Below are 288,358 nucleotides of genomic sequence, written 5' to 3'. Positions count from 1 at the left end.
TCTAGCAAGTGTTATAAGTGCCTCTGATTCGTTCGTTCCTTCCTTCATTCTTTCTTTCATCCATTCATCCATTCACTAGGGTTTATTGAGCACCTGTTATATGGCAGTACCCTGCAGGTGCATGTTCCCTATCCTCAAGGAGTTAGTCTTCAAGTTTTGATAGGGATGACTTGCTTCTCTAGTCCAAGACTAATTTTAGTAAGATAAACAATTACAGGATCCTGGAAGCTTCGAAACTGACCACCCGGTATATTTCTTTACTCTCCCCTCTTGCTCCACTCAAAGCACCGTGACTCAGTATCTGAGTTCTCTGGTTTCAACCCTTTGCTCATAAGACTTCTTGGCTTTCTTTTCTCCCAAATGTCAAAGTGGATCTATCCCTTTCTCCCCCCTGTCCTTTCTGACAGGTAGAGAAGGTTTTGTGCACACACATCTAGGTGTCAGAGAAATGGCTGTGATGAGTCCAGCCTTGACACCCCTGTCACTTTGGGGTGGGTGCAGTGGTCAAGTCCTCTGCTCTGGAGGATAATAATATCCATCATGAATCACTAAACTGCCACAATTTTTGAAGAGAGATTTCTCACAGGAACTTTGCAAGCATTACACATTCCATTTGCCTCAGTAATGTGAAACTTACTTTTCTAAAAAAGGTACAGGCAGATCCTGGTGTGACTCACTAGAGAACAATAGTTAAGTCACAGTTTATTTTCGTCTTTTTCCCCCAAGAAAAGGAAAAATTGATTAAATGTATAGGGAATGTAAGCAGGCTTAAATCTATAAAGCAGAACTGGATCAAAGAATCATGCAGCAACAGATAATGATTAAGACTGGCAAGTGCTGTGAACAGGAGGTGTGTTGTGGGAGGTCCTGGGTCATCCTGAAGGGGCACATCGGTTTTCTTGAGGAAACAGAACTGAGGATAAGTAGGAATGAATAAGAAAAAGTAGGTGTGAGGGCAGGGAAGAGCATGTTCAAGCAGAGGGAACAGCATCTGCAAAGGCCCTGGGCTGGAAGGAAATGGAACATTGTGTGGAGAGAGAGCAGGGCCAGGGCACACATTTGTGCCATCTGCACAGGGCCTCTGGCTGAAATCCAGACTGCCTACCCCTCTTGTCCACACTCAGGTTTACTCACGTATATATTGCTCTCCATTCCTACCCACGTCTCCAAGCTTCCATCTGAGATCATATCCTTCTTCCTTTAGTACTTGTTTTAGTGTGGGATTGCTGGAGACAAATTGTATCTTGTCTTCTGTTCCAAAAAGCTCTTTATCTCACCCTTTTTCTTTTTTCTGGTAACACTTTTTTTTTTTTTTTTAAATCCAGGAGCTTTGTTGACATAGAATTTATGTACCATAAACTTCACCTGTTTAAAGTGCACTGTCAACAGGTTTTATTAGAGTATTTATAGAGTTGTGCAACTATGAACATAATCTAATTTTAGAACGTACTCATCTCCCCCCAAGAAACCTTGTAGCCAGTAGCAGTCACTTCCCACTTCACCTCTCTTCCCCCACTCCCCAGCCCTAGGCAAACACCAATCTACTTTCCATCTCTAGGGATTTGCCTATTCTGGATATTTCATAGAGGTGTGGTCTTTTGTGTCAGCTTCTTTCACCCAGCATAGTGTTCAGAGTTGATCCATATTGTAGTATGAATCAGTACTTCATTCCTTTTTATGGCTGAATAATATTCCATTATAGGTATATACCACATTTTTTATTTGTTCATCAATTGATGAACGTTTGGGTTATTTCTACTTTTTGGTTATTATAAATAGCGCTGCTGTGAACATTGGTGGACAAGTTTTTTATGTGCACTCTTTTTCATTTCTTTTGTTATGAAGTACACACGACAGAAAATTTATCATCTTAACCATTTTTAAGTGTGCAGTTCAGTGGGATTGAGTACATTCATATTGTCATGCAACCATCCCCACTGTCCATCTCCAGAATGCTTTTCCTCTTGCAAAACAGAAAGTCTGTTCCCCTTAAACAGTTACTCCCCATTACAGCACTCTTCAGCCCCTAGAAACCACCATTTTATTTTCTGTCTCTATGATTTTGACTCTTCTGAGTAGTGGAATCATACAGCATTTGTCTTTTCGTGGTTGGCTTATTTCACTTAGCAAAATGTCCTCAAGTTTCATCCACGTTGTAACTTATTTCAGAATTGCCTTCCTTTTAAGGATGACAAGGAAAAAATTCCTTCTGTCATTTTGCTATTTTTTTCTGTATCTTATAGATTTTTTATCATTAATTTCATGCATTACTGTCTTCTTTTGTGTTTAGTTGATTTTAAACATCTCAGTTCCTTTCTCCTTTCCCTTTGTACATATTCCATAGCTATATTCTCTGTGGTTCCCATGGGAATAACACAACATCCTAAAGTTGTAACACTTTAATTTGGATTTATACCATCTTAACTTCAGTAACAAACAAAACCCCAGGCCCCTTACATGTCTGTCTTCATTTGTTTCAGTTGTTGATGTCACAGAATAACGTCTTTATGCACTGTGTGTCCAAAAACATAAACTAATAATTTTTAAAATCACTTCAGTCTGTTATGTAATGTAGAAAACAAAATGAGGAATTACAAACCAAAACTACAACACTATGAGCTCTTAGACTACTAATTGCTTTTTTGAAAGCTTGTTAGTGTGGGGCGCCTGGGTGGCTCAGTCAGTTAAGCGTCTGCCTTCAGCTCGGGTCATGATCCCAGGGTCCTGGGATTGAGCCCCGCATCAGGCTCCCTGCTCCACGGAGAGTTTACTTCTCCCTTTCTCTCTTCCTCTGTCTCTCCCCCTGCTTGTGCACGTGCTCTCTCTCTCTCAAATAAATAAATAAAATCTTAAAAACAAAACAAAACAGTGAGGCACCTGGCTGACTTGGTCAGTACAGCATGCGACTTTTGATCTCGGGGTCGTGAGCTCGAGCCCCATATTGGGTGTGGAAGCCTACTTAAAAATAATTTTAAAAAACCAAAGAGGTAGATTAATTCTCTTCAAAAAATGAAAATAAATAAAAAATGTATTAGACTGGAGTTCATTCTTTCCACCACTGTGGCTGCTGCCCTAAGTATGCTCAGGCTTTGGAAGAGGCTTCCTCTGGTGTCCTCCATTGTGGCAAAAAGAAGGTCTGGTTGGATCTTAGTGAGACCGATGTAATTGCCAGTGCCAACTCCCATCAGCAGATCCAGAAGCTGATCAAAGATGGGCTGATCATCTGGGACCCTCTAACTATCCATTCCTGGGCTCCATGGCAGAAAAACAATTTGGCCCCGCCAGAAGGGCAGGCATATGGGCATAGGGGAATGAAAGGCTACTGCCAGCACTCAGATGACCAAGAAGGTTACCTAGATGAGGAGGATGAGAATTTTGTGCTGGCTGCTTAGAAGATACTGTGAATCTAGGAAGATTGACCGCCACATGTATCACAGCCTGTACCAGAAAGTGAAGGTAACATGTTGGAAAACAAGCAGATTCTTATGGAACACATCCATAAGTTGAAGTCAAACAAGGCTCACAAGAAGCTTCTGGCTGACCAGGCTGAGGCCTGCGGGTGTAAGACCAAGAAAGCATGTAAGTGCCTTGAAGAGTGGCTCCAGGCCAAGAAGGAGGAAATTATCATGACTCTGTCCAAGGTGGAAGAGGCCAAGAACTCAGACTCCCCCTCTTTTGTCTGTACATCGTGGCCTCAGTAATTACGTAGATCAGTCATTCAATAAAACCTATATCTGCCAAAAAAAAGGTATTAGTCTTCTAAATCATATAGAAAACAAAAAGTGGAGTTACAAACCCATGTGCCTGTGTGTTTACCTTTACTAAGATATTTCTTCATACGGCTTCAAATTACTGTCTAGTGCCCTTTTGTTCAACCTGCAGGACACCCTTGAACAAATATTTCTTTCAGGACAGGTCTAGTGGTAATGAGCTCAGGTTTTGTTTATCTGGAGATATCTTAATTTATCCTTCCCTTTTGAAGGGCATTTTTGCCACATATAAGGTTCTTGGTTGACATTTTTTCCTTTTAGCACTTTGACTATATCAGCCCATTGCCTTCTGCCCTCTAGACTTTCTGAGAGAAATCTGCTTTATTGAGAATCTCCTGTATGTGATGACTTGCTTCTCTCTCGCTGCTTCCATGATTCTTTTTGTCTTCGGGCTTCAGTACTTTGATTATAATGTGTCTCAATGGGGTATTTTTGAGTTCATCCTGTTTGGAGTTCATTGCCTTCTTGGATGTTTATATTCATGTCTTTCATCAAATTTGGGAACTTTGGAGTCACTATTTCTTCAGATATTCTCTCTGCTTCTTTCTCTCTCTTCTCCTCTGGGACTCCCACAATGCATAGGTTTGTCTACTTGCTGGTGTCCTTATGCTCTGTTCATTTTACTTCAGTCTTTTTCTCTTTCTCTTCCTCAGACTCAATAATTTCTATTGACCTGTCTTCACGTTTTCTGATTCTTTCTTCTGCCTGCTGAAATCTGCCCTTGAATCCCTCTAGTGACTCTTTCATTTCAGGTATTGTACTCTCAGCTCCAGAATTTATTTTTGTTTCTTTTTAGGTTTCCTCCTTTATTGATATTTCCATTTTGTTTGTACATTGCTTTATTGACTTTCTCCACATCTTAGTTCTTGGAACATCTTTAAGACACTTGTTTTAAAGTCTTTGTCCACAGATCTGCCTTGGGTCTTTTTTTAGGGATAGATTCAAAACTGGACATTTGAATCTAATAATGTGGTAACTCTGGAAATCAGGTTCTCTCCCTCAGGATTTGCTGGGATTTTTTTTTTTTTTCAATTGCCGTAGGCTGTCTCTGTCTCAAGGATCAGCCATTAAATTAATTGATTTTCATATATTAAACCAACCCACATTCATATTTGTTGGATTTGATTAGCTAGTATTGTCTCAGGAATTTTTGTGTGTATATTCATAAGTGATACCAGTCTGTAGTTTCCTTCTATTGTGATGTCTTTGTCTGGGTTGGCTTTCAGGATAATACTGGCCTCATAGAATGAGTTGGGAGTTGTTACCTTTTTTTGTTTTTTGGAGAACAGTTTGGAAAGAGAAAGTTTGCTATTAATTCTTCTGTAAATGTTTGATAGAATGCAACAGTAAAGATATCTGGGCCTGGGCTTTTCTTTGTGGGAAATTTTAAGTGACTAGTTCAGTCCCTTTTCTTATTATAAGTGTAGTCAAATTTTCTATTTCTTATTCAAATTCAGTGGTTTTGGTCTTTCTAGGAATTTGTCCATTTCATCTAAGTTATCTATTTTTTGGAATATAATTATTCGTAATATCCTTTTATTACCCTTCTTATGTCTCTAAGATCTGTAGTGGTGCTCTTCATTTTTGGTTTTAGTAATTTGAATCGTCTCTCCTTTTATTAAGTTTAGCTGAAGGTCTATCAACTTCATCTTTTTAAAGAATCAGCTTTTGTTTCATTGATTTTCAAAATGTTTTCCTATTCTATATTTCATTAATTTTTGCTCTAATATTTATTATGTTCTTGTTTCTGTTTGCTTTCTGTTTAGTTTGCTCTTCTTTTTCTAGTTTCATATAGTGAAAAGTTAGGATATTGGTTTAAGATCTTTTTCTGTAGGTGTTTATAGGTATACATTCTTTTAGGCGGTGTTTAATTGCATCTCACATGTCTTGTGTTGCGTTTTTGTTTTGATTCATCTCACAGTATGTTATAATATCTCTTGTTATTTCTTCTTTGATCTGATTGGTTATTTAGCAGTGCATTATGTAATTTCTGCATGTATGTAAATTTCCCCAAATACTTTATACTTCTGATTTCTAACTTACTTCCATTGTGGTTGAAGAATGTGCTTTATTTGAATTAATTCATTTTAAATTTATTGAGTCTTGTTTTATGGCCTACCATATGGTATCATGGGTAATGTTCTATATGCAGGTAAGGCAACTATGTATTTTGTTGTTGAATGGAGTGATACGTATGTATTTATATACAGACACACACTCTGATACATACATTCATACATATACATACCTGCCAATCCCACAACACCTTCCAGGCCATGTTCAGATCCCTGTGGTATTCTTTCTATTCTATTGTATAAATACAAGAGAATATTGAATTGAATAGGAATCTATTCTATTTCTGTTGTATAAATACAATATATATATATTGTAATTGATTTATACACTTGCTTAATTCCTGTACATCATTCTTGAGTTTCTGCCTATTTGTTCTATCCATTTTTGAAAGTGAGGTCTCCAGTTATTGAAGTTGCCACTATTATTATTGAATCCTCTCTCTCCATTTTATCAATTTTTGCTTCATGTACATTGAGGCTTTGGTTTTAGGTACATACCTGTTTATAACTGTTCTATCTTCCTGATGGGTTTACCAATTTATCATTATAGAAAGACTCTATTTATCTCTGTTAACAGTTTTCTCTTAAAAATCTGTTTTATTTCTGACATTAATATAGCCATTTCATTAGTTATTTATGAGTGTATTGTTTAATTTCCACATATTTGTGACTTTCCCAAATCTCCTTCTCTTCTTTATTTCTAATTTCATTCCATGGCCATGGTTGTCAGAAAACATACTTTCTGGAGCACTGGGTGTTATACGCAAACAATGAATCATGGAACACTACATCAAAAACTAATGATGTAATGTATGGTGATTAACATAACATAATAAAATAAAATTTTAAAAAAATTAAAAAAATTTTTCTGTACTTTCAAGCCTTTTAAATCTATCTGGACTTGTTTTAGGGCCTAGTTGTGGTCTATTCCGTAGAATCTCTCATGTGCACTTGAGAAGGCTGTTCATTCTGTTGGGTGGAGTGTTCTATAGATTTCTATTAGATCTAGTTGGCTAATGTTGTTCTTCAAATCTTTATATCCTTATTGATATTCTGCTTAGTTGTTCTATCAGTTATTGAGAGTAGGGTTTGAAATCTTCAATTATTGTTGAATTTTATATTTGTCAGTTTTTGCATCATGTAGGAATAAACACTAGATCTGAGACTCTTAATTCTCTCTCAGTGTTCTCCCATTTGCAGGACATTGAAAAGCAAAAGACTTCAGTGATTAGATGATACTTTCAAGGCAGATATTTGGGAATGGTACTAGGATTTTCAGATGATTTGGCACATGAACATTGGTATTAAGATTCATTTTGATTTGCTTCTAAACAACATAAACTGCATTTGTGGATCTGTGATCATTGGCTTTTAATTTTCTTAAAAGTTTCTTAATTGTAATTGTTATCACTCACCCTGAGAGTCTCAGACAAAGGTAGAGTCAGCTTTTTCCAGGATCGGAGCCACAGGCACTGGAAAAAGCACAGGAGAAGCACACACAGATTTGGCCTTACTGAAATACCGTCACTTGGACCAAATTTACCTCTGTTTTTAATCTTTTCAAAGTCTTGTTGCTTTGTAAAGAAAATAGAGTTTCCTTCAGTTCTCCTTCAATTTCCATTGAGAAGGGTCATGACAAGGATTATTTATTTTTTTACAAAGTCAGGTATCAGTTTCCTGGAGGATTTTCCCAGGCTTAAATCAGATTGTAAAAGTAAGATCTATTTCTGGAACTGGATGATTTACTGCATTTCATTCCCTTGGTACCTCTGTCAGTCATCTGAAGAAGCCTCTCTCATTTTGTCAGCTGTCTCGTTCCTGTGTTGTGTTCAGTTCCTTGCTCCAGGCACTGTCCTGGGTACTGGTAGGAGAGCAATGGACGTAACTGGCACAGAGCTTGCCCTACCAAGCTCACTGTCTTGGAAGGGGGGGAATGTTAGGCATACATCTTATAAATAAGTCTTGTTGATGGCATTGGTGGGCATTGTGAAAGAAGGTACAAGGGCTGAGAAAGAATACCACAGGGATCTGAACATGGCCTGGAGGGTGTTGTGGGATTGGCAGGTCTGTAGGGATGAACACTAAGGCTTTCATACATAATTATGTGCTCAGGTTATGCAATCAGGATATGGGTATTTTTCTTTGCCCTGTGTAGGTAAATATAATGGATTATAACCTTTAAAATACCGTATTAAAATCTATTCTCATTCTTCATGTAAATGAAGTTTTGTAGAATTTTTCAATAAAAGCTGCAACTAATGATGAAATTCTGCCATAAGCTGGGAAGAAGCCTGTGGTTACAGTTAGAGTTCAGAGAGAAGGAGGGGGGCAGCCCCCCCAGGGAGCCCTCATTAGAGGCAGGACTCCCCCTGCATTCTGTAGGTGCCCAGATCACACTGATGAGTGCTGTGAACTATAGAGGGGGCTAGAGGCTCAGTCCCTTTTTAAGTGAGAGAACCCCTTTCAGTGACAACCCCTGATGAGGCCCCCTCAGGTCTAGATTTGAAGAATAAGTTTTTTTACCTTGGACTTGAGCTGTCAGAACAACAGGGGTTGGGTGTGGTGCTAGAGGGCAGAAAGCTGGTAGAGGGGCCATTGAGGTGGCCTGAGGTGAACTTTGAGTTCAAGCAAAAGGGGTGCTGGGTGTTATAGGGTGTTTGCCATATTGCCTTTCTCATTATGGTTTTCTTTCTTCTGGCTTGTCCTTGAATTTTACTAGGAGTGGGAGAACATGTGTTTAGACGGGCAAGTCCTTGGGTCCAGTAGAGAAGACATTTCATGGTAACAGCTGTGGAGTATTACCCCCTGGGGTGTCTGAGTGAAGAGGAAAGTCCTCCATGTGCACACTCCACAGTCTCAGAGGGCAGACATTCCTCTGTGCCTGGAGTGTGTTCTTACCAGTTACCTGGGAGTGGTTTGATTCACTTTGCTGGACAAGGTCCTTCAGGCTGCAGGGCTTTGGGAAGCACAGGGATCCTCTGGGAATCCAGATGTCTTGATCTTTGACTAGTAACGTTGGCTCTAAAGTGAGCCTCTTGCACAAGGGACTGTCTTCATGAGATAGAATCAAACTCATCTGCCCCCAGGATGTGCTGGTTGGGTGTACTCTTGTTTATGTTTATGCAGAGACATACATTAGCACGCAGGGAGGAACAAGCTGCTGAAACTGACAGCTGTTCTCAGCAAGGGCTTTTGTGTGCTGTGTTCGCAGTCCATTTAAATAAAGCATTATTGTCCCCATTTTGTATATGAGGAAACTGAGGCTCAGCACTCAGTTGTGTGGTGGGGTGACACTTCAACCCCAGGACTGCCTGATGTCCCAGGCTTTGCCCTTTTCCTCTGCACCATATTGCACTCTTATTGGTATGAAGATGTTTGGGACAGAAAATATGAGCAGGTTTTAAAACTTCCCATGTAAGGTGAGCCTGATTCCCATGTGATCCCTTCATCTTTTGCCTCCGTGTGTGAGTCCATTAGCAGCCTTGGGATCTGGTGGTGCTGTCTACATCTGGCCCCACCAGGATGTGCCTTACAGCAAGGTGAAGACTGGGCCATTCTCTTGGGCCTCCCCATCACCCACCTGCTCCCGAACCTGCTGCCCTGTATGACTGCATCACAGCCACATCATTCATGCCAGGCAGAAGCAAGTGTGAGCATCTAGATCTTCTCTGCACTCAGTGGTATGTAGTGCCCTTCTACACCCCCTCCCATGGGGCTTGTGCACACACTCTCTCACAGAGACCTGCACGATCATGACTTCTCAAGAGTGATAATAGATGTATAATGACAGCCTCAAGCCCCTTCCCCCTAAACTAAGATACTCTGGCAAACCCAGTGGATGGTCTCCTGGGGCCTCTGGCCTCTGGGCACAGGCATGTTTCTGCACAAGACTGCTTGACACACAGAGTCATTTCAGTGGGAGATGCATGTCCTTTGGATTTCCTAGCTTCCCTGAAGCCCCTCTGAGGACAGCTCAGGACTCTCCCCTTCACTGGGTCAGCACCTGCAAGAGGCAGGGAGCATGTCAGTCTCATCCATCACTATCCCAGGCTGCAAGAGTGCCTGCCCTTGCTAGATATACAGTCAACATGAGTACACAGGTTGTTGTCTCTGCTTTGCTACTTTGAGCCAGTTAATATACTTATTTAATGTATGTTCTCAGTCCCAAAATGTGAACACTAAAGAGTCCTGGGGTTAAATGAAGTAATTCAGATGATACACTACATCCTTGATAGTTCATTGCGATTGTTGTGGTTCAAGCAGTAGAAAGCTCTTGCACTTGGACTTTGTAGTTCAGGATGGTACCCAGGGAAATAGCTGGTCACTCTTAACCAGTCCTTACTATTTTTGACTCTCCTTGCTTATGTTTTCCAGCTTTTCCTTCTTTGCTCCCTCTTTATTTCCATATAAATGCCCTGGTACTCCTTCCCCCTGCCCCCACCACAGTTTCAGAGAACATCAGGACGCTATGGGATCAGAGAGTTTGAATAGGGAGTGCATTGAATCTGGACACTGCTTTGGGGAAATCATAACAATAAGCCTTCCAGTCCATGAACAGGAGATCTCTTTCCATTTTTTGGTATCTTCTTTAATTTTTTTAGCAACATTTTATAGTTTTCAGTGTACAAGTCTTTCATCTCCTTGGTAAAATGTATTTCTGAGTATTTGATTCTTTTTGATGCTATTATAAATGGAAGCATTTTTCTTAATTTTCTTTTCAGATTGTTCATTGTCCATGTATAGAAACAACTGATTTTCATGTGTTCATTTTGTGTCCTGCAACCTTGCTGAATTCATTTATTTGTTCTAACAGTTTTTTGTGTTGGGGGGGATCTTTATGGTTTTCTACATGTAAGATCATGTCATCTGCAAACAGAGATAACTTGACTTCTTCCTTTTCAATTTGGGTGCCTTCTATTTCTTTTTCTTGCTTGATTTCTCTGACTAGGACTCCTAATACTCTGTTGAATAGAAGTGGTGAAATCAGGCACCCTTGTCTTGTTCCTGATCTTAGAGGAAAAGCTTTCAGTTTTTCACCTGTTGAGGATGATGTTTGCTCTGGGTTTGTCATATGTGGGTGGCCTTTATTATGTTGAGTTTCCTTCTATTCCTATTCCTATTTTTTTAGTGTTTTTATCAGGTGAGGGTATTGAATTTTGTCAGATACATTTTTCTGCATCAGTTGAGATGATCATGTGGGGTTTTCCCCTTCATTCTGTTGACCAGACATCTTTATGACACCAAATTATATGCAAATTGAGGAGCAAAGCCAGTAACGTGTTGTTCACCTTTTCAGGAATTGGCTAATTGGAAGGTGGACATTTGGACATTAAAGACCTAAGTGTTAGACCCAACTCTGGCAAAGACCAACAACCCCTTTCCTCTGTGAAATATTTTCTTTTTTTTTTTTTAAAGATTTTATTTATTTATTTGAGAGAGAGAGAATGAGAGATAGAGAGCACGAGAGGGAAGAGGGTCAGAGGGAGAAGCAGACTCCCTGCTGAGCAGGGAGCCCGATGTGGGACTCGATCCCGGGACTCTAGGATCATGATCTGAGCGGAAGGCAATCGCTTAACCAACTGAGCCACCCAGGCGCCCTGAAATATTTTCTTTGTATTTCTCCCATTATTTCCCATTATGTGCTGTGTACAAGTGGTAAATGTTAGTTGGCTAATTGGATGTTTGAGCCCCTTGTAAAGTCTGAGGATTCATAGTAACTGCCAGTAATAAATAGCTTTCCATATAAATGGTGAGAGTAGAAGACACTGTTTTAAAGTCAACTATGGAAGGCAGGGACACAGCTTGAATTTGACTTCCACAAAGAGGGCTTTTTAATTTAGGAAGAAACCATGGGATTATATGGATGAAATGATAATATCTGGGATGATTTGCTTTGAAATAACCTTGTGGGAGTGGGAGGGGGAGAAGGTGTAAAAATGAAACAAGAGTGACAATATGTTAAGTTCATTATATATTCTCTGTATTTTTGTATCTTTGAGATTTTTTTCATAATAAAAAGTTCAAAAAAGGAACTCAGTATACATTAATGATGTTGCAGCTATATATCTAAATATTATACAGCCATTACAGTAACACGAAGAATTTTATTTTATTTTTTTAAAGATTTTATTTATTTATTTGACAGAGAGAGACACCGAGAGCAGGAACACAAGCAGGGGGAGTGGGAGAGGGAGAAGCAGGCTTCCCGCTGAGCAGGGAGCCCGATGTGGGACTCGATCCCAGGACCCTGGGATCATGACCTGAGCCAAAGGCAGACGCTTAACGACTGAGCCACCCAGGCACCCACTTACGAAGAATTTTAATGATGTGATATAAGAAAATCAAAAAGTCAGTCTTCCTAATAAGATGTAGCATGCATATACACACAAATATCTGCATAGACAAAAATATTGGAAGGAAGTTAAAACATTGTGGTTACCCTTGGTTAAGGTGGGATTTTGGGTAATTTTCATTCTCTGTATCATCTAAACTTTCTACAGTGAACAAGAGAAAAACATAATTTCCTTTTCTTTCTCAAGGTATAACTAATATACAGTGTGATATCAGTTTCAGGTGTACCATGTAATGATTCAGCATTTCTATACACTGCTCAGTGCTCATCATGATAAGTGTACTTTTCTTTTTATTTTCGAAAGATTTTATTTATTTATTTGACAGAGAGAGACAAAGTGAGAGAGGGAACACAAGCAGGGGGAGTGGGTGAGGGAGAAGCAGGCTCCCCGCTGAGCAGGGAGCCCAACACAGGACTCTATCCCAGGACCCGGGGATCATGACCTAAGCTGAAGGGAGACGCTGAACGACTGAGCCACCCAGGCGCCCCATGATAAGTGTACGTTTTTTTTAAATTTTATTTTATTATGTTAATCACCATACATTACATCATTAGTTTTTGATGTAGTGTTCCATGATTCATTGTTTGTGTAAAACACCCAGTGCTCCATTCAATACATGCCCTCTTTAATACCTATCACCAGGCTAACCCATCCCCCACCCCCCTCCCCTCTAGCACCCTCAGTTTGTTTCTCAGAGTCCATAGTCTCTCATGATTTGTCTCCCGCTCCGATTTCCCCCCTTTCATTCTTCCCTTCCAACTATCTTCTTTTTTTTTAACATATAATGTATTATTTTTTTCAGAGGTACAGCTCTGTGATTCAACAGTCTTACACAATTCACAGCGCTCACCATAGCCCATACCCTCCCCAATGTCTATCACCCAGTCACCCCATCCCTCCCACCCCCACCACTCCAGTAACCCTCAGTTTGTTTCCTGAGATTAAGATTCCTCATATCAGTGAGATCATATGATACATGTCTTTCTCGAATTGACTTATTTCCCTTAGCGTAATACCCTCTAGTTCCATCCACATTGTTGCAAATGGCAAGATTTCAGGGTTTTTTGATGGCTGCATAATATTCCATTGTATGTATGTATATGTGTGTGTGTGTGTGTGTATACCACCTCTTCTTTATCCATTCATCTGTCGATGGACATCTTGGCTCTTTCCATAGTTTGGCTATTGTGGATATTGCTGCTATAAACATCAGGGGGCACGTACCCCTTCGGATCCCTACATTTGTATCTTTGGGGTAAATACCCAGTAGTGCAATTGCTAGGTAGTAGGGTAGCTCTATTTTCAACTTTTTGAGGAACCTCCATACTGTTTTCCAGAGTGGCTGCACCAGCTTGCATTTCCACCAACAGTGTAGGAGGGTTCCCCTTTCTCTGCATCCTCACCAACATCTGTTGTTTCCTGACTTGTTAATTTTAGCCATCCTGACTGGTGTGAGGTGGTATCTCATTGAGGTTTTGATTTGGATTTCCCTGATGCCGAGCGACGTTGAACACTTTTTCATGTGTCTGTTGGCCATTTGGATGTCTTCTTTGGAAAATTGTCTGTTCATGTCTTCTGCCCATTTCTTGATTGGATTATTTGTTCTTTGGGTGTTGAGTTTGTAAGTTCTTTATAGATTTTGGATACTAGCCCTTTATCTGATATGTCATTTGCAAATATCTTCACCCATTCTGTCGGTTGTCTTTTGGTTTTGTGGACTGTTTCCTTCGCTGTGCAAAAGCTTTTTATCTTGTTGAAGTCCCAATAGTTCATCTTTGCCCTTGCTTCCTTTGCCTTTGGCGATGTTTCTAGGAAGAAGTTGCTGCGGCTGAGGTCGAAGAGGTTGCTGCCTGTGTTCTCCCTTAGGATTTTGATGGACTCCTGTGTCACATTTAGGTCTTTCAACCATTTTGAGTCTATTTTTGTGTGTGGTGTAAGGAAACGGTCCAGTTTCATTCTTCTTCATGTGGCTGTCCAATTTTCCCAACACCATTTGTTGAAGAGACTGTCTTTTTTCCATTGGACATTCTTTCCTGCTTTGTTGAAGATTAGTTGACTGTAGAGTTGAGGGTCCATTTCTGGGCTCTCTCTTCTGTTCCAATTATCTGTGTGTCTGTTTTTGTGCCAGTACCATACTGTCTTGAGGATTACAGCTTTGTAATAGAGCTTGAAGTCCGGAATTGTGATGCCACCAGCTTTGGTTTTCTTTTTCAACATTCCTCTGGCTATTCGGGGTCTTTTCTGGTTCCATACAAATTTTAGGATTATTTGTTCCATTTCTTTGAAAAAAGTGGATGGTATTTTGATAGGGATTGCCTTAAATGTGTAGATTGCTCTAGGTGGCATTGACATCTTCACAATATTTGTTCTTCCAATCCATGAGCATGGAACGTTTTTCCATTTCTTTGTGTCTTCCTCAATTTCTTTCATGAGTATTTTATAGTTTTCTGAGTACAGATTCTTTGCTTCTTTGTTTAGATTTATTCCTAGGTATCTTACAGTTTTGGGTGCAATTATAAATGGGATCGACTCCTTAATTTCTCTTTCTTCTGTCTTGTTGTTGGTGTATAGGAATGCCACTGATTTTTGTGCATTGATTTTATATCCTGCCACTGTACTGAATTCCTGTATGAGTTCTAGCAGTTTTGGGGTGGAGTCTTTTGGGTTTTCCACATAAAGTATCCTATCATCTGCAAAGAGTGAGAGTTTGACGACTTCTTTGCTGACTCGGATGCCTTTGATTTCTTTTTGTTGTCTGATTGCTGTGGCTAGGACTTCTAATACTATGTTGAATAGCAGTGGTGAGAGTGGACATCCCTGCTGTGTTCCTGACCTTAGGGGGAAGCGCTCAGTTTTTCCCCATTGAGAATGATATTCGCTGTGGGTTTTTCAGAGATGGCTTTTATGGTATTGAGGTATGTACCCTCTATCCCTATACTCTGAAGAGTTTTGATCAAGAAAGGATGCTGTACTTTGTCAAATGCTTTTTCTGCATCTATTGAGAGGATCGTATGGTTCTTGTTCTTTCTTTTATTAATGTATTGTATCACATTGATTGATTTGCAGATGTTGAACCAGCCTTGCAGCCCAGGAATAAATCCCACTTGGTCGTGGTGAATAATCCTTTTAATATACGGTTGGATCGTATTGGCTAGTATTTTGGTGAGCATTTTTGCATCCATGTTCATCAGGGATATTGGTTGGTAATTCTCCTTTTTGATGGGGTCTTTGTCTGATTTGGGGATCAAGGAAATGCTGGCCTCATAAAATGAGTTTGGAAGTTTTCCTTCCATTTCTATTTTTTGGGACAGTTTCAGAAGAATAGGTATTAATTCTTCTTTAAATGTGTGGTAGAATTCCCTGGGAAGCCATCTGGCCTTGGGCTCTTGTTTGTTGGGAGATTTTTGATTACTGCTTCAATTTTCTTAGTTGTTATAGGTCTGTTCATGTTTTCTATTTCTTCCTGGTTCAGTTTTGGTGGTTGATACATCTCTAGGAAAGCATCCATTTCTTCCAGATTATCTAATTTGCTCGCCTAGAGTTGCTCATAATATGTTCTTATAATTGTTTGTATTTCTTTGGTGGTGTTTGTGATCTCTCCTCTTCTATTCATGATTTTATTGATTTGGGTCATTTTTCTTTTTGTTAAGTCTGGCCAGGGGTTTATCAATCTTGTTAATTCTTTCAAAGAACCAGCTCCTAGTTTCGTTGATCTGTTCTGCTGTTCTTTTGGTTTCTATTTCATTGATTTCTGCTCTGATCTTTATTATTTCTTTTCTCCTGCTGGGTTTAGGCTTTATTTGCTGTTCTTTCTCCAGCTCCTTTAGGTGTAGGGTTAGGTTGTGTATTTGAGACCTTTCTCATTTCTTGAGAAAGGCTTGTGTTGCTATATACTTTCCTCTTAGGACTGCCTTTGCTGCATCCCAAAGATTTTGAACAGTTGTGTTTTCATTTTCACTTGTTTCCATGAATTTTTTTAATTCTTCTTTAATTTCCTGTTTGACCCATTCATTCTTTAGTAGGCTCTTTAGCCACCATGTATTTGAGTTCTTTCTGACTTTCTTCTTGTGATTGAGTTCTAGTTTCAAAGCATTGTGGTCTGAAAATATGCAGGGAATGATCCCAATCTTTTGGTACCAGTTGAGACCTGATTGTGATGTGATCTATTCTGGAGAATGTTCCATGGGTACTAGAGAAGAATGTGTATTCTGTTGCTTTGGGATACAATGTTCTGAATATATCTGTGAAGCCCATTTGGTCCAGTGTGTCATTTAAGGTCTTTATTTCCTTGACCTTTTGCTTAGATGATCTGTCCATTTCATTGAGGGGGGTGTTAAAGTCCCCTACTATTATTGTATTGTTGTCGATGTGTTTCTTTGATTTTATTATTAATTGGCTTATATACTTGGCTGATCCCATGTTAGGGGTATAGATACTTAAAATTGTTAGATCTTCTTGTTGGATAGACCCTTTAAGTACGATATAGTGTCCTTCCTCATCTCTTATTATAGTCTTTGGTTTAAAATCTAATTTGTCTCATATAAGGATTGCCACCCCAGCTTTCTTTTGGTGTCCATTAGCATGGTAAATGGTTTTCAAACCCCTCACTTTGAATCTGGAGGTGTCTTTGAGTCTAAAATGAGTCTCTTACAGACAGCATATTGATGGGTGTTGTTTTTTTTATCCAATCTGATAGCCTGTGTCTTTTGATTGGGGCCTTTAGCCCATTTACATTCAGGGCAACTATTGAAAGATACAAATTTAGTGCCATTGTATTGCCTGTAAGGTGACTGTTACTGTATATTGTCTGTATTCCTTTCTGGTCTGTGTTACTTTTGGGCTCTCTCTTTGCTTAGAGGACCCCTTTCAATATTTCTTGTAGGGCTGGTTTCGTGTTTGCAAATTCCTTTAGTTTTTGTTTGTCCTGGAAGCTTTTTATCTCTCCTATTTTCAGTGACAGCCTAGCTGGATATAGTATTCTTGGCTCCATATTTTTCTTATTTAGTGCTCTGAATGTATCATGCCAGTCCTTTCTGGCCTGCCAGGTCTCTGTGGATAGGTCTGTTGCCAATCTAATGTTTCCAACCTAACCATTGTAGGTTACAGATCTCTTCTCTCGAGCAGCTTTCAGGATTTTCTCTTTGTCTCTGAGACTTGTAAGTTTTACTGTTAGAAGTCAGGGTGTTGACCTATTTTTATTGATTTTGAGGGGTGTTCTCTGTGCCTCTGGGATTTTGACACCTGTTTCCTTCCTCAAATTACGCTGTAATTTGCTCCAGTATACCTTCTGCCCCTTTCTCTCTTCTTCTTCCGGGATCCCAATTATTCTAATATTGTTTCATCTTATGGTATCACTTATCTCTTGAATTCTGCCCTCGTGATCCAATCTTTTCCTCAGCTTATTTTCCATCATTTGGTCTTCTGTATCACTAATTCTCTCTCTTCTGCCTCATTTATCCTAGGAGTTAGAGCCTCCATTTTTGATTGCACCTCATTTATAGCCTTTTTTATTTCAACTTAGTTAGATTTTAGTTCTTTATTTCTCCAGAAAGGGTTTCTCTAGTATCTTCCATGCTTTATTCAAGCCCAGCTAGTATCTTTATAATTGTCATTCTGAACTCTAGTTCCGATCTTATTAATGTCCATATTGAGTAGATCCCTAGCAGTCGGTACTGCCTCTTGTTCTGTTTTTTGAGGTGATTTTTTCCGTCTTGTCATTTTGTCCAGAGGAGAACAGATGAATGAGAGAACAAAATGCTAACAGGTTAACAATGTCCCCAGAGAATATACTCTAAACAAATCAGAAAATACCTGAAGCCAGGAGAAGAGAAAGGGAAAGAAAGAAAAAAGAATATGATCAAATATGATCAGGCTAGTGAATAGATCAGTGCCACACACTAGATTTGGGGCGTATTTTGGTCTTTTAGAAGAAACTGCCTCCCAAAATTTTAAAGAAAGAAAAACTTATATATGTACAAAAATAAGGGTATATACGATGAAGGGATGGAATATGAGCATAAAGATGAAAATTATAAAAGATTTTATAAAAGGAATCAATAAGATAAGTTGGTTGAAAAAAGGAAGAAATTTAAAAAAAAGGAAAGAATGTGATCAGGCAGGGGAGTAGAACAAACAATACACTAGAGATTTAGGGTATATTTTGGTCTGTTAGAAGAAACTGTATCCCAAAATTTTAAAGAGAGAACAACTTATATATATACCAAAAATAAGGTTAACTACTATGAAGGGATAGAATATGACTCCAAAAATGAAAAAGAAAAAATTTTTAAAAAGGGATTGATAAGATTTGGTTTAAAAAGGGAAAAAGAAAAATTCAAAAAAAATAGAAAAAAAAAGAAAATGAAAAAAATTAACTTTGAAAGGGTAAAGAATCATGGTAAAAAAGCCATGAATTCATTGTGCAGTATTCCCCGGCTGGCATTCTGCCGTTCTCATTGATCGGTAAACTTGGTCTTGGCTGGCTGTTCGTGCTGATCTTCTGGGGGAGGGGCCTGTTGCAGTGATTCTCAGATGACATTGCCGTAGGCAGAATTGCATCACCCTTTCCAGGGGCCGGGCTAAGTAATCTGCTCGGGTTTGCTTGTTTTCCGGAGCTTTTGTTCCCTGCAGGCTTTCCCTGCAGCTTTGGAGGATGAGATTGAAAATGGTGGCCTCCGAATCTCCGCCCGGAGGAGCCGAGAACTTGGGGCCCCACTCCTCAGTGCGCCCCCAGAGAAAAGCAGTCAATCACTCCCGTCTCCCCGGTCTCCAGCCACCCAGCCTGTGACCGAGTGTTTCTGTCTCTGGCGCACGACCCCTGTGGGGTCTCCAAACCCAGCAGATCCCTGCGGTGCGCTCCCACGCCGCTCCTCCCGGGGGAGGAAGGGGAGTCTGCCTGGATCTGCCTCTTGTTGGGTCCCTGCTGGAGGAGCAGTGGCCTGATTGGGCGACGGATCACAGTTTATGGCAATCCCGAGCTGAGAGCCCCCGCCTCGGCTCCGTCTCTGCAGCCGGCTTCCCCGCTCTGATACCTGGGAGCTCTGCTGCACTCAGGCACCCCCATCTTCCTGTGACCCCGAGGGTCCTGAGACCACACTGTCCTGCGAGGTTTCCACCCCCCCGCTTCACCACCGGAGCGATGTCCCTCAGCGGAGCCGACTTCTAAAAGTTCCGATTTTGTGCTCCGCGGCTCTATCACTTGCCAGAAGCAGCCGAGGGAGGCCCCCTCCCCCGCCGTCTATCCTCCCCAATATCGCCTCGGATTCCCTTCTCCGCACGTCCTGCCTTCCAGAGAGTGGTCGCTTTTGTGGTCAGAGGGTTGTTGCTATTCTTTTCTTCAATATCCTGTTGAGTTCGTAGGTGTTCAGAATGGTTTGATCCCTATCCAGCTGAATTCCTGGGACCAGACGAAATCCAGGTCTCCTACTCCTCCGCCATCTTGCTCCTCCCACCGATAAGTGTACTTTTAATCCGCTTTATTTCACCCATGAGAAAAACATAATTTCTGAAAACACTTTTTTGAAAGAAAGGAAACAAATCTGCGTTGTATAAATTAGTGTAGCATTTTTGTTCCAGTTAATTGATTTCCATGAAATTGGTGTGGTCATTGATTAGATAAACGCCTGAGTGGCTACTAATCTTGAGCACTGGACTTGTGTTAGGCCTGTGCTGCCCTGTGCTCTGCCCTGGCGTCTCTCTTTGGTGGGGTGTGTGCAGGTGAAGTCGTGGGCAAAAAGCAGCCAGCAAAGCCATTTCACTCATTGTTACCTTCCGTTAAGCATGTCCCTTTTAACATGAATTTCCATCTGATTTTAGTGAGCTGGACATGATTTCCACAAGGGTGATGGATATTAAGCTTCGGGAAGCTGCAGAAGGCCTTGGGGAGGACAGCACAGGTAAGGCCCTCACTTTCCCTGCTCTGGGAAGAGCCCGTGTCTGCTTGTGGGCCAGGGAGAGGGGCTGATGGAGCCAAGCCTTTGGGGTTATGTGTGTGGAGGGTGGGGTTTCAGTTACAGTGTGTTCACATACCCCCAAGCCCTTCATACTGTGACGAGAGAGCACATCCAGATGACATAAGGCCACTCAGGGCGGTACCCCTTTGCTTCGCTATCAAACACGGTGTTTTAAAATCCTTTTACTCATTCCTAGAGGTAAATCTGTCCCCATGTTTGGTTGACTTGAAAGCAATGGAGTCATTTATCACCTAAGAACATCCAGAGGATCAGTAGGAGGTTGGAAAAAGTATGAGATGGCCTGATCATGCAGAAGAGATAATATTATCAGGACAGAGCCTTTGATCTCTCTCTTTAATGGCTTTTATTCACCTTTATGATACCCCTTACTGAGCTAAACTCCAGGCCCATGACTCATCATCTCATTACATGTTCTAAGAGTTACCCAATTATGTGATTGAGTTCACTGTTATCCATCGATTGCTATTTGTGTCTTGATAGAGTTGTAAAATTGGCATTAAAAAACGCCAGTCTCCGGACAACGTACCTTTTTCGTAGAGTAGCCATTTATACCCCCTTTATTTCAGTAACAAAGGTCTCCATCACTGTCTTGTTTAAAGTTAAAATGCCAGTAATTATTTTCTTTGATACAGTTTGGGAGGAACAACTTCCAATAGTATTAAATCCTAGATGCTAAGCCTTAGTAGCTTCAGATACTAATTTCATTAAAGATTCTATTTAATATATTACAGATTTTCCTTATTTTCCCATATTAGAATTACTTATTCTCTGTCACATTTTGATAGATACCAAATAAGCCCAAATACAAGGTGAGGTTTTAAAAATTAAATCTGAGAAAAAACAGAATTTCAAAATTTCTCATATTACAGGATATTGAATTATTACTGATTTTAGACAAGAAAATACTCTTTGAAGAAGGATTTTATTAGTCTGAAACAGCTTCCAAAAACACTATTTTTGGTTACTTACAGAGGTTACCATGAAGAATCAGTTTTTAAAATGAGAGAAACTAAGTATTCTTTTTTTCCGAATAGTGAACTATGTTATTCACATCAACCACTTCCCTAAAATTTAAAATTCTAGATAAGCTTCAACAAATGGTGTTAGGAAAACTGGACAGCCACATGCAAAAGATAATTAAAGAAAGTTTGAAAGTATCTGGAAGGAAGCAGAAACTTTTATAAAAGGTGTCCTAGCACCCAGCCAGTGCTCGAAGGCAAGAGAGAGAAATAAAAGGGATACAGGTGAAAGGAAGAAATAAAACTATATTTGCAGATGTCATGATTAAACAAAATAATCAAAAAAGTACTTAGATCTGTCTCTTAAGTTTAGCAAGACTGCTAGATGCAAGGTCAAAACACAAATATCGATTGTATTTCTGCATAACTAGCAGTGAACAACTGAAAAATTAAATTTTTAAAAGTACCATTTACAATAGCACAAACAAAATTTGTTGGTATGTATCTAGCAAAATATATGCAGGATCTATATACTGAAAAATATGAAAAAAATTGCTTAAAGAAGGTCCTAGATCAACAAAGGCCTAAATACATGGGGTGATATATTATGTGTTATGGACTGAATATCTGACTTTCCCCCAAAGCTCATATGTTAAAGTCCTGACCCCACCATGTGATGATATCAGGAGGTGGGACCTTTGGCAGATAATTAGGTCATGAGCATGGAGCCCTCATGAATGGAATTAGGGCCCTTATCAGAAGAGACCAGAGAGCTTCTTGCTTGCTTTCTGTCATGTGGGGGAACAGCAAGAAGTTTCAGTCAGCAGCCTGTAAGAGGGCCCCCAACAAAACTCTGCTATGCTGGTTCCCTGATCTCAAGCTTCTCGCCTCCAGAGCAGTGAGGAATGAATTTCTGTTATTCATAAGCCACCCAGTCCATGGTACTCTATTAGAGCAGCCTGAATGGACTAAAACCACATTTATAGATTGGAAGACTCGGTGTTTCTACAATGTCAGCTCTCCCCCAAACTGAACTGCAGAATGGTGTGTTAGTATATGTGGGGTAGGGTATACTGTGTATACGTCTGCTGGGGAAGGCTGGATGTGGTTCCATATTCTGTAGCAAAAATATTGACCAGTGATCATTTATTTGATTTCCATGACGAGCCAAAGATTTTTTTTATTTAGGAAGAAGCCAAATCCATACGGATGAAGTGATAATAGTATCTGGGAGGATTTGCTTTGAAATAATCTGGCAGGGATGGGAAGGAGGAGAGGAATAAAGATGAAACAATCAAAATCCCAGCAAGATATTTTTCCAGCATTGACAAGCTGATCCCAAAATTTTCATGAAAAAGCAAGAGAACTAGAATAGTGAAAACAATTTTGACAAAGAACAAAATTGGAGGACTCATATTACCTGATTTCAAGACTTACCGTAAAGCTACAAAAATGAAGCCAAGTGCGGTACTGACGAAGGGATGGATGTATACGGGTAGAACAGAGGCCAAAAATAGACCCATACAGACAAATATGGTCAATTGGTCTTTGACAAAGATGGAGCAGTGATTCAATGGAGAGAGGGTTGTCTTTTCAACAAATGGTGCTAGAACAAATCGAACATTCCTATGGAAAAAAAAAAAACTTTGACCTATACACCACAGATGATACAAAAATTAACTTAAAATATATCATAGGCATAAATGTAACACTATGAAACCTTTCAAAGAAAACAGAGAAAATGTTTATGACCTAGAATTACATAGAATTCTTAGATGGGACACCTCAGTCCCTAATTTGGACTTCATTAAAATTTTAAAATTTTTCCCTGTGAAAGATCCTGTTAAGAAAATGAAAAGACAAGTCACAGCCTGGGAGGCAATATTTGTAAATCACCTTTGACAAGGGACTTGTGTTTAGAACTCTCAGAATTCAACAGTAGGAAAACAAACAACCCAAATAAAAAATAGGCAAAAGTTTTAAAAGATGCTTTACCTCCGAAGAGATACCAATGGCAAATCAGCTTGTGGAAAGGCGCTCCACATTAGTTAATGCAAGTTAAAGCGACAATGAGATATGACTGCACACCTGTTAGAATGGCACAACGGGACAGTAGCAGGTGCTGGGAGGGTGCAGGGCAGTTGAGTCCTCCTATTGCTGTTGGGAATGCAGAATCGTACAGCCACTTCCAAAAATATTTCAGCAGTTTCTTGTAAAATTAAACATACCCTTAGTCCATGACCCAGCACTCCTGCTCCTGGGTATTTACCAAAGAGAAATGAAAACTTATGTTTACATAGAAGACTTTTTTATTTTTTTCTAAGACTTTATTTATTTATTTGGCGGAGAGATATAGCGAGAGGGAGCACAAGCAGGGGGAGCGGCAGAGGGAGAAGCAGGCTTCTGGCCGAGCAGGGAGCCCGATGTGGGGCTCGATCCCAGGACCCGGGACCATGACCTGAGCCGAAGGCAGACGCCCAACGACTGAGCCACCAGGCGCCCTCTACACAGAAGCCTTTGACAAGGGGCGCTGGGTGGCTTGGTTGGTTAAGCCTCCCAGTCTTGATTTCGACTCAGGTCGGTGAGAACAAGCCCCAGTGTCTGGCTCGGCACTCAGTTTGGAATCTGCTTGAGATTATCTCTTTCCCTCTCCCTCTCCCTTTTCCCCGCTCCCCATCCCCCTACTCATTCTCTCTCTCTCTCTCAAAAAAAAAAAAAAAAGGAAACCTGTTACAACTTTATTCATAGTTGCCAAAAACTGAAATGAATCCAAATGTCCTTCGATTTGCTCAATGTTTAAATAAAGTGGTCTATCCCTACAATGGAATTGTACTCAGCAGTAATAAGGAACAAATTACTGATGGACGTAACACTATGGATGAGTCTCTAATGCATTGTGCTGAGTGAAAGAACCCAGAATCAAAAGGACATACTGTAGGAATCCGTCTATACGACATTCTGGAAAAGGTACAACTAGAGGAACAGAGAAGGTATCAGTGACTTCTAGGGGTTAAAGACAAGATGGATTTGGTTACAAAAGGACAGCATGAAAGGCACTGGGATAGTTCTGTATCTTGAGGTGATTATGTAGGTCTATCTGTACCAAAAAAAGCAAATTTTACTATGTAATTTTTTTTCTAGAGAGGGAGAGAGGAAAGAGGGAGAGGGAGAGAAAGAATCCCCAGCAGACTCCACACCCAGCACGTTGCCCGACATGGGGCTCAAACTCACGACGCTGAGATCATGACCCAAGCCAAAATCAAGAGTGGGATGCTTAGCCAGCTGAGCCACCCAGGCGCTCCAGTTTACTATGTAATTTCTAAAATAACTTTTTAAAAAATGATATACCATATTTGAAAACCATCAGATGGGTTTTTTAGAAATAAGTATAACTGTTACAATTAGAAATTCAGTGGATGAGTTTAACAGCAGATTCTGTCAGCTCAAGATAGATCAGTCATAAGAAAGGATACAGAACGTAGCATCGAATGGTAAAATGATGGGAGGTACAGAAGAGAAGAGGCACAGAGGTACGTGGAAGGGTAGACACGGTCTCAAGAGAGGAGAGAGTAGCAGGGAATTTTTTGGAACAGGTTTAAAAAAAGATTTAAGAAATCAAATGAACCCCAAGAAGAATAAATAAAAAGAAATCCAAATACAGTGAAAATATAGAAAATCAAAGACAAAATGAAAAATCAGTCTAAGAAAAAAAGATGACCTTCAAAGGAGCATAAGCTGACGACTGACTTCTCGACTGCACAACAGAAACCACAAAACAGTGAAATAGCTTTTTCAATATTATTAACTTAGAAAAAATGACTGCCAACCTAGAAAGTTATACCTAGGAAAAATATATTGTAGGAATGAAGGAGGTGTATGAAGGCATTTTCAGACAAAAAGAAACTGAATTTGTCATCAGCAGACCCTCCCAAAGAAGATTCTAAAGGAAAATTGCCCTAGATGGAAGGTCTGGAACACAAGAAGGCATGACAAACAGGGAAAGTGAGAAACAAGCAGATACATCTAAATGAACATGGAAGAATATCTTTTGGGTCTTTCAAAGAATGAAAACAATAGGGCATATAAATAGGATTATAGTATTCTAAGTTCTTTGTTTTGTCCTATAATAGAATGCATAGTATAATTTCTAGGGTAATTACTGAAAAAACAGAGATTAAAGGGCATAGTTTACAAACTCAAGGTGGGAAGAATGGAATAACTTTTAAAAAGTCAGCTAATCCAAAAGACAACAAGAAAAAGAGATGAAGGAAAAGTATATAAGATGCAGACTTTTTTATTAACATTGCAGTAATTACAGTAAGTTTAAGTAGACTAATTACATTAATTTTTCCAGTTAAAAGCTAAAGATCATCAGATCGGATTTCTAAAAACTCTTAAGTCCTAGATAGAAGGATTCAGAAAAGTTGAAAGTAAAAGGATAGAAAAACACACATCTTGTAAACACGAGGAAAAAGGAAGTTCAGTAGGTATATTAAAAGCAGTCAAAATAAAATTTAAGGCAAAAAGCATCACTAAAGATAAAGAGTGCCCTTTCACAAAAGGTTCATTTCCCCTGCAAGATAATAATTGTACCTTTTTCTGCACCATTGTAATGTTAAAATTTGTAGAGGAAAAATTGACAGTTAAATAAAAATAAATAAAATCTGCAGTCAGAGTGGGTTATTTTTATTGTCAAGCACACTGGGGACATTTACAAATTTATGGTAAACTGTAAAACAAATCTGAACACATTTGAATGGTTTCAAATCACCCACATACTCTCTGATCACAGTGCGCTTAAGCTGGAAATCAATAACAGAAGGATACTAAGAAAATCTCCAAGTGCTTGGAAATTAAGATCTACTTATCTAAATAACCTTTAAGTCTAAGAAGGTATTATAATAGAAATTAGAAAATATTTCAACCAAACGACAATGAAAGTATATCAAAACGTGGATGCAGCTAAAAGATTTAGGGGGAAATGTATTGCCTTAAATGTGTGTACTATAAAAACAAACAAAAAAGCCTAAAAATTAATTAGCTAGGTATTCACCTCGAGAAGTTTAAAAAGATAGCACAGTAAATCTGAAATAGGAAGAAGGAAAGAATAACAATTAGAACAGAAATTAATACAATGAAAAGATAAACATTCAACAAAGAGAATTAACAAAGCCAACTTTTTTTAAAGGCAAATAAAACTGATTGACCTCTGGTACAACTGATCAAGGGAAAATGAGGCAAAAATAATATCAGAGCTGAGGAAGGGGGCTTTATTACAGGGGGTGCGGGTGCTAAAACAATACGAGGATATTCTTAATAACTGTATGCCAGTAAATTTGAAAATTTGGGAAAAATAGGCAAATTCCTAGAAAAACATAACTTCATAAAACAGATTCGAGAAGGAAAAGATCCACATAGCTCCTGTGACCATTAAATAAATTGAATTTAACAGCCTAGCGGGTGAACAGATCTAACAGGGACAGGGCCCAGTGGCTGGCTGGCTGGCTGGCTGGCTGACCAGACACTTGCAGTTCAGACAGGAGTGTTCAGTGGTTACCCTCGGGGTCTTCGTAGCCACTCTTGTTCATTAACCCAGAAACAGCATCTCTGACCGCAGAGGGAGGTGAGGCTGCACGTGTGTTCAGACCTTCAGGGATGCAAACCTGTGTGTCAGCTAGGCAAAGGCCAGATGTGTCCTGGCAAATGCAGACAATTCTTAAGAGTCTTTCCAAATAATAAACTCTTACTGAGAACCATCAGTTAGCAACATAAACATTTTATGATTGTTAAGGTAAGGAAACTTCCACTAGAAGCTAAGAAAACTGAGTTATAGGACTGATTTCCCCTTCTGCAGGGATCTTCCCCACCTAAGGTAATATAAGGACCCCCATCTAGAGTAATCCAAAGTAATTCTCCACATTAAGGCAAGATCATGTAAACTTCCCAAGGGGACATTCATATAAATATAAAGATACTGTGTTTTTTTAAAAAAGGAAGTCAGCTTGGGGCACCTGGGTGGCTCAGTCGGTTAAACATCTGCCTTCAGCTCAGGTCATGATCCCAGGGTCCTGGGATCGAGCCCCGCATCGGGCTCCCTGCTCGGCGGGGAGCCTGCTTCTCCCTCTCCCTCTATCCTTCTCCCCTGCTTGTGCTCACTCGCTTGCTGTCTCTCGCTCTGCTCTCTCTCTCAGATAACTTTTTTTTTTTTTAAAAGTCAGCCCACAAAATTGTTTACTTGTAAAACTAATAAATTGTTTTAACAAATGTTCAGGATATGTTAGTATCCTGGTGATCTCTGCTGTTACATCCTTCTGTTGTTAGTTCTCATAAATATTCAGAAGAAAAGGAACGAAGTTCTCTGAGCTGCTCATGTGACGTCACAGGATCCTGAGCATGGTAGAATTTGTGGGTGAGAATAAAGGAAGCATCAGAGAAGAGATCACAAAATGTTTCAAAGTGTCATAATTTCTAAGAATCCAGGAAGCAGGGCGGGGGGTGGGGGAATCAGTGCTGCCACCACCATTTGACGTTTTCTTTTCCACCAAAAGTTGTTAGCTCCTCCCAGCGACTAGCACTCCAGCAAGCACCACGAGGCTGGGTCTCCTCTGATTGTCCTTGGTGCACGTGTTCATGAGAAATGAAGCAGTTGAGGATTATTCGGAAAAATAATTTGAGTTACACATGGCCTTTACCTCACCAGGACTTTTTGCTTTCGGCTATGTATATTTTAGATATTAAAACTTGCTCTCGTTCGTACAATGGACTATTACTCAGCAATTAAAAAAAGAAGCGTGCGGGGGCGCCTGGGGGGCTCAGTTGGTGAAGCGTCCGAGTCTTGATTTCCACTCAGGTCATGATCACGGGGTCATGGGATCGATTTTTTTCAGATGTGCCAGAACGGTCTTCTGTGTACTTCCCATACTTCTGTGTGGAAAGGGACTTGCAGGAGCAAATAATGGATGCATGGTGCACACCTCACGCATGCTTGGCAAGTGCTCACATGCGTTCTTTCTGCGCAGGAAAGAAAAAGTCCAAATTCAAGACATTTAAGAAGTTCTTCGGGAAAAAGAAGAGAAAGGAATCACCGTCTGCCACAGGAAATAGCACTTGGAAACAGAGTCAGGCGAAGAGTGAAGTGATTGCCGTTGAGTCGGGGCCAGTGGGCTATGACTCAGAGGATGAGCTGGAGTAAGTTGCCCCGCCCATCCTTCAGTCTCCTGTGCCCCAGTAAGCTGGTGGGGGCGCAGGAGGACCCAAATACTCTGTCTTATTGTCCTGGTAACTGGCTGGATTTCTGAGCCCTTTCCCTCCTAGGGAATTCCACTGGAGGTTCCTCCAAAGAAGTTGTATTTTCTGTCTTTTCATACATAGGGATGGAGAAAGTTGTGGGAAAACATTATCAGGTACCTGCTATGTGCCAAGTGCTGTGTTTATTAAAAGTCTACAATCACTGTGGGGGAGGAGGTCAGAACTACCATCTTATAAATGAGCAAACCAAGCTTTAGAGAAATTTTGGAGAACTTGCCCATTGCCCTGCAACTGAAAACTGCAAGGTTAGGATACAAGCCATGATTTTATTTGACTCAGCACTCTTTGGAGGACTTAGATATTATACCAGGAAAGTGCATCTCTCTAAGCCTGAACTTTTGAGTTATCTAATAAGAAGATTTTCCATTAGAAGGAGAGAGGGGTGGGGGAAGTCTTCTTGCTGTTAAGTCTTGGAAAAATCATCCAAAAATCTTGTTGGCTACAACAGAACCAATAGGTATGAAAACTTGGGGAAATCTAGTGAAGTAATCCTTATTTCTATAACTTGTACTTCACCAAAATATAGTTACATTACATGTGCTTCAGTGATTCCAGAAGTTACATCTGTGAATGAAAGGGGGAAAAAACCCAGATTTGTTGCCATGCAACAAACATAGTTTGTTTTAGTTTGAGAATAAAACTCCACAGAAGATATAACGACCCTTGGGCCTGGGGACTAGACCTCGCTGGGACGGGGTTGCACGCTTCAGCATCCCAGTGATGCTGTGGGCCCCTCTTTCCTCCCCAGGCTCCTCGCCTGTTCTTAGAGGAGTAGAAATTACATTGACCACTTGGTGGCACCAAATGACTGAAGCAGAAAGATTCAAGTTTTTTCTTTCAGGGTTTTTGTTTTTGTTTTTCTTTCCTGGTGCTGGCAGGGAGCAGGAAGGACCCACATTATACCTCGTGAAGAGCCCAGAGGACAGGCGGTGCACGCGTTTTTTGAGGCAGTGTGCTCCAAATTCTGGGGAAACAAGACATTATCGTGATAAGATTGCTAATTATTCAATGTCTTCACTGGACCAGCCCCAGGGAAATTATCACATTCACTCCCCCCCACGCCCTGTCTCTGACCAGAACATACGATGGCCCTTCCTCCAACCAGAGAACAGGATCACAGCAGAGGGGGCGCAGGGTGTGTGTGTCTGTACGTGTGAGAAATGACCGCTGCACTTGTGTGTCTCCTCTTTGTCCCTGGAGCGCATCGACAGTGGGGACAGTTTCCTTTTTATCTTTACGTTCCCAGCACCTGGCAGGGGCCAGGTCCTCAGTTACTGGTAAAAATTTGCTGAAGGGCCTCCCGGGTGGCTCAGCCAGTTAAGCGCCTGCCTTCGGCTCAGGTCATGATCTCGAGGTCGGGCTCCCGGCTCAGCGGAGAGTCTGCTTCTCTCTCTCCCTCTGCCCCTACCTCTGCTGTGCTCGCTCGCTCTCTCAAATAAATAATAAACAAAATCTTAAAAAAAAAAAAAACTTTGCTGGAGCGATGCTAGGCTAGGAAACGTAGGGGTGGGGTGTGATGAGGCCCAGGAGGTGCATTGCTTTTAGAGCAGCACAGCGGGAGAGACGAGATCTTTTCTCCTCCAACTTTATTGGAAGAAAATTGATATATAACATTGTGGAAGTTTAGGATATATAACATGTTTTAATACACATATATATTAAAAATTGATTACTACCCTAGAGCTAACACTTGCATCATGTCACCTAATTACTATTTATTTTTTTTGTTTGTTTTTTTAATATTTTATTTACTTATTTGAGACTATTTTTTAAGGTGAGAATATTTAAGATCTAGTCTCTTACTTTCTGAGTACGTATTACAAGAGTATTAGCCATAATGACTGTGCCATGCAAACTGTGCTGTCATCTCCTGAACTTCTTTAATCTTATGACTGGACTTTGTACCCTTTCCCCCACCCTGCAGCCCCTAGTAACCATCATCCACTCTGTGTTCTGGGAGTTTGACTTTCTTAGATTCTGCATCTAAGTGAGATCATACAGATTTTATCTTCCTCTGTCTTGTTTGTTTCACTTAGTGTAACACCCTTGGGGCTCATCCATGTTGTCACAAACCACAGGATATCCCCCTTTCTCGTGACTTAGTAATATCCCACGTACACACACACACACATTCATACTACATCTTGTGTATCCATTTACGTGTTGATAGACATTTGGATTATTCCCATATTTTGGCTGTTGTGAATAATGCTGCAGTGAATATAGGAAGGCAGATACCTCTTCAAGATCCTATTTTCATTCCCACCAACGGTGCAGAAAAGTTTCTTTTCTCCACATTCTCCCCAACACTTATCTTAACATTTTGATGATAGCCATTCTAACAGGTGTGGGATTTGCATTTCCCCGATTATGAGTGATGTTGAGCATCTTTTCTTTTTCTTTTTTTTTTTTAAGATTTTATTTATTTATTTGACAGAGAGAGACACAGCGAGAGAGGGAACACAAGCAGGGGGACTGGGAGAGAGAGTCGCAGGCTTCACGCTGAGCAGGGAGCCCGATGTGGGGCTCGATCCCAGGACCCTGGGATCATGACCTGAGCCGAAGTTAGATGCTTAACGACTGAGCCACCCAGGTGCCCCGAGCATCTTTTCATGTGTCTGTTAGCCATTTGTATGTCTTCTTTGGAAAAATGTCTTTTTAATTCCTCTGTACATTTTTGAATCGGATTTTTTTTTCTTGCTATTGATTTATATGAGTCCTTTATATATTTTGGATATTAACCCCTTATCAGATATATGATTTGCAAATATTTTCTCCCATTCTGTAGGTTTTCTTTTCATTTTGTTGATGGTTTCCTTTGCTGTGCAGAAGCTTTTAAATTTGATACAGTCTCACTTCTTATTTTTGCTTTTGATGCCTTTGCCTTCAAGAAATTATTGCCAAGACCAATGTCAAGGTTTCTTACTACATAGGTTTTCTTCTAGGAGTTTTATGGTTTTGGGTCTTATGTGCAAGTCTTTAGTCCATTTTCATTTTTTTTTATGGTGTAAGATAGGGTTCAGTGTCATTCTTTTGCTCATGGCTATCCAGTTTTTCCAGTACCATTTATTGAAGAGACTGTCCTTTCCTCATTGTATATTTTTGGCTTCTTTGTTATAAATTCACTGACTATATAAGGGACAAAATCTTAGAGGCACTTTTTAGTGCCTTTGAGAGTCTGTGTGGCTTCTAGATTCTGCAGCAACTTTTCATCCATCACGATGGGCAAAAGAGTTCCATTTGCCAAGGTACATTAATGCTGGCAAACCACATGGGACCCTGGGGGTTTAAAAAGGCTGACACCCATTTATTGTGTCTATGTTGTTATGCTTTTTAAGTCTCTTAATCTGTAATGATTTTCCTTCCCCCTCCCCACCCACCCCACATTTTGTTTTCATGTCGTTGATCTGATGAAAAAGCAGGGTTATTGTCTCTGCCAGATATCCCACATTCTGGATTTGCTTTCTCTTCGTATGACTGAACTCATTTTTATAGTCTCTGAATCTCTTGTAAAGTGTTAGATGGATCTGGATATTTAATTAGATTCAGGTTCAAGATGGTACTGGGTACTTATTGTCACATCACCTCATGAGGCACATGCCATCTGGTTGTCCCACTTCTCATGATACTAAGACTGAGCAGTGGGTTCAGGGGGTCTCTCTCAGTGTGATACCGCCACAGACGTTCACCTAATGGTTTCAACACCTGCTGATGATCATTGCCTAGATCCATTATTTTATTGCAAAATGGTGGTTTTTCTAATTGTGTCACTCATTCTGCATGTGTTAGCTGGAATTCTTACATGAAGACCTTTCCTTCATCAATTCCTTACTTTCTCTAATATGCGAGATGTCCAGGAAAGGCAGAATAATGCCTGGTTCTCCTTTACCAATCAACCTTCAGAGTAACGATCTGGTACCCCAGCTGGTACCCTAACTTCCAATACTGACCAATGAGTTTTTTTTTCTTTTCTGTTTTTTTTTAATATATATCATTGTGAATGCATGGATTTTTATATATTTGATTTGCTTTAGCCCATGACAGTCTGTATTCATTTTTATGCTCACAATGCCTCATCTTACACTATTGGGAGTCACTTCAGATTAGCTCCTGAGTTCTTTCGACATGACCCCATTTGTCTTTGAAATCTTCCTTGCTTTCTTTTACAATGAAAAATCCCAGCTTTATTTTGTACATTTCCTGTCCTAGACCTACGATCAGCCACCTCTTCACATGGGCCCGGTTCCTTTTAGTATGAAATGGTTTTCAGAGACCACAGTCTGGCTGCTAGGGGTGATGATTGCTAGCTGGCTGTCATTGCTTCTAGACTTCTTCAGTAGATTAGGTACTCAAAAATACATTCTATTTTTTTAAGAGAAAAATAGCTCACTGATATTTCCATTTCAAACTTAAGACAAAATTTTTACTTTGATTATTTGAATTCACTGTTCTCTTATGCTAGGAATCTTAGTTCCTAGTGATGTTAACAAAATTACTCATTTTCTTTTTCATATAATATACTTATAATCTCATTACCCCGATTTCCCACATAGAGGTTATGTTCTATAAAGATTGTTGTGTACTATTTTTAAAAATCAGTACTGCTACCAGTAAGACTACTGAGTATAATTTCATATCTTTGATGGCTTTTTTTGTTCTTGGAATTTATCGTATTATGAATGTAGAGTCAGAACTCACTTTGGGGGCGCCTGGGTGGCTCAGTCAGTTAAACATCCAACTCTATTTCAGCTCACAACATCTCAGGTTGTGAGATCAAGCCTCTTGTTGGGCTCCATGCTGGGTGTGGAGCCTACTTAAGGTTGTCTCCCTCTCCCCCTTTTCCCCTCTCCCCCCTCTCTCTCTCTCTCAAAAAAAAAAAAAAACAAATCACTTAGATGTTGAGTTAAAATCACTTGAAATCATTCTTTTCTCTGTGCCGTTATGCCAACAACACAATATAAAATTAGGCTCGTTTGTTTCTGTTTGTTTTCTAGTTTTAGAGATTCTCTTATTTCCCTTTTTGTTTGACTTTGTCTTTTAACTATATAAAATATTTACATAGTTTCAAAGACAAAATTGTGAATGTGTAAGTAAATGCCTTGGCACCCTGTCTCCCAGTCTCGTTTTGTCCTTCTCCCCAGCGGACACTATTTTTATTCATTTGTTGTTTATCCTTCTATTTTTATGTTTTAAAATGTAAGCAAACAACACAACTCTTCACATATATTCACCTATATTCATACTCCCCTTCCCCACGTAGCGCTAATACGCCATAAACGTTGTTCTGCACTCTGCCTCATTTTCCACTCAGTGCAGTCTTGTGCTCCCTCACCCACATGGTCACCTGCAGAGTCTCCATTAGATGATGTTCCATGGTTTATGCAGGTACCTACTGAGGGCCATTTGGGTTGTTGGGGGTCTTTTCCTTCTGTAAATGTAGTGAATGTCCCTGAGCATATGACCTTCTGTGTTTTTGCCATGTATCTTTGCAGAGGCCTTTTCATGCTGTCTCAACTCCTACTTACACCTAGAGTGGAGGCATTGGGGCAGTGGTTATGGTTTTCAAAGCGAGTGGCCATGGGCTGCCCACTGTAGGAGGGAGAGACAGGTGTGCGTGTGATCTTTGTAACAGGAGCTGCTGTTAACAGGGAGGGCCTGCTGGGTGCTTTCACTTGAGTGAGGACACATTCTTCTGGGAGCCTGTGGGTTCCTCACTTGCAGACTCAGTACTGTGAGCTAGGAGGAAGTTGCAAACATCATTAACCAACACAACGTGATCTGCAATGGAGCGGGACCACCCCTAAGAGTTCCTAATGCCTCGCAGAGGACAGGATGCCTGGGGCGGCGTGCGGGTGGGGGAGTGTAGAGCACAGATGCAGTGCCTGTGGGGGCAGGCTTTCCTTCCTTCATCATCGGGTCTCCATCATCTCCTTCCACCTATTGTTCAGGCAGCCACTGCTGCTAGGAAAATCTGACAACTAACTCCCACATCCTCTTAGGACATTTTGTGAATGTCGTGTGGGTTCGGTTCCTAATTGGAGTCTCGAGCTCGGGGCTGGGGCAGCGGCCGGGATGGGGATGACAGAAGGGCCCACCATCTGTACTCCAGGGCCTAGGCACACAGGCTGGATTACACAGCTCATTCATAGCAGATGATGAAAACAGGGCACGGCTTCACAGATTTGCAGTTCTCATTTCAAACCCACCCTCTGGATGTGTGTTTTGGACCACCTTGCAAGGATGCCTCCATCAGGCAGGCCCTCAGCCTGCTATGCAGACATGACCTCTAGCCCACTGAGCAATGGCATGTTTGCCCGCAAGGAATGATTTCACCTTCCTTGGGCATCCACCACAGTCTTCCGCACACATACACTCCCCCCCCCCCCCCCCCCCGCCGCCCCACCAGCCCTTCCTCTCTGCGGGCCTCCTGTCTTGGACATCACACCTCCATCAAACCCTGATTTTCCCAGTAATAAAAAGAATTCACACAACCTTCAGAGCCATCAGGAAAATGCCTACCTCTGCGGTGCTCCTAAGCGTTGACTGTGGTATTTGACAGGGCGGAGATAAACCGGAGTCAAAAGCCATCAAAAAATAAATGCAGCCGAAGGCTTATTGTGGCTGTGCTGTTAGGCCCCAGCCCGCTTGTTCATCCTGAGCCCCCTGCGTGAGACATGGAGGAGCGCGGAGTTTCACGGTGCCTCTTTTATCCTAGGGAGTCGAGGGGCACGCTGGGCAGCCGGGCCCTGTCACACGACAGTATTTTCATTCCTGAGTCGGGACAGGACCCTCCTCGGCCTGTGCGGGTGTTTTCCCAAGAAAATGTGTGTGACCGGATTAAAGCCCTGCAGGTAAACTTCTCCTTGGCAGTGACACTGGGTATATACATCAAATACGAGTTGAGAAGTTGTCGAATTATTTCTGCTTGGTTTATTTGACATATCTTGAATATAATTGCATGCAGGACATACCAAATTACTTACAACTGGATCTTGACTCATCCTAAGTTGTAACCGCTCATTTTCAGGATGAAAGCAGGAGAGCTGGGGGCAGACAACTCTTTTCAGTTCAGTCTACTCACTGCCCCAGGCAGGGGTGTTGAAAATAGTCCCTGAATGAATGAATCGGAGCAGGAAGATTTGTTGATAAAAAAGTTGCTGATGAAAACAAGAGCAAATGTTCTTTATTATAATCTAGCTAAAAATACAGTGTAATGTGAAAATGGGGCCGCCACCTCCTCCGGGGGGCCTTCCTGCCAAGCGGGGAGATGACACCGGCATGAGTTCTGAGGACGACGGTCTGCCCAGGAGCCCCCCAGAGATGTCCCTGCTGCCTGACATCGGTCCCGGCACAACCATAAAGGCAAGTGAGGCCTGTACCACCTCTTGGCTTGGTGTGTGCCCACTTTAGAGGGTGGGGTGGGGGGGGCACTCTGGTGGCCCCCGTGTGTTCCTGTAAGAGTCCCACGGTCTGTGTGGCCAGGCGGTATTCCAGACCAGGTCCGTGGAGCTCACAGTCAGTCCTTGGGCTGCATTTTTCGTTCTTTGAGCAGAAATGTCCATCTTGTCAGGAGATAGGGTTTTGGTAGCCTTTTTCGTAATGGTTACAGGTCTGATACAATCAACCCTCTCCCTGGTTTTTCCTGTCGGAGCAGATGACCAGACCGGGCATCCCATCTGAAAGAAGGGAAACACCTTTATGTCTGTTTTCTGTTGTCATGACGTTTGGCTGGAGGGAGAAGGGAGTGGTGAACATATGTGACTTAATCTGGACTCTCCGATCTGAGTTTAGGGCCATGAGAACCTGTTGGTCTGGGGTAGAATGTGACATATGCTGCTGGTAAACAGGGCAACAGGGAAAGTTTGACCAGCAAGAGGGTTATCTATGACCTCAGCAGGGCAAGGGAGCCGATCGTGGATAAACACCCTCCCCCATTAGGAAACAGGAGGAAGCACTGAGCCCTGTGGAAGTAGCCCTGCTCCTGGTGCCGCCATTTTAAGCCCATACGCTGTATCTGTATGTAAACGATCATTTTCCCTTTAGACCAGCCCTGCTGAGGGGTGGATAGAATTGAAGTTATATGTGTAATGCTGGCACTTGAAAAACAAAGGCCAGAGTCCATGTTTTATAGCCACTCCCCTGCCCTGTGCGTTCTTGGAGCTATGGCTCGTGCCCTGGTGGACGGCTGTTCACTGGGAATCTCGGGGATTCATTGTGAACCACCATCTTGCAGATTCTGAGCTGCTCTGTAATACGTTCAGCAGTCATTTCAACTTGGACATCCAGAAGCCCCCTGGCAAAGGCAGAGGAAAGAATACTTACCTAACTTGGGTGCGGTTATGGGTTCCCAGAGCATCACCAGTAAAATCCAGAGGGAAGGCTGTGGTGGAGCTGAATGTAAGTGAGCCCCAGGGTTGGGGGTTCACCCAGAGCTGGCTAGAGAATTATTCTCTACAGAATTCTGCTCTAAGGTGAACCTGTCCCTGCTTGTTCCATGAGCAGGGTCTAAAAGACAGTGAGCTACCCACACCTGCTCTCCCAGGTTGAAGAGGAGGAGGAGAAGACAAGAAGGATGATTTGGCCCATTTCCTGGATTTCAAGCTAACCCTCAAAATACTGGAGGGGAAGCTTAGTGGGCTGTGGCTAACTCCAGTGTCACATGACAGACCCCTCTTGTACTCTGAGACGCAGAGCTTCAGCGTCCCCAGCCTCGGGACCAGATGGGACTTTGTATGTTTCAGGGCCACATGCTGGGGAGATGACTCTCACGAGCCATAGTTGACTGGCTTGCCCTCCCTCCATCCCACAGTTCTGTGGCTCTCTCTGCCTTTAGCTGGAACAGTACAGGAGAACAGGGAGTTTCTAATTCCATTCATTAAGGCATGAGCCCACCTCTGAACCTGCAAAGCACCACAGTGCACAGGTCCCATAGTTATAGCTGTAAGGGAGTTACTCACACCCGGCAGGGCTGGCCTCTTCTCAGCATCCTTGGTTATGTTACTGAAAAAACAAGGTTCTGAGATTTTATTAACTAGGTAATTTTATTGGGTAATAGGAAACTAAAATTGGAGCCTTTAAGACTTAAAAAATATGTATAATCTTTATTACCATGGTTTTGAAGACACAGTGATCATATTTTATGCCCTGAAAGTTTCTTGGGCACAGTGGACTGACTGGCTGAGAGGAGGAAACGATGCACTCTTTAAAATGTCTTTATATAACACATGATATTTGATATAATGGTACCTTCAGTCCCAAAAGGATGGGGTTGTGGGCACTTTCATTTTATCCTGTTGCGACTCCGGAAGCAGGCCCACATGCTTGATAGAGAAACTTAATGAAGATTATTGTGATAAAAGGTTTCCAGTAACAAGTATCTCATGACGCTGCCAAGGTGATATTTCCTGACGGAATGAGTTTTTCAGGAAATGCATGAAATTATTTTTAAAACCTCATTACCACGTGAGGTGACAACTAAAGAACCTTTATTTGGTAGTTTCTAAGGTAAAATGACATCCAACTAGCCATCTGCCTAAGTGTCCTGCCATTAAGTAGGAAGCACTGGGTAGAGGGTGGCAAGCTGGGAAGTTGTCCTGGGTGATGAGGGAAGGTAACACACAGAGACAACATGGGCTCTGGCAAAAAATGCACCCACTGCTGTGCAGCCAGGCAGTGGGCAGGTTCTGTCATCTATAGAATCCGTGTCCTCGGAGGGTTTTGGAGAGGATTATGTGAGATCAGGTAGGTCAGTGCCTCCCCTACCCTCAACAGGAAAGGCCAGCTGGGGTGCAAAGCCAGGAGGCTCCTCCTTCCCAGAAAGGCCCATGTCTGTGGGCTGTTCCCATGTGCATCGGCCTCAGCCCACTCCTGGGTAGCTGAGCCCCTCTTTGAATCAGACAAACACTGTAAACCAGCTGTCACCCAGGGTCACCCCTGAAAAAGCCCCTGAACCCCAGGCCATTTTCCCATTTGAGTCCCATTCCTCCAATAAAGGGCTGGCCACCTGCTAGACTTTTTAAATCATTCACTTCCAGAATTATCCAGAAGCACAGATTTCAGGACCAACCAGGTGACTTGGAGCAAACGGGGCAAATGGGAATGCTTCCAGCCCACAGATAAAAACACAGGTCAGCTTTCCTGCCCCGTCCTACCTTACCTCACATAGTTGCTTCATTGATCAAAGACAGGATGTGTCGTTCTCCTCAGTTATGAAGGTGTTGGTCTTTTTTGGCCCCAAGAACTCTTGGAGTGACCACAAAGACGGAGAAGTGAGAATCTGGCGCCTTAGCAGGAAGACCAGCCGTGACAGCCAGTGCAGGGGTTTTGCAGGGACGGAGGTCATTGTGGTCAGAGTTTCTGGGAAGTTAAGCTCCCTGCCAGCTCGCACCATCCCCCCGGGGGCCGGGGTGGGTCTGAGCCCAGGACTGGCTGCTCAGGCAGTGCAGGCGCTGGGTGGGCTGAGTGGAGGGGAGGCAGGGAACGTTTGTCCTTTAGGTTTATAGGGAGGTGACCAAAGCCCATGTCCTTACAGAAGACAATCAGTCTCACCTGGGAGTCACTGCATTTGCAAAAGCAGCTCATCTTGCCTGTTCTCTTAAGTCCCACGCAGTCAGAAAAACAAAACCCAAAATTTTACCCAATGTATATATACATTGTTCCTCTAGACGAAGGTGAAAATGAAGGATTCTATATGATCTTTGGAATGTACCCATTCTGGTCGTGACCCTTAGGGAGGACACCTGGGAGAAGTGTCACCTGTCCAGTCTTAGGTGATGTACTGAGTCATCAGCTACAACAGTGGAAGCCAAAGCCACAGGCACAGAGGAAGCCGGAAGTCCTGTCCTCGGGTTTATTTTTTAAATAATTTTTCTTGCTTTATTCCCATAAGAACCCAAGCAGCTGAAACAAGAGAACTACAATAGATTATGTCCACTTATAACCCCTTTCCCCTCGTTGTAGTAATCATCTTCTCCCAGTTGGCAGAAATAAACTTGATACTTGCAGGACAAAATATAAGGAACCTTTCCATTAACAGGGAAATACATTTCTCTGAGGAAGTTCCCTTGCAGGGGGAGTCCCTGTATCAGCTTATCTCTCTAACAGTGACATCCTTCTGGTGCCCCCTAGTTAAGCAGAGGCTGCTGGAACCTGCTCTGTGTGGGGCTCCAGGGTTGTGGCGAAGAAACTGAGCAAGATGTACCCAGGCCCCTGGGAGTCCGCCTGCTGCCCACGTCTTGTTTGCTGCCTCCTTCCTAAGGAGACCATTTTCACAGGGGCTCACTAAGTCATTGTGAAGTGCCTAAAATTATGGTCTTAGATTAAAATGTAAGGTTGACACCACCTCGTACCCATCAGGATGGCTCCTATCAAAGAAATAGAAAATTACACGTGTTGGCAAGGATGTGGAGAAATTGGAACCCCGTGCCCTGTTGGTGGGAATGCAAAATGGTGTAGTCACTGTGGCAAACAGTATGGAGGTTCCTCAAAAAATTAAAAATAAAACCACTGTATGATCCAGCAATTCCACATCTGGGTATATATCTGAAAGAACTGAAAGCCAGTTCTTGAAGAGGTATTTGTACACATGTTCACAGCAGCATTATTCACGACAGCTAAAATGTGGAAGCAACGCAAGTGTCCATGAATGGATAAACAAAATGTGGTATCCACATACAATGGAATATAGTTCAGCCTTATAAAGGGAGGAGAGTCTGACCCAGGCTACAACATGGATGAACATTATGCTAAATGAAATAAGCCAGACAAAAAAGGGCAAATACCGTGTGATTCCACTTAATGTGAGGTACCTAGAGTAGTCAGATTCGTAGAGATAGAAAGCAGAATGGTGGGTGCCAGGGGCTGGGGGAGAGGCAATGGGGAGTTGTTGTTTAGTGGGTGCAGAGTTTCAGTTTTACAAGAGAAGAAGTTCTGCAGAGGGTTGCTCGACAACAGGAGTGTACTTAATGCCACTGAACCGAATGGCTAAAAGTGGTTATCATGGTAAATTTTGTTGTGTGTATACATACAAAATTTGGAAGACAAAAAGCATTGGGAGAAAAATGTAAACTTGACACTAATAGCACCATACTAGAATAGAAGTAGGGGACAGGGTTGTAACCAAAGCCCAGCACCTCCCAGTTTATCTCTCTGCACCCTGCTCCCCATGTGGGCTGCATTTGCTCATGGGTGCGCACTGAGTACCCCCTCCACCACTTCACGCCGATAAATGTCTTGGCGGTAGAACCCACTGAGACCTCACTCAGTGAAGGGGATGGCCAGGTTCAGTGGGCAGGCAACAGCATGTTACCGTCATCCTTCCAGGTGACTACCAAAATATCCTTCCTCCCTGGCAGCGCTTTTGCTCTTGACAGTGTCAATGCCTCGCTGCTGAGGTACAAGCCAGTAAAATGTTTGTAATGCCAGATTTCTCCAAGAGGACACATGAAGATACAGAAACCTTCTAGAATAAACAAATGCAGCTTCAGAGATGGGCTGCTGGGTAGTGGGCTTGGCCCATCCTGTGCTCGCTCCAGCCTGTAAAATCACACCTCTGGGCCACCCTCTTGGCTTCCAGAGGCAGGAGCAAGCCTGTTCTTGGAGAGACCAGGTGGGTCTGTTTCATCGGAGAAAGAAGCCCTTGTCTGAAGTGGCTGTACCTGCTTGGGAGGGTGAAGGCAGAGCTGTCTCCCCAAGGCTGCCTGGGACGCAGGCTCTCTGCATGGCCTTGGAAATGAGTGACAAGTTTGCAGGGGTTGGCCCAACATTTAAAACTCCTTTCTCAGGAGGTACCCTAGAGTCCTCCCTGTTGAGAGTCAGATTTTAAATCCTTCCCCTCATGTAAAGGCCAGAGATGGCGTGGGAAGACTGAGCACGATAAAAGAAGGGAGCTGGTATGTTGGCTGGACCCATTTCATACCGAGAAGTTAATGCTTGGCATGCTTGCTCCTTGTCCCATGAAGGTCTCTTTAGTTTCCTCATCCCGGCCACAGTCTCCGGACCAGCTCTTCTCCAGGCACGCAAGCGACGCCAGCATCCCCCCCCGTATCTCGGACAGCAGCGTGGCACCTGTGGCTGATTTCGATTACCCTCCAGAATTCTCCTCCTGCCTGGACAACTCTGCAGCTAAGCACAAGCTCCTGGTTAAGCCCCGCAACCAGCGGTCCAGCAAAATGAGGCGGCTGTCTTCGGTAATTGGGCTTCTTCCTACATGCACAGGCAGGACAGGCAGGCCTGGTAGCCCACCCACCCCCCTTCCCACCCTGGCCTCTCTCCTCTCAGGGTCATGTGTCCCTTCTGAGAAACCCCCACAGTCAGTGGAACCATCTGCAGGAGCCGGAGTTGCTCCTCTTTTTCAATATACGTCAGATACGTCTCTTCCCTGCATAAACATGCCATCTGTTCATTGGTTCTGCAGTACCTCCCCCGAAGCCGCTATGCGCTGTGCATCCCCTGCCTTCCCACGGCACTCCGTGTAAGGTCTGCACTCCAGGCCTGGAACAACCAGGCCCTGCCTGCCTCTCAGGCTTCCTCTTATTCTCTCTCTCTCTCCCTCTCTCTCTCTCTCTCAACATACTTTGGCCTCCAGAGCTGTCTCCGGCCTCAGGCCTGATGCCTGCTGGATCCACTGCTCGAGACACTCTTCTCCTGGCTGGCTCCTTCTCAGTCTTTGGGTCTCAGCTCAGAGGTCCTCTCCCCAGAGAGGTTTACCTCACCATCCTATGGAAAACACCCCCACCTTCCCACCAGCGCGTTCCTTTCCTTCATACAGGAGTGAGCTTTGTAAATGTGTGTACTCACTTGTTTATTGCCAGTCTTTTTGTTTTTTTGTTTTTAAAGATTTTATTTATTTGTTAGAGAGAGAGAGAGCACAAGCAGGGGGAGTGGCAGGCAAGGGGAGAAGCAGGCTCCCCGTGGAGCAAGGAGCCCAATGCGGGGCTCGATCCCAGGACCCTGGGATCATGACCTGAGCCGAAGGCAGACGTTTAACCGACTGAGCCACCCAGGCTTCCCTATTGCCAGTCTTTTTGAGACCTTGTCCCAGCCCTGTGTCCAGCCCCTAGAGCAATGCTAGCCACATGGCCATGGCTGGCATTCAGTGCACATTTGTTGAATGGATGAATGAATGAGGGAATGAACAATGACAGATAAGCTGACACACTAGCTCAGACTCCTGCCTTGGGCAAGGACCTACTTAGTAGTGTGGGGATTGTGCCCCTCTGAGGACAGAACACCCCCCCATCTTTGGGCATGCTGCCTGTGTAGTGGTCAGCTCATAGTTCTAAGAGCCAAGAACTCATTCATGGAGTGCTTTGGCTTCATAGTACCAGTGGGTTAGAGGTCCACATAAGATTGTTGCCTTCTCTGCTGCCCAGTGGTGCCCACAAGGTCTCAGTGCAGGAGGAGCTGAGAGAGCAGGGTGTGGGGCCAGCCTGGCCATAGAGAATGACAGTGCTGAGAACGAGATGCCCATAGACCAACATTCTCTCCTTCCTTCCCTGGAGACAAGATTGTGGAGTATTGATGAAAGGCCCAGGACAAGCTAAGGTGCTCAGCTAGGGACAGGGGGTTTTCCTTTGGGCATGTGGAAGGTGCTTTGTAAACTTCTGCCAGCAGGGGTGACTTTAGAGGGCGCTAACACTGGAGAAAGAAGTGAGCTGTGGTTACCCTGAGGCTAATATGTCCTTGGGTACTTGTGTAAATGCTTGCATGTCCAACACACTTACAGTTAAAAGCTTGGTGTTGTGGGACTTGGCTAGGACTGGTAACTCCAACCTGCCTGTCCTCATGCTGAGGAAGCCACAGGGCAGGGACAGAGCCAGCTCCCTCTGGCCTCAAGTCTGGCCTTTATTCCCATGGGGATGTCTTTTGCCGTGCAAAGGTACACGTAACCAGCCACAGCCTGACCAGGCCTTTGTGGCAGAGGGAAGCCCAGCTCATACTGCAGGTGGAAATGTGGCATCCCCTCTCGCTGTCCACTGGACAACACTGTACCTCTCATTCTTTCAGCTTGACTTAGCTCTTGAACCCCATTTTTTTAGACTAATAGAAATTCTGATTTAGGCGTTCTGGGTAAACATTTCTTGATTTAAACTCTGTCATTTACATATGCTCCCTCCTCCTTTGCTTTCCCTTATTGGTAGGGAGTAGGCATGGATTAAAACTCTTTAAGATTTTGACTGGGCAGAGGTGTCTGGCCAGTGGTCACCAGTGTCACTATTGGGGCCAAAGGTGGAGGCCTCTGTCCTTCAGTGTTCACAGCACTCTTTGCCCTTTGATCATGAGGCACTTCCTCCCAACCGTGAAGATTTTCCTGGTACTCTGGCCCCTCTTGGGGGATCAGGGTGCTTTCATACATTCCCGTTCTGCTCTGAGGGTGACGAGGAACCACCACCCTGGCCCCTCTTGGACCCAGGGGACTTCTGCAGAGGTTCAGGGTTTCTTTTGACTTCACTGAACAGTGAGGTCCAAGTTTCCCCTACTTTTCTGATCCCCCGTAACATCTGAGATTTCTTTCTGCCTCACCCACTTTTACCCCTGCCCCCACTCGGGCATCTCTGAGTCTCCACTTCGGTCTCTTTCCGCCGCTGTCCACATTCTGTTCTCCGTTTGGGCAGAACAGCTGTCCAGCCCCCCAGGCATCTTCCAGCTCTGTCGTGGGGGGCAAACCCTCTACCCCACACCATCCAGGCTCTGAATCTTTTGGAGCTCTAGAGGAAAAAAGAGGTGGGGGCGGGCTTTTCTTACCTTAAAAACTCCATCTTGGCACAGTTAAAAAAACAAACCAACCTTGCCTATTAAGACTGTGATATTCATTACAAGTTGGAAAAACACTTCCAAGAGTGCATTTGGCCGCATCCTTCTGCCCCACCAGAGCAGAGGTCGGGAAAGAGAAACACACAAAAGACAAAAGCTGGCTGTTATCTCAGCATTTTATCCTGCTGCTCAGAACCGGGGCCTGCGTGTGGTTCTGACGTGCCAGAAGCAGACGCCCGTGAACATTTACGCCAGCGTCTCAGCACCCTGGCTGGTCCTCATCCCACCCCAGGCAGTGCCGGGAGCAGGGAATATTAACTCTCTTTTAGGAGGAGCAGCACGATTCTATGAGTAGCCCCAGGTTGTGGCGGACAGAGCTGCCAGCTACAGGTCCTGGGTATTAGAGCCTGACACTACTTAGCAGCAGTGTTCTCTGCCCAGAGATGACACAGATGATGCCCCAAGACTCTTTCTTTCTGGTGAGGGGAGGCCGATGAGCAGGCAGCCAGGACGGAGGCTCCATCTTGGTGCAGGCTGAGCAGTGGGTCCTCCACTCCCTCTTCCTCCAGAGGACTGTAGAGGGTGAGACTGCTGTGAGGGCCCAGAGGAGGAGGGCAGGGGCGGCGGCGGTGGAGATGGAGCGGGTATATGCAGCCTTCCTGCTGTACCCGGTGCGTGAGCCCAGGCTGAGTCAGAAGCCACTTTGCTCCCTGAGGAGCCTCTGCTCAGTGTCTGAGTCCACACTCCATGATGCCTTCGTCCTGCCCAGCCCTTCACTGTTACTTCCTTGTAGCTGCCAGAGGCTTAAGGTGGGATGTGCCCACCTGGGCCTGCTTCTCAGCTTTCTGCTCATTTTGCGAGGGTTGTGATAGTTTTAAAACGCGACCCACATCCTAAACAGGTTTCAACATCAGTGATTTCCTGTAGTAGCAAAAGGCCAGTAACACCTTTTGAACCTGTGGCTTTTGAAAATTCTTCTGTGGATTTCTTTGAACGTCTTCATTTTTTTCAAATCCAGGGGACCAGGATTGTGCACCTTGGCAAGAGTTGGCTAAGGTATTTTTGCAAACATCCGAGTTATCTTGTGTTCTGTTAGCAAGCAGATGCCAGCTGGGAGATGTTAAAATAACACCAGCAAACAACAACAACCTAACACAAACACTCCTGTACATTTCTTAACCTAAAGGAAAGGAGGTCTAATGCCCTGAACTTTTTTTTTTTCCACGAAGAAAGAAGTGTTTTCTAATGTCCTGAAGTTTTTTTAAAAGATTGACCTTAACACCCTCAAGCTTTTGGTCATTTTCTCATAGTGCTTTTGAATGATTCGTGACTACCTTGGTCTCTCCTCCTTCCTAAGCAAGCAGCGACTAACTTTGGGTATGGCAAGGAGGAAGTTGGACTAAATTTAAATTCCAGAGACTTTTCGGAAGGAAAGTACAAGGCAGTGTTTGACTGTCAAGCCAGTAGGGCTTCGGGAGAGGAAGAGCACTGTAAGCTGCAGGAAGAGGCAAGACTTCCTGTAGGAGTGGAGTCTGAGACTGTCCTTGGCTGGTGCCGGTAGAGCACCCTGGAGGTGTGGGGAAAGAGGAGCTGGCCATTCGGCCCAGAGTCTGGCACATTCAGTAGTGGGGACTCGGCTTGACCTGAGCAGGGGGTGGGAGAAATAATTTAAGACCAGAGAATATAAAACCTTTAATTTGGCTGAAAAGTTTGGACTTTATCCGTCAGCTGTGGTTTGGGACGTTATCTAACAAGCTGTGGTTTGCTCTTGACTGTGTTTGAGGTGATAGAAATCACCCTTTAGGCAAACCAGTCTCCCTTCACCATGGGGCCCATCCCTGGAGAGAGAGCACTGAGATGGGAAATTAGCTCTCAGGCAGCACGGAGAGAGCACCAGCTTTTTAGCTGAGCGAATAGGCTCAACCTGGACCAAGATGTGGCCGTCTCTGAGCTCCCAGTTCTCCAAGTGCAAAAAGGAAATAGTCCTTCCTTACTGGGATGAATCAAGAGTAAATGAAATAATAGGCGTGGAGTGCAAAGCATGGCAGACACCTGGCTTATTTGATCCCCTTTGCTTCATATTTTAGAGCAGTGTCCTGGTTTGGTAGCTCGGCCACTAGAGCCTTAAGCACTATTTACTTTAGGAGCATAGCCGCAAGACTGTTGAATCACAGATCTGTACCTCTGAAACAAAGAATACATTATATGTTAAAAAAAAAAAAAAAGAAGAAGAAGATAGCAGGAGGGGAAGAATGAAGGGGGGGAAATCGGAGGGGGAGACGAACCATGAGAGACGATGGACTCTGAGAAACAAACAGGGTTCTAGAGGGGAGGGGGGTGGGGGGATGGGTTAGCCTGGTGATGGGTATTAAAGAGGGCACGTTCTGCATGGAGCCCTGGGGGTTATACGTAAACAATGAATCATGGAACACTACATCAAAAACTAATGATGTAATGTATGGTGATTAACATAACATAATAAGAAAAATATGCATTCAAAAAAAAAAAGAGCATAGCGGCCACTGTTCTGCTGAACGCTGAACTTGTAAGGCAAGTTTCCAAATAGACCGGTAAGGGAAGGATTAAGAAGAGACACCATGTGTGAAGGTCTGCTTAGGTGCCGGCTTTAGAGACACACTGCTTCCTTTAAACCATATTAAGCCTTGTACAAAATGGAAAGGTCATAGGCTTCCTAATATTCGACATAATGATGCTGTCTTTTGTCCTTTATTTCTCCAAGCGAGCACAGTCTGAATCCCTTAGTGATCTGACGGGTACCCCCGAGGAAGAGGAATACGATGAGAAGTCATTACCCAGAGTTGGCACAGAAGAGAGCCCCAGTTCTGCACAGCAGGATGTGGTACTGGACAGAAGCCCAGAGCCCGGGGGGCCAGCCACCATGCTGCAACCCGGGGGGCTGCGTGCTAGGCGGGCACGCCTGCAGCACTGCCCAGCCCTCAGTGCCAGCGCCGAGGAGGAGGAGGACAGCTTCCTTGGGGATAACCCCTCCAGCCGCGCAGCCACCCCCGAGGTCACTGACCCTGTGTCAGGCCCGGCTCCCTGCTCGGAGACCCTATCTCTGCCAGAAGGTTCCCCACACCATAATCCCAACAGTGAAAACCAGAGGGAGGAAGTGTCCCTGGAAAGCACATGTCCCCCAGCCAGGGAAACAGCTGATGAGGTGGTTTGCCCTTCTGGAGACGTGGAGATTCGGCTATCTCCTTCTATCCCTGAGGAGGACACGACACCTCCTGAGACTGACCCTGCCACCACCTCGGAGACTCCCCCTGGTCCAGGGGGGCCAGACCAAAGTGTCCAGAAGGAAGTGGAGCTGACGCTGGAAGTGCCCGTGGAAGTGCCCGTGGCCGTGCCCGAGCCCGAGCCCGAGCCCGAGCCCGAGGGAGCAGGGAAGGGATATCCCGAGGCCCCCGCCCCAAGCCCCCTGGCCCCCAAGAGCTGCCTGAAGCACAAGGCCCCGGCGGTGAGCGCGAGCCCCGGCGCGCCGCCCGCCTGCGAGTCGCCTGCAGAGGAACGCACTTCCCGGCCCCTGGACGGAGAGGCCGCCCCCGCCGAGCAGCCCAGGGCCGAACCCGTGGAGCCCCCACAGGGGGGACCCGAGAGGCTGGCGCCGGAGCGGAAGGTGGAGCGGGGAGGCAGCGAGCTGCGGGCCGTGAAGTTCTCGGTGTCGTCGGGCCGGATGTGGCCGCGATCAGGCAGCGCCCGGGTGCTGGAGCACACCGGCCCCGTGGGCGCCTCGGCCGGCCGCCTGCCGCTTCTGAAGAGCAACCTGGTCTGGAGGAGCGAGGCGGCGCTCGACGACCTGCAGGCGCCCCCCCGAGCCCCATGGCGGGAAACCCGCGACGGCTGGCAGCGGTTCTCGGGCCTCGGGGGACTCGGCGGCCGGGGCGGGCCGGACCCCCCGGGATGCCCCTGGAGACCCCTGCCCGGCCGCCCGCGAGCCGCCCTCAGGGGAGGACAGAAGACCCTTTCCCGTCAAGCTGCGCTCCACTTCTCTGTCCTTCAAGCACAGGGAGGTGTCCTCTGTCGAGGTCAGAGGAATAAAGAGATACAGTACTGAAATCCGGTTAGGAAAAGGGGGGCTGGCTTTGCTCCCCAAAGACGAGAAATGTCCGGTCGCGAAGGCCCCCTCCCCTCGAGGGGCACGGTCCCCGCACGAGCAGGGAAAGGGGAAGGCCCGGCCCTCGGAGCCGCTCAGCGCCAAGCCTCCCCTGCCCAGGAAGCCGCTGCTGCAGAGTCGCCCCCTGCCGCCCCCAGACACCAGTCCCAGTCCCGGGGAGCTGGCGAAGGCCGCGCCATCCCCGGACCCCAGACGGGAGAGCCGGATGGCCGAGACGCGGTCGCCGCACAGGGCAGCTGGTAAGAGCCGGAGTCGCCTGGTGGGGAAGGGGCGGGACCGTGGGCAAATCCCACGTCCACGGAGTAGTCAGCACTTGGGGTGGAAACCTTGCAGGGGAACTGGGATTAAAAATCAGAATTTCTCCTGGTACCGCTAACACGATTGGTCAAGAGTTAGAAACTGAAGAAGGGGGAAACAAATAGCAGGACTTTGTGGCGGTTCAGAGAAGTCAGGAAAATGAAAAACATCTTGCTGCATATTCCCTAAGAGGAGATGGGGATCACTCAGGGGATCACTCAGCTGCTGCTTTCATTTCTTCCCTCAGGAGCTCAGTGAATTCCAGAATCCTGGGATACGGGTACTCTGGTAGATGGAGGTACTTCTGGGTACTCCTGAATCTTCTGGCTCCTCTCTCACTTTAGTGTCCTTCTGACCTACCCCTCACCCCCAGGAGGAATTTTTTTTTTCTTGTTTAATAATCTGGCTCATGTGGCCCAGCCTCATGCAGGAAGCATCCCATTTATTGGAGTCACAAGTCTTTGTTAAAAGGGGAGCCCCCTCGGGGTGGGCGTTAATTTCCTGTCCCGAAAAAGAGATGTGTGAAGGTTGGGGTAGAATGTAAGAATCTTCTAAAGCAACTGTCCTTTAAAATGAGCAGAGACAAAATAGATGACCTTTCTATGTCTTTGACATTTGTCACTTTTTATTTTTAGTGTTTCAGATGAAACGAGAAATCTGTTGGAAGTGGGTATTTGTGGCAGAGTTAAAGAATAGTTCTTTTATCAATGGAAATCAGTGTGCCAGAAACAAAACTGTGCAAACGAGTTATGTGTGCATGTGATGAAGGCCCTAAGGAGAAGTTTTCCATGGCAAATTTTATTTGGAAAAAAAAAAACAACAAAACTTTCAGGATGTTTTAAGTGGCTACTCTAAGTCCAGAACTCTACGGAAACACTGCATTGTGAGACTGAGGAAGTAGGACCCCGCTCTCCTAGGGACCCCACACCCTGAAAAGAAGATGAAGTGCACACATATGAGGAAAAAATGAGCTCACAGAAAGCAATGTAAAGACAGGTTCAAAGAAATTCTTACCTTTTCTGCCTCCCTCCTGGGAAGTGAGTGAAAATGCAGTGTGTGTGTATATACGTATATACACATATAGTGCTTTAAGTTGTGAAGGTGACAGTTCTAGGCAGAAGTGCCAGGAACATGCCCTCAAAGAGCCCACATGCGTGGCCTTCCTGATCCACGGCCCCTTGACTCAGCGGTGGTTTTTTGCTATTGCTGTGGCCCCTACATTAGGATAGTCAGTGAGGGAGCCTTGGGAGAGGTTCAAGCTGGAGCTCATGATCCACTCTGCAAATCGCCAGTGAGGTTATTGAAGCTATTGTAGAGTGTTTCAGAAACCCATTGAGATATCAAGGGAGGAGGGGGTTTGCTCGGTGCAGATAAAACCCTGACATCAGCACCGTCCACCTTCATAGCCCGTTATTGAAAATGTCTCTCAGGGGCTTGCTGACTGAATGGAACTTAAACACAGGATACTTGGGTTCATGGTCAGAGCTGGAAAAGCAGCTTCCAAGGGCAATGCTTGACATGTTAATAATTTATAACTTCCTCAGCATAAGCTGTGAGAGTTGGGATTGTTCATCGTCAAATGCCTGGAATGGTCTATAAAGACCTTATCTTTTTTTCTTTAATTTAAAAAATACAATATAGTATATATTAACAGCTTGACTTAAAAGTATAGCATAAAAGAATTGTCTTGTCCATTTGTTAACATTTTCTAAGCCACAGAAATAACTGATCCAGATGAATTCCAGGGTGAAAGAATCCAGGTTACTTTAGGGCGGGGGTAGTGATTTTCATTTCAGTGCAGAGAGAGGAAGGGAAGAATTACCCTCATTCTGCTTGAAACCGACTCTCCCAAAGTGTGGTTGGTATTTGAGGGGCAAATATCAGGACAGGCTGTGGCTGCTGCCTGGGACCTTGGGGTCTGGGGGATGCCTCATGTAGACCAGAGCAGAATCGCAGGGTCTTTGCTGTCAGATCCCATTAGTGAAAGCAGCCTCTGTGTCTCCCCCAGACACTGGATCTGCTTGTGGTTTAATTCATTCCTATTATTTCTGTCATTCTCATTGCTCCCAAAATCTAGCCACTGGAAGCAATGAAATTCATATAAAACATACAGATAATAAAAGTTTTAATAACAGTATTATTCAACTTTCCAGAAAGGCCTAATTACTGCTGTTTATTATCTTGTGGTAGCAGGCACTTTACCCAGAACTCCCAGATGGGCTGCCACCCCTGTTCCCCTTTCAGGGGCACACACCATAAAGCCAGGTTACTGAGGTGTCGCAGGTGGGACTCAAGCACTTTGTCCTCAGCACTCCTGCTTATCCTTCCTCCTCTCGTCCACATTCTGTCTTCTTTCTCTGAAGGCGTGGAAGAACCCTTCAGCGGGGGAGGCAGGGAGGATTCCCCAGTTGTTGCAGTAAACAGAGGAGCCCAGCTTTGCCAAGTGGGCTGGACCTCACAGGGCCAGTTGGGGTGGTTACCGCAAGGCCAGTACCATATTTGTGCTCATCAGTGCAAGGGAGACCATTAATAGGAGGTGAATGGCTCAGGGTTACCAGCCTTGTTCATTTGTGCAGGACATTACCCCTCCTCCTGGTAGGCCAGTCCATATCGGAGTCTAAATGACAGGTCGGAAAGCACCCTCCTGAGCACAGGATGAGTAGGGCAGAAGAGTTAGAGATTCTCGTGTGGAAAAATGGTAAAATACACAAGGTATATAGAAAAAAACAGCCACTTAGGAGTCCGCTTTCTAGATATTGTCCCTGTTGGCCTTTACTTCTGGTCGTTCTTCTTTCTCTGTGTGTAATTTATATTTCATGTAGTTGTGGTCACATGTGGGATATTTTGGAGAATAGCTAGACAAATTGCCATTGTCACTTAGGGGCCTCATTTGATAATGAGCCTTAGCCTCCAGTCAAGCTCATTAGGTCCAGATGGGCTGGTGATAACAGTGGCACAGCCAGGTCTCTGAACCTCTCTCTCTAGTACTCACTCATTATGCATCCATTCTTGCAACAAATATTTCATGCATTTCTGCCATGCACACAGCACTGTGCCGTCTCCAAAAGGCAGTCAGGACAAACATGAGGACCTCCTCCTCAAGGAGCTTACCAGTCTGAGGAGGCAGGTGGCAGCTGGATGCCACAGGGGAGTGTAGGTAGATGCCCATCTTGTCTTTGGGTGTCAGGGGCATTTTCTGGAGGAAAGCAACTGTCACCTACTCTAATGATATAGTTACTTTAGATGTATTCAAGTTCATTCGAGTAAGGGGTCTTTTTTGGTATCATGCTAAAAAAATATACAGATCATTGAACAGTGCAGGGCCTAAGGGCACTGGCCCCCTGTGCTGTCAAAAAATCCACATATAATCCCCAAAATTAACTACGAATAGCCTACTCTTGATCCTTTATTGATAACATGAACAGTTGATTAACATATATTCTGTGTTATATGTATTGTATACTGCATTCTTACTGTTAAGTAAGCTAACAAAAAGAAAATATTATTAAGAAAATCATAAGAGAAAATATGTTTACAGTACTGTACTCTATTTATCCAAAAAAATTCAAATACAAATGGATGCTAGCACTTCACACCTTTGTTGCTCAAGGGTCAACTGTGTTCATATATCTTGAATTCTTAAAGAAAACCAAGTCTGTTCATGCCTGTCTTTTCTTTTGGCCTGTCCTCCCCTTCACCATCCCTTCCTGACCAAGTATGGTCAACACTCTGGGCCTCTGTTTCTCCACCTTTCCTGTGCCCCTCAAACGGCGTATATTTTCTCATCCTTGGTTGCCTCCCAGTGCACCAGCCTCTCCTTGGTGCCCCCAGACAGAACACATCTCAGGTTTCCACCTGTTTCCTCAAATTCTCTCTTCCCTTGACCCCCTCAGCCATAGCAACCAGCCCCTGGCCATCTGTGGGCACAAATCTCAACATTCATAATTCAGTTTATCCACACCTCCCCCACCCCAGATCATTTTCCTTCTCAGTTCCCCCATCTATGCAGATAAGCTAGAGATCTCTGAGTCGTCAAAAAGATTTTAATATGGAAAATACTGAAAGGCCTAAAAATTATAGGGAAAAATCACCTTGTAATCCTGCTTTTCTGTAGTTACATAAAAAGGGACATGCCTTTCTGACCAAAATGGAGTAAACACACACCACCCTCTCTCTCCCACTGATGAAATTTAAAACCCTGGACAAAATGCAGGAAGTGAACGTCAGGATTCTGAAAGGCAGGTAAGAATGGATGGGCTGGGTAGCGAGATCAGGACTCTGAAGACCTCCCTGCCCTACCACCGTGGTACCAACAACCCTTGCAGGCCCCAGCTCTGTGATTCTCCAGTCCTGCTGCTCCTGCTCCCAGCCACCACCAGGCCCAGCTCCAGCTCCAGCTCCAAAGGACAGAGTTTGTTGGATGGTCTTGGCCCTACTCCAGGTGAGCGCTAGCAGCTAAGCAGCAAGCTGCTGTATATGACAGCAGTCCCAGCAGGGTGGAGCTCCTTGGATTTTTCTCATCCCTGCGCCAGGCAAGTGCCAGCAGCAGACTGGAACCTCTTGTCCTGGTCGCTGTGGCAATGGCATCTTTTAGGGCAGAGCTTTTTTAATCCTTCCAGTCCTACTCAGGTGAGCACCAGCAAAAAGGCACCCACCTCCACCCATAGCAGCACCTGAGGGTCAGAGCCCTTTAACTCTCTAGAGAGCACCCTGGCAGAGGTCTGGTAATGAAACTACAGCCCCTCCACAGCAGTGGCAACAGTGACAGGTGTGCAGGTGGTGGTCCCGCAGGCTTCTTTCTCTCGCCACTCTGCCCTGAGGGGCCCCAGTCACGAGAGCACACCGCAGTACAGAGGCTAAGCCCTGGTTTTCTAGCCAGAGAAACTTGGGGGTGGAAATCACAAAAAGGAAACACCTGAGGAAGGGTCCTTTACCTACGTGTATGAAGTGCAGGATTCTTCTCCAAGTTGCACCTGCATGAGACCAACTAGAATCAGCACAGCAAAACCTTTGAGAATTTTAACAGGACCGAGTCTCAACATAACACTCAAAATGTCTAGGATACAAACCAAAAGTGTCCAACATACAAAAGAATCAGGAGAACCTAAAAAATTCTCTAAGAAAAAAGCAATCAACACACACCAACCTTGAGGTGATCCAAATGTTAGCATTATTAGACACTTTATTTATTTATTTTTATTTTTAACAATAGTATTTATTTTTTAAAAAATGCAACAAACTCATGAGTTTATGGTTTTAAAAAAACTGCTTATTTTGTGCCCTCTTATGCTTGAATATAAAGCTCTCTGTGAATATTAGTAAGAGCCACTATGTGAAATTTATTATTAATCGTCTTTTTTTAGGCACAAAGCTTTGCTGTATTCTGTTTTAGCAGCAGAAACTGGAATTGAAGTTAGACAAAGACTTGAAAACAAGTACACCATTTTCTATGAAGTAAGAGTGAGCACTCTTGAAATGAATGGAAAGATAGAAATTTTCTGCAAAGAAATAGAAGCTATTAAAAAAATACAGGCTTCTTAGAACAGGAAAACACAGTAACAGAAATAAAAGAGTCATTAGAAGAACTCAGTAGAATAGGGATCACAAATGAACCCATGAGCTTCAAGACAGATGAATAGGAAATATCTAGCCTGAGTGTGGAGAGGGAAAAAAAAAAAAGCCTCAGAGACCATTGGAACACTGTTAAAAAGTCTAACATTCATATCATAGGAATTCAGAAGGAGAAGAGAAAGATTGGAGCAGAAAAAAATATCTGAAGGAATAGTGACTGAAAACTTCCTAAATTTTTGAAAAACATGAATTTACAGATCCAAGGAGCTCAGGTGAATTATTTTTGCCTTTGTTTTTAAAAAGCCATATTTGCATGGGTTTATTTCATCTTCTCAACAAATGGTTCTGGAGCATGTGAACATCTGTGAGCAAAAATAGGAACCTTGACCTAAGTCACATCATGCACCAGGATTAACTCAAAAGGGGGCCAATGAGTTAAATATAAAGTGAGACTATAAAACTTTCAGGAACTTTTAGGAGAAAATCTTTGGAACATAGGACCAGGCAAAGAGTTCTTAGACTTGACATCAAAGCATGATCCATAAGAGGAAAAATTGATAAATTGGACTTCACCGGAATTAAAACTTTTGCTCTGCCAAAGACCCCATTAAGAGGATAAAAAGACAACCTACAGAATGTGAGAAAATATCTGCAAACCACATATCCAATAAAGGATTAGTATCTAAAATATATAAAGCATTTCCAAAAGTCAACAGTACAAAGCCAAAAAATACAGTTAGAAAATGGGCAGAATAAATGAGCAGATATTTCACCAGTGGGAATATACCAATGGCAAAGAATCATGTGAAAGGATGTTCAACATCATAAGCCATTACAGAAACACCAATTAAGACAATACTGAGATATCATTACATATTAGAATGGCTGAAATAAAAGAGCTAATCTGACCACATGCTGGAGAGGACGCAGAGCAACTGGAACTCTTATACATTGCTAGAGGAAATGCAAAACGGTGCAGTCACTTTGGAAAACAGGTTGGCGGCTTCTTAACAAAATTAAAAATACACTTACATTATGACATAGCAATTCCACATCTAAGTATTTATTCTAGATAGATGAAAACTTAGGTTCACACAAAAGCCTGTACATGAATGTTTATGGCAACATTATTCATAGTCACCAAAAACTGGAGACACCCCAAATATCCTTCAATCAGTCATTCAAATAATGGAATATTACTCAGCAATAAAAAAAAGAATGAACTGTCAGTGCACATAATAATGTCTTAAGTACATATGCTAAGTGAAAGGAACCAGTCTTAAAAGATTACAAACTGTATTATTCCATTTATATGACATCTGGATGAGGCAAAAATATAGAGACAGAACAGATCAGTAGTTGTCAGGGGCTGGGGGTAGAGATAGGGTCCCCCTACAAAAGGGTAGCATGAGAGAATTCTTTGGGGTGTTGACAATTTGTGTTTGTGACTTTTTACAAGAATCTAAGTGTGTTAAAACTCCTAGAACTGTATAACAAAAAAGATGAATTTTACTCTATGTAAATTTTAGAATAATCATTTAAATGGCACAAAAAAGTGACAGTCGCCTCTTCTCCACCCCTCTCTGAACCTCGGAAATCCCACCCACAGAAAGAACCACCACCAGCCCCTTCCTGTGCACTTTGCAGTCAGAGCTACATCAATATCAACATACAGATAGAGGCACATGAGTCTTTTTTTTTCCCCACAAAAGTGTTATACGTATTGGCTCACAATTTGATACTTTTACTCCACAATAAGACATGGGCCTCTTTTCTGATCAGAATGAGTCACTCGATCTCATTCCTTTTAAGGGCTACAGAGTACACATGTCATATTTTATTTAACCATTCCCTACTTGATTTGAAGGGCATTCGGAGTGCATTGAGGGTTTTTTTTGGTTTTTGGGGGTTTTTTTTGCTGCAATAACTATTCTTTTTTATTTCAATGGAATCACACTGTTGCTTCTCTAGGATAGATTCTTAAAAGTGGGCTTTCTGACTCAAGCTTCAGATTGCCCCCCTTACCAGTTCACACCTATTCTAACAGAATAGAGATTTTTCTCCTCCCTCTCATCAGCACGAGGTGTTGTCAGTTTTTTTTTTTTTTTTTTTTTTCAATCCAATTGATGAAAATGTCCTCCTTGGTCAGCAGGTCCTGGCCATCCTAATGTGGAGTGTCTTTATCCTGCTCCCACGTCAGCCCTCTTGGTCTTTAACCCGACGCCCACAGCACCTCCCTGCGACTCTCTCTTCCCCGGTCTGGGTCTAACCATGGAGCTTTCCTCTTTAAAACTCTCGATGCCTTCCCACTGTATATGGGAATAAAAGACGCCTGGGGAAGGCATTTAAGGCTTTGTAGATTCTGGCCGAGGTCAACATTTCTGCCTTCCTAAGTTCGCCGGCTACTCCTTCACTTCCTCTGACATCTCCAGCCCCACCCATGCCACCAGCTCCCCTCCCCACTCTGCACACACCCCTGCTTGCCCCGAGTGAACTCTGCATTCCTGAACTCAATCTTGAGCCCCCTGATCACATCCACGGTTTTGTTTTTCTCTGTGGAGTATCCGTGCCTGGGGGTCTCCTGACCTGCAGTGGGTGTACCCTGCCATGGTTTGCAGGACACCAAGGGCAAGGCATGGGGCTGGGTGGTAAGATTGAAGAGTGTGGATATAGAGGTTTTACTCGAAGGTCCAACCTTCAGGGGCTGTGGGGTTCTGAGCAAGTGACTTTCTTAACCTCTGAGTCTTCATTTCCTCCTTTGTAAAACAAGGTTATTAGTAATAGTAATACACGGGGCAGCAAAAGCATTGAAACTACAAAATGTGCTGCAGTTTCAGCCATAATTTCCTAAGGACAGTCATAATTTCCTAAGGATGTACCAAAGTATCCTCATCAGAGCTGCATAGAACAGTATGTGGGAATGGGATTCTCTCTGTCCTGGTTTAAATCAGTGAAGACACCAACATGGGAAGACGAGACCCCAGAAGAGTGTGTGTGTGGAATATTGCAGAATAGAGACTGTTTCTCAACCCCCATCAGCACTAGGTGTTGTCAGTCTGTCTTTTTTTTTTTTTTCAATCCAACGGATGAAAATGTCCTCTTTGATCAACAGGTCCTGGCCATCCAAATGTGGATACCAGGAAGGTATGAGAATCTTCTGGTTCCCATCTGGGGCAGGGTAATGGACCATAGATCAGGGTCGTGTTCTGCTTTGCTCTGTCTAAAACCTGGCAGCCCAGCAGTCAGGTTCCTACAAAGGTGCAGCCCACTCCCTAGGGTATGGAGGGTCAGTGCCACCCACCATCCGTCTACCACACTGGTGCCGCTTTGAGTGCATGAAGCACTTTTCTCCAGGGCAGTCGTAAACCTCGTGTGGGGACTGAAGCCCCCTGTGTGCTTAGCCCAGGGCTCAGTACAGTGGGAGAGAAGTGGGCTTGAAGAGGGAAGGCAGCATCTTCATGACAGAAGCGGGTGAGTGTCCCGGGCAGAGAGTGCCAAAAACCTGAGGGGTGAGGCCAGAGTTGAGGGTTGCAGGGACACCAGCAGGATAGCCCTGGGAGTGGACATCCAGACACAAGGCAGGGGGCACTGGCTGATTTCAGGGAGCGTTCGCCAGATCCTGGAACAGGGGCATCAGCCCAGCTCAGGAATTGGACCACCTGGTCAGTCGGGCACTCTGTGTCAGCCAGAAGGCATCGTGGGCTCTGCAAGGCTCCCTCAAGCCGGAAGCTTGGAGCAGCACTGAGATCATTGGTTCCTAGTGCTGGCCGCAAATCGGGGTCATCACCCCCACGGGCTCAGGTAGATGGGTGCAGGGGGAGCCCAGACGATGGGAGTGTTAAAGGCTCCGCAGGTGATCCTAACGTGAGGCCAATGTGGAGAACGCCTGTTCCAGGGCAGTGCTTCTCAAACTTACAGATGTCTGTGAATCTCCTTTAAATGAAGATTCTGATTCTGATGAGGACAGTACTGCTGGTCTACAGATCAGCATTTGAGTAGCAAGCATCCATCTGTGTTAACTAACATGGAACCGTTAGCCTCGTGTGGCTGTTTGTTTATTTATTTATTTATTTATTTTAAGTAAACTCAATGTGGGGCTGGAACTCAAGACCCCAAGATCAGTTGCACGCTTTACCGACTTGAGCCAGCCAGGCACCCCACATGTGGCTGTTTAAATGTAAACTTGAATTAAAATTAAATTTGAAAAAATCAGTTTCTCAGTCACAATGGCCACATCTCAAGGACTCAGCAGCCCTGTATCTTATGACTAGCTGGCAGCACAGAGAGCATTTCCACCACTGCAGAAAGTTCTATTAGATGGCACTGTTATGGGGCAAGTAGTGGCTTCTGTCTGACACCCTGTAAGAGCTGTGCACCTCACCTGTTTGTCTGTGTGTCTGTCTCCCGCACTGTATCAGCTTCCCAAAGCCAGGGTCTGTAGTGGATTTACCACCACTTAACACTCAGTATACAGGTAGATAATGACAATAATAGTTAATGTATATTAGGCACTCACTAAGTGCCAAAAATCATTAAATGCTTTACATTTTAATTTCCAACAATAATCCTGTTTTATAAATGGGAAAGCTGGAACGCAGCGTAAAGTGAAAGAACTTGCCCAAAGGAACATAGCACGTGACCTGGGGAGGGGAGTTTGGTGCCATGTAGACGTCCTCTGCAGCCAGATGTTCTTCACTGTTCTGTCGTTCTGTGGTGGTTCTCCATTGGGGGCAATGTTGTCCCCCAGCAGACATTTGGCAGTGTCTGGAGACCTACTTGATTGTCACAGCTGTGGTGGGAGGGAGACGCTACCAGCATCTAGTGCAAGGGGTTAAACGTATCACAGTACACAGGACAGCCCCCAACACCAAAGAATCATCCAGTCCCAAGTCTCAATAGTGCCAAGGCTGAGTAACTATTGTTTGCCACTCAATGAATAAGTTATCATGGGGAGAGAATGGTGTATAGGAAAAAGGGGGGCGGGTCATACTCCTTAATATGAAATGGTCTTTGATATAGTGAATGGAGAGTAAAGACAAAGCCTGTGTTCAAATCCCAGCCTTGTTACATATCAGCCATGTGATCCTGGACAAGTCCTTTACTCCATGAGATTCTGTGCTCCTGTCTCTGAAATGGGGGGTTGAAAAGGTTCTTACAGGGAGGTTTGTGAGGGTCATTAGGAATATGACACTGCTCTGAAAATCAAGACTGAATAAACCTTAGCCGTGAACATTTCTTAGGTGGGGAGAGATTTCCCTACCTGTCCGGGGGTAGCGAGGGAGGGCCAAGGGATAACAGAGGAAGGAAAATCTAAGCCCTGTGGACAAGGGTCATCCCTGAAATTAATCACTTGTTCTCCAGTGGCCACTTGAGACAGATCTTGCAGAATTCCAGCTGTCCCTAGAGAGCCACAAAGAATCCAAGGTGGGGTGTTTGTGTCCATGCTGAATTTTAAGAGAGTGCCATGTAATAGAGTTTCGCTACTTTTTCTCCTTTGTCTGCGGTAGCTCAAAATTATTTTCAGATCAATAGTGTCTCTCCGTCCCCAGTTATATTATCTGGCAGGTAATGGAGAGCTGTCTCCATGCCCAGAGATGGACTTTGGTCACTGCCTTCTGCTGAGAGGCTGTTTTAATTGCACGGTGGCAGGTGAGCAAATGGACTTCGAGTCCAAGCTTGTTTATCACAACTCTATGTCCTCGAGCCTGTCTCCAGCTTCTGGGGTCTCCACTTTGAGATGAGGAGATCGGGCTGGACGGCTTGGGGATGTCCGCTAGGATTGCCCTGAGGAGCGCTGGGCAGCTGTACCTGAAGCTAAGCCAAGAGTGTGACAAAGCCTCTGATGCCTGGGGTGCCCCCAGTAAATGTGCCTGCACATGACCAGTTTCCCGACCTCACACATCCAAATGCACATGTGATTCGTGCATTGCTATTTGTTTATAAATGCTTTTTCACAGATTTCTCACCTAGGAGCAACAGAGTCCTAAAGCAGTTATAGCTTATGCTATGAAAACAAGAAAGAAGGCAAAGCGGGCCCCAGGCCCCCACTGGGGAAAAGACTCACATAAATTGCCACCTTGGAGGCCTGCATAAACCCCTGCCCTTGGACAAGGACTGACCACTCCCCTGCTGAGGAACATGCTGTGTTATCAGACCCTCGTAAATGCTGACCTTGGGAAGCCTCTGACTCCATCGGCCCTTTGCCCAGGCCTGCGTCACTTATAAAACCGTGGCACCCTGAGAGCGGTATCGTTTGACGGGGTGTGCCCCGCGTGGGTGAACAAGCGGGACATGCTCCCTGGAGACTGTCCATGAAACCAGGAAAAAGGGCACAGTCTTGGCCCTCACAGGCTCTCACCTCTTATGATCCAAACAAGCTACCAGGACTGTTTAAAAACAACAGTGGCATTTTTTTTTTTCCTGTTAACGTGGGTTTGAAGATTGTGAGAGAGGAAATCTGTAGGTCTGAGGGTGGGTCTTAGGAGCTGGTGTGAGGAGGAGACCCCAGCAGTGTCTCCTGACCTGGGAGTAGGGAAAAGCCATAAGGACAGTTTGGCCCTGGTGGCCAGGAAAGAGGCTCCCAGACACAGTTGTTGTCCTCGAGAGCACCATTTTGCCATCAGGCTGTGAAGTGACTGTTTAGAGAGGTATGTCCTCTGCCCCTGCTGACCCATGAAGTCTCATTTCGGGGAGGAAATGGAGGAGGAGGGATTCAGGATAAACCTTCAGAGGATGGAGCAGGAGGGCGATGGGCTGGGTGAGGGGAGACAGCAGTAGGAAAGGCGAGTGGTCCAAGGACCTCCTGGTGTTTTGAGGGCTGAGGGGATGTGAAGAGGATGGGAAGGTTCTGCTGACGAGGGAGGGGACATCCTTGGGAGAACCCCGGCCCCCTTCGGCAGTAGCCTTGCCTAATTGCGGTGTGGAAACAGCTCCGTGGTGCACACTTGCCTCGTTTCTGTATCTGGACAGGGAGCTGGACTTTTCCTCCTTGCTATCCAAGCACCAAGTGAGTCCTGATTATCCCAGAGTAGTTTTTGTGGGTTGTTTTGTTTGTTTTTTACTAAGAATGATACACGTGCAAAGAAAGGCACAGGTCATATGTGTGCAGCTTCATGAATTTTCACACACCGAACACACCAGACAAGAAACAGAAGGAGACCAGTGCCCCAGAGGCCCCTCGTGCCTCCTGCCAGCGGGCTCTGGGACTCATTCCTGGACCATGGACCATGTGTTAGCTGTGGAAGGATCCCTCTATTCCTAATTGCTCTTTCAGAAGAGCCTGTATGCAGGGCCCTGGAGAGAGGTGTTAGATTAGAAACAGCCTTCCTGTCTGTAGACTCAGCACTTGCCACGGCCTGGTGCCTTGTGGGCACTCATCAGGTACAGTTGATTCTCATTATTTAGAGTAGTTATGCTCCATAAAGTTGCTGTGAATACTGAATTAGCGAATACCGAACCACTGCTCCTAGAAGAAATAGAGTAGAAATCAGAGTTAGTGAGCCTCTGATTCCATTTCGTCAACTGATCAGCACATAACCTTGTTTTATGCGTGTTTCTGTTTAAAGACACCGTATTGTATGTATTAGTGATTAATTACCATCCAGCTCACAGCCAACAAAACTGAAACTCAGGCCTGAATGAAGGTCATCTGACAAATGTATTTCCTCCGTGAGGTACCTCACAGTCTTCTTGTGCTCAGGAACACTGGACAGCACTTTAGCAGTAGATGGGGCTATTTTAGACAGTAAAATCCCCCGAAAGAACCCCCAAAAATGCAAAAAAAATGTGGCACTAAGTTTACCGCGAAAAGGACATTTGTTTACAGTATGAAAGCAGAAGCAGGAAAGAAACTGAGAGTCCCCTTGTTCGACATCAGCTGGGACCGTGCTCGTCCAGATACTGAAACTTTTCACTGCTCTGCACATGTCTGCCGATGCCCGTGAAGGCTCACAAGAACCGGTCTGGGCATTACAAATACATTTTAGTGAGTAGGGGAATTCACAAATACGGAATCCACAAACGGGGAGGACTGACTGTATTGGTTGAATGAGGAGAGGGAGGAATGGCAGTTAGTTTAATTTGGAGGTAGAAGTAGAGCACACCCCCATCGCACATCATTCAAAACAGGAGCTTGCTCTGTGAAAAGCCCTTACTCCCCAAACGCTCAGCACAGTTTTGAGACAGTTTGCTCACATGAGAATTAAAAGCCCAAGTTCTGTAAGATCGCCCAGCCTCGCTCATGGACAGCACTGGTGAGGAGCGACTGCAGACTTTGCCAGCATGTATTGATCAGGCACTGTCTGTGTAAGCTGAGACTGACAATCGATCAATAAATACTTTTTAAAAAAACCCCAAACCCTCACCTTTCATATAGGAAACCTGGCATAAACCCTTAGCATAGGTGAGGCCTCACGTGTCCCCAGAGTCCAGGATCCCACCCCCACTCCACCAGGCCCCTTTGTGTTGACACACCTCATCGCCCCCATGTAACCCAGGGCCGCGGCGGAGGACCTGGAGGGGAGAGAAACGGAGGATGTTTGCTGTTATTGGAGCACCTAGGCACTGTTCTGGCTCTGGCTAGTTGTGACAGATGTTAATGATGCATGCACTTTAGATCATGTGTAAACTCAGGCCTCTCCTTCCACAAAGAGTGTTTTGAAAAGCTGGGAATGAGCCGTTGATACGTATTTTTAAGATGACAGCATAATGGAAAAAGATTCTTAGGAGCGCGCCAAAGTGTTAGCACAGTTTTCCTGGGTTATTGGTTTACGGAAAACTTTCTTCTCCTTTTTTATACTTTTATCTGCCTTCTGAATTTGTACAATGTGTGTGTGTACTTTTATAAACAAGGAAGACATTTGTGAAAGGAGAAAGATTCTTAAAAATTGCGGCTTCAAAAATGGCAGCATATGCTAAATCCCGCTGTCCCGCTGTGTGTTAGCTTAGGGCAGAGATTTGCTTTATTTTTCTCAGCCAAAGAGCAGGAAACCCTGGCAGTTTACACTGTACAGCTCATTGCCTCTCACTCAGAAGATAGTCTTCATGACAGCTCCCAGCTTCCAGACTCACAGCTGTGTCCTGCCTGTCACATGGGGTGTAGACCACTGTTGGAGTCCCAGCCTCATCCCCTCAGTGGGTCATTACAGAAGTCTTTCTGAATGAAAGAAACTGTACCCAAGGCCAAATTGTAATAAGCACCAAAAAGAAAAAGAAAAAAAAAAATCACTGACCAGTAAGTCAAAATGAGGTGTGAAGAGTCATCTGCCTCGTAGAGAGCCAGTTGACTATCTCTAGAAATGGTGTAACATTGAGGATTTTGTGAATGGTTCATTTTAAGTCTTGCATACAAATAGCTTGGTCAAAATGCTAAACGTGGGTCCAAAAGCTGTGTGGTTTTCTTCCCCATTGTATTTAGAGTTGGGGCGGGGCGGGGGGGGGCATGGGTATTTTCAGAGTGATATATATAGTAGGCTCCCAGGAAGATGGATGAAAATTGGGCTGCCATCTTGGGCAGTGTGTACTTGCATCAGAGTCTGCCTGCCAGCTGGCGGTCCACAATACATAGCATCTACAAGAAGGAATAGAGTGCTTGCTATTCTAGAGAGTGTGGCTTCGGTGGGCACTGCGTTGCTTGGGCCAGGCTCCTCCATGACACAGACCGCATGGCTTTGTCCACCCTCCCCAGCCCATGAGGGACAAGGCAACTGTCCTTACAGTGTGGTTCATGAGGAGACAAGGACACGCACAGCATCAGGATGTAGTCTGCTTGAACCATCATGGACCATGTCCTTGGCAACCAAGAGTCAGCCTTGCCACCTGGCCCAGCAAAAGGCTGGGAGACAATCCAGTGCTTGCTTTGGGTTTGTTTTGTTTTATTTTGTTTTGTTTTGTCACAGGAGAGGACACTGGCAAATGGCTTACTGGCCTCCATCATGTCCTGGCTAGGATGTGACCAAAGTCTGCATCTCTCCTCAAGTGGGAATAACAACAACAGAATAACAGCAGTACCCTTTGCGGGGGCAGCTCGCACTCTTTAGCTCACTCGGTGCCAGACACTGTGCTAAGTCCTTCCCGTGGGTGATCCCATTACATCTTTACAATCACGTAGGAGGCATAGATAGTGGATGATCTCGTTCAATCTTCAGTCACATTAGGAGAGGTACACACTGCTCCTTTCCTCATTTTACACTGAAATTGAGTCACAGAGAGGTTCTGGAATTTGCCCAAAAGCACCTTGCTAGCCTGAGGCCTTCTTCTAGACATGGAGGCCCCAGGACCACATCAGTAGCTGCTCTGTTTCCTGGCCCCAGGGAGGAAGCAGTCCTCATTACCACAGCCTATTGAACTAACCCTCAAGAACGAGAGCTCTTGGAAATGAATGCTTGAACAATAAATATACTTTTCAAATTAAACCCTTGAAGTGGGAAAGCATGTTAAGAAGAAGGAATCTGGAGAAAAACTAATGTATAAACTCCTCATACCCTCCCTCTTTGACAGAATCATATCCTCAAAATAACAACAACAAATTATTTTCCCCTACCAAAAGTTGCCCTCCTATGAAATTAGGTTATCTAGGGCAAGCTTTGTGGCTATCACAGCTTCCTGCATCTAGAGCATTCTGTCTCCCAGAAATTTTACTCTACTTATGCTGTACAGCAGGTCAAATCTGCTGCCTTTCATTCCAGGAGAGATGTGTTTGGGGGAGTCCCTCTCTTTCAGGCTCTCAGTTGAGGAGATCACACAGATACAGACATGAATTGGTGGTTTCCTGTGCGTGAGAAACGTTCCTGGGCTGTTTATTGCTGTCCCGGGCATACCTGACAGCTTGCAAAACCTGTTGGCATTTGGGGAAGAGAAATTGAGATGTCAAAGCCCTTTAGCCAAATCCCCAGAAGATTAAGGTCGTCTGTGTGTTGAGGCAGAAAGAAGAAAACAAAGGAGTGTTTTCAGCTCCTTTTAATCTGCTGCCACATCTATATTATCCTGGGATTAATGACATTTTGAACATGTCTAATCTCAGAAGCTGTTTTATGGTTGACCCTTGACCCTGAATATTCAGCTGTAGAGCCACAGCATGCTGTGGGGGTTTGGCATCTGAAACCCGCCTTATCCCGCACGGTACGTGGGTCTTCATTCCCTCCTCCTCCTTTTCCTTGTGGGATATGGCACATGTGCCCTCCCCAACCCTTGCCCCTGCTGCGGTGCCAACTGCGGACCAGAGTGGCCACCTGGGCGTTCTGCCCCAGGGCAGAATGCAGTCTCAGCCCACTGCTCTGCCTGGGCTGACCTGGGACAGGCCCTGACTGTGGGTTACATGAGGCTCCAGGTGGAATCGCAGGCTTCTCTGAACCATGGTAGGATGGTAGGATGCTTAGTGGCTTTTCTCCATCCTTCCCGGTGTCTGGAATGTGCCCCACCCCTCCTGTGCCCTCCACCCATGAGGCTGGCCCTGGACCATCCTGTGAAAGGGTCATCACTAGGGGTTCCCTGGGGACCAGCGAGGTGGAGGCCTCAGGGAGCAGCCGGGAGAGCGAGAGCCATTCTCAGCTGTCCAGGCCAGGGAGAGGTCAGTGTGTGAAGCCAGAGGCCCTTCCCAGCTCTGACACGAGACTGAAGCTTGTGGAGCCCTGGCTTCCATCCCCCGCCCCTCCTTGGTGAGCTGGGGATGGAGAGAAAAAGACTGCAGGCTGAACTGGAGGCAGGAACAAGAACAGAGAGAGTAACGTCCTATCACAGCCGAGCAAGGGGTGGTGTATGCCAGGCCACCAAGAACAACGGCACTAACTCATCCCAGACGTCTACATGCGTTGCAGGACATGGACCTTGCCTCCCCTTGCTGACTGGGATGTCAAAGGGAAAGTGGGAAGGGGCCAGGGGCCAGGCATATGGGGAGGGACTTGTGTCTGTGTTTTGTGTGGTGGCAGGCAGACATTCAGAGAGGCAGGCTCGTGGAGAACCTTTGGATTCAGCGTACTTTCGATATACCTATGAGAAGCCACTAAGCCATAGGTTTCCTTGAAGTAGGCTTGCTGCTTTCTTCTGTGGCTGAAGGTAGTAAATTTTCATCATAGAAAATACAAAAATACAGAAGAGTTGAAAAGAGGGACGGCAACCCATGGCGTTCCCTTCCAAAGATAAGCATTGTGGACACAGAAGAAAATTCAACAAAACCTTGTGGTTTTGAAGGCACTGTTTCTCGTCTCTCTAGAACATTAAGGAAAACAACTGTGGCTAGTTTTGGTGTCACTGTCTGCAAAAGGAAGGTTATGCTTACAAGTTTTTTAAAAAAAGAATAACAGTGTGTCTACAAAACTGCCAAGCAAATTAGGAATCAGGTAGTATTCCCCCTAGTAGTATTCCACTAGCCCCCAAATGACGGGCTTATATGAAAGAAATCTTACCTATTTATGTGCTTGCTCTTATCTCATTCCAGAAAGTATTCTGTGGGAGGAAGGTGGCTTTAAAATGTGCGGATAGGAACAGCTGCATTTAATATTTTGTGGCTCAGACTAGAGGAGCATCATCTCTTTGATGCATCCTTAAATGAGAAAACCAAGTCCCCTAAAGAAAAGTAATAGTCTTGCCAGAAAGGCTCCCAGGCCCTCTTTCCTCCTCCCTCACCCACCCGGCCTCCTGCCCCTCTGTGCGGTGTTCTTTGTGTGGGGGAAGCCCAAGGTGAGACTGGACAGGGGCTGGGAGGTTTTGCATAACCTTGTGTCTTTACCCACAGAGAAGGGTGCCCCTCCTGCAGCCGAGGGCCAGCCTGCACCACCCTGGATCACCATCGCTCGGCAGAAGCGACGAGGGACCTCGGACCAGCCCCCAAACCAGGAAGACAAGCCCGGGGCCCGCACCATGAAGTCTGAAATAGGAAAGCAAGCCAAGGCGTCCGAGAGAGCCCAGGTGCTTAGAGCAAACGCTTTCTGTTTCTGTGGGTCCCAGAGGGACCAGCCCGCTAGAGCTGGGGCCCTGCACCCCACGCATCCTGCATGGTTATCACAGGGACGCTTGCCTGTGGTGTTTGCTGATGTCTGCCCTCTCTCTGTGCCGGGCCGCTGGAAGTGGGTGGATTGCTCAGGCATTGAGACAGCTCTCTGCTGCCTGCCTCCTAGGCAGCATGGCTCAGCATCTGGAGAAATGGAACGGGATTAAAATAACTTCTCAGTTAGCAGCGTGGTGACCATGTCCGCAGCCCCATCTCAGCTCGTTGCGCCACGTGGACGAGCCCTACGTTTGCTGCGGGGCTGGCTGCCTGCTGGGGCTCCTTCTTCCTCACCGCGGGCTGTGGGGCCGGGACCTGGGGGTTTCACTTTGCACTCTGGGCTGAAACAGTGTTTTCACACCCAAGCAACTGTGCTTGGAAGCAGGATGAGACCCACAGCTTTTGTATTCCCCCTAATAGCCACCACGATAAACCCATACGCATGTTTCAGTGGTGTGAGGAAACAAGCCTGAGCCTGCAGTAGGACCTGCATCCCTTCATTTGGACCCAAACCTCCATCACATCTACCCTTGAAAACCTTCCTGCAGGCTGAGGGAATTTATAAAGCAAATATTAACCAGTCATCTTGGTTTGGGGCATCCATGTTCATACCAGGTATCCTGAAAAATCCCAAAACTATTTCCAAACACCGTTCGCTTTGACTTTTAAATGGAGTCCCTGCCATCTAACATGTGGGGCTGAGGCCCGGTGTGGGGAGAGGCAGATGCGTGTGTGGGCTGAGTCCAAGGCCCCATGCTAGCCAGAGTCTGCCATTCTGAAGGCCCCTCTCAGCAAGGGCACAAAGCAGAGCTCTGCCAAGAAGGAACCAGTGGCACGACTCATCTTTGTACAGAAATGCCATAGCCCATTGCCTTTGGTTATGTTTGCCCCCTGTGAGAATCTCAGGTCACCAAACAGCATGTGTGTCTCTCTTGTGTCTTTTTTTTTTTTTTTTTAAGATTTTATTTATTTATTTGACAGAGAGAGATACAGCGAGGGAGGGAACACAAGCAGGGGGAGTGGGAGAGGGAGAAGCACGCTTTCCGCTGAGCAGGGACCCCGATGTGGGGCTCGATCCCAGGACCCTGGGATCATGACCTGAGCGGAAGGCAGATACTTAACGACTGAGCCACTCAGGCGCCCCTCTCTTGTGTCTTAATAGGAGCCCATGAAGCAAGCCGACTTCGTCCGCAGCAAGTCTTTCCTGGTGGCTCCTGCCAGGCCCGCTGTGGACCGGAGGCAGGGGACAAAGCTCTGCCTCCAGGAGGGGCTGCAAAGAGGAATCTCGTTGTCCCATCAGAACTTGGGTATGAAGCCTGCAAGCAGTACCAAACACTTTGAAATACGTTTCCGGGATTGGTCCTGCTTTTTTTGGTTTTCTTTTCTTTTTCCAAATTACTTTGCCACATTGATTTTTTAAACAGCTTTTACTGACACGTCGTTTAGGTGCCATAAAACTCACTGGTTTTAAGTGTACAACTCATCGAGTATATATTGACAGTGAGAATATATTTACCAACTTGTACAACCGTCACAATCCAATTTTAGAACACTTCCCTCACCCTAAAAAAAAAAAACCTCATGCCCATTTACAGTCATTCAGTGTTCATGACCCCAGGGCTAGGCAACCACTAATCTACTTTGTCTCCATATTACTTGTCTTTTGGGGACATTTCTCATAAATGGAGTCATAAAATATGTGTTCTTTTGTATCTGGCTTCTTTGATCAAGCATATTGTTTTCGAGATTCATCTCTGTTGCCATATGCATCAGTATTTTTAAATTTATTTTTCACTGTGGTAAAATACATAAAACAAAATTTGCCATCCTAGCCATTCTTCAGTATACAGTTTGGCAATGTTAAGAATATTCACACTGTGGTGCAAACCAATCTCCAGAGTTCCCGCAGTTTTATTCTGGAAGTTTCTCTCACCTCACTGCGTTGCTGGAACTGTTTTTGAGCCTGCTGTTCTGAAGTCTTTTTAGTACATAAATTATTCTATGCCTAAATCTTCTTTACATGTTTAAGCATTAATGGATTTTATGTTTGAGACCACAGTTAAGACCTTGACGTATATTTTAAAGAAACACAAGAGGCTTAAGTGGAAATCCAAACTCATTTCTCATGTTTCTGTTTGTTTTGTCTTCTTTCCAGCAGCTCAGTCTGCAGTGATGACGGAGAAAGAATTGCATCAGCTGAAGAGAGCCAGTTATGCCAGTGCAGATCAGCCATCCTGGATGGAACTTGCCAGAAAGAAATCGCAAGCTTGGAGTGACATGCCCCAAATTATAAAATAGGCTGACAGCCTGCTGCTAAAGAATGTCCACTACCTTGACTGGTCACTGAGTCAAAAACTGCCAGTAAATCAAGGCAAACAAACTGTGAAACTGAAGAGTGATTTTATCATCAAGTTAGGGGAGAACGAGCTTGGGGAAGAGGAGGGAACCAGGCCAACAAAGACAGACACACAGCCACAATCCTGGGCCCGAGGTGCCCTAAAACAAGAACACCATTGAAAAGGGCCAGGAACAAGGTCTTTTGCCCAAAGGTATGAATGTGAGTCTTTGAGAATTCCCTTGATAAAGAGGGCTCGGGCAGGAAGAGAGTGGTAGTGAACCATGAATGCCGAAGTCAGGAGCACCTGCAAGGTCCGAGGAGAAGGTCTTCCAGGAGAACGTGTGTCTCTGCTTCCACCCGAGATCAACCTGTGTTTCCGGTTCTCGTCTTGCCTGTGGATCCCGTCTTCTTTCATGTTTACTATTAGGCATGACATTTTTGGTAAAACAGGGATGCCATTTCCAAGAGCAGCTATAAAACCGTCTTCCTGAAGATAGTCACTCTAAGAACGAGTGGATGGAACATAGCCAGGTTCATCAATTCACAGACTGTTTCCAAAAATAATTTTTAGACTTTTCCACAAGGCATCTGTGTCCTTAACCATTGCACAATGCATTGCCTGTTCAATAAAAGGTTTCAAACATGCCTCTGTCATGTGTGTAAATGTTCTTTCTACTGACACTTGGAGAATGTCCTCCAGCAATGAGTGAAATGCAGTGTATAGAGTCAATGTGTGCGTGTGTGTGTGTGTGTGTGTGTGTGTGTGTGTGTGTGTGTGTGTGTATAAAACTCAGAATCTCAGTTGGGTTGATTTGGAGTTTTTTGAGATTCTTTTTTCCAATAAAATTTCAGTGTTTATTTTTGGAAATCAGAAGATAATGTAGGTTTTTTTTTTCTGTTTCCATCTACTTGGGGCAACATCTTAAAAACATAAAATTTCTAAAAAGTTGTAATTCTTTAGCATCAAATTAATCTAACCTGCACATTTCTGTTGAAAACTAGGTTATCAGCGTATTAGCCAGGATGACCCATGAATGAAGAATGTGGAGAAACCAGCAGAGGAAGAGCATATATTTAGGATCTCAGAATTGTGTCTCAGTTATATAATACCTCTATTTTTAAAAATATTTCCAATTTGTTCCATTGAATAAGCTAATCTTCATAGGAATATGTACAGCTGGGAGCATGTAGCCACCAAAATCAGTAAACCTTTATAGATACTATAATTTGATTTTATATACCCTGAGTTCTACTTTTATTGTATTTTCTATCCTCATGAATAATTATTTTTCTAGCTGTTAGAACTACATTTGATCTTGATGAACTAGAACTTGACCAAGCCTGCCTTTATTGAAAAAGTCCCTGGATAACTCTTTTTTTCCTAACCAGATTGATTTATTAATTTCATTCTCTTAGAGAACGTCAATACTGAATGCCATGGTAAATGTGCTCTAAACAAGAACTCAATCTGTCTAGAATTGCTCCAACAGCTTAGACATAAATAATTTTAACTAGAAAAAAAATTCTGTTGGCTATTACTACCCCAAACCACCATTCCCTATTAGTAGAACATTTCAGATGAACAGTTTTGAGGCAGTAGATTTGACCGTAAGATCGAAAGTACTTGGTTCAGTTTATTCAAATAGAGGTTGGTATTCTCTTTGTGTTTCAGGACTTGGTTTCATGCTGTCTGGCATCTGGCAAGTTAGAAGAGTATAGATTTTTAAGACACCGGGAGTATTCACGGGGTAGGTGGCCCTGTATCTACCACCCCCGTGCATGAAGGTTGTGATCCTCTGCCGTCACAAGAGAAGCTGAGACAGTGGCCAAAATTTGAAGATGCTGAATGAAGTCTAGAATGGCAGTGGAGATGGTCCGAGTCTGCAGGGAATTGCCATGGCTGGTTTTCCTGAGAAGAAAGAGGGAATGATTATTGAGTGCCTTCTGTGTACCAGGCCCTGCTCTTAGTGCGTCATATGTATTACCCTAATTCTCTCCACAATCCTTTGGGAGTAAGCTTATCTCCACTTTGCCGATGAGGAAACTGAGGCACATTAAGGTTAAGGTCACCTGTCCAAGATTTCACAACAGGTGAGCACCTACCTGGTAATTGACTCCAGCCTTTCAACACTACCCTTCAGGGACGGCCCCATTTTTTAACAAAGCATTAGTATGGAGGTCAATCTGTGTCCTCGAAAATATAATATAGACAAGGAAGCCCTGAATTTGACCTTAAGGGCTCTTATGTGGCTATAGCTGAATGTTTGTGTCTCCCCAAAATTCACGTTAAATCCTAATACCCAGTGTGATGATATCAGGTGGTGGAGCCTTTTGGAAGGTGATTAAGTCTTAAGAGTGGATCCTTCATGAGTGGTATTAGTGCCCTGATAAGAGTTCCCAGAGATCTCCTTGCTCTTTCCAGTATATGAGGACACAGCAATAAGATGGCTCTCTGTGAACCAAGAAGAGGGCCCTCATCAGACACTGGATCTGCCAGTGCCTTGATCTTGGACTTCCCAGCCTCCATCCAGAACAGTGAGAAAGAAATGTTTGTTGTTTATAAACTATCCAGTTTATGGCAGCCCTAACAGACTAAGACAGGTATCCTAGAGACAAGCATGATGCTCCCTGGGTGACTACATTCACACTTACCTTCAGTTCCCAAGAAGGACTGGAGAAAGTATGAGGGTTCTTTTGTAATTTTTAATCATGAGTACCTACACGAACTATGAGATGTTTTCATTCATTCTTTCATTCAGTTGACAGTTCCGGGCAGGCGCTTGACCAGGGTACACTGGTGAGCAAATGGATAATAGGCATTCTAATTGGGGGGGGGGCACTAAATAAATAAACATGAAACATGAGAAAAACATGGGAAAACAACAATACCTGCAATGGTGAGCCTAAAACAGAGGGACTTTTTTGTGGCAGAAAAGGTTATTTGAGAGTGGGTAGTTAGGAAAGGATTTGCTGAAGAGGTGACCTAGTTATAAAAATGAACCAGCCATGCAGAGATCTGGGGGAGAACACTCTGGGCAGAGGTGACAGCTCTATAAAGTCCCAGGCCCTCAGACCTGGTATGTTCAGAAAGCAGTGTAGCCGGTGTGTGTAGGACAAGGGGGAGAAGCAGGTGCAGATACCAGGAAGGCTGGAGCAGTTGTGAGGGGTCTGGCAGGCCATGTGGGGAGGTGGATTTCTTCTAAGTTCTTTGGGAAGTCAATGAAGAGACGTGAAGGGAGGTGATGTGTTTTACATTCCAAGAAGACGGCTGTAGCTTCTAGGTGAAAATGTATGGGGGCACAGGTAGAAACAGGAAGCTAGAAGCCTGTTCCATAGTCCATGTGGGATCATGGTGGTCTGGTCTAGGTGTGATGATGGAGGCAGAGAGAAGTGGATGGATTCAAAATACTTTTTAAAGGGAGTATAAAATCCATCATGCTGGTGGGCTTGATTTGGTGTGAAAAGGAAAGGGTGGATGTAGAGATGACACCTAGAATTTTGGTTGGAGCTCCCAGATGAGTAGTGACATTATTTACAGAAATGGAGTTGGGGGAGGATTTGCCACAAAAAGGAGTCCAATGTTGGACATTTAAAAAAATTCAACTGTAATTAACATATGGTGTTATATTAGTATCAGGTGTACGATACAGTGATTCAACAATGCTATACATTACTAGTGCTCATCAAGGTAAGTGTGCTCTTAATCCCCTTCATCGAGCTCACCCATCCCCACCCACCTCCCCTCTGGTAACCACCAGTTTGTTCTCTATAGTTAAGAGTCTGTTTTTCTCCTTGTCTCTTCATTTCTGTGTTCATTTGTTTTGTTTCTTAAATTCCACATATGAATGAAATCATATGGTATTTGTCTTTCTGTGACTGACTTATTTCACTTAGCATTATACCATCTAGATCCAACCATGTTGTTGCAAATGGCAAGATTTCATTCTTTCTTATGGCTGAGCAATATTCCATTGTATATATATGCCACCTCTTCTTTATCCATTCATCTGTAAATGGACACTTGGGTTGTTTCCATATCTTGGCTATTGTAAATAATGCTGCAATAAACATAGGTGTGCATATATCTTTTGGAATTGGTGGCTTCTTTTTTTTTAAGATTTTATTTATCTATTTGACAGAGAGAGCTAGCGAGAGAGGGAACACAAGCAGGGGGAGTGGGAGAGGGAGAAGCAGGCTTCCGGTGGAGCAGGGAGCCTGATGCGGGGCTCGATCCCAGGACCCCGGGATCATGACCTGAGCTGAAGGCAGACGCTTAACGACTGAGCCTTCCAGGCACCCCGGAATTGGTGATTTCAAATTCCTAGGGTAAATACCCAGTAGTGTAATTAGTAGATGATATGGTAATTCTATTTTTAATTTTTTGAGGAACATCCATACTGTTTTCCACTGTGGCTGCACCAGCTTGCCTTCCCACCAACAATGCACTGGAGTTCCTTTTTCCTTATATCCTCACCAGCATTTGCTATTTCTTATCTTTCTGATACTAGCCATTCTGATAGGTGTGAAATGATATCTCATTATGGTTTTGATTTGCATTTCCCTGATGATGAGTGATGCTGAACATCTTTTCATGTATCTGTTGGCCATCAGTATGCCTTTTTTGGAAAAATGTCTATAATGTCTTCTGCCCATTTTTAAATTGGATTCTTTATTTTCTTGGTATTGAGTTGTAGAAGTTCTTTATATATCTTGGATATTAATACCTCAACAAATATGTCATTTGAAAACATCTCTCATTCAGTAAGTTGTCTTTTTGTTTTGTTGATGGTATCCTTCACTGTGCAAAAGCTTTTTATTTTGATGTAGTCTCAATAGTTTAATTTTTCTTTTGTTTCCCTTACCAAAGGAGACATAGTTAAAAAAATGTTTCTACAGCTGATGTCAGAGATTCTTGCCTATGTTTTCTTCTAGGAATTTTATGGTTTCAGGTGTCACATTTGAGTCTTTAATCCATTTGGGTTCATTTTTGTGTGTGGTGTAAGAAAGTGGTCCAGTTTCATTCTTTTGTGTGTAGCTGTCCAGTTTTTCCAACACCATTTGTTGAAGAAATAGCCTTTTTCCCATTGTATATTTTTGCCTCCTTTGTTGTATGATTTTGGACATCTTAAATTTGAGATTCCTGTTAAACAGCTAAGTGGAAATACAAAATAAAGTTATACAGCTGGAAATCATAAGCATTTAGATTGGATAGGGATTCAAGGGTCTGGAAAAGGAAGAGAAGTGTCTCAGAATTGACCCTAGGATATACCAACACTTAGGGATCTAAAGAAAGCAGAGCCAGCAAAGGAGACAGGAATTATCTATGAAGGAGCAGGAAAAGCAGGCAAGAGAAGAAAGTGTTGGAAGAGGGAGGAATCAGCTATGTAGGCTGGGATCTAAGAGATCCAGCCAGATGCGAACAAGAGAGACCACGGGCTTGGGAAATGTGGATGTTATAGGTGATCTTGACAGGAGCAATTTCAGTGGAATGCTGGGGGCAGAAGCACAAGTAGAGTGAGTCAAGGTCAGCCAGCCTATTGAGACATCAGCTGTATTCAACTTTCAAAATTTTACTGTGAATGGGATAAGAAATGGCACTAGAAGGGGGAAGGGGTGTGTGGCCAACAGAGGGTTTGTTTGTTCATTTATTAGAAAAGACAAACAAGAGTGTGTTTATGTGTGGATGGGAATTACTGTGTAGGAGGAGAGAAGGGAAAATTGCTGAGGCAGGTCTTTCTGAAGCACACCTTGCCTTCCAGAGCTTCCCACAAGGATGAATGCCTGCATTGTGGGCTGCTCTTGTTCCTAGAAACGGGAGCCCCCGGTTTTGATCCAGCTTCCAAGGGAGGCCCAACCGTGATGACAATGTCCTGGTTGTGTCCTTCCCCTGCTTGCCCTGGGTCTTCCATTCCCACAGCCACTTTCCTTCTTGGGACGCATGCATCTTTGTTGCTGTCCTTCTCCAGAACTTGGCTCTTGACGGTCTGCAGAAGAACTCCGTGTACACCTGACACTCTTTGGTCAGGTCTACTAAACATTTGAGGGTGGAGTCACACAGCAGCAACCTATCCTAGACTAGGCCATATCCCTCTCTAGCCTCCCAGGCCTATAGCCCAGCGCCCCCCCCCCCAATCAGGACAAATTGCTCTCAGTTGTCTCAAGCACTTCAGGCCTGCCTTTGCCTCTCACATTCATATACCACACTAAAAGGCTTAACAGAATTTCTTCAAAACAAATGGAGTCATTTTGCTGAGGGCAATTTTGATGAATAAAATGGTCTCCACTTCATTCAAGCCTATCCCTTGATGTTTAAAACCACCAGCAGCAGGATCTGTGGCTCCTGGGAAGTTCTTGTGACTCCGTCCATCCTGAGTTGTCATGCTTCTCTCCTCAAAGCATCCATTTTATAGGACTCCGTATAAAGCCCTGGAGATGCTCTCCTTCTGGACTTCATACAAGCTTGAATAAGTCTCTCCCTAAGACTACAGTCACTCTCTCTAGCTTGAGCAAGCCTGCCAACTGCAGGATAATCAAGGCTCCCTCATCCACACTGAGGAGAGGCCGTTCGTCTGTTTCACAGGACAGAAGTCATCAAGAAGAAGAAAAAAATACTGAGTAAATACAGGTGCCTGGGAAATTTTAAGAAAAGTGCAATCAGTGAAGTGGGTTCTAGATTTGCAACAGTTTTAAGTGGAAGACGGAGGAATAAAGAAAGTGGAAAACCTGAAATCTTTATATTGGATCCTGAGAGAAAACAATAGAGAAATATTTCTTTGGCAGCTGCAGTGGTTTTAAAATATGTCTACGAATTCTCTGACAATCCTGCCTTCAAAAGTAGAGCCTAATTCCCCTTCCCCTGAGTGTGAGACAGACTTTATTCCCACTTCTAACTCTAGAATGTAGCAGAAGTGACCATGTGAGGTTTCCAAAGCAAGGTGATGGAAGACATTGCTGCCTTTACCTTCTGGACAGTTCTCTCCAAGAGAAGCCAGTCGCCATGTCTGGAGGACACTCAAGCAGCCTGTGGAGAGACCTGTGCAGAAAGAACTGAGACCTTATGGGCTGAATTGTGTCTCCCAAAATTCATACGTTAAAGTCCTAACTCTGCCCCCAGTACCCAGAAGGTAATTGTTTTTGGAGACAAGACCTTTAAAGAGGTCATTAAGTTTAATCGAGGTAATCAGGGTGGACCCTAATCCAATATGACTAGAGTCCTTATAAGAAGAGGAAGTTTGGACACAGATACACACAAAGGGAAGACCATGTGATGACACAGGGAGATGGCCATCTACAAGCCTTGGAAGAAATCAACCCTGCCACCACCTTGATCTCAGACGTCCACCCTCCAGAACTGTGAGAAAACCCCTTTCTCTTGTTTAAACCACCTAGTGTGTGTCGTGCTTTGTTACAGCAGCGCAGGAAACTAATACACCTCCTGCCAATCACTAGCACCAACTTGTGAGCCATGTGAATGAGCCACTCTAGAATCGGCCCCTCCAGCCTCAGTCAAGCCTCTAGATGACTGCAGCCCAGCTGACATGTTGACTGCCATCTCATGAGAGATCCCAGGACTGACTGTCCAGTGAGGCTGCTCCTGATCCTGGCCTGCTGAAATTGTTAGGTAATAAATGTTTAATATTGTTTCAAGCTACTAAGGTTTGGAGTTACATAGCAACTGGTACCTAATACAGTAATTTCATATACTTTTTCTGGGTCATAAAGTGAAAAGTCCCTTGTTTTAAAGCTAATATTTTACTTGAGGTTAAGAATGTAACCATAAGCACAGTGTGAGAGAATTTTACTTAACACCTCCCAAACCGCAACCTGTTTTAGGGTCTGAGGCAGAGATAACTGTGGCGGGGGGCGGGGGGTGGGGGGTGGGGGGTGGGGAATACACCAAGGTCTGTGATCCCCTTGCATAGTATGAAGTTGTTTCTAGAAGCAGATGTCCAGCCAGTGACTACATCTCCAGCTGCAGCCCTCTCCCACCCAGCACATCTACCTATACGTAGGACCTTGTCATTGAGTTCTGGCTAAGAGAATGTGAGTGGCAGTGACGTGCATCCCACATACAAAGCCCTAACTTTCTAGAGAGAGCTCAGGGGCGGACAACCAAGATGGCAAAGAAGTGTCCTGTGCAAGAGACTTCAGAGAAAGGAGATGTTTAGCTCAGAAAGACCAAGGGGAGGTAGAAGAGGCATCTTCAGATGTTTGAAGAAAGAAGAGGAATTGACTTATTCTGTGCAATTCTCCAGGGAACAAACCAGGACCAGAAATGAAAGTTCAAGAGGACAAAGAATGTTCTGTTATTGTTGTCCATCATGGCACAGGATGCCCAGTCAGGAGTGAGCTCCCTGACGCTCAAAGTGAGCAAGCTAAGGGAGGATGGCCGTCCCTCTGAGAGGCTGTCCAGATCTTCACCTTGGCAAGGAGTTTGGACCCGGTGGCCTCCTCGGGACTAGAGCTACTCTGTATCTACAACATGCAGTAGTCTGAGGCAGGGCCTCCTACATTAGTTTTATAATGTAATTACATTACATTGCTCTTAATACTAATTATTACCAAGAAGTAATCATCCAGAAAATGATCCAAATGGGCTTTTATGTGGAATGTAGTTGTCCAGAGTGCTTTGAAAGCTTTTTATTACCAGGGAGAGGAAGCCACGCAGAACCAACCAGTCAGAAGATGGGGCCTTCATGGTTCCTCTCTATGGGTGAATGTGATGGGGGGAGGGATGCAGATCTGCTTCCCCAGCTGCACCCCTGAATTGTCCTGTCAGTCTCTTTAACTCCCAAGTGTAGGGAAATATTTATTTATTCATTGGTAGATATGAGTAATCTCTAGTGAATAGGTTTTTTAGGACCAAATAGCAGAAATAAGGTAGGCTGAATGCATGCATTTGGGGTAATAGCACAAGTGTTTGGGAGGTGGTTGACATTTGCTTTATATGCATTGTCTAGCATCCTTCCTGCCTTCTCCATAGGGAAATTATCCTTATTAGCATGGAAATAAAGGAGAGATATGTTTGTGATGCCCAGAAGATTATTAAAAACAACAAGGGTCAGGCTGGTGGTTGGAGTTTGCTCATTAACCTCTCCTAAGAGCACCCTGAAGTATTTGCAGAGAGGCCAGAAGCCTCCAGATGAGGAGAGCAGCCCTCCCTGCCAAGCACCTGGTATGACAATTACTATTACATTTGCAGAAAAATAGAAATTCAACATTTAGCCTACAATCTAATAAAGAACAACTTGCATCTGAAAGATTCCCCACAAGGATAAGAATTCTGGTATCAAACTTAGGAAAATGCAAAATTGCTACGGAGACAAAGGAAACTGGAGGCAAATCACCAGGGAGTCCTTTAGACAAAATAAACCCAATCTTTCGGAAGCTGAAGCCTTTAAATGTAGATGCCCCATCATTCTTCCCAAAGGTAGGGGAGGAGGAACCACGGATCAGATTGTTTTCCTTATTACCCACTCCTGCCCCCTCATCTACTATCACCACTTATCACCCACTCCCGCCCCCTCATCTACCATCTTGTCTGTAAGGATCAGGCACTCCCACCAGGTGGGTGGCCCAGGCTCCCAGGAGGCCAGAGCAGGAGGTAGAGGTTAGATGCCTACAACCACGCTGTAGGCATGAGTGGAGGGCATCCCTCAGAGCCCCTGCCTCGAATTACCCTGTCCTCTCAGAGCTCCAAGCATAGCAAGAGTTTACAAAGGAGGTGGGTCGAGCACTAACCTCAAAGTGGCCAAATTGGGAGCCAGCTTTCCTGGTAGTGGCTGGAGCCAGACACGTGCTGGGTAACCTGGTGAGCGCGGAGGTCCCAGCAGCTCCTGCCCTTAAAGGCTGTGGTTCTGTGCATCCACTGGACACCTCTGCACTAGCTATAGCAGGTTTCCAGATATTTTCTTCTATTTATGATCTCTTCCCACAGGGCACTGGACTTGCAAGCTGTTATAGGCTTCATTGTATCCCCCCAAATTTGCTGGTCAAAGTCCTAACCACAGTACCTCAAAATGTGGCTGTACTTGGAGACAGGACCTTTAAAGAGGTAATTAAATGAGGTCACTAGGTTGAGCCCAAAGCCAATACAACTGGTGTCCTAATAAGAGATTAGGGCATGCGTGCGTGCATGTGCGCGCACACACACACACACACACACAAAGGGAAAGAAGACCATGTGACAACACAGGGAGAAGGCGGCCATCTACAAGCCAAGGAGAGAGACCTCAGAAGAAACCAATCCTGCCAATACCTTGATCTTGGACTTCTATCCACCACAGTTAAGTGAAAATACATTTCTGTGGTGCTTTGTTATGGCAGCCCTAGCAAACTAATACACAAGTCTAGTGTGATCTGTATTTAGGGTTTAGAGTTCAAGTTTACAGTGGTTTGGAAATAAGTATTGAAAAGTAGGAAGTGTACTTTTCCCCCCACTTTAATTTTCTTTTTTAAGAATCAAGATAATGCATGGGGCGCCTGGGTGGCTCAGTCAGTTAAGCGTCCAACTCGTGATCTCAGCTCAGGTCTTGATCTCAGGGTTGTGAGTTCAAGCCTCACCTGGGGCTCCATGCTGGGTGTGAGCCTACTTTAAAAAAAAAAAAAAAAGGAATCAAGATAATGTGTGCAGGGTACCTGGTGGGCTTAGTTAGTAGAGTATGTGACTCTTGATCTTGAGGTCGTGAGTTCGAGCCCCACATCTAGTGTAGAGATTTTTTTTTTAAAGGATAATGCATGCAATTTTTAAAAATCATAATGTTTTGTAATCCCAGCAAACTTCTTCTGTAAAAGGCCAGATAGTAAATATCTTAGGCTTGCAGGCCATAGAGTAGCTGCCATAATTAATCAGTTCTGCTATTGTTAACACAAAATCAGCCATAGGTAATATAAATGAGTGTGACTGTGTTCTAATAAAACTTTATTTACAGAAACAGGCAGACTATCTGAGGCCATATTTTGCTGACACCTGAGATACAGGATAATATGAAATGAAAAATCAAAGCCTTGTACTCCCAGAGGCAGTCCCACTCACCAGAATAACCACATTTACCCAGTTTTGTATTCTTTGGGTGATTACACCCATAATTCTAGGTAATATGCTTATAACTTTATTTCCTGATTTATTAATTTTACATGGCATCGACTGAGCCCCCTATGAAATATGATAAAATTGTGTGGCTCATATTACCTCTTCCCTCCACTACTCCCTTTATTTGTTTACCTTTATTACCTTGTTGTTTCTTTTTCTGTTAACAGGACACCATTCCTCTTGATTCTCCATGATGTGAGGATCTGGTTATTCCTTCATCACCTTGTACTCTTCCCTACCCTTGCCCAACTGCTGTCCATTCTTGCTACCTTTCCAGTACCCATGTTATAAGATTTGCATTCCATTTTGTATATTGACTAGGTCTTTGGTGCTCTTCCCGAAGTTGATTCTAAAAATGCAAACTAAGAAATAGCATTCACAACATTTTAATTATATAAATATTAATCACTATAGAACCAAGTAGTGTGATTGGAGAAAGAAATGTAATCCTCCGGTTACTAAATCCATCTCTCCACAGAGAACGTTCCAAGCATCAAAGCCATGTGGATTGTTTTTTCTTATACTCCAACAAATACTCAAAATTGTATCATGCATTAGTTGGCAGTCTTATCCTAAAAATCCCATCATTAATCCTCAAGAACTCCGGTTCTCTGCTCCTTTTCCAGAGCATTCTTGTTTCATGAAAGCAATGCTCTCTCATGGCACTCCAAGACTGCTGTTTTTTGAATTCTCTCTATCCTTTCCCTGGGAACAATCCTTGGGTTTCTTGTCTTAGTCCTTCTCTTTGAAACTGTTGGTTATCCTCAAGGTTTTCTTCATTTTCCATTTGTATTTATGGATGAAAGCCAGACTGGTTGATCTGGGGAATTTGTTGTGGTTTCTTCTGCACTTGTGTAGCCTTTCTCTCCCCAGATCTCCTTCTGGAATAGGAAGACCAAGTCCATGGACAGGGAAGGTCACCTGGTAGGCTTAATTGTGCCCAGGCACAAAACCGTGAATTCTGAGCATAGAGGTGTTGGAAGCCAAGACAAAGGCTCTGTTGTCAGGCAGTTTTCTCTTTTGTATCTTCTGAGCTGTGGCCCACTCGGCTATGTCATTACATTCACTTTCCAGCTTCCAGAATTACATCCAAATCTGATCTCTGTTGGTATCCCCTTCTGTTCTCTGCTGCCTTGTGGAATTACTCCATTTCATACTTGATTTTATAGTTTTTTCAGTGAAACTGTGGGTAGGAGGCAAGGTAAATATGTGTGCTCACCTTCAATCTTGTCCTTCTTTTGCTTTTTAAACCATCAGCAGGAACCCAGAAAAAACTGAAGCTGTGGGGTACAATCGCCCACTGGTTGAAATACACAAGATAGATTTACCTTTGGGGAAAAAAAATGCCTACTACTAGGTATTTACCCAAAGGATACAAAAATGCACACTCAAAAGAGTACATGCACCCCAGTGTGTATAGCAGCATTGTCAACAATAGCCAAACTATGGAAAGAGCCCAAATGCCTGTCAGCTGATGAAAGGATAAAGAAGAGAAAGAAGAGGTGTATATATATACACACACACACACACACACACACACACACACACACACACACACACACAATGGAATTCTACTCAGCCATCAAAAGGAATGAAATCAAACCATTTGCAACTACATGGATGGAGCTAGAGTATATCATGCTAAGCGAAATAAGTCAATCAGAGAAAGACAAATACCATATGATTTCACTTATATGTAGGATTTAAGAAACAAAAGGGATGAACATTCAGGATGGGAAAAAAGAGAGAAAGGGGGAAACAAGTCACGAGAGACTCAACAATAGAGAAGAAATTGAGGGTTGATGGAGGGAGGTGGGTCGGGGGTAAGATAGATGGGTGATGGGGATTAAGGAGGGCGCCTGTTATGATGAGCACTGGGTGTTGTATGTAAGTGATGAACCACTGAACTCTACTCCTGAGCCAATACTAAACTGTATATCAACTAACTAGAATTTAAATTAAAAAAAAATAAAACAATTGCTTAGATTTTTCCATTATTTGAATATAAGGAATAAATACTGCTAAAAAAGAGATGTGCCTGTGCCTAAATGTCTTTAAGACAGAATTTAAACCTGGATTTCCCCTTCTCCAAAGAGTAAGTTCTTGGCCACAGTTCTTCATATTTTAGGGGTATTTAAAAGAATATTATTAACCCATTAGGCAGAACTTTCTCCTTCCTCCCTGCGTATTGATATCATTGATCATATTATCAGCCTGAAAGCTGAAAGCAAAGTCAGCAGCCTAAGCTGCACTAAGTAGGGAGTGAGTTGGTTGTTCCTATAGGAGCTTTGAGCTTAACACACCGGCTCGTGTGATCCCGGTGCTCAGCGGTCTGAGCAAAGGCTCTGAAAACCCTCAGTCAGCATTTGGTGATTGGACGGGTATTTTCTGAGCCAGGTTTGTTTGCTTGAAGGATTCTCCCTTGGGAGAAAAGTCCTTCTAGCATCTCGATCCAGATGTTGCCTCCCCTTTAAGGTGTTGAAAGGGTTAATCCCTTGACTTTCTGAGACAGAGAAGCCTGTGTTCAAGGGGCTGAGCAGGATGCACAGAAATGTAAGATGTGAGTCACTGGTTCCAGGAACTTAACATTCCTGACGAAGAACCATCCAGAACAGCCAGCAGTAATGAAGGCATCTTTAATTGGACTCCTTCATAAATCTAAAGGATAAATTAAATAAATGAATCGTCTGAGGTCAGTTGATTTGCAGTTTATATTTCTTCTGCAAAGACTCAACTGCAGATTTACTTTTGCATTTCTGAAGCCACATGATTTAGTGCTGATGCCTTTTTGAGGCTTTGATAACTGCCATGATTAAGGCCGTGGAAGGTATGCGGATGTGTTTGCCACAATATTCACTTAGGTCCTCTGTACAAAAAGCATAACCATGTTGCCAAGAACGTTACTTAAAATAGGAAAAAAACAAAGGTCTTTTTTTTTTTAATTCTGTAATGCACCACTTAAATATTCATCTGAAAATTGTAACCTCTCAACTGGCAATTTTATTACACTGTTGGGCCTGTGGAATAAAAAGCAGTTTCTAGTAGTGATACAGAGAGACACACCGGACTGGGAACTTTGTTTTGGAAAGTGCCAAAGCGTGTAGTTGTTCACTAGTTTGCATTTTCAACAGTGTAAAAGGGACACTGCCTAACCTTTCTCTGAGCCACTTTGAGGGAAAAAAAACTACCATGGCCTCTGATCGTTGATGTTGCCTGTCAGGTTCCCTAGATCACCCACATGCTGACCTATCTGGTTAAACATTATCTCTGGGTGTGTCTGTGCGGGTGTTTCCAGGAAGAGCTTAGCATTTGAATTGGTAGGCTAAGTAAAGCAGATAGATGGTCCTCCCCAAGGTGGGCATCTCCCAATCTGTTGAGGGCCTGAAGAGAACAAAAAAGTAGACGAGGGGTTGGATCTGCCCTCTCTCTGCCTGACTGCAGAGTTGGGACCCCAGTCTCCTCCTGCCCGCAGGGCTCCTGGGTCTCAGGCCTTGTCTTCAGACTTGGCCTGGAATCTTCACTCTTGCTCTCTGGCTCTCAGGCCTTGAAACTACACCTCCAGCTTTCTTAGGCCTACAGCTTGCAGACAGATGCAGGAACGAGGCTAGGGTTTGAAGCCCATAGCCAAAAAAGAATTCCTGGGTGCAAAAGGTGGTTTTATTAAAGGACGGGGACAGTACCTGTGGGCAGAGAGAGCAGTGTGCCCTAGGATCAAGAGAAGTGGCCCATTAAATACTTTCAAATTGGGAGGGGGTTAGGGATAGGGTAAGCCTCCCAGGTATTTTGGAAACAAGGTCTCCAGGACCCTGAGAGGGCTAGCTGTTGTTAGGAAAAGGTCATTTATTACTGTTTAGTAAAAACTCAGTCATGAGACTTTTCAGATGTATATCGGTGGGTCATACGCATGGGGGATGTTTACCAACATGTATCTTGGTGGGTCGAGATAAAGGAACTTTCCAAAGCAATTTTTATATGTTAAAGTAGACGTATAGGATCCTGGGGGTTGGGTGAAGATTGCCTTTTGCCCTTAGCAAAGTATTAACCTCGAGGCAGCTGAGTCCCTAGAGGAAGGTCACTCTGCCTGTTTCAAGGACTTGTCAATGGGCTCTAAGTAGTAAGGAAATTTAATTTTTCTTTTGCCTTTGTTTCCCACATCAGAAGCAGACTGGGACTTCTCAGCCTCCAGAATCCTGTGAAGCAATACCTTAGAATAAATAAAAAGGTAAACAAACAAATACTATTGGTTCCATTTCTCTGGAGAAATCCCTCCTAATACACCACCTAACACTTATTTCAAGTGTTGTATTTCAAGGACAATAACTATCTTGTCTGTCCTCACACATTTCATTCTGGAATGACATTGGGAAGTGGTTGTTCAGACTGATAATACACCCGCTGTCATTTCCCCCCGCTTTGGAAACAGGTTGGTGAACCCGGGTGGACAAGAAAGTGTGAAGCCGCCGCCCCCCCAGCCCGTCTCTCCCCAACCCCCGGTTCAGACACGAGGGTGGGGCTGTGGGGCAGGAGGGGTCCGGGGAGAACGTTGGGATAACTTCCACTTTAAAACCAGTGGCAGGAACAAAGCTCTGTGCTTAGTTTGACCTGGACATCGCCTCTGGTTGGCAGCCAGCTTGGAGAAAGGTGAGCGTTCACCCATGGCCCTGCAAAGGTTTTCCTCCAGCTCGGAAGGAGGGCTTGGGAAGGGGACAGGATCGGGACTGTCCTCCCCGCCCCCTCCCTCCCACTCACAGCTGACTGTTGTTCTCTGGGATCGTACCTCGAGGTCCCCGGAGTGATGCAATCTATAAAACACAGGTGCTCGTGGGCCTTCTCCTGACAGGCTTTTGGAGTCTTAACACCTTCCTTGCGACTAAACCACAGCCCAGCAGGTTTGCTGTGAGAGCCAGCCTTGCGGGGACATGGTCCATGCACACTTCCTCTGGTTGTTGCCAGAAAGCCACCTCCAGGTGACTGCCCAGCCTGGGCCTCAGACCTTTCCTGGTCTCTCACGGCCATTCTGCTCCTGGGGTATTCTGCAGGCACCTGGACCCTGAGCTAGGAATCCAGCTCAATAAAAAGCAGGTACAGACATTTCCTACCTGATTTGAATAGCTGATACCTGTTCCAGGAACCCGACAAATTGTGTTATGCTTGGCACCTAGCTCAGCCCCAGGTAGTAAATCTAGAATGAAGGGACATTCTGTCACCACTGTTGTAACCTGAGGAATCCCTGAGTTACCCAAGGAGGCCTCATGCCAGTGGCTAAATCTCAAAGTCACTGTCTGGCCTTCCTGCCGGAGCAGTTTACAATCCAACGGCCTCGATGCTTCGATGACGGGGCAGATCAGCACTTTGTGGTGTGTAACTAAGCTGTAAATGGATGTAAATAATGTAATGTAAATAATAAGGAATTAGAGCTTGAGGGGCATCTGGGTGGCTCAGTGGGTTAAGCGTCTGCCTTCGGCTCAGGTCATGATCTCAGGGTCCTGGGATCAAGCCCCGCATTGGGCTCCCTGCCGAGGAGGGAGCCTGCTTCTCCCTCTGCCTGCCCCCCCACTCGTGTGCTCGCTCCCTCTCAAATAAACTCTTTAAAAAAGAATAAAGTAATTAGAGCTTGAGCTCTAAAGAAAATATGCATGAGAGCAGCAAGAGAGGCAGGCGGTAGCAGCTGGGTTATCTCCCCCAGGTGGGCAGGGAGTTTCACGGAGTGGTCAGGCTTTCCAGACGGGTTCGAAATGTGGCCGGAAAAGGGGAGGTTGACGGTGAGGGAGCAAATAATCACGTGTTCCTGGCATCTCTGGGAGGCTGGCACCTCCAAAGGTCCTCAGGCCTTCCTGAGTACACAGTCTCCAGCACCCAGGAGAGACTGGCGGGACTCGGGTGACCACATGTTTCCAACACCAACAACATTGGGATTTGCATTTTTTGAGGCTGGCTCATGGCCTCAGAAGGCTCATTTCTTAACGGCTTCTTTGGACAACATGTACTGACCATCCCTCACGAGCCAGGGACTGGATATGCACTGGGGAAGACAGGGAGGAAAGAGTCAGGCCCCACGGCAGAGACAGCGTGGCCCTCCTGTGCAGTGACCCACGTAACGCCTGCCGTAGAGACAGAGGACCCCATGGGAGCAGGCAGGAGAGGCACCCCTGACCCTGACTCAGGGGAGGGTAGAGGAGGTGGCGCCGTGTCTGGGGGGATTGCATGAAGACCCAAACCAGGAGTAGGAATTAGCTGAGGGGTGAAGGGTCCCTGTGGGAGACAATGTCCAGGAGTTTAGAGTTTATTCTAAAATCCATGAAAAATCACGGCAAAGCTTCTGTTTCAATCTATGTGACATGACAGTCCTCCCTATGCTAATGACACCCAGCCCTGTGTCTCCAATCCCAGACTGCTGCTCGGAACTCCATCTGCCTTCCCGGCTCCTCCAGAAGCCCGGTAGATCTAGACACCTTCCCTACACACAAGTCTGGTCTTCCTGAGTGGTCGCTGTGTTACTGTGACACAGTGAGAAATACGTATGCGGTCTTTGTCCTGGTTCCTGGCACAAGAGCTCCTCAAATCCTACGATTTCCTGGTACAGGTGAGAGGAGAGTCTTTTGCTTTTAGTCCCAACTCCCTTTCAAATATACCTGAGTTCATGCTAAGGAAGGGACTCTTGGAAGGTGGGGGCCAGCTGCCAGAGGAATAAGCCATGCACTAGGAATTGGAACGTTCAGCCTCAGCCCCAGACCTCCAAGGAGGGCTGAGGGGTGGGAGACGGAGTTCAGTCACCAACAGCCAATGGCTCAGTCAATCACGTGAACTCCTACAAAAACCCTAAACAACTGGGTTTGGAGAGCGTCTGGGTTAGCGAATACATCAAGGTGCTGGAGGGTGGTGTGCCTGGAAAAGGCACCTCCTTCCCCACACCTTAGCCTACCTACCTCTCCCTTTTAGTTGTTCTTGAGTTATATCCTATATAATAAACCCATAAATATAAGTAGCAGAGCCAGACTGTGGTAGCTAGAGAACTGAATGGGAGGTGAAAAATGTGGCAGTGAGGTTGACTGGCAGCAGGAGAGCTGAATGTTCAATTTTGGGGGATTTTGTAAGCCAGGTGTCAAATATGGTCAGTATTAAAAATTATGTAAACTTAATAAATTACATTTAGAAAAGGTAATAAATACTCAAAACTCATCTCTTCCTAACTATTAGACTACATTTTACTAATGGCTGGTCTCTTGAGGCTGCTTACCTCGATGGTGTCCATATGGTAAAAATGCTCTAGACAATGACGCACATCCGTGCATGTCTTTGAACTCTGCGCTTAGTGATACCACACTGGTAGCTTGTAACTGGCCTTGATGGGAGTATTTACACCACAGAAATCAGTGGACTGTACAAACCAGAGTTTTCTCTATTCCCAGAGAGCCTGGTATTAGGCATTCAGCAGGGCCGTGAGATGAGAGCACTCAGTGGAGTCACGGTGGGCGTCATCTTGGCAAGCAGGAAGGAGAACAGGTGGCAGCAAACAGAGACGGGTTTGTGGATTCAGGGCTGAGAAGTGAGGACTTCTTCCCGGTGATTTCCATTCTTTTTTTTTTTTAAATAATTTTTTATTGTTATGTTAATCACCATACATTACATCATTAGTTTTTGATGTGTTCCATGATTCATTGTTTGTGCATAACACCCAGTGCTCCACGCAGAATGTGCCCTCTTTAATACCCATCACCAGGCTAACCCATCCCCCCACCCCCCTCCCCTCTAGAACCCTCAGTTTGTTTCTCAGAGTCCATCGTCTCTCATGGTTCGTCTCCCCCTCCGACTTACTCCACTTCATTCTTCCTCTCCTGCTATCTTCTTCTTCTTTTTTTTTCTTAACATATATTGCATTATTTGTTTCAGAAGTACAGATCTGTGATTCAACAGTCTTGCACAATTCACAGCGCTCACCATAGCACATACCCTCCCCAATGTCTATCACCCAGCCACCCCATCCCTCCCACCCCCCCACCACTCCAGCAACCCTCAGTTTGTTTCCTGAGATTAAGAATTCCTCATATCAGTGAGGTCATATGATACATGTCTTTCTCTGATTGACTTATTTCACTCAGCATAACATCCTCCAGTTCCAACCACGTCGTTGCAAATGGCAAGATCTCATTCCTTTTGATGGCTGCGTAATATTCCATTGTGTATATATACTACATCTTCTTTATCCATTCATCTGTCGATGGACATCTTGGCTCTTTCCACAGTTTGGCTATTGTGGACATTGCTGCTATAAACGTTGGGGTGCACGTACCCCTTCGGATCCCTACATTTGTATCTTTGTGGTAAATACCGGTGATTTCCATTCTTACATGTCACTGGGGCTGAAGTCAAGGGCTGGGTGTGAGGGAGGAGAGGAAGAGAGAAGCATGGAACCAGAGATCCAAACTGGAGAGGCTGTGAGACAAGAGGTGGGAGACAGACAGAGAGCAGGCAAGGGACCCAAGGCCGTCAGGAGGAATGACACGGGAGTGCTAGCAGAAAATGAGGAGGCCAACTGCAGGGGAGAGGTGTCAGGGGCAGGGAGAGTATCTGAATGTAAGACTTTTGAAAGAATCCGAGAGCTGCCCATTGCACAGGCACAGAACTAAAGACAGTGGACACACGGTGGTGACTGAGACAGACACAGCCCTCCCTGCATTCTGGGGAGGAAGACAAGCGATAGGTGAAGACACATAATTACAGAATTGTGGCAGGCACTATGAAGGAAATAAAAGAATGCTGTGACACCAAGTAATTGGAGGTTTGCTTTTTACAGGGTAATGGCCATAAATAGAACTGAAGATTGGGAAGGAGAAATCCATTTAAATGTCTTTTTAAAGTTGGAAGGTGAGTAAAAGTATCTTATGAAAAGTAACTCTCCCTCCCATCCCTGATGCCGGACTCCAAGGTTCTCTCTCTAGAAGCAGCTATGGTTTGTTACATCCATTTCCAGAGATACTCCAGGACTGAGCCATTTGAAGGCCAGTATGTGCAAAGGCCCCGAGGTAGAAAGAGTTTGTTGTGTTCTAGTCTATAGCAGTGCTTCTCAAATTTTATTTATTTATTTTTAAAGATTTTATTTATTTATTTGAGAGAGAGAGAATGAGATAGAGAGAGAGCACAAGAGGGAAGAGGGAGAAGCAGACTCCCCGCCGAGCAGGGAGCCCAATGCGGGACTTGATTCCGGGACTCCAGGATCATGACCTGAGCCGAAGGCAGTCGCTTAACCAACTGAGCCACCCAGGCGCCCGCTTCTCAAATTTTAATTTGCATACAAGTCACCTGGATATCTTGTAGAAATCCTGACTCTGGTTCAGGGTGTCTGGAGTAGAGCTTGAGATTTCTAACAAGTTCCAGACAATTCTGAGACTGCTGAGCCAGAAATTTCAGTTATAGTAGGAAAGTCCTAGGGGACCATTGGAGGCCAATCTGGCCAGAATATCATGAGAGACATGAGAATGGTTCAAGATGGGGCTGGAGAGGGGAGTGGGGCATGCTCAGTCAAGGCCTAGGGGATAAAATAAAATAAAAATGTACATATTATTCTAAGCACAACAGGAACGCACTGAAGGATTTTATGCAGACTAGAGGGGTAGAAGTGGCATTACATGACCGAAGGTTTGTTTCTAAATCATTCTAGCTGCTGGTTGGGCAGGCAAAGTGACAGTGGGGAGACCCATTGGGAGGCTATTGCACAAGTGTCCTCCAGAGACGATGCTGACCAGACCCGCTGTGGTCCTCGAGGAGATGGATAGACATGGTCATACTCCAAATGGATTTTGAAGGTAGAACTGAAAGAACTCCCTAAGAGTTGGGTACGGGGAGTGAGGGAAGGAGAGAAATTAAGGATGCCTCTTGGGGTTCGGTCTTGAGCGGGTGAGTGGCTGTGTTGCCATTTACTGAGACAGAAGGAGGTGTGGTGACGGGAGGGGAGGAGTTTGGAAGCCTCGAGAATTGAGTGAATTGAAGTGGAGATGTCCAGGAGATACATCTGTGAGTCCGGGGCTCAGAGGAGGCTCTCGGCTTGACATATGAATTGGGAGCTGTCCGTGTCAACATTTGCTACGGCCATGAGAAGGGAAGAAACCAACTAGGAAAGGGTTGTAGATAGAGACAAGCAGAAGCTCTAGGAAAAACCCCTAGGGACACCAACATTTAGAGCCTGGGTAGAAAGAGCCACCAGGGGCAAGATCAGGAGACTGCACACAACCGCCGCCATTGGCTGTCATTGGCCTAAGGACCAAATGCATTTGCATTTTACCTTTCTTTCATCTGGCATTCATGGAATTGCTCTAGAAGAAAAAAGAAGGGCAGGAAGGTGAGTGAGGACCATGTGTGGAACCCATCTCCCAGCTGTGGGGAGACCAGCCCAGCATCTGTCAAATCATAGCTGCCCGGTGGATGCCTATTGAGGTAAAGGTGAAAGCTGCCAATTGCCTATCAACACCGATCACAGAGCAGGAGCAAATGCCGGCCCGTTCCCCTTCCTGTTCTCTTCTTCTTCGTGTTGACCTATTACTCTAATAATTTATTCATTGTGTACCAAATGATCACTTTCTTCTAATTTCTTTATTACTGTTTCTTGATTTACAATTTCACATTAGATTTTCACACACTGGAGCCTAGGGGGGACATCTTTGTTTATTAGTTTATAACTCAAAATGAATATTTTATATATACACACATTTAAAACGAAGGCAGGAAAACTGTTAACCCAGTTTTATCTTAATGCTAAAATTTTATTATCACTAATTCTCAAGCCTCCGTGCACTGTGCAAACAGTCCTTGAGGAATGAATGTTATCAATTATTAATAACTAGTAAATTAGCATGGAGTTTGATTCTCCCCTAAGTACGCTTCATGACTGTGGAGCAGGGAGAAGGCCTCTGTTCCCCACCGGGTCTCCTGCTCAGACAAAACTGAACCCCTCTCAGCAGCCGGGCTCTTCCGGGATAGGCCAGCCCCTGAGCCTGCACAGCGACCATCCGGGCTCCGCAGGGCACCGCAAGCCTAGGACATCTTCTTGGATGGAAGAATGAACCCATCTCCTGGGAAATTCTTCGCAGGACCATGTGACCCTGATGTTTGCCACAAGCTGGAGAAGGAGGCTGTGTTTGGAGTTTGTCCTCTCCATCACCTGTTAAGGGCCGAATGGTGTCCCCATCAAAATTCCTTTGTTGAAGTTCAAACCCTCAGGACCTCCAAATGTGACTGACTTTGGAGGCAAGGCCTTTAGAGAGACAATTAGGTGAAAATGGGATTGTTAGGTACCTGCCCTGTTGCCAGGGCCTGTTTACAACAGCTGTCCCCAGCCCCAGATGGACACTGTTCTTCCCCGGAAGCCCTTTGAGTCTTGGCCCCAGGAAGAAGGAGTCAGAGACGACATAAGAGCCTGATGAAGTCTTTGTGAGAAGAGATTAGGAAACAAACATCCCAACAGAGGGACAACCGTGTATGAGCCAAGGAGAGAGGCCTCAGAAGAACGCAAACCTGCCGACACCTTGATCTTGGACTTCTAGCCTCCAGAATTGTGAGAAAATGAATTTCTGTTGTGTAAGCCCCTGTCCGTGGTCTCTGTGAGGGCAGCCCGAGCAGACTAATACACCATCAGTGCCCCAGTCCCTGGACCGTCCTCACTGCCCTCATACTGTGTCTCCCACTCCCCTCTGCTTCTAAGGGCTCCCCACCCAGGCTTGCCCTCGTGGAGATCTCTCTCTCTCTCTCTCTTAAAACCTGATCTTGGCAGCTGTGCTTTGGAGATTATTAAAGTATAAGGAACTGCGACAGCTTCATATATTGCCCTGATCGTGGCAGTGACCCAGCCCAGGAAGGCAGAGGCCCAGTTGAGCTGTACTTTGAACCTCATCAGCCACCTTTGAGCAGAGAGGAGATACGGGGGAGCGGAGGCGCCCATCTGTCCTGTCCCCACCCCACCCAAGGCCATGCCTTGCACCTGCCTTGTTCCCAGGGCCTGTTTGCAACCGCCATCCCCGGCCCCAGGTGGTCACTGTTCCTCTCTGGAAGCCCTTTGAATTGTGGTCCTGTGATGCAGGAATCAAATATTAACTGCTGCCAGGTGCCCCCTCAGGTCACGTCTGCTTGTCTCGTCAGCCTGGGCCGTCCCATCCTAATGAAAGGGACTGGAGTCTCTTCTTGCAGTGGGAGACCTGGAGACGCCTCTGGTGGAGGGTGGGAGAGAGGCTTAGGAAGACCACCCCCCCCACCTCTGCCCCTGCTGGAATCAGCTGGGGTGCGCTCTTCACACGAGTAAGGATAGTGATTTTTTTTTTTTAAATATTACACATCTGTGGCTGGAAAGAGCACAAGAAAAAGAGGCTCTAAGAGCGATTTGCTTTGTGGGAATTTCTTCCTCTAGCCAGGGTCACTGAACCCCAGCAAAATAATCCTCAGTCTGGAGAAAACAGATTTCGGGAAGGGATCTGAATATTATAATTGTATTCATCTAGCTACATCAGCCATGAAAAAGCATTTTTAAACATATTCCCCCAAACCTGCCCCTCCACCCCAAAGTTAAACCAATTAAATGCTGTTATCATTAGGCTAGGGACAGCCTTGTCAAACGGGCCTGACCTAGAAGCAGGGACTGGCAAGGAGGATGAGTCCAGATGGTTTAAGGACAGGTGGAAGGTATGAACCTATTGCCCGATTGCTGGCTCCGCAGAGACCGGGAACAGTTGGCCACTATCCATCTTATCGCGGGGTGTCTGCAAGGAAGAAAACCTCCCCGGTCCAGAGGCTAGAGGTCACCAACATTGGGTTAACCAAACAGAGTAGAGGCAGCAGATGAAGGACTGTTCCTTGCCCCTTTTAGAAGAATAGGAGCTCAAAGGACCTAACATGAGTCCTGACCTCTTTCCTTGTACTCTACACACAAACCTCTAAGACTAACCTGGGCTGGGGGCGCCTGGGTGGCTCACTCAGTTCAGCGTCTGCCTTCCGGCTCAGGTCATGATCCCAGGGTCCTGGGATTGAGTTCCACATCGAGTTCCCTGCTCAGCAGGAAGCCTGCTTCTCCCTCTCCCTCTGCCTGCTCCTTCCCCTGCTTGTGAGCTCATTCTGTCAAATAAATAAATAAAATCTTAAAAAAAAAAAAAAAAGAAGACTAACCTGGGCTGTCAAGTGCAGAATGGGGAGGTAGGTGAGGCCTCAGAGCTCACCTAGCCTCCCAAATCCCCCAGGAATTTCCTCTCTGCTATCAAAACCATGTGAGAAAGACAACAAACATGCTAGAAAAATGTCAGAAACTCTCTGTATGTATTCTCAGGTAGGAAGGTCTACAGGAGCCTGATGAAGCTTCCCTAGTGCCCCCAAAAGAGCCAACTCCCTGACTGAAGCTAGGGACTGTCCTCCTTTTAATTTGTGCAGCATCCCATCCACGGTGCCTTTTGAAGGATGTCTTCCTGTTAGATACAGGGACCACTAGGACCTTCTGCTGTGTCCTTAGTGGACAGCACACACATGGAAGAGACACAGGCTTTGGAATCAGATTTATTTCTGTTTGTGTCCCAGATCTGCAATTTAATGAACGTGACCCTGGGCAAGTTCATTCTTTCTGTGCCTCAGTTTCCTCATATGTAGGAATGGGATGATGATGATAACTGCTTCTTTTGGTATTCTGAGGCCAGTTTCAATGTGAGTGTGTGTAGGGCTGCCCCCGCAACTACAAGAAGTAATGCTCTGACACCAGCTGGGTGTCCTACAATTCAACTCGATCGTGACACGGTGTCCCTGGAGAGAGCCTCGGGTCCCCCAGGTAAAGGGTGCTGTCCTGTGAGACTTCCCACACTCCCACTTGAGATGCCAGTTGCAAGTCCAGGTTGTTACCTTTGCTTCTGACCAACTGGCTCTAAATCAAAGGTTCCCATGACCACCTCCTTGTGTTCAATTATTTTGCTAGAGCAGTTCACAGAACTTAGAAACATTTTACTCACTTGATCACCAGTTTCTTATAAAACGAGCAGGCAGGTGGAAGAGATGTGCAGGACGAGGGCTGGGGAAGGTGCAGAGCTTCCCTGCCCTCTGATGCATCACTCTCCTGGAGCCTCCAGCGTTTCCCAAACTGCAAGCTCTCGGAACCCAGTCCTTTTGGGGTTTTACGGAGGCTTCATTACATAAGCAAGACTGATTAAATCATTGCCCACCGCCACCTGATTCAACCTCCAGCCCCTCTCTGCTCCCCGGAAGGCGGGAGGGTGGGACTAAAAGCTCCACCCCTCTAATCTGGCTGGGTCTCCTGCCCTTGGGTGTGGCCCAGAGACTCGCCTCATTAACATAACAAAAGACCCGTGTCACTCTCTACCGGGGAAGTTCTGAGGGTTTGGGTAACCGGGGCAGACGTGGGGACGCAGACCATGTCTGTATTTCATGACCTCACAGGGTTAGTGAGGATTAAACGAGTTAGTACTCGACCACAGCACATGGTAAAAGCGTTCAGCAGCATCGTTGTCAGGATGAGGTGTGTGAGCCTCAGTTTCCCCATCTACAGCATGAACCTATTACTATAAGGATTAAATGAGATCCTGTCTCAACTAATGTGTATTCCTTTTCTGCTCTGGTAGGGAAAACTGGTAGTTCGGTAACACCTCATCCGGCAGGAACATCCATTGACACAGACGTCCTTACCTGGCTAAACAGCTCAAAAGCCAGGATGAGTATCACCAAAGTCCCACTCTGAGGACTGGCTTCTTGGTGGTGACACTTTCACTTCCCAGACACAAAGTTTTTTTGAACACTCATGATGAGTCAGACACAAAGTGGCCACATTCCAAGCTTTATCTCATTTAATCCTTATAACAATACTATGAGGTAGATATTATCATCACCGTTTTTACAGATAAGGGAACTGGGGCTTGGGGAAGCTAAAGAATTTGCCCACAGTCACACTGATGGTGTCACAACGCAGTCCTTAAACCCAGGTCTTTCTGCCTCCTGAGCCTGGCCTGGAAGCTCTGTGGTTTCCAGAACCAGAGTGACGGCAAGCGGCTGATGCCACAGAACGTGTCATGGGCAGACATGAGGACAGGAGGGAGAAGAGAGAGCAGAGTAGTCCGGGGCAGAGACTGAGTAGGAGCTTAGTATCTCAGGTTCCTCGCCAGCTGTGCGGTGCAGGCCACCCTCCCCAGCCTTGCTCAGGTGTCTCTTCCTGTTCGCTGAATATTGACAACCTGTTGTTGTTTTCTTAATGGCCTTATTGAGATATACTTCACATAATACAGAATTTTCCCATTTAAAGTGTACAGTGCAATGGCTTTTAATATATCCACAGAGCTGTGACTCATTAGAACATCATCACTGTCCCCAAAAGAAACCTGTGCCCCTGAGCCATCATGCCCTGATGCCCCCAACTCACCCCCTCTAGGCTTTAGGCAGATACCCATCCATCTACTTTCTGTCTTTGCAGATTTGCCTCTTCTGAACATTTCATATGAATGGAGCCACACACTATGTGGTCCTTTGTGGCTGGCTTCTTTCCCAAAAATCTGGTTTTAAAGTAAATTTAAAAATGGTTAAAGTTCAATATACAGTACTTGGCACAAAGTAGAGATGCTCAGGAAATACTTATTGAATTGAAATTGATCATAAATGATCGCCCTGCCTCATCAAGAAGAGGCTATATTATACTCATTCTTTACAAAAACAGTGATAGCTTTTTGAAAATTTTCCTTTAAAAATAGATAAAAACCTAAAATTTATGCTTAAAGGTTTTTCAGTCACTGGAAAGTTGGCTTTCTGGAGGGACTTGTTCTTGGAGACTCCAGGAGGTGGGAGTTTTACTATACTATGTATTCACCCCATTTTTTTTTTTTTGGCTTAATTTGTTCTTTATTGTACCTGATGCTGTCAAACCCCATTCCATATATCTGTGACTTTTGATTTCCAAGTCTTTGTCTCCCACCTTAGATGGAGAGTTAGTGTGCTAGTAGGTTCTAACCCCACACTGGGTCATCTCTCATGATTCATTTATTCATATGCACCATCTTGTACCATCGCTGATGAAAATTTAGGATATACTGGCCCAAGACCAGCCTTTGAAAACAGTGTGTTTTCTAATACCGACACTTTGACCGTATTTTTCTGCTTATTGAGTGGTTTATGTGGGATGAATTTAAAGCCCTTGCTGAAGTTAATATATATCATGTAAAAGATAGCTTTTGATTTACCAAACTTAGAACCGGTAAAGTTTTACCAGTCTGGCAGGATTTGTTATTCCTAAAGCCAGTGAATAGCATTTTGTGTTTATTCCTGGGGTGGGTTAAGTAGTAAGGGGTCCATAATTATTTGGAAAACGCTTAGGGCCAGGTCTCTGAAGAGCAGCGTGGAGGGATTTGAGGGAGCCCAAACCTGTGCCCAGCAAGAACATGCCTGCTAAGAGTGTGTGTGGAGGCCAGAGTGAGGGTGTTTCAGAGTGCCCAAACTCCTCCACTGGGGTCCCCCAAAGGATCCTTGCTGGGAGTTGGCCAGCCCCCTTCCTGCCCAAGCTCCATGTAAGCCCCCAGTTGGCCTTCCCTAGCTCCTGAGCCCAAAGCCAGGGTATCCATAATTATTAGGATTAGGTATTTTCCTATGTGACAATTCTGAGAATTATTTTCTTTTTAATTGAAGTACAGTTGGCATACATTTTATTAGTTTCAGGTGTACAACATAATGATCCGACAATTATGTAGGAAATGCGCAGGGCAATCTAAGTGTAGTTACCATCAGTCACCGCACCAAGTTATTACAATATTATTGACTATATTCCCTATGCTGTACTTTTCATCTCCATGACTTGCTTATTTTATCATTGGAACTTGGTACCTCTTAATCCCCTTCACCTGTTTCACCCATCCCCCACCCGAGAATTCTTTTCACCAGTTTCTTATTTAGGTACCTTGCTAATTCTCCTAAAGTTATCCAAATCAGTGGCAATTTTTTAGGCACTCTAAATCTCCAGGACTCACATTTTGTGTGTATCTCTAGTTTAAATAAAAATAAATTCTTTACTTCCACATCATCTCCAAACTCCTAATTCTACTGTTGAATCTTCACATAACCTAGAGCCTGCTGTTGGCACTAGACGATGCTGGCTCAGGCCAAACTTAGGGTGTGATACTGCCTCCGGGGTGTTCCTCACAACGGTCAGTGACATCCTCCTGACAGTTCCAGGCACCTGCAGAATTATCCTCATAGATTGCACCGGAGGACCCTTGCCTTTTCTGGTTAGTTCTGTGATTCATCTCCAGCAGGCTGCCGCTTGGGCTACAGTGGGGAGTCCAGCCGGCCCGGGGGTATCACAGACCCAGCCCCTCCCTCTTGCAGCTTTTCCCCTTCCTTGGCCCCTCTCCTCCAGCCCCTTGCCACTGTCTCCCAGCCCCCACTTGGGCTTACTGTTTCTCCTGCAGCCTCTGTTCCTAGCTGCTCCTAATTGGCAGGCAGCCAAAAACCTCATCCGCCGAGTGCGGAAGTCAAGTCTAGTGCAAGTTCCCCTTTAAAACTTGGGGCTGACCCGGCATCTTCCCAATTGTATGGGCCTTCCTCAGTCTTAGGACTTGATGATGTTTGATTTCCAGGACTGACAAATGTTTCTCGTCTTCCATGCCCACGCCAGTCTCTTCTCGGGAAATTATCTGGCTCACTCCCAAATTTCTGCAGCTCTGCATCCTGATTACGAAATGTGGAAAATCACATAGAGAGCTTCATGGAAAGATAAATAGAACCCCCATATGTAGCTACAATCCATCAAGTCTCAATCTATTACTTTCAAAATGTAGTTGATCATTCAGTTCTGAGACCAGATGGTACAAAAATTATCATTCCTCAATTGTTACAATCTTTCAGAAGGGTGATTTAGTAATGTGTCAGGACCCTTAAAAACCCTTAGAATTACTCATTCCACGCCTCGAAATTTATCCTAAAGACATCAACAGATGTGCACCAAAATTTGTGTGCAAGATTATCATGCAGAATTTCTATTTTGAGAAAACTTGGAAACAGTCTAACTGCCCCAAAATAGGACTAAGTAAAATATGGTACATCAATATAGTGAAATATTATATAACCATTAAGTTATGTTTTTGAACAATATTTTTAAAATAAGAGAAATTCCAAAACTTCTGAAGAACCTTTTAAAAATAACAGTACATATAAAGTGAAAAATGGGATATAACACTTTATATAATAATATTATCCCAATTTTGTAAAAAGAAAGCAAAACGTTTCCATGCAGCCATGCTTAGGACAAACACAAAAACATTAATGGTATTTATCTCTGGGTGGTAGAATTACTAGTGATTCAAAAAATATATTTGCTGTATTTTCCAAATCTTCTGCAACGAATGTGCTATTTTCCTAATCAGAGAAACTATTGTTATTTGTTAAAAAGAAATTAGGCCACATAAAAGGCAAAAACAAAAGGCCTTTGCCTGATGTTTTTCTTGACTGTTTCACCCCATCCTTTCTCACTGATGTAGAAAAGGGGGGCTACTGACATTTATCCTTCTGAGAAACTAATTTCAACCTGCAGCTCCAGAAGGGACAGATTTTTCCCATTTTAAATGTAAGGAAACAAAGTCACAAAGAAAAGTGTGGAGGGGGCGCCTGGGTGGCTCAGTTGGTTAAGCAACTGCCTTCGGCTCAGGTCATGGTCCCAGGGTCCTGGGATCGAGCCCCGCATCGGGCTCCCTGCTCGGCGGGAAGCCTGCTTCTCCCTCTCCCACTCCCCCTGCTTGTGTTCCCTCTCTCTCTGTCTCTCTTTCTCTGTCAATTAAATAAATAAAATCTTTAAAAAAAAAAGAAAAGAAAAGTGTGGAGAAACCAAGAGGTGAGCACAGGTCCATCAGCTCCTAAGGTGTGTGTCTCCTCTCCCCACTTCCAGAGGGGCCCAACAGAAATTGACAAGAGGCCAAATGTGAGTTTCAGGCAAGGCCTTACCCAGGCTTATGCTCTGCACAAGGGAGACCACGCAGGGGGGAGTGTCTTCAGGCTGAGTCCCCGAGGAGAGGTCAGGGAGAGGTTTTAAAGACACTTAGGTGGGGAAAAAGATGACATCTAAGCGCGTAGAGGCAGGGATTTATTAGCACCTGTGCAGTTAAAGGTCATGCTTCTTCTTGTGTCCCATGTCTAATAAACATTTTTTTTTAAAGATTTTATTTATTTATTTGACAGAGAGAGACACAGCGAGAGCAGGAACACAAGCAGGGGGAGTGGGAGAGGGAGAAGCAGGCTTCCCGCCGAGCAGAGAGCCCGATGTGGGGCTCGATCCCAGCACCCTGGGATCATGGCCTGAGCCGAAGGCAGACGCTTAACGACTGAGCCACCCAGGCGCCCCTCTAATAAACATGTTAAATCTCCACTCCTGGGGGTGTTTTTTAGTATTATAATGAGGGGGAAAGTCGGTGAAAGGTCAGCACTGGGGTCCACCTTGGGGCAGATTGGTTTGGTCTCATCTTCGCCAATCTTTGTAGTAAGCATCCTCCCGCCACGTTCCTGCAAGTTATGCTATTCAAGAGGCACAGAGTTTGAGCTCCCCCCCTTCTAGAGGCAGCCAAGGAACGCTGGATTTTGTGGGCAGGGTTGAGGGGTCCCTGCTCTGTCTCATTCCCCTCTGAGAGATTTTACTCTCCTTATTCCTAAGGAGAAGCGGCCAAAGATCTCATCTTCTGAAACTGCTTCCTGCTGAGCAGGGGCTGTTGTCCCTATTCTACCCTGGAGGGGTAAAAATCTCTCCTGACTGTTCCAGTGATTTATAGGGGCTGGGCTCCTCCCGTACTGGTATATGTTGGAATCCTTGCATCACCCTTAGCTTGACTTGGAATTGCTGAAGCCTGGAAGACACCAAGATTACCAGGAGATTAAAAAGAGCCCCCAAAAGTAATAGCAATAAAATGGCCACAAAGGGCCCAAGGAAAGGCAAGAAACAAGTAGAATTCAGTAGGTACCATTAATGGAGTCCCAGATGGTCTGAGGGCTGACATTGTTAAAATTACGTAGCCGTGTAGCCTGCTGGAGAATGATGTCAGCCCTTTATTCCACCTCTCCAGAACAACCAGATGTATTTGTAATAGCGCATATTCCTCTTTGTTTAGCTAGCATATAATCCAAGGCAAATCGGTGGGCTAAGACCATTAAAGCCAGAGAATCCAATGATTTTTGTTATGAGTTTAAAATCTTGTCCTGTTTCAGCCACCACTGTAGACACAGTGGCTGTGACATTTTGCATGACAGCATTGTTGTAAATTATTTCCCCGGCTAGTTCCCTCAAGGAAACGACCAACCAAGCGGACTGTTTTGGCAATCAGCAGACCCATCTCTGATCTGGACCTTGGTGATAGCAGACTTACGCAATTGTCGGGGAGTCTGTCCCGTTGTCCAGCTGTTTAAATAATCATAATCATATGACCATGAAAGACTTTTATTATCCCCACCGAGTCACAGGCACGAAGATTGTGCAAACACGGGCCATTGTGGTCATTTCTCTGAAGTTTACCTCAAGTTGTCCAGCGTCAGTTTGCAGGGCTTGAGGAAAAAGGACAGTTTTAGTTCTAGTTCCGAAAGATTCCAAGTCAAGAAAATGAAAGAAAATTGGAGGCCTTAGTTCGGAGAGTCATAGCCAGATATTCGAGGAGACCAGGACAATTTAGGATCCAGCCCAGTTTTATAGGCAAACAACAAATATTTAAAGACAATCGGAACCAGAAGCTAACATTCATAAGGGTGTGTTATTGAAATGTAATCTTTCTCTCTAAAGTTACCCTCACTTTTGTCAAAGAGAGTCAAATTAGGACTCATTTGTTGGTAAAAGAAGTACAGTTTTAACAAAGTTGGCCTGCTTATTTACATCAGCACAGCAAAAATAGTGACTGACCATATAGGTTTTTGTTTGTATGTTTGGTTGTTTTTTAAGGGGGGAATGTGGGCAGAGGGAGAGAGAGAGAGAGAGGATCTTAAGTAAGCTCCACACCCAGCATGGAGCCCAGTGTGGGGCTCAATCTCAGGACCCAGAGATCATGACCTAAGCCAAAATCAAGAGTCAGATGCTTAACTGACTGAGCCAACCAGGTGCCCCTTGTTGGTTGGTTTGTTTTTAAATCTGATTTGCTGGAACTTTTTATAAGGAATTTTAGATGGAACTTTTAACAGCCGCTGAAGGCTAGATGCCAAGTAAAAACTTGCTGTCAGATTTGCCTGCAATACCCGTAGATTTGGGTGTATTCCTCTTCTCAAGATCCCCAACACATCCTGAGGTTTCCTGCACCTACCAGGAAGTGACATTCTTTACTGCTAGGAACTCTGTAAGCAAGGTATCAGGCCAACATTTCCAGGGGGCTCTATTGACTCCATAAAGTCAACCTTAATTCCTTAAAGCTGTCTGGTCATATCTACGTCTATGTATGTCTCTCAAATATGACATTCCAATCAAAGCCTTGGTAAAAGAACCCATATTTCCAATGGTGTCCTGTTACAAAGAGAGCAGATTCTTATTGAACTTTATGCAAGCAATTATAATTGCCATGAAAAAAAGAATACTCACTGAGAGTTTCTGAATTCTGGAGGGTTCAGATAGGGAGAAGAGATAAATGCTTCAATTTGTTCACAAAAGAATGTTTTAACATATTTCTGTAAGTCATAGATACCTTAAGAGAAGAAGTTTCCTTAAATCTGGAAAAGCAAACATTAGAGAACCAGCAATGTTTTATACAAGAGTCATAAGAACTATAGTCATCTTTCTTCATTTAGTTAGCCCCACATTATTAATTCTTACTCTGTTTGAATGTAGTTTTCCCCTTAGTTCCGGAAATTCTTACCCAGTTTAGTTTTATGATCTTAAAGATAACAGAAATCTGTATCTCCTTGAAGATGAAACACATTTGCAAGAGCATCAGAGCAATAACTGTAAATGACAAAAGACTCAAACATGGACAAAGTTAAAAATCTGATGAGAGCTCATTATAATGCAGTTGACAAGGAAATCTAGCTCTTTCTGGGACATACAACATTTTAATAATTAGAATTATATTTGATATTATAACAGAACATATTAAAACTAAGAATTTCATATACTTTCTGGAACAGTTAGCCTTGCTAACTAATTCGTCAAAAAGGACTTTATTTAGAATTTGAGCCTTAGGAAGTTTGTTTAAAAAAAAAAAACAGAAGGTTTTAAGGCACATGCCTAAATAGGATCACAGATTATTATAAAACTCAGAACTTACTTATCTATTTAACCGAGGTGGCAATAAAAGTTTCTAAAGGCAAATGCATTCCCTTTATATGGCTGAGTAATATTCCATTGTATATATATGACACATCTTCTTTATCCATTCATCAGCCAATGGATGCTTGGGCTGTTTCCATAGTTAATGCTGCTATAAACATTGGGGTGCATGTATCTCTTTGAATTAGTATTTTTGTATTCTCTGGGTAAATACCTAGTAGTGCAATTGCTAGATGTTACATAGTTGTTAGCAAAACTTAGCTCTTGAAATTGAGGAGATTTAACCTTATTAGGTAATCAAAGACCTGATAAAGACAAAATGTAGAAACTGTTTTTCCAGACAGATAAAGAAAATCTTTGTTTACAATTTCTTACAAAGAGCAGAACAACAAGCTAAGAAAACTTTGTGGTTTTTTTTAACAGAGAAAAGCCAAATTTTAATCTCATACCAGGGTACTTTTTAAATTTATTTTTATTTTTTAAAAAAGATTTTATTTCTTTACTTGAGAGAGAGAGAGAGAAAGCACGAGGAGGGGGAGGGGCAGAGGGAGAAGCAGAGTCCCCACTGAGCGGGGAGCCCAACCCGGGCCTGGGTCCCAGGACCCTGAGATCATGACATGAGCTGAAATCAAGGGTCAGATGCTTAACTGACTGAGCCACCCAGGTGCCCCATTAGGGTGCTTTTAAAACTCATTTATCTCAGTCTTAGCCCTTACCATGCATAAAATTCTTTTCTAAAGATTCTCTTTTCACAAGTTTTCTAAATTTTTTTTTAATTTAGATTTTGTCCTAAGCCTTCTTTCTCTAAATAACCAGTCTCATTTTAGGACCAAAGTATTTTCTCTCCCTTCAACAGAAATATATTTTCATTTCTCATACCTTTCTTATCAAAAACACATCTTACTTTCCTTGCATATGGAGTTGTTTTCCTTATCATTTCTAGTTGTATCAATAACATTTATCAGAATTTTAATTCTCAGAAACCTCAGTTTCTAGTAAAAACTAAGCAGTAAGCTATTGTTACATCAGAATTCTTTAGATTGGAAATTTATGCATACTGTTCATAATTTTTAGAAATGTGGGTTTTTTTATAGCACAAGTTTCAATAAAGCATAAGACGTGCTTACTAGCAGACCTAAATTTATCTTTAGTTTCTCTGTAATAAGCCAAAGCCAAAGCAAAAAAATGGCCTAAGTAGATAATGTTCAGTAATCAATGCTCTAATAGTCTATCTTATTTGGAAAAGACAGATATCTAATGAACTTAACTCAGTTTATCATTTAACTTAGCAAACCTTCAGAGTTTTAGGTTACCAAAGATTGTGAAAAATATACACCTTTTGCTTCTTCAACCTACTTGTTCTTAACAATTACCGTGAAAACTTGGAGAGAGAGACAAAAATGAACCATCATGGGAAGTCATCTTTTTGTTGACAAACTGCAACAGAGATAACATGAGCTTATTTGACCTTTCATAAACCTTGGTAGATTCCAAGTGTTATGTTTAATGCTGATAACCCTAAAGATATGCCTCTTTCAATTAAGGCAACAAACTTCAATTAGCTTTAATACAAAATGTGTTATGCCTGTGTCCACTAAAAAGTCATCAGTCTGTTCCCCACTAGGAACTCCTGGGAGGTCTCCTTGCGGTGTGTGTGGGGGGGAGTCTGAAGTGGGTGGGGTAAGTGCAGGGGAGCCCCCTGGACCCATTCATGTCGATCTGGGAAGTGCTTTAGTTTGAACCTCCTAAGGAGGTGGCCCAAAAGTTTGGGGGGTTTTTTGCTCCTTGATAGTGAGGGCAGGAGGAACAAGAGCTAGGGAGCTGGAGCCAGGGCATCAGGGATGGTCTAGGAGCTGACTACTCAAGTCATGCTGGTGGTGGTGCAGAAACGGGAAGGGGGGTGCAGCTGGCAAGGCCAGAGGCAGATTTAAAGTCTGGACTAATGTTCCTTATTCTCCACCTCTCGTCTCTCCCTCCTGCAAAACAGGCTTTTCCTCTGCACCATTTATTTAAAATATGTCCTAATAGATTTTGGGGGGGAGGGGCGAGGGGGGAACAGGAGTATCCCCCATCTTCCTAGGCAGAAGTTCAGAAAGAACTATAAATGAAGCCCGGAGTAGCCCTGTGAACCTGTGTTCCTCCCCAGAAGTTGAAGCTTCACCTACTGAACCAAATGGCTTTCTTGATAAGCTAAGAGAATCAAACCCAAACCCCCTATTTGAAGGCAACCGAATGGGAGCAAGGAATGCGAGAGAGCCAGTTAGTAGCCATCTTTTCTCTTGGCTTAACATATACATAGGCCAGGGAGTGTTACAATGAAATAATCATTTCCTTTTAGGTACAGGATCATAACTGTAAGTATGCCTAGCAGAATTCACCCCAGCGGGCTCTGAGATGGGATGGAATTAAGTTCTCCTGTCCTTATACAGATTCCAGAAACAGACAGATTCCCCTCCTTCAAGGAGAGACTGTACAGAGTCACTTCTGAGTAATTTCTCTTTGGAGCTGAATGAGGTAGTCACTCATATTTCTAGCCAGAAAATTTACTCAAGCCTTATATTAATAACACCAATTAGTATAATGCCCAGTGAAAACAATCAACCCATCAGGTTTAGCCCCTCTAGCTTCTTCCCACCCCAGAACATTACCGGTAACCCACAACAGCTTGAATAAAAGTCAGGACCGTCACCTCAGATTGAGGAGGTCTGGGAATCAGGAGAACTCATCCATACATCGGTGGGGTGCTGAGAAGCCAGAGGGGCACAAAGGACTTGTGCTGGCACCGAATGCTGAGTTCCAGAGGAGCCCCAGGTGTTCTCAGGCTAGTTGCTGTGTTATCCTGCTGACTACACCAAGAAATGTTGATGCAAAATGAACAAACTTTTTTTTTTAAAGGAAAAGAGTTCCATTCGAGCCCAAGTTAGGACAGCTGCTTGGGGTACATAATCTTCACAAAGAAGAAAGTGCTCTGGGGAAGGAACATTTGGTGCAGGGTTAACATGAGAAGTTACAAATCAGTAGACAAAGGACATTTAACGTTCTAGTCTGTGCAAGGCTGCATGGCGTTAGCCTCATGGGAACGTTGGGAGGTTTTACTCTTTATGTTAATTCCATTTTGGTTATTTTTTAAATGAAGCAGATGTACAACGTGTGCTCGAGCAGAAATAGAGCCCATTCTCTAAGGATTTGTCCAGTGATTTTGACCTTGGTAAATGTTCAAGTAGAGTTTCCCTGGGAGCCCAGGTATTATTTAGGGGGTCTTCACAGAGACAACAACGAGATCTAACCAGGAGATAAATCTGACCAGAGAGGAGACAGAGCAGTCCACACAGTTCTTCTCCCCACAGATGGAAACAGAGGATGGAGAAGCACCCAGGCGTTTCAAAGAGAGAAACAAAACATGGAATCTCCAGGTTGGAAGTGGGCAGTGGGCAAAGTGGAGGGAGCTGGAAGAGGGCAAGAAAAAAGGAGAAGAAAGAAAGAAATGCCTTTCAACCCATCCCACAAAAACGTCTGTTCAGGCAAAGGAATCAAACGGTGACCAGTGGAGGGACGCACTCTGTCCACTGCCCAGGGAGTGATCAGGCCCAGGGAGTCAGCCTCAATTCGCCTTCCTGCAAGTGTCTATTCAGGCAACTCAGAGAGTAGACAAAAAAAAAAAGAGTTTCCTTTGACTGTCAGATTTCCAGCCACTACATGATGTGAGGGTTACACATCCACTGGTCTCACGAGTCTGGCGTTGGGGAGAGCTTGTGGAGACCCAGGCCTGTGGGTACGTGGTGGCCGCTCCCACCTCCACCGGTCGGTTACTGCGCTGGGAGCATGTCGGCGCAGGCTGAGCATAGGAAAGCGGTGGCCGTCTTAGAGTCAGCCCACACTATGAGAAGGAGGGAAAAGAGCATGGAAAAGAAGAGGGAGGTTAGGAGTTTAGGAAGGAAGGAAATTGGAAGGAAGGAAAAAGGGGAAAGTGTTGCCTGAATGGGAGTAGTGGGAACCCCACAACACGGGAGGCAGCCTTACCTCCGCAGTGACACAGAAACACGTTCCAAGATGGCTAATCAGCTGCCAAGGGGTTGCCTCTGGCTGCCCCCAGGGGTCCCACGCTCCCTCCTGGATGGGAGAAAAAGAACCTCTGGGGTCCTAGCAGTGTCCCTCCCCCCAAATATGATACCAAACCAGGCCCTTGGGCTCCCTAAACAATAGAAATTGACAAGAGGCCAAATGTGAGTTTCAGGCAAGGCTTATGCTCTGCACAAGGGAGACAGCGCAGGGGACAGTCTTCAGGCTGAGTCCCCGAGGAGAGGTCAGGGAGAGGTTTTAAAGACACTTAGGTAGGGGAAAGGATGACATCTAAGCGCGTAGAGGCAGGGATTTATTAGCACCTGTGCAGTTAAAGGTCATGCTTCTTTATGCATCCCGTGTTTAATAAACATGTTAAATCTCCACCCCTGGGGGTGTTTTTTAGTATTATAATGAGGGGGAAAGTCGGTGAAAGGTCAGCACTGGGGTCCACCTTGGAGCAGACTGGTTTGGTCACATCTTCGCCAATCTTTGTAGTAAGCATCCTCCTTTGAGTAAGCATCCTCTCTCTGCATTCCTGCAAGATGGCATACTTAAGAGGTATGGAGTTAGAGCTTTTCTTTTTTTTCCTTATGGAGGCAGCCAGAGAATGCTGGATTTTGCCTTCAAGGATGAGGGGATCCAGTCTCTGCTCTGGCCCATCCCTATTTCTGATATTTTTAAGTTACATCTTATTCTATACTGGAGCTTTCAATTTTCTATTATCAGAATAAACTTCCCCTTTGATAAAAAAGATATTCTCCTTTATAGTAAGTTCTCATTCTAGCTGACTTTCTTTAGCTAAGATTTTACCTTAAGAGTGTCAATTCTTTGAAAAATTATATTAAAAAGGCAACCTGATTCCTAGAAACATATAAACTACCAAAACTGAAACAGGAAGAAATAGAAAACTTGAACAGAGCTGATAGCCAGTAAAGAAATTGAGTCGGTAATTAAAAATCTCCCAATAAACAAAAGTCCAGGGCCAGATGGCTTCACTGGGGAATTAACCAAACATTTAAAGAAGAATTAATACGTATTCTTCTCGAACTATTCCAAAAAATAGAAAAGGATGGAAAACTTCCAAATTCATTGTATGAGGCCAGCATTACCCTGATACCAAAACCTGATAAAGACTTCACTAAAAAGAGAACAGTCCAATTTCCTTGATGAATGTGGATGCAAAAATTCTCAATAAAATACTAGCAAACCAAATCCAACAATACATTAAAAAAAAATCATTCACCACAATCAAGTGGGATTTATTCCTGGGGTGCCAGGGTGGTTCAATATTTGCAAATCAATTAACATGATACACCACACTAATAAAAGGATAAGAACCATATGATTGTTTCAATAGGTGCAGAAAAAGCATTTGACAAAGTACAGCATCCTTTCATTATAAAAACCCTCAACATAGTAGGTTTAGAAGGAATATACCTCAACATAATAAAGGCCATATATGAAAAACCCACAACTAATATCATCCTCAATGGGGAAAAACTGCAAGCTTTTCCTCTGTGGTCAGGAATCAGAGAGGGATGTCCACTCTCACCACTGTTACTTAACATAGAACTGGAAGTCCTAGCCACAGCAATCAGACAACAAAAAGAAATAAAAGACATCCAAATTGGCAAGGAAGAAGTCAAACTTTCACTCTTTGCGGATGACATAATACTCTGTATAGAAAATCTGAAAGCCTCCACCAAAAAACTGCTAGAACTTATACACGAATTCAGTGAAGTGGCAGGATACAAAATCAATGTATAGAAATCTGTTGCATTTCTATACACCAACAATGAAACAGTGGAGAGAGAAATGAAGGAATCGATCCCCAAAACCATAAGATACCTAGGAATAAACCTAACCAAAGAGGTGAAAGCCTGTACTCTGAAAACTATCCAACGCTGATGAAAGAAATTGAAGACGACACAAAGAAATGGGAAGACATTCCATGCTCATGGATTGGAAGAACAAATATCGTTAAATGTCTATACTACTCAAAGCAATCTATACGTTTAATGCAATCCCTAACAAAATACCACCAGCATTTTTCACAGAGCTAGAACAAGTGATCCTAAAATTTGTAGAAACCACAAAAGATCCCAAATAGCCAAAGCAACCTTGAAAAAGAAAAGTAGACCTGGAGGCATTTCAGTTCCAGATTTCAAGTTATACTACAAAGCTGTAGTGATCAAACAGGATGGTACTGGCACAAAACAGACACATGGATGGATAGAATAGAATACCCAGAAATGAACCGACAACTATATGGTCAATTGATCCTCGACAAAGCAGGAAAGAATATGCAAAGGGAAAAAGACAGTTTCTTCAATAAATGGAGTTGGGAAAACTGGACAACAACATGCGAAATTATGAAGCTGGACCACTTCCTTACACCATTAACAAAAATAAATTCAAAATGGATGAGACCTGAAACAATACAAATTCTAAACTTGAGACCTGAAACAATACAAATTCTAAAGGAGAACACAGGCAGTAACCTTTCTGACTTCAGCCATAGCAACTTCTTTTTAGATATGTCTCCTGAGGCAAGGGAAACAAAAGCAAAAATAAACTATTGGGACTTTATTAAAATAAAAATCTGCACAGCGAAGGAAACAATCAACAAAACTAAAAGGCAACCTACAGAATGGGAGAAGATATTTGCAAATGACATATCTGATAAAGGGTTAGTATTCAAAATATATAAAGAACTTATAAAACTCAACACCCCCCAAAAAATAATCCAATGAAAAAAATAACCTCCCCCCAAATAATCCAATTAATAATCTAATTTAAAAAATCCAATAGGCAGAAGACATGAATAGACATTTTTCCAAAGAAGACATACAGGTGGCCAACAGACACATGAAAAGATGCTCAACATCACTGATCAACAGAGAAATCCAAATCAAAACCTCAATGAGATACCACCTCACACCCGTCAGAATGGCTAAAATTAACAAGTCAGGAAACGGCAGATGTTGGCGGGATTGTGGAGAAAGGGGAACACTCGTACGCTGTTGGTGGGAATGCAAGCTGGTGCAACCACTCTGGAAAACAGTACGGAGGTTCCTCAAAAAGTTGAAAATAGAGCTACCCTAAGACCCAACAATTGCACTACTGGGTATTTACCCAAATGATATAAAAACACTAATGCAAAGGGAGATAATGCACCCTGATGTTTATAGCAGCATTATCTACAATCGCTAAACTATGGAAAGAACCCAAGTGTCCATCAACAGATGAATGGATAAAGAAGATGTGGAGTAGCTATCTATCTATCATCTACCTACCTACCTACCTACCTACCTACCTATCCAGATAGGTATAGATATAGATACACACACACACACACATAAACAATGGAATATTACTCAGCCATAGAAAATAACGAAATCTTGCCATTTGCAATGATGTGGATAGAACTAGAGAGTATTATGCTAAGTGAAATAAGTCAGTCAGAGAAAGACGGATACCATACAATTTCACCTGTATGTGGAATTTAAGAAGCAAAACAAATAAACATGGGGGGAAAGGGGAGAGAGAGAGACAAACACTATAGAGAACTGATGGTTACCAGAGGGGAGGTTGGCGGGGGGATGGGTGAAATAGGTGATGGGGATTAAGGAGGGCACTTGCTGTGATGAGCACCCAGTGTTGTATGGCTGTGCTGAATCACTACATTGTGTACCTGAAACTATTATGCTGTATGTCAACTAACTGGAATTTAAATAAAAATAAAATTGAACAAATGAATGTTCAAATAAGCTGGATACAGCATTGTTGCATGCGTTTTGTTATTTTGGGACAGTAATAATTGTAAAAAAATATCCGACACACAAATCTTAGACAAGCTACAGTTCACTGTGATAGGGTTAAGGAAGGTTGTGATTTTTTTATATTGATGACATGTTTCAATGATTACTTGGGACACATCGAGTTAAGTAAAATGTATTATTCAAGCTCATTTCATCCTTTTATTTTTACCTTTTTAAAACGTGGTTTATTAAACGATCTTACATTACCAATGTGATTCACATTGCATTTCAGTTGGTCAGAGGTGTCACAGAACCTCTGTCTCTCCACCTGGGAAATGAAGTTAACAGTGGGACCACGTGCAAAGTGCCCAGGGAGTGTCTGTTCCATAAATGGTTTTGTTCATTCCCGCACCACCTGTTCTCACCATAACACCCGAGTCTCATGACTTGGACAGAACACGAATTTCCAGAAGCTTTAAAAGAAACACTGTTCTCCTATTTCCATCCAGATTCCTCTTTAGCAAGGACATGTTTTTTAGTCATGAGTTATTCAAAATCTTACGGCGTTCGGTTGGTAAATAGCAAGTCATAAATTTGGAAACTCAGGCCAAGATCCTGAAACCGCCTCGCCTAAAGCAGAGCTGTTAGAGAATGCGCCCATTCATAAACTTGCCACGGACCCTGGTGAAAAGATGGACTGACATGTAGTCAGGAAATGCACACAAGGTAATTCATGGCCATTGACACTCACTGAGCATCTCTCTGGTGGTGATCTGAATTATTCATGGTATCCCCCTTGGCACTCTTCTGTTGAAGGTTGATGTCAAGGCAGGACCTACACTCCCCTCTCTGACCCCCGTGCTGAGAAGCTGTGTACAGAATGCCCCATCCTACAACTGGTTCTACTCCAAGTGGGCCCAGAAACTGGGAGATGGGCCACTACCATGAGGCTTCCTTGTCCAACTGCCGGAAGACAAATGAATTCCTCTAGCACCAGCCCCGTACTCCTGAGTGTAGAGCTTGAGATAATTTATGGAATTGATTTATGCTATTCCTCTTTCCACAAGAATTCGTGGTGGCTCTCGAAGTGGCCTTTTGTTGAATTTATACAATCATCCTCTAATTTCATGTTTCTGGAGTCCCAGTCAGGAATGACAAATGCTATGGCGCTCATGTAGTTACAGCTCTCAGGAGTGAGGCATCGGGGAGGGGTGCGGACTGTTCCCAAGCGGAGAATGCCTGGCCCTCCAGACCCCAGCAGCTTGGTGCCTTGTGAGGATATACATCTGGGGTTGTGATTTTTCACAAGAAGTCAAATTCCTAGATTTGATTTGTGGAAATCTCCTGTTTTTTAAATTTGGGGACTGAATGAACCCTTCTGTTGGTCCAAGTCAGCCAGGCTATTTCTAATTTCTGATCTGGTTTGTTTGTCTGTATAAATGGGGCCTTTGTGGGGAGGGACTGTACCTTTTATTCTCCTGTGTTCTTTTTTTGCTCTCTCTCCCCCTCACCCCACCAGGCACGTTGCATAGCATTTATAATAATTATGATTTCCAGAACTAGACACTTATTTGCCACCTTAATCATTGTTTTAGGGTCCTCTTCTTCTCTTTTGTTACTCGAGGTTCTCCAGACACCAAGAGAGAAGAATAATGGCTCTCTCCTGGCCACATGCCCTCATCTGTAAGACCGTGTAGGCAAAGGTCCCCTTCCATGGTTTATGTATCACATTCCCAAGGCATGACCAAAGGGGGCAGGGGCTCAGGAGAGAAGGGAAGAATTCCAGGTCAGGATTCAGAGGAAGGCCTCTCCTTTGATTTAAGGCAGTGCTAGAATAATAGAAGGCATGCCCGACCCATCTCCATTCGCCCCACCTGGCTCCCAGCTCCCCATGTGCTCACCATCTCTGGGAACTTGCTCCCTTTTCTGGGGGTTTCTTTTGTGATAAAGGCCTCTTGCCCCCTCATGCTCTCCCCCATTCGACCAGATACTTTGTCTTTGATGGCATGCCCTGAGGTCCCCAAGAAACCTAGGCTGTGTCTGCGTAAGTCGCCAAAACCTTAAGTAAAATTCAGTTAGGGAACTGGCTATTGTGACCCTAACAGGCTGTTTGGTTTTTGTGTGTTTGTTTGTTTTTGTAGTATCGAGAGAGTCACAAATTTAGTTCTGTCCATAGGAAGCAGATCCAGACCACTTTCTTACTGATGCTGTGAAGTCAAAATTTTGAGAACTACACTAGAGCCACAAAAGGTAGTAAAGCACGGGGGCGCCTGGCTGGACCCGTTGGTAGAGTGTGTGACTCTTGATCTCAGGGTTGTGGGTCTAAGCCCCGCACTGGGTGTAGAGATTCTTAAAAACAGAATCTTAAAAAAAAAAAAAAAAAGTACTAAAGCGTGTGTTAGGGAATTGAAAGAAGACAGCTGTATTTTCAGGAAATGAATTGAGAAACACTGAGTGAAGCAACATTTGCTTCCACCTATGCAAAAACCCAGAGAGACGTGTAGCAGGAAGTCTGCTGTGTCTGTGCACTCATGGGCCACACCATGAATAGATGGATATAATGCTGATGGTGGCGGGGACCAGACTGAGTTCTGCCATAGTACATCTACTTTACTGGTAACAGTACAGGAAGAACAACTTCCTGTGAAATACTTTAAGTTGGTAGATGAAACATGTGATACAAAGTTTTACTACTGTTCAGGGAAATCCAGCATACACACAGAATTTGTTTCAGAAGACCCTGGTCCACCCAGTCTTGGAGTCTATGGGACTTTCTTAGATTTCTGCGGCTAATGACATCAACACAGACCTTCCAAAATTCTCTGTAGGGAACAGGGGAACAGCCTGATCCCCACTTTTGAGGATATGGAGTATTCAGAGACTATGTTTTGTATGGGAGGGCACACACATTTGCCTCCATGTTTTGTTTTGAGCAACACTGACTTACCCTTGGTCTTTGGGATCTCCCAAGTAGACTGTCTTCAGAGAATAGATTGCATGCTCTGAGTGTGCCCTCCCCATGCTCTAGCAGATAAGGGTACATGTTTGTTGCCCCACACTTTGCAACTGGGCTTCAGCTAGCAACCCCTGAGTTCTTTTTTCGGGCATACTATAGGGAGTACATTTTCTGATGTAGGACATGTCTTGATGCTTGACATTTTGTGTTTTGGGTACAAATTGCTTCCCAATCCCATAATCTGAAGTATAGTTTATGGCTTATGGAGTGTGGCAGTCTATTGTTTTAGGCATCCCAAGCTCTCTGTGGATGTATGTCCAAGTGCATAGTGACTAGGGGCTGTGGCTGATTTTCTTCCAAGTCCAATCCCCATAGAGGCTGCATTAGAGAAATGATCATACAGGAAAACACAATCACATAGCTTGGTGTTCAATAGGAAAATCTAAGTTTCCTTAAAGTGAATGTGCTGCCCCCAGTCATCTGGTGTCCCACATTTCTTGGTATTGCTTCCCGTCATGCTTACCTTATCTTCGTGATAACTGAGGAGTAGGCATTTTGAAAATATACAGTTCAACTGTATTGAAAAATACAGTTCAGACTGGGCGCCAGGCTGGGGCTGGACTTTCACAGCGCCTTTGTCAGTCCCATCCCCAGGACACAGCTTGGGGGCCAGGGTGGGGTCTCGACCCATGTGAGCTAATCACCCTCCTTCTCTGGAATTTTAAGACTGGCAATGAGAAAAAATAAGCGTCTTCCCAGTGGATGAAATTATACATAGGATCATGTAGACAGAGGCGGGTATGTAGTCAGCAAGAAGGAAGTCACACATGGGGGAGATTGCAGAGCTGAGGGGACAAGGGCATTCCAGGGGTGTTTGGGTCCAGCTGTTCCCGAGACTGTCTTCATCCCTACTCTCCTACAACTTTTAACCTAGCATTCATCCATAAAAATCCCCTTTTTTGCTAATTTTTGTTCTAACTGGGTTCTAGCACTTAGAACCAAAGTTATTCTAATCATTACAGTGACGTTAGATCATGTGCAATCAATATAGACAAGTACCCCGGAATTGCATTTACCTCAGGGTTATGGTCCTCGAGACCTTTTACACTTTATACTGGATGGTATTTCTGTTCTCTAGCCAAGATGGCCCTGCCATGTATCATTACTATAAACAACATGCAATTTACTTGGTCCTCCAGTTTTGATTTGTGTCAAAGTTTGCTGGATTGTTTTTCTTTGTTGAAGTATTCAGAATTTGGGTTTGGGGTGGGATTTTTGGTGGTTATAAAAGATGTCCAAAAAATTCTTCTACATTTCTCCCTTCAAAAGACAAAAGACTTTATAGATACTTCTAAACAGTTTCCCAAAGTAGTGGTATTAATTACCCACCCATCAGCAGTATGGAAGATGTCCGGTTACTTCATATTTTCAGCCACACTTGGTATTGCCAGTCTTCTTCGTTTGAGCCATTTTACACCATTATACAATGGCTATACAATGGTATCACATTATAGTTTTACTTTGCATTTTCCTAATGACTAGAAGATGGAGCACCTTTTCATATATTCATGGCTGTTTGGATATTGTATTTCATGAAGCGTCTGCTCAAGTCTTTAGCCCATTTCCTGTTGGTTGACTGCTTCTTACTGACTGATTGAGGTTCATTATATATTCTGGACATGAGTCCTTTGTTGGATATATGTAGTGCAAAGATCTTCTCCCACTCATGGCTTTCCTCTTCATTCTCTTAGTATCTTTTGGTGAAGAGGAATTTTTCATTTTAATCAAAATAAAAAGAAAAGCCTTCTGATTTTTTCTTTCATGGTTAGTGCTTTTTATATTTTATTGAAGAAATCTTTGCCCCAAGGTCATGAAGTTATTCTCCTGTGTTTGCTTCTCAAAATTTTATTATTTATTATTTTACCAGTCCTGGCTAGGTCATCCTTCCACCTTTAGGTCAGATTTTATGTAGTAGCTTGTGTGCTCTTGATTATCATCCTAACTAGAAACGCACTGGGTGGCTGAGAATGAAGATTGTATCTGTGAGCCATTGAATTTGGCTGCAAGTAACAAAAATTGGGAAAACAATGGCTTACATAGAGTAGGGCAGCAGTCCTCAACTTTTGGTTCACTGAATCATCTGGAAGTTTTAAAAAACTGCATGTCCAGGCCACACCCCATATCAATCACATATAAATCTTTTGAGGTGAGGCCCAAGCAACAATATTTTTTAAAGCTCCTCTGATGAATCCTATGGGCAGCTCAAGCTCAGAACCACTGATTGGGGTTTGTTTTTCTTTTACGTGACAAGAAATCTGAAGTTAGGTTGTTCAAGTTTGGTGTGGCAGCTTCCCAAAGCATCAGGGAACCAGACTCCTCTTAACCTTGAGCTTTACTATCCCTGGGGGGTGTGGTCACAAAATAACTGCTTGTTAACCAAAAACCCACAGACACCCAGTAGAGAGAGTTCTCTTTGTACCCCTGAGACTCCTTCAGTAGCTAGCGGAAGAAACATTGATACCATACACTCTAATTATAAGTGAAATAAAAGTGTGCTTTCTAAAAAGATCAAGATATATTAAATCTCATTTTTTACATATGTCTTATTGAAAAAGAGGTCTTCAGCCTAAAGAGACATATTTCTTTTCTCAGACATTTTTATTGCATAAGGCCCCTTGTGATTGAAAATCATGTTTTTCTGAATAGTATTAGGAAAGAGAAGCAAAAATGGTCATGTGTTTTTGAGAAAAAAATATGATGAGGGACTGTTGGCTGGGCAGGAAACAGCACATCCGTGGCAAGCTTCGAGGGCCAGGCTCCGGAGTTTGGGGCTCATCCTTTGCAGTAGATGGAGTGCTCCGTTCCTCCTACCACTCCCCAGTCCTTCTACTAACTTATCACCAGGTGTGCCCCAGTTTTTGGTTCTAGTTCTTGGCTCCATCTCTCATGAAGCCCAGACGAATCCCTTTTTTACACTTTTAGCTAGCTGGCAGGCGTTTCTGGAACACTTTTCAGGAAGGCTGATGTCATGAGGGCTTGTCCTAGTGAGGAGCCTGGAGAAATGGGATCAGATGCCTGTACGGTTTATGAAAGGCAGACGGACGGGCGTTGGCAGCTGTCCCCAGGGGCAGGAAGAGAAAGGGAAAGGAGCGGAGGCTCAGTCTGATATTTCTGCCTCAGCCACTGTGAGCAAGGGGATACTAATCCCTCAGATGGGGGCAGGCGCAGGAGAAGATGTATTTTGGAGAAAGATGATGAGTTTGGTTTGAGAAGGGACGAAGGAGGGGAGCTGGTTGCTACATCTGAGGAGAGAGTCCCCTCTGGGGTCATGCTTTGTTGGACAGTCTACGGGCGGGAGGCCATCAGACCAAGATGCAGGCGTGGCCGTGATGCAGAATGCTAGCTTCCTGAGAGGGAGGCTCTGGTGGAAAGCAGAGGGAGAAAGAAGACGAGGGGCCTCCGCTGAGCACCGGAACTTGGACCCATTTACATGACAGGGTGGGAGGAAGGCATAAATTCAAACCCAGGAAGGGTGCAGAGCAGCAAAGCGCTGTGCACAGTAGCACAGAAGGAATTTCAGTGGTACCCCAGGCTGCTGGGAGAGGGGAGAAATCCAGACTGAGGACTATCCGGTTGGGAGGTCGAGGGTCCTGGGGTAAAGTGGCTATTGTGCGAGCATAAAGGTACATAAGATACAACTGGAACTCTCTTAGCAGCCCCGCCCCCAACCCCTGCCCACCGCCACCACACTTCTGGGCTCTCCACCACGATGGTTTCCATACTTGCCGTATCTATGTATACCTTTTCCTTCGTATGACGTTAGAATTGTATTTTACACACTGACTGTAAGTTGCTTTCATAAACAACATAACGTGACCACCACAGTGTCTGGGCAGGGCTGGGCTAGGGCAGAACTTGAGGATCCAGGAGCTGCAGGGGCCTCGGGTGCAAAGCATGGCGGGAGAAGCTACCCTCTGGGCCTGGAAGGGGCCACTTCCTGCCCTGGGGTGTGGCTTCCCCAGCCCCTCCCTGCCAGAGCACTCTTTATTCATCCTTCGTCCCATCTCAAAGGGTGAATGCTCCTGGAGAGGACACTACTGAACTTCACAGACGCTCAACCAGTCAGGAAAATATGAGAACCGAAGATGAGAAAATGTGTCCAGTCTTCAGCAATACTCTCTGTGGCTGCTCCTGACTTTTCCCCCATGTCCACCAGGCCCCTGATCCCATTCCCCTGTCTGCTTTCTGCTGGCCCTTAACACAATAGCAAATCTAGGAGGCCTCGGGTGTCAGGTAGCTCCCCCAGGACCTCCAATCAGAATGGGAAAGAATGTAGATAATAGATCCTCATGACATCCCTGCAAAGTAGCCAATGTCATAATTATTTCAGAGGTGTGAAAACTGGGCTTCTAAGTGTTAAGGATAAGGAGGCCTAATTACTTGATATGTTAATATAATATGCATATATATATAATATATAACATCTATACTAATAATATATAACATCTATACTAATAATATGTATATATTATTAGTATAGTATATATAATAATATATAACATCTATACTAATAATATGTATATATTATTAGTATAGTATATATAATAATATATAACATCTATACTAATAATATGTATATATTATTAGTATCGTATATATAATAATATATAACATCTATACTAATAATAATATATAACATCTATACTAATAAGCAGCACATATTATATAATATATAACATCTATGCTAATAATATATAACATCTATACTAATTATATAATAATAATATATAACATCTATAATATATGACATAATAATATATAATATATAGTTATATATATTATATATATCATATATATATAAATAACATCTATACTAATATGCAGCACATACATCATTAAAATATATATCATAGGGACACCTGGGTGGCTCAGTTGGTTGGGCATCTGACTCTTTTGATTTTGGCTCAGGTCCTGATCTCAGGGTCGCAGGGTCTGTCAGCATCAGGCTCCACACTCAGCATGGAGTCCGCTTATCCCTCTCCCTCCCCCCATTCACACTCTCTCCCTCTCTCAAATGAATAAATAAAATCTTTTAAAAATATATATATCATATATTCATATATAACACATTTATTGGGGAATGGAAAATCTGGGATTCAAACTAAGTCTGAGGATCAGATCCATTGGTTCACATTAAGATATTATTAACTAAGAAGATTTTGCGGGGGTTGGCAGCCAAGATCCGCAGTTCAGCTATGGCTAGAAAATGTGTCTTCCTTGGTCCACCTGCTACTTTAAAATAGGGAAAATTAACATTAGAATCAGAATTTCAGTTTCTTCTGAAAAAGCAGATCTGGCTCCTTTGGGCCTCTGTCCCCAGGAGGAGACAACTGGCTGGAGCTGTGTAGCAGCTGGGTGACCGAACGGGAAACGTTCCCTCCCAGCTCTGGTCACTGGCTGTGAGGACCTGTCTGGACCCACAGGCCTGGGCCAGCCTCTTGGTGTAACACAGTGTCCTTTCCAGGGGCATTTACTCTTAAAAAAAAAACAAAACCAAACCCCAACCGAAAAGCTTTATTATAGAATAATTTGACAAATATATTGTATATATTAAAAGTGTACAGCATGATTTGATGAACTTATGTATTGTAGAATGATTACCAAGATCTAGATAATTATCAAAGAGAAAATCCTTACACTTAGGTGATAAGTCATTACAAAGTACTAACATTCAGGCAGCGGAGAATCACCAAGAAAAATATTTTTTGTCTGGGGTTGTCCCACTATCCCTAAAATGAAGCTCATATAAATAACTTCCAATTCTGCATACTCTCAAAATCAAGCTGGAAACCTGTTACATTTTTTATGTAAAAAAGTGGGCTGTTTGTGTGTTTGTTTTGACCTCTTACCTCTGTTATTTTTTTTTTTTTTGCTGAGGTGTAATTGACATATAACACTGTATCAGTTTCAGGGATACAGCAGAAAGATTCCCTATTTGATCACATTGTGAAATGATCACTACAAGAACTCCAGTTAGCATCCATCACCATACATCATCAGAAAAAAAATTTTTTTCTTGTCACAAGGACGAACAGTGTTTTGTATTTTCCTGAAGTCATTTACTTTAATCATACAAATAGAGCGGCCTCAAAACATCACGCATCTCCAAGCAGAACATGGAAGACGATCATTGGATCATCATGACTTCGCCCTTGCCTCGCCTGCTTACGAGATTTAACACCACCCGAAAAGCTCTAACAGTTTTGGGAGAGGCCGTTATTCTGCAAAATGTGCTTTCTGTTTCTTGGCCTTATGCATAGGGCCATTTAGGGAGCAGCCGTGTTTGCACAGTGAGTTTTTCTGTGGAAAGTTGTTTTTGTGAGAGACACTCATTTAGTGTTTTCACATTACTGTGTCCCTGTTGGCAGCAGAATGAAAGGCCAATAAAAGGTAAAAGTTACTAACTGCCGCTCATACGGTGGGAGCCTCCATGTTAAGAAGAAATGGGCCGGTACCAACACTGCGCAGCTCCGGTCACTGGTCCAGACCACATGTGTGCTCTCTGCAGGATTCCAGAAGCTTCTGCTCAAGTTATTTCCTTCTTCCCTAGTTGATCAAGAGGAGATCCATGGAGCTGCTCTTCCTTTGCATGTGTCTTCTGTAATTATTCACTCACGTGTGGGTCAATTAATTAATTTTTTTTCAATTAATGAATTTTAAAACATTCATTAAGCACTTGTGTGCCAGGCCTCATCTGCATCCACCCTTTTTTCTGGGCATAGATAGTGTAAAACCCTGGGTGGGGGTGAGGGGGTGGGTGGAGATGGGGAGAAATTAGGAAATCACTTGTGCCAAATGGCTGACAGGAACACACAACCTCAGGAGCTCTCTCAGGAAAAAGCCTGGGGACAGGTTGGTGTCGCTCACCCTCATCCTGAACTGGGTTCCGGTGTAGCCTTGCCCCAGCTGCTTCCTTCCTCCCTCACCACACCTCCCTCCCCTGTCTCCGCCACCTCCAGCTCCTTTGGGTGCAGTAGGAAGACTCAGGACATTGAGTTCCGGACTTAGGTGACCCTAAGCTGGTCATGTGACCTTGGCCAAGCCACCCTGCTGCTCTGGATGGGGGTTTCTTTCTTTCTTTCTTTCTTTCTTTCTTTCTTTCTTTCTTTCTTTCTTTCTTTCTTTCTTTCTTTCTTTCATCAGAGAGAGAGAGAGAACAAGCAGGAAGAGTGGCAGGCAGAGGGAGAAGCAGGCTCCTTGCTGAGCAGGGAGCCCAATGCGGGACTCGATCCCAGGACCCTGGGATCATGACCTAAGCCAAAGGCAGACACTTAACCAGCTGAGCCACCCAGGTGTCCCTCTTTTTTTTTTTTTTTAAGATTTATTTATTTTAGAGAGACAGCAAGCAAGTGGGGGGAGGGGCAGAGGGAGAGAGAGAATCCAGAGGAGACTCCCTGCTGAGCTGGATGCTGGGCTCCAATCCGGGACCCTGAGATCACAACCTAAGCCAAAATCAAGAGTCAGATGCTTAACCGACCTAGCCACCCAGGAACCCCAGATGGTGGTTTCCTTTTATGTGAAGAAAACACTTGACCAGAGGGACTTTAGGGTTCCTTCTCACTCCTAGGGTCCTCAACTCTAGGCTTAGGATGTTGGCAGATTTTTCAGCTTCCCTACATAACTCTTGGCCCTGAAACAGGGATGATGAACTTAGCCCAAGTCACTCTCTAAAATGAGTCAGTCTCAAAATAGTATTTGAAAGCTTTCTATGATTGTGTTTAGTTTCTGTAAAGTTCCTAGGACTCCTTTTATACCTTTGCAGTGGTTGGGGGAGGCCAGCATCCCAACTAAAGGCATAGACTCGAGCAGGACACCTGGGCTGAATCCCAACTCAGTGACTTCTAGTTGCATGAATTTACACGAGTTGTTTAATGTCTCTTGCCTCAGTTTCCTTGGGTGTGAAACAGGGAAAAATTAGAGTTTCAACCTTTTAGAGCTGTCGTGGAGATTAAATTAATTAATATGTTGAGAGTTCTTAGTGTGATGCCTGGCAGAGGGTAAATGTTCTGGGAATGCTAGCCATATTTATGATTACTTCATTCTTATTTGCAATTATAGAAAAATAGCAGAGACATAAGGAATGATTAGGAATCCTAAGCTGGCAAATCTAAAAGGGAATGCTCTATAGGATGTAGCCAGTTATGAGATTATGATTTATCAATTAGATTGCCTTTTTCTTCATCTTCAAATGTTTCTGATTGTAACAAGAAAACCAGAAAGGCTTCTCTCCACCCTGTAAAGCGTAGCTCACACTCACTGCCTTCACTTCCTGACCACCCACTCATCCTGGGCAAATGGCCTTGGAGCCTCTCGCTGACACAGCTCCCTGAAATGGTTCTTGTGAAGGTGGCTAGTGACCCAGCTGGTAAACCCCATGGCTTCTGCTCACAGCCATCCCTCTCCATCTTGCTGGCATTACCTCTGTCTCCTAAGGTCTGATGTTCATTTCCCACTCCTGCCAAAGAACTTCATATCTGTATCTCTTAATAGCTCTGATTCAGCAGAGCCAGAATTGAAGTCATCTCCATCACTGGTTTGGTTGGGGATGCTACTATCAGCCCCATCACTAGGCTCAAAATCTCCATGCCACTTTTACCACCTCTTCTCTCTTGCTCTCTTGCTCTTGCCCAGAGGATCTACCCTCCCTCCCCTCCACCCCACAGTGCAGGCTGCCACCAGGAGGATCAGGATCCATGTCCTGACCACAGCTCCCACCAGCCATTCTCAAAAACATCTGATGACTTCCCATAGTCCATACTCCTTAGGCTAGCCCCAAAACTTTCCCCCCATCTCCTCCCCCCCACAAACCAATCCCAAACACCAATCTTTCAGGACAACCTCATTTCTTGCTATACTCCTGCCCTTACCCCACACTCCAGACAAAATGAAGAACTGTGTTCAATTGTGTGTGTCACACAGTGCTCAGTGCCCAGAACACAGTAAGCCCTCAGTAAATATTTGTTGAACAGGAAAGAAATATGATATGTGGCCAAATAGCAAGTATGGCAAATGCTGAAATGAGGAAGAAGCTTCCTAAATATTTGTTCTTCTCTGCAGAGGCCAAGATGATGACTTTTCCTTTAGCACTGGAAGTTGCAGAAATTGGCACACATACTTTTCACTGCAAGGTTGAAGCTTTCATTTGAAAGGAGAAATTATTTCACATTGCTGGGCAGAGGAGACTTTCATAATTACAGAAACATTTGACAGACACTCAAGTGTAATGTCCCTTTATAAAAGGGCAATGAAACAATAAATTATAAGAATCATAAGATGATTTGAGGGATCAGAGGATGAATTTTTTTTTTACTCTTATCAGATTTTTCTAATAAAAACTCAATTCTCATTTGAGGCAAGTTCCTTTGGGCACATTCCCAATACAATTCCAATTTATTTTTCCATTAGCTGGGAGCAGTTCTTACATTTTTTTCATTATAAGCCCACAGTGCCAAATCCACATCCTGCTAGAAGTTTGAGAGTCCAACTCCCTGGTACTTCTGAATATCATCTCTGTTACCTCTGAATGGCAACATAAATGTGGCCAGTTAGATAGGATTCAGGTTGGAAAATTAGAAGGCTGATGTAAAAAGAAAAAACACACACACACACACAGGCAGTTCTAATGAATGCTAAAACGCAAGAGGATTTATCTGAGTGATCTCATGTTTTGGGTTTGTGGAAATTATGATCATCATGATCAGAAATAGATCATTTTTTGTCCTCTATATGATGGTTTTAGAATCTGTACATGAATAAGTCACACATTTATCCAACCCTAGCCTTCTTGGATCTCTGGATGCCTTGATGAGCTTCTGCAGCTTGGCCTCTCTACCTTTTCAACCCATGCCCAATTGTCTTAAATTCAAATTTCAAAATGGAAATAAGTATAATTACCTACTTTTTTCAACTAACAGGTGACAGGAGAATGGAATAGTGGAGCACATAATATAAACTGTGGATAATCTAAAATATGTCTTTGATTCCAGAATGTTTGAGGTTTTGTACTTGAATCTGCATATGTGATCTTGTAAGAGCTCAAGGTCCTTCACAAAAACAGTCAAGTCGTATTTATGAAGACCAGGCAGCCTTCCTCAAACCCCTGACCCTCTGCTCTGCCCCCCATAAAGAGTCGTGGGAGGCTAAGTTTTGTGAAGAGCAGGAATCAAGCCTTCAGCCTCCTGGACAAGTTCAAGTCTGACCATCTCTGTTCTGCCCACAGTAGGCTCTTCCGTCCTACAGTGGCTTGGCCTGACAGGCTGGTCCAGCACTGCCTCAGTCAAGCCTCCACTGCTCAGTCTGCTTCCCCATCAGGCTGCTGCTTCTTACCCTTTAATGGACTCGTTTCTTTTCTCTCTGCTTTCCTCTCTACCTCTGGCTTCCTCTTTGCTCGTGGCTTCTGTCTACTCCATCCTCTGTCATTCTGCTTCTGCCCTGATGCTGCATGTCTTTGTTTCAAAGCCCTTCAGAGAAGAGATTTGATGAGTTCTGTTGGTCTCCATCCAGTTTAAATACAGGACGGGGTCCAAGTGTTAGGGCCCTGTATCCTGGGACACCAGCTCGTCGGTTAATGGCTAGCCATCTTTGAGTCAACCAACGCATTGTTGTGAGTCAGAACTTTTGATTATGTATGTATCTGTCTGTCTGTATATCTATGTATCATCAGATAAACTAGGAAAAGGATTACTCAATATATTTAACTTGTTTGCTGCACAAAGCATTAGGTAACATGGAGTCTTTATGAGAACGGACAGGAACAAAAGGTTCTCTGCCATGAAAGGATGTGGCAGTTATTCAGGTGGTGAAAGAAGTCAGCATCTGAGAAAAAGCCAGGCCGGCTGGCTGGACGATGGCACAAGGCAATGAACCAGCCCTGGGGGCCCAGAGGAAAAGGAACAGGGTCCAGCTTGTACCAGACTTGAGTTCCTCTAGAAGGAGGCCTCCTAACTCAACTGTGTACCTGTTCGAGCTGTTCTCTTGCCCCCTAGCCTGGGAAGCACTTGCTGACACCCCTCTTACCTCCAGGGTATGAGTGGAACCTTGCTCCCCCATCCCCTTCCCATACAGAACCAGAGGCTGGTCACTCTTACAGTGTGTACCCTCAATAAGCATTTGTTAAGGACACAAAACAAATGGCTGTCCAAAAACTTTGTAGAGAATTTTTTCAAAAATTAGTTTTACAAAGCACTCTGTGGTGATTGCCTTGGAATGTCTTACTGGTACTTCTGTGCACCAAGATTTTGTAGTCAGAAGACATTCTCGATTGCTTACAGTGTTTCTACCTCCCCAAAGTCCTCATAATGAGCATGACTTGAACATGTCTATTGAATGGAGTGTTCAGAATTCTGGAAGATTCTTTCCCACAGAAGAGATGCCTTAGTTGTCACGATAGTTCATTTCTGAAGTGATATTGCATTTTTGGTTGCGTCTGACACACCAATATTAGAACGTTCATTTACTGAAGAGAAACTTTGCTCTCCATTCTCTTTCAGCATTTCATAAACCTTGTGATTTTGATCCAAGACCAATGTAAAATTTAAAGTAGGAAGCACAACCAAAGCAATGAGCAAATATTTACTAAGTGCCTCTAGCAGAGGTATGCAGATGGGCTGTATAGTAGCAGTTCAGTAAATGTCTGTTCGATAATCCCAAGACCCATTTTCTGAAATTCAGGTAAAAATGCTACAGCAATTCTCTCGCTGGTGCCAATGACATGAGGATTCCTCTACCCTTGAATATTTTTTTGGTAACATTGCTTTTCAATTCAGAAACCTACAGTGCTTTCCTCTTACCCGAGCCTGAGGCTGGAACTCTCCCTCACTTTCCTCCATAACCTGCCATATTTTCCCCAATGCCTCTGTTCAGCCCCTCCTGCCCAGGTGCCATGAACGACCAGTGTGCGCTGCCGTCGTGTGTGTGTGTGTGTGTATGTGTGTGTGTGTTTGTGTGTGTGTGCTCCTTCTCTGGTAATGCTTTTTTCCCTATACCTGCCCAATTCCTACACCTGTTCTTGAAGCCTTAGAGCAAGTGTGTCTTGTTCCACAAAATCCTCCCTCGTTCCATCAAGGAACATTTGCAGAGTAGCTCCCACGGGCCCGCCATACAATGCTTAGTAAGATGATCCCAGCCCTCAAGCAGCATAACAGCTGAGTGAATGAGGCACAGAAGTCTGAGGACCATATCAGTGCGGCCCACCCTTTTTCACTTAACAAAACACGGAGAAAATGATAAGATTCTTCATGGCCCCCAGGCTGCTTGTAGCTGGAGGGTTCCAGCTGCCCCAGATCTGACCCAATCACTCCAAAGGCAGAGAGGGGCCAAAGCTTGCCCTTCCTCCAACTAACACCAGCTTGGAAACTCAGGGTAATGCTACAGAGTGATGAATCTGCCGGTAGGAGTTGGCACAGGAGAGCCATGGGTCCCTCTCCCAGGCTCACAGGTAAGGAAGGGCTTCCCAGGGAAGTGGCAGCGAGCTGACTCTTGAAGGATGCTCGCTGGCCAAAGATGGTGGTGGAAGGGGGATGGGGAGTGGGTCGCCAGAGGCAACAGCCTGCACCCCTCTGTGGAAGGCAGGGAGTGGATCAGGATGGCATGGCGTGGCTTGAGGGGCAGGGGAACGTGGCTCTAGGGGCAAGCGGACATGAGATGAGGAGAGCTGTGGGTGGTCTCCCAGCCAGACTGCGAACTCCTCGAGGGAGGAGACCGCATTTGATAATTCTGTGGCTTCTACACTGCTGATCAGGTAAGGGCTTAATACGGCCTCGTTTGACAGAAAAGTCTCTCTTTACTAGTGACAGTGTCTTGATGGCTGCCATGAGACATGTGAACGCTCTCTCATGAGAGCAGCATGGAGGTGAACTGTGTTTTCTAGAGTTTGGATAAACCCCACTGGAGCGGAAAGATCTGACAGGCTTACAGTTCTCCAGTCCCTCCTGTTTCCAGGACAAGCTCCTCATTTCGCTTTAAAGAATGCCTGACATGGCTTTTTATTCTGACACTGGGTTGGTTATCTACAATTGTCTCTAGCCTCACATGTGCTGCCTTTGTGTCCTCTGCTCTGTGATGCTGGAGCTGGGAGTGAGCTAGCTGCAGTTCCCCAGGCTTCCTGGAGCTTTCTGTTAGTGTCTTTCTACAGCAGGCACTGGTTGGAGATCAGAAGGCAGAGAAAAGCGAGAAGCCTCCCGCTTCTGCCACCAACGGTGTGGCCGTTGCTGGAGGTTGTTGGCAACAGCTGCATGAGTTGGGGGGGTGATTACTGTCTCCAGCCCCCCAGGTGGAGGCAGCATGTTTTTAGGGTTCCAGAATCAATAGCAGTGGTTCTTCAATAATGCAGCAGTAGGTGCAAGTTCCAGGTGTCCACCCCGGGGGCATTAGCAACCCCTGAGCTTGGGTATCCATCCGGCTTTCTTTTTGCTCTTCACCCCCTTCTTTCTTCATTCAACCCTTCCAACCCCTTTGCAACCAACCTCCTGTGTATTAATTCCTCTGTCCAAAATACCTAGAATCATTTCTTTTTTCTTTTTTTTTAAGATTTTATTTATTCATTTGAGACACAGAGATAGAGAGAGCATGAGCAGAGAGAAAGGCAGAGGGAGAGGGAGAAGCAGGCTCCCCACTGAGCCAGGAGCCCAATGCAGGGCTCGTTCTCAGGACCCTGGGATCATGACCTGAGCCGAAGGCAGATGCTTAACCATCTGAGCCACCCAGGTGCCCCTCTTTTTTTCTTTTCTGACTGGTGCCTGGTTGATACAGACCCCTGCTTGTAGGGTGGTGATCCGTCACTCTAAGAGAGGGTAAAGAAATACCGGTTGTTATGAAAAAGGTCAATGATTATGTCATCCAGCTATCCATAGCTCCAGATGGTCCAATATTGGGCAGTGATGGTCCTGGGTGTATTTTTCCAGTGAAGGTTTTTATCCTGTTTGAAAGGAATTGATAGAGTAGCACAGTTGAACTGCTGAAATTGGTTTTATGCATGGATGGATTTCAGATGCAGGGCTGTTGATCCAGCATCTTTTACAACTACCAAATTCACAGAGGAAGAAAAAGAAAAGAAAAAAAATCCCCAAAGCTCTGCAATTCCCTGGCGCACAATCCTCTTCCATCGTGGCTTCAGAGTACGCATCAAATATAATAAAACCAGTGAGTCAGCGTTAATGGTGTGGCTAAAAAGGGAGTGATCCCTCCATTCCTCCTAAACACTCTTGGCAGAGACTTTTTCCTGCCACGGGGCATTGGTGATTGTTCTAACAATGCCTGGAAGGGAGCCCTTTCCCGGTAAGATGGTAGGATTCTCTTTTGGGGTTTTCTTGAGCAATTTTAGCCATGTCTTGTACACATACACAAATGCCACTGACCACAGCACTTAAGTATGGTGAGGTCTCATAATTCCAAAATTACATAGCTGTCCAGGTTGGCTTTTGTCTGCGTAATAGGATAGGCCCGTCTGCCCCAACAGTGTGAAGGCAAATGAAATGGGAAAGGCATCTTTCAAGGCTTCTCTCACATCAGGATAAGCAAAGGTGTGAGGAGGAAGTGTAAAAAATAAAAAAAATGAAAAAAATAAAAATCATTTAGCTCTCTGCTCTCCTTCATCTGGATGAACTTTAATGTCTACCTAGAGTTGAATATTAAATAGGTTGGTTCTATTTGAATTGTTTCGTTAATTTCTTGGTCCCTGTGTGCCCTGTCTGATTACACAACAGAAACAGTTGGGACACTGTGTCTGAAAACACGTAAGATTTTACTGCCCATCCTGGGCCTAGTTCCCCTGCAGCTTCTAGACTAAAAGTGATAGAGCACACTGTTTATCAAGTGAAATCAGAGGGTTCCTGCCATATCTACAGGAGCCAGGAAAGACCTCCTGGGGTGATTCCTCTTGAAGCCTTCATAATTGAAAGAAGATCCCATTTAAGTGAGTAGCCAACAAACCAGAATCACAACATTTATTTATTTTTAAAAGATTTTATTTATTTATTTATTTGAGAGAGAGCGCTAGAGAGCACAAGGAGGGGGAGAGAGAGAGGGAGAAGCAGGCTTCCTGCCAAGCAGGGAGCCTGATGCAGGGCTCGATCCTGGGACCCTGGGATGGTGACCTGAGCCGAAGACAGATGCTTAACCGATTGAGCCACCCAGGCATCCCAGAATCACAACATTTGTAAACATTCATATATGCTGCAATTTGGTTGCTAATGCATAGGGGGGACTGGAGTTGAAGCGAACTACAGATCACTTGCTTGATTTCTTAGAAGTCGATTGCTGTGGGCATGGCCCCACCAACAACTCGGCACCATCCAAGCAATAAAGGGAAAAGATTAGCTGCTGTTTTGGACTCTGCTTTTAGCTCAGGTGTCACCTCCAGGAAGCCTTCTCTGCCCCTGAGAATCTCATTGATGGCCCCATCCTATCTTCTGTCCTAGTACCTTGAACTCGTGGCACTGTCTTGGGGTTTAATTCCTTACCCACCTCTCCCGCTAGTGTGTGAGTGTCCTGAGGTTAGATGCCGGCTGCCTCTGCCCCTCATAGGCACTCAGAAAATGTGGAAAGAACATAGCAGTTTTGTTGCGGACAGAATACAGATTGACGATGTTACAGGCAGAACTTCTTGCCGAAGCATTTCCCTTATTTCCACTGGCTCTGAACTAAAGGCCTGGAGAAGGCAAAAAGAAACTGCATGGTAGAGAAGGAACAAAAGGGAATCATCATGGAAAAGATAAGAAAAGAGGACTCAGGGGGCTTGGTATGACTGCTTTACTAAACAGATACCATAGATGTGATTGGAAAATCCAGGATCGTGTGCTCTGCAAAGTTAGGATGAATGAGCAACCAATTATGACCTATGCTTTAGAGGCCCATATTCCATGTCATTCCAGTTCTTAGGACAATGAACTGAAATCCAGATTTTCCTGAGCTAAAACGTGAAGGGTTTGTGATGAGTTTAACTATAGGGCCAGATTTTTTCCAAAACCTGCCCTTCTGCTGACAGATGGAGAAGCAACATGTTATCAGAAAGGCCCCAAAAGGAAGGCAGTTGTTTTTTCTGCTTGCTTTCTGGCCTCTGCTGTAGGTTTTGCCACTAACCAGTGTCCAGGGGGAGTTCCTGCCGTCTTCCTGAGAAAGCCCATTGAGTCTGCAATTGAAACTTGGCCTTCCAGGCTTTCCTTTCTCCTCTGACATACGCCTCTGCTTACAGAATGTTTGTGAATGCTTTCATCTCTGTCTCTTACTGAGAGGGAAAAAGATGGAGAAAGCGGAGAGGAACATATCTTTTTGATATTCATCCATTCAACAAAATTTTGTCCATTGCTGAAGGCTCAAGCAGAGAGGTAGTGTGGTGGAATTGATGTAGGAGCTCTGGAATCAAACAGACCTGGATGTGAATTCTGGTTCTGTCATTTACTAGCTGCCTAAATTACTATTTGCATCTGCTAAACTAATCTCTCAGGGCTTCCGTTTCTTCCTCTGTAAAATAGGAATAGTAGCTACCCGTGCTACTTGGTCTTTTGGCCAATCTTGGGGGCATGGCTCCGTGGTTTTCTCCATCCTCTGTCAAATGGCAGAGATTTCTCCATTTGCAAGAGGCAGTTTGCTTGTCTGTCACTAAGAACAATGTGTAATAAGGTCTAGGATTTTCCATTCCCAAAAGATATTTTAGTCAAGATGTATCAATCAGTGTCTCAAAGGTTGTGTCCCATAATGGTCTGTCTTTATTGCTTACATCTGGTTGTGAAATCTTGTTGCCAGGTTGCTACCAGGAAATGTCTTTGTCATAGAGCACAGGAAATCTGGTTCTCTGGCCCCAAAGCAGAGAGAAAAGTTGTCATTCGATGTCATGGCTGTCATGCCTAAGTTATGTTCATGGTCCTGGGTAGTGGATGAACCTTTTTGTCTGTTCCCCCTGAATCAAGGGAGGACCACGGGAGGAAGGAATCATGTATGTCTTCCTGGACCTTTAAAACAGCTCAACAGTCATGGAGAGTGATATCACCATGGAAAAGCTAAGAAACCCATGCGTGTCATAGTTGATTATTAATTACTGCTATCGAGAGAAAAGAAAGGAATTTTGCTGGGGGGAAAAACTATTCTGATTGAGGTTTGCCTCTTAAGAGTTTTGAATTTTTGGATAACTGGTTTCTAAAAACCTATTTATTACTTCGGGAGCTTGGCGGGAAGAAGGGTGTCTCCTTGATCTTCGGCCCCCCTAGTTCCCTGTAAATATTAACTTGCAGGGTTGTTGTGAGGATTATTGTAATGGTTAAAATAACACATCTTTGGTGTGTATCCAAAAGATGATGTGCCCAATGGTAGTTACTATTAACACAAGTTGTAGTACATAAACACTAAGCAAAAGAGAGGCGGATCACTCAGGCTTTCTATAGATGATTACCTATTTGGTTAACTTCAAACCTTTTGACATGGTGAAAGATTAGGACATGGGGCCCAGGAGAAAGGGGCAGGACACGCGATGAAGTGGTAAAATCAAAGGCTTTGGCACCCAAACGAGCTGCCCTTAAACCTTGTATTTCTTCTTCCTATGCTTAAGCTAGTCCTTCCTTCTGAGTCCCGGTAAATTGGAGATAGCGATGCCTATCACTGGGGATGCCACGAAGGTCAGAGACAGTCGGTGAGGTGCCTGGAACTGCTGGGCCTCGGAAGCTATTGTTGGATTAGAGTGGGACCTGCTCCTGGGACCTGCCCCTGGGACCTGTTGCCAGGAATGCTGCCCAGGCCGGACGACCGGGGAACGGGACCTGCAGCTGGGGCCAGGGGCTCCAGTTGAGGCAGCCCGGGGTGGTCGGGTCGCGCGCCCAGGCGGAGGCCGAGAGCTCCCTCGGGCCTTCCGTTGGCAGTCTGAGCTGCCTCTGCACTCGCCGGGGAGGATTAAAGCCAGATGTGGGGGGGGGAAGAGGGGCGGCGCGGAGACGCCGAGCTCTCGGAGCCTGGGACCGGAGACCAAGACGCAGCTCCAGACCTCGCCGTGACATTAAATGCAGCGGGGGGAGGAAAGGGATCGCAGGAGAGTTATATAGGCTGCGAGACGGCGCCCCTAAATGACAGCCCGGCAGGCCACTGAGGCGAGCGGCTGTGCCGCGCGGGGGCGCCCAGTGGAGGGCGCGCAGCACCGGCGGCCAATGGCTGGCGGGGTCGCGGGCGGGGCCCACGGGCGGGGCGGCCGCGGCGCTCCAGCGGCGGGGGCGGAGTCGCGCTGGGGAGGCGGGGCACTCGGCAGCAGCAGCGGCTGCAGCGGCGGCCACAGCAGCCTCGGCGGCGGCCGCGGCAGCACTGGCAACGCCAGCGGCGGTTGAGGGGCTCACGGCTCGCAGTGGCGGCGGCGGCGGCGGCGGCGTCGCGCGGGCGGCCTCGAGGTGGGGGCGCAGAGCGGCTGCGCGGAGGGGCGCGGGATGGAGGGGCGGTGCCGGCTGCTGGGCTCCGAGCCGCCGGGGTCGCGAAAGATCCACCTGCTGGTAACGGAGCCGCCCGCGCCGCGGCCCGACCGGGAGCTCGCGCCTCCGGCTGCTGCGGGGCCGGATCGGGGCGCTGGCTGGGCCTCGGGGCGGGGCGCGGGCCGGGGCGCCCTGGCCGCGGGGTCAGTCCCGCGCCACCGCCGCCGCCGCTACAGCCCCTCGGTGCCGCGCGCTCTTGCGGTGGCCGGCAGGGCGCCTGGTGCGTTTCCCGGCGCTCCCCGGCGCAGTGGGGCTCGTCGACTTTGGGGCAAAGTGGAGGAAAGTGCGGGCTTAGGGGGTACTGGGGGGGGGAGGGAGAGTTGCCCGCGGGACCCGGCCGCCAGGGCCCACACCCGCCCCGGGGTTGGAGCCTTTACAGGGCCGGGGGCAGGTGAGGCGGCGGCCAGGAGGTCCGGGGCATGGAGGCAGGGGTGCTCCGGCCGAGGCGGAGGCGGCATGCAGCCGTCGTAGCGACTGTTTCTACAAACTGAAGGTGTGAGGGTCGGGTGTGAAAGAGCACCCCCATCCCCCCAGGCCCCAGTTGTCCTGAAGGGGGAAGCTGCAAATGGGACCCTTAGGTTGGGTCCGGGTGATTGCACACAAAGTGTACCAGGTGACACCTCCGAGGCGTGTTTTACGAGCTGGCAGTCATACCACTTGCGCGCCCGCTTTTATTTCTCGCAGCGTGTGTTTCTCTTGAGCCCGTTCATTGCTTACAGTCCGAATTGCGAAATGTAAGCAGACATAATGTATGTTTTTAATGCTTTCCATGGATTTTGCTGTTGTGCTTTTGCTGTCGGACGAGTTCTCGTGAAAGATAATGATAGCGTCGCTCGGTGGCATACAGAACCTAAATTTAGAATCAAATATTCGTTTTGTGGTTTATCTTTCTTTTTCTGAATGTTAAAAAAAATAGTTTTATTAACAGGTTATCGTGGCATGGGTTTCTTTAGCCCGCACTTGTAAATCCAAAAACGTACTGGACGATGAAATTATGTAAACTGTATTAATGAAAGATATTAATCCTTTGATAAATTTAAAATAAATGAACATAATTACTGTGTATGAAGTTATATAGCTTACGTCATGGATTTCATGCTTGTGCCTTTCTTCAGGCACCTCTGTCCTGTCTGTGGGATAATGAGGGAATATGCCAAGTGTTCAGCAAAGCGTTCTCAGCCATAAAATGTATTGAATGTTTCAGAGAACACTTTAAATGAAGGTTTTTGTATCTAATAATAAAACAATAGGACTGAAGCCCTTAAAGGACAGTCAGATGAAACAGATTTTTCAGTCTGAGGTCTAGAGTTGAAGTTCCATTTGTCTTTGGCAGGATGAAGAAGATGATTAGTAATTTTAGCCACCACCTTTTTTATTGTTAAAGATTCAAATATGTTAAGTGATAATCTCAGAGCATTAAGGTGTTGGATTCAAATTTTTGCAAATGTGGACACCGAAAAAAATGAGTCACTTTGTTTCTTGCCTTAGGAAGTCAGTCAATCCAGAGGGCCCTTGGCTGTCCAGTCTGTGACTGCCTCCTGGTTGAAGAGCATGGAGATCATTAGTTTTGCTTTGGTCTGGAGTCTTCACTTGTACTGTGCAGTTAAACTTCATTAGTTTGGAAACCCTAATTAAAATGTATGACTACATTCTTACTGAGTAAAATGTTCTTACATTTCTCCTGCAGAATTGCAGGTCTTATTTGTTAGTAGAATTGATAAGTATCTTCTTCAGAGCTTAGTAGCTTCCTGGATCTAATTTTTAATATTTGGTATATTTTTCACATATTACTAATAGTATATCTGTAGTCTACTTTGATTTTAGAAGTCATTCACTTTTACTGTATTTATACGGAATTTTATCATGGGCTTTCTTTGTATTTAATAAAACTATTTTAAAATATCCTTTATGATTCCTTCTCTACTTCCCCATAATAATTAATTGGACATTTACTCTAATAACCTGTATACTTTTAGGTCTTTCACTAGGAAAAAAATCCTTCCTGAAGTAGGGTGCGGGTAAATATGTGGCAACAGAAAGTTATACACATTTTTATATAATGTCACACCAGGATTATAATTCTACATTATATAATTCACTGAGTTAGCACATCTCTTTTTATAATCAGAACTCATTATTGGGTGCTTATTGGTATAAGACAATATATTAGGCACTTTTAAGAATTTAGTTCAATGGGGCGCCTGGGTGGCTCAGTTGGTTAAGCGACTGCCTTCGGCTCAGGTCATGATCCTGGAGTCCCGGGATCGAGTCCCACATCGGGCTCCCTGCTCAGCGGGGAGTCTGCTTCTCCCTCTGACCCTCTTCCCTCTCGTGCTCTCTATCTCTCATTCTCTTCCTGTCAAATAAATAAATAAAATCTTAAAAAAAAAAAAAAAAAAAAAAAAAAAAAAAGAATTTAGTTCAAATTGTAGGATTTTGCCACAAAGATTTTAAAGTCTAAACCAATGTGAACGTGTTTGATGTTAACTTGTCTTAACTATAGAAAGTGAGTCACTTTGGTTGTAGAAAATAGTGATAACTCTTGAGAATATCTTTGGAGTTCTTTGTTTTCAGATAGTAAGAGGAAGCAAGGAAGTAGAGGGGTTCAGTGCTTCTAGAATATTATGCCGCAGTGAGAGCTGCTGGCCAAGGAGGGTTAAAAGGCATGCTTCGGTGTATGTGGGTGGGTGTGGGTGTGGGTGTGTGTGTGTGTGTGGGTGTGGGTGTGGGTGTGGGTGTGGGTGTGTGTGTGTGTGTGTGTGTGGTGGGGGAGGGGTGCTTAGCCAGAGGTTACAGGAAGTGAGAAATTTGTTTAAAGTCTTAGGTTTAAACTTGGAAATTTCCTATTAATTTTGCAGCTTATTTCATAATAGATCCATATTCGTTATAGAAGAGAACATTTTTGAAATTCACACACTGTTGGATAACGTTAATACCTCAGGAAGGTTCTCTAGACAGGGAGTGGCCCTAGCACTTCTCTTCGTACTTACAAGGTGCAGGTGGCCCAGTTTGAGAGGCAAAGGGCGGTAGGTAAGATTAGTGTTCCCTCTCTGGGTTAACAGTGCCTGTCTCATTACACCTGAAACTAATGTAACATTGTGTGTCAATTATACTTCAATTTAAAAAAGGCCTGCCTCTTAGGGTTTTGTTGAAGATTTAAAGCATATAATGAAGCATAAGAAACACTCAGTACCTTGTTGCTTCTGTCATTGTTACCATTAATACTATGCCCTAGAGTAGCAGAGATTTCTAGTTACTATGTTCAGTTTTACAAAGTAGCTGAGATGGTGGTTTCTGAATTGCCTACAAATGGCTACTTTAATCAGACATACTTTGTAGCTGAGGGAATTGTCCCTTGGGCTTGTTAGGCATTTTTGGAGGTGCATTAACTCACCCCAGTAGAGCGTGTCTTAGTATGTTGCCATGTGCATCTTATGGTCCCTTTGAGGCCACTGGGAATCAGTGGACATCTTGGAGTGACTGACATGCCCCCAGGGAATGAGACTGGCTTTGCAGAGTGCAGACCAAACCCTTGGCTGGCTGCAGGTTTTTGTTTCTTTTTTTTTGATTTGTTTGCTTTTATTTTTGAACACAGTTAACATTTATGGAGAACCTATTAAGTGCTAGGTGACTATACTTAAGTACATATAAGGACTTGATTGAATTCAAATTTCTCAACAGCTCTGCTAGCTGGGTGGTGATCTCCAGATTTTCTGAGTGTTCTGGTTGGGTTGCTGCATTTTCTACATCCTTTCATATTCCCAATTGACACCTTGGGAGCCGGTTAATCACTGGAACAACTACATTTCTTTTATGATAATGATAAATGGCAATAATAACTGTGACCTTTCTATTTAACATTATTTGTGTCCTAGAAGTGGAGCCAGGACAGGTGGTTTGCTTAATTTTATGGATGAAAAAGCAAGGCCTAGATCAGTGGCACATCTGAGGTCCTGTATAGAATGATGTTGCCGGATCTAGAGCCCAGGTTTTTTGATGCTTGCATGTTGTAGTTTTGTCAGTTTTTCTTAAAAATTTTCAAAACATTAACCATTATTTTGCAGTAGGAAAACTGAGGAGTGTGACGATTATATTACTTAGGAACTGTTGTGTGATCCTCAGAGTTATCAGCTTGGAATCTGTGGCTTACTATTTGTTTAATAAGCCCTGCAACTTCTCCCTTTAAATAATGAACCATAACTTTCTTTTTGCAAACAAAACAGAATCAATGAGGAGGGAATATAGTTTGAAGCTCTTTTTCTGGAGGAGAAACACCATATGATTCTAGAATATAATAAATGAATTGTTTAGATGCGGGGATAATCTTTGTAGATGGAGGTTAGCCCAGCCAAAAGTATGTTCATAATGGTGAATGATAAATGAAGAAAATAATATTTTGCATTACTGAACAAGTTTTTCTTTCTTTTTTCCCTGAATAGGAAGAAAGAAGCCTGAGACAGCAGCCTATGAAGACTGTGAAGACAATCCTGAATAGCAATTATGAATGGTGTTGCTGCTAGGCTTGTTCTGCAGAGCATCTGAAATGAACCTCTCTTATTGATTGTTTTTATTGGCCCAGAGCCAGGAGTACTGGATTCAGTTGACTTCAGGATTAAAAAGAGAACAGTCCTGGTTATCATCATAAACATATGAACCAGTGTGATGGTGAAATGAGATGAGGCTCCGAAATGGAACTGTAGCTACTGTTTTAGCATTTATCACTTCGTTCCTGACTTTGTCTTGGTATACTACATGGCAAAATGGGAAAGGTAAGGCAAATATCTCCAAAAATGTGCATGAAATGTAGTAGTAAAGGGTGCATAAATGCTTTGGTTAAGTACCCCAACGGTCTGCATGTTGCATGCTCTCTGCTGGTGGCCTGCTAGTTTCTTTCTGATACAAAAATGTATTCTTGGACAGAGGAGACAGAATTTCTAATTTGAATGGGGTTTGTTTTCAATTTCTTATAATTGCACTTGGAGAAATACATACTGATCAGTGGTTATATTATACATGGCAGCCAAGTTGAATAATAAAGACTTTTGTTTTGGCATTTTATTTTTATTAAACATCATAAATATTTAATAAGCTTCCTTGTACTGGATGTTGTTTAAAGTGCTTAAAAGGACACAATCAGCGCCTTCATGAAATTTACAGGCTGATTATAGTAATGATTTGGTGCTGTGTAGTTAATGATTTAAACTACATGTGTTGACAGATTGCTCTTCGGGCAAGAGTATTTATGAAGTGGGTGAGGATAAATTCTTAAAAATTGGAAACAAATTTTAAGTTTATTGTGTTTTACTGTTGAATTATGTCTTTAAGGAAGGTTATTTGTTAAGTGATATTCAGGGATAATGCCTTTGCTTTTTTTTTTTAACCTTATTTATTTATTTGAGAGAGAACACACATGCATGCACAGGGGGAAGGGCAGAGGGAGAGGGAGAGAGAGAAAATCTTAAGCAGGCTCCATGCCCAGCACAGAGCCCGGCTCCAGGCTCAATCTCACAGCCCTGAGCTCATGACCTGAGCCGAAATCAAGAGTTGGATGCTCAGCCTACTGAGCCAAGCAGGTGCCCTCATTCCTTATGTTAATCTAGGGAGTGTTGATGGCAAAGAAGGATGGAAGTACATACTTGGTTTTTTAGAATCAAGTTAGAGTAGTCATCATCACCAGGTTATTTGAGGGTCCTATTGCTGGCGTTATTTTATTAACTTACATGAAGATAACTGAAAAGGTGCATTCCTTATTAAATTTGCCTCTGGCATGTATATAGATATGTATATGTAGATGTGTATATATCTGTGAGTACATATGTATAAAATAAGCTGATTAAAGTGGAAAGCATATGATCTATTCTTTAAGCAAGTATACTATCTCCCCCACCTTTTTTTTTTCTGAGTTGGGCTGTAATTTTGAGAGGAGCTATACCAGGGAGAAATGAATGAAAAACTTGGTGAAGACCCTTATTCTTTGTGGACAAATATATACATTTTAGATTCCGTTTTTTAATTGTACCAAAAGGAGAAGACATACTTAGGAAGACCTTTGACCAGTTAATTTAATCAAACTATTTGATTGTGCCAGACATGACCAAAACAGATGACTGGCCTTAAAAGTTTACTTATGAAATAAGAGAATTGACCATAAGGGGAATATATGGATTTTTTTTCTTATCAGGAAACTTATCTATTCAGAGTTATAGTCATGGAGAAATGTGATCCTTCTCACTGAGTCTTATGTAAGGGATTAAAATTTTTGTAATCTCCATTCCACTTGTTTCTTGTGTAAAGGCATTGTAAGCATTATTTTCTTTTTGTATTAAGCTGTCTTTAGGGGCGCCTGGGTGGCTCAGTCAGCTAAGCATCTGCCTTGGGCTCAGGTCATGATCCCAGGGTCCTGGGATCGAGCCCCATGTCACTCTGCTCAGCGGGGAGCCTGCTTCTCCCTGTCCCTCTCCCTCCACCTCCTACTCCCCCTGCTTGTGCGCTCTCTGTCAAATAAATAAATAAATAAATAAATAAAATCTTAAAAAGTTGTCTTTAGAATCAAGGTTAAAAACATATAAATATTCTTTCATCCTGTGGTATTAGATACACACAAAGGCCGTTCTCTTTGATTATCATTCTTTGACCACCTCTGTAATCCTTTCATGCATATTCTTCTGCTCTCTCTTCTTAGTGTTTTGTCCAGACTTTTTCAGGTATCAACAGAGGACTCCTGTTATGATTATGTAAGATCCTCTGTCTTTTTTATTTTATTTGTTTGTTTAAGATTTTATTTGTTTATTTGAGAGAGAGAAGGAGAAGCAGGCTCTCCGTTGAGCAGGGAGCCCATCATGGGGCTCAATCCTTGGACCCCTGGGATCCTCACCTGAGCCAAAGGCAGATTCTTAAATGGACTGAGCTACCCAGGCACCCCAGTCCTCTGTGTTTTAATGCTATCATGTATGTAACTGATCTAACTGCTGAGCATTTGGATTCTTTCTAGATCATTCTGGCAGTCAGATAGCCTGGATTTTCCAGAGCAGTCCTGATCTCAGATACTCAGTTCTAGTATACTCATCAACCATGTGCTCTGATTTTTATATTGAAAGTATGGTTTCCATAATCATTGACTTTGCTGGGCTAGTAGTTTTTATTTTTCATTCACTCATTGGTCCCTTTTATAGGTACCTGTCCTGCCTAGCACTGCATTAAATACTATGAATATGAAAGAAATAGGAAACTTAACACCTCTTGAGAAGCTCAGGGACTAGGAGGGGAAGATTCAGGTAAACAAAACAAATATGATACCATCAATAGACTGAGATAGAAGCAATAACATGGTGCTGGGGAAGCATATTGCATGTTATATATGATTTGGTTTAATCCTTATAACAACCCTGGGAAGAATTACTACCCTCTTTCACTAGATGAGAAAACTGAGGCAGAGTGTTTGAGAAATTTGCCAAGGTCATACATTTAAGTGGTAAAGTGAAGTTTGAACTCTGTCATGCTGGTTCCAGAGATTATGTTCTTAGCTATTGGTCTGCTTCCCAGAAGAGCAGAGACTGAGGCTACTAATTCTTGAGTCACTTCAAGAAGAATAAATAGGAAGGTGATGCCAGGCAGAGTAGTAGACAGTGGGCATGTCAGGGAGAAAGAGCTCCTTGTGCAGCCACAAATTTCTGAAAGGGTGTAGAGTATTTGTGCCTTGGAATTAGGAGACACTCAGTTTCATGGGCACATAGGACTCCTAGACTCTCAAGGTTTAGTTGGTAATCACAGTGTAGTTCTTAACATATTTTTCATAGGTCTTCATTTAACACTTGGAAGAAAACATGAGCTGGTTCATGGGTTTGGCATAAGTTTGGGAGGATGTTAGAAACACAGCCAGGGAAGATGGAGTTAGGGCTGGGACACCAGTTTTAGCAGGGTATGCAGAATTAAATGAGGCAGAATTCCAATTATGTGGAATGGACAGGTTGGGAAAGTTGTAAGCAGACGTGAGTGGGACCAGAGTTATTACATATCTCACTTGTAGCTGGGGTTCTCCTAAAGAACTTCCTACTTTGGTCAGGCACAATCCAGAAATTGGGGAAGACGGAGCAAGCAATCTGTCTGTCCATAGGGACATAGAACATTCATGTACATGTTTCTGTGTGGATTTCTGTGTGGAATAGGTTTTCATTTCTCTTGAGTGGAATTGCTGGATCATGTAGTAACTCTATATTTAATCATTTGAAGAGCTGCCAGACTGTTTTCGTAGCAGCTGGACCATTATGCATTCCTTCTAGTAGCATATGAGGGTTCCGATGTCTTCACATGCTTTGACGACACTTATTATCTGGCTTTCGATTCTCATTCTAGTGGTAGGGAGATAGTGTTTTATTGTGATTTTGATTGGCATTTCTCTGATGACTAATGATGTCTGGCATCTTTTTATATACTTTTAGCAATTTGCACATATTCTTTGGAAAATTGTCTATTCGGATCCTTCGCTTATTTTTAAAAAGGGGTTATATGTCTTTTTATTAAGTTATAAGAGTTCTTTATATATTCTAGATATGGTTTCCTTAGCAGATACATGATTTGCAAATATTTTCTCCCATTCTGTGGGTTGTCTTTCACAGTCTTGATGGTGCCCTGTGAAGCACAAGAGTTTTAAATTTTGATGAAGTTGTGTCCATTTTTGTTGTTGCTTGTGCTTTTGGCTTCATATCTAAGAGTTCATTGTCACATCTGAGATAATGAAAATTCTGCTATGTTTGCCTCTAAGAATCTTGGCCTTTGATCCATTTTAGGTCAGTTTTTGTGTGTGGCATGAAGTAAAGGTCCAACTTGATTCTTTTGCATCTGGCTATCCAGTTGTCCTAGCACAATTTGTTTAAAAGACTGTTTTTCCCCCCATTGAATGGTCTTGGCACTGTTGTTGAAAATCAGTTGATCATGAATGTATGGATTGGTTTCTGGACTCTCAATTCCATTCCATTGATATTCCTTCTGCTAGTACCAGGCTATCTTGATTATTGTTGCTTTGTAGTAAGTTCTGAAATTGGGAAGCGTAAGTTCTGCTACTTTAACTTTTTCAGGATTGTTTGGCTATTTTGGGTCCCTTGCAATTCCATGTGAATGTTAGCATCTGCTTGTCAGTTTGTATAATGAAGTCAACAGGGATTATGATAATCTATAGATCAGATTTGGTACCGTTACCATCTTAACAGTGTTAGGTCTTCCAATCCATAAAACACAGGATTTCATTTATTTAGGTCTTTAATTTTTTTCAACAATTTTTGTGTACATTTACACAGTATAAGTTTTATGCTTCTTTTATTAAATTTATACCTAAGTATTTTATACTTTCTGATAGCATTTTTGAATGGAGTTGTTGTCTTAATTTTATCAATTTTCATCACAAGTGTATAGAAACAATTGATTTCTGTATACTGATCTTGTATCCTGCAACCTCGCTGAGCTTATTTATTCTAATAGTGGATTCCTTAGGATTTTCTGTGTACCAGATCATGCCATCTGTGAATAGAAATAATTTCATTTCTTCCTTTCTAGTCTCAATGCCTTTTATTTCTTTGTGTTATTTAATTTTTCTGGCTAGAACCTTCATTTCAGTGTTAAATGGAAGTGATGTAAGAGCTGACCTCCTTGTCTTGATCTTAAGAGGAAAGAAGCCAGTCTTTAAATTTAAGTGGGTGTTAGCTGTGGTTTTTAAGTAGATGCCTTTTTTTTTTCCCCAGGTGAAGGAAGTTGCCTTCTATTCCTGATTTGCTGAGTGTTTTTATCGTGAAAATGTGTTGAATTTTGTCAAATGAATTTCCTCTATTGAGTGACTTTTTTTTTGTTCTGTATTCTACTGATAAGATATATTACATGCATTGATTTTTAGGTGTTCATCCAACCTTGCATCCCTAGGATAAATAACACTTGGCCATGGTGTATAATTCTTAGCTGTTGCTGGATTTGGTTGGCTAGTATTTGTTGGGGATTTTGCATCCATAGTCATAAGGGTTATTGGTCTGTAGTTTTCTTATATTGTGTTTGTCAGTTTTTGATATTAGGGTAGTTTTCATTTCATAGAAAGATTTGGGAAGTGTTCTTTTCTATTTTTGGAAGAGTTTGTGGAAAATAAGTATTCTTTGAATGTTTGGTGGAGTCAGCACTGACATCTTCTGGGCCTGGACTTTTCTTTGTGTGTGGTTTTTTTGATGACCGAGAGCATCTTGTTACTTGTTACAGGTCTTTTCAGATTCTGTATTTCTTCTCCAGTCAATTTCTGTAGGTTGTATTCTACTAATTTGTCCATTTCACTTAAGCTATCTAATTTACTGGTGTACAATTGTTCGTCATATTTCTTTATAGTCCTTTCTATTTTTGTGAGATCAGTAGTAATGCCCCCTCTTTTGGTATTCTAATAGTTTTAGGTTTTTTTTTTTCCTTGGTCAAACTAGCTAAAAGTTTGATTTTGTTGACCTTTTGAAGAACCAGTTTTTGGTTTCTTGATTTTCTCTGTCTACTCTCTATTTCATTACTTTCTACTCTAATCTTGATCCTTTTCTTCCTTCTGCTTGTTTTGGGCTTAGTTTGCTCTTCTTTTTTTAGTGCAGGTAAGGTTTTTCTAGAAGGCAAGTTTATTGATTTGAGGTCTTTTTTCTTTCATACTGTGGGCATTTATAACTATAAATATAAATATAAACCCTCTAGGTACTGCTTTAGTTGCATCCCGTGTTTTGGTATGTTCTGTCTTGATTTTCATTAATTTCATAGTATTTTCTGATTTCTTACTTTTGTCTTTTACCAGTTAGTTGTTTAGGAGAGCATTAATTTTCTCATATTGGTGAGTGTCCCGAATGTTTCTGTTCTGGTTCCTAATTCCATTTCATTGTGGTCAGAAGACATACTTTATATTATTTCTATCCTTTTAAATTTATTTAGATTTTAAAAAATAACCTAGCATATGGTCCATCCTCTAGAATGTTGCATGCGCACTTGAGACTATATATGCTATTGTTGTAGGATGGAGTGTTCTGTAGATGTTTGTCAGGTCCAGCTGGTGTATAGTGCTATTCAAGCTTTCAGTTTCCTTGTTGACCTTCTATCTAGTTGTTCTATCCATTATTGAAAGAGTATCGAGAATCCAACTATTGCTATAGAATTATCTGTTTCTTTCTTCATTTTTGTCAGTTTTGCTTCACGTATTTTGGTGTTCTGTTATTGGGTGCATGTATTTTTCATTTCTAAATATTTATATTTTTATTTTATATTATAATTGAATATTCCATTTTCTCTAGTAACATTTTTGTTTTAAAGTCTGTTTTGTCTGAGATTCGTATGTCAGTATGTAGCTATTCCAGCTTTTCTGTGGCTTCTACTTGTATGCTATGCTTTATTCTGTTCTTTGACTTTAATGATCTATTTGTGTCTTTAAATCTACACTTTGACACCTGTCAACGATCTGTAGTTTGATCATGATTTTCTGGAACTAGTCTGACAATGTCTACCTTTTGATTAGACTCTTTATCCATCCATGCTTACTATTACTGATATAGTTTGATTTATATCTGCCATCATTTTGTTTTTCATGTGTCTCACATCTTTTTTCTTCCTCTTGTCCTTCTTTTTCTGCATCAATTGAATATTTTCTAATGTAACATTTTAGTTTCGTTAATGACTTCTTTCACTATTTTTTGAATATATTTTTGTAGTTGTTCCAGGGTTTATCATTTACATCACAACTTATCAGAATCAGCTTCAGATTAATGCTAAATTAATTCCAGTAATATATAGAAATGTTACTTCTGTATAGTTCTATCACCCCCTTTTTGTGTTGTTATTCTTGTATACTTTACGTCTGTCAATATTATAAACCCAACAATACATTGTTATTATTTTACCATCTGTTATTTCCTTAGCACATTGCAGCTTTATTCTCACCTACCTCCTTTGTTCTGTTATTGGCAAATATAATACATTTCCACGTGTTACAGACTTGGTGATATATGCATATCACATTATACTATTTTTAAATAATTGAGAAAAAGTGTGCATTAACAGTGTCTATTATAATTACATAATCACTGGTGTGCTTTGTGTGGATTTAAATTGCTGTCTAGGATTACTTGCTTTCAGCTTAATGATTTCCTCTAGTATTTCTTGTAAGGATGGTCTGCTAGCAGTGAATCCTTTCAATTTTTATTTATCTTGGAATATGTGTATTTTACCTTCATTTTTGAAATACAGCTTTGCTGGACTTAGGATTCCTGGTTGATAGGGTTTTTGTTTTGTTTTGAAGGACTTTGTGTTATCCTACTGCCTCTAGCCTCCATTATTTCTTCTGAGAAGTTAGCCGTTGTTCTCCTTGGGGTTCCCTTGTCATTGATGGATCATTTTTCTTTTGTGGTTTTCAAGATTGTTCTGTGTTTGACTTTTATCATTTTTACCGTGATGTGTCTATTTATGGGTTTTGCTTCCGAGATGTGTAGGTTACTGGTTTTCAGGAACGTTGGGAAGTATTCAGTCCTTTTCTTTGAATATTTTTTGTTTTGTTTTGTTTTTACCTTTCTCTCCTCTTCTGGTATTCCCAGTACATTCATGCTGTTATTCTTAAGGGTATCCCAAATTTCTATGAGATTCTCTTCATTTTTCTTCATCTTTTTTTCTCTTTCTTCAGTTTACGTAATCTCTACTGATCTGTCTTCAGGTTGGCTGATTCTTTCTTTTGCCAGTTCAGATCTACCATTGAGGTCCTCTAGTGAATTTTTAATTTCTATTATTGTACTTTTCAACTCCAGAATTGGCATTTGGTTCTTTCTTAAAATTTCTGTCTCTTTATTGATACTCTCTTTAAAGCAGTATTGTCATGTCTTCCTTTACTTTTTTCGTGAAGTTTTCTTTTAGTTCTATGAGTGTATTTATAATGGCTTCTTGGAAATATTTACCTGCTAAGTCCTACATCTAGTCATACTCACAGGGAATGTCTTATCTTATGCTGCCTGCTTTTTTTTCTGGTGTATTGGTCATATTTATTTATTTATTTGCATACCTATAATTTTTTGTTGGAAGCTGGACATCTTAGGTAATATAATTTAGTAACTCTGGATACTCTCCCGCTGCCACCCCCAGGGCTTGTTATCTTTGCTTGTTTATTTGCTTATTTATTTGTTTAGTGACTGGCAGGATTATGTTAGCCTGTCTTCCCTCTCCCCTCCACAAGGTTGAGTGTGTGTGTTGGTCCTCAGGGAGACACAGTTTTGGGTATGCCCACAATCTTCCTAGGATGCTTGTTATTACGGGTAGGACTCTCTTCCACTCTTTCAGCAACCACTACACTAATTGCTGGCTGATTGTTCTGTTGTTTACAAGAGTGCACTGGAGCATAAATTCTGCTACAAACTAATCAAATTGTGGTGCCTTTGAAGAAATGTTTCCGAGTTCAGTGTTTTTGCTATTTGTTCTGACCACAGGAAGGCTCCTCCTAGTTGTCCCTTTTCCTCGTTTTTTTCTTGCACACTAGCCACCAACTCCTACAATCTAGGTTGTATCTTCAGTAGACCTACAGTTCTCCCAGTTCCCTTCACCACAACTTCTGCTGCTAAACTCCTCCACTTTCTTTTGCAGATCAAGGTAGTTCCTTCTAAGAGATTAAGAGCCATCTATTTTATGGACTGCTTTTCCACCAGGCGGACTTTCTGAGCCAGGGCTCTGGAGGTGGGGGTGAGGACAATGACTAGCTTCTCTCTGAGTGTACTCCCACTCTAGGAGCTGAGCACTAGGTCAGTGGAGGGGGCCAGTACCATGAGGAGGAGGTCTTGGCTCTGCCTCTCCTGGCATGGAACCACTGCCTCACTAGGCAGTGGAATGAGTTTTGGAGCCCTAGTATTCTCAGTACGCTGCATCCAAGATAGAGCCTTGGGTGCACAAAAAGTTTGGGTATCATATCCTGTTAGGGATAAAAATAGAGAAGCCAAATAAAGCATTTTGTTTAAAACTATGGATCTTATTTACAAATAAAAACAGTAAATGAAAAGCTTTTAGATTTTTTAAGTTATCTTTACAAAATAAGAATGCTCCTTTCAAACAGAGTATAAGGGAAATTAATAGTAAATCTAGGGTTTGGAGTATACTGTCATAGTTCTGGCTAACCAAAATTGTATAATTGTGTTTGTCGAGTGACTTCTGTGTGTCAGGCACTATTAGAGGTTTGGGTCACATTACTGAACATGTCAGAAAAATCCCTACTTTAGTGTGGGGGAGGAGGAAAGGAGATAGCTAAAAAATAATAAAGAAAGAGTAAGCTGATGAATAATAAATGTGTTTTTTTAAGCTTTTTATTTTGAAATAATTTTAGATTTACAGTAAATCCGAGGAATAGTTCACAGAACTCTCCTATACCCCCTAAAATGAACAACTTACATTACCACAGAGTATAATATTCTAAACCCTCAAATTGGCTTTGATACAGTACTGTTCACTCATCTACAAACCTTATTTGAATCTCACTGGCTGTTCCACTAATGTCCTGTTCTAGGATCTAGTCCAGGATCCCACATTGCATTTAGTTGTTATGTTTTCTAGTCTCCTCCATTATGGGAAATTTCCTTAATATCTTCTCTTATGTTCTTGGCACTTTTGAAGGCTTTGGCCAGTTATTTTGGAGAATGTCCCTTGATTTGAATTTGTCTGATGATTTCTCATGATTAGATTGAGGTAATGCAGTTTTGGCAAGAATACCACAGAAATGACATTGTGTCCTTCTCAGTGCATCATATCACAAGGAACATGATGCTGAAGTGTCTTATCACTGGTTATGTTAACTCGGATCACTTGTATTTTTTTCTTTGTAATTAATAAACATTTTGTGGGGGCTTCTCTAAAATTAAGGGGATATCATCTGTTTCTCATCACACTTTTTCCCACAAATTTTAACATCCATTGATTATTTTTGTCTGCAACAATTTATTCCTATGGTATTTGCCAAATGTGAGTTTCCATTTCTGCCATTTTTTTCTACATTTAGTAATTGGAACTCTGCTGAAAGGAAGAGATGTCTCTTCTTCCTCCTTTCTTTCTCATATCTTGGTATGAGTATGGGCTCATGGGTATTTATTTTGTTCTGTGGGTTATAATCCTTTACTGTCCTTAATGATTTTGGTGTTTAAATTGTCCCAGAGTTGGCCATTGGGAGTTTCTTCAACTTGGCTTCTGTGCCTTCAACATGCCCCTCTCATATTTTTCAAATTTATGGAGGTGAAATTCACATAACATAAAGTATATTAAAGTGAGCAATTCAGTGGTATTTAGTACATTCACAGTGTTGCACAACCAGCATCTTGATCTAGTTCTCATTCATTTTTTGAACGATTTTTGATTTTCTAGTGCTGTAATGTGCTCCAGATTAATCTTGTATCTTCTCTGCCCCAGCCCTGGAAGTAGTCATCTCTTCAAGGACTCTCTAGTTCCTTTAAAGAATGGAGTCTTGGTGTGCTCATTCCTACCATGGCATCACCACTTAGCCTCTCAGTAGACAGTGCAAGAAAGTATATGTGTGTATACACATATTCAAAAAAAAAAAAGTTCATACTGAGCCCTCTCATTTTAATCTAGTACAACAGTGTTCGTTCTGGTTTCTACATTTCTTTCTTTCTTTTTTTTTTTTTTTGTAACTTATCTCTTGTTTCCCACAGTTAAAAAAAAAAAAAAAAGCTGTTAGTATCCCAATATAGTTATTTATTTACTCAATTACAGAATATACAGACAGTAGTTTCAGAATTGCTAACCAATATCCAGGTGAAAAATTTATTAGGGTACAATATCTGTGTACAGGTCTTTTTGTCTTAAAATTATATAGTGAAATGCTGTTTTCCAAAGTTACTTAGTTTATTACTTAGTCACTTTCTTTACAGTGTGGTTATCCCATTCAGTTATAATACATGTAAGCCCATACATAAGCCCATTTATTACTGCTTGTATTCTGTTTTGGGCTCCCCTCCATGTCCTGTTTATTACCATCATTTACATTTTGGATATGTGAAACATTATCTTGGTTCTGAGACTCAACTGTAAAAAAAGATAGCCTAAGAGAAATATCCCTCCTCATTCCTTCTACCTCATTTCCATTTCTCCCTTCTTTGTACCCAGTTTCCATCTCTCCCTTGCAGGTATTCAGCCCCATTTTCTGTTTTATTCCTTTTGTATTTCTTGTTGCACAAATTGAGCAGAGGCATGAACATTTCCTCATCTCCATTTCTTTCTCAGGTGACAGGTAGCATACTAGACATACTCTTCTGTGCTCTGCTCTTCCCACTTAGCAATGTGTCTTGGAAATTGCTTCATAGCAGTTCATGGAGATCTTCCTCTTTTTTTTTTTTTTTTTATAACAACTTCATGCTCCGTTGTGTTGAATGTACCGTAATTCATCCAACCACTCTCCTCTTTAGGGGCATTTGGGTTTTTAATGTGTTTATTCAGTATTTTAAGCGCATATTTTCTGTCAGGCATTGTGCTGGGTCTTGAATAATGAAAATCTAGTTTATAGGGTTTTTTTTATGTTTAATTTTAGCCTTAATTTTTTTTTTCTCAAACTATGGGAAATCAAGAACTTTATGTTTTGGAAGAAAACTGTAGTTGCCACCGATGTTGTAAACTTGAAAGTCCGGAGGTAGAGTTGATTTACCATTTAGATTTCAGTAACTTATTCAGGAAAAGTAGATTTTGTCTCTCTCTTTGCTGAACTATATTTCGTTTGCATCCTAGACTTAGTATATAGTTTTCAAATCCTAAAGATAAAAGGTAGGCCAATTTTTAAGAAGCTTTATATTTTATTTATATATATGTATACATATATTTATATATGTATATAAAAGAGGGAGAGGGAGAGAGACAATCTTAAGCAGCCTCCATGCCCAGTGCGGAACCCAACACAGGGCTTGACCTCACGACCTTGAGATCATGGCCTGAGCCAAAGTCAAGAGTCAGATGCTTAACTGACTGAGCCACCCAGGTGCCCCTATTTATACCTTTTTGACGGGGAGCTAGAAAGTAACTTTTAAAGCAAATTGCAGTCAGTATTCTTATTTTTCCAATTTAAAAAGTAATAGTCACATGCCAGGCTCTTTGCTCTCTTCACAATTGAGGTGATAGGATACAATTTTCTAGCCAGGGGGACCCTGAGTTGGCATGTGTATCTTCATTTCAACAGGTTTCGATACTTACTGTCTTCAGAGCAATTTTATTTCTTCAAGTGTTGAAATATAACATACATATAATTGTAGGAGTATAGCTCTGTGAATTGTCACCAAGTGGGCACCATCTGTATAACAAACTCTAGAAGGAGAACACTTTAGCACTGTGTGTCTTGGTGTGTGTTGGTACCTGTTTTTTGGCGTTTTATCTAGAACTTGCCAATACAATCTTTCTCATGGTACTTCACTGAAGGAACCAAACCTTGGATTTCAATTCTATACTGCGGTTTGCATTTAGCCTTTCTGCTTGCCCAGGATTTACTGAATGCTGTGTTTGCCCATCTTGTACTAAGTGATGGGCACACAAGGATGACTGAGACACAGGGCCTGCCGTATGAGGGAAGTTATTTTCAGAGACCATAGCAGTACTCCGAATAAATATTGTTCTTTCTGCTCTCATGGAGAGGTGGACACAGTGCTGTGATAGCATCAAGGTAAAAACAGTTCATTCTGATAAGGGGTCCTAGAAAAGCTCCTTATAAGAAGTGACATTGAGTTGATCTGAAGGATAAAGAGGAATTGATAGGAGAAAGGTACTCCCTGTGATAATGGAGAGGGTAGATATTGGGTTGAACCACAGTGTATACAAGTGGCAGAAGACTCAAATGGCGGTAGCATTTGACCTGAGTAACTAGAAGTGTTGACCTCATGCATAAAAGGTGGAAGGAAAGTGGGAAGAGACTGAGGGAATCAGAAGGGTCTAGGGACTGGCTGCTTCTGTTATATCAGGAGCATATGTGATGGCAGGGAAGGAGGTGAGAGATCTGAAGAGCTAGGCAAGAGTTCATGATGAAGAATGTCACTGTCTTATTACTTTGTCCTAAATTTTACTTCCAATAAGATAGCTCATTTCTTTAGACTTGGGTACATTTTTTGGGTAGGTGACAACATGGCCCTTATGCATGTGCATGCACACATCTTTTTTCTCATAGTTGTAAAGTACAGCTGTTTCTTTTTCATTTTCTTTTTTTGAGATTTTATTTATTTGGGAGAGAGAGAGAGCGTGCATGAGCAGGGTGAGGGGCAGAGGGAGAAGCAGACTCCCCGCTGAGCAGGGAGCCCCATGTGGGGCTTGATCCCAGGACTCCAGGATTGTGACCTGAGCCAAAGGCAGATGCTTAATCGTCTGAGCCACCCACGTGCCCCCAGTACAGCTATTTCATTTGAATTTCAAACACCTCAATCAGTAGACAAACAAGTACAAATACTGTAAAACTTACACCCATATTTATATAGAAACTTTTCTAAACTATCAATGTTATGGGCCTCATTCATTTCCTTATTTCTGAACCTTCCTAAGTTTATGGAATTCTCATTTTTATACCTTTCTGAGGTTTTAGAAATCTCACCAGCCTTGAGGGCGGGGAGTGAATGTCTGCTGAGACTCATGCTAAACATGACCAGGGTTATTGACCGAGTCTTGAGTGGGGCAGGGAACCTGGTTGCTTCTCCCAAGATGATTTAAATCTGGGCTGCTTATTATCTAGTTGGGTCCTTTTCTGCAATTAAACCTAACTTGTTAGGTTGAAAAGGCCATTTAAGCTTCTATTGCTAATATAGATTTTCGTTTTTTCCATGTGGGTATTTCCATGCTGGTATTTTCCCTCTGGAATAGGATTCTTAATTGTCCTCTTATCATTACCCTGCCCTGGTAGAGAGATTGCAGACTTTAAGCATGTCTTATTATAATCTTGTGATTAGAAGGCCACCTAGAGTTTCTTCCTCTGAGAGAAGGGATTAGTCTAGGAGTTCGATCATTTTAGGACGGATCATGGAATATTTTTTTTTTTTTAACCAAATTTCTTTGTGTGACCATTACTCTGATCATTTTCCCCCACCCCCTTGTTCTTGTTACATTTCTTATTTTTTCCAAAGTTTTGAGCTTGCACAAGAATCCCCCCTCCACCCATTTCTTGGTAGACAGAGATACAAATTTATGTCTATACTTTATAAGCAGACATGCTTATTAGAGGAAACAAATACTCAAGTATATTGACAGTCTTCTACTTGTTTAACAGAAAACCATTTTCTGTTCTTTATCTTTTTCACATTTCAGCCTGTTTTTGAATATTTTATTTTTCTCTTTTTTAGTACTATTTACAGAATAAGTTTATTCTGTAATGTAATTTTTTACATTTTTGTAATTTTTTTCTAAATGTAATTTTTTTCTTCAATGCCCATGTAGTCACAACTTGTCTACTGGAGAACCTTTTAGGCTCTTTCTTTATCTCTTTAGAACTCTCCCTGACATCTTTGAAAGCATCCTTGCTTTGCTATCCTATTTCCACACTTGTAGACACATCCTGACCACCCCTCCATCAGTAGATGTGGAATTTACTTTCAGGAGAAATTGTATTAGAGACCAACATTTGGGAACCCATAAGACTTAATGAGGGACAGAGTGTTGCTCTCGTTCATAGGAAATGGTCATTGGTTGGTTTTTCTGATTTAACTGATCACATTGCTGTGTCCTCTTTCCCTTCTGTGTGAGGTATCATCGATCAATAACAACTTTGCTGTATGCTGATGAACTCCAGCTCTCTGAAGAGGAGTTCTAATAGGATTGGAGTTTTGCAGGGAAACTCAGCATTCTGGGACTTGTTACTTAAAGAGAATGTGGAAAGTTGTACGGGATAAGAAGAGAGTTTGCCTGCTAGTTTCTCTCTTTCTTCACTGTGGCAAATCAAGTAGCCAATTGTTACTTGAATTTCCCTCTTTATGAGTCCTCACAAGCGTCTGTGTAGAGAAACTTTTGTTGGCACCCGGATTGCTATTTGAGAGTACCAAAAATTAAAAAAAAATTTCTTGGGTGCCTGGGTGGCTCAGTTGGTTAAGCGTCTGCCTTCAGCTCAGGTCATGATCTCAGGGTCCTGGGATCGAGTCCCGTGTCGGGCTCCCTGCTCAGTGGGGAGTCTGCTTCTTCCTCTGTCCCCCAACCCACTCGTGCTCCCTCTCTCTCACGCGCTCTGTCTCTCAAATAAAATCTTTAAGCAAAAAAAATTTCTTCACAAATCCTGTGTATGAGTTATGGAAAAAAGAGGTAAATAATCCAGGAAATAGTATAATCCTAAACTGTATGTCTGGTGGCTTGCTATCATGATAGACTTTTCCCTGGTACTTTGTTCTTTCATTATGTCAGTGGAGGTTAAGCTTAAAAAGTTGACCTTCAAGACTTGTGGTGTAATGTTTCCTATTTTTTGTTGCATGTCATAATTTGCATTTATCTCAAGTTGTCTCTTTTGTAGCTCTGTACCATTCCCCCAAATGTCTTATCCATTCATATTTCCCCTTTTTACTTTCAATCAGTGGTAAAGTCCTATTTGCTTGCAAATGGCTTTGCAGAGAAATAATAAGACTGATTAGGACTCTCTTATTGCTATATCCTGCTATTTCAGAAGAAATAAGCCTATAGTTCCATGACTGAACATAAGCATAGGGTTGGTATTTGGGAACAATGAAGAAAATCATTTGTTGGCTATGTTTGCATCCATGGTCTCATTTAGTTCTCACAACAGCTCGTGGGAAGTAGGTGAGTATTAAATCCCTATTTGACATGGAGACACTCAGGCAACCAGTAAATTATTTAATCCTACTCTATTGTATGACGGGAAAATGATAGAATATAGGATGTGAGCCCAGGTGTATCTGATGCCATGGCTTATACCATTGGAAGCAGATCTTAGAGACAGACTGCCCACTACCTTCTGTGCAGTAGAGTGTGTTACCTAAATGGGGTCTCCATAGAGGAACTTCTGCAAGTCTCATTTTGTTGGTCACCTAATGTGACCTTTTCATGTGCTTTTTCTAAAACAGTATTTCCTTTGCTAGTATTTAATCATATTCTAGCCCAATTTGTTTATGTTACATTTTTTAAAAGTATGAGGTTTCAGTTTTTAATAAACTTAGCAGAAATCCATTTTACCTTGATTATTTTTAGGTTAAAAAGTTAGTTCACCATGCCATTAGTTAAAGGATACTCAAGTCATGCAAATAATCTGTTGTATACTCTAGCAAAATTACCTTTAAATTGAAATGTCTATATTACTGGTTGCCAGTATTTCCGGATGAAGTCTGTGTTAACTTGAGTCATGATGGATTTTTGTTACTGAGTACAGATGTTAAAGTATCTTCCTAGAAAAATGTGTGTAATACTTTAGAACGGCACAGCCTTTTTTTTTTTTTTGTTCAGAATTACAAAGAATATTAGTCTTTAGTAATTTAGGTTTATTGCTTTGATGCAGAGGAAGACACTTATAACTCTGGTGGCTTTGGTTAAAATAAAACACATTATCAATGACTATCGCAAATTTAGTATATTATGGATGTGAAAATCAGACTATTGTGAGTTGTGCTCACTGAAATAACCTTGACATCGAGTAAATCATAGACGAAGGCATAGGCTTGACTACTATATATTTTGATCTATAACAGAATTAATGATTAAGATAAACCTAAGGCAACATTTTTATTGGGAGTTAGAAAATGTAAGTTTGCAGTGTAGAACTTGTTACTTTCTAGGAGTCCTATTGAGGGTCAGATATAACATCAAATGTGTAGAATTTTTGACTTGTAACAGATGTTTAACTATTTGGAAGTCATAGAGAAAATCCAGAAAGAACTCCAGCAATTGCAAATAACCAGTGTTACTCTGGAATTAATAGGATTTGATCTCTTTCCGGAAGTGAAAGACAGGGTGGTGTAGAGGTTATTAAGCTCTTAAGATGCTGTTCATGGTTTTCTTTTCCTGAGGAATAATGGCAGTGTTACCATTTGGGAGAAATAAGAGTCTAGAGACCTTGGTTCCCTTGTAGCTTCCTCCTTGATTTTGGAAAAGTTACTTGAGCTCTGTGGAGGCTTTTTTTGTTTATGGTTTTTAATTTTAGTTTTCATTCTACTGGTAATGATCATGGGGCAATTTTAAAGATTGGGAAAAGTGCTACAAGGCAAAATGTAGGCAAACAGGGTTGTTTTTCTTTTTTCTTTTTTTTAAAGGACAAGATGGTGGGTATTGCTGATTACAGAGCTTGGCATTTGTGGAGATAGACTTCGTGACCATGAATGCTTATTTATTTATTTATTTTAGATAAAAAAAAAGATTTATTTATTTGAGATAGAGAAAGCGTGAGTGAGTGGGGAGGAGGGGCAGAGAGAGAGGGAGAATCCTAAAGCAGACTCCCTGCTGAGTACAGAGCCCAATGGGAGTCTCAATCCCAGGACCCCTTAGATCATGACCTGAGCCAAAATCAAGAGTTGGCCTTGCAACCAACTGAGCCAGCCAGGCACCTCACCATGAATACTTATAAGAAGCATCAGTGATTGCTAGTAGCCAGCAAAAGTAAACTAGGATTTAGCCTAGATAATGAATTTATTTATTTTTTTTGAAGATTTATTGATTTATTTGAGAGAGAAAGAACATAGGTGCATGCGTGAGTTGGGGTAAGGGCAGAGGGGGAGGGAGAATCTAAAGCAGACTCCCTATGGAGCATGAGATGGGCTCAATATCACGACCCTGAGATCATGACCTGAGCCAAAACCAAGAGTCAGATGCTTAACCAACTGTGCCACCCCAGGTGCCCCTGTTTGTGTCGTCTTCTCATCCATTTTTTATACATTGATTTATGTCTGTCAATCCCATAATTGTATGTGTATGCATGTCTGTATATGTGTGTGTTTTAAAATGTTTACACAGATAGCATTATGCTATCTATGTAATAGTATCATGCAAGCATTATACTCTATGCATAAAAACATCTTGGCTTTTTACTCACATTATCTCACTATTTCTGTGGGGGCAGGGGCATACCCTGGAAATCCCTACTCCACCATTTTTGCTGATGTCACACTATAGCCATTTTTCATACCATTCTGTCCTCCAGCTCCCAGCAAGAGTCTGGTCCAGGTTCTTCTAAACTAGATACATAACATTTTTATCCTTGTTCCTTCAGAAGGTTGTCTTTTAGAGTTTAGGTCGTGGCACAGCAGATGTGACTTTTTTGTCTCTACATACATGGTAGATAATGGTTAGGACCTCACAGCCTCTGTGTTGTTATCAGTCTCTTCAACATCCACATTGTAGTTCTCATTTTCAGTGTTTGGGTACAGTTGGTTCTTGATATTCCTACAGTAATAGGAATGTTATTGTTAGTTGATTTTCATTAAATTCAGACTACTCCATGATCACATAATCAGTTGTGTGACCATAGATAATAGTTCATTAGACATTATTTATTTCCTCTGCAGTTAGGGTGATGATATAATGACCAACCTGGGGCACTTGAGAGTAAAGGAAGTGCTATTAACAGTTAGGCTGGGGTAATAGTTGTAAATGGGAACCATCCTGAGCAAAGATAAATATGTAGTCACCTTATCAGTGAAGTGAAAGACCGTGTTAGCGCTTGGCCCTCTTTGGGCAAAACAGGAAACTGATTGACTTGTCTGGGAAGTGAAGTTCAGTGATCTAGAACCATCATTCAGAATCATGGTGAGCATGTGTACCTGAGAGACAGTGCACAATCCAGTGCATTAATCACACACGAGGAACCAGGCACAGGATTGCAATCAAAGCCTTAAGAAGGGAGTATAAACAGTGAGGAGAGGGGAAACATTTCCTGAGGTGGTAGCAAGCATTTGCTGAAGCAGTAATGAAAGGAATTATCTTTTAGTGTGCTGATTAATATCTAGAAGGTTAATAAACCCTCTTCTCAAGGGAAATGAGGTTTGCCCTTCCTCAACCACTTGGATACAAGAGGAAAGATAACTGGGTTTCTTTATCAGAAAACTAAGATTAGAGACAAAGTAGAAATAAGACACTCTAAGATGTCCTCCTGTCGCCTTACTTAAAAAGAAAGTTTCTTCTTGCATGTGCATTGTGCTTCCCCTGTTCTTTTTGGTGGACTGTCTAGAAGTTAATATGCTAACCTGTCTTAGTGCTTAAACTGCTACAGTAGTGAATTAGATCTTGAGGGAAATATACTAATCTGATTAGTTATAGGATATTAGGGGTTTATGGGCATAATGCTAATGGACTTGTAAGTAGCTTTCTTCATATTGCTCCTTTCCCTCTCTTTAGCTTTGTTAAATCATTCATTTACCTAGTGTTTGTTGAGCATATAGAAGGTCCTGTTCCACTAGGCACCAGCAATATAGTGGTGAACAAGATAGGCTCTGTGACAGCAAGGATATCACCTATTTATAGAGATGCTAAGGGTGTGGGGAGTTACCCAATAATACTTGAGCAACTGAACAGGCTAGATTATTTTGGATAGCAATGATATTGACAGTAAGAAAGGCTAACGTGAGAATGCCAGAGGTGGGAATGAGGGTTAATACAGGTAGTCAGAGAAGGCCTCTCTGAGAAGGCTTAATTGAGGCCAGAGAAGTAGAGTGAAGAGGAGTCTTAGCAGTAGGAATAGCAGGTATGAAAGTCCTCAAGTAAGAATGAGCTTGGCATTGGGGCACATGGGTGGCTCAGTTGGTTAAGCGCCTGCCTTTGGCTCAGGTCCTGATCCCAGGGTCCTGGGTTCGAGTTCCACATCGGGCTCTCTGCTCAGCAGGGAGCCTGCTTCTCCCTCTCCCACTCCCACTCCTCCTGCTTGTGTTCCCTCTCTTTCTGTCAAATAAATAAATAAAATCTTTAAAAAAAAAAAAGGATGAGCTTGGCATGTTGAAAGAACACAAAGTCACTACGGGTAAAGCTTAGTAAGAGGGAGTGTGGGGTAGAGATGGGCATCAAGAGTTCTGTGATTAATTTGAAAAGGGGAACCCTCCCACACTGTTGGTGGGAATGCAAGCTGGTGCAGCCAGTCTGGAAAACAGTATGGAGGTTCCTCAAACAGTTGAAAATAGAGCTACCCTATGACCCAGCAATTGTACTACTGGGTATTTACTTCAAAGACACAAATGTAGTGATCAGAAGGGGCATATGCACCCCAATGTTTATAGCAGCAATGTCCACAATAGCCAAACTATGGAAAGAGCTTAGATGTCCATCAACAGATGAATGGATAAAGAAGATGTGGTATATATATACAATGGAATATTATGCAGCCATCAAAAAATGAAATCTTGCCATTTGCAGTGACATGGATGGAACTAGAGGGTGTTAATGCTAAGCGAAATAAGTCAGAGAATGACAAGTTTAGTATGAGCTCACTGATACGAGGAATTTGAGAAACAAGGCAGAGGATCATAGGGGAAGGGAGGGAAAAATGAAACAAGACGAAACCAGAGAGGGAGACAAACCATAAGAGACTCTCAGGAGGGGCACCTGGGTGGCTCAGTCGGTTAAGCATCTGCCTTCGGCTCAGGTCATGGTCCCAGGGTCCTGGGACCGAGCCCCGCGTCAGACTCCCTGCTCCGTGGAGAGCCTGCTTCTCCCTCTCCCACTCCCCCTGCTTGTGTTTCCTCTCTCGCTGTGTCTCTCTCTGTCAGATAAATAAATAAAATCTTAAAAAAAAGAAAAAGAAAAAGACTCTCAGGAAACAAACTGAGGGTTGCTGGAGTGGTGGGGGATGGGAGGGATGGGGTGGCTGGGTGATGGACTTTGGGGAGGGTATGTGCTATGGTGAGCGCTGTGAATTGTCTAAGACTGATGAATCACAGACCTGTACCCCTGAAACAAATAATACATTATATGTTAAAAAAAAAAAAGAGTTCTGTGATTAATTTGAGATGCTTAAGCTGGAGATACACATTTTGGTGTTCTTGGCATACAGGTGAAATTTAAAGTCGCAGGAATGGATGAGAAAACTTACAGGATTGAGCCCTGTCACACTCCATCTTTGAGGTCAAGTAGAGGAGGAGAAGCAGTTGGGGAAGTAGGAAGAATGTTAGGAAATTGTGATACCAAAGAAATCAATTGAGGGAAGTGTTTTAAGGAGAAAAGCAGTCAGGCATGTGGAATGCTGCTGAGAGGTTGTGTGAGGACAGACCAATTTTACGTACAGCTCTCATTGCTCACCCTGGCATCTCCGTGCTCTCCAGGATTTAGCTCGTCTTCATCTCCTACATTATCACCATCCTGAGCACCTGATGTTAACCCAAAAGTGTTGCCTTTTTTTCACTTTTGCAAAAGTTCCTCCCCTCACCCTCTTTGCCACAGCCTTGCCTGTCTCATAGATTCTAGCTTAAATGCCTTAGCACTCTGATGACCTCTAGCTGTCCCTTTGACCCTTCCTGGCACCTCCTTGCCAACATTTCACCTGCGCTCCATGATGGCCAAGAACTGGTCTTGGAAGTCAGGACAGAAACACCCTCAGCCTCCTGCCAGTATTGCCTCTTTACTCTCTCTTTACAACTCTATTCCCTGAGTTCTATGATCATGACTTTTCCATGGTTCTTTCTCCTCTTCTTATTAAACAGAGTGGATCTTCTGGTTCTGTTTTCTAGGTCCTTCAATTAAAGCCATGTTATTACTATCTATTTGTGTGTTTTGTGCTTTTAAATTAAGGAACATTTTTATGAAAGTGTAATATGCTCATAGTTAAAAAAAATCGGATAACACTGAAAGGTTGTATTAAAGAATGGTGTCCAGCTTAATTTCTCTATATTTTTCCAGTCTCAATTCCTAGGAACTATTTTTATTTTTTTATTTTTTTTATTATTATGTTATGTTAATCACCACATATTACATCATTAGTTTTTGATGTAGTGTTCCATGATTCGTTGTTTGCATATAATACCCAGTGTAGAAGGAGCTATTTTTAGTTCTTAGGCTGTTCTTTCTGATACTTCCAGATTTATAAATTACATATATCTATTTCTTGATTTTTTTTTTTTTTAATTTTAGATACCCTCTCTGGACTTCCTGTTATAGGTGAACATTCAGCTCCTATTCCCTTTTTTGTTCTCATTCTTCCAGTATGGTTACATTGCAATTTTTAGCTAAATCATTACTCCATATTTACATTATTGTGACTGAGTAAATATATCTTACTTTTGAGCCAAGTATCGGACCTTTCCTTCATTGTACAACTTTCTGTTTTTCCTGGTGTTAAAAGTTGTCTCATTCTTCTTTTGTGAAATTTTCTGCATGTCTATTTTTTCCAGTTGATTGTCTATGCCACATGTCCACTGTAGTCTCTCCAGATGCTTTACTATGCCAGATAACCTATCTGTTTTATTTTCTTTCCAGTTAGTTTCTTCCTGAAATTCTGCCCTTTATTATCCTGGGAGTTCCCTTTGCCTCCCTTTTGAGCTTCCATGTTCAGATCCTGAGTTTTTCTTTCTTGACTTTCTCCTTTGCTTTGCTGGAGCACCTTCTCTAGTAGCTTCCTGAATAGTTACATGCTTGAATATTTTTAAATTCTAGTTTCACACTAAACTGATGGCTGGATAAAGGATTTTAACTTGAAAAATATGTTTCCTTTCAATTTTTAAGACCTGCCTTTATTGTCTTGTAGCAGCCAGTGTGATTACTGAGATGAGTCCTGTGTTTTTGGTATGTTACCTATTTGCCCTTCCCCTTTAAAAACTTGAAAAATTTATATTCCTCTTTCTGTCTCCCTCTTTCCCCCCTTTCCTCCACCCTCTCCCCTTTTCTTTATTGTACTGGCTAGAAACTCCAGTGCACCACTGAATAAAAGTGACATTAATGGGGGCGCCTGAGTGGCTCAGTCGGTTAGGCATCCGCCTCTTGATTTCAGCTCAGGTCTTGATCATGGAGGTTGTGAGTTCAAGCCCTGCATTGGACTCCACGCTGGGCATGGAGCCTACTTAAAAAAAAAAAAAATAAAAAGTGACATGAATGGACATCCTTTCCCTGTTCCCATTAAGTATGGTGTGAATTATAGGTTTTTTCCTAATCATAAATGAGTGTTGGATTTTGTCAAATGCTTTTAATGCATCTATTAAAATTCATGTTTTTTTGTGTGTGTTTTATTCTGTTAACATGGTGTATTAATTTCATTTTTTTTTTTAAGATTTTATTTATTTTTTTAAAGTAATCTCTGTGCCCAAGATGGGGCTCAAACTCACAGCCCCGAGATCAAGAGTTGCATGTTTTACTGACTGAGCCAGCCAGGAGCCCCTGGAATAATATTAATTTCTGATGTGAACCAGCAGATGGATACTACCATCTGAACCTGGGTTTTTTGTTTGTTTGTTTTTTGGGGGAAGATTTTTACAGAGAACTAATTTGTGGCTTTATTGGTTTTTCTCTATAGATTAAATTGGGAAGAAAAGACATCATGAAATATCTATTTAGATCTTCGTTAATTTCTTTGAGGAGAGTTTTGTAGTTTTCTGCATGTAGATCCTGTACATATTTTGTTAAATTTATAGCCTAGTATTTAATTTTGGGGGATGCTAATGTAAATGGTATTGTTTTTAATTTCAAATCCAGTTGTTTATTACCAGTATATAAGAAAGCACTTGATTTTTGTGTATTAACCTTGTATCTTGAAACCTTGCTATAATTGCTTATAAGTTCCAGGAGTTTTTTTGTTGACCTTTGGAATCTCCCATGTAGACAACATCATGTGCAAACAGAGTTTTGTTTTTCTTCCCAATCTATATACTTTTTATTTCCTTTCCCTGTTTTATTGCATCATTCAGGACTTCCCGTATGATGTTGAATAGGAGTGGTATGAGCAGACTTCCTTGCCTTGCTCCTGATCTTTGTGGGAGAGCATCTAGTTTTCTCATTAAGTGTGGTATTAGCTGGAGACTTTTTTGTTGATATTCTTTCTCAAGTTAAGGAAGTTCCCTCTTTTCCTAGTTTGTGGAAAGCCATTACTTTTTCCATATATTTTTCTACCACTTTTTCTCTCTCCTTTCCCGAGTATGCTTGATGATAGCTCAGTTTTCTTCAGTTTTTTTTCTTTCTCCTTCAGATTGGATAATTTCTATTGATCTAGCTTCAAGGTCATGGATTCTTTTGTCGTCAGAAATGTGGGGTTGAGCCTCAACTGCAGAATTTCCATTTTTGTTTTATAATTTCTACCCCTTTGTTTTCTCTATTCATTACATCAGTTTTTATCACACTTTCCTTTAATTCTCTGTAAATGTGGTTTTATTTAGTTCTTTTATAGTAGCTGTTTTGATGTTTTCGTCTGCGAAATCCAACATCTGGGAACACTCAGAGACCATTTCTGTGGACTGCTTTTTATTTTTTTCCCCTCACTACAGGTCACACCTTCTTTTTACTTTGTATGTTTCATAAAGATTTGTTGACTACTGTATATTTTAGATAATATATTGATGCAACTGTGGATTCTTACTTTTTAAATTTTATCCCTGAAACTGTTGGTGGTTTTACTTGCTTATTTGTTCAGTAACTTGACTGGGCTAACTCTCCGAAGTCTGTCTTTTCCACAGTATGTGGCTTTCCACAGTATGTGGATAATCTTTCTACACTTTTGTTTTTATTTTTAAGCACTTAGAATAGTGTTTAGCCAAAGATTGGTCAAGGGTTATAGTCAAACAGTTTGAGCCAGTAAGACCTCCATTCTCAGCTAACAGGTTTTTGTACCGCAGTCAGACTTGAGGCTGTTCTCAAGTCTGCCTTGACTTTACTCTCCTCTTGCCTCTAGGTCAGTTGCTCTGTGTGTGTGCACGGGTCCTGTCAGCCAGGCGTGTGTGGGTGGCTTGGGCACACTCTGGTCCCTGCTATGCATGCTCATAGCCTCCAGTCAATCTGAACTGTGAAGAGCTTTTTAAGCTCCCTGGAGCTGTCTCACTCTCTGAAACTTCTCGTTAAGTCCCCTGGCTCGTCTGCCAGTCCATTGCTTGCTCCATATAGTACAGTAGCCTCAGGCTGTCAGAGATGCTGACTCTCCCTTTCATTTGCCTCAGAGATTGCCACTTGGACCCACACTCCAAATCAAGTGAGTCCCCTCTGGCAGTGACAGTGAATCTGCTGGTTTCAAGGCCTCCCCCTGCCTTGTTGAACTTCTGAAGTGATATAGCTGAGGAGGGGTGAGGGCAACACCTGGCAAAAAAAAAAACTTACTCTGTTCTTACCCAAAGTGCTGTGTTTTCATGAATAAACAATTTGTTGTATGCCTCTGGTTGGTTTTTTGACTCGTTTGGCAAGCTTTACAGTTGCTATTAGGAAGAGGATCTGTGGGCCTCCTCAATCTGTTAAGGTAGAAGTTAGAAGTCCCCTGGGCACTTTTTAAATGTTCTGTCAGGTAATTCTGATTTGTAGGCAGGCTTGAGACCCATTACACCTAAGATTCTTTAAGCTCTAAATATATACACATAAAATCATGGCGTAAAGTTTTTGCCATATTGGATTTCTAAAAAAAAGAAAAGAAAAGAAAACTCTTCAGTGTCTGAGGTATTATAAATAAGGGGCTAATTTTAAAACAGAACCTGAAGAGGGGTTAGAATATAGACCTAAATTCTGCCAGGTAGGCCCGTCGCCTTTCTTATTTATATATTAAATTTGGCAGATTTAGCCCTTGGACTTGGTATGGTATTATTTTATGTTCAGCTTCGTTGGCTACCATCCATTTCCTAAAACATTTTCCTAATCTAATTTTTCCAGGTTGGAAAGCTGCTTAAGCACGTGCTGTGCTCAGAGGTTGTGTGGAAATCTATGCTTGACGTATTCTTAACTCTGAAAGGATATTATTCATGGTTGACATATTAGAGGACTAAATTGAGAGCACTGGATTATTACAGAACATTAGCTAACTGAATTTTTTGTGATGCTTTCGAAGGACTGCCAGCCAGGCTTTGGGGAAATGAGTAATTGTTCAGTTCTAGGCTCCATTGTTTAATGAAGTACATGGGTAAAGTGTGTTGCACCCTTAAACCGGTAGTGGACAAGAATATCATTTAAAAAAAGCTATCAGATAAGTCTTAGTTAATAGAATATAAATGTACAGAAATCTGAAATAGAATGTTAGTCAATGGAATCTAGCACGTAGAACTATGTTGTTAACTTTTTGGTATAATCTTTCATTTTTCTGGACTGGTGGTTCTCACAGTGTGGTTCAAGGACATGAGGATTTCTGGGACCTCTTCAGGAGGTTCATGAAGTCAAGACTATTTTTATAGAAATACTGATAAATTATTTGGTTATTGCCTTTTTCATTCTCAAAAGAAATAGCAGAAGCGGCTATGAGAATTCAGCTGTATTTTGTTAAGCCAGACATTAGATTTGAGCAAATGCCACTCTACTAAATTTTTTTAGAAAATAGTCATTTTTTTGTAAAATATATTATTTATGTTAACATGCAAAGGGCTTATTGTTTTTAAAATTTTAAATATTTTATATGTTAATTGGTTTTAATTTCAAATATGGTAAATATTGATGATATAATTCACATAAACAAAAGGTCTTTGGGGTCCTCTAATTTTGAAGACTGTAAAGGAGTTCTGAGACCAAAAAGCTTGAGACCTACTATACTAAATATAAATGTATTTGGTATCATATTGGGCATGTTGCATAACCTGTCTTTTTGCTTAATATATCACAGATGTTTCCCATGTCATGGTTTTTAGTGGGTCCAAAACATTCTATTATATAATTACCATCACTAGCTTAACTGTATAAATAATGCTATGACAAGTTTTATACATATCAGTTTCTGATAATTTTTTTTTTTTTTTAATTTAAGAGGATTTGCAGTTCACTGGCATAGCTACTAATTACCTAGCATTCTACAAGGCATTGACATTTAGGGGAAAAATTTTTAAAATGTGATCCCTTCTGTAAAGAGAGTTAACAGATCTGAGACTGCTTACCATTAGAAAGGCCTGCTTGCAAGGCTGGACCTCTTGGCTCACATCTGGGAACTTGACTGGTAAACAGTGATATAAAACTTACCCTCCATGGTAAGAGTGGCTTATTGTGCCTCAATTATTTGTATAAGTAATTTGGTTTATGCTGAACATCTGCTTTCCTTCTTAAAGAGCCTGGAATTTTGGTATGTGCTAGGCAGAGCTTGCCTACATGATTAGCCTCCAATAACAACCTTGGGCACTGAGTCTCTAGTGAGCTTTACTGGTAGATAACACTTTGCATGTGTTGTCAGAATTCATTGCTGGAGGAATTAAATGTGTCCTGTATTACTCCACTGGGAGAAGACCTGGATGCTTGTACCTGGTTTCCTCCAGACTTCTATACATGTGCCTTTTCCCCGTGCTTATATGACTGTATGCTGAGTACTGTGAGCCATTCTATTGAATCAGTGAACCTGGATGTGGTCTTGGGAATTCCTGACATCTTTGCCATCATGGAACTCACAGTTTAGTAGGGGAATGGAGATATATATGTAATTATAGTACAGTTTAGTAGATATAAAATAGGAGTGTAATTAAGATAAAGAGGAGCTACAGTCAGTGCATCTGACTCTTGATTTCAGCTCAGGTCATGATCTCAGGGTTGTGAGATCAAGCGCCACATCGGGTTCCACGCTCAGTGGGGAGTCTGCTTCTCTCCCTCTGCCCCTCCCCCCTCAAATATTAAAAAAAAAAAGATAGCTAAATAGAGGACAGAGGTCAGAGAAAGCTTCATAGGGAAGACGACCAAGGAATTTTTGAAGGTGAATGGAATTTCATCAAATGAAGAACGAGAAGGGTAGGTGTGATAAGCAGACAGCATGCACTGAGAGGGGGTTTGGAGAGACCCAAGCAGTTTGGTGATATTGAAGCAAGAAATAATCCTAAGTGACATTACAGGTAATGTTGGAGAGTTAAGTAGGGAGTCACTTAAGGGTTTCTAGTTTGGAAGGTAAGCTATGTGGTCATCCAGAGAATAGCTGGAGATGAATACCAGAAGGCATGGAAAACAGTTATATTCTAATCCAGGTGAAGGATAAAATGAGGGCTTACAATGGTATCTGTATGAAGAAGTGAAGATAGATGAGCACCAAGGTAGGCAAATGTGGTGAAATTGCAGGGTGTATGAAAAACTTCAGAAAGGGCCTACGGAATTTTTGAGAAGTATGCTCAGCCTATAAATGAGAACTTGAGGGTGTGTATTTTTTGGTAGCAACAGACAGCAGAGGTTGGAGTCTGTATGAGTAGGGCCATCCTCTCTGTATCCCCTTCGGTCCTTAGATGAAAGAGATGTAGAGTTGGATTAACAGTGCAGATGAGCTATTACTCTAATAGGTCACTTTGTTAGAGTGGATGAAGTCATGAGATGCTTGTTGACCTCCTTGATCTTTTCTACCCTTCCACAGCGTGGTTCTAGAGCAGAAACCCCAAACACTGAGGTTGCCTTAGGTGGTGTGGAAAGGGATGAACTGTGGATGGAAGTGGCAGTTTCCCTAAGCTCAGTCTAAAAATCCTCATTTTACCAGGAAAAATAATGTTTTATCATTTTATTATGATACAATTATGTGATATATTATGATTTTTATCATTATTTTATCATTGTTTATCATCTGGGGCCAGGGGACAACCTTCATCTATTTTTATTGTAAATAATTTTACAAATAACACAGAAATAAGAATAAAGGGGTAGTGAAAAACAACTTTATCGTAAATTTTAATAATTTAAATTTAGCAAAGCCAAATTTTTATTGCACATTTTTCTGGTTTGGTAAGTATACAAATTGAGATGGGCAATGTCCTTTGAACACAACTAACTGCTCATTAATTCTCATGCTTGAACCTGGAACACACCCTGCTTATAAATTCTAATTCTTGATTTTAAATACATCTTTAATAGGTTCTAGCTCATCATTACTTCTAGTTCTTTTGCACTTGAGTCATCGAAACACAAAACTTCTGGAAACTTTTGCAGCTGATAATTTTGTTGAAGGAGAAGATGGCTGTCTTATTTGCTTCTTAATTGCAAAACATTTTCATTATTAAATTGATAAACAACAGAATGATGAAGCCAGTGAAGTCTTTTCATTTCTGCATCATCTCTTTTTAATCACTTTTGTATGCAAATTAGCCTTGACCATTTGTCTACTTATGAACTAATCCAGTAAATGTTGCACACATACATGCTAGACATTTAATACCATTATCCATCCTTTTAGCAAAACAGGATGGTCTCACTTTTTATGGCAGATATTGTGAGGATGTCCGTCCAGTTATATGACCAACTGGATGAAAATGCTGTGTTTCCTTTTTGTCCTTAGAAATTATTGTTCATCATTTGGTTCTTTTTTGTTTTGCTTTTTAAAAAACTATTTAAAATAATTAGAGAATTACAGGAAGTTGCAGATGGTACAGAGGGATACAATGTAACCTTACCCATTCTAATGATTACTAATTCTAATGATTACTTGTTATGATAAGTTATATATGTGCAGTGTACAATGCCAAAATCGGGAAATTGACATTGGTACTATGGGTGTGTATAGTTCTCTGCCATATTATCGCTTGTACAGTTTCTCGTAACCACCAGCACCACCAAGGTAAAGAACAATTTTATCACCATAAAGATCTCCTTTGTGCTACCCCTTTATAGTCACTCCTGCTCCTCCCCACCTCCCTGACTCCTGGCAACCACTAATCTGTTATTCCTTACTATAACTTTGTCATGTTGAAAATGTTATACAAATGGAATCATACCGTATGTGACCTACTACAGTTGATGTTTTTCACTCAGCATAATTGAAGTCCATCCAGGTTGTCGGGTGTTTCAGTAGTTCTTTTTTATTTTTATTTTTTTTAAGATTTTATTTATTTATATATTTGGGGTGGAGCGAGCACACACAATGAGGGAGAGGGGTAGAAGGAGAAGCAGACTCCTTGATCAGTGGGGAGCCCGATGTGGGGCTCAATCCCAGGACCCTGGGATCACAACCTGAGCTGAAGGCAGATGCTTAACTGACTGAGCCACCTAGGCACCCCATGTTCCTTTTAATTTCTGAGTGAGATTCCATGGCCTGGAATAGAGATCATATAACTGGATTATGTATTTCTTTTTAAAGATTTTATTTTAATTTTTGAGAGGGAGAGAGTGGGAATGGAGGGGCAGAGACAGAAGGAGAGAGAGTCACAGCAGACTCCCCACTGAGCGTGGAGCCCTATGTGGGGCTTGATCCCACAACCCTGAGATCAGAACCTGAGCTGAAACCAAGAGTCGGTTGCTCAACCGACTGCACCACCCAGGCACCCCTGGATTATGTATTTTTAATCCACTCTACTAATCTCTCTTTTAACTAGTATTTTTAGACTACTAACATTTAATGTGATTCATGATGTTAGGCTTTATAAAGTCTTGTCATTTTATTTGTATTCACTATTCCCTCTTTTTTTTGTTGTTTCTCTGTTCATTTTCCTAACTGCTTAAGGATTGCTTGAATGTTTAAAACATTGCATTATTATTTATCTGTAGTATTTTGAGTGTATCCCTTGGTATAGATATTTTACTGGTTGCTCTGTAATATACATATGACACCTAGAGCAACCACTAAAATATCTATAAATCTATAAAATCTATAAAATATCTGTATATCTATGTATATATATAAATCTTATTGCAGTTTATGGCTATTAGCATTTTATCAGTTTGAGTGAAAGCCCCTTTACCCTCCACAGTTTATAATTGTTTTAAAATATTTTCTCTACATTGAGAACGTACATAGACAATGTTATACTTTTTGCTTTAGCCACCAAGCATAATTTGGCAATCTTGTGTTTACCCTATTTTTGTTCTTTCAGTTCTTTCTTCCTTCCTGATGTTCCAAGATTCCTTGTTTTATCCTTTCCATTTCAAGAACTTCCTGTTAGCCATTTTTTTTTTTTTTTTAGCATAGGTTTGCTGATGAAAATTTCCATTGGTTTTCCTTTGAGAATTTGATTTGATAGTTTTGCCAGATGCGGAATTTGTGGTTGATAGTTCTTTTTTTTTTTTTTTTTTCAGTAGTTGAAAAATGTCATGCCATTTCTTTCTGGCTGCCATGATTTCTGAGGAGAAATCTGCAGTTATTCAAATTATTATTATTTTTTTCCAGTAGATAATGTGTCATTTCTCTCTGGCTGCTGTCAGAATTTTTTCTTTGTCTCTAGTTTTCTGAAGTTCATTTATGTTGTTTCTTGGCATAGGTTTCTTTGGGTTTATCTTTTTTGTATTTTCTCAGCTCCTTACATCCTTATGTGTGTTTACATCTTCTGCCAAATTTGGGAAAGTCTGGCCATTATTTTTCTAATACTTTTCCCAGCCCACTCTCTTTGTCTTTTCTTTCTGGGATCCTGTTGACAGGAATGTTAGACCTTAGATCTTTTGTTATAATTTCAAAGGTCCTGAGACTGTTAAAAATTTTTTTCTGGTCTGTTTTCTCTTTGTTGTTCAGATTGGGCAATTTTGGTTGTCTTTCTCAAGATTCACTGACACTTTCTTCTTTCTTCTTCATTCTGCTATTTAGTCCATACATTAAATTTTTTAAGTTTCAGTTATGGTATTTTCTGTTGTAAAATTTTCATTTGTTTCTATAACTTCTGTCTTCTATTTCTTTGCATAGGGTTTCTTTTTTTTTTCAATTTTTTAATTTGCCTGTTGAAACATTTTTATGATGGCTGCTTTAAAAACTTTATCAGATAATTCCAACATCTGTGTCATCTTGGTGTTGGCATTTACTGATTGTTTTTTCTCTTTCAGGTTGAGATTTTCCTGATTCTTAGTATGATGGGTGATTTTCAGCTATCTAGGGCATTTTGGGTATTACGTTATGAGACTCTGGGTCTTGTTTAAGTTGTCAGTCTTAGCTGGCCTTTTCCCTCCCTTCCTCCCTCCGTCCCTCCCTTCCTCCCTCCTTTCCTTCCAAAGATTTTATTTATTTGAGAGAGAACTTGGAAAAGTGGCAGAGGGAGAGATACTAGAAGACACCCCATTGAGCAGGGAGACGCATGTGGGGCTCGATCCCAGGACCCTGAGATCATGACCTGAGCCGAAGTCAGATGCTTAACCGACTGAACCACCCAGGTGCCCCTTAGCTGATCTTTTCTGACACCATTTTTGGATTTGGAGGGGAAGGTGGAGTGCCACCTTATTACTGCCTGGTGAGGTGGAAGTCCATCCTCCTTATTTGGTCTCTGTTGTTACCCATTGGGAAGGGGCTCCTCCTTCCTGTTGTGCAGAGGTGGGAGATTGGTTCCCTATTAGGCCTCTGATGACACTAACTTTGACTGGCAGAGGGGAAGTACTCTGTTACTGTTTTCCATGTGGCCTCTACTGATAATGCATTTGGGGAGCACGTTACTGCTGAAGGATAATGTAAGTAATCCTCCCTCTTCACACAGTCTTCCTTTTTTCTTTTTTTTAAACTTATTTATTTATTCTAGAGAGAAAGAGAGCATGAGGGGCAGAGAGAGAGAGAATCTGAAGCAGACTCCGTGCTGAGTGTGGAGGCTTTTGTGGGGCTCGATCTCATGAGCCCGAGATCATGACCTGAGCTGAAACCAAGAGTTGGATGCTCAACTGACTGCGCGACCCAGACGTCCCGCACAGTCTTTTCTGATATCACCTGTGTGTGTGTGTGTGTGTGTGTGTGTGTGTGTGTGTGTGTGTGTGTGTGTGGCCTTGTTACAGTCTGGAGAGAGCAAGTTTTTCTTGGCATGTTTTTATTTGCTCCTGTGGTGTTTCCATGATGCTGGCTTCTCCAGTACTCAATCTGGAATATTTGAAGCAAAAAGAAGAGACTCAGAGAACTCACTGTTGTGTTGTTTCTTGGGTTCCACTGTCCCTTCTATCTGCCTTCTTCTCTCTACCTTTAAGTCGTCTTTGTATTTGTAATATGTAATGTCTAGGGTTTTTATTATAGTTAGTGGGAAGGCTAGGGGGATCTCTGTTTTGATCTGTAATTGGAGTTTAGAGGGATATTACCTGTCGCTCCACATTCATTTTCTGATTTATTGAGTATTTGTGAAATGTTTTCCTGTCAATTTCCTTTTTTTTTTTTTTTTTTTTGGCCATTGTGGTTCCAAGAAGGAAAAATCCTAAATTCTCAATTGTTTTCAGTGAGACAAAAGACAACAAAATTAGTGTCTCCAGGCAAGTGGACTGCTCATGCCAATTGGAGAAAAAAGTCCTCAGTAATATAAAACAAACACAGCAGAGAAGGTGGGGATATTGCAGGGTGGATGGGGGGGGAGTGTGAATAATACAAAAGAAGAAAGAGGTGAGAGATGGGAAGTTTGTGGACGAAAATGAGAAGTTCAGAAAGAAACACAGAAGAATTTGAAAAGGGTTTTGCAGAAGAGTATTAGGAGAGAAAGGTGGCAAGTAAGAAACAAGAGGAAAGTAAAGAGAGAGGGAAGAAGAAAGCATGAAATAGATCATAAAAGGAATAACCAGATCTAGCGAGGGCAATACAGAAAGAGGACATGATGTTTGTTGGTAGGGCTATCTGTAGTGTAGGACTGGCTAATGGTCAGTATTCTGCTTTTTAAACAAAGGTGATTCTAATGTAGAATGTAATGCTCTGTCTTGAGAAATTCTTCATGAGGAAAATACATACCATTATATCTTTTAGGATACAATTTTTCCTTTGGGAACAAAGCGCTTCTTTGGAAAACGTCTGCTAATAATTTTAAATACTCAAGGAAAAGAGTTCATAACTGTCTGATAATGTGTACTCTGAGCTCCTTATAGCTTGATGAATTTTTAAAAATCAGGTTTAATAAAATCATTGTTGATATATTTTGAAAGTAAAGAATGGTTGTAAACATATGGCTAAGTATAGTCTAGTAAGCATCATCCTAAGTTATGGAATTTGTTGCTTTTTTCGTCTCATGTCACTATTGATAATGGAATTTGGGACTTTAGGATAATTGCTAAAAAGAGATTTCCCTGTCCTTGGAGAAATCAAGGAAAATTACTTGCAGCTATTTAGATTAAGAAGGTATATGCAACATCATTTGATTATCTTAAGGGATTGTGCTTTATAAGGTCAGTGGATAGATTTTAGCTTATTAAACCTCTACATGAAAGTCTGTTTTGAATGACATTGTTAATGATTATATTACTTAAGGGACATCTCAAAAACAGTGATTTTATTCCAGAAAACTTCTCAACCATAACTTGTCTGGTATTCATTCACTAGGTAGGATTCTGTTTTGTAAGCATAGTGAAAACATTCTGTGAGGGAACAAAGAAATTTTACTCATTGTTTTAATTTAAAGTTTATGATTCTGTGTATCTATGAGCCCCATTTTCCCTTTTGAGTTTAGAAGGGTGCAGGTCTTTTTCTAATCCATGCTTGTATGGTGGATCCTGAGTGGAATACTCCAGAAACAGGGAATGATTTTGGTAATTCTACATAATTTTTAAGAGGACCTTGGAAATAGGTGTCCACTGGATATTTTGAAATCCCTCTGTGCCCCAAGTGTAATCTTGAGGATTATGTCCTGAACATTCTGTCCCTGGATCCCTTAACATGTAAGCCAGAGAGAGGAGAAGCAGCTAGTAGATAGCAGAGCAGAGCTATATAAATTTCTAGGCTGCTTGAGTCTAGACCCACTTTGAGGACAGTATTGGTTATCTCAGTTGCTGCTAAGCAGATGTCTTAGCATCACCTTGGAGCTTGTCTGAAAAATTTTTTTAAGAGGGGTGGGGCGGGGCAGAGGGAGAAAGAGAATCTTATGCAGGCTCCACACCCAGCATGGAGCCCAGCGTGGGGCTCCATATCACAATACTGAGATCATGATGTGAGCAAAATTAAGAGTCAGACACTTAACCAACCGAGTCACCCAGGTGCCCCGCTTGTTTAAAATTCTTAAGTACCGTGTCATACCCACTGAATCAGAATCTCTGGAGGTGAGGTCCAGAATTTTGTTTTAACAATTTCTTCCACGTGGTTCTTATGCACAGGAATGTTAGAGAATGAAATACCTCATCTTGTTTGTAACTTTTAGCTATATCCATTCTAATTAGAATTGTCTGTCCAAATTCCATTCAACCTAAGTCATTTGGAGTCCTGTTCACTTGTCTTTTGGCTTTTCTAGACTAGTTCTTCTAAATCCTTTCTGAATCCAGTTCTTTTTGTTTTTTAAGAGATTTTTATTTTTTATTTTTTAAAGATTTTATTTATTTGACAGAGAGAGACACAGCGACAGAGGGAACACAGCAGGGGGAGCGGGGGAGGGGGAAGCAGGCTTCCCGTGGAGCAGGAAGCCCAATGCGGGGCTCCATCCCAAGACCCTGGGATCGTGACCTGAGCCGAAGGCAGACGCTTAACGACTGAGCCACCCAGGCACCCATTTTTTAAGAGATTTTTAAATGAGAACCTGCCCATAATTTCATCTGGGTCTTCTATTTTAAAAAACAGTTGTCTAAGAATGATGAATGTGAAATGAAATGTTTTTCAAAGGCAATGATTTCCTGAAAAGTAAAGCTTGTTAAATTGTGGAATCTATTTCTTTTTTTTTTTTTTTATTTTAATTTTTTATTGTTATGTTAATCACCATATATTACATCATTAGTTTTTGGGTGGAATCTATTTCTAAGGGAGCTCCTCACTCATATATATATACATATATGTGTGTGTGTGTGTGTGTGTGTGTGTATATATGTGTGTATATATATATATATATATATTTAAGTATTTGTGTGAAATAGTTTGTTGTAGTACTAAAGGACAGAGGGATGAACCAGATTATTTATCAACATTCTTCCTGGTGCCAGAATTTTATTGTTTAATATATTTTAAAATTAAATTTAAAAGTGGGTTTAATTTTTGGTAATTTTAATTTTAACATAAAAAGTCAGTTTTTAATGTTAGCTCATAGAATTCCATAGTATCCCCACATCTTGCTAATAAAGAGGTACTATTTGAAAAGTGAAGGTTTTTGCTCTGTTTTTTATATATTACATATTGGGTATTAGCTTTTAGTACCTTTTCGTTTGTGTTAATTTTTCATCTATATTGTTCACACATTTTTAAATTAAATTGTTGAGTCCAAAGCTGTTTTTAAATTGTTGAACCACATGAAATTGACATTTTTGTCAAAAATCAAATATCAGCAATTTCATCTGGTTCAACCTAATAAGTCTTTGAGGACCTATAGGTACACTTTCCCGTGGAAAACTGGCTTGATTATTTGTTTGAGGGAAATAAAGTGGTTTCTTTGGAAATTTTGTATGTTTTAGAGTCTTAGGTTCACACAACATGATTTGTACTTTCATTGTCTCATCTGGATATATAATTTTCTGCAATTAAAAAAAGTTAGATTCGGTCTACAATAAAAAAAAAACAAACAAAACTAGGCATTTCCCAGTAAGATGATAGTATAAGAGTTCCCACACAGTTTCCTGCCAATCCCCCAACAGAAACTGATTGAAATGATTAAAGAAAAGCAAAAACAAGAATTGTGTTACTAATGTTGAGAACAGAGAATTGTCAAACACGTGATCACTAATTTGAAGGAATTTTTTTTGTCTGTTATGCTAAAGTTTGAACTTCTGGGATGACCTATCACTCTCCTCAAGGGAGCAGTGTAATACTATGGGAAATATAGGTAGAGAAAATTCTAGAAGTCACTAGTGAGCCTGTGTTTGGGTGGATGACGGAGGATGGACTGCACTCCTAGGAGGGCTGTGGAGAGATTATATGTAACTCTTTTCTGTTGAGCGGAGCCAACAGCGTTCTGTGGTATTCCTAGCAGGTCTAGCTGAGGGCTTTACCACACATACTCTTTTTCATTGACATGGCTTTCTAGATGGGAGTATGGACTTGCTCTGATGTCATGGAGAGAACCCTTTTAATATGGAAAGATGGAGTTAGAAACCAAGGATGGTTGTGAGAGATGGGAAATGACCCATTTGGAGCCCTTTCATAGCTGTGGGCCTTGGGCTAACAGCAACACTAGCATCTGGGCTGAAAGAAAATACTTAGGACTTTATCTAGCACTCTGTGGGCCCAAGGGATCTTTTCAGAAGCCTGGCCAGGTCACCTCAAAGCAGGGCAGTGTTTTGGAATTAGGGGTGAGGACATTTCTCTGCTAGTACTAGTTGCTCTCCCTACTTGGTGAAACTGGCCTCTGGGAAGTGGCTTCAAAAAGTACCAAGAAAATGCACAGAAGGACAGAGACTGCCCTCATGCCCATTCCTGCCTTCCCAATCAAGAACTGCTAAAAGACCTAACCTGTGTACCATCCAGTCTTCCAGCTTACTTTTTTTTTTTTTTAAGATTTTATTTACTTGAGAGAGAGAATGAGAGACAGAGAGCACGAGAGGGAAGAGGGTCAGAGGGAGAAGCAGACTCCCCACTGAGCAGGGAGCCCGATGTGGGACTCGATCCTGGGACTCCAGGATCATGACCTGAGCCGAAGGCAGTCGCTTAACCAACTGAGCCACCCATGCGCCCTCCAGCTTACTTTTTAAAAACTTACTTTTTAAAAAAAGTTTCAAATGAAGAAGAGTTACAAGGGCAGTACAAAATGACTTTTTGATACATTTCACCTGTTGTGACTGTTTTGCCTCTATAATCTTTCTATTTGTAGATAATTTGTTTCTTTTCAGAACTATTTGGGTATAAATTACAGAAATTATGCCTTTTTACCCCTGACTAATTTAATGTTTATTTCCTGGGAACAAGGAACTCTGCTAAAGTACTTAAGTATGAGTATCAAATTTAGGAAATTTAACATTGGCATAATATCTAGTCTGTAGCCTATATTCTGTTATTTTTTTTCCCCAGTAATGTTCTTTGTAGCGTTGAGTTTTTCTGGTCCAGGTTTCAGCCCAGGACCATGCTTTGCATTGAATTGTCATGGCTCCTTCAGTCTCTTTATCTGTGGCAGTTCCTCACAAGCCTTTGTCTTCAATGACCTTGACATTTTTTTTTACAGTACAAGCTTTTTGTTTTGTACCTTGTCTCTCAGTTTGGATGCGTCTGGTGTTTCCTTGAGATTAGATTTAGATTATGCATTTTTGGCAGGAATGCCACACAAATGAGACATGTCCTCTGTGCCTCACATCAGGAGGCATGTCATGTCTGTTTTCTGGTTGCTGATGTGAACTTGATCACTTAAGGAAGATACCTGCCAGGTTTCTCCATGGTAAAATTAGCATATTTTTTTCCTTTGTAAGTTAGTGAGTACTTTGTAGGGAGATACTCTGAAGTGACATACATACCCTGTTCCTCAGCACACTTTGACCTGCTAGTCTTAACATCCATTTTTGATTCTTGCCTGAATCAGTTATTGCTGAGACAGCTGCAAAATGGTGATTTCTTCCCAACATTCATCATTCCTTCTACGTTTATTATTTGGCACTCTGCTATAAGAAACCCTTCACCTTCATCTGTTATTATCAATATTTATTTTGTACTTAAATGTGTCCCTAATTTGGTCGGGAGCCACTTAAGTACCTTTGCTGTGCCCTTTCGACAAGTCCTGTGGTTTTTGTTTTTGTTTGTTTTTTTTAATAGCATTTTCTTACTTTACACCAGATTGTTTGAGGTTCATCTTAAACTTATTCTCCAGAGAGTTCTAAATCTCTTTTGGGTGGATGGTGTCAAGAAACCACAATCTCAGCACTGTGTGAGTATTCAGGAGAGGATTTTAACTTGCTCACATAAAGAGGGAAGAACTGCAGGGACCGTTCACTCGTGCTGATTTCGGATGCAGCCTACTTGGTGTAATTGGCTCTTGTCCACACTGTTTTAATTTCTATAGCCTTCTAGTGTGTTCTGATCTCAGAGCGAGTTCCCCTTTATTATTTTTTTTTCCTTTTTAAATACATTCTCTCCTCTAGGTGAATTTTAGAATCACATGTAAAAAGTCATATTCCAAAAAAGTTTCATTATTTTTTTTGAAAGGTATTGAATTGAATTTATTATTTAACTTAGGGTAGAATTTATCTTTTTTTTTTTTTTTTTTTTTTTTACAAATTTGAGTCTTCTCACTTAGGATTAAGAGGTGACTTCATGGGGCGCCTGGGTGGCTCAGTCGTTAAGCGTCTGCCTTCGGCTCAGGCCATGATCCCGGGGTCCTGGGATCGAGCCCCGCATCAGGCTCCCTGCTCAGCGGGAAGCCTGCTTCTCCCTCTCCCACTCCCCCTGCTTGTGTTCCCTCTCTCTCTGTCTCTCTCTCTCTCTCTCTCTGTCAAATAAATAAATAAAATCTTTAAAAAAAAAAAAGGTGACTTCATTTACTCTTAATATAGGGGTCAGTAAGGGGTGTGTAGTTTTAATCGCATGAATCTTGAGTATCTCTTGTTATAATTTTTATAGTTTTTGTTAGGCTATGCTTATTTATAGTTTTGTGTTTGTGAATAGTATCTTTTTGACATTTATTTAATGAGTTTATGCGTATGGACAAGTGCCTGAACTATGAATGCATAATAATGAATTTTATTGGACCACCACCCAGGTCCGTCATTAGGACCTTGCTGGCACCTCAGAGCTCCCTATATGCCTAACCTAATCACAGCGTGCTTTCTCCTTCCTTCCCTCCTACAGCCAACAAGTGAAGGCAGAATACAGCTGCTTACATGGCTGTCCTTGTTCAATATAGGGAAGAATGACAGTTGAGCAGGACAGACTTTTTTTTTTCCCTGCCACAAAATTCTGAAGAGATGTTTACTGTGTGGGCTTTTGTGTAAGGGACAAGGAACAACATAAATGCCTGTTTTTAAGACTAGCTTTATGAAACATGCAGATTTATTTTTTGTAAGTCTGTTTCTTACTGAGTCTATCCTTGAATAATGCAGAGATAATAGTATTAGATAAAAAGTAGTCTTTCTAAAGTGTGTTTTGTTTAGATGTCAAAATAGTAGCCTTGGATTATCCAGCTTGATACAGAAGTTGAAAACCATTGTTTGGGTTTCTCTTAGTTTAATGAGGTTGTGGAAATTACTCCTACTATTCCCATAGCCTCAGCTATCTTTCAGCATTGCTGATCGAGATTAACGAATGCTTTTTCTTCCACCATCTCTTAGATTTTGATGTCAGGTTCTGTCCTTAGGCCTCTCCTCACTCTGCACTTTGTTTCTCTGAGCTGTCTGATACTGTGGTTTCAATGCCTACATTTATCCTCATAAAATCCACTTTTATTTCCTAGACCAGGATTTCCTGACCTGTGATTCTCTCAAATTAAAACAGATGTCTTTTAACTGGGGTCATCCCGCTTTTTTTTTTTTTTTTTTTACATCTGCCTGATAGGGTTTTTAGGAATCAGGAATTTGGCCAAAGTCTGGCCTAGTGAAATCTTTGCAGAATAGGAAGTACAGAGGAAACGGCCTATGGAAATAAATAATTATGCTATAAGAGAGGTAATTTAATATTAGATATATTACCATCAGTTTCAATACTTCATCTCTCTGTCTTAATACAGATAAGGTCTTTATAATTGTTTGAACCTTTTGAGAAATGATGTTAGTATTATGCTTGCAGTGTTAATTCTAAAACCTTTTTCCCTTTTCTCCCTATCTTTACATTTCTTAAGTGATAAGTAGAAAGTGCTTGCATTCTTACAGATATTAAGAGCAACAGATAAACATAAGGGAAGGGAAGGAAAAATAAGATAAAAACAGAGAGGGAGACAAACCATAAGAGACTCTTAACTATAGGAAGCAAACTGAGGGTTGCTGGAGGGGAGGTGCATGGAGGACTGGGTAACTGGGTGACAGGCATTAAGGAGGGCACGTGATGGAATGAGCACTGGGTGTTATATGCAACTGATGAATCACTAAATTCTACCCCTGAAACTAATAAAACACTATATGTTTTCTAACTTGAATTTAAATTAAAAGAAATTTAAAGAAAGTCTCAGGAAAAAAAAAAGTTAGTGGAGGCTTTGTTATATATAACTGGTTGGGACTCTTTTATTTTCAGTTCTGTATCAATACATAAGTGAATATCTTTTTCTGGAAAATGTGACTTTAAAATTTCTGATCTTACAGTTATGTTTTATGTTTTTTTAAAATATATTAAAAACTTTTGGTTTTACTTCTAGAAAAACTGATTGCTTATCAACGAGAGTTTCTTGCCTTGAAAGAACGTCTTCGAATAGCTGAACATAGAATCTCTCAGCGCTCTTCTGAATTAAACGCCATTGTACAACAGTTCAAGCGTGTAGGAGCAGAAGCAAATGGAAGTAAGGATGCATTAAATAAATTTTCAGGTACAAATGATATTTTTAGTTTAAAAATTGTATTTTCAAGGGGTTATGTGAAGTAATTTGTTTGAAAGTCGTTTAAAGTAGCTTATCAGCCAGCATTTATTACTGTTTTCAGAGAGAAACATCACACAAAACTTTCCTATAATGGTAAATTATAAAACAATTTTAACTAATTGTTACATTTGATTTTGAGGGAGTAGTGTAATACTGATTTAGATTTCAGTTGGATAAATTTCCCCAATAGCAAAAAGCCAGATCTTTTATTTATTTTTTATTATTATTATTTTTTATTTATTTGACAGAGAGTGAGAGAGGGAACACAAGCAGGGGGAGTGGGAGAGGGAGAAGCAGGCTCCCCGCCGAGCAGGGAACCCCACACGGGACTTGATCCCAGGACCCTGGGATCATGACCTGAGCTGAAGGCAGGCGCTTAACGACTGAGCCACCCAGGCACCCTAAGCCAGGTCTTTTAAAAAGCATATTCCAAATGAGATTAAAAATTTAATTTTGTGTTTTTACATGTTTATGTTGTGACTTGTATGGACCTTAGATCGACTCTGGAGAACCTTTGAGCTATTTGAAGCAATTAGTACTCTTCTCTCTGACTTATAAGAAAAAAATATGGTTTTATTACAGTGTGTACTTTTGGGGGTATCTGGATCTGTTCCTTCTCTAAGAACTTGGGGTTAGAGTAAGATGAATGTCAATTAGCCTCTCTGTTTCTGTGATTTTCTTAGTCTAATAACTAAATTAACATATGTATATAATCAGTTACCTCAAAATTTATGTAATCTTTCAAGATTAATATACTTTTTCATTTAGCACCATCTTTTTCCATCCTTTATCATTCATTCCTCTTGTCTTAGATTCACTACCTGACCTTTTTTTAAGTTTTCATGCTCCGTGTTTCCCCTTCTGATTGTGAAATGTGTGTTATGACACAGTAACATTTAAAATTATGGAATGGTATAGATAATAAAAAATAAACCACCCATAAGCCTGCTCTGCCAAGTGTTTTTTATTAACATTTTTTATTTCCTTCTGGTCTTTTTTCCATTTATGTTTTTCTTCAAAATTGTGATTGTGTGTTAGAGCCCCAATTTTACTTTTGAAATTAGGCTATTAGCGTTTCACTGTGTCATTGAATATTCTTCAAAAATGCCATTTTCAATGGCCATATGTCAGCTAACCATATACCATAATGTATTAAATATTTTTCTAGTATTAGGCAAATGGGATTTTTCTGTGTTGTTTTTTCTCCCCAGTTTATAACTCTGCGATGAACATCTTCGTGTATAAATTGGTCACATTTCTGGTAGCCCTTATGTTATTTCATTACATTATGACTTCCTTAAAAACAAGGATCTATGACTAACATTTCTAAACACATGACACAGTGGCTGGGACAAAATAGATAATCACTAAATATTTATTGAGTGTATAAAAGTGAAATTGCTAAAAGGGAAATTATTGACTAGTAAGGCAGACATGTTTTAGGGTTTTCAGTGCTCTTCTGAATAGCTGAAACATATATCACATTATCACCAATATTTAATATTATTATTTAATCTTATGCTAAGTTGATAGGTTGAAATTGGTGTCTTGTAATTTATAATTGTTTCTTATGAAATTAAATGTCAATACAGCAGTCATTTGCATTTCTTTTGTGTATTTTTTGGTTCTTGTTATATTGTTAATGGAGTTTTCATATAGTTTTGCATGAAATCTTCGAGGCTTTAAGTCCTTACTGCTAACTTCTGTATTTTAAAGGTTAAATTATAATATAGTTGGAACTTTAAAACAATACTGCCTACTAGATTGAGTTCTTATTTCATATTATATTAAAGGATTCATTAACTCCTCTAAGGAAAATGGAAAAACTATTTGAAAGTTAGGATCTGTATGGAGCATTCTCAAATTGTGCGGTTTAAATTATTGTACTTGTATTTTTTTGAAAAAAAAAAAACTTCCATGTGAAAATTCAGTAAAATAGAATAGCATAAGGAAAGTGAAAGTTATTGGTGGTGAATGTGCTTATTATATTTTCATAAATGGGTAGCATGTTTAGAGTGTGTTCCGCAGGGCCTGAATTCTGAACCTTTATAACGGCAAGTGATGAAAGCATTCCGCCTTCTCAGGGTACTTCAACTTCTTCAGAGTGCTGTCAACATTGGGACTCTGAGACTCTGGTTGCAGAAGTGTCCTTTTTCATTTTAAATGGAGATCTTATTCACCAAAGTATGAAATCGGGAAAGTTCTAGTTCTCATAAATTTTTACTGCTATATTTGTAAAATTAGCAACTTCTGTAAGTAAGGCGCTCCTGTGCATTAATTATGCTTTTCTGTTTTAGATAATACCCTAAAGCTATTAAAGGAGTTAACAAGCAAAAAATCTCTTCAAGTGCCAAGTATTTATTATCATTTGCCTCATTTATTGCAAAATGAAAGAAGCCTTCAGCCTGCTCTGCAGATTGGTAATGGAAGAACAGGAGGTATGTTTATTTTGTTTCTTACTGTGGTTGTACTGCTGGTCTTAATTGGATCTTGGAGTATAACATTGACCATTAGAAGCCTGGCAGGTCAAAGAAGAAAAATTCCTTCTCTCTGCATAATAACTTAGGACTCATTTACGTTGAAAGGAGCTATCTATTTTTCTCCATAGATCAGAGTATAGAGCTGAAAAGGGTCATGAGAAATCTGGTGTAAGCCCCATCTCCGGGCAGAAAAATGTTTAAACCTTTTTAATTTTTCTGTTTTAAAAATTTGAGATGACTTTTTTTTCTTGTGTATTCTTTCAACATTAATAGTTCTCACAGTCTCATCAAGAGAGGTTTTCTTATGTTTGCCTCTGCTTTTTCTTAGAGAGCTGGAAGGCATATAATCACTTTCATTTAACCTTTCAGGCAATAATAGAAATACTTTGGGTTGCTTTTTTTCCCTCATATAGTGAAAAGATAGTTTATCGCATTTTTTTTTTCCTTCTGTTAGAACTGCCAGAGCTTGAATTTTCCTTGTGGGCCCTACTTACTGTTCTTTCATGATTTTTATTCCTCTATTTTGACTTTGTTAATCTTTTCTTTGGAGATTTTAAAATGTAGATAGCAAAATATGATTTTGCTCCCCTAGTGAGTCTTTTGTCTTTTGTTAAAACCATTACTTGATAGATACTGAAATTCATCTTTGTGATAATGTTTATGAAAAGACTGATTTAATCTACTTTTGATTCAGTAGGATTCTTAGGTATTTTACTTTGTGTGTTGCATTTTCTCATATTATTTGATCTATTAGCATAAGCTTTTATATTTGTCTTTTTTTAGTTCTGCCGTTTTTCTACTTTATGAATCATTTAAAATTGCACACTGCCTTCCTAAGGAAGTGATAATTCTTAAAATATCATGTTCAGACTAACTCATTCTTCCATTTCCTTATTGATTCAATAAATATTTATCCAGTAGGTGCTGGATGTACAAAGACTAACAAGATGTGTGGTGTACTCTAAATTATTTTCTTTAGAACATTGATCATTAATTATTTCTGAAGTTGGTATTATATCTCTCCCTTTAATAATCATTATTTGGGTAGGATGTCTCAGTCATTTAGTACGTGTTGGTGTAGATGATGTCTTCATTAATAAGAATATCAAATGAAAAGAAAGTACAAGTATTTTTAAAGTCATTTAAAACTTCTCACAACATCTAATAGGTTCTCCTATAGTAGCTCCTTGTTATTTTGTGAATGTGACATTCTCTTACCCTTTTGAAGATACTTATTTTCCATCCCATTTGTTTGACTTTATCATAAATATAATGAAATCTTGGTCAACCAGATTTCCACTAGTTAACATTGTTACTAAGCTGGCACTATTTTTGAGAGTTAGAAAAAGCAGAAATCTTGAAAAAAAAAAAAAACAACCAAGAAAACCCTCAGATTTACATTAAAATCACCTTCCTAAATCCTTAAGCAATGGTTCTTAACATTTTTAGAGTCAAAGAACCCTTTGGCTATCCTAGGAAAGCTATAAACTTTCTATTTAGAAAAATGTGCATAGAAAAAGTAATTCTGTGTATAATTTCTGGGATCTTGTGGAACTCCAAAATCTTTTTAGGGACTTTATATTAAGAACTTCTGGTGGGTTTTTTTGTTTGTTTGTTTGTTTTTTGTTTTTTGTTGTTGTTTTTAAGATTTTATTTATTTGAGAGAGAGAGAGAGAGAATGAGATGACAAGCAAGGGGAAGGGCAGAAGGAAAAGCAGACTCCCGCTGAGCAGGGAGCTCGATGCAGGGCTCGCTCAATCCCAAAACCCTGGGATCATGACCTGAGCCAAAGGCAGGCACTTAAGCAACTGAGCACCCGGGTGCCCCTTCTGTTTTTTACATCAAAGAAAAACTGTTTCTTGCTAAAAATTCTGTTCTTCAGTGGTCAGGCTGATTAAATAAGGAACAGCACTCAGACCAGTTAAGTCTTCCTAAGACTAAAGAGGGAGAATGTGTTCCAGCATCTACTGACTGTCTAAAGAGGGGCTTGAATTCCTTTGTGAAGAACAAAAAACTGCCAGCCCATCCTACCCACACCATACCTAGATCCTTCCACGGAATTTGCAGGTTGCAATAAATAGATACAGCAACTACAGATGAGTAAAAGGGCATATTGTACAATGAGGGTTACAAAATATTTAAGGAAACACACATTGTGGATGACTTAATACTCAAGGAAATAGAATTTGCAGAGCAAGCAGAATATAATTTAGAAATTACACATCATATATTTTAGAGGGATGAGAGGCCAGTTCATAAAGGATCAATTGGATATCTCTGTGTTCTAATTTCATTGATTGTATTTAAAATTTCCATATAGATGTACTAATAAGCAGAGTAGAGACAGCTGAAGATCAGATTAGCAATCTGAAAGATTGAGCTGTGTAGTTCTTCTGGAATACTGCATAGAGGGCACAAAGAATTGGGGTAGACCAAAATTTTAACATCTGTGTAATAGAAATTTCAGAAGGAGAGTGAAGGGAGTGAAGAGAGGAAATAACCAAATATATAATAGAAGAAAATTTCTTTGAGTTGAAGAAACTGACAGCTCCTCAGATTCAGGGGCCATTTAGTGCTGAGCAAGATGGCTAAAGAAAGACCCTCCACAGGTTATTACCTACCAAAATGGCATTACTGATTGGTAGAGGACAGCAGGTTGTTTTCTGTGCTCGAGTGAAAGAAAATCCATGAGCACCTGTTATGTGCCGGGTACTTTGCTGGGTACTTTGGTACACAAAATTAGATGTGGTCCCTTGTGTTGTGGAGCTTCAATCTAGTAAAGGAGAATGCATGAGTTAAAGAATTAATTATGTAAATAATTGTACAGCTACAACCTTAATTGGTGATCCAAAGGATGCCTTGATAATATATAGAAGGGGCATTTGCCTCAATTAAGGATTTTAAGGAAGTCTTAAAAATGGATTAGATGTGAGATCAGTGAACTATGTAGTTACTGGTGAAGGTGGGTATATGAGTTGCTTAATTCTGCATAAAAATTACCACAAACCTGGTGACCTAAAACAGCATAAGTTTATTATCGTCTAGTTTTGGTGGCCAGAAGTCCTAAAATCAATGTGTTGACTAGGGTGTGTTCCTTCTGAAGCTTTAGGGGATAGTCCGCTTCTTTCCTTTTCCAGCTTCCAGAGGCTGGCTACATTCATCAGTGCCCCTTCTTCATCTGCAGATCTCTCTGTGACTCTGACCTCTTGCTTACATTGTCACATCTTCTCTCACAGACTCTCCTACCTTCTTCTCATAAGGACCCTTGTGAGTTCATTAGGCTCACCTGGTTATTCCAGGATAACCTTCCAATCTCAAGATCCTTAGTCAAATCCACAATATCCCTTTGGGCATGTTAGGTGATATACTAAAAAATTCCAGGAATTAGGTCATGGACATGGTAGGGACAACATTATTATGGCTACCACATGGGAGAAAAAAGTATTCCAGAAAATGAGAGGAGCATCACAAAAGCCCTGTGATGGAGGGGAGCATGGAATGTTCTAGAAAATGAGAGAAGGTCACTGTAGATGAAGTGTAGAGTGAGGGGAAGCATGGAATAAGATGAGACTAGAGATGTATTGGAGACAGACAGTGCAGGACCTTGCAGACCATTTACTGGATTTGGGCTTTTATCCTAAAAGCAGAAAGAAGCCACAGGTTCTGTGAAAAATGCTATTGTTACTTTGATACATATTGCATTGAATCTGTAGATTGCTTTGGGTAGTATGGACATTTTAACAATATGGATTCTTCCAAGCCATGAGCATGGAGTATCTTTCCATTTGTTTGTGTCATCTTCATTTTGGTTCATCAGTGTTCTTTAGTTTTTGGAGTATGGGTCTTTTACCTCCTTGGTTAAATTTATTCCTTTGGTGCAATTGTAAATGAGATTATTGTTTAATTTCTTTTTCTGCTATCTCATTATTAGTGAATAGAAATGCAACTGATATCTGCATATTTTGTATACTGTGATTTTACTGAATTCATTTATCAGTTCTAGCCGTTTTTGGTGGAGTCTTGAGGATTTTCTATATTTAGTATCATGTCATCTGCAAATAGTGAAAGTTTTACTTCTTCCTTACCAATCTGGATGGCTTTTATATCCTATTCTTGTCTGATTACTGTGGCTAGGACTTTGATTCCTAGGTTGAATAACAGTGGTGAGAGTGGACATCCTTGTCTTGTTCCTGATCTTAGAGGAATAGCTCTCAGTTTTTCACCATGGGGTGTGATGCTAGCTGTGAATTTTTCATATATGGTCTTTATTATATTGTGGTATGTTCCCCCTAAACCCACTTTGTTGAGAGTTTTTATCATGACAGATACTGGATTTTGTTAAATGCTTTTTCTGCTTTTATTGAGATGATCATATGGTTTTTGTCTTTTCTCTTGTTAATATGAGGTATCATGTTGATTTATTTGTGAATATTGAGCCACCCTCTCATCCCTGGAATAAATCCCACTTGATTATGGTGAATGATTTTTATCGTATTGTTGGATTCAGTTTTCTGATATTTTGTTGAGGATTTTTGCATCTATGTTCATGAAAGATACTGGCCTATAGTTTTCTTTTCATGTAGTGCCTTCCTCTGGTTTTGGTATCAGGGTAATACTGGACTCATAGAATGAATTTGGAAGCTTTCCTTCTGGTTTTTTTTTTTCCTTTTTCTTCTTTTTTTGGAATAATTTGAGAAGAATAGGTATTAACTCTTCTTTAAATGTTTGGTAGAATTTACCTACAAAGCCATCTGGTCCTGGACTTAAATTTTTTGGGAGTTTGTGTGTGTGTGTGTGTGTGTGTGTTTTATTACTGATTCAATTTCATTGCTAGTAATTGGTCTGTTCAAATTTTCTATTTATTTCCTGATTCAGTTTTGGAAGGCTATATGTTTCTAGGAATTTATCCATTTCTTCTACATTGTCCATTTTGTTGGCATATAATTTTTCATAATCTCTTATGAAAGTTTATAAGCTTTTGTATTTCTGTGGTGTTGATGTTATTTCTCCTGCTTCATTTCTGATTTTATTTATTTGAGTCTCTCTTCTCTTGATGAATCTTACTGAGGGTATATTAATTTTCTTGATCTTTTCAAAGAACAACCTCCTGGTTTCAGTGATCTGTTTTATTGTTTTTTTAAGTCTCTATTCCATTTATTTCTGCTCTAATCTTTATTATTTCCTTTTTTCTACTGGCATTGGGCTTTGTTTGTTCTTCTTTTTCTAGCTCCTTTAAATGTTAGGTTGTTTACTTGAGATTTTTCTTGTTTCTTGAGATAAACCTGTGTTGCTATAAACTTTTCTGTTAGAACAGCTTTTGTTGCCTCCCAAAGATTTTGGACTATTGTGTTTTCATTTTCATGTTCTCCACATATTTTTTTATTTCCTCTTCTATTTCTTGGTTGACCCATTCATTGTTTAGTAGTTTCTTATTTATCCTCATGTATTTGTGTTCTTTCCAGATTTTTTCTTGTGATTGATTTCTAGTTTCATACTATTGTGGTTGGAAAACATGGATGGCATGATTTCAATCTTTTCCAATTTATTGGGACTCGTTTTGTGGTCTAACATTTGATCTATCCTGGAGAATGTCCCATATTCCCTTGAAAGCAATGTGTAATCTGCTGTTTTGGGATTGAATGTTCTAATATATCTAATTTATCATTCAAAGCCACTCTTCCCTTGTTGATTTTCTGTCTCAATGATCTATCCATTACTGTAAGTGGATATCTCCTAATATTATTGTAGTACTGTTAATTTCTTCCTTTATGTCTGTTAATAGTTTTGTGTAATTAGGTGCTCTCATGTTGGGTGCATAAATATATACAATTGTTTTATCCTTCTGTCAGATAGTTCCCCTTATCATTATGTAGTGTCCTTTGTCTCTTTTTACAGTCTTAGTTTTATAGTCTGTTTTGTCTGATAGAAGTTTTGCTTTCCCAGTTTTGTTTTTACTTCCATTTGCATGGTAAATGTTTTTCCATCCCTTCGTTGTCAATCTGCATGTGTCTTTAAGTCTGAAATGAGTCTCTTATAGGCAGCATATATATGGGTCTTGCTTTTTTATCCATTCAGTCACCTTATGTCTTTTGATTGGAGTATTTAGTCCATATCATTTAAAATGATAATTGATAAGTATGTACATAATGCCATTTTGTTACTTGTTTCATGGCTGTTTTGCAGTTCTTCTTTTCTTCTCTTGCTCTTTCCTATGTGGTTTGATGGATTTTGTTAGTGTTATGCTTGGATAACTTTCTCTTTGTTTTCTTATGTGTCTATTACAGGTTTTTTATTTGTTACCATTAGGTTCATAGAGAACATCCTATGTGTACAGCAGTCTACATTAAATTGATGGTCACTTTTTGTTTAATACATTAATCACCAAACATTACATCATTAGTTTTTGATGTAGTGTTCCATGATTCATTGTTTGCGAATGACACCCAGTGTTCCATTCAATACATGCCCTCTTTAATACCCATCACCAGGCTAACCCATCCCCCCACCCCCATCCCCTCTAGAACCCTCAGTTTGTTTCTCAGAGTCCATCGTCTCTCATGGTTCATCTCCCTCTCCAATTTCCCCTCCTTCATTTTTCCCTTCCTGCTACCTTCTTTTTTTTTTTTTTTTTTTAAAAACATATAATGTGTTATTTGTTTCAGAGGTACAGGTCTGTGATTTAACAGTCTTACACAATTCACAGGGCTCACCATAGCACATACCCTCCCCAATGTCTGTCACCCAGCCGCCTCATGCCTCCCACCCCCACCACTCCAGCAACCCTCAGTTTGTTCCCTGAGATTAAGAGTCTCTTATGATTTGTCTCCCTCTCTGGTTTCATCTTGTTTCATTTTTTCCTCCCTTCCCCTATGATCCTCTGTCTTGTTTCTCAAATTCCTCATATCAGTGAGATCATATGACACTTGTCTTTCTCTGATTGACTTATTTCTCTTAGCATAATACCCTCTAGTTCCATCCACATCGTTGCAGATGGCAAGATTTCATTCCTTTTGATGGCTGCGTAATATTCCATTGTATATATATACCACATCTTCTTTATCCATTCATCTGTTGATGGACATCTAAGCATCTTGGCTCTTTCCACAATTTGGCTATTGTGGACATTGCTGCTATAAACATTGGGGTGCACGTACCCCTTCGGGTCCCTACATTTGTATCTTTGGGGTAAATACCCAGTAGTGCAATTGCTGGGTCATAGGGTAGCTCTATTTTCAACTTTTTGAGGAACCTCCATACTGTTTACAGAGTGGCTGCACCAGCTTGCATTCCCACCAACAAACAGTGTAGGAGGGTTCCCCCCCTTTCTCCGCAATCCCCGCCTACATCTGTCGTTCCCTGACTTGTTAATTTTAGCCATTCTGACTGGTGTGAGGTGGTATCTCATTGAGGTTTTGATTTGGATTTCCCTGATGCTGAGCGACGTTGAGCACTTTTTCATGTGTCTGTTGGCCATTTGGATGTCTTCTTTGGAAAAATGTCTGTTCATGTCTTCTGCCCATTTCTTGATTGGATCATTTGTTCTTTGGGTGTTGGGTTTGATAAGTTCTTTATAGAATTTGGATACTACCCCTTTATCTGATATGTCATTTGCAAATATCTTCTCCCATTCTGTCAGTTGTCTTTTGGTTTCATTGACTGTTTCTTTTGCTGTGCAAAAGCTTTTTATCTTGATGAAGTCCCAATAGTTCATTTTTGCCCTCGGTTCCCTTGCCTTTGGCGATATTTCTAGGAAGAAGTTGCTGCGGCTGAGGTCGAAGACGTTGCTGCCTGTGTTCTCCTCTAGGATTTTGATGGACTCCTGTGTCACATTTAGGTCTTTCAACCATTTTGAGTCTATTTTTGTGTGTGGTGTAAGGAAATGGTTCAGTTTCATTCTTCTTCATGTGGCTGTCCAATTTTTCCAGCAGCATTTGTTGAAGAGACTTTTTTCCATTGGACGTTCTTTCTTGCTTTGTCGAAGATTAGTTGACCATAGAGTTGAGGGTTCATTTCTGGGCTCTCTATTCTGTTCCATTGATCTATGTGTCTGTTTTTGTGCCAGTTCCATACTGTCTTGAGGATTACAGCTTTGTAATAGAGCTTGAAGTCCGGAATTGTGATGCCGCCAGCTTTGGTTTTCTTTTTCAACATTCCTCTGGCTATTTGGGGTCTTTCCTGGTTAACTACTCTAAAGGGATAGAATATGACTCTAAAAACAGTCTAAGGTGACTGTTACTGTATATTGTCTGTGTTCCTTTCTGGTCTATGTTACTTTTAGGCTCTCTCTTGGCTTAGAGGACCTCTTTCAGTATTTCTTGTGGGGCTGGTTTCATGTTTGCAAATTCCTTTAGTTTTTGTTTGTCCTGGAAGCTTTTTATCTCTCCTATTTTCAATGACAGCCTAGCTGGATATAGTATCCTTGGCTGCACATTTTTCTCATTTAGCGCTCTGAATATATCATACCAGTCCATTCTGACCTGGCAGGTCTCTGTGGATAGGTCTGTTGCCAATCTAATGTTTGTACCATTGTAGGTTACAGATCTCTTGTCCTGAGCTTCAGGATTTTCTCTTTGTCTCTGAGACTCGTAAGTTTTACTCTTAGATGTCAGGGTGTTGACCTATTTTTATTGATTTTTGAGGGGGGTTCTCTGTGCCTCCTGGATTTTGATACCTGTTTCCTTCCCCAAATTAGGCTATAATTTGCTCCAATATACCTTCTGCCCCCCTCTCTCTTTCTTCTTCTTCTGGAATCTCAATTATTCTAATATTGTTTTGTCTTATGGTATCACTTATCTCTCGAATTCTGCCCTCGTGATCCAATAGTTTTTTATCTCTCTTTTTCTTAGCTTCTTTATTTTCCATCATTTGGTCTTCTGTATCACTAATTGTCTCTTCTGCCTCATTTATCCTAGCAGTTAGAGCCTCTGTTTTTGATTTCACCTCATGAATAGACTTTTTGATTTCAACTTGGTTAGATTTTAGTTTTTATTTCTCCAGAAAGGGTTTTTCTAGTATCTTCCATGCTTTTTTCAAGCCCAGCTAGTATCTTTATAACTGTCAGTCTGAACTCTAGTTCCAACATCTTACTGATGTCCGTATTGATTAGGTCCCTGGCAGTCGGTACTGCCTCTTGTTTTTTTTTTTTTTTTTTTGAGGTGATTTTTTCCATCTTGTCATTTTGTCCAGGGGATAATAGATGAATGAGAGAACAAAATGCTAACAGGGTAACAAGGACCCCAGAAAAATATATGCTAAACAAATCAGAAGAGACCCGAAACTGGTGGAAAAGAAAGGGAAATAAAAGAAAAAGAAAAAAAAAAGAATATGGTCAGATATGATCAGGTTGGTGAATAGATTAGTGCCACACACTAGATTTTGGGCATATTTTGGTCTGTTAGAAGAAACTGCTTCCCAAAATTTTAAAGAAAGAAAAGCTTATATATGTACAAAAATAAGGTGAATATGATGAAGGGATGGAATATGACTGTAAAGATGAAAACTGTAAAAGATTTTATAAAAGGAATTGGTAAGATAAAAAATTGGTTGAAAAAAGAAAGAAAAGAAATTAAAAAAAAAAAAGGAGAATGTGATCAGGCAGGAGACTAGAACAAAGCCATACACTAAAGATTTAGGGTATATTTTGGTCTGTTAGAAGAACCTGTATCCCAAAATTTTAAAGAGAGAACAACTTATATACACACACACACACACACACACACACACACACACACACACACACCAAAAATAAGGTTAACTACTATGAAGGGATAGAATATGACTCTAAAAATGAAAAATAAAAAAGATTTTTTAAAAAAGGGATTGATAAGATGTTGGTTGAAAAAAGGGAAAAAGAAAAATTCAAAAAAAAAAAGAAAAAGAAAATTAAAAAAATTAACTTTGAAGGACTAAAGAATCAGGGGGAAAAAAGCCATGAATTCTATGTGCAGTGTTCCCCTAGCGCTGGAGTTCTGCTGTTCTCATTGATGGGTAAACTTGGTCTTGGCTTGCTGGCTGTTCTTGCTGATCTTCTGGGGGGTGGGGCCTGTTGCCGTGGTTCCCAAATGTCTTTGCTGGAGGTGGAATTGCCCTGCTCTTGCCGGGTCCGGGCTAAGTAATCTGCTCGGGTTTGCTCTCGCAAGCTTTTGTTCCCTGCAAGCTTTCTGTTCAGCTTTGGAGGATGAGAGTGAAAATGGTGGCCTCCCGATCTCCACGCCGGAGGAGCCGAGAACTCGGGGCCCCACTCCTCAGTGCGCCCCCAGAGAAAAACAGTCAGTCACTCCCGTCTCCCCGGTCTCCGGCAGCACTCCTTGCTCACCCGGCCTGTGACCGATGGTTTCTATCTCTAGCACCCGACCCCGTGTGGAGTCTCCAAACCCAGCAGATCCCTGCGGTGCGCTCCCACGCCGCTCCTCCCAGGGGAGGAAGGGGAGTCTCCCCCGATCTGCCGCTTGTTGGGTCCCTGCTGGAGGAGCAGTGGCCCAACTGGGCCATGGATCATGGTTTATGGCAACCCCGAGCTGAGAGCCCGCTCCTCGGCTCCGCCGGCTTCCCCGCTCCAGTACCTGGGAGCTCTGCTGCACTCAGGCACCCCTGGTCTTTCTGTGACCCTGGGGGTCCTGAGACCGCACTGTCCCGTGAGGGTTCCATCCCCTGCTTAGCCACTGGAGCGACGTCCCTCAGCGGAGCCGACTTCTAAAAGTTCCGATTTTGTGCTCTGCGGCTCTATCACTTGCCACTAGTGGTTGAGGTAGGCTCCCACCTTACGCCGTCTATCTTCCCGAATATTGCCTTGTTTCCCTTCTCCGCACGTCCTACCTTCCAGAAAGTGGTCGCTTTTCTATTCAGAGAGTTGCTGCTATTCTTTTCTTTTATCTCCTGTTGAGTTTATAGGTGTTCAGAATTGTTTGATCCCTATCTAGCTGAATTCCTGGGACCAGACAAAATTTAGTTCTCTTACTCCTCCGCCATCTTGCTCCTCCTATGGTCACTTTTTTTTTTTTAAAAGATTCTGTTTATTTTTATTTAAGACAGAGACAGAGATAGAGAGAGAGCATAAGCAGGGGGAGCGGCAGGCAGGCAGAGGGAGAGGGAGAAGTAGGCTTCCCGCCGAGTAGGGAGCCCGATGCGGGGCTCGATCCCAGGACCCTGGGATCATGACCTGAGCCAAAGGCGGCCACTTAACCGACTGAGCCACCCAGACGCCTGGTCACTTAAGCTTTTGAACCCGTTCTAAAAGCACTGAATTTTTCCTATGCATTCCCCCCCCCCCCCGCTGGTTTATGTATATGATGTCATATTAGATACTTTTATGAATCTCTTGACTGATTTTTATAGTTAGAATTGATTTTACTGCTTTTGACTTTAACCTCCATAATGGTTTCGTAAGTGATTAATCTACTACTTTTATTATATGTTTGCATTTACCTGTGACACTTTTTCCTTTCATAATTTTCTTATGCTTAATTATGGCCTTTTCTTTCTACTCAAAGAATTCCCTTTAACGTTTTTCTATAAGCCTGGTTTAGTGGTTATGAACTCCTTTAACTTTTGTTTGTCTGGGAAAGTCATTATCTCTCCTTCTATTCTGAATGATAACCTTGCTGAATAGAGTTTTCTTGGTTGCATGTTTTATTGTTTCAGGACTTAGAATATATCTTGCCACTCCATTCTGGCCTGCATAGTTTCTGTTTGAGAATCAACTGATAGCCTTATGTGGTTCCCCTTGTATACAATTTTTCTTTTCGCTTGCTTTTTTTAAAATTTTCTCTTTATCACTTGTTTTTGTCCCTTTAATTATTACGTGTCTTGGTGTGGACTTCCTTGGGTAAATTTTGTTGGGGGCTCTTTTGTGCTTCTTGAGCCTAGATATCTTTTCCTTCCCCGCAGTAGGGAAATTTTCAGCAATAATTTCTTCAAATACGTTTTCTGTTGCTTTCTGTCTTCTGGGATCCCCATAATGTTAATGTTACTCTGCTTGATGATGTTGTTGAGTTTCCTGAACCTATTTTCATTTTTTATTCTTTTTACTTTTTGCTCTTCAGCTTGGTTGCTTTCCATTACTCTATTTTCCACATCACTGCTTAGTTGTTCTCTATTCTGGGATCAATTTGCTGGCAATTTGCTGGCAATAGAGTTGCCTCTATTCTGGGATCAATTTGCTCTAGTGAATTTTGAATTTCAGTTACTGAATTTTTCATTTCTGACTGGTTCTTTTTTGTATTTTCTATCTCTTTGTTGAAGGTCTTACTGAGATCCTCCACTTTTTTCTCAAGTCCAGTGAGTATCTTTATGACCATTACTTTGAATTCTTTATCAGGCATATTGCTTATCATCATTTCATTTAGCTCTCTTCCTGTGATTTTTGTCCTGTTCTTTCATTTGGGCCACATTGCTCTGTCTCCTCATTTTGTCTAACTCTGTGTTTGTTTCTTTGTCTTAGGGAAATCATGTACATCTCCTGATCTTGAAAGTAGTGGCCTTATGAAGAAGAGGTCTTGTGGTGTCTTGTAGCACAGTGTCCTCTGTTCACTGGAACCAGGCACCTCCAGGGTGTCTCCTTTGTGGCGATGTGGGTCCTACTGTGGGACTGAGCTGCATTTACCTTCAGCCCAGTTGGCCGCATAGGCCCATTTTATCTGTTTGGGGTACACTGGCCAGGGTTTGGTCCCTGTGCTTTAAGGTGGCTTGTAGGGCAGCAGTCAGGTTGGATGTCTGCCCTTAGTCTGTGTGCTCTGGGACTGCAGGTATACTGAGCTGCAGTGCACTGTCTCTGCACTGCCAGCTATAAGGTTTGGCTGCTGGGACAGTGGATACACTGGTTTTGTATGGTTATACTCCCTTCTCCCCAGGCCAGGGGTCACCTTGGAGTGGCACTTGTCCCTGCTGGGGTTGCTTGCATGGTGTGTTGGGGCAGAGGTGGTTTTGGAGGCATGCCTGCTGAGTGGGTCAGGTTGGATGTGGTGCCTCCAAAGGGGAATGCAGAGGTGGGGCACTTGTTCCTAGCAAGATATGTAGAGAGTATTTGTGGTGGTTCCCACAAGTGTCTGGCTATATGGGGTGGAGGCGTCGGGAGGGGAGGGAGCCTAGGGTAAGAGAATGGTGCTTGCTAGCACTTTTGTTCTTGAAGTCTCCTAAAGATTTCTGCCCCTTCAGTGCAAAGTCTGAGATACCACAGGCACTTTCCAAACTGCTGCTTCCTTGAGGCGTCTCTGCAGGGCTCTTTGTTATGCTGGCCCTTTGAGGGTGGGGACGCAGTCTCCTGTTATCCCTGCCAGCTCTCCTGGAGCTACACCAGCTGATTTTAAAGTACCCAGAGTTAGGGTCTGCTGATTTTAAAACTCTGGAAGTTAAGCCCCATTGGTTTTCAAAGCCAGATGTTATGGGGACTTATCTTACCAGTGTGGCTTCTCCACGCCTGTGGTACCTGGTGTGGATTCTGCTCCTCTCCCTTCTCGGTCCTGTGTGCAGTTAGTCTCACAGAGGTTTGGTACCTAAGTGCATTTCCTCCCCTCCTGGAGTTCTCATTGTGGTTTTCTCTACGATTAACTGTAAAGTCTCTTGTGCCAGTCTTTGAGTCTTTTTCAGAGTTGGTTGCACTGTGTGTCTGTGAGCTCAAGATTTTACTGCTCTGCCATCTTCCCAGAAGTCTAAATATGACAGATCTCTTTTTGAACCCCAGGAAGCTCTTCATCTCAAAATTGAAGAGAGGAGTGTGGTATCTACCTTTGGGGATATTTTTTAAACCATTTGGATCTTAGTATTCTTTTGGGGGGGAGGGCTGTTATTGCTTTTTAAATTTTAATTCCAACATAGTTAATATATAGTGTTTGTTTTAGGTGTACAATTTAGTGATTCGACAGTTTTATGTGTTCCTCAGTGCTCGTCACTGTAAGTGTATGCTCTAGTCCCCATCACCCATTTTATCTATCCTCCCATTCACCTCCCCTCTGGTAACCTTTGTTCTTTATAGTTAAGACTCTGTTTTGTTTTGTTTTTTTTTTTTGGTTTGTGTCTTTTTTTTCCTTTGTTTTGTTTCCTAAATTCCACCTGTGGGTGAAATCATAGGGCATTTTTCTTTCTCTGACTTAATTATTCTCTTAACATTATATACTCATACTCCATCAGTGTTGCAGATGGCAAGACTGCATTATTTTTGTGGCTGAGTGCTATTCCATTGTGTGTGTGTGTGTGTGTGTGTGTGTGTGTGTGTGTGTGTATCACATCTTCTTTATCCTTTCATCAATCCATGGACACTTGGGCTGCTTCCATTACTTGGCTATCATAAATAATGCTGCAGTAAACATAGGGATGCTTTTATCTTTTTGGATTAGTGCTTTCATAATATTTGGGTAAATACCCAATAGTGCAGTTACTGGGTCATAGGGTAGTTCTATTTTTAATTTTTGAGGAACCTCCATACTGTTTTCTACAGTGGCTGTACCAGTTTGCATTTCTGCCAATAGTGCATGAGGATTCCTTTTTTCTCCACATCCTCATCAACACCTGTTTTCTTGTGTTGTTGATTTTAACCATTCTGACAGATGTGAGGTGTTCTCATTGTGGTTTTGATTTGCCTTTCTCTGATGATGATGATGTCATGCATCTTTTCATGTGTCTTGTTGGCTATCTGTATGTCCTCTTTGGAGAAATATCTTTCTGCCCCCTTTTAAATTAGATTATTTGTTTGTTTGTTGTTAAGTTGTATTCATTCTTTACTTATTTTGGATACTAACCCTTCATTGGATATGTCATTTGCAAATACCTTCTCCCATTCAGTAGATTGTCTTTTAGTTTTATCAATTGTTTCCTTTGCTGTGCAGAAGCTTTTTATTTTGGTGTACTCCCAGTAGTTTATTTTTGCTTTTGTTTCCCTTGCCTCGGAGACATATCTAGAAAAATGTTGCTGTGGCCAATGTCAGAGAAATGATTGCCAATGCTCTCTTCTAGGATTTTTATGGTTCCGTGTCTCACATTTAGGTTTTCAATCTGTTTTGAGTTTATTTTTGTGTATGGTGTAACAAACTGGTCCAGTTTCATTCTTTTGCATATAGCCAAATTATGGATCTTAGTATTCTTATTTGCAGAATCATGGTGGTAGACTCATTGAGCCATGATCTTCAAGCTTCCTTCTGATTTCAGAATTTCATGAATTCTAAGTATTTTGTTGCATTTCTAATACATTTTTACATTATTGAGACTTAAATATTTTTAACATTTGCAAAATATTTCTCAACTGCTATGTAACAGGATATTAAGGCTTTTTAAAAGGTGTTATTAAAAAAAATTTCCTGTGGATTACAGTCCTATTATAACATAATATATGCATTCTTAAAATTTATCATGCTATGCAGAATTGTTCAATAAAAGAAAAGTCGGTTAGTATCACAGTGTTCAGAAACTTTGTTAGTTACACATACAAAAAGACAAAAACACAGTTTTACACATGCTAAATGATGAAGAAATACTAAGTACTACAGTAAATATGGTACCGAATAATACTGGAGGGTTTGCCTGTTAAAATGGGCTTCAGAAGGATTGCCGCTTGGAAGGTTTTGAGAAATGTGATGCAAGGCAGGTTATCTGCAATCTGGTGGAAATTTCAACACTAAATGTAGATATGTGTGGTTCTTCACGTGCAGTTAACTGAGGCAGCTGGTAGAAGTTAGGAGTGTATACTGTTCGTGTATTTCTACATTGCTCGGTTCAGTTTTTTAAACTCATTTCAAATGGATTCCACTTTCTGTGTTTACCTAGTGAATGCTTATCCTAGAGGAGAAATTGCACATAAGCAAATGAGAAATACACATTATGCTCAGATAGTTGCCTAATACATTAATCACTCAAGAAAAAATTTGTGTTGCAAAACAAGTATTGCAGTAGAACTGGCTGTAATTTAGACTTGAAAGAGTTGCATGGATAGTACACACAGTGTTTTCATATACCTCACCCGGTTCCCCTAAATGTTGAAATGATCAAAACTAGGAACTTAACATTGATGCTGTAGTGTTAACTAACCTTAGATCCTCTTCAGATTTTGTCATTTTCTCATTCTTCTTTTTCTGCTCCAGGATCCAACTCAGGATTCCATATTTCATTTACTTGTCATGTCTCCTTCGTCTTCGGCCATCTCGCACAGTTCCTTATTCTTTCTTTGTCTTTCCTGATCTGGACACTTCAGAAAATACCTGGACAATTATTTTGTGGATTATCCCCCTAATTTGGATTTGTCTGATATTCATGGTTAGATTGAGGTTATGCATTTTTGGCAAGAAAACCACAGAAGGGATGTTGTGTCCTTCTGATTGCATTATATACGTGATATCTGAGACATTGTTTTTTTTTTTGAGACATTAATTTTTAAGATGTGTTCAGTGTTTCTAACTTTTAGTTGTATAATTTATATTTGTTTATACTTTACAGTCACTTGTTTTTAATGTGAGGTTTAATGTCTTCATTTTTATCAGCACTTTGACATTTTTTATGGATAAGCCCTGTGGAAAAGAATTACACTGTTATGGGTATGCCTTTTCTGGCTTTGATTATTTTTCTTCGTATAGTAGTACATTTTGTAATATATTTTGATTCCTCAGTTATTATTGAGTAGTATATTTCAATTTCTCAGTTATTTTTATCAATTTGAGAGGGTATAATCACTTTTGAAATACTAGTGTTATTCTGTACTGTCAGTGTGAAATCTTTTTATATAATTACTATCATTATTTTGTTTCAGTGTCAATAGTAATGGGAATTCCCACAGTGAAGAGAGAAGTTAAATCTTACCTCATAGAAACCCTTCATTCCCTTATTGATAATCTGTATCCTGAAGAGAAGTTGGACTGTGTTATAGTAGTCTTCATAGGAGAGGTAATTATTTAATTGTCATTATTTTTTTACTACATATAATGTATAAGAGTTGAAACCATAAATGAATGTTTTAATATTGGCTTTTTTAAAAACATGCTTTTATAAGCATGTTTTTAAAAATATATAAAGGTTAGATAATATATTCTTTCTGATAGTTAAATGTAAGTCTAACTTGCTGTGTTTGCCTTGACTTGTCTCCTACAGTAATGGTCCAGGAATAATGATCTGTTGTGAGTAGGATAATATTATATACATAAATCTTTAAGAGCAGTGAGTCTCCATTTTTAGCTCTCGGACCTAAATTTGGAGATTTGCACTGATTTTCTTTGGGAGTTTTGAAACCTGAGAAAGGCTTTGCCTGGATTGCGGTTTTATCATTTCCTTATTCTCTCTACCCCTTCTCTGTACTCCCAAGATGCAGCCATCAGTATTATTTTAAAAGTCAAAATACAGTAAGAACAAGGAACATTTCTTGTATTTTAGTCTCCTCACAAGATCTAGAGAAAGCGTATTGAATATGCTTTTTGGGAATAATGAAGGAAAAAAGCCTCTGGAGTAAATATTTTCTTTATTATGTAGAATTTCAGAATATGAGAGGATTTAGGACATTATCTGGTTCTAGTGTACTGATTCCCAACTTTTCGTGGTTTCCCATGTCTTTTAAAAGGGAAATGTTGTTAATGTTTTCTTTAATATAAAAGTAAACACATGCATACCATTTAAAACAATTACAGAATGTATAGTTAAAATTTACCTGTTACTCCTCCGTGTAGATACAACTCTTCATACTCTGAAATATATTTTAAGAAATTTTTCCTATGGCTTTTATACTTTATATATAAATGGGATTGTTCTATATATTTGTTAATATGGACATTTTTCTATGCTAAAAAGAGTATCATAGCATCTTTTTTTATGACTGCAAAATATTCCATTGTATGGTTTTAATGTAATTGACTTAATTTCTGATTGATAGACATTTGAACTGTTTCCAAATTTTTGCTCTCTTTTTAAAGACTGCACTGTGCATTACCGTAAGTAAATTGATGGGCACTTGGATACTTACTGATGTGGGATCCATTCCTAAATGTGGAATTCCCGGGTCATCGTCCATGTACATTAAAATGTTCGTACATGGCCAGAGTGCCCTCTGGAAGTTGAGCCAGGTTATCCCTCCAACAGTCTGTGAGAGAGCTTGTTTTCCTGTCCCACACTCTGCCAGATAATATTAGTCTTTAATTTTTTTGCCAAGTTGATGGCTAAAAATAAATATACTGCTTTTACTTAATTTGGATTTCTTTACCAGATGGGATTAAATACTGGTTTATGTCTTTTGACCATTTGTATTTATACAGACTTTGTCAGTCGCATATTGTATGTCAGTAGAAACTGGTATAGTCTCCTTGGTTTATATGTCTTTTGGCCATTTGTATTTATACAAATTTTCTTTGTCAACCAGTAGAAATTGGTACAATCTCCTTGGAAAGCAATTTGGCAATAGCTATTAAAACTTAAAAGTACTATATACTAAGTGACCTAACATTCTGCTTCTAAAAATTGATCCAGTAGAAGCATTTGCAAGTGTGTAAATATATTCAAGCTCATACACACATTTATACAGCTCCTACCTGTGCATTAATTGGATGAATAGAGAAAATGGTCTTGCAGAATATACCCCAAACTATTAGTAGTGCGTATTGTGAGAGTTGGGATTATGGGGATATGATGCCACTTTGTCTCGTTTACAGTTTTATAAAATTAGAATTTTGAGCATGTACTGATTTTTAATGAGAAAAAAAAAGCCTTAACACTAAAAAAGAAAGAAGTCTATAGTTGTGTAAAGGAAAAACTCAGGTTTCTTTTTCTTACTATGTAGGGAAAAACTCGCTTCTTCCCTACTGTGTGTTTTTTCCCTGTGTGTGTCTACTTTTACCTAAACACTTCGTTGACACTTTTGGTCAGCAAATGTATGGAAGCTTTTCCCCACCCCAAGGAATTCTCTGTGACAGTGGCTGGGTATCCTACAATTTAACTGAATTCTGGGGCTATGTACCTGAAGTTAACGTCAGATCTCACAGGTTAAGGGCTCATTTGCACAAAAGCGGCCCCCACCCCCACATACATACATACTTCAGATGCCAGTTGCAAGCCCTGTGTTTCTGACCGACCGGCTATAGATTGGAGGTTCCAAAGACCCCCTCCTTGGGTTTGATTAATTTGTTAGAGTGCCTAACAGAACTCTGCACAACACTTACGTTTATTAATTTATTAAAGGGTATGAGAAAGGCTACAGATGAACATCCAGATGGAAGAGGTGCATAGGGCAAAGTAGGCAGGAAAGGGCGTGGAGCGTCCATGCTCGCTGAAGGCGCCATTCTCCCAGCACCTTCGTGTATTCACCAGCATGGAACCTCTCCAACCCTGTCCTTTTGGGTTTTTATGGAGGCCTCGTCACATAGTCATGACTTTACTAAATCATTGGCCATTGGTGATCGATTCAACCTCCTGGTCCTCTCCCTTCCCTGGAGGTTGGAGTAGGACCAAGAGTTCCAACACTGATCATATGGTTGGCTCTCCTGGCAGCCAGCCCCCATCCTTCATTGGGGTGGGGGTGGGCCCCAAACCCACCTCATTAACATAACAAAAGACATGTCTCTTGCTCTCATTACTTAGGAAATTCCAAGGGTTTGGGGAGCTCTGTGCCAGAAATGGGACAAAGATCAAATATATATTTATTTATTATAAATCACAATTTCATAACTTAAAAATAGTTTTCAGTCTAGAGGTACAGATTTGTGTACAGAAGGATTCAAGACCCTCTTGCCATAGCCCTTCCTTCACCTGATCACTAAGATATAATAACCCTGGCTTTGGAGTCAGATGACTCATATTCAGGACCTGGATTATGCCACTTACTGCCACTTGAGCAGGTTGTTTTTTTCTCCCTTCGTCCTCAGTTTCATCATCTCTAAAAGGAGAATTATGGTCTTGAGCCTTGTAAGCTCAACAGTGTTGCACGCAGGTGCAGTAAGATCACACACATGGACAGGTCTTGCATGCTGACAGTTCAGTTTAAGTGCCTGCAGTATTCTGATCTCTGAAGACTTTCTGAATTGCAGGAGTTTTTAATGTGTATCTATGTAGATTTCGCTACTTGGAAGAAAGTCTATTCTGAGTTATAGAGTTGATTTATAGAGTTCATTGAATTGCCTTTAGGCAATTTAAAATTATTAATCACTGTATTTGAGTCTACCTTGATTAGTTATTAATCTAAGTGTTTGGTAGCCCAAGACAACATTAACACTAGTAACAAGTGCGTATTCTGTGGCTGTGACCATGATCTACATGTTGCATGGTTTCTAGCTCTAGATCTCCTGTGTTGTCCTAAGCCCCTATTTCCAACTGCCTACTTGATAACATTAGTTGAATGTTTCATGAGCAATTTTTAATCTTTCTATAACTAAGTTAATCTGGTTTTGTCAAACTACTTCTCTTCCAGGTTTCCCATGTGTTTATTAAAGGTTTTTTACATCACAGAGTTAATAGGTCTGTGTTCCTGTCCCTTTACTCTCAATTTGTTATGTAGACTTAGCATGTTCTCAGTTCTGTTTGTGTTATTCCTTAGCCTGAACTGTTTCCTCTTTCTTTCTCGTTCTTAATCATCCTTCAGGCCCCTGTTCATCCCTTTTATGAAATGGTCCTCAGTCTCCCATATGAAGTTTATTTAGAGTAAATAGGTAGAAGTAAATTGATCTTTCACGAATATTTTTAATTTTTATAAAGGTGTGAATTACCTCCGGTCCACTTTAATGTGTGAGCAAAAAATTAATGAAAAAGAACTGTAGATGAATGCATATAGATGTTAAAGTGTATCATAATCTTTTCATGCCTCTTTGACTTCCCATCTTGATGTTCTTTTTTTCTTGAAGGTGGAGGGGGTGTCCAAAGAATGCCCCTCTGGGAGGAGAGGAGACACAAAAAAGTAGTTACTAGCTCTATTTTTGTTCTTTGTTCCTCTCTAGTGACTTCTCTCTTGGGGTCAATTGGGCATAAATGATGAGACATTTATAGAACATGCAAGGTTTTGAAAGTTGACTGTTAATGTACTATACGAAAGTTCACTGACTCTATTCTAGAATTGCAGGAGTTAAGAGGAATAAATTCCCATTACTCTGAAGGATCCATGATATGATCCAAGTGTGATGTTCAGATTTTAAAATTGTATCATTCTTACATTTACTTTTACTTATTACTTTTACTTTAAATTATAACCTTTGTATTTTAATGATCCTTTGTTGTCTGTATGCCTCATTATTCGTTATGTATTTTATGCTATTTTATAGTATTTCTTATACTGTATTACCATTTATGTTATTTCTGTCACTCATGACCATTTCTGACAAAATGTTTTCCTACATTATACTCTGGATTTTAGTAAAATTTGTTTCTCCTGTTCTGTTTTTCTGTTTGGAGAATTCTCCGTTTTATGAGTCTTGGTGGGAGGAAGCCTTTCTCCCATTATGCAGACTAAAAATGCCAGATAATTGCTTTACTGGTTCAGGCATATGACCCTCAGCCACTTGGATATTCCTATCCTGGACTTTGAGTAGAGCTTGATTATTTTTTGATAATATAGAAAACCCAAAAGAATAAACAGACAAATTATTATAAATAATAGGGGAATTTATCAAGGTGGCTGGAGGAGATCAATTTATTTTTCTATATACCAGTAACAAAAAACATTTCTTCTAACTAAATTTTTCCAAAGAAGCAGGGATTCTGGACTATGTCTCAGTTTGTGATTTTGTTGTGCTTCCTTATGATTAAATTCAGGTTTTACATTTTTTAGCAAGAGCACTGTAGAAGTGATATGGTATTTTTTTTCAGGGCCTCATATTAAGATGATATTGACATAGCTCATTATCAGCATTGTTAACTTGTATCATTTGATTAAGGTGGTGTCTGACAGATTACTATAAATAGGCCCTTTTTCCATATGTACTTAGAGGCTATCTTCTGGAGTGATGCTTTAAGATCATGTAAATATCCTGTTTTCTTCATAACTTTTTCTCGACTAATCATTTTTGATTCTTGCCTGTGACAATTATTATGTTTGCTGAATGATGATTTCCTTTTTTCTTCTGCATTAATTGGAATTCTCTAAGGAAGAACTATCCTTTTCTTCAATTTTGTTTATTTTGTTGGTTATTGAGATCAGTGTGAAGTTGTGGATATTATGATAAATTTTTTTTAAAATTTTCTAAATTTGGCCATTGACTGCTTTTTGGAGTTGGCTGCTCTTGTCCTTTCAATATGCCCCATCATTTTTCCTTATATTCTAGCAGCGTAAGATGTTCTAGGCTTATCTTGTATTTTCCCTGCCCCAAACCTGGAATCAGCCATGTCCCCAGCCATGTCTCTTAATTGGAGAATAGTATGAGAAACCAAGACCTGGGTTCCAGATATGCTCATTGCTTCTGAGGGATCCCTGCTTCTTATCCTCTAAGTGGGCAGAGCTAGGAAATACACGTATGCATACATACACACATCTGTACATCTATACAGGTCCTATGTCCGTTTATCGTATATGTTAAAAATCATGAGTTTGTAAGATACCTTTGATTCCATCCAATATTGCAGGGTTCATCCTAGCCTCCCCCAGTTCCTTATTCTTGACTATATTCCCCATCAGTGGGAAACTTGGCCCTCATGATTCACAATATATCTACTTACTTGGTTAATCCTAAATAAACATAAAGCAGTTTCTGAATTGCTGATCTATTTAAACCTATTGATTAAAGCTGATTTTCTGATTTCCTCAAGAAAGGTCCACATGAGCAATTTTCCCTGAGGTTCTGTGTGGTCAGAAATGTTATCTTTTGCCTTTATTCTCTGCTTGGGTCTAGAAGCCCCCAGTCACATTTTCTTTATTGGGAGGTTGGGGGCAGTGCTACTGTTGAAGCTAGCCAGGTGAACCTTCCACATTTCTCACTCCTTGCTGTAAGAAACCCATATTGCCCTGTTGCCCAAATAATTCTTCTTCTATCTTTAAAGCCTAGTAATTTTGCTATAACATGTCTTGATTTCAACCATTGTGGATCATTTTTCCCTGGCATATAATGTGGTCTTTAGGTATATAGAGTCATATCTTAATTTCAGGAAAGAACTTTTGAACATTCTTTTTATTATGAACTTTTAAAGATATACAACAAAGTTGAAAGAATTTTACAATTATACCCGTATATATGACACCTATATTTTACTAAGATTTTAATATTTTCATTTATCCTACCTACCTATCCATCCTTTATCCATCATTAATCCAATGCATTTATGTATCCTCTTTTAGGAAGTTTCTTCAACACATTTGCCCATTTAAAAAAAAATTGGGTGGTGGTTTTTTGTGTGTTTCATTTTTGAGTTACCAGAATTCTTTATATATGCTGGATACTTTTACTTTGTCAGCTATGGGTGTTTTGTTAGTATTTTCTCCCAATCTGTGGAAGTCTATTCATGTTTTTCACATTTTCTTGGTGAGGAGAAGTTTTTATTTTGACAAGGTCTAATTAATCAATGTTTTCTTTTATGATTATTGTTCTCCATGACCTGAGAAATCCTTGCTTAGCCCCAAATTGTGAAGATTATCTCTTTTGAAAACTTTGTTTTAACTCTTATATTAGGTCTGCATTCCATCTTGGGTTAATTTTTGTTGTGGTGTAACATAGTGTTCACGTTCATTGTTTTTCATGTGGGTGATCATTTACTCCAGTACCAGTTGTTGAAAACACTTTCCTTTCCCCACGAGATCGCTTCGATGCTTTTGTTGAAAATCCAGTGACCATGTATGTGTGGGTCTTTTTCTGTTCTGTTCCGTTAACCTGTAGGTTGATTCTTATGCAAATACCTCACTATCTTGATTACTATAACTTTGAATTAAGTATTGAAATCAGGTAGGGTTAAGTCCTCCAATTTTGTTGTTTTCGGGATTGATTTAGATATTTTAGGTCCGTTGCATTTCCATGTACATTTTAGAATCCTCATAATCATTTCTAATATCTGGTGTTGCTTCATAGTAGCAAGTGCTTCAACTGGGTGTTTTGTCTTTGAAGTTAGTGGGGAAATATTTGGTCACAACTTTTCATCTGTTTTGTGGCTATCAATATAGCTTTTTTCTTGTTTTTGTTCATAGGTTCTGCTGAATTTCTCCCTTTTTTTCTTATATTTTTGTATAGTTGCTGTGCCAGTTCCTTTTTTATGAATCATCATAGAAGGAAATGGTTTACCCGCCCCCCCCCCCCCCGCCGCCCCAGGCCACTGGGTTACAGGAGGAGGAGGGGGCAAAGTAGTGTTCCAGACTAGTTGTTTTTTAGTCAAAGACTGTCTTTGTAGCTGCTATAGAGTCAGGCTGCTTCCTGCAAATATAGTTAGTCTGTGCAGTTCTTCAGGCTACCTCTGATTATTGGAACCACTTTGGATTCCTTTTTTTTTTTTTTAATTTTTTATTGTTATGTTAATCACCATATATTACATCATTAGTTTTTGGTGCAGTGTTCCATGATTCATTGTTTGTTCATAACACCCAGTGCTCCATGCAGAACGTGCCCTCCTCAATACCCATCACCAGGCTAACCCATCCCCCTACCCCCCTCCCCTCTAGAACCCTCAGTTTGTTTTTCAGAGCACTTTGGATTCCTTTTGAGCTTGAGAAGTTCGGTTGTTAATATTGGTCTTACTGAAAATGGAGTTTGCAGTTTTGTGTCTGTTTCTCATTGATAATTCTGTATAATGTTAGTGCTTCCTAGGCAAATTCTATATAAGTGGCTTAATCTTTTCCAGTTAGACAGTTTAGCATGCATTCAGCCAGGGTTTAGTTCCCTGAATGCTTTGAAGCTTTTTCCCACCCAAAGCACCTTGAAGAGTAGAGTAGCCTCAGAAACAGTAGTCCTCTGTCCAGTTATGTTTTCTCAAGCTCTCATAATTACCTGTTAGTCCTCTTTTTTAAATAAAGGCAGAAGTACAGATATCATTCTAATTAGTCTTTCATTCACTGAACACATATTTATTGAAGTGCTAAAGTAAAGAAGGTACTGGAAGAGATTAAAAAAAAAATCCACTGGACAATAGATTGTGTTATTAACTTGTAATCTAGCATTACACAGGAATATTTTTCTCTCTCCTTTATTTTGGTTTTGTTTTCCTGCATTTTACAAAAAAGTAGTTATTAATTATACACTCATGTGGCTAGAGTCCCAGTAGTCTACGGAGTTTGTTATTCTAAACAGTAGTCTCCAGCCTTCACGCTTCCTAATGCCTCTGCAATTTCCTTCTTTTCCCTTCTCCATCTCCCTCCCTCTGAGACCTTTCCCATCTTCTCACTGGCTGGCTGGCTGGTAGTCAAGCAGGGCAGACAGACCTCCCTATAATGCTATTCAGTTGACTTTATTCTTTGATCTTTTCAAAGAACTAACTTTTAGTTTTATTGACTTCATCATTTCTTTATTTCCCTGTTACATTAATTTCCATTCTTTATTACTTCTTCCCTTCCACTTGCTTTTAGTTTGGTTTACTCTTTTTCTAGATTTTTAGATTTTTCCGAATTCTTAGATTCTTTTTTTGTCCCCTGGATTTTCTAGATTTTTCTGAATTCTTAGGTTATTGGCTGGAGATCTTTTCTAGTAGAGGCAATTTTAAGCTATAAATTTCTCTCTAAGCACCACATTAGCTGCATCTCATAAATTTTGGTATGTCAAGTTTTACTTTCATTCAGACCAAAATACTTTGTAAATCCCCTTGTAATTCCTGCTTTGACCATGGATTATTTGGAAATATATTGTTTAATTTTTACCTATTTGTAGATTTCCCAAATTTCCTTCTGTTGTTTTATTTTTAATTCAAGCCTTTTATATTTATCAATATTTGTTTATGGGCTAGCCTATGGTCTATCCTGGACAAGATTCCATGTTGCTTAAAAAGAATAGATTCTGCTGTTAAACAAGAGGAGTGTTTTGTAAATGTCTGTTAGATCAAGTTGGTAGTGTTGTTCAAGTCGTCTGTAGACTTGCTGATTATCTGTCTAGTGTTTCTATTTTTTATTTTAAATTACGGATTACTGTGTTAGTGCATCAATAGTGTTTTTGGTCTATAATTTTTTTAGCAGTGGCATTTTAGGATGTTTACTTAAACCTTTTTTACAAATCATACAAATGCCAATTAGGGAGAAATTGTACATACATAATATCCTATTAAATTTACTTGTAATTCAACACATATCCAAACAGTGGTAAGTACTAGGCATATCTTTGAATAAAACAAAGCCTCTGCCCAATGAAGAGACAGATTATAGAAAAAGACAGATTAAAAAACAAATATATAATACATTAAATGGTAGTAAGTGCTTGAAAAATAAACCAGAGCAAATGGGAAAGGGAGTATGGGGTTGCCAGGGGATGGTTTTTTAAAGTGGTCAGGACATTTGGGCAAAGACTTGAAGAATGCAAGAGTTGAACAATCCAAGCAGACTAAGCATGTGCAAGGGGCCTAAGGCAAGAGCCTTGCTTGACACATTTTCTGAAACAGCAGGGAGAGGCCTGTGTGGCTGGAGCAGAAAAGGTGAGGGGGTTCAGTAGTAGGAGGTAGTTAGAGAAGGAGTGGGGTAGGCCAGGTCACATAGAATGCTACAGGCCATATTAAGAACTTTGCTTTTACTCTAAGTCAGGGGACTAACGAGTTTTGTGTATAGGGCCCCATGGCAAATATTTTAGGCTTTGCACACCATGCAGTTTCTGTTGCATCTATTCAGCTCTGCTGTTGTAGCCTGAAAACAGCCAGAAACAATATGTAGATGAATGGGTGGGGTTGTGTTCCATTAAGGTTTTACTTTGTGAAAACAGGCAGTGCGTCTGTCATGATCTACTTAAAACAAAGTCATTTGAGGGTTTCAAGTAGAGAAGACACTTGACTAACTTTTTATTCCTTTAAGTTACTTTAAAATACTTATTTTGTTTTTTTAATTAATTAAATTAATTTATTAAAAAATTTTATTATGTTCGGTTAGCCACCATAGTTTTTGATGTAGAGTGTCCAGCCATTCATTAGTTGTGAAAATACTTTATTTTGAAATAATTTTGAATTTATAGAAAATTTACACAAATAATAGAGAATATTCCCTTGACTCAGCTTGCTGTAATGTTAACAACTTAGGTAGCCATGATAAAACTATCAAAACCAGGAAATTAACATGGGTATAATACGGTTTGCTAAACTGTAGACTTTATTCAAATTAGGTGTTTTTCCACGTAAGGTCATTTTTCTGTTTTAGCATCCAGTCCTAAATATCACTTTGCATTTAGTTGTTCTGACTACTTAGTTGCCTTCTACCCGTGATAGTTGATTGCATTTTTCTTGTCTTTCATGAACTCGGAGACCTTTATTGAGTACACTAGTCGGTCACATTGTAGAATGTTTCAGCTTGGATTTGTTTGATACTTTCTCATGATTAGACTGTAGTTATGCATTTTTGGCAAGAATAACATGACTTACCTTTTAAAAGGGTCACATTGACTTCTTTGGAAAGGGAAGTGAAGAACCTACTGAGGAAACTATTGTAATAATCCACGTGAGGCTTAGACTAGGATAATTGACGAGGCGGTGAGAATGAATGGAATGGGTTCTGATTAGAAAAGTTTGAGGACTATTGCTGTAGCATCAACTGTTCAGGAGAAGGAAAGGAAGAAAGACTATGATAGACATATTGGAAATAAAGTGTGTGTTTGTCTATTCTTTTAACAGCTTGACCATTTTAGAAACTAGTAAGGCTAACTTGTATTTGTTGGCCTTTCTGATACATCTGCATTGAATTTAAAGTATAAAGCCAAGCATTAGATGGATAGGAATAGCTTTTCCTTGGACCCGAGGGAAATACAATTTATTGTGAGCTGCCAGCCCCATTCTAGCAGGTGCTGGTCCTTTTAGTCCTTGTCACTTGTACACATTAGCTTTCTGGAATTTTCTTTGGTTCCTTATTATGTAAAGTAACATCTGTTTCGGGCTCTGAAAGAGTTAATAAGGACCTATATAATACCCTCCTGCTGTAAGCAACTGGAAGCGTGAACAAAATATGATTCATTTATTCTCAGACATTGGACAGAAGACTCCACACGACGGCATTCTGTGAGACAGAGAAATAAATGCAGTGAATACCACAATTCCCCCCAACTTTCTGCCTGGAGATGCATTTCCAGATCACACTGCACAAGGGCAGTCACAGGGAGAGCAGGTGGAAACTGCAGAACAGAGTTGGAGAAAGGAGACTGCTACACAGAAAATGATGGTGCCTTTGGGTCCTTGTTGTATTGGGCCACCCATGCACAGGGTGAAATTCATGAGTTGGGGGTGGGGGGAATGATCAGGGATTTGCAACCTGAACATTCCTATTGCTCACGCAGGATGAGTTCTGACCGGCCAGAGTGGCAAGTCCTTGGTAGTCACCCAGGGCATTTAGTGGAGAATCCAGAGGAGGTGAACTGTCTTTGAGGTGGTTATTCTAGGCCCACCCCAGCAAAGCTTAAAAAGAGGCCTGTGAGGGGTCAACTGATCCACAAATAACCGCCTGCTAAAATAAAGCCCAAGGGTTTTTTAAAAAGAAAAGAAAATTAAGACACTCAACAATGTGGCATTGATAATGTCTATTATCAAATAAAAAATGGTTAGCATGCCAAGGAGGAAAAAAAAGTGAACCAGAACTAAAAGAAAATTTAGCTAATAGAAACAAATGTAGAAATGATAGAGGTGATAGAACTGGAAGGAAAGGACAACAAAACAACTATTACGAACATTTTCAAGTACTTAACACAATGAGGAATGGAATGGAAGATGTGTAAAAGAATCAAGTGAACATGTAGCAGTGAAAAGTACAGTATCTGAAATTTAAAATTTACTGTATAATCTTAACAGATTAGACACTGCAGAAGGAAAGGTCAGTGAATTTAAGGACAATAGAATGTACCCAAAATTAAGTATATGGTGAAAAAGACTGAGTGTTATTCATTGCATTTATCTATGGGCTAATATTAACTGATCTACCATATGAAATTCCAGAATGGAGAGGAGAAAGAAGGAATAATTGCTGAAATTTTTCCATATTTAAAGAAAAGTATAAATCCTTAGATTCAAGAAGTCCAAAAAGTCCTAAGCGGAATAAACACAAAACCACTGTCAGGTATGTCATAATCAAATTGCTAAAAACAAGAGATACAGAGAAGGTCTAAAAAGAAGCCAAAGCAAAGACACATTATGCACAGAAAAAGAAAAGTAAGAATACTATAGATTCTTGTTAGAAACTCTGCAAGTCCAAGACAATGGAACAATGTTTTTAAAGTGCTAGAGGAGGAGCCTCTTTTTTTTTTTTAATTTTTTTAAATTTTTAGATGAGTTGTCTTAGATTTCATCAGTCGACATTACAAAGTATTCATGCTACATACATCCTCAGGACACCCAGGTGTGTGGGCATCTTTGTATACAGATACAGTGCAGTCTCTCAGAACTAGAACACAGAATCAGAGGGCACCTTGATCCCTTCTACTGGGCAGCAGCCTGAGGGCCGGTCTACACTGCTCGTGTGCCTGACTTTCTGCTTCGTCACAGGCTCTAGACCTTTGATCAGTGGGCTTCTGAATTCTAAGCAAATTCTTCCACCATCTTTGCTTGAGATTTTAAGTGTAATTTCTTTCATTACTCGATAGAATGAATAAAGAAAAACGAGCAAGGATAGAGAAGATTTGTATAGTGCTATCAACCTAATGGTACAAAATTTTAAGAGGCTGTTTAGGAGGTAACTGTCCAAGGTGGTGGATATTGTTTTTATTTTTATGACCTCTTTCTAGAGACTATCTTATGGGCTGTTGACTAATTCAGCCTTTTTAAAAAATTGGATTATAATTGACATACAATATTATGTTAGTTTCAGATGTACAAGATAGCAATTTAGTATTTTTATATATTTTTAAAATGATCACCACGATAGGTCTAGTTACCATCTGTCACCGTACAAAGTTGTTACAATATTATTGACCATATCCCTATGCTGTACCTTACATCTCCGTGACTTACTTATCTTATAACTGGAAGTTTGTACCTCCTAATCTTCACGTGTTTCACCCCGCCCCCACCAATTCTCCATTATCTGTGAGTCTGTTTTTATTCTGTTTGTAAATTTGTTTTGTTTTTTAGATTCCACATATAAGTGAAATTATATTGTATTTGTCTTTGTCTGGCTTATTTACAATAGGTCCTCCTGTGTTATCACAAATGGCAAGATTTCATTCTTTTTTATAGCTACATGATATTCCACTTTGTAGATCACATTTTGTTTGTCCATTTATCTATCAATGGGCCCTTGAGTTGCTTCCATATCTTGCCTATTGTAAATAATGCTGCATTGAACACTGGGATACATAGTATCTTTTTGAATTAGTGCTTTTGTTTTCTTAGGTAAATACCCAGAAGTGGAATTGCTGGATCGTATGGTAGCTGTATTTTAATTTTTTGTGGACCCTCTGTACTGTTCTCCACAGGAGGCTGCACCTACTTATTTGCCCACCGAGAGTACACAAGGGTTTCCTTTTCTCCACATTCTTGCCAACACTTGTTATTTCTTGTCTTTTTGATATTAGCTGTTCCGACTGGTCTGAGGTAGTGTTTCATTGCTGTTTTGATATGCATTTCCCTGAAAATTGTGATAGGGAGCATCTTTTCAGGTGCCAGTGTGTGTGTGTGTCTTCTTTGGAAAAAATGTCTACTCAGGTTGTCTGCCCATTTTTAAATCAGGTCGTTGAGGTTTTTGTTACTGAGTTGTATCAGTTATTCATATATTTTGGGTAGCAACCATTCTAGATATCTCCTCCCATTCAGTAGGTTGCCTTTTCACTGTGTTGATGGTTTCCTTTGCTGTGCAAAAACTCTTTGTTTGATATAGTTCCATTTGTTTGTTTTTGCTTTTGTTTCCTTTGCCTGAGGCGACCTATCCAAAAAAATATTTCTGAAAATTATGTCCAAGGGTTTACTGCCCATTTTTTTCTAGGAGTTTTATGGTTTCACCTCTTAAGTCTTGAGTGCATTCTGAGTTAATTTTTTGGTATGGTGTAAGATAGTGGTCCAGTTTTATACCTTTGCATGTGGCTGTGCAGTTTTCCCAACACAACTGATCAAAGAAACTGTCTTTATTCCTTTGTATGTTCTTGTCTCTTTGTTGTAGATTGACCATTTAAAGGTGGGTTTATTTCTGGCCTCTCTTCTATTCCATTGACCTATTTGTCTTTTTCTATCAGTACGATACTGTTCTGATTACTGTAGCTTTGGAGTATAGTTTGAAATCAGGAGCATGTTACCTCCAACTTTGTTCTTCTTTCTTCTTTCTCAAAATTACCCTGGCTGTTTGGGGTCTTCTGTGGTTACATACAAATTTTAGGATTATTTGTTCTAGGTCTGAGAAAAATGCCATTGGTATTTTGATAGGAATTGCATTGAAATCTGTAGACTGTTTTGAAAATAGTATGGACACTAACAATTCTTCCATTTTTTTTTAAAGATTTTTAATTTATTTATTAGAGAGAGAGAGAATGAGAGATAGCACGAGAGGGAAGAGGGTCAGAGGGAGAGGCAGACTCCCCGCTGAGCAGGGAGCCCGATGCGGGACCCGATCCTGGGACCCCAGGATCATGACCTGAGCTGAAGGCAGTCACTTAACCAACTGAGCCACCCAGGCGCCCTCTTTTTTTTTTTTTTTAAGATTTTATTTATTTGAGAGAGAGAGAATGAGAGAGAGAGAGCACGAGAGGGAAGAGGGTCAGAGGGAGAAGCAGACTCCCTGCTGAGCAGGGAGCCCGATGTGGGACTCGATCCCGGGACTCCAGGATCATGACCTGAGCCGAAGGCAGTCGCTTAACCAACTGAGCCACCCAGGCACCCACTAACAATTCTTCCAGTCCATGTTCATGGTTTATCTTTCCATTTGTTTGTGTCGTCTTCAAATTCTTCCATCAGTATCTTAGAGTTTTCAGAATACAGATCTTTTACCACCTTAGTTGAATTTATTCCTAGGTATTTTATTCTTTTTGATGCATTTATAAACAGGATGACTTTCTTAAAATTTTTTTCTGATAGTTCATTATTAGTGAAGAGAAACACAACAGATTTCTGTATGTTAACTCTGTGTCCTGCAGCTTTACTGAATTTATGTTCCATGAAAAGAATGGGCATTCTGCTGGTTTGGGATGGAGCATTCTGTAGTCTGTCTCACCAGAACTGGTCCAGTGCAGTAATATGATCTAAGCTTTTCTGTTCAGCATTCCATTGATCATGTATTCCCAATTTGTACTTATATAAAATATTCACAGATTACACATAATGCTATTAATATCATTATACTCCCTAAAATATATAAAAAATAGAAAATTGGATTTTACATTTAACTTTTTTAATCCTCATTTTTGTAATTTACTTATTTAAAATCGTAGTTATGCTGCCATCATCTCAATCAGTTTTAGAACATTTTCATCACCTCAAAAAACAACTCTCTTCCCCTTAACCATCACCCATTAATACCCTGCACCCATTAATATCCATTAATACCCTTCTCCCCCAGCCCTAGACAATGACTAATCTATTTTCTGTTTGTATGGATTGTTCGGTTCTGGATATTTTATGCAAACACAGTCATATAATATGTGGACACACATTTGTAACTGGCTTTTTTCACTTAGCGTCATGTTCATCAGGGTTCATCCCTGTTGCAGTATGTATTAACAACATCTTAGTTTTAATATAAAAATATTTAATTTTAACCATGAGGAACACTTGGTTCCCCAGGAAAAAATGTTCCTTCTTTTTCTATGTATGTCCACTTTCCTTCCTACCTATCCCAAGCATACCTTTCACATACCCTCTAGAATACACACATCTCAGTCTTATATTCACAGATACATTCCCAGAATTGGGTGATAATACTGCCTCTTAAAAAGTCTCCACATGCCTTTAAAAAAGGTTTCAGGAAAAAGTGCTCTCTTAATTTAAAGTAAGCCAGCCCCAGGATCTCAGATACTCCCTATGTTACTGTCAACATGGACGGGTGAGGGAGAGGCAAGGAGAGGCCCTATGGAGATAAGGACTGGCCTGGCTGTTGGTTTCTATGCCATGTCGTCATTTAGCTTTCTTCAGAGGCTCCCCAGAGCAGTCCCCTTAGCTGATACCAGAAAGGATGGATTCTCTCGTAGAAAAGTGACACCGGTTATAGTCATTTAAGCAAATCTTTTGCTAGTTATGTCAATTAGCATGCAAAAATAAGATGACCTATGATATTAGATAATATTAGATATGGTTCACTTGAGTTCCATACTTTTTATTACACATTACACAATAAATCTACGTTTGCATCCACTTAATCATCTTGGCCCACCTCTTGGACAGCCTGTTGGGGAGAGGGAGCCGGTCTTGTTCATCTCTGTATTCCTTTTTTCTTGGCTAGCCACATCACTGGCCCTAAGTAAATGCTTATCATATTGAATTTCAGGTTGTTGCTTAAACATAAAAATTTATATAAACCAATTCTGTTCATATTCTCCAAAATTATAGCTGATGAGTGGTAAGATACTCATTAGTTAAACATGTCAGTGAGTAATTTACTGTAAGAGATATCACTGACTAATGTTTGGGTTTGCATAGGGAAAGTCCACAGGGTTTTGAGTTGTGTGCTAGTTGTATCTCCATAGTTGTTAAGAGTTTGAAGGATGTGGTCTTACTGTCTCATTCCTAAGTCTTTACATTTAATAATAAAAATAGGAATCACTTTCAATTAACAGAAATTAAAGTTAAAATACTTTTCCAGAAAATCTTCTATACAACAACTTTTTATAGCTTAATAGTTTTGTAATTTCCAGGCTTACGCTTTATCTTTTTATTTTGGTTTGTTTTCTTCAAGTATTAAGTGTTTTGGCAGTCTTTTTATCCTAGATCATATTTTATGTATCATTGATTCCTTTTGACAGTTGAGCATTTTAATATAAGCTGTGAATGTATTTAAAATTGGTAGGGAGTATTAGATTTCTATTTGTATATAATTTATTGATTGATTGATTGTGAGAGAGAGACTGCACAAGTGGTGGGAAGGGGCAGAAGGAGAGGAAGACAGAGAATCCCAAGCAGGCTCCGCGCTCAGTGCAGAGCCCAAAGCAGGGCTTGATCCCAGGACCCTGAGATCTTCACCTGAGACAAAATGAAGAGTCAGATATTTGACTGAGCCACCGATGCACCCCTATTTATATATAATTTAAAAATACACAGGTCTGATAAGCACTTATTTCTAACTCTGGGTAAAGTGCTTTTGACTTGGGTTCTCATTATCAGCCTTATAATAATGATGATAATCAGACAATAACAGCTTTTTATTACATGGTTTTATCATTAAGTGTCATAGTCTCAAAGGTATTGTTTCCTCCTGCCTTTTATTTATTTTTTAATAGGATAGGAAAGGAAGGCTCACAGAAGTCACTTACTTTCACTTAATATACAGGCCAAGTAGCTACAGAAACAAATCTTGAACCTAGGTTTTATGATTGCAAGTGGAGAAATCTTTCTGCATGAGACGCATGCTGCGTCTGTTATTTATTCACTACTTATAGTTCAGATGTTTCAGAAGAAGTAGAAATAGTTTCTGTACTCAGTTTTTTCTACTGAATCAGAGACCATTGAAAGTAATAAAAACTGACATCTGCTTATTGTATTAGTAAAATCTCCACGATATAGCGCAATAAAGTAGAATACAGAAATGCAAATCCATAAGTTGTCTGAAAATTGAATGTAATGCTTTCATTGAATGTTATAATTATTTATTTGAATTCATTATTAAAAGTTAAATAGACATTTAAAAACATTAACGTATGTATAATTTTTTTTCTTTCCCAGACAGATAGTGATTATGTACACAGCGTTGTAGCCAACCTGGAGAAAGAGTAAGTTCTTAATTATGAAAATGATAATATTTTAGTCACTGTTACTTACTGGCTTTTTGCTAAAAGAAAATGCCTTTTTTTATAGTTCATTCTCTGTGGAGTTTAGTCATCATTGGGTCACTATCATTGGTCTTTTACCTTGTCATAAAGTAGGTGCATATACGGTTTTCTGGATAAATTGGTGTAGTTCAATATAGAAAAGATTTGAATGTCATACATATGTAAGTTTGTCAAATAAATTATTGATCTTGAAGACCATAGAGAGGGTCGTATGAGATTACTTATGTCTTTCACCCTCAGTCGACCAAGAAAAAAAACTTTTCTGCTGTCAGGGTAGATAGTCTTGTAGTTGTTTGAAACCTCAGTGCTAAACTATGGCTAAATCGGTTCTATTCTGCAAAGATTGGGTAATAATTTACTGTGAGCAAGGCACACAGTAAGTGTGGAAAGCTAAGGAATTGGAAAGCTTAGTAAGTTTCAGATAGGATTAGTTTTTATAATACTGCCTTCATAGTTTTAATATTAAGTGATATAAAAACTAGTCGTTATAAGGGTTTCTTCATTGATTTTTACCTGTTTTTGTCCCAGAGATGTATCTTTTACTTAAAAAGACAAAAAGAAGCAACAATTATTGGTCAACTCTAGATTTAAAATAATGTGGTTCTTACTTTGTCTATCAAAATGCAAAAACCAGAAATTTTTAAAAATATATGAAGAGTTCAGAACTAAATTGTGCATTTGTTCAATTTTTTTTCCCTCAAGTGCTCAATTTCTTGGCAGCCCTTTATATATAAACACAATTTAGTATAGATTCCTCAAATATAGGAGTAGGGCAATAATTATTGGCCCCTGCTCCCCTAGACTGCATGGGCAGGTCTGTGGGGCTTATGCTGTGATTTTGTCTATTCTCTTCTTCCTCAGTGTTTAGGAACACCAAGCCCAGAAAAAAGTCCAACTAAGCATGAAAAACATTTGTTTGAAGGCAGGTAGTTGCACAAGGATTTTGTGGAGATTTGCAAAAACTAAATGAGGGAGAATGCAAATGTGGAAGGAAGTACATTTGAGTTAGTCAAGCTGATTACAAAAACTTGCTAACAGGTTTTCTCAACCTTGGCACTATTGACATTTGAGGCTAGATAATTTTTTGTTGTGAGGACTGTTGTATGCATTGTAGGATATATAGCAACCTCCCTAGTGTCTACCCACTAAGGTCATTAGTACTGCCAACATTAGGACAACCAGATTCCTCCAGACAGTGCTCAAAGTACAAGACAGACACACAAATTCACTGGTTTGTTTTTCTTCAATTCTCTATTTTCTGTGATACCTTCATTTAATTTTTTAAAATTCTGATACTTTTTAGGAATATAATACATGCAGTTGGCTTAGGATTTCTATGCTTCTCTAAGGATAGTAGCATTTTTTTACACTGCTTTTAAAGCATTCTTAAAAAAAAAACCCCAAAACACCCTTTGTGTTACTGGAAAAATTTGTATTTTCTGGCAAATAAAATCAATGATGAGCGACTTCCATGAGCACACAGTGACCCTAACAGTATACCTTACTGATGTGTTTTATGTTAAGAACAATAAGTTGAGCACTGAGATAAATAAAATCCCACAGAACTTAAATAACTCAGCTAACCTTTCTTATGGTAGATTTTCTAAAGAAATCAGTTCTGGCTTGGTGGAAATAATATCCCCTCCCGAAAGCTATTATCCTGACCTGACAAACTTAAAGGAGACATTTGGAGACTCCAAAGAAAGAGTAAGGTGAGCCTGTGTTGTTTAAGATCCCCCACCCTTGTGAGTATGATATGTAGTAAATGTTTACCATGTAATAAGTATTTACTGAAATGTAGCACATTTTAGGGTTCAGCTAATTTGTGAGAGCTAATGAATTTTTGGTTATTTGATTGGAAATTATGTGTAGTGTCTAATGAGAGGTTGAATTTGGTATGCGCAATAACTTTTTTTTTTTAAGATTTTATTTGAGAGAGAGAGAGAGATTGAGAGAGAGAGCACACACAAGCAGGGGGAGTGGTAGAGGGAGAGGGAGAAGCAGGCTCCCCACTAAGCAAGGAGCCTGATGCAGGGGCTCAATCCCAGGACCCCAGGATCATGACCTGAGCTGAAGGCAGACATTTAACCACTGAACCACCCAGCCACCCCGATCAATAACTTTTATAACTGCTGTTCTGTGGGGTTCTGACTTAAGAATATATTCAGAATAATTCAAAAGCTAGTTCAGATAGAAACCTTACATCTGTATGCCAAGTAAATGAGAACTGATTCAGTGGAAGTGATAAAAACAATATTACTGTTTTGCAGAATTATATTGTAATAATGTAAAAATCCAGCCAACTGGATTTATTTGTCTCTAAATGTCTAAAATTGAAGGACTGAAAACTTTTATTGTGTTGTTATTAAAAACTGATATTCATTAGTTTTGGATTTTATATCACCAGAAAAAAGGAAAAAATAGTGTTTTGGGAAGAGATTATATTTCTTGAGTTGTTAATTTGTCTGAAAGACAGATATATCCATGTAATTGGTTGTCTCTCAATAAATACTATTTTAGCTTTAAAAAATTTAGGAATGGTTCCAGTAAATTCTAGGTGGACTCATTAAATTCAGAACAACTTGTATATTCTGGAGAAGTTTAGTATGATTTAAACCTTTTATTGTTTTTTTTTTTTTTTAACTAGCTTTTACAACCACTTCTCCTTTTCAACATTAGCCTGTTTCTATAGGCTACCAGGAATTCCCTGAAAGGACTTAATATTGTAAACTTTAATGTGTTTTGGGTTTTTTAAACATTCAGTACAATATTTATTTCTGCCTTCATGCAAAGCAGTGACCCCCAAAGTATAGTTTTTGAAGCACAATTTCCTGGAGACATTAAGATGTTACATTGAAAAAAGGGCCTTCAGTCAAAGGAGTTTGGAAAATATTAAAACTAAAAAGTTTTTTATTCAACAAATGTTTTTACTGTTGTATGTTTCAGTGCTTCTAATATACTAATATGTCTCCAGAAGGGGAATATATGTGCTTCCCAAAATTACTTGACATTAGACTCCTTTTTTCCTCAGGACATCTTGATGATTAGTGTTTTGATAGAGGTTTCATTAGAGAAAAGTGAATTCTCTTTCATGCTCTCCTACATGGGTGTATCCTGTGTTTATGTATATAGATACACATGTATCTATGGGTTGACAGATATTTTGTATATATTTATTGTCTACTGTGTAAATATAATGTATGTATATGTATTATAAAATATAACTTGCAGTATGCATTATAAAATATTTACGTTTAATCTTGTTTTGCTAAATTTGAGTCTGATTCCTAACTCATTTTTGAAAATTATTTCAGATGGAGAACAAAGCAAAACCTAGATTATTGTTTTCTAATGATGTATGCTCAGGAAAAGGGAATATATTACATTCAGGTAAGTGTGGTTTGTCCTTTAATGTTTTTTCACACTTTTAAGGAAGAAGTAATATCCAGAGTATATGTTCATTAAAACAGGAATTTTTTTTTTTTAAGATTTTATTTATTTGACAGAGACACAGCGAGAGAGGGAACACAAGCAGGGGGAGTGGGAGAGGGAGAAGCAGACTTCCCGCAGAGCAGGGAGCCCAATGTGGGGCTCGATCCCAGGACCCTGGGATCATGACCTGAGCCAAAGGCAGGCGTTTAATGACTGAGCCACCCAGGCGCCCCAAAACAGGAAGTTTTGAAAGTGCTGCTCAGGAGGGGGTCTGCTTCTCCCTCTGACCCTCTTCCCTCTCGTGCTCTCTATCTCTGTCTCTCAAATAAATAAATAAAATCTTTAAAAAAAAAAAGTGTAAGCCCTCTAAGATGTATAAAATTATAACAGTATATCAGAGAGCAGAAGAGTCTGTCATAGTGCCTGGTAATGTGGGCTCTGCTGTTCCATTCTCTGCTTTAGCACAAACACTAGCTTTTCACTTAATGGTGTGACAGTGGGCAGGTCCCTCATCTCTTTCCCCTTCCCCCATCCCTCCATCTTTGCTCTCATCCTCCCTCTCTCCACTGTTAAAAAGAACTAAGGTTTAATTACTTGGCAAATTTTAAAGAAGGACTTTCTGATAGCTTTTTGGGTGGTCTTATAGTAAGATAGTTTGTTTTTTTTAATGCTACAGTACATGTACATTTATACTGAAGATAATAAAACTGACATTTAGCTCTAATGGTCCAGCTTTTAGCAGCATGGCTCAAAGAATAAGTCTGTATTGATGTGGCTTTTAAGTTAGCCAGGTAGGCAACAACTTAAATAATTGTAGGAGGCTCTTATTTCTTCCAAATCTCATTCTCCTTAGTGACTTAAGCTTAAATTTTACAATTGGAATTTCATTTCTTTAACCAAAGGTCTTTATTCCTTGTTCAAAATGCACATACCACTGAGTGATGTAGCACACTGAGCCTCAGTTTTTTATCTATTTATTTTTTAGTATAAAAAGTTTATTAGATCTTTCCCTGGAAGGGGTTTTGATGAGAGTGGCGAGAAGAGGCTCTGGGTCCCTGAATCAGAAAGGAAATAAATGGTTTTGCAGTTGCTAGCAGGGGTTTGAGAGGGAAGGAAAGAAGGAGAAGCTTGCTATCCCATGGTAGGGCAGTCTCACTGAGCACAGACTTTGTCTCCTTTGACATTTTATCTTGGGCCACCTGCATTCAAAGGTGCAGGCAACCCTTTTGTGGTTCTCAGGTTGGGAAATGTTAATGATGATAGGGTCAGAATATAACATTGTATATAACAGTGTACAAGAGTTGGGAGTATAAAAACATGGTATCCTTTAATTAGTACGTTTCCTTTAAATGTCTTAGAGAAGTCTTACTTTAATTTCAAGATAATACCTTCAAAACATTTTATTTCATGTGTCCCATATTATTGTAGCTGAACCTTTGCTGTTTGTTCTAGGGCCTCTATATATTTACACGATGATCAAGAACTTTATAGAGAGAATTTAAAAGTGTCGTTACATTGCTTTTAAAATTTGTTTTACATTTCTAAGCATAGAATTAATAGAATCTTAAAGCACTTTGTGTGTGTGTGTGGAGTATAGGAAACGTAAGCGTTTAGGAAATTAAGGAAAGGATGGAGTTAAGAAAAAGGATGGAGGGGGCGCCTGGGTGGCTCAGTCGATTCAGTGTCTGCCTTCCGTCGGTGCAGGTCGTGATCCCAGGGTCCTGGGATTGAGTCCTTGCTCAGCAGGGAGTCTGCTTCACTCCTGCCTGCCACTCCCCCTGCTTGTGCTTGCTCTCCCACTCTCTCTTAAAATCTTAAAAAAAAAAAAAAAAAAGAAGGATAAATAAAACTTCAGTTAAGCAGGGTGTGTGTATGTGGTGTTATAACCACAGTAGCTATGAACTGACATTTATCATACACTTAACATATGTTGTACATTGTTCTTTCCAACTTAGGCTTTATACATACTTACTCATTTAATACAAATCCTTTTTACAAGAACAAGATCATACTGTCCCTACTGTCTCATAGCCTGTTTTCCTGTCATTTCACATATGGTAGACACCTTTACAGGCCAGTAATTACAGATAGGAATACTTTTTAATCACTTATTGAACTATCATTATTCAGATATCATAATGACCTTATTGTTGGTCATTGAGATCGTTCCCAACTTTTACTTGTTCACAGATGAATCCAATGAACATCCCTAAAATTACCCAATTTTCTAAAAAATTATGCCTCCAAAAAGAGGGAGTTGCTTCATATTGAAGTCTTCACATAATTTCATATTATATTGAATTCTCTCAGCTCATTATGATCTACAAAGTGGGAAAAATGCATTAGCCTGAAAAGTCCTCAGTTTAATATCGGTTTTGAAGGTTTGTGAAGGATAGAGGTCACCCAGCAAAATGAGGGGAGAATTAGTGTGAAGAAGCAAAGGTTTTTAATCCAGACTTGATAATTATGCAAGGTGTGTGACTTCGTGGTTGCATATGGTGGGGTGTATCCTACCCAGGACTTTGGGAGAGTGCTTTGAAAAAGGCAGTTGAGTCAGAGGTTACTCTCTGGTCAGCACAGGCATATTCCTAAAGGAGAAAAAAAAAAAAAGCCACCTGTCCTAGTGTTACATTTATGGCTTGGAATGAAGTTTCCTGTGACAGAATCTCACATTTTCGTAAAGTGCTATATCACAGCTGACTTGGAATTGAAGTGTCTTCTGGAATGCTGTTGGGTGATTCAGGCACTTCCTGGGAGGCACTGTGTAATTCCTACCAAATCGCATCACAAAGCCCATTATATCTGGTTGCCCCACTTAGAGTGATGCCAACATTAATCAGTGGGCTTGATGGTGGCAGCCCCGTCTCTCCTTTAGAAAGCTCCCAGCAACCACTCCCCCTGTGATTTCCGAAATCATCGATTATTATTCCCCAGATAAGTTATTTCTTTAGAGGTGGCCAAGTGATCATTTTCTAATTCTGTAATTTGTAATGTTCTTATAAGCTGAGTTCTTGTGTAAAGAACTTTCACTCCTATCTATTCGGTTACCTTGAAAAATAGTTCACCAAGGAAAGGCAGAATAAATGCCTATTCTTTCTCTTCATTAATTTTTAAAGTTGGTACCCTAGAAGTCTCCAGTGGTGGCCACTTAAAAAACATTGTTATGGACTCAAGGACTTTAAAAATATATTCGATTTGCCTTAGTCCTTGCAATCATTATTCACACTGATGCTCACATTGGTACATCATAAACCAGTGGGAATCTCTTCACATTGGCTCTTGTGGGGCGCCTGGGTGGCTCAGTCGGTTAAGCATCTGCCTTCGGCTCAGGTCATGTTCCCAGGGTCCTGGGATTGAGCCCCGCATCAGGTTCCTAACTCAGTGGGAGCCTGCTTCTCCCTCTCCCTCTGCCTGCCACTCCCCCTGCTAGTGCTTTGTCTCTCTCACTATCTCTCTCTCTCTGTGTCAAATAAATAACATCTTTAAAAAAAAAAATTGGTTCTTGTATTCCTTCCATGTCAGTCCAGTAATCTTTGATCACTACTTTGCTGACTGGCACAAGATTTGCACATTTCCTGTTCCAGATCTAGAATCAGTCATTTCTGTGAGGAGCCCTGTTGTGCCTGGAGGCAAATAGTATTTAAGACCACAGTCTGGGTGCGTGAGATGCTCTTTGCTCTTATGGTGTCTTTGCTTCTTGGGTTTATTTCTCAGGGGGGAAAGCTACAAGCTCATATTGTTATTCCCAAATCAAATGAAGATTTTAGGGCTTGGTTTTTAATAACATTAAAAGTCTTGGTTTTTAATAACATCCTATTAACATAATTCTTTTATTCTATAGTATGTCTGAAATAGTTTCAGAATAATAATACCATTATCACTACTAACTGTTAGACTGCTGAAGGCTATTTAAATTTTCTTTCTCCTTTTTTTCTCCCTTAGAATATATCCTACTATGGATATATAGTCAAAATTCTGTGTTTGAAAGCCACTGGAAGAAATTCTTTATACTGTGTGACCATGCCGCCAAACTGATATGAAATTTGGTTTAATTGTTTCATTTCATATCCAGTTTTTAGGAATTTTTATCCTTTTTAGTTATTAAAAAATTTTCAAAATCAAAAACTTACATAAAATAAGATACACAGAAGTCTCACTTTTATTCCCATTCCCATCATTGTTTTCTCCCTTCCCCATGGGTAACCACCATTGGTTTTTTCTTTCTTTTTTAAAGATTTTATTTATTTGAGAGAGTGAGAGCGTGAGCCTGGGGTGGGGGGTGTGCGACAGGAGGATAAGGAGAAGCAGGCTCCCCGCCGAGCAGGGAGCCCTGATGCGGGGCTCAATCCCCGGACCCCGAGATCATGACCTGAGCCAAGGGCAGACGCTTAACTGACTGAGCCACCCAGGTGCCCCTAGTTTTTTATTTCTTTTTGTACTTCAAAAAAATTTAAGCAAAAATATATATAAAGTATTTCACATATAATATTCCAAGATACAATATTCATTTTCTGATAGCACATTTGCGTACTGTAAAAACAGTATTTTGCATCTTGGTTTTTAGCTTCCCTCTGTAAACTAGTGATCACTAGTGAGAGGTAAGAGTTGTTAAAGACCGGCTCTTGCCATGCCAAAACACCTATGTCAGAGAAGCACATATGCTCCCTAAAAAACCTGTGCATGAGGGTTCATAGCAGCTTTATTCATGCTAGCCAAAATCTGGAAATAAGCCAGATGTTCTTCAGCAGGTGACACACTCTACCACGGAATACGGAATAATGAAAAGAAACAAACTATTGATGCACACCACATCTTGGATATTAGGGAGCTATGGGGACTTTAAAATCCAATTTTGAAAGGTTATGTACTGTTTGATTCCATTTATATGGCATTTTTGAAATGACAAAATTGTAAAAATGAGAACAGACTGTTGGTTACCAGATGCTGGAAGAGTGGAAGGGAGGATATGGCTATTGATCTAACGGGTAGCGGTAGCACAAGAATCCCCATGATGGAATTGTTCTCTCTCTCCCAAAAATTACATGGAACTAAACACACGCACACACACACACGCACACGCACACACGCACGCGCACACGCGCGCACACGCGCGCACACACGCGCGCGCGCACACGCACGCACACACGCGCGCGCGCACACACACATGCACACACACACGCACGCACACGCACACACACACGCGCGCACACGCACGCACACACACACGCGCGCACACACGCGCGCACACACACGCACACACACACGCACACACACACACACCTGAATGCTGTAAGACTAGTGAAATTTAATAAGGTCAATGAATTATATGGTCAGTCAATTGTAGTGCAGTTATACTGGAGGATGTTAGATTGGAGGAAACTGGGTGAAAGGTACTTGGGATCTCTGTCTTATTTCTTAGAGCCACATAGGAATCTACCGTTTAAAAAAACAAAAAAAACCTTGTTTTTTTTTAAAAGTGAAGTCGCTTCTATACAGAAATCTGTTGCATTTCTATACACTAATAACAAAGTAGCAGGAAAAGGAATTAAGAAAACAGTCGGTTTACAGTTGCACCAAAAAAGAGTAAAATACCTAGGAATAAACTCTAACCAAGGAGATGAAAACCTGTACTCTGAAAACTGTAAGACAGTGATGAAAGAACCTAAAGATGACACAAACAAATGGAAAGATATTCCATGCTCATAAAGTGGAAGAATTAATATTGTTTAAAATGTCCATACAACCCAAAGCAACCTACAGATTCAGTGCAATCCCTATCAAATACCAGCAGCGTTTTTCCCGGAACTTGAACAAATAATACTAAAATTTGTATAGAACCACAAAAGACCCTGAGTAGCCAAAGCAGTCTTGAGAAAGAACAACAAAGCTGGGGGTAACACAATCCTAGATTTCAAGATATACTAGACTACAGAGCTGTAAGAATAAAAACAGTATGGGACTGGCACAAAAATAGACACACAGATGAATGGGACAGAATAGAGAGCCCAGAAATGAAAGTGAAGTTTGATGAGATGTGAGAGTGGAACAAAGCAGTTTTCCTAATTGAATGTAAAAATGTGAATTGGTAACCAAAATCAGTGTACTAAGTTTTAAATGGGCATTTGACTATTTCAACTACATCTCTATACATTTAAATAGTCCAAACTTGTTTTTGCAGTTACTTACTGGAAAAATTTGGAACTGCCTGATATTAGGGATCATCTTTCCTTTGGGCATAGACAGTGTTTAGGTTTGAGTGTGGGCACCTCTTCTCTCATAAAGGAAAGTTAGGTGTCCGTGTAGTTCTGCGCTTTGTCTAGTTTCCCTTCCAGCTTCCCTAAAACTCTGAAGGCATATAACATGTCTTTTCTGTTCACCGATATATTCTCTAGGGTTAGTATAGTGTCTGGAACACAAGAGAAGCTCAATAAATATTTGGTAAGTCAGTATCCTGTCTTTCCAGATACTCCTGCTGTTTCTTCATGGGTGGGAAAAAGAAAGCTTGTAGGATTTAAATACATGAAAAATCTAAATATCAAAATAAGTGAAAATTACTTAGCAGGTAACTAGAAGTGAGGACATGAATTTAAGAAAAAGAAAAAAATTTTTAGGATATTAAAATCACCTTGTGACTTGAAAATTTTATAAGAGGAGATTCTAGGGAGGAAGTCTTTGCATACACTTAATGATCCCTGATCTTTGTCAGCTCCCAATTGAATTGGTAAAGATTCCAAGCATAAATAACACATGATGTTGACCGAGCATATGGGATTAACTGGCACTCTGAATCACCAGTTTCTTAAGTAGTTTGAAGATATCATTTGTTTATTTATATTTTTTAAAAGATTTATTTTAGAGAGAGGGAGAGAGAGCAGGGGGATGGGCAGAAGAAGAGGGAGGGAGACTCTCAAGCAGACTCCCAGCTGAGCGCAGAGCCTGATGCAGGGCTCGATCTCATAATCCTGAGATTGTGACCTGAGCCGAAATTAAGAGTCAGACACTTAACCAGCTCAGCCACCTAGGTGCCCCTGAAGATATCTTTTAAAATTTCAAAAGTGAGCTTTCAGGAATCTGTCCTACAGAAATGAAAAGCACTAATATGTAAATATAAGCATATTTCTTGCATCATTGTTTGTACTGACAAAAAATGAGAAACAAGCTGGATGTATGCCTACAATCGGGGAAGAGTTGAATGAATTGTTTTACATTGATACCATGGAATATTATACACCTACGAAATATTTATTAACCTGGAAAGATATTCATGGTGTATTAAGAGAAAAAAAGACTGTGATAAGAAGCTCCCTTATTTATAAAAATGTAAATGTGGATGGGAACCTTAAGTACATATGGGTCTTTTTGTGCTGATGGCCATATAGAAAGTGTCAAAGGGATGCACACCCAACTTTTATTTTATTTTATTTTTTTTTAAAGACTTTATTTAAGAGAGAGGGAATGAGATAGAGAGCACGAGAGGGAAGAGGGTCAGAGGGAGAAGCAGACTCCCTGCCGAGCAGGGAGACCGATGCGGGACTCGATCCCAGGACTCCAGGATCATGACCTGAGCCGAAGGCAGTCTCTTAACCAACTGAGCCACCCAGGCGCCCCACACCCAACTTTTAACGTTGGTTACCTCAACTGGCAGCCTGGAGGGCAGAGAAAGAAAGCTGTTGGCTTTTTGACTTAGTACATGTATTATGTAAAAATAAAAAAATGTTAAAGGCTTACAAAAATTCTTTTCCTTTGAAAAGTAAAAAGGATAGTGTGAAATCATGCTGGGCACTAATGAAAGTGCCGAAAGAGTATTCATGGAGTGGGACTGTGATTTCCCACAGTAAGGGAGTGGTTCAGGTGACTTGCTATGTGACTCTCCCATTTTATTTTCCTCATTTTCTCTTAATAAAATTTATTTTGGTATTTTCATCATTTTTGACCATTTTCTTGATTTGCATTATAAAAGTATGCTTGAGTTTTCTTGTAATAAAGAATGTCCTTTTATCTGAATCTTTCCATCTCTTTCTGATTTATTAATCTGATTGTTCAACTTTCTTTAGCTTGAAGATGATATTATTGTCAAACAGAATTACTTTAACACTATAAAAAATTTTGCACTTCAACTTTCTTCTGAGGAATGGATGATACTAGAGTTCTCCCAGCTGGGCTTCATTGGTAAGAAAAGTGTCAGATTTACCTACTTTTCAGAAATAACTGTGACTCTTGGAATCTTAAATTAATTTCTTTTACCTTAAAATTGCCTTTTTTTCCCTCTGGAAATGGATTGCTTTTGAGGAAATTTAATTTAGGTCAACTTCTACATATGAAATGATGAAAGTCACCCTAGAATAATATTTGGATACTTCTAGGATTCAGTATTTACTGTGGAGTACACGCACATAGCCAGCTATGGTCCTGAGCATATCTGATTTCTTTTCTGGCCCCTCCAGTTGCTCTTTTATGGCCCAGTGCTTTGGCAGGATCAGGATTCTTTTAAAAAGAGTGCCACAATAAATGTTTTCTAGGATGAGTTCCTGGTGTTTGGTGTAGTCCTTGAAGTTCCTGTTCAGTGATTAATTCGTATTCATTTGTTGCTTTCATAGACTAGGCAAGGTGCTCATTTAAAATTTTTTTCCACTAAAATCCCTAAATTCTGCAATTAAGGAGAACATGTTGAAAGTTGAAGAATTGCAGGAAGTTTACAGGTTTTAAAAAACACCCAGAGGATCACATTTAACTTCCTGTAGTACTTTAAAACCTTAAGTATTAGAGGCTGAGCCTTTGACCTTGTTGGTTATCTCAAAACTCAATTTAAGAGTCGAAAACCATCTTTACTTGTGAAGGTTTCATTGACAACAGCATTAGACCTTGTTTTTTGCATGTATTGATTTGGTTAAATTTTTTTTTTTTTTTTTACCTAAACCTAAGGGAACCTAAAGTTTTTTTTGTTTTGTTGTGTTTTCAATGGGAAGAATTTTAATAAGAAATGAAGGGAAAAAATCTCTGACTTGGTTCTTGAATCCTTTGAGCCATAGCTGTGTGATAGATTTTATAATGGAGAAAGTCAGGAGTTCAGTAGTTCTGTGTATACCCAGGTGACAACTCAGAATGTTTAGCTGAAGCAAGTTTGTTTGCTTTTGATAAGACAAGTGGGGAAGTTATTCCTAATGACTTTTATTTGAAAGCACAAGCTTTTATGTATTTGTTGTATAGATCTCATTTATTTAAGCCATTTTGTTGCTTGGTTTCTTTATAACAGCTATTGACTGAGAATGTTTTTTTCAGGTAAAATGTTTCAAGCGCCAGACCTCACTCTGATTGTGGAATTCATATTTATGTTCTATAAGGAGAAACCCATCGACTGGCTCTTGGACCATATACTCTGGGTAAAAGTCTGCAACCCTGAAAAAGATGCAGTAAGTTGACTTCTTGTGAGGGTGGATGTAGGAGTGCTGACACTCCTCTGGCCTGTCATTTTATTCATGTTCGCTCCATGACCTCTCTTGGGGCTACGTGCTCAGGGCTCATGATGATTAATATATATACATTAGAAATGCCACCTTTGGCTGGGATGGAGAGGGCTTGTTTTGGTCTGCCCTGTATCTGTTAGAGAGAATACTCTTTCCCCTTCCTGACCCACAGGTGGTACAACGAGATCTAATTAAAGGTTAGCTGTCAGTTAGGTGCATGCAAACCCTTTGATCTCACTACAGGGCCCTTGCTCACTACAGTGTCCTCTTGCTCTGTAAAATCTGTGGACTAAGGTCCAGACCTTGCAGAGAATAACTGCATGTTGGATCATCATCCCACCCAATGCCACCCCTCCCCCCAACACACACACCCCCCCCCCCACCCATCCACCCACCATCAGTTACCTTGAATAAACTCTGTGCTTTCTCAGTTTGAGGGATGCTTTACTGTCCCTCCCCTACCTCTAACAGGGGAAGAGGCTTCTTTTCTGTATCTCATGAAAGTGACTTTCAGGGAGCCAGATTTTGTAAATGAGCAGTTAAATAGCTGAATGAAAAGTGTTTTCACTTAACATTTGAAGTGCCTGCCTCCTTTCTTGAACTGACAGAAAGTTCCTAAATTAGATGGACTTTTAAATAACAGTGGAGGGGTACGTGGGTGGCTCAGTCGTTAAGTGTCTGCCTTCGGCTCAGGCCATGATCCCAGGGTCCTGGGATCGAGCCCCGCATCAGGCTCCCTGCTCGGCGGGAAGCCTGCTTCTCCCTCTCCCACTCCCCCTGCTTGTGTTCCCTCTCTCGCTCTCTCTCTCTCTGTCAAATAAATAAGATCTTTAAAAAAAAATAACAGTGGAAAATCCTGTAAATCAGTGAAGTCCACCTTTCTTTAAATTGCTGATAAATGTTAGCAGTGTCTTTAGGCTCTGGCATTTCGTTACTGCGGGCTATCGGTGTTCTCCTCTCTGTCCTGGGTGGGGGGGGGGGCGGTTATTTCAGCTTTCTTCATACTCTCTGTCATCTTTCTTTTTTCAAATCCTTTGGGGACACTATCAGGCCCCAAGATATCTGGAAATAAGGACTGAAATAGAAGTAATATTTTATACCAAAACAATGGCAAGTCAAAAAGTACTTTTTAGTATATTACTTGTAAGAAACCAGTGTTCATACTAATATGCTGACCTTTGGGGTAGCAGGTAAGTAAGCAAACGATGATTTTTTTCTTATCATGTTATTTCCATAGAAATCTTGTTGTAAAAAGTAATTAGATATGTTTCTTGTCCAATTTGAATTGTGCCTCTGGAAAAAAATATTTATTTTGTGTAAGCATAAATGTGAATACACATTCTTAAAAATAAGTTATTTTCGACATGTGGTAACACGAACTCTTTATTATGGGAATGTGTCTTTATAGGGATGACCTAACATTGATTCTAACAAACAATTAATTTGACTTCATGACCTTATTATATTATCTAGAATAGTTTGATCATCCTACCTGCTAATTAGTTTTTAGGATACTGCCTTCTGATGTTTGGAAGCTATTGTTACATTCTTTTTTGTTTTTTTGTTTTTAAAACACTTTCTTAGAGCAAATCATGGAATATAGCCAAATAGCAAAGTAGCTACTTTCCAACAGTAATTGAACATATAAATTGAGTTGAACAATTCATTTTTATGATGTAAGTCCTGGGCTGTATTTTCTTTGTGATTTATGGGAATTTTTATTGTAGACATGGGAAAATTCATGTGATCTTTACACTCCTACAGTATACTTGCCTTCAATTGGTCCTGTGCAGTATTTTATCTCCTATAGGGTTAGGTTCTAAAATGAGTCTGGGAGGTGAGAATCTCCGATAGTAAAAATTAAAACCATTTAAATCATCTACAAATTTTAGCACACAGCTCTTTGGCCAGTTTGATTATCTATTCTGTCACTGCTCCTTAGGCCATGTTTTTCTGTGGCCCATAATTCTTCAGTTGCTTCCCCTAGGATGTCAGGGAAGCTGTCACCACATAACTTGCTGGCCCCCAGAACAGTATCTCTTTGACAGTGGTCTGGAAAACCCCTCTGAGCATTCCCACATTCTTCCACGGGTTTCTCAGCCCACTTCGCCTCCTCAGACACCAGTGTGTGCATGGCTTATTGAGAGGGCTCACTCTCGGGCACCGTTCATTCTCTTCTTCCTCTCCCTCCCGCACCTTCCCTTCCCCGCCCCCTCCGCCCTTCCGTCACTCTGCTCCTTTACTCTCCCTTCCTTCCTTTCCCTTGCCTTCCACTTGAGGAGTTCGATTTGTGTAAATAGAATATGTTCTATTACCTCTACTCTACTGTGAGTAATAATAGTAATGAAGTAAAACCTCTTGAGAAAAATTAAGCATTTCAGTACCCAGAAAATTATTGGAGGCCTTTCCAAGTGGAAATGCCTTACAAATAAAAGATACACGAGTATGTCTTTTCAGTACGTTCTTGGCCTAGAACTTGTAAAAGTCATTGAAAATGAGAAGAGTTGGTAAACGCTTGACAGGATAGCTGGGGCTGTCTTGAAGTACCGAGTTCACACACAGGGAGAGCCCTGCTGGCATTATGGGTTCCCCGCACCAGGACCAAGCGTGAGGACAGGTTGTAATCTGAAGTCTAGGCCGGGAGGCACTTCATGTGGAAGTACGAGTCTCCCATATTCAACTGGAGCTGAATTGTGGAACTTGAGATACCATGTACTTGCTTATGGTCATGCTGTTGCCTTGCATTTTCAGATTACTTTGATGCAACAAAATGTGCGTTTTATTTTTGCAAATTCTTCATTCTATTATCCGATTAAAGATATTCTGTATATTTGAACCAGACCTCTAGTCTGTAGTGTGTGCGTTTTAAAAGTCGAATGTACACTTAGTTGTGCTTATTTTAAATTTCCATATCTGTTTAGTAGGTAGCAAATCTCTTAAAGTATTAAAGAAGACCCTAAAAATTATGACTTGGAATTATGAGATGAAGTTGGATTTTCTTTCCAATATTCTTTAAAAGGACTTCCGGAAGGGGCACCTGGGTGGCCCAGTCGGTCGAGCGTCTGACTCTTGGTTTCAGCTCAGGTCATGATCTCAGGGTTGTGGGATCGAACCCCACATCAGCTTGGTGCTGGGCGTGGAGCCTGCTTAAGATTCTCTCTCCCCCTCTCCCCCTCCCCACCGCCACTCTGTCTTTAAAAAGAAAGAAATTAATAAAAGACTTCTGGTTTTTCTGTTGAGGACAAGATTTCACTTTGACACTAATGTGATTTTTTTTTTTCAACATTTAGAAACATTGTGATAGACAGAAAGCAAATCTACGAATTCGCTTCAGACCTTCCCTTTTCCAACATGTTGGTCTGCATTCTTCTCTATCAGGAAAAATTCAGAAACTCACGGTTGGTGATTTAATTTTATTTTTCTCATGCACATACAGTTTGTTATTTACTGTATAGTCATTGCTCTTCTTCAGTATAAATAAGCTATATGGTGTTTAACAGCATACTTGTCTCTCCTCCTAGGATAAAGATTACATGAAACCATTACTTCTTAAAATCCATGTAAACCCACCTGCAGAGATATCTACTTCTTTGAAGGTCTACCAAGGACATACACTGGAGAAAACTTACATGGGGGAGGATTTCTTCTGGGCTATCACCCCAGCAGCCGGAGACTATATCTTGTTCAAATTTGATAAGCCAGTCAATGTAGAAAGGTTGGTGACTGTTGAAATCTATTTGGTCTTATGATTCTACATCTCTTATTCATACTGTGATTTATGATGGATTTTTTGTGTGTATACAACAGATGTGAGGAGACAGTGGGTCCCAAATGTTAGGTTATAAAATACATTTCCTACAACTCGGTAGTAAAATGGGTATGTTGTTTTCAGATATGATATCAGCCCTTAGCATGTTTGATAAATTCTGCTGGTATTGTTGAACATATATTTAGTATAGTTTTTTTAGTACTTTTAGGTAGAACTCTCCCTCAAAATATAAAATTAGTTTTCATGTCCTTATTCTAGAATATCCCTTGGGATTTGACTGAGAGCTAGTCAGTTACCTAGGAAATTGGCTGAAATGATAAATTTGACAGACTGTGACCGTCCCTAGTCAGTGATTTTACAAATGCTGGCTTGCTTTTAGGCCGCCGTGGAAGAATTTATGACCCTTTTTTGTTTTTTCGAATTGATGTTCATTGTACAGAATTTAGGACTCTTTTCTCCCTGTTCGTTAACAGTCATGATTCCTCCAACCTTTCCTCAGTTTGGGGTGTCTTCCACAGACTACACCATCTGTGGTACACTTAAATGTAATCCCCGAAATGGACTACTCTGTAGCCTGTGGCACATTGTGTTATGTGTTCTCATGTGAGGGCTATCCAGTTTTTAGAACCCACCAAAAATCATTTGGAATAATTCTCCTTAAGGTTTTCAGAAACAATGCATAGTTAACATGTTATTAATTTTATTTTATTCTCTAAACTGATTCTAAAGAGGAATTTAAGTGTGTAAAAATGTTTTCGGCAATGGGAATATGACTGGAAAAACCTAAAAATACTTTTGTGTGATATTTTGCATTCATGAGCATATAATATTTTGTTATTTAATGTTCATTTTTATACCAGATAGTGTGATATTCAGCACTTTGAGGTAGTGTTTACCACACTTAAAGGAGTCATCACAGGGATGCCTGCGTGGCTCAGTCGGTTGAGTGTCTGACTCCTGATCTCGGCTCAGGTCTTGATCTCAGGGTCGTGGGTTCGGGCCCCGTGTTGGGCTCCATGCTGGGTATGGAGCCTACATGAAAAAAAAAGACTCATCATAAATATCTGAAATGGGGTTAATATCCAAAATATAGAAAGAATTTACACAACTCAGCACCAAAAAAAGCAAATGATTTCATTAAAAAAATGGGGCAGAGGACCTAAATGGACATTTTTCCAAAGATGACATACAGATGCCCAAGAGATGAATGAAAAGATGGCTCAGCATCAGTAAGCATCAGGGAGACGCAAGTCAAAGCAATGAGATATCACCTTACACCAGTTAGAATGCCTAAAATCAGAAGGACAAGAAATAACAAGTGTTGGTGAGGATGTGGAGAAAGGGGACCCCTCGTGCACTGTTGGTGGGAATGTAAATTGGTGCAGCCACTGTGGAAAACAGTATGGAGGTTCCTCAAAAAATTAAAAATAGAACTACAATATGATCCAATTATTGCACTGCTGGGTATGTATCCAAAGCAAAGGAAAACACTAATTCAAAAAGATACTTGCAGCTCTATGTTTACTCCGCAGCATTATTTACAGTAGCCAAGATAGGGGGGCAACCCAAGTGTCCATCAGTAGACAAATGGGTAAGGAAAATGTGGTATACGTACCCACAAGGGAATATTACACAGCCAGATGAAGGATGAGATCCTGCCGTTTGTGACAACATAGATGGACCAAGAGGGTATTAAGCTAAGTGAAGTAAGTCAGCCTGAGAAAGTTACCATATAATTCCACTCAGGAATCTTAAAACAATCCACAAGTAAACAAAAAGCAGAATCAGACCTGTGAATACAGAAACTGGTGGCCAGAGGGGAGGGGAACGGGGGCGGGAGGCAAAATGGTGAAGGGGAGTGGGAGGCACAGGCTTCCAGTTAGGAAATGAGTGAGTTGCTGGAGTAATAGCCTCAGCACGGGGAATGTAGTCCGTGATAGTGTAATGGCACCGTATGGTGACAGATGGTAGCTGCGCTTGTGAGCACAGACCAACATAGATGGTGGGTCACTCTGTTGTACACCTGAAACCAGTGTAACCTTGTGTGTCAGCTGCACTCAAAGAATTTTATTTTATTTTTTAAAGATTTTATTTATTTTTTGACAGAGAGAGAGACACAGTGAGAGCGGGAACACGAGCAGGGGGAGTGGAGGAGGGAGAAGCAGGCTTCCCGCCGAGCAGGGAGCCCGATGCGGGGCTCGATCCCAGGACCCCCAGATCATGACCTGAGCCAAAGACAGACGCTTAACGACTGAGCCACACAGGCGCCCCTGCATTCAAAGAATTTTAAACAAGGAGTCATCATACAATTAGAAACAATTTCACCTCCATAAATCAGAATAGTCTCAGACCATGTCTGTTGGTTTATTTTTTGCAAGTTAAAATTGTGCCAGCAGAGAATCTGCTAGAGAACTCCTATATTGGAGATCAGATTTCTTAACAAATATATTTACAATAAACTTCTGTAGAGTAATATTTACATGACCCTACTGAGGACCCATTTCTAGTAAAACACAAATCTTTTAAAAACATAAGACCTCTGAATTTTCTTAGAGTTCACGGAGAGACCCACCCTGCCTAGAATACAGAAAAGAGATCACTTTTGACTTGCACAATAACTTACTTGCTGAGAGGGGAAAAAGCAGAAGTTGTATTTATCAATACAGAAATTGAATGTTAGGGAAAATATTTTCTGACTATATAACATGATATGATTTGATTACACAAAAATTTTAAAATATGAAAAATGAGGAAAAAAAATCACAACCCCAGCGACACCATTGTGACCATATTGGCACTTTTTTTTTTTTTTTTTTGTGATTCTGTGCACTTTCTACTTTGAAAGCCATTATGGTCTGTATGTAATTTTATGTCCTATTTTCCATCATAATTTGTCATAAGTGATTCATAAACATTTTAGTAGTTGCACAGTATCCCCATTTCCTGGCTGTACCATGATTTACTTCTTCTTATATTAAACTTTGTAGATTGTATTGAGTTTTCCACTATAATCACATAGGAAACACCTCTGAATCAGTCTGTCTAAACGCCAAATTCTGTCCATCATTCTTTTCTTAAAAGTCGCTTCCCCTGTCTTGTGTTGTTGCATCTATAGCTGAGGTCCTGAGTGGCCCAGGGTTATAGGAAAGCAGCATTCCAAGTCAGAGATGTCTTTTGAAAAAAGGTGTCTCTCATCTGAAAATGTTGGAATTAATTTTGGATGTAGCTTAGAGGGAGCTAATCTTAGAGGGTGCCCTTCCCTGTGGAAGATTTGAAAATCAGGTCTTCATCACAGGTGATTTTTGCCCACTAATACCGTACTGTATCATAAGCATACTCTAACTGCTCCTTGCTGAGTACTTTTAATACTCAGGCTACTGTCAGTTCTCATAAACCCCTTGCTACAGTCATGTGAGGTAGGTGGGAATCTCCGTACTGTCTAGAGGAAACTCAGGCTCAGGAAGCTAAGGTAACTTGCTAAAGGTGAGAATTCTATTAAATGAGAGACCCAGGATTTGGATCCAGGTCTTTCTGAGTCGAAACTTTGAACCATTTAACTTAGCTGAAACTCAAATTTTCAGTTTAAATTTAGATATGCTTTGCATGCCCTGTCTGGTTTTTACACCTCCCCTCCCCTCACGTGCCCCCCCCCCTACCACATACACTTACACACCCACACTAGTTTTCAGGGTATCAGAACCTGAGGACATTATCCTCATACCCAGAGAGTATTTTAGATTGATCATAGTTGTTTTTCAAATGTTTGTTCATAGTGATAAGTGGAATGATTCAGATATTTGGAATTGGTTAATTTAGTCTCAGGCTATGAATACGAAAATTATTTGTATTGGATAAAACTAGTCTTTGAGCTTGCCATGGCTCATTGCTATCCTGGTGAAAATTTTCTCTGATACAAGATACAGTAGTAATATATAGGTGCTGCAGCTTTGATTATTCTTCTTGAGAGGTGTATATATTTAAAACAGTGTAAACCACAGCCTAAAACTGTCCTTTTTAAAAAATCTGTTAAATACATTATTACATTAAGCAACAAACATGCCCCTTCTGATGGAAGGAATTAACACATCACCTAAGGGTTGCATCCTTAAGTTTTCAAGTTTCCTGCAACTATTCAGAATACATAATATGCCCTTGCTACGAGCTCCGGTGCTGTCTGCCCTGCAGTCAGAGTCTCGTTTAGAACGCTCACTCTGAGGTACGGCCATTTTCCTGAATCTCTGCGAAGTCTAATCTGACTCATAATTTATTTTTATGTTTGTCTTTTCAGTTATTTGTTCCACAGCGGCAACCAAGAACATCCAGGAGATATTCTGCTAAACACAACTGTGGAAGTTTTGCCTTTTAAGGTATGCCTATTTTTTTCCCCTAATTTTTCTTTTTTTTTTTTTTTAAGGTTTTATTTATTTGCGAGAGAGAGAATGAGAGACAGAGAGGATGAGAGGGAGGAGGGTCAGAGGGAGAAGCAGACTCCCTGCTGAGCAGGGAGCCCGATGCGGGACTTGATCCCGGGACTCCAGGATCATGACCTGAGCCGAAGGCAGTTGCTTAACCAACTGAGCCGCCACCCAGGCGCCCTCCCCTAATTTTTCTTAAGAACGAAGACCAGGGGACTTGGTTTGAGGTTATTCTTGTTTATGAAGTGAAAGAAAATTCTCATGATCGCAGGACCTTAGTGGCAAGGTTAAATTTTTTTTTTTTTTTTAATGGGGAACACTTAGTGTATTGTCCCATCTGTCTTATTCATAGAAAGAGCCTCCATTTTGTTTCCTGGTGGAAAATATCTTGGAAGTTCATACTAGGAAAATAAATGAATCATCATTTTACTTTAATGCTTAACTGCTGTTTACATTTTGAGTCCTGAAATCCCATGTGGCTTTAATGCCTGTTGTTTAATACACAAAATTAATTTACTGGTCTTTAAGGAGTGCTTAGATTTCTTTCAAGTTAACACAGTTTTTTATTTTTAATAAAAATAGTACCCTATTAAAATTAATTAAAATTTAAATTTTCTAACCACAAATATAGATAGATTGATTCAGATAGTTAAAAAAAGAATATTTGTATTGATAAACTCTTTAAGGTTCAAGACTGAAATGACATTTTCTCTTTTTTAGAGATAGTTGTGCCATAAACACCACTTTTATGTTTATTAAGATATATTAGATCTGTTTTAAATAGAAGTAATGATTTGTATAAAGTTGATGTTTTTGTTCTATTTTAGAGTGAAGGTTTGGAAATAAGCAAAGAAACCAAAGACAAACGATTAGAAGATGGTTATTTCAGAATAGGTAATACCTCCTACTAGTAAAATGTCCTTGACTTTTCTGGACTTACTCCTAAAGTAATTTTAAATTCTTGTAGGATGTTAAGCACTTTAGGGTTACAACTACCAATGTCCTCCCAAGTTGTGTGTGTTCTCGTGTTTCAGGACATACTTTTACTATCTTGACCTAACCAGGATTTCAGATCAAAGGTTCATTTGTTGATTCCTCTTTCTCTCCTCACCTGCTGTTTCATTGTTGATAGTCACTGAGAGATCATCTGCCTTCAGCTGCCTTCTGCACTCCTACCTGGTGACCTTAGCTACTTGCAAGGTCCCAGCAACATCCCTGTGCTAGAATCTCTGTGCCCTTAGCCCCTGCCTCCGTACTGAGCTTCGGGTCTGTGTGGAGATGCTTTCTCTCTTTTTTTTCTTTTAAGGTTTTATTTATTTATTTGAGAGAGAGAGAGAGAGAAAAAGAGAGAGTGCGTACAAGAGGAGGGGAAAGAGGGAGAAGCGACCCCCCGCTGAGCAGGGAGCCCGATGCGGGGCTCCATCCCAGGACCCTGAGATCATGACCTGAGCCGAAGGCAGATGCCCAGGTGCCCCTTGAGATGCTTTCTGACATGGCCACACAACCATCTGCTCTGAGTATCTGTACCAGGGTCATATCTTCTGGTCACCGTGGTTTTGTTCACCTGGTTGCCCAAGCCCAACCTTGGGAGACACCCTGAACACCCACCCCACTTTTTGCCATCCATTAACATAAACTGCATCTGTCTGGGGATACGTACTCACCTGGCCTGGGACGCTGCTGGAGTCCGCTGCCTCCATGCCTGAGCCAGAGAAGGTCTGCCTCTCCCTGCGTCCTTTCGTTGGCTTTGCCCAGAGCCCCTGCTGTTAGCTTTCACAAAGTCCATATTACCATGATGTTAGCCTGGGGAGAGACCTTAACACCTTGCCATGATCACATTCCTTAGCTTCCATCCACTTTCACGTCTTGTTTCCTTTGATTCTCAGTTTGCGTCGTCCTGAGACTCTCGTTCCTCTAATGCTTCTTGCTTTCACGGGCAGCCGTGTCCCTGGCCATTTTCTCCACCTGATATTCCTCCTAATGAATGCTTTCTGGTTTTCTGTTCAACACTGCAACTGGCCCTCTTGTCTGCTCTTCCTGCCACACTGCGTGTGCTTTACTGCGTAGCCTTGCCGTGTCACAGCGCGGTCCCGCGCATCAGGGGGTGGGGTGGGGAAGGCAGGGGGTGATGGCCCTCGGCCATCTCCTGCAGGCAATGTACGGCCTGTTGCTGGATAGGTGTCGACTCAGTGAATGATGATATATTTTCTTTTTCTTAAAACAAATTGATGCTCTTCGTAGTAGTAGGAAGAAGAGAATATTGGTAAGTTTATGCTGTAGGTACACAGGATGGATACAATCTGAAAACTGTCTCTGGAGCAGTTTTCACATTTGGTGTCATTGTTTCTGCTACAAGGCTTGTGTGATAACCCTCATTTTTGCATAGTTTTGGTGGATAGATGTTTCATTATTTTCATATTTGGGTTATATATATAGCTTAGCTCACTTCTAGAAATGTACAAAAAATTGGCTGCCTATCCAAGACATTTATTAACCCTTTTACTTGTCCATTATTTAGTTTCTGAGACTGTTGTGTTCTAGATTAGGAAAGCATAGGAAATTGCCCATCTGCAGTAATTTGAAGATAATGACCATCTAAGACATCAACTCATACATGTTTAGAATGGAAGAGGACTTGGGGATCAGCCACCCTAGGACCTTGTAAAATGAAAAGGTGCATCAGAAACAAAGAGCAAATGATCTTTCTCAATTGACTATAAAAAATTCCGCTCCCTTAAGTATGCATTAGTGGAATAGCTTCGCAGACCTTCCTCATGGTGAAACAGCCATAACTGGTGAAAATTATTGTCAAAAAAAAAAATAGAGCAAACGGAGAGACATTACTCATGAACATCTGAATCTGAGTAATAACATTGAGTCTGTGGTCTTTGAGTCCTGACCCACTGCATTTCCCGTACTGCCGAGCTCAGTGAGATGGAAGCTCTGTCCTCGGCACTTAGTAGTTCCCGTTGTGAGGCGAACAGCCTGGTCCCAGAAACACTGGAAGGACGGGATGGATGGCGTGTGGTCAGGGTCTGGCAGGAGGGGATGCTGCATGGGGCGTGACCTTGGAAGTCTAGGCCCGTGCCAGGATTTGGGAATTCTAGTCACTCTTCAGTAATTTCTTCCTTCCATTCCCCCTTCTTTCCCGTCTTTCAATGCTGACCTACCAGGCCATTGGGTCAAGGACAAAAATTAAATTTCTTGTTTGGAAAGCTGGGTACAGGCCCATGGTACCAGATGCAAATTTGAAAACATAAACTTAAGTCTCCTTCGCTCTTCTTTTCCCCCCTACCCAGTGCTTCTTGGCGGCAATTCCTTTAAGGATTTGTGTCCTGCCCAGACGTATTCCGTTCAGAAATAAAAAGATGAGTATATTCTTTAAAAACCCACAGTCATACACAAGTGATAATATGTGGGACAGCCTTTGTTCTGCTCCTGTTCACTGACCACAGGACGTATGCATTACACATGGAAGGTGAACATCCCAAAGGCCATAACATTTCAGATACAAATAATAATGTAATGAGTATCTGTGTGTTTGGCTTAAGGTTTGCCATTTCCGTTGTTCTTCCCTAATATCTTCTGTCCTAAGGTCTGTGGTTACCATTTGCGTGTATACTTCTACTACATGTGTATGATGTATTCCTGAATAATGCACACTGTTACTTTGCTTGTTAAATTTGAGAGAAATGATGTCCTTCTGTAGTCTACAATTTGCTTTCCCTCCCCATCATGAGGTTTCATCCACTGAGATGCATGTATCTATGGCTCATTCATTTTCACTACTGTGTAAATTTCCATGGGGGAATATATCACTGTCTGTTCTCCTGTTTGGTTATAAAGTTTGTTTTCATTTTTTCTGTTGCAAACAATGCTCCTCTGAATAATTCTGCACATGTACAAGAGTTTCTCTGTATTGGGAATGCAAATAGGTCTTTAGCTGCATTATCTTCTGTTTGCCTTTATTCTTTGTATTCTTTCTTCATTCTTTTAATTGGCTGCCTAGTTCCCATGTATTATTAATAACATATCAAAATTTATATAGCCAGTCACCTAGTGATGGATGGTTGTTGGCAGTTTTTGCTGCAATATATACTCTTTTTGGACATGTGAGAGTATTTCTGTAGGATAAAATCCTGGGTGAAAGTGTTTTTGTTTTTTTTTTTGTTGTTTTTTAAGATTTATTTATTTATTTTAGAGAGCGTGTGGGTGAATGCAGGGGGAAGGAGCAGGGGGAGAGAAAGAGTCTTAAGCAGATTCCCCACAGAGCCCAGAGCCCAATACAGGACTTGATCTCACAACCCTGAGATCACAACCTGAGCCAAAACCAAGAGTTGGTCACTTAACTGACTGTACCAGGTAATTATCTTTCTAATTAAATGAGCTCATCAGATGATAGTATGATACCTCACTAAAGTGTTGTAAGTTTCACGGTATTTTTCAGCCCTAAATCCCCTACCTAACTCAGTAATTCGGTAATACTTTTTTGTAGCATATACTTCCTACCCCAGTCTAGCCCCAACATGGACATACTTTTATGAAATAAAATTATTAATAACTTTTGAATAAAAACATTACTTTGGAAGTTGATACGTTTAATACTATAAGTCTTCTTGGGGCACCTGGGTGGCTCAGTCAGTTAAAGATAGGTCATGATCTCAGGGTTGTGAATTGAGCCTGACATGGGGTTCTGCACTCAGCATGGAGTTTGCTTGTCCCTCTTTCTCTGCCCCTGCCCCTGCTTGCATGCGTGCATCCTCTCTCTAAAATAAATAAATCTTTAAAAAAAATATTACAAGTTTTCTCTGGTATGATTTTCAAGTTGAACATACCTTACTAAAAGCCTAATCATTGTTTTGTAAAACTCTAGAATAGACTGCATAATCTGCACATGATAGCCCATGGTCCAGATCTGGCCCACTTCCTGTTGGTTTTTTTCTCCTGTTCCTGTTTTTGCTTAGAATGTTTAATTTTTTTTCATATTTATTTTTAAATGGTTTGCAAAAAAAGAATTATATATTGTGACATGTAAAAATTATAAAAAATTTAAATTTCAGTGTCCGTAAATAAAGCTTTACTGGCACACAGCCATGCTCACTGTAGTTCTGTACCGTCTGTGCGCTTTGATGCTACAAGAGCAGAGGTGTTCATGGAGTTGCAGTAGAGATTGAGGTGGTGCTCTGATTGCTTTGGGCACTCGATGGGCTATAAATAGCAGCAACGTGTTTATAATTTGACCGTGTTTCAAGTGCCACACATACCCGCACATCACCATCCTGTGACATTTTTTTAAAAAAATGACCAGTGCCTATACAAGTGGACTTTGAATGTCAATGCTTTTTAACACTATGAAAACGTGGAATATTTTACAAAGTCAGATGGCAGATCGTCCTGGTTATTATGCCGCCATGCAACAGCTGTGCATCATAATGTGAATGCATTACCATCCTGAGCGCTCACAGGATTCCCAGCTCACAAGAAAGCAGAGGTCAGGAAATTAGAATATTTAACATAGAGTATTTCGTGACAGCAGAATTTCTTCACAGAAATAAAATTCAAGTGAGGCTGTAACCAAAGTGTGAGAGTGACTCCAGTGTTAGCCAAGTAAATAAAACCAATTACCAATAGTGAGTTAAATCGTATTTAATTGGAACATCCAAAGATACGTGTGCAGATAAAATAAACTTATTTAAGATCATCAGGCTTTCAGCAACAACCAACAGCTTGAAGAACTGAGGACATTGGGAACCATATCAGTCAAAAAACAAAGCAAAGACTATTGACTGTTAATATGATATGGTATTTATAGCATATTTTAGTTATGTAAACTACATGAAAACAAGAGAACACAAGGCAGAAAGGTGATAACTAAATGTATATCACTGTAAGATTATAATTAATTGGCAAAATAGAATTTTTTGAAGTCAGACTGATTACTTGAAGTACATTATAGTATCTAGAATACCAATAAAAATAATATAAAAAAATAAATGGATATGTAAAAAAAAAAGAGAGGGGTTTGGAAAGAGAAAATAAATTTAAACCATAGAGTGTTTGAAGTTTTCCTCTCTATTGTAATTATAAGAATTATATTTATTTATGTAACAGATATTCACATCTTGTTGGGAAAACAACTCCCTTCACAGAAGGTGAAAAAAATATTGCAAATATTTCATTATGCCAGTTGTTTATTCTTTCTAAAACCCCAACAGTGTCATTTTCCTCAAAATTAATCCTGATTATCACTAAATGTTCTTAGTTGATTCCCAAGTGCTTGACACTCCTTTTTCGTTTTGTTTTGTTTTGTTTTGTTTTGTTTTTTGTTTTGCTTTGTTTTTCTCCTGGTCTTTGTGCATTGGTGTGTGTGAGGGTTTAGATACACTAATGCATTTTGAACCTTTTTGGATGAGGATATTTGCAAGATCACTGTCAGAAATCCTGCTAGTGCAGAATATCTGGGGATATCTCAGTGCACAAAGTCATTGTAACAAATTATATGTGGGAAACTGGATCTAGACCTGCAGTACAAAGAAAGCCTAAAAAATCTTCTTGCACCAAGGTAACACTGGAATAAAAATAGGCTCAAATCTGTCATTTCCATAAAAAAACAAAGCAAATAATTTCCGCGTCTCTTGATGAGTTGATAGAGATTCCTGGTACTGCCTAGTTGTTATTTGCAGCCAATGCCAAGCTTGAAGTGACTGAAGCATTGGCCTCTGAAAAGTCTGCATCAAACCAGGTACAGGCAAGAATATTTTCCAACAAGTTGAGAAAACAAAAATTGATAGAACCTGAAGTGAAATGTGTTATAATGAATGGTGGTGAAGATATGTATGAAGAAGGCTACATGGATATATTTACAAAACTTACGCAAATGTAAGCTTAAGCCAATGGTTATTACTCATCAGGTACTCTACAGGAAACACTTGAATCTGTCATGTATCATTTTATTGAACCAGCAGCATTGGCAGTGAACTTGATTCACTCTCATGGATTCTGCCATGATCAGTTCTGTGAATTTTTGTCAGAAATAGGAACTGAACAGTGTGACTTGCTGGGCCACACAGCAGTTCTGGGGCTTAGCAGTGATTAATTTTATTGTGGAAAAAAAAATTTTTTTTAAGCCCAGGAACAAGATTGAAATTTTTTTTTCCCAGTGAGAACTGCCCTTAACCACTATTATCTCTTTGAAAGTTAGTTTTTGCTGCAGACTTGATAATGTTTAATTCAACCTGAAATTACAGGACAAAATAGCACTTCTATGCAAACCTTGTATTTCAGCCAAGTCACTGATGACAGTGATGATTTGAACTCCAAGTAATATCAGACTAATCAAGGAACTTCCACCTAACTTTTGCTGGCAAGTGACTCATTTGCAGTGTAGTGACACATACAAGGCAAATATCAAGGAGAACCTCATGGAATTCCATAAATACCTTCTAAATGATGAATATGCTCCATTAAAATCATGTGCTTGTGGATTGATGTATTTCACAGTATCTAGGCTGTGTGAAATATTCAAGATAAAATACATAAAATCTCATGGATCCACATGAACAGATGAACATTTACAATTGATTTTTTTTTTTTTTAACAATCAGAGGAGGATCATTTTGAATCCCAGTTAACTGAAATGTTAACCCCCCTGCAACCCCAAAAGGAATTCTGTCCTCCTTGGTACACCTGCATTAGCAAAACAAAACAAACCCCCAAAAAAACAAAAAACAGAAGTACTCCATGGTTGTTCTTATAATTTGAATTTCATCAATAAAGATTTTGTGGAGATTTTTTTCTCTCTTTCCGTGTATAAGTACCAACCTGGTATCTTCACTTTTCCTCTTGGCCCACAAAGCCCAAAATATTTACCATCTGCCCTTTATAAATAAGAAAAGGGTTGCCAGCTCCTTGCTTAGAGAAATGTGGCCAAGAACAAACCATTTTTTTCTGTCACTTTTTCAATAGCATTTTGTTGTGGTTTTAAGAATAATCCTCATGGCAAGAAAAATTGGATATAGCACATGAAACCTTTTTTTAAATATTTTTATTTTATTGTTTTGTTAATCACCATACATTACATCATTAGTTTTTGATGTAGTGTTCCATGATTCATTGTTTGCATATAACACCCAGTGCTCCATTCAATACATGCCCTCCTTAATACCCATCACCAGGCTAACCCATCCCCCCACCCCCCTCCCCTCTAGAACCCTCAGTTTGTTTCTCAGAGTCCATAGTCTTTCACGGTTCGTCTCACACTCTGGTTCCCCCTCTTCATTTTTCCCTTCCTATTATCTTCTTTTTTTAACATACAATGTATTATTTGTTTCAGAGGTACAGATCTGTGATGCAACAGTCTTGCACAATTCACAGCGCTCACCGTAGCACATACCCTCCCCAATGTCTATCACCCAGCCACCCCATCCCTCCCACCCCCACCACTCCAGCAACACTCAGTTTGTTTCCTGAGATTAAGAATTCCTCATATCAGTGAGATCATATGACACGTCTTTCTCCGATTGACTTATTTCGCTTAGCATAATACCCTCCAGTTCCATCCACGTCGTTGCAAATGGCAAGATTTCAGGGTTTTTTGATGGCTGCATAATATTCCATTGTATGTATATACCACATCTTCTTTATCCATTCATCTGTCGAAGGACATCTTGGCTCTTTCCACAGTTTGGCTATTGTGGACATTGCTGCTATAAACATTGGGGTGCCCGTACCCCTTTGGATGCCTATATTTGTATCTTTGGGGTGAATACCCAGTAGTGCAATTGCTAGGTCATACAGTAGCTCTATTTTCAACTTTTTGAGGAACCTCCATACTGTTTTACAAAGTGGCTGCACCAGCTTGCATTCCCACCAATAGTGTAGGAGGGTTTCCCTTTCTCCGCATGCCCGCCAACATCTGTCGTTTCCTGACTTGTTACTTTTAGCCATTCTGACAGGTGTGAGGTGGTATCTCATTGAGGTTTTGATTTGGATTTCCCTGATGCCGAGCGACGTTGAGCACTTTTTCATGCGTCTGTTGGCCATTTGGACGTCTTCTTTGGAAAAATGTCTGTTCATGTCTTCTGCCCATTTCTTGATTGGATCATTTGTTCTTTGGGTGTTGGGTTTGATAAGTTCTTTATAGAATTTGGATACTACCCCTTTATCTGATATGTCATTTGCAAATATCTTCTCCCATTCTGTCGGTTGTCTTTTGGTTTTGTTGACTGTTTTCTTTTGCTGTGCAAAAGCTTTTTATCTTGATGAAGTCCCAATAGTTCATTTTTGCCCTCGGTTCCCTTGCCTTTGGCGATGTTTCTAGGAAGAAGTTGCTGCGGCTGAGGTCAAAGACGTTGCTGCCTGTGTTCTCCTCTAGGATTTTGATGGACTCCTGTGTCACATTTAGGTCTTTCAACCATTTTGAGTCTATTTTTGTGTGTGGTGTAAGGAAATGGTTCAGTTTCATTTCTTCTTCATGTGGCTGTCCAATTTTCCCAGCACCATTTGTTGAAGAGATTTTTTTCCACTGGACATTCTTTTCTGCTTTGTCGAAGATTAGTTGACCATAGAGTTGAGGGTTCATTTCTGGGCTCTCTATTCTGTTCCATTGATCTATGTGTCTGTTTTTGTGCCAGTCCCATACTGTCTTGAGGATTACAGCTTTGTAATAGAGCTTGAAGTCTGGAATTGTGATGCCGCCAGCTTTGGTTTTCTTTTTCAACATTCCTCTGGCTATTTGGGGTCTTTTTTGGTTCCATACAAATTTTAGGATTATTTGTTCCATTTCTTTGAAAGAAGTTGATGGTATTTTGATAGGGATTGCATTGAATGTGTAGATTTCTCTACACATTTTCTCTAGGTGGCATTGACATCTTCACAATATTTGTTCTTCCAATCCATGAGCATGGAATGTTTTTCCATTTCTTTGTGTCTTCCTCAATTTCTTTCATGAGTATTTTATAGTTTTCTGAGTACGGATCTTTTGCCTCTTTGGTTAGATTTATTCCTAGGTATCTTATGGTTTTGGGTGCAATTGTAAATGGGATCGACTCCTTAATTTCTCTCTATTCTGTCTTGTTGGTGTATAGGAATGCCACTGATTTCTGTGCATTAATTTTACATCCTGCCACTTTACTGAATTCCTGTATGAGTTCTAACGGTTTTGGGGTGGAGTCTTTTGGGTTTTCCACATAAAGTATCACATCACCTGCAAAGAGTGAGAGTTTGACTTCTTCTTTGCCGATTCAGATGCCTTTCCTTTCTTTTTGTTGTCTGATTGCTGTGGCTAGGACTTCTAGTACTATGTTGAATAGCAGTGGTGATAGTGGACATTCCTGCCGTGTTCCTGACCTTATGGGGAAAGCTCTCAGTTTTTCCCCATTGAGAATGATATTCGCTGTGGGTTTTTCATAGATGGCTTTTATGATATTGAGGTATGTACCCTCTATCCCTATACTCTGAAGAGTTTTGATCAAGAAAGGATGCTGTACTTTGTCAAATGCTTTTTCTGCATCTATTGAGAGGATCATATGGTTCTTGTTCTTTCTTTTATTAATGTATTGTATCACACTGATTTGTGGATGTTGAACCAACCTTGTAGCCCAGGAATAAATCCCACTTGGTCATGGTGAATAATCCTTTTAATGTACTGTTGGATCCTATTGGCTAGTATTTTGGTGAGAATTTTTGCATCCATGTTCATCGTGGATATTGGTCTGTAATTCTCCTTTTTGATGGGCTCTTTGTCTGGTTTTGGGATCAAGGTAATGTTGGCCTCATAAAACGAGTTTGGAAGTTTTCCTTCCATTTTTACTTTTTGGAACAGTTTCAGAAGAATAGGTATTAATTCTTCTTTAAATGTTTGGTAGAATTCCCCTGGGAAGCCGTCTGGCCCTGGGCTCTTGTTTGTTGGGAGATTTTTGATGACTGCTTCAATTTCCTTAGTGGTTATAGGTATGTTCAGGTTTTCTGTTTCTTCCTGGTTCAGTTTTGGTCGTTGATACATCTCTAGAAATGCATCCATTTCTTCCAGATTATCTAATTTGCTGGCATATAGTTGCCCATAATATGTTCTTATAATTGTTTGTATTTCTTTGGTGTTGGTTGTGATCTCTCCTCTTCCATTCATGATTTTGTTGATTTGGGTCATTTCTCTTTTCTTTTTGATAAGTCTGGCCAGGGGTTTAATCAGTCTTGTTAATTCTTTCAAAGAACCAGCTCGTAGTTTCGTTGATCTGTTCTACTGTTCTTTTGGTTTCTGTTTCATTGATTTCTGCTCTGATCTTTATTATTTCTCTTCTCCTGCTGGGTGTAGGCTTTATTTGCTGTTCTTTCTCCAGTTCCTTTAGGTGTAGGGTTAGGTTGTATATTTGAGACCTTTCTTGAGTAAGGCTTGTATTGCTATAACCTTTCCTCTTCAGACCACCTTTGCTGCATCCCAAAGATTTTGAACAGTTGTGTTTTCATTTTGTTTCCATGAATTTTTTAAATTCTTCTTTAATTTCCTGGTTGACCTATTCATTTTTTAGTAGGATGCTCTTTAGCCTCCATGTATTTGAGTTCTTTCTGACTTTCCTCTTATCATTGAGTTCTAGTTTCAAAGCATTGTGGTCTGAAAATATGCAGGGAATGATCCCAATCTTTTGGTACTGGTTGAGAACTGATTTGTGACCTAGGATGTGATCTATTTTGGAGAATGTTCCATGGGCACTAGAGAAGAATGTGTATTCTGTTGCTTTGGGATGGAATGTTCTGAATATGTCTGTGAAGTCCATTTGGTCCAGTGTGTTGTTTAAGGTCTTTATTTCCTTGTTGATCTTTTGCTTAGATGATCTGTCCATTTCAGTGAGGGGGGTGTTAAAGTCCCCCACTATTATTGTTGTTCATGTGTTTCTTTGATTTTGTTATTAATTGGCTTATATACTTGGCTGATCCCATGTTAGGGGCATAGATATTTATTAACTGTTAGATCTCCTTGTTGGATAGACCCTTTAAGTAGGATATAGTGTCCTTCCTCATCTCTTATTATAGTCTTTGGTTTAACATCTAATTTTGTCTGATATAAGGATTGCCACCCCAGCTTTCTTTTGGTGTCCATTAGCATGGTAAATGGTTTTCCACCCCCTCACTTTCAATCTGGAGGTGTCTTTGGGTCTAAAATGAGTCTTTTGCAGACAGCATATCGATGGGTGTTGTTTTTTTACCCAATCTGATGGCCTGTGTCTTTTGATTGGGGCATTTAGCCCATTTACATTCAGGGTAACTATTGAAAGATAGGAATTTAGTGCCATTGTATTGCCTGTAAGGTGACTGTTACTGTATATTGTCTGTGTTCCTTTCTGGTCTATGTTACTTTTAGGCTCTCTCTTTGCTTAGAGGACCCCTTTCAATATTTCTTGTAGGGCTGGTTTCGTGTTTGCAAATTCCTTTAGTTCTTGTTGTCCTGGAAGCTTTTTATCTCTCCTTCTATTTTCAGTGACAGCCTAGCTGGATATAGTATTCTTCACTGCATACTTTTCTCATTTAGTGCTCTGGGTATATCATGCCAGTGCTTTCTGGCCTGCCAGTTCTCTGGGGATAGCTCTGTTGCCAGTCTAATGTTTCTACCATTGTAGGTTACAGATCTCTTGTCCCGAGCTGCTTTGAGGATTTTCTCTGTCTCTGAGACTCGTAAGTTTTACTATTAGATGTCAGGGTGTTGACCTATTTTTATTGATTTTGAGAGGGGTTCTCTGTGCCTCCTGGATTTTGATGCCTGTTTCCTTCCCCAAATTAGGGAAGTTCTCTGCTATAATTTGCTGCAGTGTACCTTCTGCCCCCCCCTTTCTTCTTCTTGTGAGATCCCAATTATTCTAATACTGTTTTGTCTTATGGTATCACTTATCTCTTGAATTCTGCTCTCGTGATCCAGTAGTTGTTTCTCTTTTTCTCATCTTCTTTATTTTCTATCATTTGGTCTTCTATACCACCAATTCTCTTTTCTGCCTCCTTTAACCTAGCAGTTAGAGCCTGCATTTTTTATTGCACCTCATTAATAGCCTTTTTGATTTCAACTTGGTTAGATTTTAGTTCTTTTATTTCTCCAGAAAGGGTGTCTCTAATATCTTCCATGTTTTTTTTCAAGCCCAGCTAGTGTCTTTATAATCGTCATTCTGAACTCTAGTTCCAACATCTTACTAATGTCCATATTGATTAGGTCCCTAGCAGTCGGTACTGCCTCTTGTTCTTTTTTTGAGGTGATTTTTTTCTGTCCTTCATTTTGTCCAGAGGAGAGTAGATGAGTGAGAGAACAAAATGCTAACAGGGTAACAACGACCCCAGAAAAATATACGCTAAAGAAACAGAAGAGACCTTCCAGAAAATGGTTGCTTTTCTGTTCAGAGAGTTGCTATTCTTTTCTTCAATCTCCTGTTGAGTTCGTTGGTGTTCAGAATGGTTTGATCCCTATCTAGCTGAATTCCTGGGACCAGACGAAATTTAAGTCTCCTACTCCTCCGCCATCTTGCTCCTCCCCCCAGCACATGCTACCTTTTTGTAGAACTTCTTGGTCCTATCCTTAAGGAGAGCTTTTTCAGCTTGTCATTTGTAATGGCAGTTTTCTATTAGAACCCCCTGGAGGAGGTATCATCACTTCTTAATCCCTTCTAGATGTGATATGGGAAAGGATACATACAGATTGAGCCCCTGCTCGAGGCAAACCATTGTATGTATGTCTGAAAGCACTGAAATTTGTTATTACTGACAACCCTCAAAGGGTCGGACTGAGAGATGGTACAGAATATACTTTGGTTAAATCACATTTGTTAAAAACGTGCGTGTTAAAATATTTTTGATGCAAGAACATATATAGATAAAGGTATATATATCTCTCTATATATAATGTTACATTTAATTTGCAGTAAGAAGGAGTATATAGCTCTGCCTCTTTTAATAGGCTGCTTCTAATGTAAGCGTACACTCCAGGAGAAATTTGAACGTTGAATAAAAGTAGAAAGGGAAAAATTCACCCAGGCTGTGTCTGATGACCTCCACTGGAAGTGTTTTGGTGTTTTTCTTCCGTTTTAAGTCCGTGATATTTTATGTGTGCCAATTTCAGCCTACCCAACACATTTGATTTTTCTTTTGAAGGGAAATTTGAGAATGGTGTTGCCGAAGGAATGGTGGATCCCAGTCTAAACCCCATTTCAGCCTTTCGACTTTCAGTTATTCAGAATTCTGCCGTTTGGGCCATTCTTAATGAGGTAAGACAATGTGTGTGATCTGTGACACAGCTTAGATGGTACGTTGTTGTTTTGTACCACATTTTGATTTTATGCATAAAGCCTTTATTGTACTTCTCGTTATTTTGTATTTCAGATTCATATTAAAAAAGTCAGCAACTGATCATCTGCTATGAAACCAGTACATTTTTTTCCTGTGAATTTGTTAATTAAAGATAGTTAAGCATGTACTTTTTTTTTTTTTTTTTTACTTGAACACTACCTCTTGTGAAATCTACTGTAGATAAGATGATTGTCATTTCCACTTGGAAAGTGAACCTCCCATGGATAATTGCATTCATTTGAACCTAAGCTGTCCTCCAATTTTAACTTGACTCAAACATTTTACAGTTATGACAGGCTGTTAATATGACTTGTACTATTTTGGTATTATACATAAGAGTTGTACATATTGTTACATTCCTTAAATTTGAGAAAAATTAATGTTAAATACATTTTATGAAGGGGGTACTTTTGAAGTTCATTTATTTTACTATTATAGACCCTCTTTTATAGATTATCAGGGATTATATATATATAAATATATAAATATACATAAAAATGTTATGGAGTTAATTTATTAGAAACATTTAAGAAGTACATATTTTTGTGCAGTAAATTTTTGAATCAATACTTTTTTTGAAAAGTTACCTTGCTTTTTTAAGTTCTTTCTATATTTTTCTTTGAAATGCAAACATTACAAATTAATGCCATTTTTCAAATGCACTGCCATTTAAGAATGATTCTAGATTGATTTCCTAACTGAAGTACTTTTATAATTGCAGTGATTCTGAACAAAATATTTTCAAAGGCATTTGTCATTCCTTAAAGCCAAGATTTTAAAGTCCAATGTCCTTCTTGAGGGTTATTTTATTATGCTGTTTATGGTGTAAAAAATCAGTCTGATAAATTTTAATGTGCAGGGGTCATGCATTCAACCCAAATTATCATGGACTCAACTCATTTCCTCTGATGTGTAAAATGACAAACTCTTTTTTCTTTTTAAATCTGTGTCTTTGATCCATGAGTTAGATGCATTCTCTCTTGTTGATCCTTTTATATCTGCACCCATTTAATGAGTTCTGACGTTTTCTAGGTAATGTTACTGTATGAGTCAAAATCATTGAATTTAACAGAAAAAATGGTAATACTGGTTTTTAGGGAGAGGTACTGTAGCAGTTGTATGTTTTTGCAAAATGATTTATTCTGTTGGCATTATGAACTTACAGGTAAATTCATATCTGAAGAGTACTTATTGCTCTTAATCATGCAATTCCAAATGTTATTACTACTGTAAACAAAAATACTATCAGCCTTAGCAATCAGTGACCTTTACAAAAGTATTTTACTTTTAAGAAGTCCCGAAATGATCAGCATCAGTTCCGGGGGGTTGCAGGTGGGTTCCAGAGAGATGTGCAGAGATTGATCCCCTGAGCTCTCGGACTATCCAGTGGCTGAGGCCTCGGGGGGCTGGAGGTGCCGGCTAGTTGCCCCTTACCTAGAGGAGGAGCTTCCCGCGGTTACCCAGGATGCTGAACAAAGAGCTTCCAGTGAGCCTTGTTTTCTGTACAGTGTGACGGAGTGAAAAATGTTGGGAAACATGGATAGGGTACAGTTCTTTCCATTACTCCTACTGGAATCATCAGTTACTTTCCTTGATTAAAAAGTTACACATTGCCATGAATAATTTTTATGTCCAAGTCAAGTGAAACATTTTTACTGGGTTTTTTAGATTTACTTTTCACTTTCTTTAATTTACTTTTTATTTTGTCCTCACATTTCCCTGGCCTGAGCCCAGGCCCATTTCATTTGAAAAGAATAACCTTTCATTATAAAACTTTGGCAGCTGTTGAACATGCTAACTGCTCACCAGCCAAGTGTCAGGAGGGAAAGCTCTGGGGTGGGTTGAGAAGGCCTCTCATTTCCCTTCCACAGTAGCCCACTCTGATTTAGGACCATGCGCTGAAGATCAGGGAGGTGACTGTTACCTCCTCGCCTTTAGTGAGGGATGCTCAGTCTTTAGACTTGTGAGCCGTACTAGCCAGCTTCTTCCTGTTCTCCTGCTCGGTCTCCCCTCCAGTTCCTGAGAATACTTTGAACTTTGAGCCAAATCTCACCCACCTTTCACAGACTCTCTCGTGCACTCCTCCCATGAAGTGTTAACCAGTGCCTAGTCGTGCCAGGAATAGTGCCTGGCATGTGGCAGGTGCCCAGTCCGGGGCTGTACGAGGGGACCAACTGTCCCAGCCCACACTCCTCTTTCTTTTTAACTCCCTACGTTCCTCGCCACACATTTACGTACACGCTCAGCTGTCGAGTTTTTGGTTGTTCCTGGCGAGTGTGTGCGTATGTGCGTGCGCACATTCTCCCACCAACCAGGCTTCAGGCTCCTGGGGTAGGCCTGTAACTCATCCTTCCTGTCTCCTGGGGCAGCAGGTGCGCCCCAATCATCTTGTTGGTCTCTTCCTGCCCCCACTTCCTCTCTAGACCATTAGAAACAGCCATGCTTTCCTCAAGCAAGACCCTGTAGGGGTAGCCCTTGAGAGTAGTTGGGGGGTGAAGTCTGGGGACAGAACGGTAGAGGAGGTGAAGAGTACCTGGGACTGAGGGAAGGATAGACTTGGCCTCGAGAGACACTGAACCACTTTTACCAGAATAGGGAGTGGGGACAGTGTCCAGTGGTGTCCAGTATTTAATTAGTAATATATAGAGATAAATGAAACCTGGTTTGCATCTGGTTATGTATTTCACATAAACTGTCAACTCTAGAGCCATGCTGTCCTGTACAGTAGCTAGTAGACACATAGTGGCTGTTTAAGTTTAAATTAATAAAACCTTCACCTCCTTAGTCACACTAGCTACAGTTCAAGTGCTCATCAGCCACATGTGGCTCGTGGCCCCCAGACTGGAAGGCACAGATAGAGAACCTTCTGTCATTGCAGAAGGTTCTGTTGGGACAGCACTGTGTAAGGAGTGCTAATGTGGACAATGGCGAAAGCAGAGTAATGAATTCTGACGAGGAGGATAAAAGCAGACAAGCAGAATACATCACAGTGCAGATGATGATTATTGTAGGTGAGAAGGTTGAGGACTGTTTCTGGGATTCTAAGACCCCAGATTTCTGAGTTCTCTAAGTCTCACGTGCTCTTTACACACGCACAGGGTCCTACCGTGCCGCCAAACAAGAACAGTGGTTTCAGGCAGTGAGATTGAAAAGTTTTTGGAAAAAGTGCACGTGGATGATTTGGCAGGCAGGCTGTAGACACGTGTGTGTATATTAATTCAGCCACGGAGAGGTCTTTGGAAAAGGTACAGCTTTTCAGATCAGGGGTTGCACCAGTAAGTGATCAGAAGGTGTCCTTATTTCAAAACCTTCAGCAACGTTCTGAAGGCTTCTTTTCGATGTTATGGTCACCAAAAGGTGGTCTCCCAACACTGCTGTCCTCAAAGGCAAGTTTGGTTAATATGGAAACAGCACGTTTGGAGTGATTGCTCTCATCAATGGCATTGTCTATTTGTAGTAGCCAGCATTCTCCAGGTGACCTTCAGGTACCGTAGATGAGATCCTCCCCTTTTGCGTGTGGGCGGAAGCCATGACTCTCACCCATAATCATGTTCAGCTAATCTAACCCTGTGAGCCCTTTAAAAGCAGAGTTTTCTCAGGCTGGTAGCGTAAGTCAGATTCAAAGCAGAAGGACTCGAGGCACCACTGCTGATTTAAGATGGAGGGGCCCCAGGAGAAGAAATGCAGTTGCTTGTCAGGAGCTGAGAGAGGCCTCCGCCGACAGCCACAGGACCCAAACCTCCAGCCCTACAGCCACAGGAACTCGATCAGTCAACAAACTGAGGGAGCTTGCAACTAGAGTCTTCTCCAGCAGATGAGAGCCCAGCCCCGCCAACACCGTGACTCCAGCCTCGTGAGATCCCATGCAGAGGACTCGAACCAAGCCCGCCCTGACTTCTGGCCTGCAGAACTGTGAGATAATAAATAGGTATTGTTTTAAGCCTCTGAATTTGTGGTGATTTGTTATGCAGCAATAGAGAATGAATATAGTATTTAAAAGAGGTGAGGAGGAAAAGTCTTCATACTTGTTTCCCTATAGTTAGCCTGGAGATGTTGATAACCACGGGAGTCAAGTCTCACACTAGCAAACCTACACCTGGGCCACCTCTGGGGTTTCTCTGCCTGAGAATCTCAAGTAGTCTTGATTGGAAGTTTGTTGCCAAAAACTCGGGAGTATCGTAGCAATGTTTTGTAAAACAAAAAACAAAAAACAAAAAAACTGCTAGAACAGGATTGTTCTCATTCCAGAACGAGGACCCAGTGTATATGGAATCTTTTTCCTGGGAGAGGTATTACTTTGTGCTGATTTATTCTGCTCTGAGCTTGTTCAGTATATTATTTAAGAATGATGAACAGTGGTACTTTAAATATTAGGAGAGAAAAAAAATTTCTGCCTTTTCATAGAGATCAGATAATCTACCCTGCATTGAAGAACATACTTTTTTTTTTAACCCAAAACTTACTTTATTGTGTAAGAACAGAGCAAATCCTGTATGTGCCAACCAAATTTTTGTACTTTGCAGGTGTTTTCCAAAGTACTTCTCTCCTTCCAAGCCATTAATGCTAATGAAGCTTGTTTTTATTTTGGTTTGTAGATTAATCTTTATGCTTATTTTTACTATATTGCCATACCCTTGATAGAAGAACAGCAGAGAGCTAAAGGGAAGAAAATGAGAGGCTAAGACTGTCAGAAAGTCAGAAATTGGCGTCCAAATCATCTTTGTGTTCTAGGGGAACCCAGATGTCCCAGCTCGCTCTTTTATAGAAAAGGAAACTTTTCCAAGCTGTGTAGCATTATTTATAGTGCGTGAAATTTGATAGCTGTACAGTTTTAATTATTAATCTTGATATATGTCATGATAACTAGTATGCTTACTTTATTTAATGCATGTGAACATACAATGCTGAAAAGACTACGACCATAATATTAAAAAAAAAAAAAAAGGATCATCAGTACCTATATATAACCTCCTCTTGCCTGAAACACCCCACCTTTTTGGGCACTAACTAGATCATGTTCACGGGAACAAACAGGAAAGAGCTGGCTGTGTGCGTGTGAGCGTGTGTGTGTGTGTGCGTGCATATGCGTGTTAAGAATTTAGAAGACATTGTTCAAGAAAGCTAGCTGGGTATTGAATGGAAAGCACTTTGTGCCAAGTATCATTCCCAGTGGTGTTCACATTGCAGTAAAAATGTTAATAGTGGTGCTAAAATTGTTCTCCAAATAAGGATTGTTTGTTGTGGGGAATATTTAATGATACTCTTGGACATTAGGGAGGCTACTTTATGTATCACCTGCTCCTAGTTTTTTGGTATTAGTAATTAGCAAATCCGTCTGGAGTCAAAGCTTCGGTACTTTAGTATGATTAGCCTTCCATTATTTGAAATGCTCAGTTTGCTGAAATTGGGTGAAAATACCTTTTGAAGACCTATTCTTTGAGCCTTAAAAATGGCTGATATCGACAGTACTGTTAGATGCTAGGCCAGCAGATTTGATATTTTTCATTTCAGTAAAGACAGATGTTTTCTAAGAACGATTTAGAAATCCACTGACTGAAAATAATTGTTTCATTTATGGAATAAAATAATGTGTCTCATAAATAACACTGTTTGGAAAGGTCACGGATGTTTCTGGACGCACTCCTTAGAGAACGTGCCTGAGGAATTGCTTTTCCAGGCCGTACCAGATTTTTTTTTTCTCCTTAAATGTATTGTACATATTTTCCTTAAAATGTTTTCACTGAGTGAATAGGTAATATATGTAGTAATATTTTAGGTACCTGTTAAGGTTTTTAAAGGAAGATTATTTATTTTCAATACGCTGCTATAATTGAAAACCCAGTAACTGGTCCTGGTGACTGTGCCTTTCATTACTGTTTTCTCTGTGCCACAACCGTGTATGTGTTTGGAATAAAGACGTTTAAGAAGCCATGTTGAAGTCAAGATTCCTTCTAATAAATATAGGTAAAACTTAATGAGTAGCAAGTTTGTTATTAGTTTCAACACTGACAGTTTACTTAAAACTATTCTTAGTTATGTGCGTTTTAGAGAGGTCTTCAAAGAGAGAGAGCCTTCATGTTAAGACACCGATTATCAGTGTTTGTTTGTTATGCAAGTGTTCAATGTCTGTTACGTACACCGAGGAGCCACCCTGCGCCTCTTCAATCGAATATATTTTGTTTGTTTGGGGGTTTCCTTTGTATAGAAAATGTTGTAAGTGATTTTATGGCCTATAGTACAGTGATGCGCCTTTGAGTTACATTATAGATCAAGGAGGCTTCTGAAGGTTATACTAGGCAAATGTTTAAAATACACGGCCCATTAGAAATGGGGCCAAACTACGTACCTTGTCAGGAACTGATTATCATCATGTTTGAATGAGTGAAATACATGCTTTAGTTTAAAAAATATTTATTATAGAAATGTACATTTAATTAGTTTTACGGAATGTACTTGACAATAGCGTTAACATTACATCTTTACTCAAATTTGCAAACTTTACACCCTGAAGATATCTACAAAGATAGTTTATTTACCAGTTTTGGAAGCAGTCGTCACTTCACCAACACTGCCTTCATTTCACTCTGTACTTGTAGAAGGAACACAGTGTGTGGGTGAAGTTCCATCCTAGCGCTAGTGACAGGCCGTAGAGCAGAATGAGAGGTGCAAATGGGTAAAGAAGAATTACTGTATTTTTCAAAAATGGCAATGCTGGAAAAGAAACAAATAAATTTTTTTAAAAAAGGAAATGTGACTAATGAACTTTCTGAAAGTTTTTACTACAACAGGTGGGGCCAAAAAGCAGTGTGGGTTCTGAATCGGCAAGCTACTGCTCTAAAGCCAGAGTCTGGCACGTGCCCTGCTCTTGGGTGTTGCTGCCGCCACCGCGTCGCAGCTGTGCCCGGGAACCCGGGGTGAGAGGTGAGCAGCAGCTTCAGAACTTGAGAAGTGACGAGTAAGGGACAGAGGGCACAAATACTGAAAACAGTGGTGGATTTACACAGGGGACTGCTTCAGAAGCCTCTAGGAGTCCAACCTTTAGCTCTTTGAGATTTCCCAATACAGGAAGCATGACACCTCCCCTTCACATTAGAGATCAACTAGTAAGTATCCCAGGCTTCAGGAAAGAACAAATCTGTCCCTCGAGTGCCTGCTTGGCTCCATCAGTAGAGCATGCAACTCTTGAGCTTGGGGGTCGTGAGTTCAAGCCCCACATTGGCTGTGGAGCCTACTTTAAATAAATTTAAAAAATAATAAAAAAAAACCTGTCTCCAAATATCTAGGTTTCCTTCTTGGTCACTACTTAGTGGGTCCCTACCACATGCATTCTAACCTAAACATTTCTCTTCTAGGAAGTCACCAAAGTGAAGCTGAGCTGTACTCAAATTATAGGGAGTTACCAAGAGTGATCAAAAATCCATTTAGAGAAACCACGATGTTGTAATATGCTAATCACAATTTAAAACTTTCTCAAAATATGTGAAAATTCATAGAAACCTGAACATAGTATGTCACAAACACCTCCTCTGGAGAACGGACTCCCCGTGTCCAGAACAAGTGTGGTCCCTGGTGGGGTGAGAACACCTCTGACTAGAGGAGCCAGTCCTATTTGAGCACCAGGGGTGTGTATTTACAGGGAAGTACTAATCATCCAGAGTGACAAGAAAGGACGAGCTGAATTAATATAAAGGTTTCTCATTCATACTAAGAAAAAGAAAGCAGTAAATCTGCAAACTACATCCTCAGATCAGTAGAGGTTGGGCCTGATTTGTGCCCATCTATAGAACCACACAGTGATCATAAAAACAAAGTGAAGCAAAGGTTTTAACACCTTGACAAAGGTTTGTAAAGGTTCCTTTACCTATGCGACCATACGCCGGACCCGGCTCATGCCCCACACTAACCGGCCACTGGGACCCAGAACCAGAAAGCCAGGGAGAAAAGGAAGTGGGTTGTGGGTTCCTGCAAGTAACTTGGAGATATCAGTATGGTTTAATGTGGCTCCTTAAAATTACAAAATTTGTTACATACCAGCCATGCCACTTTCTAGCTGCACGACCAGGGGCAAATTAATTTCTGTGCCCTCATCCGAAAAATGGGGTTAAGTAAACCTAATTGTGAAGCTTAAATGAGGTAATTCATCTAAAAGCAAGCTAATTATGTTACTATTACAGCAACTTCCCTCCCTCTCCCTGTTACGTCTTCACTCAATCAAAACAATTCATGACTTACCACTGTATCCTAAGAAGGTTACGTAGATATAATAGCCCACTGCCACCAACCACAAGGTATTTCCAACAAAATATCCAATAAATGTGTCTGTCAGGATAACATCTGCAGAAGAGATGTGTACACTGAATCTCTTTTTAGTGCATACAATGGTGACTTTTTGATGTTAAAGAAGTAACTGCTACTTACGGTTAATGAAGAAAAGCTGGATAAAATGCAGAATGACTAAGAGAGGATAAAAAGCATTCAGATGCACATCGAAGGCATAGCCCCACTCCACATCATAGTCTCTGCTTTGCCGTTTCACTAAATACTTGTTAGAGATAAACCTGAAGAGCAAAGTTAAAATTTCTTTCATAATACAATAAAGTTAAGTCCATAAATATTTACTGACTACCTTCTGTGTACCAAGCGGTGAACAAAACAGATCTCTGCCTTCGATCTAGCTGGAGTCGTCAGATGGCATTATGGAGAAAAATTAAGCAGTAAGAGGGGCAGAAAAAATACAAAGTTGAAATGCAGTGTTCAGTAGGATAGTCCTACGAAGGAAACGTCTGGGTCAAGACCCAAGGGCGGGGATGGGAATGAGGTGGGGCAGAGCATTCAGGCAGAGTGGAGTCCGGACCCAGGAGTGGAGGGGGTGGATGAGTACAGAGTGGTAGGGGGCCGGGCCTGTTGCAGGGCTGGGTGAGGAGACCAGTGTGCCTGGAACAAGTGAGAAAAGTAGCAGGAAACGAGGCTGGAGCCTGTGGCCATTGTAAGACCTTTGGACTTTTATTCTTGGTAAAATTAGGAGTCACTGGAGTTCCCAGAGGGTGTCCGACTCACTACGGTGACTGCTGATCTGAGAACAGACTACAGGGACAAGCGGGGCAACGGAGACACCAGTGGGGAGGCCACTGGGAGGAGGAGGTGAGCAGGGGTGGTGGCAGCAGACGTGCTGGCGTGGGGGAAATGAATAGTCAAGAAGGACTGAGAGATTTCTGCCTGAAACCAACGGAAGACTGAGCTGCCAGGAGCTACCGTGGGCCCGGCTGCAGGAAGAGCGGTTTGGGGCGGTGCAGAAGCCTGGATTTGGACCTATCATGCTGAAGATGCCCGTTAACATGGAGTAAGGAGTATATAAAGTCTGGAATTCAGAGGAGAGGTCGAAAATGGAGATATAAACCCATCCATGCATAGATGATAGTTAAGGCCATGGGCCTGAGTAAGACCCCGCACCCCCAAAGAATGAATCTAGATACAGAATAGGTCCAAGGCCTAACACCTAATAGGTCACCTCTCCATTAAAAGATCAAGGAATCAGGAGGAACCAGTAAGGGAAGAGGGCCAGTGACCTATCTAACCATAAAAACAATTCTTCAAGCCTCTGTCAGTGTTCTACAGCATGGCCTATGAGTTCAGTTAAATGATGGGTGAATGAAAAGTAAAAATACCCATGTGACAGAAAACTAGATCTTCAAAGGGAAATAAAAAGGATCATTCGTATTATAAACACAACTGCAGAAATTCACTTTTATGTGTGTGATTTCATTTCAAGGGTACAGTTAAAATGCTATGCCTAGGGGCACCTGGGTGGCTCAGTCGTTAAGCGTCTGCCTTCGGCTCAGGTCATGATCCCAGGGTCCTGGGATCGAGCCCCACATCGGGCTCCCTCCTCGGCGGGAAGCCTGCTTCTCCCTCTCCCACTCCCCCTGCTCACATTCCTGCTCTCGCTATCTCTCTCTCTCTCTGTCAAATAAGTAAATAAAATCTTAAAAAAAAAAATGCTATGCCTACAGTGGAAATAGAAAAATAAGCAAGGGGTAGAACATAGTACAGTACTAATAAGACAGTCCTGTACACAGTTACCTGAAAATATCAAAATAATATAGCTTTGTTTGAACAAACTCTTAAGTTACCAAAACATCTTCCATTTTAGCCAAGAACATGTGCCACTGAAAGAACAGAACAAGCATTTAGCTCACTACCCAAGAGCTCCCATTTCGTGCTGCCCGCCCCCCCCCCCCCCCAACCTATCCCTCACATGGGCACTTCTGTCCTCAGTCTAAGTCTTCCCTCAGGAACACAGACATTCCTTCTGGGAGAGCTCAAGACATCTGTGGTTTTCAGCTCCCACCTCCACATTAATGATGCCAGTCACGTCCTCCTCTTGGCCCAGACTGTAGTAGGTTCAGAGTCCTCTACCCCACTGTCTGCCGTACCTTTATTTCCACTAAATCCTCAAACCCCCAGAACTCAGCACGTCTAACATGGAATGCTTCATCTGCACCTGCCACTCTTCCCTACCTTCGTCATATCCAATTACCACAGGATGCTCTCTGATCCATCTCTCTCCTCTCTTCCCGAGTTCACCGCACTGTCTGGGCCTGCTCGACTCTTGTGCAGACCCCCCCAGTTGTATCCAGCTTGCCACTCTTCTTCAGCTCCTTCGCAGCCACAGAAAGGATTTTCCTTCCAGTGTGAATCTGCTATTTCCTTACCCCAAAGCCTCCAATTTCTCCACCTCCCTTCCACTCCCCAACCAGCACATGCAAGCTATGCAGTGAAGTACAATTCTTATTTCTGAACTGCACTGAAGGCCAAATTCTACAGTCACCTATCTTCCTGAGCTGGTGAGTGTCACCCCGCGCTACCAGACCCAGTATGCTGCTCCTGACTGCCATGCCTATGCATTTGGTACCAGGAATCAATGGTCCCACCTGCCCCAGACATCTCCTCCTACTGGTTCCTGTGGCACCTCTAGGATGACAGCAACCACATGTCATCATTTCTAACACAATTCACAACACAATGCAACACAATGTAGCTTTTGAGAAATATACCATGTCAGTCATTTCCTTTCTTTTTAAATAAGCAGGCTCCACATCCAGCATGGAGCCCAATGTGGGGCTTAAACTCACAATCCTTCAATCAAGACCTGAGCTGAGATCAGGAATTGAACACCTAACCAACTGAACCACCCAGGCGCCCCCCGAGTCCTTTTCTATTTAACTGAAACCGTAATATGGACTCACACTAAAGCTGCTAAACTCTGGAATGACTTGGTTTCTGTGGCCCTCCAGAGTCAGTGCATTCACGGTAGAATGCCTGCTACAACCTATTCCTTTGAAAGCCTTATTTACTGAAATTGTTTCATATGCCATGTTTTTTATAATGAATATGTAACTTCTCTTAGTAGTAGTCTTTCTAAGCCAGATTTTGGAATTCCAAATTACTGACACACAGCATTTACTGACTACCAAGCACATACAAAACTCATAAGGAGTTACAAATGGAAACAACACATTGGCATCAGAGGTTATAGTCTCAGGACTTTGTTGAAATATTAATAGCCACTATTTATTGAGCATTTTCTATATGCCAGGTACTTTTCACTGACACACAATCTTTTCAAATACCTTACAAATTAGATAACTAACTCCATTTTACAAAAGGGACTGGGACTAAGAGTTACAGTAAATGAGCTGGCATTTGAACCTAGGCCTCCCTGTGACTAAAATTTCCACAGTGTTTTCTCTGATACACAATGGCCACGGCCCCTACTCAACCACTGGCCTTTTATGAGCTCACCTGACACATCCACTCCCCTCATCTGGCATGCCAACCATATAAAAGCCTGGATCTATGAGAAAATGGAGAAACCAAATGCTGGAATTAAACACTTATACTCAGTACACTACCGTCGTTAAACCAAACCCAGAAGTGAGACTGCATACCTGTTCAATAAAACCTATGTGTGTCTCAGCTAAAAGGCACCGAAAGTTCAACAAATCCTTTTTCAAATGTACTTCATTTAATGTCTGATATTCAGAGTAAGATTCCATGAAATAACCCTCCATAGCTTAAACATCTAGAAGTGACCCACTAACAAATACAGGAGAAAACCATGCCATCAGCCAAACAACTTAAGCAGAACTGGCTAACTGCATAACATTTTTGCAAAACCAGAGACTTTGATAATATGATATAATCATTATTTCAGTTCACTTATTTGCTGCACTCTGACAATACAGACCACCCTTGAGAATGTTTTCTGATACAAACAGTGACTTAGGAGAGCAAGTTATAATAATCCCGGCAATCAAAATTGATGCTTTCAGGAGACAGGGTCCAAGATGGTAATGGAGGAAGAGCCTGAATTCCCCTCCATGGACAAACCAAACCTACACCAACATGTAGAGTAATTCCTCTGGAAAAAAGAACTGAGGGCTGACTGAACAGCTTCTGCACAACAAAGGACAGAGAGACCACAAAGAGAACAGAAGAGATGGAGACATAGTAACAAAAGGAACCTCACCCCAACACTGCCAACTGCAGAGGGGAGGCACAGAACCAAGGAACCAGGAACAGATTCGACCACCCTAGGGCATGGAAAACAGCTTCAGTTTCAAAGGGCAACTAGAATTCAAAGGCACCAGACCTTGAGCGTCTGCCAAACAGCTGGGACCTGAGGAACTGGTCTCCAGTGGTCAGAGGGCTGGCAAGTGCCACTGTATATGTTCCCTCCCTCCCCCAAGGCCAACACTGACACACAGATGGGAGTGGGACACGGCCACCCTAGCTGGCCCAGCCCCTTCACTAAACCCTGGGACCCTAGCCCACATCAGCCCAAGCCCCACTGAGGCACACACAAAAAAGCAGAGGTTTAAAAGACAACGAGGATATAAAAAGAAAACTGACCCTCAGCCAAATGGCCAAGGCCTCTGGGAACACATTCCGGGGCCAAAGGGGCTGGTGAGCACCCTGTTTATGGCCCCCAACTCGCCTGATCACTCAGACTGGAACAGGGTAGAACTGGCCAGCACTTTAGGGAGCCCCACACCCCTAGCACACAGCAACTTTAGCTCAATTCTCCTACCAAGGTCCCCACTGTGTAGAGCGCCCTAGGACCACCAGCCTGAGCCCACTTCGACTCCAGCTGGTCCATCAGGGCAATCCCCATGTAGAGTGCCCCAATACACCCCCAGCCCCCGCCCACTTCAGCTTCAGATGTCCCACTAGGGTACGCCCTGTGTGGGACACCCAGAGACCCCACTCCAGCCAGCCAAAGCCAGCAGGCATACACAGTCTGTACGGGACAGTCCTACACAAGACCAGTCCTTCAAGACGAGGAAAAGTAGCTGTTCTGCCTAATTCACAGACTCAAATACATAAAACAAAATAAGGAGGCAGAGGAATATACTCCAAGTGAAAGAACAAGATAAACAAGGTACCTGATAAATAGTTCAAAGTCAACAAGAAGCTCACCAGACTTGAAACAAGAGAGGGTGAACCTAGTGAGAACTTCAACAGATAGAAAATCTAAGAAAGAACCAAGCAGAGCTGAAGAATACAGTTACTGAAATGAAAACGACACGAGAGAGTAACAGCAGCAGATTAAAGGACACAGAAGAATGGATGAGCGATGTGGAAGGCAGGAAATGGAAAGCAAACAAACTGAACAACAAAAAGAAATAAGAATTAAAAACAAAAATAAGAATAGCTTAAGTAGTCTTTGGGACAATTTCAAACATATTAACATTTTCATTATAGCGATCCCAGAAGGAGAAGAGAGAAAGGGGCAGAAAACTTACTTGAAAAAATAATTGCTGGAAACTTCTCTAACCAGGGGAAAGAAACAGACATCCAGGTCCAGGAACACAGAGAACCCTAAACAAGATGAACCCATGAAGGCTCACACCAGTGCAAATGCTAATTAAAATGACAAAGATTAAAGTTAAAGAGAGAATCTTAATGCAGCAAGAGAAAAACAACTAGTTATATACAAGGAAAGGCCAATAAGGTACTCAGCTGATTTTTCAATAGAACCTTGCAGGCCAGAATGGAGTGGCATGATATATTCAAAGTGCTGAAAGGAAAAAACATACAACCAAGAATACTCAATCCAGCAAGGTTAACATTCAGAATTGAAGGAGAGATAGAGTTTCCCAGACAAACAAAAGCTAAAGGAGTTCACCACCACTAAATTGGCCTTGAAATGTTAAAGGGATCTCTTTAAGACAAAAAAAAAAAAAAGGCCACAATTAAAAGAAAAATGTGAAAAAAATTTTGCAAAAGCAAATATACAATATATAAAAGGAGTAGATCACTCACTTATAAAGCTAGTATTAAGTTTAAAAGACAAAAGTAGTAAAACCAATTATATCTAAAAATTCATTAAAGAACTTAGAAAAAAAGATGGAAAATATGACATAAAACATGGAGGGGGGCATAAAAGTGTAGTGGTTTTAGAATGTGCTCCAACTCAAGTGACTATCAACTTACTAGAAACTGCTATATAAATAGAATGTTATATATGAACCTCATAGTGAACACAAACCAAAACCTGTAATAGATACACAAAAAATAGAGAAAAGAATCCAGGCACAACACTAAAAAATGGCATCAATTACAAGGAAGAGAACAAGAAAAGGAACAGAAGAACTACAAAAACAAGCAAAAAACCAACAAGACAAGAATAAATACATAACTACGAATAACTACTTTCAATGTAAATGGTCTAAATGCTCCTATCAAAAGACAGGGCGTATTGGAAGTCTAGCCACAGCAATCAGACAACAAAAAGAAAGAAAAGGCATCCAAATTGGTAAGAAGTTAAACTTTCATTCTTTGCGGATGACATGATACTCTGTATAGAAAACCTGAAAGTCTCCACCAAAAAACTGCTAGAACTGATACACGAATTCAGTAAAGTTGCAGGATACAAAATCAATACAGAAATTTGTTACATTTCTCTATACCAATAATTAAGTAGCAGAAAGAAATTAAGGAAAACCATTTGCAAAAACCCCAAATAATAAGATACTTAGTAATCAAACAGGTGAAAGATCTGTACTGTGAAAACTATATATAAAACACTGATGAAAGAAATTGAAGACAACACAAAGAAATGGAAAGATCTTTCATGCTCATGGTTTAGAAGAACAAATATTGTTAAAATACTCATACTATCTTCGTTCATACCAAAGCAATCTACACATTTAACGCAATCTCTATCAAAATACCAACAGCATTTTTTACACAATCCAAAAACCTGTATGGAATCACAAGAGTCCCTGAATAGCCAAAGCCATCTGAAAAAAGAAAAACAAAGCTGGAGGTATTACAATTCCAGATTTCAAGTCATACTACCAAGCTGTAGTGATCAAGACAGTAAGACACTGGCACAAAAATAGACACACAGACCAAGGGAACAGGATAGAAAACCGAGAAATGAACCCACAACTATATGGTCAATCTTTAACAAAGCTGGAGAAAAAGACAATCTCTTCAACAAATGATGTTGGGAAAACTGGACAGCTATATGTAAAAGAATGAAATTGGACTTTTTTTTTTTAAAAGATTTTATTTATTTATTTGACAGAGAGAGACACAGCGAGAGAGGGAACACAAGCAGGGGGGGTGCGAGAGGGAGAAGCAGGCTTCCCGCCGAGCAGGGAGCCCGATGCGGGACTCGATCCCAGGACCTCGGGATCACGACCCGAGCCGAAGGCAGATGCCCAACGACTGAGCCACCCAGGCGCCCCGGACCACTCTTTTACCACACAAAAATATATTCAAAATGTATTAAAGACCTAAATGTTAAGACTTGAAACCATAAAAATCCTAGAAAACATCCAGGCAGTAACTTCTTTGACAAGGGCCATACCAACTTCTTTCTAGATAGGTCTCCTGAGGCAAGGGGAACAAAAGCAAAAATAAACTATTGGGACTACATCAAAATAAGAAGCTTCTCCAAAGTGAAGGAAACAAAACTAAAAGGCAACCTACTGAATGGGAGATATTTGCAAATGACCTATCTGATAAAGCCAAATATACAGCCATACATATTAGCCAAATATACAAAGAATTCATAAAACTCAACACCCAAAATACCAATAATCCAATTAAAAAATGGGCCAAAGACGTGAACAGGCATTTTTCCAAAGAAGACATCCAGATGGCCAACAGACAAATGAAAAGATGCTCAACATTGCTCATCACCAGGGAAATGCAAGCCAAAACTACAATGAGGTATCACCTCACACCTGTAAGCATGGCTAAAATCAACAACACAAGAAACAACAGGTGTTGGCAAGAATGTGGAGAAAAAGGAACCCTCATGCATTGTTAGTGGGAATGCAAACTGGTGCAGCCACTCTGGAAAACAGTATGGAGTTCCTCAGAAAGTTAAAATAGAACTACCCTACCACCCAGGAATTGCACAACTGGGTATTTACCAAAAGAATACAAGAACACTAATTTAAAGGGATACATGCACCCCTATGTTTATAGCAGCATTATTTATAACACCCAAGATATGGAAGCAGCCCAGTGTCCATGGATTGATGGATGGATAAAGAAGATGTGGTGTGTATGTATACACAATGGAATATTATTCAGCCATAAAAAAAGAATGAAATCTTGCCATTTGCAACAATATGAATGGAGCTAGAGAGTATAATCCTAATGAAAACAGGCCAGAGAAAGACAACATGATTTCACTCGTGTGGAAATTATGAAGCAAAACAAGCAAAGGAAAGAAAAAAGAGAGACAAATTAAGAAAAAGACTCTTAATTATAGAGAACAAATTGATGGTTACCAGAGGGGAGATGAGGGCAGTGAAATAAGTGATGGGGATTAAGGAGTGCACTTCTGATGAGCACAGGGTGATGTACGGAAGTGTTGAATTACTATACCATACACCTGAAAGTAATGTAACACTGTATGATAACAGGAATAAAAATAAAAACGAGGGGTGCCTGGGTGGCTCAGTTGGTTAAGTGACTGCCTTCGGCTCGGGTCATGATCCCAGGGTCCTGATATGGAGCCCTGCATTGGGCTCCCTGCTCAGTGGAGAGCCTGCTTCTCCCTCTCCCGCTGCCTCTCCCCCTGCTTGTGCTCTCTTTCTCTCTCTCTCTGACAAATAAATAAATAAATAAAATCTTAAAAAAAAAAAAAAAGACATAGGGCAACTGAATAGATAAGAAAACAAGACCCAGCTATATGCTGACAAGACTCACTTCAGACCTATAGACACATACAGACTGAAAGTGAAGGGATGGAAAAAGATATTCTATGCAGATGGAAGCCAAAAAAAAAAAACACCAGAGTAGCAATACTTCTTTCACACAAAATATGCTTTAAAACAAGGACCGTAACAAGAGACAAAACAAGGCATTACATAATGATAAAGGGTTCCATTCAACAAGAGAATGTAACAATTATAAATATCTCTATTTAACCAACATAGGAATACTCAAATACATAAAGCAAATACTAACAAAGAAATTGATAGTAATACAAAATAGGGGACTTTAACACCCCACTTATATCAATGAATAGATCATCCAGACAGAAAATCAATAAGGAGTGGCTTTCGACAACATATTAGATGCATATATATGCAGAATATTCCATCCAAAAACAGCAGAATACACAATCTTTTCAAGTGCATATAAAACATTCTCCAGAACAGATCACATCTGACCCATAAAACAAATCTCAATAAATTTAGGAAGATCAAAATCATATCAAGCATCTTTTCCAACCACATGGTATGAAACTAGAAATTGATTACAAGAAAAAAAAAACTGGAAAAAAAAACACAAACACGTGAAGGCTAAACGGCCTGCTACTAAAATACAACAACAAAACCAAAGAGGAAATAAAAAAATACCTTGAGACAAATGAAAATGGAAAAAAAATGTTCCAAAAATCTTTGGGACACAGCAAAAGCCAGTTCCAAGAGAGAAGTTCTAATAGGCATACCTCAAGAAAAAACAAAAATTTCAAGTAATATAACTTTACACCTAAAGATATGAGAAAAGATGACAAGCAAAACCTAAAATTAATAGAAGTAAGAAAGTAATAAAAATCAGAGTAAAAAGAAATGAAATAGGAACTAAAAAAACAATAGAAAAGATCAGTGAAACCAAGAGCTGGTTCTCTGAAAAGATAAACAAAATTGATAGGACACTCAGCCAGAGAAGAAAAGAGAGCCCAAATAAATTAAAATCAGAAATGAAAGAGAAGTAACAACCTACACCACAGAAATACAAAGGATTACAAAAGATTACTATGAAAAGTTATATGACAACAAGTTAGACAACCAAGAAGAAATGGATAAATTCCTAGAAATATACAATCTTCCAAAACTGAATCTCAAGCAAGAAATACAAAATGTGAATACACATATTATTACAAGTAAATGAATCTGAATCGGTAATCAAAATACTCCCAACAAACAAAAGTCCAGGACCAGATGGTTTAATGGGTGAATTCTACCAAACATTTAAAGCAGAGTTAACACCTACTCTTCTGAAACTATTGCAAAAAATAGAAGAGGAAGGAAAATTTTCAAATCAGTTCTATTAGGCCACCATTACCCTGGTACCAAAATCAGACACAGACATTACAAAAAAAGGAAAAGTATAGGCTAATATCCTTGATGTACAAAGACCTAAAAATACTCAACAAAGTATTAGCAAACCAAATTCAATAATACATTAAAAGGATATTCCACTTGATGAAGTGGGATTTAATTCCAGGGATGCAAGCATGATTCAATATGTGCAAATCAATCAATGCGATACATGTTAACCAAATGGAGGATAAAAAACATATGATTATGTCAATAGATGCAGAAAAAGCATCTAACAAAATTCAACATTAGTTTATGATAAAAACTCTCAATAAAATGGGCTGAGAGGGAACGTACCTAACATAATGAAGGCCATATATGACAAACCCACAGCTAACATCATACTCAATGGTGAAAGGCTGAAAGCTTTTCTTCTAGGATCAGGAACAAAACAAGAACATACACTCTCACCACGGTTCCTTAACATAGTACTGGAATTCCTAGCCACAGCAATCAGACAAGAAAAAGAAATAAGAGGCATCCAAATTGGTAAGGAAGAAGTACAACTGTCACTATTTGCAGATGACATGATACTCTATATAGAAAACCTGAAAGACTCCACCAAAAAAATATTAGAACTAATCAATGAATTCAGTGATGTTACAGGACACAAAATTAATATACAGAAATCTGTTGTGTTTCAATATACTAATAACGAAGCAGCAGAAAGAGAAACTAAGAAAATAATCCCATTTACAATTACATAAAAAAAAATACCTAGGGATAAATTTAACCAAGGAGATAAAAAACCTATACTCTAAAAACTATTAAGACACTAATGAAAGAGATTGAAGAGGACACAACACATGGAAAGATAACTCCATGATTATGGATTGGAAGAACCAGTACTGTTAAAATGTCTATATTACCCAAAGCAATCTACAGGTTCCATACAATCCCTATCAAAACACCAATAATATTTTTCAGAGAACTAAAACAAAGAATTCTAAAATTTGTATGGAACCACAAAAGACCCCAAATAGCCAAGGCAATCTTAAGAAAGAAAAACAAAGCTAGAGGCATCACAATCCAGGTATCAAGATATACTACAAAGCTGCAGTGATCAAGACAGTATGGTACTGGCACAAAAACAGACAGAGCAGGGGGCGCCTGGGTGGCTCAGTCGGTTAAGTGCCCTACTCTTGATTTTGGCTCAGGACATAATCTCAGGGTCATGAGATCAAGTCCCCAGTTGGGCTTCACGCTAGGCATGGAGCCTCCTTAAGATTCTCTCTCTGTCTCTCTCTCTCTCTCTCTTTCCCCCTCTGCCCCCCAACCCCTGCTTGCTCTCATGCTCTCTAAAAAAAAACAAACACAAAACAAAAAAACAAAACAAAACAAAACCAGACAGATCCGGATAGAGACCCAAGAAATAAACTAACACTTATATGGTCAATTAACCTATGACAAAGGAGAAAAGCATATACAATGGGGAAGACAGGCTCTTCAATAAAAGTGTTGGAAAAACTGGACAGTTACATGCAAAAGAGTGAAAATGGACCACTTTCTTACACCATACACACAAAAATAAATTCAAAATAGATTAAAGAACTAAATATGAGACATGAAGCCATAAAACTCCTAAAAGAAAACATAAGCAGTAATTTTTTGGACATTGGCCTCAGCAACATTTTTATGAATCTGTCTCCTCAGGCAAGGTAAACAAAAGCAAAAATAAACTATTGGGACTACAGCAAAATAAAAAGCTTTGCATAGCAAAGGAAACCACGAACAAAATAAAAAGGCAACCAAGTGAATGTGAGAAGAGATTTGCAAATGATACATCTGATAAGGGATTAGTATCCAAAATATATAAAGAACTTACATAACTCAACACTAAAAAAAATCCAATTAAAAAATGGGCAGAGGAACAGAATAGACATTTTTTCAAAGAAGACATACAAATGGCCAACAGACCCCATGAAAAGATGCTCAGCATCACTCATCATCAAGGAAATGCACATCAAAACCACAATGAGGTATCTCCTCACACCTGTCAGAATGGCTAGTATCAAAAAGACAAGAAAAAAAACAGTGTTGGCAACGATGTGCAGAAAAGGACACCCTTGTGCACTGTTGGTGGGAATGTAATCTGCAGCAACCACTGTGGAAAACAATATGAGGTTCATCAAAAAATTAAAAACAGAAATACCATATGATCCAGCAATACCAGTACTGGGTATTTATCCAAGGAAAATGAAAACACTAATTTGAAAGGTCACATGCACCCCTATGTCTACTGCAATATTATTTACAATAGTCAAAATATGGAAGCCAACCTAAGTATCCATCAATAGTTGAATGGATAAAGAAGAAATGGGGTGTATATACATACACACACACACACACACACACACACACACAATGGAATATTACTTGGTCATAAAAAGGAATGAGATCTTGCCATTAGTGACAACATGAACGGACCTAGAGGGTATAATGGTATGCGAAATATGTCAGAAAAGACAAACACCATATCATTTCACTTACATGCAGATCTAAAAAACAAAATGAACAAAAAACAGAAACAGGTTCATAAATATAGAAAACAAACTGGTAGAGGAGATGGAGTTGAAGGAATGGGTGATATAGGTGGAGGGGATTAAGAGGTACAAACATCCAGTTACAAAATAAATCAGACACAGAGATAAAAAGTGGAGCATAGAGAATACTGTCAATATTGTAACAACACTGTATGGTGACAGATGGTAACTATATTTATCTTGATAAGCACTTCATAATGTATATTAACTGTCAAATCACTATGCTATACACCTGAAACTAATATAACACTGTATGTCAACTATACTTAAAATACAAAAAATTTTAATTCATGCTTTCAGTTCATATATCTTGTTTCAATTTTCATCAGCCACTGTATCTCTAAAGGAAGGAAATGCAGGCTCTACAGCAGCACTTGAAAAACCAAAGTTCTAGTACTTACCACATTAAAGTTGATATGAGCAGACCAACGCCTACACAATCTATGAATACAACCCAAAGGAGCAGCTTTATCGTCTCAAAAAATCCCATGTCCAGAACAAAGCCAAATCCTATAGTGGACACTGAAAGAAAGATTTACATGATAAATTCAGGCACTCTGCTAGGTTCTGGGGATACGGGTGGGGCAAGTCACTGCCCTCCAGATGCCCACATGTGTAACGGAGGAGACAGTCATGTAAACAAAACCCCAAAGATGTGTTATATGTATACAGAATTGAGAAATGCAGACTACCCTAGAACAGAGAATGGCTACTGAACTAATTGTAGTTTACTGTAGAGGCCCCCATCTATGGTTCCCCAGGGTAGTCCCAACATTTAAAAGACCACTAATTCTGAACAGGCACCCACATATTTAAGTCCGGGTAAAGATGAAAAAAATATTACACATTTACACCCTAGGGTGTTTAGGACTCTCTCACTACATTATTGGAGAACTTAAAAGTAGTTTCTCAAGTTCACATTGGTACTTTTAGAACTCACTCTAGATTTGCCTGTGAAATGCAATTTCCCATCTTGATATTCCTTTTCACAGTAAGTTTGCATTTGGTATCATAGCAGTTAAAAGACACGGAGTGACTCTGTCCTCTGCTTTTCAAAATTCCGAGGAAACAATTTACTCTGGCATCTGCTTGGGACCTTTAGAACCAGAAAGAATACAACATTCTTTCCTGTGAGATTTTTGAGGCTTCAGAAAGGAAGGAACAGCTTCAAATATCTCAAATTCTGACCCACGATATGCTTATAACAAAAGATTCTGCAAGTGACAAGTACAATCTAAAACACTCAGTTTGGGGGTGCCTGGGAGGCTCAGTCGGTGAAGCGTCTGCCTTCGGGCTCGGGGTCCTGGGATCAAGCCCAGCATGGGGCTCCCTGCTCAGCAGCAAGCCTGCTTCTCCCTCTGCCCCTCCCCCTGCTTGTGCTCGCTCGTGCTCACTGGCTCTCTCTCTCACATAAATAAATAAAATCTTTAAAAAAAAAGCCAACCACTCAGTTTGTTCTTCAACTCTACTGTAGATAAACTAACACTTACCACAGAGCCAAATACTTAACAGGACCAAGAAAGCAGGGTCATCTCTGGCCCACTGATCCTTTGTCTGCTTTCGATAATGAAAATTTCTATAAACTCTCTGTGGGGAAGTAAATAGGTAGAGCATCTGCCATGCAGCAAATTCAAAGTCCATCTGCCGAAAACGAAAAAGTCTTCTCAGGTATTTGTAGCGTTTTGCTCCAGCTGTGTGTCTTGCTGCATCCCTGGAGTTCAACGCTCCGTTCCCCTGCACTGGAGAATTCACTGAAATACTTGGTAACATCTTCCTAGATGGAAGAAAAAAATTCTTTTAAATTTCCTAATCTTAGGAAACTACTGGCTGCCAACAACCTCTTCTGAGATATTAAGGAGGGATGTCATCTTAACAGTCCTTCCACAATCCTTGATAAGAGTCAGGGGTCAAAAGATAATGGAGGTGGTTCTGAGGCTTAATTCGGAGCTCAAGAACTGCCCACTGTACTTCAGGCAAGGGCAGCACCACACCCTTCTGAACCTTCATAACACTTCTATAGGGTCCATAAATTTCCCAAACTTCACTTCTCTCTTTAGGCAGCCCACCCAAGTATCTACTCTTAACCAGGAGGGAGGGAGGAGGCAGGAAGGACAAGAGGGAGGGAAGTAGAGAGAGAGAGAGAGAGAGGGAAAGGGGGAGGGAGAGAAAGAGAAAGAAAAGCACTAGGAGGTAAACTGACCCCCTCATGAGCTCAGAGATGGCTATGGAGCCAAAATCCCCTGCTCTTAACCATCAAGTCTTCAAGGGAATCGGTTTTAAAAGCCTATTAGCAACAATGTTACCAATGAGGTAAAATAAATGGCCTATTCACACAGGTCCATCAGTGCAAGTCCATCAAGCAACTCTTTCACTGGAATGGGATATAAAAACAAAAATCAAGACCATAGTGCTTTACTCCCTGAATAGTTCAGCAGAGGAAATGGCAGCATGGGAGTCCGGTGGAATCAATCTGAAGCCCCGTGAGAGCAGGTCACCGTCCAGCCCTCACGAACAGCCCACTTTCCCCGCCCCACACCTTCCACCTCCCAGGCCTCCCTGACGCCAATCAGCGCCTCTCCGAGTCCAGAGGCTCCCGGTGAGCCCGGGGCTGCGGGTAAGGTTGCCATATTTAGCAAATAAAAACACCGGTAGCCCAGTTACAGTCGAATCTCCGATACAGGTATAAGTTTTTGTATAAGCATGTCCGAAACACTGTGTCGGACATACACTAAAACGTTGTCCGTGGTTTATGTGAAATTCAAGTGGAAAAAAAACTGGGCATCTTGATTTATATGGCAACCCTACCGCCCGCCGAGCAGCCGGACCCGGCTATGGTCACTCCAGGGCCGTGGGCTGTCGGGCCGTGAGGTGCCGGAGGAAAAGGCGCCGGGCGAGCCCGAGCCGCGAACGGACGGAGCGGTCCTCAAGTCTCACCTGGAGCCCCGAGGCGGCCTCCAAGGGGTCCAAGCTAGCGCGCCACCTCCGCCCAGCAGCCAAGCCCAGCAGCCGCGGGGCTGACTTCCCTTCCCGCAACGTAGCCGGCGCTGTGGGCGCGACGCGTCACGTGCGCCCACTTCCGCCGCGCGCGCGGCCTTTCGGGCCCTGTAGTTTTCCGGGGGCCAGCCGGAAGTTGTTGCTGCGGGCTTCCGATTCCTGCCGTCCGCGCGTGTCGCTTGCGCCCCAGCAGGGTTGCAGCCGTTGTGCACGGAAGCGGGTCTCGGCCGCTGGGTCGGGAGGCAGAGTCATGCCCCGGTATTACGAGGACAAGCCGGAGGGCGGCGCGTGCGCGGGCGTGAAGGAGGACCTGGGCGCATGTCTGCTGCAGTCGGACTGTGTGCTCCAGGTAGCGCGGCTGGGCGCCCGGGGGTAATGAGACGCCGGAACCGGGGAGGCAGGGCCCGGCGGACTTCTCCCGCCCAGCCTACGGTGGCTGTCAGGAGACGTGACTCAGTTTAATGAACTTGGGCAAATCAGCTGTCGGAGTTTCAGCTCCCTCCAGTGTTAAATTGGGGATAACGAAACCTCCCCTTTGGGTTTTTGTAAAGATAAACCATTTCGATTCAAGAAGCCTTTATTAAATGTTGCCTGCTACTCTGCTAGGTTCTGGAGCTATAAAGGAGAATAAGGCCGGTTTCTTGGGTGCTAGAAAATGTGACTCTAAATTGTCAGAGAATTACATAAACCTGGAACACTGTATTGACTAGTAGTTTCTCCTTTTTCCGTTCAGTTGTGGCTGAATATATACTCTATTTACTTTCTCTTCGTTTGAATTTGTTTCTGAGTCGGAGTTATATACATTCTTGGATAAGTTGTAAACGTATCAGCTCCATTTCCACCCCCCCCCCCCCAGTTTTGTCTCTTGCTTGCACTATACTGTCCCCTCACTACAACCACGTCTTCTCAATCTGAGTGCAGAGGGGCAAGCAGTAAGGTCCAAAGCTGACTGGGGACCTGGATTCTAGCTTAGCGCCCAACTGAAACGCCAAGTGCCTTTTCCAATTACAGAAGCCTGATGAGGGGGCAGTTGTGTGCAATTATTTTTTGCATTTGGAGATGTAATTTCAGAAGTTTGCTCTTATTTCAAAGGAAGGACAACTAGCCCAAAATGGACATCATCGTAATGCTAGCTCAGTGTTTCTACTGATTCATGATTTACGTTTGGTTCACTGATTGTAGCAGTCAGCCAGACTGGCTGCCCCGTTTGTCATAAAACTTGAGTTGTTACGAATTTAAGAGGTTCTCTAGTCCCTCTCTCACACAGATGAGGAAACTGAGGGGCCTTGTCTTCACGCCTCCCTGTGTAGGGCTGTTTCCAATCTGCTGCTTCACTGGTGCAAGTATTCAGTCAGCTCTTAGTAATGCCTGGGAAGTGGCAGGCATGATGCTAGGCCTTGGTGATACTAAGATGAGTTGGTTACAGTCACTATCCTACATGAGCTCAGTCTGATGGGAAGGACAGACATGTAAGGGGCTAAATTCCCACAGTACGGGTTGTGTAAGCATTTAGTAAATACATGTTTGATGATTAGATTTAGGTACAAAATGCTGTGGGAGCCCAGTGGAGAGCAACTTTTTTGCTTGGGAATTTGGAAACTTCTCACAGAGGAGGTGACATTTGATCTGAGTCTTAAAGGTTGAGTAGTAGGTTATCAAGTAAGAGTGGAGAGTGTGGTGGTTGAGGGGAGAACCTCAAGAACAAGAACAGCATGGGCAAGTCAGGGAGATGTGACCAGGAGGAGCCAGTGCCCTGTTGGGCCAGGGGGATAGGGGATATGACAGAAGGCTTGAGAAGAAGGTTGTCATGTGTAAAGGCCCTTGTGTGTTAGAGTGGGGGCCCCGGATTTATCCTGACATTGAGCATCAGGAAGGCCATGGAGATGAGCAAGCAAGAGAATAAAGTACACAGTGGGACTGAGGAGAGAAACTCTAGAAACGGAGGAGGATACTGAGGGCAAGAAGGATACCAAGTTTCTTTTTTGTAATGATTTATTTAGCAAACATGTTAAGTGCCAAGCTCTAATTCGGGACACACAGATGATTCGGATACATTCCCTCCTGCATGGAAATTAGATCTCTGGAAAGCTAGAAAACTGGGCAAGATAATGACCAGGACACACAGCCCAGACTTTGCTTTACCCAGTTGAATGTGTGGCCTTATTGATGTTTTGTCATTTAGGAGAACACATTTATAAAATATAATATATATATAAGTATATATTTAAAAATATATGTATTATATAAAATTATAAAATACATATAAAATATAAAATATAAATATAAAAAGTACCTTAAATGGGAGTGTTTACAGTTTGTGTTAAATTCACCCTGACTTCAGGTGGAGTATAAAAGGGCAGTACTGAGGCAAAACATTTGAGTTTTGCAGATCCGGGACAATATCCTATCTCCTCAGATGGTGTCACTGGCAGCCTACCACTCCCCTCCTAGGGACTCTGAAGACCAAGGGACATTCTGCTGAGGTCTCTGCCCTGTATGGCCACTTCATTTATCTAAGATTTAGCTCCTTGTAAAAAGAAATTAATCTGATCTCTTGGCAGATGGATGCCGTAGTCTCTCCTTGCCAATCTTTAACCCACCGGCAGAGCTGCCTGACCTCCCTCTAGGGAGGAATTCAAAATAGGTGCTGCAATGGAAGATAGTCAAGGAACTGTAGGGCCTTGGAGAAGCTCAGGGTGATGATGATAAGGATGTCTACCCCAGTGGGGCCCGAGAGGAGAAGCAAGGAGCAAGCAGATTCAAAAGGCAACTCTTGGATAGACTTCTTAGGATTTTATGACTCCTGGAGGATCAAAAAGATTGAAACTGTGCCCAAGAAACCTCAATCACAGGTTATCCCCTTTTGCCTCCATTAGTAAGCTCCCAGATCTTCTGACTTCATCAGAATTACCTGGAGATGGGGGCAGAGAGCTTAAAAGTATAGATTTCAGTACCCCCGCCCCCATAAAAGTATCCCATTTTGATTCTTGGACACAGCCATGTTTGGGAATCGCTAATCTTGACCTCAGAAGGCAAATAAGCCTGGGAGTGTATTGGTTGGGATATAGGTTCAGGTACATATTACAGAAACCCACAATAACATTGCCTTAAACGAGACAGAAAATTCTCTCTTTTGTTCTGTGTGTGCTTATGAGTAGGGCCTGGACAGCTCCTCTTGGCCTTCCGTAGACCCAGACACTGTTGATCTTGTGGTTTTAGGTGCTGTGATGGGAGATAAGATTGCCTAAGACATCATGGTGTGAAGTGAGGAAGGAAGACAGCCACTTGCCTTTAAGGACCAACCCAGAAGTTTTACATTTCAGTTCCTCACATATTCCATTGGCTGGAACTTAGTCACATGACCACACCTAGTTGCGAGGGTGTCTGGGAAATCTAGCCCAGCCATATGCCCACTAGAAAGGAAGAGTTAAAGGTTAAGGGACAACTAGCAGTCTGCCATTTGGCATGGAGGTGAAGGAGGATGAATTAACCTATCGCTCTTAGATTTGGTGTATGTAGCTGGATCTTCCCATAGGCAGGTGGCAGTATGGCGTGAAAACTTACAAAAAAGATGGCATCTTAGATACAGTTTGGGGAAGCATCACTTTATAGTTCTAGTCTTTTGTATAGTTTTATTTACTCTCACCTGCCCTCACATTGTTCATGTGGGCAACACACATCCCATCAGCAACATCTCATGACAGAGTTTTGGGGAGGAACATAGTGCGAGGAAGCTTGCTACTCTGTTCTGATTCACTTTTGAGATTCACTTTAATGGTAGGTGACCATTAAAATCAAGAACCTAAGCAGACAGACTACAAAGTGGCAAGATTCCAGAGGATCAGGAATGCCACAGATGTGGTACCCTGGGGTGTTTTTCACAGGTAAAAACTAGAAGCGTGACTGGCACTTGCAAAATAAAGGTTTAGAGGAGTGGGTGCAGTGGTGGCATTGAGGTGTCACAATCTGCTTGAAGGGAAATCACCTGAAAAGCAGGTGAAATTGGGGTTACGTTTTTCCTGGTGCATGATGAATGCACCAGATGTTTCTCTTTAAGTAGCAAGTATTCTAGGTTCCTTGTTAACATCTGGTGTTCAGTACCACACTAAAAATGTTCTGATTTTAGGGCACCTAATTCTGGCTGGTGAGCTTTTAAAATTAACACTGAACAGGGTCATTTTTATTTTCAGATAAAATTGCTTGACCCATTTTACACTGAAACTCACCCTGAGTAGGAAGGCTTCATCATTTTCATTTATACTGCCAAGCACTTTTGGTTTTATCTCTTTAATGAAAATAATGTTGTGGTTTTGATTCTTTTTCCTTCACAAATTGCGTATCACAGTTTGATCTCATTAAACCTCCGGTAATTCAGAACACTTAAGTTCAGACTGCTTTTTCCAGATGTTGTTTTATATCTTTGCACTCCTGGGAACCAGACCCCTTTAGCACCTGCCCCTGTCTCTCCCTCCCCGCGCCCCCAGCACTCCTCTCTGCTTTGTGATGTGCCCACACTGCCAAGCAGCATTTGTACACATAGACCTTCTTTGCTACCTGGTTTTAAAAGCCTGGTCTAGGCAGGAAAAAATAACAATAAAAAAAAATAAAGCCCTGTCTAGGCAGGAGTATCTAAGATTTATTTATTTTTTAACCTCCCTTTAACTGATCTAGGACCATTCTGAGTTTTGTTTTTGTTTTTTTAAATAAGTTAGTCCTCGAGGGTTTAGTGAATAGGCAACTTAGCAGGATCGGGCATCCAAAAAGAAATTTTGCTGCAATTCAATTTTAATTTTGCCTTTCTGAATCGTGGAGTATATTATTTGTAGATGCTTCCATGTTTCAACATACTGCTGTTGTGTTAACGTTATATATTCAGCAGTGTATTTCTTCAAAATATTTTAAGATCATGAAGAGGTAGTATTAAAATGTTTATTCCATACTTACCTTGAAAACAGTAACTAAATTTTAGCTCTTACCTAGTTTTGCTGTTGTTACTTTGTCAAGTCTAATTTTTAAGTTATAGTTTAAAAGTCTTATTATTTAAGAATCAGAAATAAGCATTTCTCCTGTGAGTGTTCCTGTAGCAGTGTCCTCCCTTAGCAGAAAGGGAACGGCTTAGTCCACTTTTCTTCTTAACCTCCTTTTGAACTTTCACTGCTTAAAGAGGAGTTCATCCCACATCAGGCCCAGGCAGATCTTCTCTCGCAAATGTACGTAAGTTCTGGGCACATCTCCCTTTCTTCTTCCAGTTCCACTCGGTTGTGCTTCTCAGACTAGAGAACTTGACTAATGGGGGGTGTTGGGGTCGGAAAGTGCAGAGATGTGTTGGAGGTAAAATGGCTTGCATTAAAAGGATGTAACTGGAGGCTTTTTAAAGCCACCTGATAGGACCTTCCAGAACAAACCGTCCCGTTGCCCACTGCAGCAGGCCTGATTTCTCATATGCACACGTGCACGTGTACACATACACGCATACTCTCTCCGCTTCTCACACACACACTACTTTCTTCTGTCTTGAGGAATTCTGAAGTATAAAAAAATTTAAAACCACTGACGAAATCCCATTACTACTTTCACCTTTACTCTTTCTCTTTCTTACCCGTAAGGAGCTAAAGATACCGGTTTCAAGATTTTTGTATAAACATTTTAAAGAAAAGTATCCCATGGACACTAGTGTTTTTAAGAACTCAAGGGTACCCTTTAAAGTGCTCCAGAATTACTTGATACATCTTTTTATTCTATCCTGTTCTCCCTAATCATCAATAGTCAAAATGAATTACAAAATATTTTCTCATCTAATTTACTTTTTAAATTTTTTTTCCCCAACAAGCACTGCTTTCAAAAGGCTAGTGATTTTGTGCTTTGTGAGGAAATCTGCCAGGTATTTACACTGTTTTCTGTGTCCCAGGAAGGAAAATCCCCTCGACAGTGTCTGAAGGAAGGAAACTGCCAAGCTCTGAAATACTCATTTTTTGAATGTAAAAGATCAATGGTAAGAGGTTAAAGCTTTTGAGAAGCTTATGCTAAAAATTAGCTAACTAAATATGGAATGACCTAACAATTACAGATAGGTTGCAGTGAGATCATTCAGAAAAAAAGGTTTTAGATAATATTATTTACCTATTACTTATACTTTGACCCTGGACAGAGCCATCTAGGGAACTTCTGAGCAGATTAAGAGATTCTTACAGCCTTTGTCCAAGACTCATTCACTGTTAGTCCTCCAAGGTGCAAATCTGCCTTATTTACTGACTTTAAAACCCTCCACCTCACCACCCTTAAAAGAGGCTGCACCGTGAGGTTTAAGTCAAAGAGCATGCAGTCATCTGTGAGTAGGTACTTTAAAGGTTATTAGTTACCACATAGCTCAGTGTTTTTTAATATCTAAAGATTTCAAATACATTTGAATATTAACCCAAACAAAACTTAATTAAAAAGTTAAGTTTGCTAGAACAACGCATATTGAGTATAGTTCAGAGAAAAAAATAAATGTAACTTGGATTCTACTTGAGAAAAAAATCCTTACTGGGACCTTAAATGGAACTTTTCCTTTTAATGCCATCTTTATTATTTTTTTTCTTGATAGCACTGACATTTGCCTTTTTGACTGTACTGGAAACTGGTTTACTTCTGTCATGTAGTGAGACCTTTACCAAAGCTGTGTTTAATTATGTTGTACAAAACTGATTTAATTGTACATTTATTTTCAGTTGGATGCCAGATCCAGATTCCGAGGAAGAAAAGGGTATTGAACCTAGTATGCTGAAACCAAAGTGAAAACAACAGGGTTTCTCTGGTCACTTACAACAGAGAAGCCCAAATAGGAGACAGACTTTTTGCTACATCTGGTGGGATGGGCCAGTTTTCCCCTCCATGAACACTGGAGAAAATGGATGAGTTCTGTTTTTGGATATGTATAAACTAAATGATTCTCTTGCTCTAAGTTACTTTTGGAAGAAAAATTTAACTGAACAGCTATGAGCTGGGAGCATCATACTGTGTTTTGAGAATTGTTAGAAAGCTCAAAAAGTGAAAAGATTGTTATTTTCCAACTTGACTCTGCAACCAAATGACACAGTTTGTACATCCTTTGTGAATATTATGAAGGCCACTGATGGGACTGAAAATTGATAACATGCAGTCGGGGGAGAAAACGTCTATTGGGAAAGTTTAGCAGGAGGGGAAGAATGAAGGGGGGGGGACATCGGAGGGGGAGACCAACCATGAGAGACGATGGGCTCTGAGAAACAAACTGAGGGTTCTAGAGGGGAGGGGGGCGGGGGGGTGGGTTAGCCTGGTGATGGGTATTAAGGAGGGCACGTACTGAACGGAGCACTGGGTGTTATGCACAAACAAGGAATCATGGAACACTACATCCAAAACTAACGATGTAATGTATGGTGATTAACATAACAATAAAAAAATTTTTTAAAACTTTCTTTTAGTCATTCTGTCCTCTTTAGTTCTAAAATAAATTGTGTTTGAGTCCTTGGAGAAGAAATGCTTCATTTGCACTAATTCACTAGAGTAACAACCTCAAACTTTAATATTAACATCATATAATAGGCATAGGTGGATGCAAATGTCCGATTTTGTTGCCGGGGCTCCTGGCCTCCATCTTGTGACTGTTTTTCTCTGTTTCCGGCTTCATTTTTGGGCTGGTCCTGTCTCTACATAAGGGGAAGGAGGCCAGGCAGCCAAAAGTACACATCCTTAAGATCTGTGATCCAAAAAGAAGAGAGCTAACCTCCTTTTCTAGGGTCCACTAATCAAATCCTACAAAAGAACTGTTATCTTCCCTGGACCACCTGCCCTTTAATTAGACCAGTCCCTGTGGGAAAAGGGAAGAGGCCCCATGATGTTGGCCAGGCTTGGGTCTTATGCACTGTAATGGGTAAACCCCAACAGAATCACATTGGATGTCTGATGGGCCTTATCCCAAAAGGAAAGGATTCAGAGCAAACTGAAACAACAGATGTTCATAGACAAAGCAGGAGTGAAAACCAGGAAATGCTTGAAAAAGTTTAGAATCACAGTACTTTTACTCTGATCACTTAATACAGTTGAGAATCAAATATGAATACAAGTTTCATCTCTCTTCAGTACTGAAGAATAATGAAGCGATGCTTCTTCATACAGCCATGGTTCTTTGGAGTTCAAGCGGTTCGAGGTGTTCTGTAGCTCAACTGCTTTTCTAAAGGTTCACCTAAAGTGAGAATTGCACACCGATCCTTGTGGCAGAGTGTCACTGGGGTCTCGTGTGGTGTGTGTGTGTGTGTGTGTGTGTACACGACTTCTCACTGGGAAAGGGAAAATGATGGGTTGTTTTTTTTTCCCCCAGTAACTCCTGTATACTTATTTAAGTGCTCCAACTTTTACTAAAAGAACTTACTAAAAGAACTTTGATAAGAAACTCTAAAATTATTTTATAGAACCCTCAGTTTTTAGCAATAGCTGTATTGAGAGCTTCATTTGGAGAAATTCACATTCCATAAGATTCACACTTAAAGCATACAGTTCAGTTTTGCTTCTTTTAGTATAGTCACAAGTTTGTGCAACCATCACCACTATCTAATTCCAGAACATTCTCAAGGGAAGCCCCATACCCATTAGCAGTTACCCCCATCCCTCCTTGCCCCCCAGTTCCCAGGAACCATTAATACACTGTGTGTCTATAGATTTGCACGTTAAGAACATGTCATAAAAATGGAATTATATGTGGCCTTTTGTGAATGGCTTCTTTCACTTACCGTGTTTTCAAGGTTCATCCATATGTAGCATCTGTCCATTCCTTTTTGTTGCTGAATACTAACTCCATAGTATAGATAAACCACATTTTATGTAACCATTCTTCGAACTGTTTGCACTTTTGGGCTATTAAGAGTGATGCTATGAACATTTGTGAACAAGTTTTGCATGGATGTTTCATTTCTCCAAGGTATATACCTAATAATGGTATAAACAACTCCAGTTTAACATTTTGATGAACTGCCAAACTTTTCCGCAGCGACTACACCATTTTACGTTCCCACCAGCAACACGAGGATTTCGATTTGTCCACATCAGCAACAGCTGTTTTTCATCTATTTGATTATAAACATTCTACTCGGTGTGACCTGCTATCTGATTGGGATTTTGACTGGCACTTCCCTAATGGCTACTGATGTTGAGCATGTTTCCATGTGCTTACTGGCCTTCTGTATATCTTTGAAGAAATGTCTATGAAAGTCCTTTGTCCATTTTTCAATTGAGTTGTCTTTTTATTATTGTGTTATAAGAAGTCTTTATGTATTGTGTATACAAGTTCCTTAAAGACAAATGATTGGCAGATATTTTCTCCCAAAGGTGATGTCTTCCCTCTCCTGATGCTGTCTTTTGAAGCACAATTATTTGATGAATTCCAGTTTATCTCTTTTTCCCTTTGGTGCATCTAAGAAAACCACTGCCTAATCCAAACTTACAGAAATTTATTCCTGTTTTCATCTAAAAACTTTATAGTTTTAACTTTCATCTAGGTCTGTGATCCACTTTGAAACTTCTGATACCTTTATTAGTAACTATATATTTTAATTTTTATTTGTGGTAAAATACACATAATGTAAAGCATACAATCTGAAGCATTTTTAAGTATATAGTTCAGTAGTGTTAAGTACATTCACCTTGTTAATGCAGCCAATCTCCGGAGCTCATTCATCTTGCAAAACTGAAACTATACACCCATTAAACAACTCCCCATTACCCAGTACACCCAACCCCTGGCAACTGCCATTGTACTGATGTTGAGCATCATTTCATGTGTTTGTTGCTCTTTTGTAAACCTTCTTTGGAGAAATGCCTATTCAAGTTCTTTGCCCCTTTTAAAATAGGGCTGTCTGCTCTTCTGTTGTGGGGTTCTAGGAGTTCTGTGTATATTCTAGATATTGGACCCTTAGTGGAGAGGATCTGCAGGTGTTTTCTCTCATTTCACTCTATTGATTGTGTTTCTCCATGTTGATGCAGTTTTAGATTTTGATGTAGGCCAGTGTATCTGTTTTTACTTTTGTTGCCTGTCATTTTGGTGTCATATCCAACAAATCGTTGCCCAACCCAATGAAGTTCTTCCCCTAAATTTTCTTCTAGGAATTGTACAGTTTTAGTTCTTATATTTAGATCCTTGATCAAGTTTGAGTTGATTTTGTATATGCGGTAAGGTAAGGATCCAGTTTCATTCTTTTGCATGGGGATATCCAGTTTTCACAACACCATTTGTGGAAAAGACTGCCCTTTGCTCATTGAACGGTCTTGGCATCCTTATTGAAAATCATGTGACCACATATGCTAGGGTTTTCTTCTTTTCCATTGGTCTATATATGTCTGTTTCTATGTCAGTGCCACACTTTTGATCACTGTAGCTTTGTAATAAGTTTGGAAATCAGGAAGTGTGCAACCTCCAATTTTGTTATTTTTTTTATGGTTTTGGCTATTCCGGGTCCCTTGAGATTCCAGATGATTTTTTAGGATAGATTTCCCTATCTCCGCAAAAGACACCATTGGAATTCTGATAGGGAGTACACTGAATCTGTACATTACTTTGGATAGTATTGGCATCTTAACAATACGGTCTTTCAGTCCATTCACATGGATGTCTTTCCATTTATTGGTGTCTTCTTTCCACAACATTTTGTAGTTTTCAGTGCGTAAGACTTTTCTCCTTGACTGGATTAATTCCAAGTATGTTATTCTTTTTTATACTATTGTAAATGGAGTTGTATTCTTAATTCTCTTTTCAGATTGTTTATTGAATAATGATGGGTTAACATTTAATTTTTATTGTTAAATATGACATATAGAAAAGTGCAGAGGGTATATAATGTTAACAAATAACTATAGAATGAATCATCATGTAGCTACCATCCAGATCAACAGGACCTTGTGTGAACCCGCTGTGAATCCTCAGAGACCCTGCTGCTCATCCCCAAAAGAAAACCACTGTCCTGGTGTTTGCCACACTCCGCTGCTCTTGTTTGTTCTCTCCTTTGAGCCTGTTAGATCTGGCTCCTTGTCGTTATTTAGAATGATGGATTATATAGAGAGACAAAAGCAACATGGTCTAGCGGTGAGATAGGAAAAATTTCAATTGAACACCCCCCCCCCCGCCCCACCACCCAAACAGTTATCTTTTTATTCAGTAAACATTGCTGAGTGACAGGCATTACATTTGCCGTTGTGAACACAAAATAACATGCTGGACAAAGTAAAAAGTCACATGACAGGCAGGAGATATACAATGTAATAGTTACATTCACAATGGAATGAGGAAAAAAACTTTTTTTTAAGGGACCAACTCATTCTGTGGAGAGAAATCACCATAGAGGAGGGCAGGCCTGAGATGGGCCTTGAAGGAGCAATGAGAAGGCTGAGAGGTGCTGGTCCAGATCAGGGAGACAGGACGTGGACCAGGGCTGTGAGTGTGGAGGTGGAATTATGGGATAGGTCGAAGGGGTAATGAAGAGATGCAGATCTTAGTAGCTCATGGGATGTGGAGCAGAACGGAGAAGATGACCACTGGGTGGAAGGTGGTGTCATCAGGGGATGGGTCAGCCAGCTTGGAGAGAAAGCATGACTTTGTTGTCACTATGCTGTGAGACCCCAAAGTAGACACTCAAGTAGAATGACTGGGAGGTGGCCAGATGTGCAGATAGATATGGGCCCACATAGAGTCCTGGGTGGACCTAGAAACTTGGGGAGTCATTAGCAAATAAGCGGCAATTTATTCCATAGGGATGACTAAGACTTCTCAGGAAGAGCATTTGAAATGAGACGGGAAAGTTACGGACAGAACCCTGGGGAACACCGCAATGTTAGTGGTGGGTGGAGGACAACAAGCAAATCAGGGAGGGATGATTGGGGGGCCAGGACAACCAGGAGACAGACTGAGGCCACGGAAGCCAAGGGAGGGGTGAGCAGCAAGGGCGAAGATAGAGGGAAGGGCTGTTTTTCTAAATTCATCTCTGTGATACGGACATCGTCTTCCTAGGTGTGGAATCACAAGCAAGTTTCCTATCCTAACTTGTCCCAGCTTTTTTTGTCATTAAATGATACAACAGAGGGTGAAAATACCACAGAGGTCTGTATTTGAATTCAGACCTGCCTGGACTGGCCGAAAAGGCCCACCAGGAGCCTGGTGCAGGAAGGATCATCACAAAGATAGTGCTGAGGCATAAAAGGGGTCCACGGCGGAATGTGAAATGTGGATATTCTGATCCTATGCTCTCAGGAATCTGTCATAGCTTGGGGAGTGACAGCTGTAATAAAAATAAGACAAAGTTATTTCCCATTCGCCAGATCTTAGCAATGGGGAGGGGGCTTTCTACCCAGGGTGGCACAGGCTAGTGCGGTCCCTCATTGAGTGCACAGCACCACATCCATCTCACGGACAAGGCACGGGGTGCCCTGTCACCGTCAGTGGTGAGCCAGGACTTGATTTCAGAACAAGCACCAACAAGAAAAAGACAAGCATATTTAATGACATAAAAACTAAAACTTCTCTCTACTCTCTAAACAAAACCAAAGACAACTGACAAGTAGGTTTTTAAAAAACTGCAACTTATGACAGATGAGTTAACATACTATATATTAGAAACAGTTCATGTGAAAAGACCAACACTCCAAGGAAGTCACAAAAGTAGAAATATCAGTAAAAATATAAAAGATGTTCAATTTTCACAGTCATCAAAGAAACGGAAATTGAGAATAAAGGGAAAAAGGAACCTCATAGGTGGTAGCTTAATTTTCTGGGAGCACATTGGTAATACTAAAAATTCTAAAATGTTTAAAATTTTAAGTTATCTTTTAATTGTAAATGTCCGCTGCCAGGAATTCATCTGAGGGCAATCATTGGGCATATGTGCAGAGAAAAAGGTGCAAAGGTACAAGATGCAGTCCTGGTTATAATGTACAGTCAAACCATTAATGGAACTACATTTTAGCAAATCACACAACAGATAACCAGGCAACCC

General features: G+C 41.3%; 4 protein-coding genes and 1 pseudogene across 9 annotated transcripts; 4 read left to right on the top strand and 1 right to left on the bottom strand.

The window, feature by feature from the left end:
- Window positions 1-3,078: 3,078 nt before the first annotated feature.
- On the top strand, window positions 3,079-3,701 carry LOC113938463 (annotated as a pseudogene).
- A 5,804-nt stretch (window positions 3,702-9,505) lies between these two features.
- CRACDL (CRACD like) lies at window positions 9,506-70,162 on the top strand. Its single transcript, XM_027622504.2, is given in 11 exon segments — window positions 9,506-9,525; window positions 20,014-20,093; window positions 28,150-28,318; window positions 35,154-35,289; window positions 35,636-35,800; window positions 41,398-41,625; window positions 46,932-48,020; window positions 48,022-48,568; window positions 66,928-67,100; window positions 68,342-68,486; window positions 69,338-70,162. Coding segments are annotated over 10 exon segments (2,862 nt in total). The 5' UTR covers window positions 9,506-9,525; window positions 20,014-20,023; the 3' UTR covers window positions 69,478-70,162.
- A 61,739-nt stretch (window positions 70,163-131,901) lies between these two features.
- Window positions 131,902-251,524, top strand: MGAT4A (alpha-1,3-mannosyl-glycoprotein 4-beta-N-acetylglucosaminyltransferase A). 3 transcript variants are annotated; one of them, XM_027620757.1, is made up of 16 exons: window positions 131,902-132,041; window positions 136,559-136,888; window positions 178,166-178,306; window positions 180,682-180,822; window positions 197,594-197,727; window positions 215,683-215,729; window positions 217,388-217,501; window positions 219,104-219,179; window positions 227,276-227,390; window positions 228,501-228,631; window positions 231,976-232,083; window positions 232,207-232,400; window positions 236,743-236,821; window positions 237,697-237,763; window positions 250,994-251,106; window positions 251,222-251,524. In XM_027620757.1, the coding sequence occupies exons 2-16, from the start codon at window positions 136,795-136,797 to the stop codon at window positions 251,246-251,248; spliced, it is 1,581 nt and encodes a 526-aa protein (XP_027476558.1). In that variant the 5' UTR covers window positions 131,902-132,041; window positions 136,559-136,794; the 3' UTR covers window positions 251,249-251,524. The 3 variants fall into 3 exon arrangements, with proteins under 3 accessions (XP_027476558.1, XP_027476556.1, XP_027476557.1); XM_027620755.1 differs by having other exon boundaries at window positions 178,166-178,333; XM_027620756.1 differs by lacking the exon at window positions 131,902-132,041 and adding an exon at window positions 133,356-133,757 and having other exon boundaries at window positions 178,166-178,333.
- UNC50 (unc-50 inner nuclear membrane RNA binding protein) lies at window positions 251,317-275,428 on the bottom strand. 4 transcript variants are annotated; one of them, XM_027620759.1, is made up of 7 exons: window positions 275,301-275,428; window positions 273,857-274,140; window positions 272,768-272,888; window positions 259,607-259,746; window positions 259,421-259,522; window positions 257,725-257,899; window positions 251,317-255,844 (listed from the first exon to the last, which is right to left on the bottom strand). In XM_027620759.1, exons 2-6 carry the CDS (start codon window positions 274,134-274,136, stop codon window positions 257,763-257,765), a joined length of 780 nt encoding a protein of 259 aa, XP_027476560.1. In that variant the 5' UTR covers window positions 274,137-274,140; window positions 275,301-275,428; the 3' UTR covers window positions 251,317-255,844; window positions 257,725-257,762. The 4 variants fall into 4 exon arrangements, with proteins under 4 accessions (XP_027476560.1, XP_027476561.1, XP_027476559.1 ...); XM_027620760.1 differs by having other exon boundaries at window positions 251,317-255,098; XM_027620758.1 differs by lacking the exon at window positions 251,317-255,844 and having other exon boundaries at window positions 257,583-257,899.
- Window positions 275,429-275,434: 6 nt separating this feature from the next.
- LOC113937082 (cytochrome c oxidase assembly factor 5) lies at window positions 275,435-282,573 on the top strand. Its single transcript, XM_027620762.1, has 3 exons — window positions 275,435-275,709; window positions 281,269-281,352; window positions 282,071-282,573. Exons 1-3 carry the CDS (start codon window positions 275,611-275,613, stop codon window positions 282,110-282,112), a joined length of 225 nt encoding a protein of 74 aa, XP_027476563.1. The 5' UTR covers window positions 275,435-275,610; the 3' UTR covers window positions 282,113-282,573.
- The last annotated feature ends 5,785 nt before the right edge of the window (window positions 282,574-288,358 follow it).

Source organism: Zalophus californianus, chromosome 8 (genome assembly GCF_009762305.2).
Source record: "Zalophus californianus isolate mZalCal1 chromosome 8, mZalCal1.pri.v2, whole genome shotgun sequence".
Taxonomy (NCBI): domain Eukaryota; kingdom Metazoa; phylum Chordata; class Mammalia; order Carnivora; family Otariidae; genus Zalophus; species Zalophus californianus.
This window is presented reverse-complemented; position numbering and strand designations above follow the sequence as displayed.

Bases quoted from the DNA above. Each gene is read 5' to 3' on its own strand.
- MGAT4A (XM_027620755.1), top strand. From the start codon at position 136,795: ATGAGGCTCCGAAATGGAACTGTAGCTACTGTTTTAGCATTTATCACT. The intron at 215,730-217,387 runs GTAAGTTCTTAA...TTCTTATGGTAG, and splicing joins GTAGCCAACCTGGAGAAAGA to ATTTTCTAAAGAAATCAGTT. The intron at 236,822-237,696 runs GTATGCCTATTT...GTTCTATTTTAG, and splicing joins TGGAAGTTTTGCCTTTTAAG to AGTGAAGGTTTGGAAATAAG.
- UNC50 (XM_027620759.1), bottom strand. From the start codon at position 274,136: ATGTTACCAAGTATTTCAGTGAATTCTCCAGTGCAGGGGAACGGAGCG. The intron at 272,889-273,856 runs GTAAGTGTTAGT...TCTTTCTTTCAG, and splicing joins GTTAAGTATTTGGCTCTGTG to TGTCCACTATAGGATTTGGC. The intron at 259,523-259,606 runs GTAAGTAGCAGT...TCTCTTCTGCAG, and splicing joins CCAGCTTTTCTTCATTAACC to ATGTTATCCTGACAGACACA.
- LOC113937082 (XM_027620762.1), top strand. From the start codon at position 275,611: ATGCCCCGGTATTACGAGGACAAGCCGGAGGGCGGCGCGTGCGCGGGC. The intron at 275,710-281,268 runs GTAGCGCGGCTG...TCTGTGTCCCAG, and splicing joins AGTCGGACTGTGTGCTCCAG to GAAGGAAAATCCCCTCGACA. The intron at 281,353-282,070 runs GTAAGAGGTTAA...ATTTATTTTCAG, and splicing joins TTGAATGTAAAAGATCAATG to TTGGATGCCAGATCCAGATT.